Source organism: Lonchura striata, chromosome 3 (assembly GCF_050655825.1).
Source record: "Lonchura striata isolate lonStrDom1 chromosome 3, ASM5065582v1, whole genome shotgun sequence".
Lineage (NCBI taxonomy): Eukaryota > Metazoa > Chordata > Aves > Passeriformes > Estrildidae > Lonchura > Lonchura striata.
Window position 1 is genome coordinate 63,669,429 of NC_140705.1, and position 245,578 is coordinate 63,915,006.

The 245,578-nt window shown below is 38.6% G+C and overlaps 3 protein-coding genes across 17 annotated transcripts; 2 read left to right on the top strand and 1 right to left on the bottom strand.

The window, feature by feature from the left end:
* Nucleotides 1-3,190: 3,190 nt before the first annotated feature.
* Nucleotides 3,191-101,909, top strand: MAP3K5 (mitogen-activated protein kinase kinase kinase 5). The gene is made up of 30 exons (XM_021553111.4): nt 3,191-4,050; nt 32,165-32,304; nt 35,009-35,032; nt 45,169-45,362; nt 45,566-45,734; nt 46,654-46,760; nt 49,193-49,363; nt 53,288-53,400; nt 59,340-59,499; nt 61,548-61,701; nt 64,200-64,307; nt 69,376-69,425; nt 73,433-73,528; nt 74,927-75,008; nt 76,395-76,528; nt 80,435-80,562; nt 81,504-81,640; nt 82,260-82,365; nt 83,329-83,486; nt 83,968-84,145; nt 84,944-84,964; nt 86,013-86,190; nt 86,289-86,457; nt 89,304-89,489; nt 92,949-93,054; nt 95,346-95,586; nt 98,332-98,444; nt 99,355-99,467; nt 100,351-100,427; nt 101,106-101,909. Exons 1-30 carry the CDS (start codon nt 3,645-3,647, stop codon nt 101,164-101,166), a joined length of 4,080 nt encoding a protein of 1,359 aa, XP_021408786.1. The 5' UTR covers nt 3,191-3,644; the 3' UTR covers nt 101,167-101,909.
* Nucleotides 101,910-104,486: 2,577 nt separating this feature from the next.
* MAP7 (microtubule associated protein 7) lies at nt 104,487-212,564 on the top strand. 14 transcript variants are annotated; one of them, XM_085576729.1, is made up of 19 exons: nt 104,492-104,654; nt 164,909-164,977; nt 169,646-169,723; nt 177,613-177,776; nt 178,524-178,635; nt 179,513-179,599; nt 181,944-182,054; nt 187,643-187,756; nt 191,138-191,286; nt 193,591-193,700; nt 194,088-194,368; nt 197,851-198,034; nt 199,776-199,968; nt 201,443-201,544; nt 201,826-201,876; nt 201,973-202,030; nt 204,498-204,636; nt 209,797-210,023; nt 210,730-212,564. In XM_085576729.1, the coding sequence occupies exons 1-19, from the start codon at nt 104,609-104,611 to the stop codon at nt 210,738-210,740; spliced, it is 2,286 nt and encodes a 761-aa protein (XP_085432855.1). In that variant the 5' UTR covers nt 104,492-104,608; the 3' UTR covers nt 210,741-212,564. The 14 variants fall into 14 exon arrangements, with proteins under 14 accessions (XP_085432854.1, XP_085432849.1, XP_085432850.1 ...); XM_021553157.4 differs by lacking the exon at nt 104,492-104,654 and adding an exon at nt 105,276-115,466; XM_085576717.1 differs by lacking the exon at nt 104,492-104,654 and adding an exon at nt 105,276-115,466 and having other exon boundaries at nt 197,854-198,034.
* Nucleotides 183,108-240,677, bottom strand: LOC116183444 (uncharacterized). Of its 2 annotated transcripts, none has more exons than XM_031504490.3 (15): nt 239,760-240,677; nt 239,249-239,475; nt 236,007-236,126; nt 234,944-235,063; nt 233,956-234,075; nt 229,449-229,571; nt 228,387-228,469; nt 227,045-227,170; nt 226,174-226,219; nt 224,941-225,074; nt 220,485-220,613; nt 218,792-218,906; nt 217,800-217,934; nt 216,480-216,605; nt 183,108-215,620 (listed from the first exon to the last, which is right to left on the bottom strand). In XM_031504490.3, exons 2-15 carry the CDS (start codon nt 239,472-239,474, stop codon nt 215,499-215,501), a joined length of 1,725 nt encoding a protein of 574 aa, XP_031360350.2. In that variant the 5' UTR covers nt 239,475; nt 239,760-240,677; the 3' UTR covers nt 183,108-215,498. The 2 variants fall into 2 exon arrangements, with proteins under 2 accessions (XP_031360350.2, XP_085432856.1); XM_085576730.1 differs by having other exon boundaries at nt 239,249-239,622; nt 239,760-240,672.
* Nucleotides 240,678-245,578: the final 4,901 nt, after the last annotated feature.

A 245,578-nucleotide genomic window follows, 5' to 3' on the forward strand; every position in this document is an offset into this window, starting at 1 on the left:
GGTCAGGTTTTGCTGGCTGCCTCCCATATGCACCATGCTGTAATTTGGTAAGCAGATTCCCCATGTTATTCCTATTCCATGATCAGCTGCATCCCTACACAATGGCCACCAGTCTCTATTTACCTTCTGCCCGCACTTAAATATTGTTTTAGATGTTCAGTGTGACTATAAGTGTACCTTTTCTTAAAGACTGGCAGCTGCCTGCCTCAAAATACTGCCTTCTCCCTGCTGAACTTAGAAGTTACTTCTCATTGTCTATAGTGATATACTTAGTCTAATTTTTTTGATAGCTTTTAGAAACAAGGTTTTCTAATTTCAGTTTAACCATTTCTAGTACTTGTGAGAGTTTTGGCCTAAAGGTTACAAATATTGCATTAACTTATGTACTTTTAATATCTCATTCAAATTTCTATATCTCCAAGTTTCTTAAAATTCTTTTGGGTTTTTTTAGACACTCATAACTGAAGGATGCTGGACTCCTGAAAACTTTTTCCTGTTTATCAGTGAAGAATTTACAGTGAATTTCCAATCTCTCACTCCTATGTTATCCTGTAGTTAAATAAGACGTCCTTAAAGGATTGATGAAATTTCACATCCATTTTAAACCCAGTATTTGTGGCGATAAATTTCAGTTTATTTTATTAATTGTATCCACATTAGTGTAAACATTCAAAATGAAGATTTGTCTAAAATAATTTTTCTGCCTCTACTGGACATGGATGGCCACAATACATGAAAAATATAGATTGGACAGAGTTATATTTAGATTTAATCTCTATAAATCGGGATACATTTGAATTGTCTTTTTTTGTTTTGGACCTTGTTTATACTAGTTGGATCAGCTAAATCAAGCCTGGGATATTTGTCATGTGCTCTTTGTAACTCATCAACTATTGCATTTATATTTGCAACTAATAAAGTTGGCAAACTCTTGGATGTTAAAATTATAATTATGGTTAATACCAGAGGTAAATGATTTTTAGCTGTAGAAATATATAACAAAGAGAAGGTTGTTATTTCAACAAGTCTACAGCCACCTGGTTGTTCCAAGTTTTTCTCTGTTTTGTCTCTGAAAAAAACAGAGCTGGAACAGGATGGTACTGAATCATGATTATATACAAACCATCTGGTGTTAAAGATGTTAATTTCACAGCCCTTGAGAAACAAGTGAACAAGGTAAGAGTACTTCTGATAACAAATGGGCTGTTACTTCAGTTTTTAAAAAGTCCTTGGAATTATCTCCTAATCAAAAATGAAAACAAAAGATGTCCTAAATGCCTGTTGTTCATTTCAGAGAGCGAACAGATTAAAATATATATTTTCACTTTATAAAACCATCAGCAACTTGTTACTCAACAGTATTTTGATTTTTTTCCCAGTTTAGCGCTCAACGTCACACATAGCCAAATCAGTAGAAAAAGTGCCTTGTATTTGGAACAGACATGGTGCTAATAATGAAGCAAGCCTCACAAGTCAGTAATGCTAAGTGGAATAGCATGCTTCTTCCGTCTCCTTTCAGTCCATGACTTCCTTCTGCACTTGACAAACACAGGCTGTTCTTGAGAACAACAGAGACATATTGTTCTTGCTTCCTGTAAGGTGATGTAAGTGCAATGTTGAATGGATTAACACCAATTCTGCATTTTATGTAAAACATCATAATTTAGAAAAACACTTTGCCATTCAGACTGTGGCAAGAAACAATAACCTACTGTATCTGGCAGATGAGCAAATATTAACTTTTCCCTGTAAATTAGTCTTTAGTTTGCTTGTCATCTTCCCACCCCATTTACTGATTTCTTATCAGCAGAAGTAAATGCCAAGCATATCTTGTTGAAAAGGGGACTGCTCAATGCAAAAGCAAACAGAGCTACTGAAGCTACTGCAGTGAGTAATTTTTCTAATTATTCCAGAATTGATCTACAGAAGTAATGGAAAACAATGATACAGGAGAAGGCTTTGTGCCAACAAGTGGATTAGTCTTAACATCAATTTTAACAGGATGGGACCCATTGATATAACATATAAACAAAGCTAATAAATGCTGGTTTTTCTTCTCTCTTGTACCCATTTAATATAAGCCCTTAAAAAAGGACATTTGAAAAATCATCCAGTTTTACAGTATTTATACCCAAAACCAGACTGCTGAAGTCTCAACATTATTTCCTTTCCCAATCCATTTTGAATTCCCCAGATATTCAGCCTTGTACTGCAAACAATCTGAACTTGTAGGGCATCTTTTCTTCGAATTAAGGACTATTTCTAATACCAAAAGATCTTGTCCTCTGCTAGGTGCTATACTATACACAGCACAGTTTTTGGCTATATGCTGCTTAGTGCTATTAGTTTCCTTCTCTGTGAATTAATGTTTTTGATAATTACCAAGCTTTCAAGTATTCTTGACAAGTAAATTGCAGGTGAATGCAAGAAACCGACATATTTAATCAACATACAGGGGTAGTTTTCCAGTTTCCGAGTGCAGCGCTTGCAAAAGAATAAGGCTGGTCCTGCTCAAAGCAGCCATAAACCCTTCAGTGAACTTGAAGCCGTTCGGGAACACAGAGCGAGGCAGGTTCAGGCGGCGGATAATAGCAGACGGCAAAGGCTAATGATTAGTCAGTCCTGACACTGCTCTCAACTCACTGCAAACACTCAAAGCATTTACTCCTGACAAGCTAGTTAGAGTACGTGTGCCATCAAAAACAAACAAGAAAAGCAGGAAATTATAAAAATCCCTTTAGCAGGACCAGGTTCAACGCACAGGGAGGACCTGGCTTCTTGCAAACACAGGCTCCTTCAGTGAACATCGCTGAAGGCTCCGGGGCGCACAGGGCCCCCGCCGTTTCAGCAGCGGGGAGGCGCACCCTGACTCCACAGATTTGAAGCGCGACCGTGGGCTCGTGTTAGGGGACAGCATATTACAAAATAAAGCCCCGCAGGAGACGGCAGGGCCGCCCCGGTCCTCTCCAACAGCCCGCACCCCGTTCCCTCCCGTGGCGCCCCGACGAGCAGGGGTGACCGAGCCGGGACTTCCCAAGAAGAGCGGCGTCCTTCCAGGCTGACAAGCCCGTGAGGACACGACACGACTCCCCTTCCTCGAGAGCTCCCACTCGGGACGCGGCCAGAACGCTGAGCACGGGGGCGGAAAAGGTTATTTCTGCCCGGAGGCGGGGCCGGAGGAGGTGCCCGGTGCTGGGGCCGCCCCAGCCCGCGCTGCCAGTGGCTCCGCAGCTGTCGCTCGGCTGGAGCTGGGGCGCCGGAGAGCGATCCCACAAGTGGTTTATCCCCGCGGCCGAGGAATTTCGTCCAAGGAGTACAGCGGCCGGAGGACGAGCGGAGTGTCGGGGGTGGCAGGAGAAGGAGGCCGGGCTGCCGGGGGTCGGCGCGCCGGGTAGTCCCTGCAGGTGCGGAGGAGAAGGGAGCGGCGCGTCATGGTGCCGGTGGCAGGCACGGAGGGAGGCTGTGCTCATCTCCCTGTCTCCGACAGCCTTCGCTAGCGCCCGAGTGGGAATCCCTCGCTTCAGCCCGTTCGCCTCTCCCCTCCAGCAGCTCAGCGGGACCGCTCCGGGGCGGGCGGCGCATTATGGCATCCGCCTAACCCCGGCCAGCGCAACAGAGCCCGGGGCTGCTCTTTCACCGCCGGGATGAACGACAGCAGCGAGGGGATCGTCAGCCTGCCGGTGCCCGGCCCGCCCGGCGGCGGGACGCCCTGCGAGGAGGTACTCGGCAGGAGAGCGCCCGGGGCCGACGCGGGCGCCCGCAGCCTCCCGCCCGACTTGGCTGCGCCGCCGCCCGCCGCTGTCTGGGCTGAGGACGCCGCCGCCGCCGCCTGCCCGAGCACCGCGGCGCGGGCCAAGGGTGGCGGCCGGCGGACCGCGGTCACCTACGTGATCAACGAGGCGAGCCAGGGCCCGCTGCTGGCGGCGGAGAGCGGCGCCCTGCAGAGCCTGCGGGAGGCGTGCGAGGCGGTGGGGGCCGCGCTGGAGACCCTGCACTTCGGCAAGCTGGACTTCGGCGAGACGGCGGTGCTGGACCGCTTCTATAACGCAGGTGAGGACTGCCCGGCTGGGGCTGACCATCGCCGCCGCGGGACCCGCTCGGCCAGGGCTCGCCGTCGCCGCCCCGGGTTCACCGCGGGGCGGCGGGAGCAGCTCCGGTCACCGACTCCTCCGGGGGCCGAGCCCCCGGTGCCCCCGCGGCCCCCGGCTGTAGTGACACCCCCGGGTGGCCACGGCGGGTACCTGGGGAGGCAAAAGTGCGCCAGAGCCCACTCTTATCCCCCGTGCTAATGAAGAAGAAACTCTTAGGTCAGCGAGCGTGCTGTGAATCAGTGCTGGTGGCTGCCACCGGCAGGTTAAACGCTCCCGGGCTGTTTTCTCTCGGTTTCCTAACAGAGTGCGGGGATGCGAACTTGGACTAATACGATGAGTGCGGGCTGAAACAGACAGGAGCTGCGAGGCCATGGGAGCTTTGAAAAGCAGATTTGACACCAGATGCATAGGGACAATTTCTTAGTGCTGACACGGCAACTGGGACGCTCCATGTGTTTGTGGTTGAAAGTTTGTGCTTTTGATATTGATTGCATATAATACATATGATGGATGCTTTTGAACAAAAAGCTGCGCACACTGATCAGGTTAGTTGGCAAGAGTACCCAGGGCTGCATGCTCTCACCCCAGTTTGCCAGCTGCATGGCAATAAAAGTACAGCACCTTTATTTGAAGTGTGGTGGCCTGATGTTCTGTGTTACGATGTACATGGCCCCGTTTGTAAAAATAATAACTAAAACTTTTCCCCATCTGCTTATCTTACCGACAGATACATAGTGTGAATGTAGAATAAAAAACACCCCTGCTTGCCAGATTTTCAAAGACTTCATACAACTAAGTTTATAGTACTTAATTAATGGCTTTATGCTTTTAAAAAGATCAGAAGCAGGACATTGACCTGACCAGCAATTTTAAGTTTAATGTGTGATGTGGCTTTGGTGTGTATGAAATACATGCTAAAAAGAAGTATTCAACGAGTTTTGTCAGATACTGTCATTTCCTCTCCTGGGAAGGGGTGAAGAAAAAGGGAAAGCAAACTCAAACAAACAAAAACCTCCTGGCAGTATTGTAACCAGTTCTCACAAAAGGCTTTTCATGCATATACCTGTCGCCTCTTTGAAACTTTGCAAGCTTTGCCTCATGGACTGCTATCAGTTCAGTGAAATGGGAAATTCTTAAGTGTGCACTTACAGCTTATTAGTTTTGCCCCATGCAGTGCTATTTCCTTAAAAGTAACAATTCTCAGAAGTCAGAGGGGCTGTCCTCACAGGTGGAAATAGGAAGGCCACAGAGTTTCATTATAGAATTTTTATGCTCTGCATTCAGCTTGGAGAGATTTCAAGCACCCTGACATCTCTTCATTCCAGAGCAGGTGAAACCTGAGAGTCTTGTGGTTCTGTTGTGGAAGCTGTTGCATAGTGAGGCTTAGGAAGTTGAATTATCCGTGATGTTTTTGTGCCTCTTATGTTGGTTAATTTTTAGACTCTGAGCTTTTCAATAGGCGGGGTCTTGATAGTTCATGGACGCTTTTCTTGTAATGGGAGATTTGACTTGAAGTGGGCCCCTTTTAATTCTGGCAGTAGGCGTCTGTCTGGCTTATAGTGCTACATAACTGCATGCTTATGTAATATAATTTGCTTATTTCAATGGCTTTTCAGCAAACTGTAAATGTGAAAATATTACTTTTTCTTTTGTCCTCTTTGGCTGGAACTTAATGGAACTGTTGCAAACCAGAAAAAGTACTTTGTCATTCTGCTTTAGTAGTGAAGTCCATAAACATGTAAAGAACTAGGAGAGTTCATCACCTCCAGTGCCTGGACTGAAGAGAGCTAGATGTAGTTGTTTGTGTCTGCTCCACATATACTCTGTACTGTCTGAGCTGACCAGTGATAAACTAGCTGCAATCTCAAAAGCTGTGTTATGCTGCTGTTCTTAGGTCAAGAGGGATCTGTGGATTTTCATACTTGTTTCTTTATCCCTGTTGCACTTTCTACAGTCTTTCTGTTTTTAGGAATTACTTGTTCTCCAAAAGCTTTAAAATAGTGAAAAAATCTCTCTCAGATTGGGCACGACATTAAAGAGTAGAAGCTGTGTGGTAGAAGAATGCAAATTTGGAACAGTGTAGGGAGCAAAACTGAAATGGCCACAGAGTGTAGCTTTTGTGCAGATTTTTTTTTACCTGCTTTAACATGCTGGTGGGACAGCGCATTTGTAGGTAACCTAAACTCCTTCTCTCTTACCCTTCTTGTCCTCTTTTGCTGTATGCCTTCAGTGATCAAAGATGATATTAGTAATAATAATAATAAAGAATATCTGCACAGTATGTTATTTTTAAAATAGTGTATTAAAATAGCACAGCATGAGTAAAAATGAATAAAATTTCAGGAAAGTGCTTTCAAATTATGTGATAGTTAAGTGGTCATATTCAGGGTATGAAGTCCTCCTGGATTCATTGTAAAGGCCAGCTAATTTACAAGAATAAGGAATGATGTGATTTCATCAAGGTTTGGAAAATCAAACTTATAACTGTGTTTGTATGAAGCAAAACAAAACCTTAAACCTCTCAACTCTAGTAATGTAGTAAATTAACTGTGATTTATGAGGATAGACCTGCAGTATAACCTACCTGTACATCATTAAGGCTTCCCTTTTTAGTGTCATGTTTTTTGCTTTGTATAACAGTCTGATGTCTTGGTGGTTTCTGATGTATGTTTGCTTCATGCCTTTCACTGCTTAAAAAAAAAAAGCACTTGAAGGAGTATTAACTAAAATATCTTAGATGAAAATACTCATCATCCGCTCTAAATGTAGATTAGCCTACTAATAATCTCCTGCCAGCTTCAGTCAACTATGGCCCTTAAATGCTGAGACATAATTAGCAATGCATATTTAGTGAGTAGGTGTCAGCTATGCATAATTGAACCATGCATGAACCAAATATTGAAAATGAGCCTAGTCTAGCATTTCTGATTGCATGGCTTAAATTCCACTTGATTTCAGAAAAAAAAAAATTAAAAATTGTTTCTTTAAAACCAAATGTCAAATGACCCCTGGAAACCGTTGTAGCAGTATCTGACAAAAACAGAGATTTCCATATTTATCACATTTTCTTCCACTTAAAGAGAGGAAAATGTAGTTCAATTTCTTGCAAAACTTGATGTGTATGGATTTAATCAGCTGTCTTAAGGGCTCTTTTTTCCTTTGTAAAGAGAATAGCTGGAGTTTGGTTGTTTTTTTTTTTCTTTTGTATCCAATAATTTTAAGCTGCTGCAGATGAATTACAGATAAATTCTAAATTTAATTTCTAGTCTCTTCAGGAATATTGTAAGAGTTGGACAATTAGAGATATGCCAAAATGTATCTGAGGCAGCATTCTACAGTGCAGTAGATAATCATGGTATTTTAAAAGTCACTGAAGCCACTGATATTTGTAATTAAATATTAAATTTTAATGGCTAGATCTGCATATCCTGTTGATTTTTCTTTAATTACTCAGTTTCTTTTGGAAACAGCCATAAATGGGTGTAAAGTACTTAGAGTTTGTTTGGCTTAGATAGGGATTTTTTTTTCTTTTTTCTTTTGCCCTATTTTTTTTTTTTTTTTTTTTTTGGTAAATGAAATTGGAATGATTTTCTTTCTGAGGAGATCTTTACATAGTCACTTTGTATTAGTAAGTGCATCAAGGACTGGAAAAACAAAATAGGTAAAAGTATGGTAAAAGGAAAAGAAAGACTCAGGAATTCAGTAATCTGAATGAAGTCAGCTCTTCATGGGAGGGAGGTGAAATGAACAGGGTTTATGCCTTTATTAATGTTTATCTCTTTATTAAAAATTAGCTGCGCAGGGGGCCCGACACAGAGCTCGCCCCTTCTGTTGTAGCTTTTTCAGTAGCCGAAGGGTGAGGAGGTGTGCAGTCTGTTGCTGAAATCCCCAGCAACAGCTGTCCCCGCTCCTTTCCTGGTGGTAACCCCAGGAATATCTGCCTCTTTGTTCCTGCTTCCCTCACCCCACTCTAGTCTTCTGTAGGTGATGGTGACAGGTCAAATGTCGATTGGGGGATGTGTTTTCCTCTTCCTCAGCCAGCGTACTGTACCTGTCCAGGCCCCTCTACTGTGTTTAGTTCTCCATTTAGGGTGTCCTTATCCCCCAAAACACGCTCCCATGGTTCCATGGGTTTCCCTATTTGCATCTTAGTCCTAGAATGGCATCGTGGCTGGAGGGGGCTAGGTGATCTCCAGGTAGTTTAGAGAAAACAAACAGAGCAATTAGTTAATGAACATTTCAATATCAGTACTTAACTAGAGCTAGCAACTGTTCCAGTGTTGCCTTGGGAACCAAGAAAGCCCTGTACACCCCGAGACCCTGGGGGCATTGGGAACTTTGTTCATTATGGGAGGTACTCTAAGTCAAGGTAATTTCTTCACAAATGTTTTTAGAAGCAGACAGGGGTGTGTATGGTAGCTTGCTAGATGCAAAATATTGTGCATTCTGACTCTTAAACACAGTCTCAGGAGGGATTGGTGAAATATAAGAGAGATCACACAGTTACTGAGGAGGATATGGGTTTTCTAATCTGTGCAGTCACTTGTTTAGGTTGGTTCTCAAGATAAACTATGCTTTTCATATAAAACTCCTTCTAACTTTAACATTGTCTTATAATGGGGAATTTCAATTTCATTAGCTTCTTATGCTCAAGTTTCATCCATCAATGGCCCTTAGGATAGAAGCATTTTCTACTAACACTGCTGTGTGAGTCCATTGAGATAATTCTCCAGAAAAGCAATGATCAACTAAAATACAGTTCATCAAATGAAAGATGATAGAATAGGTCTAATATTTTACCTTTATTTCTGAAAGTCAGCATTATTGCTTTCAGAATTCATGCAGGCTTGGGTTTGAGTGTGGTATGTTGGCTTACTGGGCTTAGAAATACAGTGTGCAATGTTCTTGGGAAGACCCTTGATATAAAAGATGATAAAAAGTTCAGGGAATGAGTAAAATCACTTGTATGAAGGTGAACGTTACTTCAAAGATGTTCTACACTAAGTTGTTTCTGCAGATTCTACAGAATATTTGCAGATTTTGCATTTAGAAGCATTTACAGGCACACAGAAACACAGTAAAGCAGTAAGTACCAAAGCTCAACAGCATTCTTGTGGTTTCTTCCTCTAAATATGATAAATTATAGGATGCTATTTTTTTCAAGTGGGATTTATACCTTTATATATGTTTCCTGAAGTTCATTATTGTGACACCCTAACACAGACTTTCCTCTTAAACCCAAAGACAGTCATATTCTATTCAAAACTAATCTTCTTGATCCTAGAAATTGATGTAAATATTTTCTGTGGTAAAAAGCAGAATGTATCCTACCATATTACCTGTTTGTAGGAGCAAAAAAAATTACTAGCAGAGAGAATAATCACAAGTTTTATTCTATTCCACATTATCTCTCAGAACAATTAGGTGTTTTTCACTACTTTTTCTTGATGCCTCCTGATTAATATTTTTTAATTTCACTGAGAGAGTTTTATTAGACACTTTAAATAGTGCACATACTTTCTGTGATTATGCAGCACTTACATTCATATCTTATTTTACTTCTTTTTTACATCTTCCCCTGCCCTTCCCTCACTCCCCAGGTGCTGCTGTATCCCCACTACTGTTTTTATAAGCTCCTGACTGGAGAAACAAATGATAGTTCTTATTAGTGTAGCATCACTCTGGTCCAATTTCAGAGTCTAGGACAGGTACTAAAAAATAAAAAGAAGTTTAGTTCCACTGCCAGTGGAAATCATGTTAAACAATTCTGTATTTCGGCATTGATGATGCAAGTGATGAGTTGAATCAAGAGATGCCAAATAAGTTAATAATGATGTGCAGAATTGAGCTGATGGCTGTCTTGAGAGTATGACTATAATCACGTCAGGGATGCAAAATATTATGAGTATCAGAATGTGTCAGAATGCAAAGTACATATTGTAATGTTTAGGTGGGATGAGTTCTAAAGCTCCTTTTGATTCTGCATATTGAGTCCAGACTCTCTTAGATAGCAGCATTAGAAACAAAAACAAATGCATGGCATACCTTCAACACAGAAGAGTATTTAATTTTAAAGCACCTGAATATCATCTACATCTACAGCCAAAAATATGAGTCTGGAAAAAAATCCCTAATTCTTCAAAGTTTGTGTGTTCATAGTGCTAGTGGAGACTTGTGAATTTATGAAGAAATTGTGGGATTTGAAACATGTTCACAAATATTTCCATTGCTGGATGAGCTGTAAATTTTTATAACCAGATTCCAATATTGATGCTGTATTCCACTACTCTCATCAGGCTACTTGTCAATAGGTGACTGGAAAATTAATATTCCATCAGTTTCTGAAGCAGGAGGAGCACAGCAGATACACCCACTCCATGTATTTGGGCTGTGAGACCTGTGTTCTCTTTCAGACTCTGTCACTGACCTGTCACAGCAATTCGTAGCTCAGCTGTGCTGAAAGAACTTCCTCAGGCCTCTCCCACAGCTGAGAGGCTTATGCAGCACGTGCCATGGGTGTTAATTACCAGCCACTGTCTGTAACATTAAGGGGATACTCCTGATGTGTTTACTTACTGAAGTATTATCAGTGAGACTACAGAGTCCACATGAAGACTTTTGTTGGATTATTTTGAAGTTACTGGAAATTACTAGAAGTTAGACTTTTGAAATGGTACTTTCTCTTCTGCACTTGAATGCATCAGGGTGATAGAGCTAGTTTAGAAATACTTAATGGTATTTGAAGTGGTGGGAGGAAAGTAGGTTATGAAATTATTAGGGCCCTTAAAATACAGTAAAGATGTAAAACTCGTGAGGCATCTGTATGAGCAGACATCATCTAAGTATATTCCCCACTGGAGAAAATGCTGACTGGAACTAGAGGAATGCTTTTTGAGTAATGCAGAAGAAAGCTTGTGACTGATTTTTCTGCAGTTTGCATTTCTGTAGCTCTGAACAGGATGTGTCATAAAGAAATTACTCTTGAATTTGCTGCAGTCATGATAATAATTGACTTCTCTTTTTAGTAGCTTTCCAAAGTAAATAAGCACAATACAAAAAGCTCTAAATGTAGCAAGTGACAACAGCTGAAACAAGTTGTGTTAAAGCCTAAAGGTTCAAGTGAAAAGTAGAAAAGACCTTATATACATGTTTTAGCACCATTGTCCACAGTAAATTACACCCTCTGTTATGTCTTAAATAAAATTAAGTTAACCAAGTGAAAATTTCCATTTTATGGCAGTTTTTGTTTTGTCTCTGTATAGAACAGCTGAGTTTTGAGTGTGTTCTCTGGTGCTGATCATTTAAAACTTGTTCCTCTGTTTCCTCAGCGCTTTGGAACAGTCTGTATTTGGAATTGCTGTATTTGCATGCAGAGTTAACCTGCAGGTCTATTTGTAAGTTAAACTCAAGGGAATTATAAAACCTTAGTGCTCTATAGTGACAGGGATTTTGCAAGTCTGTGTTTAATGAAATTGAAGTCACTGCTGGGATTCACATCTTTCATTGTGAGCTCCCTGCTTTAGATTGTCCCCAAACATCCACTGTCCACAGCAGTTTGCTACTGCTTCTTCAGTCTGGCTTCTCTGGGGTTTATACTCAGCAGTACAGACACACTCAGAGTGCAGCATTTGTTGGAATGAGATGAACATCTGTAGCAGTCATCAAAGTCATCTCATACCACAGAACATGTGTGTGTGTGTGTGACAGATGAAAGAAGAATCTGTTTTGACAATTGGGGGATTTTCTGGTAATTACTGATGGTAGATTTCTGTAAGAAGTTTGTAATTGTGTTCCAAGAGAACATGAACCTCAGGCTGAGCTTGACATACAAGCACATGCTGCTTTTATGGTTTATATTACTATTTTCCTCTAAGATCAAATTTATGCCTAGATTGATGCAGATATAATATTTCAGTTATGAAAAGCTGCTGATCAACTATTAACAACATGCCAGAGTTGAATTCTCTTCTAAATCGTGTCTGCTTTTATTTATAAACATTGAGATGAGTTTAGATGCAGTATGGGGCTTAAATATTTCCCACAGTCTGAATCATTTGGAGCCAGTGGGAATCAGTGCTCTTTCAAATCCCACAAGAAATGTATGTTTTGATTTAAGAGCTAGACACCCCTGTAAAAATTTGGCTCTGCATTTCTCCCTTACTGTAATAAAGTAAATGAGTTGCTCTGGGACTTGCTTGCTGATTGTGTCAGTGGGTGTCTCTTGCAGAGAGTGCACTCTGGGTGAGTAAGCAGCTGGTGCTTTCAGTGGGGAAGACAGTTTTTCAGTGATATTTCCAGAGAAGAGTTATCTGCACTTGTAGAATTTATCTGGTTTTCTTCCCCTTCACATAATATTTGTCAGATACAGCTTTAATGCTGGTTTCATTACAGTTTTTCTGGCTTATTAGGGACCTGTAAACTGAGACCTGCAGTCTGAACTGTGAAGATGCAGGTTAAGCTTCTGGCAGAAGTCTATTCTGCAGTGTGCACAAGTCACTTGACTGTAGCACAGGAAGCCCTGGATGTGACCAAGGAAGACTCAATGATGTACCAGAAGTAAATGAACAGTTATACCACTGTAGGAATTCATTTATGGTTCTGAAGTGGGCCCCCTCCTGCTTGTGATAAATTTATTTGGTTATCTTGATTCAGTAGCAAAGTGCTTCATTTAACTCCACCTCAGAGGCACACCCATAAGATTAAATGCTCCCACTTCCACTGCTCCACCTTCAATATGATTTTTGCAGCTACACATACCTTTCAAAGCTTGATAGTACTGGCTTTTCTCTATAGAAGAATGTATCTGAAGGGAAAAACACTAGATGTAAGCCATAATTTTGTGTTTTATTGATTTATTACTACCTTTCAGTACAATATCTTAGATAAAGTTTCTTCACTTTCCTCCAGGAACCTTAAAGCTGATTTGAGTGAAAATAGATTGACTTTAACCTGAATGTATGCATGCTGACTACTGGTTATGCTTTCAATAATGTAGCATGATAATGAAACCAGATTTTTGGTTGTGTGCTGCATTCTGTCTTCACTCACTCCTTGCAGCTCTTGCCATCAGTGGAAGTGACAAGTGGTGTCTGTTGAGAAGGGCGGAAGCCATTTGCCTCTTGAATGTAACCTTGTCTTCCAGATCAGAGTTGGAAATGAGGTTTTTGCCAGGCAGTTGGTGTGAAGAACAGAGAATCCCTCCAAATCTCCTTGGGAGCGGAATTTTGTCAGTTCTCAATATTGTCATCATTCCTGGGTCAATTGCAATTGCAAAAGGCTCAGTGACACCATCCTGATGACTTTTACAATAAGTGAAGTCCTCTGTATTTATGTTCTCTGTTTTCCTGAGATCAGTTTCAATTTTTGTTTTCTGCAGAGCTGAACTTCACCATTACTTCTTATGAAAATAAATATACTTCCTTTGATACTTGAAATCCTTTAATACATAATCTCTTTCAAGGGTTTTCAGTGACTTTGCAAATCATTCAAGTTTCTTTGCACAAACTATTTTCTTTTGCTTATTATGTTGAAACTTATTTTGGGAGGTAAAGTTCCTTGATTGACTCATTCAATAGTTGTGTATTATTTACATTTCAAGACTGTGAAGGCTCTAATTTTCACAACTATTTTTATGATTGCATGTTAATTAGAAGAGGAAAAGAATTTCTTAAAGAGGTTTTTTTTTTTTTTGGGTTTGTTTTGTTTTTGTTGGTTGGTTGTTTTTTTGTTTTGTTGGGTTTTTTATTTTTTGTTTGTTCTTGAGCGATTATGGTATTTCGTAACCCTACATCAGAGTGAACAGAGGTGTCTTTTTTTCCTTCTTCTCCTTGCTGCCACTGGCCAAGGGCAGCATGTGGGTACCCTGACTTACTACAGCCATAGAAGGCCACCTCCCATGGCTGCGCTTAGTCCAGGTCTGTAGCAGGAGAGAAAGCACTTCATCAACCTCTCAGCCTGAGGAAGGAAGTCCTTTGGTCTCATATAGGGCTGGGGCCTGGCAGTGGACGCTTGGTTCTGGACAAGCCTGTCAGGCTGGAGCCTGTGTGTGCAGCACTGTCCAGAGCTGAGACTGTGATGCAGCCCAGCCCAGCTGCGCTAGCAGCTTTTTGCTGGACCAGTCTCAGGGTGTTTTGCAGAATGCTCTCTATTGGCGAGAAGTGTCTCAGGCTGGATTTAGCAGCCACTCAAACAGCTTGTATTGAAGATTTACTCAAATATGCTTATTTCCTTGAGGCTTAATAACACCGGAAGTTTGTGGAGGTCATTAAGTGTGAAGTGGATTTAACATGGTTTAAATACTTCAATGCATTTGGGTGTATTTCACAATTCTGATGTACATGGAGAAAATCTTAAAAATATGTGTTCTAAAAGCATTCCACAAATGAAACAAGAAAATGAGGATTCTTGCCACTAATTCTGTTACCAGAAACCATGACCTCCCTTTTCCAGCTGATGCAAGAAGGCCAAAATGCAATAAAAGCACTGGGAAAATGGACTGAACTAAAGCAAGAGCTTTTGCAGCAAGCCCTGCCAAATGGGTGTGAACTGGAAAATTTCCAGTCCATTTTGTTGCCTAACTGCTTGCATTTTGGTCTCTGTTCTGCAGCATCCCAGAAGTGTCTCTTTGAGTGATCAGTGTGTTGACAATCTGATACTTGTCTCTGTATCCTCTCTATTCAAGTACTTTAATAGTAGCTTCAGTTGAAAAATTTCCTGGTAGGCAAATCTTACTATACTTTAGTGAAATTCAGTTTATGCTGTGGTTGGTTGCAAACTGGCAGATGCTTGTTTTCAATATTTAATTCAGTTCATAAGAAATTATATATTCCTTAGCTATAATGAATTGAAGATATGGATTCACAGACAGTCTGGGGTTGTTCAACATGGAGAAGAAGAGACTTCAGGGAGACCTCAATGCAGGCCTTCAAGGGGCTTATAAAAGACCTTAAAGGGGCTTATATAAAGGAGGGAGAGGGGCTTTTTATATGGGCAGATAGTGACAGAAAAAGGGTGAATGGTTTTAAGCTGAAAGGTTAAAACTGGTTTTCAAACTGAAAGAGGGCAGGTTTAGAGGAGATGTTAAGAAGAAATTCTTTACACAGCAGGTGGTGAAGCACTGGAACAGATTACCCACAGGCTGTAGATGCCCCATCCATGGAAGTGTTCAAGGCTGCTTTGGGTGGGCCCTGAGCAACTTTATCTAGTGAGTGGCATCCCTGCCCAAGACAGCAGGGTTGAAATTAGGTGAACTTTGATGTCCCTTCCAAGCCATTCTATGATTCTGTGATTTAGAGCTGCTGCCATAGTAATGTCAAGTTCTTTTGCAGAAAAACTGTCTCAGTCTTCTAACGCTGAAAGGCCTAGTTGACATGGCACATTTTCAAATAATCTTAATGCCAGTAAATAAATACAAGCAATATGACAGTTACTGCAATATGCACATCAATATTAGAAAAGAGAATTACCCTCCTGCTAAGAGTATACTGATGCCTCACTCTAGCTGCAGTGCTAAGTAGGGTAAGACGATCATAAAATCAATTTTTCTGTGCACTTACTCTCATTAAGTAGGACTGCTGGAATAGTTGAGTTTATTGTATCCTATGAGATGCAGTCCCATGGCAGCTTAAGTGGAGGAGAAACTGGACTAACACGCTTCTCCCTGCTGCTGCTTTCAGTGTTCAGGGAATTACATGATGAGGTATGGAGCTGGCCTGATTGCCACCTCACTCCTTTACTTCCTTCTGGTTAGCTTTCTGTTGAGTAAGTTCTGTGAGCTGAGCACACATTCCAGAGGACAGACCAGAAGCAGCCTGTGTTGAGATTGTCTAAAGGTGTGGTTTCATGTTATTCTTGATCTTGTCTCCTTGTGCACTGCCTCATATCCTTTCCTCTTCCGGTCAGGGTGGCTAAGGAATGTATTTCATGCTGCTGTGCCAGCTGTTTGTGCTCTCAGTCTGATGTTTTTCAGATATTTTCAGTTTACAGGAAGGTTTAAAAGCATTCTCTGAGTTTTTCTGTGTATTACAACAAAAACTTGAGGACTTCTCATCATCTGAAAGTTCAAAGATTCTACCACCTGAACTGAAATTTTGACTACATCTTTGCTAGCAAATGAGGGAAGCACCCAAAATTCATAGGTGCTCATGGTCAAAAGAAATTACAAAAGTCAGAGGGTCTGCAAAAGCTTAGATTTTATACTTGCCATGAAAATTGGTATTTTAGCCCACTGTCTCCCAGTATAAGCAACAGTAGTGGGTTTTGAATAAAGGGGCAGAGTGCAAAGGAAGAGAGAGAGGTGGGTTAAAGAGGGTGAAAGAGGAAAAAAGGAAGAGAGATCAGCAGTCCTGGCTCCAGCCCTGATCCAGCTAATGGTATGGCCAAAGTCCAGGGATGCACACACACCTGGGCTTTGTGGGGGTACCTTTTTATAGATAAGTTTTCTCTGCCCTGGAGATAAGTTTCTCACTTTCTATGCAAGTTACTTGTCATGCTCAGTCCATTCTTCTAGATCTTTCTGGACATGGGTCAGAGGGCTTTGGAGATCTTTGGTGATCTTGATCCCCCCCTATAGTCCATGCCTAGTTCTTGACCTCATTCATACACTGTACTGTGTTGTGCTTATCTCCAGGAACCAGAATAAAGACACTTGTCCCAGAAAAGTTCTGGCCAACCTCTGTATGGCCCCCTTCTCCAGCCACATCCTGTTTTTTCTCACAACAATCCTTGGTTGGCTGCACAGTTATCTGGCTATTGGTGTTTGGAGACATACACATTAGTCCCCATATCTTCTAGGCTTCTACACATGGTAGCAGAGTCCAGTGGCCTATGCTATTAAACTGTTATCGCTTATGGCATGCTTTTGGTCTGTGCCAATGACTGGAGCCTCAGTAGCATTCCCAGTGACCTGTTTGAAGGAAGCAGCCTGAGGCTAGGAGAATTTAAGACTGATGTAAACTGTTCCAAGCCACTTGGTCCTGATGCAGAAGTGGGACCTGGAACATGTCTAATTGGTCAGCATTGCTATCTATACTGGTTTCCTAGTTTAGGTGTAACAAGTGTGCTTCTTTGAAGCTTTGGTTCAGAGGAAGTGCAGTTGTAGTGCCATATCTATTCAGGAAGATGGGTTAAAGATACTGCATTTGTGAATGCACAATTTCAGCAGCTATCTGAGCTTCCAAATTCACAGCCTTTCTTGAGGCCCTTAAACTGAATGAAGGGCCGTGAGTAGCTATTGCAAGTCTTAGGCCTCAATGGTCGCTCAGCAAATAACCTGCTAATATGTGCTGGTTGTTGAAAAAGAATCTTTCAGATCCACCATATAGAACTAGATTGCAAATACAGCATTTGTGCATCTTTTCCAGCATAGATCGTCAGTTTCTTTGTATCTGCAGGAAATGTACAAAATGTCATGACTGAATATGTGGTAAAAATTTCACTTTCCATTTTTCTACATTTGATTATTTTCAGTCAAACTCTTATGCATAACTCAGAGAGTACATGTCAGTTCTTTTCTTTTATATATAAAATATATAATATTTTCAATTCTTAAGTTCTGCTTAAATGTAACTTCCCTGCAGTTATATTGAAAAGCCTTCGGTGTGGCAAATGAAGAAGGTTGACTGCAAAAGAAGCAAATTAAATTTCAGGAGCTTCATTTTTGGCTTATGCTATTGTAAATTACTTGGTCTATGCTGGCAAAATTGTTTCCTAGAGTTTGTGGTTTAATTTGTTGGCCTTTATATCTAGGTATTTTTGGATAAATCTCAGCAAAAGAGTGGTTACTCTGCTAAAAATGAATGTGTGAGTAGGTGGTGGCTGTTGTCACTTTTTTTCCTCCAATGTCTCAAGTGTTTCTTCATCCTAAATATTAATTTTTCTCTTATATAGAAGATGAAAAGCCTGAAGCATCAGAATTTAAATGTTAGTATGATGCAAATGCAAACTGAGCTAGGTTTCCTACCAATTGTGTGGGCCATTTAGTTTGTGTAAAGCTGAATATCTATTTTGATGGCAATTATTCAGATTTACATCTCTGTAGCTTTCCTGTTCACATCAATAATTGTTGTAGAAAAAAAAAAAATCTGTTTTTAGCATAAATTACTGCTATCTTTACCATTTCAGCACTTCAGGTTTAATGGAGGTTGATGCCTGTGTTGAATATTGCAGTGAGATCATGTATACTGAGTTGTTTTAGTTAATTGATACTAGAACACTTGGAATACTAAATGAATTCCAGAAGTTACTTGGAATGAAAACGTTTTTACCTGTACATAAAGCACAGAAAGAAATAGATTATATTAGATTAAGCAAATCATCAGTTTCATATGCAGATGGTAATTCTTGCCACTTTGGCTCAATTAACCTTTGTCAGTCATCAAACTTTCTCTTGCTCCACTGATTTAGGCACTTAGAATTGATGAACTCATAAAGTTCTTCTAGTATAATTTCCTTGGTTCAGTTGTGGGCTAGCTAACATGAGGTTTTGCTGCCTACTTTCATTTTAAAACTATAGGTAATGGATTAGTTTGTAGACTATTTTCTCAAATAAAATGTCTGCTTTTGTTTCAATTTTGTAGTCCTTGTTCTTACTCAAAAATGCAATGCAAGACACTTAAAACTTCATTTGTAGTTCTAGTTCTGCTTCAAAATTGCTGCTAATACAATATATTTTTTTTCTGTACATGGAGTTCAGCATTGTCCTAGCTTGGTGAATGTCCATATGTAAATACTTCAGAATTGAATTCAACATTTACAGTGCTCCAAGTGCTTTATCTTGAAGTCTTTTATCTTGCTTCTGCCAGCTCTTATGCTGGCTGTTCCCCTTCATGGGTAATGTACTTAAGGATTTCATCCACAGAGGCTAAAGCACTTTATGGAGGGAACAGATAGCCATCACATCATTTTAAGGAGAATGAAAAGAAACCAAAAGGATGGAGAGTAAATGACTTGCCTGAGGTTTGGCAATAGACCATAGCTAAAGGTGAGGAGAGAACTCAGATTTCCTGAGTTTGTGAGCTGCTGGCTAGGTCAGATGCACTACTGTTATGATCACTGGTGATTTAGATATGACTCATTTCTATTAAGAAGACAAGAACTTCTAGAATAGTTAACATAAAATCTGAAATTTGAAACACTTTACACGGTGGTTGGATATTAAATTGTACTGCAGTAATTCTAAATTAGTGTCATAGCCATATAAAAGTAGTTTTTTGATACTTGAATCATATGCAGAGATGGGCTGCCTTTGGAAGTAAAGTTTGAGCATCTTGTATTAATACAGGGAGTGACAAGCAACAATAATCCAAGGCTGTTCTTTTTGCTGCAAAACTGAATTCAGTAAGAATGGAATCATAGCTATCACAGGCCACCTGGAGTTACCATTGACATAGCCAAAAGCTTATCAGATCTGTTTAATCTCGTTTTGCAACAATTAGCAGCAATCATGTCAGGCGTTAAAGAATTTAACTCGGATGAGTCATTTCCGTTTTCTGTTGGGGGATGCAATAGTGCAGTTACTTGTGAGGCTGGGCAGGCTATGCTGCCTTAGAGGCAGATAGTGGTGGTGTGAGCAATCGTATTAATTCTGTATTAATTTGCAAATTAGTGGTTGCTTCTCAGGAATTTTGAGTGTGATTTTTCCAGTAAATTAAATACCAAGTTACTACTTACGTGCACAGGTGTGGTTAGTTTGGTAGAAAACTAGTGTAGGAGGTTTTGTCCTCCTTAATAAGAATAATCTGTGTATCACCTCATCTCCTCTTTCTTTATTGATACTTTCGCTGTTACTCTGACAATCTTGAAAGGCGAGGGGTGATCTGTGCTCCAGTAAGCTAAAGCAAAAAGTCATAGCTCAAATTTTGAAATTAATTTCAAGCTTGGTCTGTGCAAAAGGGAGATGAGCTTAATGTAAATAGAGCAGGCTGGATGGATCTGTGTCTGTCTGAACTTTTATCCTAGACTTGTGCAATTGCTGTCCTTGGGAACGTGTGAGAGGTGAAGTTTACTAAACAACAGCCGTTCCACACTTTATTGTACTTGGCAACAATACTGTAATCTTGTAACTTGTATGTCTGCAACTGTAGACAAGGCTGCGACTTTGCTTCTTTTTGCTGGAGATAAACTCCTTGTCCTTGCTACCTTCTAACAGGCTCCTTTCAATTTTTATAAGTATTTGAGGCTTTTGTGTTACAAGGCAGGATAACCTAATCTGTGCTGTGGAGTGCTTTGCAAAACTGGACATTAATTCCAGCTCTATCTTTTGCAATTTGTTGCAATAGAAGAAAATTATCGTGCCATGTACCATGTTAGTGACATATATCTAGCTTGATGGAGGGTTGCTTTTTTTAATTTCTGAATACTCCAAACTATAGTCTCATCTTTAAATTTAAGACTTTCTTTTCTGTGTGAGGTTGATACTTTTTTGCAGTGTTTTTGGTGGAGCCCAGGGATCTTTCAAACTAGGTTTAATCAGGTGTGTTTTGTTTACGCTGTACTTCACCTGTGTTGACTGAAGTAAATTGATTTGTGTGGTTGAGTGCCGTGTGTGGGCTTTTTCCTGCTAAATTGCAAGGAAGGCTGCGTGCAAATGTTGTACGCTTGACTTGGAGATCACTAGGGTCTGGCCAAACACTGTGAATGTTGTCCTACCTGCTTTCAAATCATGTTTGACTTGAGAAGCCTTAATAGTAGTGTTACGTGGGAAAAGCAGCTTAACTGTAATTCTACAGCTTGCTTTGTTGAAAGAAAGTGGTGGTGATTTCAGTTTTTGTTTTATTTTTGTTTTATTTTATTTTTTAAAGAAGAGCTGGAAATGGATAAGGTATATGAGATATGGAAGCAGATACTGATATGTCTTTATGTTTTTTCAAGCATTTCTCTGAAATAGGACATAAATAGACCTTGTAAGGTGCAGATGAGTAGGAAAAGTAGACATAATATTTTGAATTTAAACAACAAATATTTACGACATTGCTAATAGATGATAAATAATAATAAATTCATGTTCTAGGAATGATAAATTCATTACTGTGCTCATAGGGAAGGAATATGCATTACTTCCCAGAAATCTATAAGCAAGGAAACAATTTATCAACTAGTGCTTACAGGTTTTAATTTGGGAAATATTGGTCAGTGCAGTCATTAGACCAATTTTATCATCAAATTAATAGACAGAGACACAGAATAACTAAATGCTGCAGGGTATGCTTATTTTTTAATCTGTTAGGGTGTGTAACAGCTTACAGGTATGGTGACTGAATTACTGAAAACCTCATAGGAGTAATAAATAAACTTGTCAGCAGCCACAATGAAAGTAAGAAAGGAAGGAAAAACTAAAAGAGGTATTTGCTGTATAACTGTGATGTGCAATATCTTTGCCATGTGCATCTCTGCTCATCACATTTGAAAAACTGAATTTGGATCTTGGTAGAAGACACAGACAAAGGAAAAAACAGATTATCAGAATCATTCATGGAATTGTTTCCATGCAGATAGAGACTGACTTGATAGGGTCTTTTCAGAAGAAAAACAAAGGGACAGGTGGTGTGCTCTAAAATCAGGAATGGAAAGGAAAGATTTATTAAGGAGTTCCGACTCATTTTTAATTTTTGACTTTCTAACTCTTATCTGTAAGCAGCTTCAGAAGAAGCTAAAAGAAGCACTTTCCCATAAAAGGGCATAGTTAAATAGTCTTCAAAAGGACTAACATTCCTGAGGGATGGGTTTGCTAAGACCTGTTATATATTGTGTACACAAGAAATGACTTGGAAACTCTTCAGACTGTTGAATTTCCAGATGCTTTAGGATGTACCATGTGGTTCTGTAGTTCCTTTTTCCTTTTTGCCAAGATTTATGCACTTTTTAAGAGATGATGGTGTTTTTTATCAGAAAACATGGCATGTGACATTCAGAAGCCTTCAGGCAGTTAGTTTTCTCAAAGCTCTTCTGTTCATGGGAAAACATTGGACACAGCAGTGAAAATGCTACAAGGTAGAGATTTTTGTGGAGAGGGTGGTGAGAACCAGGAGTGGTAGGCATATTTTTTGATTATTATGAAATTTGAGGACTAAAATTCTTAAGTGTTATATTTTGAATGAAAAATAGGTTGTGTTGTTTTTTTTTTTTTATCATGGAAACATTTCCATGCCTAAATAAAGACATTTAACAAATGTGTTTGTTTACATCTCTTAGAAAAATTCTGCTTCCAAATTTTCAGAGGCTTAGGAAGATTCCCATTTTTAACAGGCATTCCAGATGCTGTTCATCATAATCTTGAAGTGCTTGTATTTATTTTTCAGTTTGTACTTGCTGCTTCTAAGTTTAAACCATTTTTGGTATCACTGGATTGGAAAATATTAACTCTCACAACTTGAAAATAATATTATAAGAAATATTTGTGCATATTTGTATTAGAAACACTTCCAGAGTATTTTCAGTGGCTTAATGGATATGGCTCTGGCCTTCTTAAGAAAAGTCTATCTGTCTTAAACATTTAGTTCCTCTGGGTGTAGGCCACATTTCTACTACAACCTATGTAAAAATGAGCAAGATGTTTTCTTCTTAACAAGAAATTGACAGGATTAGCCAAAAAGAGGAAGAGCTTTCAGATGGCATAAACACATCCTGAGGAAAATTTCTTCCAGAGAATGTTTGCTGTTTATTAACAAAAATTTTAAAGTAATCCACAGTAGGTGGTATTGCTGAGAAGATGAAGGAATTGAATGATGCCCTTTGGATGGAGAACTTTTGTTCAGATGAGTAAAGAAGTTAAAGACGTTTTAAAAGGCATGTAAGCCTTAGTAAGACAGTTTCTGAAAGAGTTTGAGTAATACTTGCTGAAGACTGCTATTTTTTTGGTGCATGACTTCTGACTTGAGTTGATCTTGGCAACATTGTAGTGGGAGATTATATTGATATTACATTAGAGCAAATGGGTTAAAAATATAAATAAAGAAAACATTATTTAGAGTCACAGGTAAAATCTGGCAGCAGGTAGGAGTTGAAGTGGCTTTTTTGAAGAAGGAAATCACACTCTTCTTATGAGCCTGTACTTAAGGGTAATCCATTTAAGACAGTATATTGAGATGTCAAAAGCTTTTGATGGGATAGTTTACCAAATACTCTTAAAGGGATAAAATGTCTGGAGATGACATCCGTATAACTCTTAAGTGGACTCTTAAAGGAAAGGAACAGAAGATAAGTTTTGCAATGAAGCAAGGTTACCTGTAGAACACCAGGCTGTTAAAAGGATTGTTCTGTACTTTTTTGTTTTGAATTGGCCTTTTCAGAAGTTTCACGGTTGATCTAAAATTATTTTTCTGGTTCAGGCTTGTCAAAACTTTAGAAACTAGGTAGTAAAGAATTGTAGAAGGTTTTATGGTACCAGGGAAATGAGCAGCAAAAGGACAGCTGAAGTTCAGTGATAGTGAATGCAAAGTAACATACATGTTGATATTCAGCTTTCTAGGTAGCTTAACATTTTACTGTAAATGTGTGTGGATTGTTTAAAAAAGCTCAGTCTTTACTTGCACCATTCTTACCATCTCTGCCACATTGCCTGCTGGCTTCTGGCAGAGAAGAAATACTGAGTTAAACAGAGTTTTGATCTGATCCCGCCAGATACTGCAATGAAACCCAGACTTTGTTTTTAAAGCTTATTGGTGGATCTAGACATTTTTGTCACAGTGAGCTGAGCAAAGAAACCAAATATATAGCTGTGTTGTAAGTGAAAATAGTTAGATTTTAGAAAAAAAAAAAAAAACCAAGCTGGAAGACTTCTTAGGTGGAGAAAACCTGAGGTCATTTACTCAGGAATAAACAGAACAGGAAAGACAGAAATAAAAAGAACATTTGATCAGCTTTTTCTCCTACCCGTCTTGTCCTTGAGATGGATTGTTGTTTCTTTCCTTGGCTTTAATTTTCTCTGCAACTTTTGAGCTGTAGAAAACTCTACAGTTCATATAGACTTTTGGAAAACTTTCCACCACCCATGAGACCTGGCTGTTTGGTTTTCATAGGACTCTCCTTTCTTCTTTGAACTTTTCTGTTGGCACACCTGTGTTCTTACAAGTTCTTTCTTCTTGGGTAGACCCAGTCACTTCTCCAGAGAATAATCACTCTCCCATCTTGTATCTCAAAGACACATAACATGTGAATATAAACCAAAATAAGCACAAATTCCATCACATCCTCTCTCTCTCTCTCTCTATCTATCTATCTCTATCTGTCTAGGGGTTTGCCTGCTTAAGATCCTGCCCAGGCCAAAGGAGTGTTTGGTCTTTGAAAAAAAATTGAAACCGTGAAGACCTTCTGAACAAAATTTCTCAATGTAGAAGTACTGTTTTGCTACAGCCTGCCTTGTTTTCATTGACTGCTTCTGCTGTTGTGTGTGTGGATTGCTTAAATAGCATTTGGTACAGATTCCAACTCTAGCCCTGTAATGTGCTTCAGCATTCAGCTGAGCTTCAGTAGTTACCCCATTGTCATCTGAGTATTTTTTCTGATGCAAAGTTCAGAGTTAAGGTAGTCTTTAGTATTTGGCGTTATTGGTACTAGGGAATGTGTTTCACTAGGATTGATACAGAGTGAGTCTGAACATATTGAGGTTATTTTTGAATAAATGGCTCTTTGTTTGCCTGTCATTTTTTATTCTTGCCTGATCCCGAGATCCTCCCACATGCATTAAGCTGAGAGTGTTTTTCTTTTAATTGTTGGGGGCTGGAATCATGTGATAACATTACAATCCTGTTTTGGGCCAAGAGAGTTTGGATTTTTTTAAACTCAAGCTTTCTTCTGTTTTCTTCATCAGAAAGCCTTTCTATATTGTTTCAATTGTCTTCAGATCATTGACACAGTAATTTAGGTTTTGATGTGTAGTTTGATGTGTTAATTCCTACACAACCCATTATTGTTTGTCATCCCTATCTTTCTGTCTCATTTCTTTTCTAACAGCTGTTATAACTTTCTTTTTGTTACCAGTTTGTTGCCAGCTTCTGCTGTTTTATTTTGGTAATTGCCTTCATCTTATCTCTCATCAGGTTTTGATTACAGAAGCAAGAGGTTCTTTTCCCTTCACATATTTGAAGCATAGTGCAGACAAAAAAGCCAGAGTTTCACTTGGAGGATCTTGGTCTTGAATACTGTTATTGCAACAAGAAAAGTAACTTGTTTTTCTCTCCTCCTTGCTTGGTTGATTCTACTTGGTGAAGTATTAAATTTCATTTTGTGAGAATAATCTGAGCCAGTTAGCTACAAAAGTTGGCAGGAATCAATTTGCAGAAGTGTTATTAAGGGCACCTTGATGTATTTGTGGGACAGGATGCAAGTTTTGTAACACTCCTGTGTGACAGCAGATCACTGCCAATCACTTAAACATTTGTGGGGGTTCTCCAGGACATCTGGATTTGTAGTTTATGAACTTTTTTGTGATTTTCAGTTTAAATTTATGCAGAGATGACTTTTATTTGTTCATGCATATTGTCAGCCTTTAACTTCTCTCTTACCTTAATTAGAAAGAAATCAACAATTATTAATGATTTAAAAGGAGAAAAGATTGCTTTTACATTATTAGTTAGGATTTTTTGTTAATGACCAGACTCATAGAGACCTAAATTGAGTCACATACTCAATTTAGAGTCTGTCAGTATGCCTATAGATGCCTAATGTAATGAGGTAGATTGTGTATATGTAATTTTATTTTTTTCTTCTTCCTGTGATGTTATATATGGGATTCTTGAACAAGTAGATGTTGTATCCATGTCTATATGAAGGATTAAAATTTACCTACTCCCTGGAACAATATGTGACTCTTAAGCAGGACTAATTAGGTACTCAGTTGCATACTTGCAGATGTTGTAGGGTCTGGTCCCTTCTTTATATAGGACCTAGTGATTGTGTGGGTGTAAAGTGAGATCATCTAAGTGATCCAGGAGTCAGCTGATCCTGCATGCTCACCCCACCTCTCCAAGCCAACAGAGAGACTGAGTTGTCTCACTGGGTATTGACCACACTAGGTCTGATACAAATGTGGAAGAGGGTCAGAACCACCCCCAACAGTAAAAGCTGCTTATTGAGTTTATCTGAAGGGAAATCATGTCTTTTTGCTTATAAGTCTAGGTGTAGGTGTTTCTTTGAAATTCAAGAACAGCTCAACTCAGTTTAGCTGTTTAAGGAACAATGGGCTCTTAATACCAGCATGAGGGCAAAATGGTATTGTTGTATTCAAAGGTTACTTGGTGCTTTTTGGGCAAGTATTAAGTGCTCTAATTATTTCTAGCTCAACTTTTTGCTATGCAGCATCTGGAAAGGGACCACCCCCCAGACAGTTGGGTTTGTGTTGTATTTTCTGGGAATTTGTGCTCAGAAACTCCCTTTTGAGTAGGTTGTGGGCTCTGGTCTATACTTCATTGATGATGGAGCTCTGCTTCCATTGCATAAAAATGAGACTGCTCAAGACAGGATTACTATTAGATTCCTAAGTCATAGTGCATTTAACTAGATAAGAACTAGCCCATGTGCATCACATGTTTTTGTCTTGGTGCCCTTAAGCCTACTTTGTGCATAAGTTCAAGCCTCTACAAATACTCTGCTTTTCCTCTAGTATATGGCACAATTAACTTGCCTGTGCTATCATTGCCTGCTTTTCCTTCCCCATATTCAAGCCTCAGACACCCCTTACAAAGTTGTTTTTTTTTTGTTTTTTTTTTTTTTAGCCTCTCCCAACAGACTGGCTTGACTGGACTGGTTTCCTGGGAGGTCGGCCATTCACCTGTGTTTGGGTGTTCTCACCTCAGTGGCTCCCATCAATTGTTTCCGGTCTTGGAGCCATATGAGACACTCTTGACAGGAAATGTCTGGTTCCAGTGCTGTTGACATGTCAGTGGCACTGTGGTTTGCACAGTTGAACCAGAAATACCAATCTGTACTGACGTGTTGGAATTGCCAAAGCAGGTTTCCTACCTCATGCAGGCAGTCTCTGGTAAACAGGAAAATGTCTGTGCCAAGCATATAGAATCACAAAGAAGTTGAAATAGATAAGGATATTCCTTGCTTGTTTCTGAAAGTTTGCCCAATAGTAAGTGTCGTCATATCATTGTTCTAAGGCTGAATGGAGAGCCGCTACTGCAGTATAAAATAAGTTTGGTGTTCAGACTTGCACTGAAATAAATTTTACCCTCCTTTCTTTTCTTCTATATCTATGTCAGAATGATATCTGCCTCTTTTAGTCCTCAAGTAGAAAAGAGCACAAAATCCTGGTCTCAGAAGTTGCCGTTATTATCTTTCCTGTTCCCCTGATTGATTGTGGGACAGTGAATGTAAGGCAATAGTCATGTGTTTAATACCAATTAATCAGAAGATAATAGAAAACATAAACATTCATTAGTTGTATAGTTGCTCTGTTTGTATTCACTGCTTTTCCTGGCAGTATTGTAGTAAGCAGGTAGTATCAAAAAGTAGGGTGTACATGTAAGATATCTCAGAGCACTTGTTTAAACATTCTTATTTGCCCTTTTACATTTAAAACAATGCGTAGGAGATGAACTTTGACCACTGCATTTCATTTATCACTATCTTGGTGACTAAAGGCATGGCTAATAGCCAAGAGCAAAGGGCTCTGTATCCACTAATGGACACTTACCCTATTTTGGCCATATTAATGTGTATACTCTGGAGTTTTTACCATTTCTTAAGACAAGTTAATTAGTAGAGACTTTACATGTAAGGTTCTCAATCTTTGCACAGATAACTTAAAGAGAACTACGTGGGTTTACATCACAGTTAGGAATGATTTGTAAGATAGATTTAATCTGTGCCAAACTTCACAGAGATGTGTACTTTTCTAGTGCTTCTCAGGCAAAAAGGGTCAAGTGAGTTGCCTCCAATTCCAACTCATGAATCTGGTTTCCCAGGGTAATAAGAAGCCAGTTACTACTGCAGTGATATTTTGTTCTCTTGGATGCGTGATAGTGCATTTCAAGCTACTGTTGGTGTAGATGTTAGTTAGCCTAATAACAGGCTAGATTTTGATTGCTTAGTAGTTGTTGGTGTGTCTGCAGTTCAGTGTGTGGTTGCTCAGCTAATGTGTACACAAGCAGCCTTATTAGAAGCAATTTGGCTGCTGTCAGCAGGCAGACAGGGCTTGGGGTGATTTAGGACATGGACACTGAACTGCCTGCTGCTGGATTTATGCTGGTTTTGCTGCCTAAACCAGGGCGAATGGAGCTCTAGTCTTAAGTTTATGATACACTTGTCTTATCAATTTAGGCAGGACAACTGTTTAAGGAGATGGGAGAGAAGGTAGTGATTAGACTTATTTTATTGTTCATAAACTATTAGGAGACAATAATATACTTCAAGGTCTATTATAAGACTTTCTAGCTCTAATGTGAAAAATTACTAGAAAAGGTAAAGACCGTTCTACACCTGTTTTCTTTAGTATCAGCGATCAATCACCAGGTCTACTTACATGAGATAGAATAAATTTTATCCCTTACTTTGGTCTTGGGTACAAAATTAAATTTCACATTCTTTCAGCCTGTGAGGTTGCAAAAATTGCAGTTCTTGCACTTTCTGTCTTTTCTTCCTGTTTTATGCAGCGTGCTTCCATTCCTACCCTACTCATTAGTCTGCTGGATCCTGAACAGACTTTGCTGCGACATTGAAGGTGTGCAAGAGCATTTGAAGTGAATTGACATCAGTGAACTGATGTTCCTGGTCTTCAGAGTGCTTCATCCTGAGGTCTTAGGTGTTGAGAGAGCTCTAATCTGATTCCTGTGCTTGATCAGGCTTTTACTTGCCTTGAAACCCAAAACACAGATGTTTTGGTAAGGGGGTAGTTCCAATGTAACTGTAGAGCTGATTCCTCCACCTTCATTGAAATACCATTTTGCCACTTATGAAAGTGTGTTCTCCAGTGAATAGAAAACTTATCTTCTATGGCATCAGAATGTTTGATTGAGGTCATCCTGGGGAAATGAGAGTGAGAACCTGATAAAGAGGATTATGGCAGTTTATATGTTGATTGATAATATAACTGACCAAACAGTTATTTTGGGCGTAGCTAAATCCTGGCTCTTGCAAACTTGTGAGAATTTTGATATCTGTGTATGTACTTTACTTAGATTTGTCTTGAAAACCATCAGTCCTGCTAATCTTTTCTAAACTTCTAATAATATTTTATGTAATTGAATATAGTGTTTGGCTGTTTTGTAGTGCACTTGATGGTACACTTCAGGTGCTTTGTAGGAACCATTACCACTCCTGTTTCTGTGGTGGGTTTTTTATCTTTTTTCTTTTTCTCCAGAATGAGTTACATAGTATTTGACTTCTGTATTTCTGTGAAGTACATTGATCGCTCCTTTGCTCAGAGGAGTTATCTTCTGATGTTATGAAAGAAGATAGTCAAAAATAGGTCTGTCAGAAGAGCTAGTTTAGGATATATGGTTTTTTATTTGAATAGATATCTGATCTCAAAAGTGCATATACCTTTTTTAGCTTGTTAGAATTGCAGGTAAGATTTGGGTTGTTCCCCTTGGAAATTGCAGTACTAGCCCTGAGGCCTAACCTGAACTTGAGAAATCTGATCTCTTTGTTGTCAGTGACATCTTCATCTTAAAATACATAACTGCTAAAATGAACAGGAAAACTTCACAAAAGATAGACCTATTCTAAGGAAGACACTGCTTTATCTATCAAATGAGTTATCCAGATAAATTTCAGAGAAGTCTTGACATATCTTTTCTTCTTTTAGTTACATCAGAAATACAAGTATCACAGAAGAGTTTATACCAGTGTAATTTTTCAGGCAGATGTTTCTTTACTCATGGCCCTTCCCTCCTCTGTGTAAGACACTCAAGGTTTTTGTATGGTTTGGGTATTTTTTATTTTATTTTATTTTATTTTTACTATGATAGGGATGGTACAGAGCCCAAGAATGTTTCCTACAGTGTGGTCCTGTGTCAGATTCTGTTCAATGTATTTTGCCAGCTTGACAGTAATATATATATCGACACAAAATATTTTTTGGGTTTCTCTTTCCTTCTTCATGATCTTAGGAACTTGCCGTTTTAACATAGGATTTCTTAAGTGTTTTTTGTAATTTAGCTTTGATCAGGCTCCATTTAAAGTAGTATTTCCCTTTTAATCTTAATTTTGCAACTCTAGTGAAAGCACATTATCTTGCAAGATTGCAGAATTAAGTCATGGCACATTGCGCAAATTTTCCTCTTGCTTGGCACTAATAGATATGTACCATAAATTTGGAGTTGCTCAAGATTAGACTTCTATGTGAGTAAGAGCAGTTAAAAATATAACTTGCATTATGGCAAGTTTGAGAAGAAAATAAACAGACTCAAATCTCACCCCAAAATATAGTAGTGGTATTGTCGTTCTTGTTTGGCTTTTGTGATGCTTCACTTTCCTAAAATTAATGTGAGTATATGTGTAGTCTTAGTAGTGCACTGCCTTTTTTACTTCAGTAAAATTTGATGGCATCCATACTGCAAAATACTGTGTGGAATTAGACAGAGGGAGATGCTTAGAACACAAGTTATTAATCTTAGCATTTTAGAAAACATAGTTTAATATTGGGTCTTTTAGTGTGAAAAGATGTATTTTTTTATACCATATTAGTCTTGTCTCTTTTAATTTTGTTTCTTGAAGAGCCTAGGCTTGTACAGGCAAAGTTTGTTCTTTCCCCTATATGTATCTATACTTCCTTCAGGATTTTAATAATTTATAAGCCTGTAGGCCAGTTACTGAAGCACATTACTGAAGAGTAGATGTCTCAAAGGTATTCCTTTTCAACAAGCTGGAGAGACACTGCTTCCCCAGATAAGAGTGTGACCACAAGGCTTATCTTTTATTGAATATCTTCATTTCAGTTTTGATGTTCTAAATAAATAGATGAGGCGAGAAGTTGTGGTTAGAGGTAGAATCTCTGATTAGATTAATTAGAGAAACTTGAGGGTCCATAGGCTTTTCCCCTACAGAGCTTATCTTGCTATCTGTCTTTTCAGTCATTCCAAAGCTTCCAAAGGAATGGGAAAGCATAGAGAGATACTGGAAACGAGCCTGCTTTTCTTGTTCAACTCTTTAACAGAAGCTTATTTCTCTGGTTTGGGTTTGGTTTTCTATTTTTTTCCTGAAACCTAAGAAAAAAATTAATTGTGTGAAAAGACAGAAAGGTGTTTGTAGAAGAGGTGGAGATGAATCAATTTTCTTGCTTTGCTCTCTTGATTCCACAAGACTTTTGCAGTGGAAATAGTCTGCCTAGTATAACAGGAATCTTACAGAGTCAGCAGAAATAGTTATTGTCTCTTGTTACACTTTGGCATTGGTGCAGATCTTGTAAAGAGAAACACATGGTTTAAGAGAAATTGTGGACTACATTCCTTGTTCTATAAGCATTCATGTGCTTGCATGCATTATTCACACAGGTAATACTTATTGTGAATAGAATTCTCTGCACAGTTAAGTTTTTACTTATATGGGTGTTTCTTTGGCTTCTCTGCATCTGTACCTTGTCTTTTTCTCATTCTGTCATCTTTCTATATGAATCAAAATAGATCTGAATGGTAATTTATATTGGAACATTACCTTTCAGTTTGTTTTCTTCCAAAATTCTAGTACAGAATCTATACAGTATGTTATAGATAACATGAATTTTTATTGCAACTTGCACAGAGAGCAAAAATACATCTAATGTAATTTTTAAATTTTATTTTTCACTAAGGTTATCATTTACCATGTATAGATTTACCAAGTGAATTTTATTCTTGAAGACAGCAATTTTTTTCCCTTTTCTTGATCAACGGTTTATCCATTTTTGCTATTTTAATGTCTCATTTAAATAAAAAATACAGGAGTAATAGTTAAATAGAAAAAGCTAAACCACATCCTGCTGACTATGTTCAAAATTCAAGCGTAATAGCTAAAATGGGGAAATCTCTCTTGATCTCTTATTTCCTACTTAAAGCCAGGTCTTCTTACCAAAATAAATTGTGTGAAGAAACAAGACCTAGATGTATTTGACTGTCAGAAATGTGTGGCATTGACAATATCTTTTTTTTCTGCAGATATTGCTGTGGTCGAGATGAGTGATGCCTTCCGTCAACCTTCCCTGTTCTACCATCTGGGAGTCAGGGAGAGCTTCAGCATGGCTAACAACATTATCCTCTACTGTGACACAAATGCAGAGTCTCTGCAGTCACTGAAGGTAGCACTGGGTGGAAAAAGGGGTTTGAAGGGAAAGTCACAGCTAGTCTAACACTTGAAATAAATTATTTCTGTAAGAAATACACATGCTACTTGTGGTTGAGAACAGAATAGCAAACATGTTCTGAGGCCTGGCAAAGGTGTCTACAATGCAATGCTGTAAAACTCAGTTTAATTTTCTAAAGAGAAAGATTTAGATTGCTTGATTACAGTCACTTAAATACCTAGCTGTTAAATGGCTGTTTATGGAAACAGAAATATGCCAAATTTGAGATGAGAAACTAAATGCAAGACTTTGTCATTCAAGGGAATTACTGGTGTTTGTGGTAAACTGCTACAGTAATAACAATCCTGTGAGAGTGTAGGCAGCAGAATAATCTTTAGGCTTTAGCTTGTGTCTAAATTAGCAGTTTTCTGCCAAACCTTATGGGGCCTCCTGATACCTCCTGGTAAATCTTGCTGAGTTACAGCTGTTTGCATCAGGTACCTGCAGGACTACTGTGCTGGAGATTAGCAGCAATGTAATAGAATCAGTAAAAAAAAACCTCATGCCTCAGTGCACAGTTAATAGTACTTCACTTTAAGGCAAGAGGGTCTTTTAAGATAATCTATGGGGCTGTGTATTTTGTCAGCCAAGTAGTTGGTAGTTGGTACTTGCTTCCTACTGCAACTATCCAAAAGGTTTAGCAACTTCCATGATGGGAAAGGACAGACAACTCAGATGGCAGACTTTTCAATTACTTCCCCTCTCTCAGATGCGTTGGCTTTACTCAGGAGGTGTTTTATGCTCTTGCGCTTCCCTTCCATGCTTGGCTGAGAAGAAGAATTTAGAGTGAGCAGCTTGGTGAGTCAGACTGCAGTCTGGGCACCAGCACCACTCAGGAAGGATTTGCTTCCACTGCTTCTGGCAAGTGCAGGCTATATGGTTTTGATTCTGTCCCTTTTCTTCAGGCTGGCCCTATGTTTGGGACATACTTAGTAGCTCAGTTTCTTCCCCCAGCTCTTCCCTCTAAATTTTCTCAGCTAACTGGACCACTTGCAATCCAGTTATTTCCTTTCTTTTTGCAACACAAAGAGTATACAGATGAAAGCCCTAAAAATAATGCTAATGATAAAAGATATATCTGGGAATTTAATTCAGTTGTGTAAGTACAATGATCTACAGTATGAGCAGAGCAGAATTTCATTCTACTGGGCAAAGAGCCAAATACCCAACTCCCACTGAGAAATTACTTAGGTGAGGCATCAGGCTTTCCTGGGCACTTGGAAGAACTTTTTACTAGTTTAGGAGCTTGACTTTGTAAATGGGTCATGTGCTGGATTCCTACTGGCGTCAGTGGAAGCCCAGTTCTGTGCAGGGGGCTTGGATGTCACAGTTGCCACCAGTACTCTGCTGTCTGAAAGACTCTTTGGTTTCCCTTAGCTTTGAACTGGGCTTGTGTTTCTGCTCTTGATAGTCTGTAGGGAATTAGTCAAAGAGTGACACCCTTTCCATACTATTTAGTAACTGTCTAAAAAAAGTAGCTGTGGGTATACTGGGACATCTTTTGGTATACTGGGACATCTTTTGAGGCAGTGTTTGTCCCATATTACTCAGCAGGTAAAAGTAGAAGCAATGCAGGAGGGCATGTGCAGTTTTAATCTTGTATGGAAGTGGGAATTACAAAACTGAAAATGAAGGAAATACAGAACTGCAGCACATGATTTAATCAGGGCACAAAGCAGTGTAAGTAAACTTCTGGTGAAATGTTCTTCTGCATGAACATTCAGGCCAGGCTGGACAGGACTGATCAGCCTGGTTTAGGAGAAGACATTCCTGTTGACCAGAACTTTATGACCTACACTTGGAAAGCTAGAAACAGTCCTATGAAGCTAGAAACATGCCCTCTCAACAGGGAGAAAAGCAATTTTATCAAAGCCTGACTTAAGCAAGATGGAAATGATGAGGCACCTTGGTTTGATGCTGTGCTTGTTTTTAATGCTGTTGTGCCAGTGAAGCTGCTTACCGGTCCCAGTGACAGAGGCAAATCTGTCTGATAAATCTGTTATGGTTATCAATTCCTGGGATACGAACTTATTGACAAGTCATGCTGGAAGCAAGATGATCATTGCTCAGAAGTGGTTTACACTTGAGTTGTACCACCTGGATTAGTGTGCAGGAATCAGCTCTTTCCATCTGTGTATGCTTCTAATTCTCTGAAAATTCACACTGAAAATGTGAAGATATGTTCTTTGCATCTAATTATTAGAGCCAAGTGAATTTCAAGCAGTTTTGGAATATTTTAAAACCTCATATGAATACTGCTTTCTATTCTTTTTGATTGCTTCTCCTGGTACCAAAATGTTACTGTATTTGGCTTTTCAAATAGGAATAGATGTTTATTAATAGACAACTTCTGGACATCATCCCTCTAGGAAAATTTATAAATGGAGGGACATGTATATATGTGTATATATGTATAGTCACATGCAGACAGTAGATAGGCTCTTATGTATATGTAGTTTGTATGTATCTACTTGGTTCCATAGGAATTTTGTCTCTTCTGAGACAATACCTTATTTATGTTAATTTGACAGGCATAAGAAAACATCTGCCAACCAACCTTTTCTTGTCATGTGTGCAAACAGTAGTATTAGAAAGTCACACTGATCAAATACCTTTCCTAGTGCTGTCAACATTGTCATTTTTTTTGTTTTTATTTCAGGAAATTATTTTCCAGAAGAATAATGTAAGTATGATGTATGGATTTCAGTTGAATTATAAACATTCCAAACTTCTATTTCATTAAATGTTGTTTATATTCTGTTTTCCACTCAAATAATTTAACACTTTCCTACTGTATTGTACAGAGTTAGATATAGAATTCTGGAAATTCTAGCAGCAAATATGAGTAAATCACTTGGTTGCTAGGTACCAAGCTCACTTCTTACCTTGCCTGTATCTATCAGTGGTATTTTCTCTGCTGCCTTTACTTGTCTGTCATATTATCTCACACCCATTTGCATTTGTCATTTTATCCTTTTTGGTTTTGGTTGCCTTTTTCTATTCACTCTTCTTTAATGTTATTTTTCAAATGCTCTGTTAGAAAATAGAGTTATTTAGAAACTTGCTCATTTTAGAAATCCATGGCTACAGCTCTGAAAAGAAAAAAGTGTGTATGTATATATGTATGCATGTGTATATATATGTGTGTGTATATATATGTATGTGCACATATATGTATGTATATAAATGTGTGTATAGCTATGTAATATATATTTGTGTACAGATATATATATGTATATATAGATGTATGTCTGTGTATATATATCAAGTGCATTTATAAAGAGAGCATTTATTTCTATATATAAAGAGAGTATTTATTTCTAAAAGTTATGTCTTGGAGCTGTTAGTCCAAGCGTATTGCAGATCCCAATGGTCTGAGTGCCAGTCATTATTAAACTGTAGGTTTCTGGACCTTGGCGTCCCTCTGGTTTCTGAGGTAGACCTTCCAAATCTCCCTTCCCTTTTTCACTCCCAAGTTCAGTGGAGGCAGACTTGTGGCTGGGAGAACACTGCTTTTCCAATGTGGTTTGTTCTGGAGCAGCAGGGCTGAGTTGTTCTTGGTTTTGCTTCGTGACTTTCTGGTAGCCACATTTGCTAAGATATAATTTCATAGAGGCTACCCAGTGCTGTGCTGATAACCTGAGGTGCTATGTGCATGCTGTGCAATTCCATATATTTGAATAAATTTTTTTAGAGGGGCATATGAAGTACTTAATTTCAGAAACTGACCAGGTTTTATTTTCCTCAATGCCATGAAAACAGCAGCATTCCTGATTTTACTTCTTTATTTAACAGTGGATTAAGTAATTACTTTCACCAGTATGAAATGTGATTCTCTGAAAAAGATGCAGTCTTTTTTCTGCATGGCATTTCTACAGATTGCTTCAAAACCAGTGCAAGCTTTGGTCTAATGCTGCATTTTAAATTACAGATTTTTTTTTTTTTTTTGTTAAAAAAACAAAGCAAAGAGGCTTTCCTATAGAGTTTCTATATAGCTCTTATCCAAAAGTGCTTTTCAGACACTCACAGAAGGCTGTGAAAGATGTGCTAGACTAGAAATATCTCGCCTTTCTCTAATGAAAGTGGAAGAAATGATCAGTTAGGCCTTTTACATAAAATGAAAAGAGAACAGTAAGGCCTTTCTTGTAGATGAATGTATTACATTCTGTGTTTTTGTTCTCGTGGCCTAGGACCTAGGGAAAATGATGTGTGACTAATGTAATGTTCCTGGGAGGGTAGGGCGAAGAGCTCTCTTAGCAGGAAACCAGCAGGAGATGACTGATAAAATAGAATAAAGGGGAGATGTCATCTTGTCCTGTTTTTAAATGACAGTCCCCAAAGCTCAAGGAGAGGTATGACAACTTGGCCTTCGTCTGTTTCAGAAAGGATTGTTCTGTTTTCCATTTAAATTTGGATAGGTGACTGTGACGCTGTCATTTATCACTTTTAGAAATGCTTCAGTGTATGCCAGAAAAAGAATGTGTTCCTTGAAAGTCTCAGATGTTTTCAAGCACACCCACATAACATCTTTTCTGGGAGGAAGTATTTTCCCTGGTATTAGAAGAGGGAAGTCAGTGCAATGGTTTTAGCAGCTCCTTTGTCTCCTTTTTCCTCATTTTTTTCAGCATGATGTCAGCCAAATGACCTGGAAGTAGGCTTTTCACAATGTTGGTGCATGCCTAACTATTGAATATAATACCTGCTTCCTAAAAAATGTATTTCTTCATAAATTTTAAGATTCTTGGTTAAATGGGTATGGTTCTGTTCTAGAGAAGCTCACCCTTACCAAAAATAGTCATGTGAGGTTACCAAGATGAAAAAAAAAATAATGAAATTCACATATGGATAAACAAGGAGTTCAGTCTTGGTGTTCTAGAACATGTTTTTTAATAGCATGCAAACATCAGCCATATCAGGACCATGGTATCCTTGGCACCAGGGGATTAAAAAGGTTGCAAAACAAGTGTGTGTGTATCTATATATATTTGCCTAACTGAAATGCCTTGTGTTTGCTTTTCCTAAATCTTATATCCCTAAAACAAAGTGGGATAACAAAAAACAACAACAACAACAAAAAAAAAAAAAACCCAAAACAACCAAACAAAAAAAACCCCACCAAAAAACCCAAACAAACAAACAAAAAAAACCAAAACAAAAATCTATCGCAAACAGTTTTGTTCCTCTGCTGGATTTTTGTGCTTCCTAATAATAGTCAATACAATGTTGCATAGCAAAGATAAGCTGCTTGGAGCCTGTCTGGGCAGAGCAGTACAAGATTGCATTGGCTTATTTCCTGCTATATGTGGTTTTATAGCTATTTAATTGGACCTTTTCCAAATGTTCCAGTAATACCAAAACCATATATTTTTACAGGCAGTGATACCTTAACAGAAGGTAGTTATTTTGCTGGTTAAGAACTTTAGTTTAGTTTTTGCTGTTATCTGATTTTTGAGGTCAATCAAGCAGCAGAGGCATTCTAGAAATTACTAGTAAAGAGATTCAGTCATCAGATGTTGCTATAAAGGTTATGGTTCATGACTGTACATTGCTAGTCTTAGCTAACCAGTTTTAATTTCATCATAATTTCCCACGGTTTAAATTCTACCACATTTGGAGGAAAGTTTCAGGTCTATTAATTTTTTTTTTTAATTTGCCTTCTTGCTGAATCTGAGTGTCTAATGTGCATATATTCTACATGTGGTTTGCAACCCACTGTAGCAAGTTACACCTTGACACAGTGCACACCTTTCAGTTCAGGCTGCTTGCTTGCACCAGACTGGAGAAGTGGATAGCTTTGAGGGCTGCCTGGGATGTGAGACTGCATTAAAGCTCCTGGTCTGATCAGGAGGGCCCTTGGAGGCAATGGGAATTGTTCTCTTGGGCAGCTGACTTACAGGTGTTAGCGATTGAGCAACAGAGTTAATGTTGTATGGCCAGGCAGTGTTTTGCTTTTCTAACACTTGAAGGGATCAGATTGTTGTGATAGGACAAAAGGCAATGGCTTCAGGCTCAAAGAGGGAAGGTTTAGATTAAGTATTAGGAAGATATTATGTACTGTGGGGGTGGTAGGGCCCTGGAATTGCCCAGAGAAGATATGGATGCCCCATCCCAGGAAGTCTTCAAAGCCAGGTTGGATGGGGCTCTGAGCAACCTGGTCTAGTGGAAGGTGTCCCTGGGCACATCACAGATGTTGGAGCTAGATGACCTTTAAGGACTCTTCCAATCCAAACCACTCTATGGTTCCATGATTGTAATTTTTACTGGTTTTCCACAGCCTTTCCTAATTGCCTCTTGTTTAAGGTGTAGCTTGAGAGACAGTTTGGTGTAGTGCTCCTTTAATGTGAGTGGGAGAACTCATCCGGTTCTGAGATCCCCAGTGCAAGAGAGGCATGGAGCTCCTGGAGCAGGTCCAGCACAGAGCAACAAAGATGTTGAAAGGATGGGAGCATCTCTTAGGAGGAAATACTGAGGACAGCTAGTCTTGTTGAGCCTCAAGAAGAGACAGCTGAGAGGGGACCACATCCATGTCTATAAGTATCTGAAGGAGGGTGTCAAGAAGATGGAGCCAGGCTCTTTGTAATGGTGCCAAGGACTAGAACAAGAGACAATGGGCAGACACTGGTGCATGGGATGTTCCACCTGGATATAAGGAAGAACTTCTTTACTGTTCAAGTAACCAAGCACCAGAACAAATTGCCCAGAGAAATGGTGGACTCTCCCTGACTGGAGATATTCCAGAACTGTCTGGACACAATCCTGTACCATGTGCTCTAGGATGACCCTGCTTGAGTGCAGAGGTTGGACCAGATAGCCACTGTGGTGTCTTCCAACCTGACCCATTCTGTGACTCTGGATGAGGCATTACAGAAGCTTCTGCAAGCTCAGAATCTCCACCTAACTGCTGTTAAAAGACTGTAGCATAGAGTATATTTAACTATTGGTTTCTTTCACCATGGAAATAGTGGAAAATATTTTTAATACTCCTTATCCAGCCAACAAGAGATTTGTGGCCAGTTTGATTTTTGATATCCAAGTATGTAAAAATGCTATGTAGCCTTCAGTAAATATTTTGTTGGAAGTGATAACTGTGGTATTTATTATTTATGATACGACACTACGTCTTGCTTATTCTTTAATTTGTGAATTCTTGACTAATATATTTAATGCATACTTTCCTGGGAAAAAGTTGGTAACTTTTTTCCTATGTAAATATGATTAAAGGACCATATAGGCTGTAAGATGATTTTAAACAAGCATTTAGGATGTACCATGGCTGCAACAGAATGATATTCCTGAGTATATAAAGAAATAATATATTCTCAAAAAAAAGGGGAGGTATTAATAGTATAGATCCAGTCTCTGTGCCTCTGTTCATTTGAGGCATGAGGCTTACTTAATGTCCTTTTCAAATCAATAGTAAGGATATCATTCATATGAGTGGATTTAAAGTAAACCCAAACTGAGTCTGTATTCATTAAAACATCAGCACATCTTGATTTACTGTGTGTTTGGGGGATGGAGGGAATAGATTTAATAACTTGGTTTATGATTTTGCCATCTGCTACACATAATACCATGTGCAGAGAACTACCTTAAAAATTTCACCAGAAGAATTGAAATAAAAGCAGATATTTTTCAAAAGGATGAGTGGGAGAACTAGAAAAAAGTTATTTTAATTAGAAGAGTGTCAGCAGGAAGAACAGTTCCTACTGTGAGAGATAATGGCAATTTTTATTAATTCAGCTGATTTTCTTTTCTTTTATTAAAGTTACATTAGATGTTAACCTGAATCTTTGGCAAGTGGGTGGGATTCTGCTAGATTCTCCCATTCATGGCTGAAGTATCATGGTTTTTGTTTTGGGAATCTTTGTTTTCTTGGACACTTCTTGTCTTTGAAGGCAGTTTTTCTCTGTTTGCGGATATTTGACTGCTAAATGATCTAAACAGAGCAGTGCTAGTAAAGACCTTAGGGTATTGAATGGACTTTGCACCACTGACTCTGGATTTTTTCAGAGTTTTCCTCCTCTTTATGAAGAAAAAGTCATTAATTGGTGACTTTAATTGGCCAGAACTCAAATGTTACTTTGTCTAGCACCATGTCTTTTTCATCAGTGCAACTTTCTGAAAATAAAAATCTTTTGCATTACATCAGATTTATTTTTTGAAAGAAAGAGTAGTGTTCGTCTTATTTCATGATGTTCTTTCTAAGAAGACATAGTCTCCCCATTCAAGTCTAAAAAGCTACCCTTTTCACAAGTAGTTCTGTAGAAGAGGGGAATGTTAAAAGAAGGGCTGGTTTATATTCTTACTGTGATCATTAAAATGTAAGTATATGCTATTGATTTTTATTATCTCTTGTATAGAAGTAGATGCTATATTAATTTCTTTCAGAAGCTGAGAAAGGATATTGAACAAGGAAAAGGTGCTTAATGATCCAGTGACCACTAGGTTTAGCTAGAAGCTTTGTCTAAAATTCTGTAATTATAGAGTTATTAAACATGAACTTACATCTCTAACTGAAATTACTTACGCTTTGGAATTGTTAAATTTGTCCTCAGTAAATGAGAAATGGACAGTAGAAAAATACAGAGCAATTAAAAGATTTGCAAAAATCAATTACAGTATCCATCACTTAATTGTAAGCATTTATGTGCGTAGCTGACGCCAGCCAGCACTTCTGCCTTCTAATTCATCTGACTTGATGAAATGGGCTGACATGGATAGTCTGTCAGAAATTGACCTGGTGTTGCTAGGTACCGAGTGTGCTAGCCCAAGACTTTGATATCTATGTTCATGCCTCCCAGAAAAAAGCAGCTCAGCTGATCTGAAAGCTTAGGCCAGGATTGCCTGTCTAATGTCCCAAGCTCTTGTGCATCAGTGTGAACCACAGTAACGATCATCTGACTCGCTGTATGCACGCTCCAGGCCTGTCCCAGCCCCGGGTATTTTCAGTAATGCCTTTCAACATACAACTCAGATGCCCTGTAATCCCTTTGTCATTTTCACTACAGTAATTTGAGCTTTCGAACCTTGTATAATGAAGGTTTATAAAGGAAGAGGGTTGTAAAATGAAACTTGAACCACTTGTTCTTGATTGAGGGGGTCTATTCCCACCCATTTTTGAAGCCCCTGTATTCAACCCATGTTTTTTAAAGGGTGTTAAGATAATAGAATATTACAATTACATTTAAGATGCTACTCCTTCAAAAATATCCTGGGTTCATTATACATTATATAGTTGAGTCACAAGAATGGATCAAAGTAAAATAATTTTGTCTTGTGTGCTTAATAGACTTAGAGTATAGAGGGAAGTCAGGGTTAGAAAAAAGACCAGATTTGGTGGGATCAGAGTTGGGATGGAGTATTACAAGGCAAATTTTAATAGAATAAGTTAAATATATTTAAGCTTCCAAGTCTAGTAATATGTACTAAGTGAAAATATAAAGCAAGTGTGAGCAGATGGGAAGTGTGTCAGAAAGACCACCTGATCCTTTCTGACTTAAATTAGTGTAGCTTATATTTCAACAAAAAAGATGAGAAAGAAGTGTAAGTTGCTGAGACAGGTTGCATTACCGGATGAATGAGGAAAGAAGCAAGTCACACACTCTGTTTTAGGGAAAATGTTTCAAAGTGGTCTGACATTTAGAGTAGCTCCACAACTGCTTCCCTTACAGCTTGGTTTCTCTTGGGTCCCACCCTAATCATAGTCCAAATGCAGCTGGAGTTGGGCTCTTTGCAACGAGAATTTGTGATGATAACACAACATGTTTCCAGAGTAGGGGACTATAGACTTTGTTATACAAAAGAAGTCTTGCGGTCACTGTTTATCTTTCTTCCACCACCACCTTTAGTAAATAATATGCAACTTTTTATTCTTTTTTCTTTTGACACTAGAGCTATTGCATGTCTGCCTTTGTTAGTTTTAGCTGTTAAATATCTACCTACTGTACTCTTTAGCTAGGGAAGTGAAATTGAGGTCAGTATTTCTTGTGTTTCTAGCTTTATTGCGTGTGTGCTCTTTTTATTTTTTTTAAGTGTATTTCCTAAGGAAATGAAACTTAAGAGCTTGTACTGGTTTTTCATCCTCCACATTTGTTCTGTATCTGCCTGCTTTTCTGTGTGGTGGATTTCAGCCAAATTTGAGAAGTTTTGTAGATACAGAGTTCCCACAGAAGATAACTATCTAGGTTAAGTTAAGAAGCAAAGTGATGCCCTGACTGAAAGGCCAGGGAAAGGCCATTGTGTTTTCACACTACTTGCTACTGAATATCAGGGTGAGATTCTTCCCTGAGACCCCTGAGGGGCCTCTGAGCAACTGTAAATGGATTCTTTTTTTTTCTCTTTTCTTCCCACAGAGTTTTCTCCTGTCTTTTACTGTTAAGTTCTTCCCTGTCCACTGCTTCCAAAGACTCTTGGGTCTGAATGTCTTCTATGCCAGGCTCTATATTATAACCAGCTTTTCTTTTCCCCCCTCAGCTAGCAGGAGGAATGCATATAAACAAACTTTTGCTGGCTGTCTTGTTTCACTGAAATAAATAAGTACTTCCTACAGAAAGTGCACGCAGGATGAGTTTCTAAGAGCTCATGCTCTGTAATGGATTCAGACACTTGTCATCTCTAAGGAGAGCAGTTTTCCTCCTGGTAGAATTAAAGATTAAGACTCTGGTACAATCTCTGTAGGTGCCATGACCATTTTACAAGGGTAAACCTTGGATTCTGTGAACTTCAAAAGATGGGAACATCCTTTTTCAGCGTTGATTTTTATTTAAGGCCTCAGCATTGGAAACAGTGTGCCAGAGGTCTGAGAAGGTCTTCCTGCAAACAGTTTTGAATTTATTTTTAATGCGCTGAATAAACATTAGGAAGTAAAACGTTTGTCTCTGGAAATCTGTAGCCCTTTTTCTTGACTCTGACTTCTCAACCTTTTTCTCCTTTACCTAGAAAAGGAAAGCTGGAGAACAGTCTGCCTATGTGTAATAGTGGCTCTTATGCCAGTGGCAATGTACCCATCTCATAATTGCTGAAACCACTTCCAGCAAATTCATAATTTTCCCTCTGCCTTTGATTGTAGGGCTCATTAGATTTTAGCAGGGTAAAAAGTTCATCCATTCACTGTTGAAAGCATGTGATTGCCTTACACTCTAGGATATTCTTGAATAGAAGTATCCATTCACTTCTCTGTTGCACAGACAACCTGTTTGGGTTCTGGCATCCCACTCCTTAGTTACTTGTTAAAAAAATTGTCATATACTCCCCAGTTCTCAAGTTTCCTTTGGAATTGCTGCAGTCACACAGAGATAAATACTCCCTAGCTCTTCAGCAGCAGCAGTTCACAATGGTCACAGAAAGAAGACTAAATTAACCCTTGTGAAAGGCACTGTATACAATTATCTCCAAACAACTTCTGTGTTAGTTGATCTCAATTGACCACATGTGAATGCCTGCACCAATTACTTTTAGATTTTACAGAGTCTGTTGATACCCCTCAGAAGTGCAGTGGGATGGCCTTTATATTGAGGTCTTACAATTTCATAGTATGATGGGTGTAATTAAAAATAATACGTGTACTTTTCATACTGCTTGCTACTGAATATCAGTCTCTGATTTGTACACAAATATGACATATGAGACTTGCTGACATATCTATACACACATGTTTTGCAGACTTGACTACCTCAATCCCTCCATGTTTTAAAAGACTAATAATGCAGGTTAAAATACATGTTTTAAGCACACAGTTGGTATTGTGCATTCAAAAACTATTCAGTCACTGCCCTCTCAATCTGTGGAGCTCAGCTAGGCAGGGAGTTTCTGAAGTGCTGTCTGCATTGCAGTATTGACTTCTGGGAGACTTAAAGCAGCTGAACAGAAACTAATTAACCTTGAAAATAATTTAGACATACTAAAAATGATAAGTCTCAAGAAATGCTTCCTTAAGGCTTTTGCTGTTGGGCTGCTGCTGGGCACTTCAGTAATGGAGTCTGAGCTTTGAGACATGAATGGAGGAGCTGTTCCCAATTTTGTCGGTATTCTGTCTCGTAGTTAAGACTCTCTAAAGCACAAATATTCAGCAACTTTCTCTGCACATAAATCTGTACTCACACACATACCACAGTCAGCAGACATCTTGCTTCCCTCTTCCTTGGAAGACACTTATTTTTCTTTTTTTTCTCTTTTTTTTGCAAAGTATCTGTCATACATTGGTATATAAAAATCAATGCAGTTTAGCAATGCTGAGGTGTTTTGTAAGTGATTATTTTGAGCTACGTATGATTTTAAGTCCCACTGAAAATATTTTCTACATAGTAGGGAATTTATTTTGCTTTTTGAATGCAAAATTATTTGAGTAATTTTGCAGTTCATATGAGGATTAATTTTCTCTATCGTTGTCCTGTTGTGAGGCAACTAGATTGTATTACTGTTTCTAATATCTGTGAGCCAAACTGTACTGTTTTCTTCTGATCATGTCACCTTGAAAAGCAAGTACCTCAGCTTCTTTTGATTCTATCTGCCTCTTCAGGGTGTGGCCTGAGAATTATTTTAGTATTGAGCCAATTACAATTTTAAGGTCAACTTGATACTTCTGAAAAGACTGATTTTACAGGAATGATAGCAAAAATCTGAACTAATGAATTTTAGGTGTATATCACATTTGATGTGAAAACTGAATTTATGTATCAAAACAGTCTTGCTGAAGTAAGCAGCAGGTCTCGCTTTGACTTTAACAGGTGGAATTCTGCAGGCAGTAGATGCAATTGTTTCATACTTTGGCTTGCCAAACTATAACTGCCCTAAATATTGCCCCTTGTTTCCCTGCAGATGTGCACAGGGAACTACATATTTGTTCCTTACATGATAACTCCACATAACAAGGTGTACTGCTGTGATAGCAGTTTTGTGAAGGGACTCACAGAGCTGATGCCGCCTGGTTTTGAGTCTCTGCTTGGGCCTATATGCTTACCTCTGGTGGATCGCTTTATTCAGCTCTTGAAGGTGGCACAGGCCAGTTCCAGGTGAGTTGTCTTCTTGTACACCCATGTAAAACACAAATATTCTGGCTAGCAAGATAAATGTCAGCCTCTTTTGCCTTCTGTTCAGAAAAACTGATATTTAATAGTTCAGCTTGACCAAATCTCTGCACTGACACTGCTCCATCAATGCATGTTTTGCCCATACACTGGGAGAGCTGTGCTGATGTGAACTTGTTCCTCTCCAGCCAGTATTTCCGGGAATCCATTCTGAATGACATCAGAAAGGCTCGGACGCTTTACACGGGCAAAGAGCTCGCAGCAGAGCTGGCAAGGATTCGACAGCGAGTCGATAACGTTGAAGTCTTGTCTGCTGACATTGTAATAAACTTGCTGCTGTCCTACAGAGACATCCAGGTAGGAGTTTACTACTAAGAATGGTAAACTAAATTACACTGGCACAGAAATTTTTGGTATTCTGTATTTGGCACAGATTTTTAAAACAAAATGTGTGGATAAAGCACATCAGTAAAAATCTTTTATGGTATCTTCTCTGATGTTTTTATTTTATTTTGTAGTTTCACTGTTTGCCTTTCCATAGCAGAAAAAGGTTTTATAACAGTACCTATAAAGTATATGACATGTAATAACTCTTCTCCATCTCAGCACTGCTGTGTGATGAACAGCATGCACTTAAAAGCTATGGTGGCATTCTGCAATTGATAGGCAAATGTATTATTTTTCACCAAAGCTAATGACATTTCTTATGGAAACGTAAATAGTTCATATTTCAGGTTTTGGAATGATGCTGGTAATTGCTTGCTTTGTTATTAATAATTTCAACTGTCATTCCTTAAACATGAAGTGGTTTGAGTTTGATTTTTTTATTTTTATTTGTTTTTTAAATATATCAATGAATAAGCTACTTTAAAAGCTGTGGTATTAAAGAGTCTTGTTTTTGTGGCTTATGACTACTTCGGATATTTAAAATGCCTCATTTCAAATGCAGTTACCTTTGTAATGTCTGCACAATATAAGAATTGAAGTGTGTTCAGTTCCTAACTTTAATAGTGAAATACATCTATGAAAATTCCTACAGGACCATGTTGAAGCAGCACAGGAGAACAAATTGGACTTCCCTGCTAAATACGGCACACATTCCCATCTCTGATTAGTGCTAGGCTATTTTCAATTTGAGACTGAAGAAACTGAAACCTTAAAGTCGACTGAATATACTTCTTAGTATGAAATTATAACTGCTTAGGTTGAAGAGGAGTTTATTTAGGCATACCTCAGCACAGCCACTTAAAACTTTATTATCCCTTTCTTTTGGAAGGATTATGATTCCATTGTGAAATTGGTGAAAACTTTAGAAAAACTACCCACTTTTGACTTGGCTTCACACCACCATGTGAGGTTGCATTATGCATTTGCACTAAACAGGTAAGAATATACCCTTCCTTCTGCTGTGGAACAGTGAATGAAAATTTCAAACTTTGTAAGGGATGGGTAATCCTATGTGAAGTTCCCTACTGGAATCTTTATATGCAGTCCTATGATTTTGACTGAAGCACCTCTGTGGATTCTAAGCTTCTTTTTATCTCATAGTATCAAATTTCTTTCCCTTTTCTTTAGTATGTTTGAATTGTTTTTGCCTTTAAATTGTCTTTGTCTTTGGTTTGCATTATTTTTTGTTTCAGTACATAAATCAAAGCAAATAAATACCTAACAATATTTTCCTTCTGTAAAATACACTTTTAACATTTCTGTGTGAGTGACAGTGCTGCATCATTCGTGCTGGCAAAGACATAATCTCATTCAAGTCTGAGTTCTGATAATGTTAGGCAACAGAAGCAGACCTTTCATCAAATGTCCATAGGAGGATTTTATTGTATTATGATGATTAACTAATTTTCACATCCTCTGATAACATGGGCAAAATATGATGCATGGAGCAACATACACTGTTTCCATGGATTAAATAAAAGCCAAGCCTAGATTTTCTTTCTAAGATGCTGACATTTAGGCAAGCGACTAAGAGGGGTGTTTTTTCAGAGGAAATTACAGATGTTCTCTGCTCCATTGCTGTTATCACAGTGAACATTTTGCAGTTGACTTTTAGAAGACTAGACCAGGTGTCAACAGGTATCAAAATTGTCAAGTGTAGTAAATGTTGATAGATGGTTCTTCTTCTCACAGATTTGAATTTTGTAATTCAGGTTCACTGAGGAGGCTTAAAACTGCATATCATATAAAAGTGATGTCAAAACATGCCACAAGGAATTACTTGAAAAAATGAACCTGGTTTTGAAATAAAAAAAAAAAGAAAAAAGTAAAAGTCTGGCATTTTTTGTCTGAATAAGATGTCCAGATTCTTACTTGTGCCTTTATACCAGTAAATGAAGGCAAATGAAGGTATAAATATTGTGCCTTTTTTGTTTCCATTTTGACATAAATACATGAAGTTTTGCAGATTAAATAATCCAGCATGTACCTGCCACTTCTACAGAGCTTTCACAAGGGTCACTAGTTGTTCCTCGGAGTTGTAATGTGTTGTTTCGACCTCAAGGTCACAGTTTTCTTTAGAAACAAAGTCATCTTTGGAAACAGGACTAGTTCATTGAGGCACTGAAAACCTGGAAAACTGCAGCATAATCTTTTTGGGTGTATCCATATACTTCACTGATTCTGTGACTCAAGATGTTGCTCTGAGAGCATCTGACGAAAGATCTACATAGTGCATGCAAAGGAGTTCAGATGAGATTTTCCTATTCCTCTCCTTTCCACACTAGCCATTAAACTAGAAGCCATGACAGCCATGAAAATATTCATGCTTTGGTGTGCCAAGAAGGAATTACTTTGGCTAATTGTAACTTTCTCCTTACTGGAACCATAGGGAATATTTTGTGAGCTGAGGCAGGTCTGGAATACTCTGTGCTACTGAATCTTTGCTGTGAAAAAAATGTCTCTTGCTTCTAATCCAGGTCACTAGTACAGAAGGATGGGGCAGCTCAATTAGTCAAGATTAGTCTGACCTAAATCAAGAAATGTGAGGGCATTGATGATGGAAAAGTAAATAGAAATAAAAGAAGGGACTTTTGGTCTCTGAAGACCAGCTAAGTGTAAATAATCCATGTTGGAAAACATTATTTGCCGTACTGGTTTTGTTCTCATTAAATTCATTAATCTGAATAAGTGATAGTCAATACAAGATGTGGAAATGTTGAAAATGGAATAATTTGATTGTTCAGTACACAAACATGTTAAAATTCTAAACTTTTCATACTGAATGATGTATGTACCAAAACTGTGACTCACCAGGAGCTGTCTAATGCTTGCAATTATGTGGTTTATTTGTCTGAAGGACTTCTTTTAATATTGCCTTATTGGCTTAACTCATAAACCTATCATGGGAGTTCAATCTGGTTTGTGCTTTTTGGATGTTTTGTTTCACAGTCAAATTGTATATAAAAAGTAAAATCACAATCACAAGATTGAATTTTTTTTTCCTTTAGAGCATGAATTACATTGAAAGAAATACTAGATATCAAGTTTCATATTTTTCTATTTTATAAAGAAGTAATGCATGACTCTTCTTAGAATTTCCCTGGAGGTTCTTGATGCTGTTTTCAGTTCTTTGCTATAGCTGATGCTTCATGAGAGAGAGAAGTTATGTTTAGGGGCATTTATAAAGGTTTTCCATGACATAAAGAAAAGACAAAAAAAAAAGAAGAAAGGGGTAAGTGTGTATAAATAACATAGTCCATTGTGTCTATCCGTCATTTTACATGGATGAAGTCATATGTATATTAAAAACAGTAGTTAAAAATTATTTCTTGTTAACTTTTTTAAATAAAAATTATTATTTTCAACAGGAGAAATCTGCCTGGAGACAGACAGAAAGCTCTAGAAATTATGATTCCCCTTGTAGAGCAGGAAGACCAAGTAGCTTCAGATATGTACTGCCTGGTTGGTCGAATTTATAAGGACATGTTTTTGGAATCTGGGTTCATAGATATAGAAAGCAGGGACAGAGCAACTTTCTGGTGAGTACTATTTTCCTGGTTTATGTCCTTTTGTTAGCTTTGGAAAAATATTCCTCGAACAAGAATGTATTTGAACAGTTTTACTTTCCAAATACTTGGCATCCTTAGGGGATAGAACAAATCTTCTACATTTCCTTGCTTATTTGTTGAGAATGAGAGATTCTGCAAAGTTTTTGAAGTGCCTTAGAGGCCTGAAGTTTAGGCATAAACTAAACTCATCACTTTTCCAAAATATGAAGTCTCCTGTTATACTGTATTATTCTTAGGAATCTGGGCCAGAGAATAATCAGTCATTAATTGATTGGCATGTCTGGAATCTGACAGATATTAGCTAGCTAGGCTTAGAGGTTTAACTCTCAACCAGTATTCCAAATTTGCTGAGAAAAGTTTTATCACTGTATAGTAATAAAAGTTTTATCATCATCATATAGTATAGGCACATTGCAGGGGACTACAGTAGCATCAGTAGTCAAAGAAGTACACAATGACTGGTCAATAATAGTTGAATTCTTATCCTCATTTTAGAGAGAAGAATCTTGTTATTTTAATGCTTTTGAAATGCACTAAATCACTGTTACATGGAAGTGGTTAGAAAATAGAGGCATGGGATGTCATCCTAGACTTCTGCTTCTCTGCATTCAGATGAGGATACAGACAATCTGCATTTATGTGTCCTGCACATCACGTCTTAGCTCTGGTCTTGTGCTCATCAGCTGCTTGTTGAAGTAAATGCTTAAAATGGAAGCTTTCTTCTTTCTTTGTCATTTATCACTTGTTTTCAGTAAACTTCAGCTTAGAGCTGTCTCTCATAAAAGATAAGATAAAATTGTTTACCAGTTATGGCCTCAGAATACAAATGCAGTTTATAACTTCTGGTCAGTCTTTACAGCTTGGCAATTCTTACTGGAATTTTAAAAGATGTTGAAATAACAGGAATGCAATATATTATTATTTTCATTCCTCCTGGCATAATTTTGGATTAAAAAAAATTCCATTTTGTGTAAAGCACAAAGCCCGTAAAAAACTTTCAAGGGTCTTTTGTAAACACTGTATTTTGCTAATGTCATGAACATGATAAAAAGAAAAGTGTAATTCTGTATGCAAATTTTAGGCATTATTGCAGACTGAATTAAATGCAAATTACTCTTGGTATTGTACATCTTGCTTTCTCCTTGTTCATAGTACCTTATGAACAGATAAAATTTGATATTGTCAAACATAATTGAACTGTATTGTATTATTGTATGTATAAGAGTGGTGAGTTATGTAGCTATTTTAACACAATTTGAATAAATACATCTTAGCAATCATGATAATCATAGATCTGATGGGAAGTGATTGCAGGCATTCTAGTCTAGGAAAGGACAGAGGATGATAGTTCCTGCACAAGGTAGGGTGCTGGTCAGCCAGGCCCTAACTAATCCCTTAAGTATCTGGCAACTGAGACCCAATACAGAAAGCTCTTGCACCTCCTGCCACAAAACGAGGAGATCTATGTTGAGTCAAGCTGGAGTTTGGACAGAGGCTGTACCAGATGGTCCAATTGCTTTTGGTTTTTATTTTATACTGGATATTGATTTGATTTTCTAGTGTTAGTCATACAGCAGGCTTGACATGCTGAAAGGTTGACTCATAACTCAGTGAAAAGCTCTTAGAAAGGAGCAAGCCTACTCTAGTGCTACAGCAGGCCACAACAGGACAAGGTGTGTGCAGGAGCAATGCCTCCATGGCAGTGCTATGTTATGTTGAGATAAAGGTTATTATCTCAGTCTTAGAAAAATAAAGATATAAGGGAAGTACAGTGAATTGCATGAGATAAAGAGAATTTGGCAGCAGAATCAAAGTATTGGTTTTGCAACAACTGGTAATGTCAAGGTACTTTGGTCTATTCCAATTAAAAAAACCAAACCAACAATGTGCTTTTATGACAATTAGAAAGCAGAATAAAAGATATCTTTCATATAAATATGAGAGAATATATGAAAGAGTAATTATTAACTGTCACTTTCCTGTTTCACACCGACAGTGTGAATCAGATTTACCAAAGCTACCCAGTCTTTATTCATATCTTTTCACTGCTACCTCTCTAATTCAGTGTCTGCACTGCAGCATTTTCTCTAACGTCAACAACTGCAACATTTTTCCAAAACTACAGTCTTTTTTATATTGGAACAAAAACACTAATTTCCAAGGCTTTTTCTTTTTCTTCTGTCAATCTTTCCTCTCTCCTTTTTGTATTGCATGAGAATTACAGCCTGGGAGATCTCTAGGGCAGAAAATGTGATCCAGTTCCCAACATCACTCTGTCTCCAAACAGATAATGCCAGCTAAAGGGCTTCTCTTAGATGTATATACTTAGAATCAGTGATTTTGTTGTTCTGTTTAGCTGACAGATTTTTATGGGTTGTTTGGTTGTTTAGGGTTTTTTCCTTTGTTTTTGTTTGTTTGTTTTGTTTTTTGTTTTTAGGGTGGATTTTTTTGTGTCTATGTGTTGGTTGGGGTTTTTTAAGTGAGCCAAAAATATTTTCTAGTTGCACTTTTTTGTAACTCACAGTACAAGAGAAAATTGCATGAAAGAAAAATGATGAAAGAAAAAGATCTAGTATTTTCTGCTTCTCTTGCTTTTCTTTAGAGCAGTAGGTGCCTGTCTAATGATTAATTTCTTTGGAGGTGGGCAGCTGAAGTATAAAAAGTATATATATATATATATATATATATATATATATATAGCAGATTGAAGAGAAGCCTGTCTTACAGTTTTGGAGAACAGATCTTACATTAAAGGATGCAAAATCATTAATGATTAGAGCAGAAAAAACAACAAACAAACAAATTAAAAACCAGCCTTACTTTTGGCCTGGTGGCATAAAAATGCCTTAGCTTTGCTTGCATGTCAAAGCATGGTCTAGAAGTCAAATCCTTAGGTTTTGCACAGCTTTTTTATTTTTTCTTTTCTTTCTTTTTACACTAATGTCACAACCTGTTTACATTTTTTAATATATTCCATTTGTTTGTCTGTATTTTTTTCATCCTTTAGAAAGTAAATTTAAACTGCATTTCTTTTACTGTAGTGAATTGTGTTGTCTAAATTTCTTGTGCTACTTAACTCACATATGATAGCAGTCTTTGCCTTCTCCCTATGGAGGTGAGAATATGTGTATATATACCTGCAATCAAAGGTGTTCCTATTCTGAGGTCCTGTTGCTGTTATCACAGCTACTGGCATTGCTAGCATGAGGATAGTGTGTGCTGTGTTGGTGTGAGCACTTCCACTTCTTTTAAGACAAGATTGAGCCTAAGTTAATTCCTCTGCCATTTCTCTTGATTGCTCAGTTCCTCTTGAGGAGAATGAAATCTGGTATAGTCCTGTTTTATGTGAACTCATAAGGACAGTGTCAATAAGACACTCAGTAAAGAATAAAATTTGGAGTAGCTGAAATCACAGCTAAATGTGAGGTACATTCTTGTATCATTTGCTTCTGTGTGTGCCGTCGTAGCAGATACACAATAAAATCTAAGGTTTCAAGTCAATGAAAACTCATTTACTAAAGACTAAGTTAATGAGCTTATTAATAAATATAACTCTGAAACAGGTCTTTTACAAACTGATAGTATTATTCAGTTTGATTTGATCTTGAAAAAAATATTGTAAGATACTGCAACTTTACTGGGATAATTTTACTGGAATGGATGATTAGGATCTGTGCTTGTTGTGTGGGGGGAAAGGAAATGGGAGGAGGATGTATAAATACCAGACTCCTAAAAATAACCACAAAGAATGTGTGGAAAACACTAAAATATTTTTACTTCTATGGATTCTTGCTGTGTAAACAGAAGATAAGCTCTTAAATTACCTAAAACTGTAATGATGCCCCAACTAGACTGCATTATTTACAAAGTAAGCTTGAATATTTGTTTTCCTAGGTTCAAGAAGGCATTTGAGTCAGAGCCAACATTACCAGCAGGAATTAATTATGCAGTACTCCTCCTGGCAGCTGGACATTGCTTTGATACTTCTTTTGAGCTGCGGAAAGTTGGTAATTATAACTTGTAAATTCATGGTGAAATCACATTCTAGTGAAAGTACACTACCACCCACTGTTATAGGGGAAAAATCTGATGGTTGTATGTGAAAGCTTTGATAGAGAATATGTGAATATTTAAGTTGGTCTCTCACACCACTGCTGATCCCACCTGACTGCAGGTGAGTGCTGTCATGAAGACTTGGTTTCAGTGTCAAGGTCTTAAATTGGTACCAGAGTTCAGTAAAAGCTAAGCTTCTTTGTAAAGGCATCATCTGTGTGAAACAGGAGCACCTGAAATGGGAATCCAGTTCTAGCACTCTTTAAAACAAACAAACACAAACCCCTGGAAGGAATATGGATGAGAAGCCCATCCTAAGACTGAGGAAAATGCACTTGACTTGACCTTGGGTTGGGTTGAGAGAAGACTATTTCTCTTTTGACACATTCTTAGAGGTTTCTGAACATCTGTATTCATAGAATCATAGAATAACAGTGGTTTGGGTTGGAGGGACCTTTTAAAGACCATTTAGTCCAAGCCCCTGCTGTGGGCGGAGACATCTTTCACTAGATCAGATTGCTCAGACTGCCCTTGGACACTTCCGACAAAGAGGCATTCACTTCCCTGGGCAACCTGGTCCAATGTTCCAGTACCCTTGTCATATAAAGTTTCTTATTTAAGAAGAAAGAATTAGGACTATTTTTTTTATGATTTTGTTTGTGATTTTTCTGGATTTGAGGAGAGGGAAAATTCGAGATTATTCTGTCATACATTCAGGGAAGATTTGGGAGAAAGGACTGAATGTTGTAATATGCATTGCATTTGGTGTTCTTCTCCATGAATTTGTATAATTCTTGACTTTCAGTAAAGTCTTTTTAAATCTTTGTTTTCCCTGAGGAGGTTGTCAAGTGAGAAAGAAACAAATATTTTCACTCCACTGAATGTATCTTTATTCAGTGATTGCTCTAGTTTTGAAGTTAGGTGCGTGCTGTACGTCTGGAAGTAATTTCCTGGGTAATTTTGAGTATGAAGGTCAGAGTGAGATGATTACTTTCATATAAACAGTGGAAGTGAATTTTAAATTCTGAGGTGTAAATGAAGGTATTAATTTGTATGTGTGAGGCTGCATAGAGTTGCCCCAACTACAGTGTTTGCTCTTCTGTGAGTGAGTGAGATTTTGCTTTTTGGTTGGCATAGAATACTTCCACATCTTATGCTGAAATTTGAATTCTTGTGTCAGTGTAGGAGGTAAGAAGATATGTTCTATACATTGCATAACGTTTACAAATATTCACTTGGTGGCCTAACTTTAAACTAGGTTGCTTAATGGAGCTGAACTATATTTTTTGTGTAGTTTAATATGAATCCTTAATTTTAAAAGAAACTTCTTAATTGCATGCAGACTACAGCCAACTAGATCTGTACAAAGTTGTTTTACTCATGAAATTTGTGTGCTATTTCTTTGGCATCATGTTCTTGTGAGTTTGTCCAGTGTTGTTTTCCATATTTGTATTGAGACTGTTGCAGAAATTAATGTTCATTCTTACATAAGGTTCCATCCCTAGCTGATGAATTATTTAGTGCAGAAGTATCCATTCCTTAGGTCGTTGGTTTGTGTGTTTATTTGCCTGTCTTATGTTAGCATTTAGATTTTGTCTGCTGGAAACCCTTGATGTAGCAACCCCTCCTGTTAGCTACTGGTGTCCATCTTTCTTTTTTGTTATAGGGAATATTGTCAAAATACTTTTAGTCAGATTGGCTCAGCTATTTTGAAACATGTTTTCAAATATATTTATAGTATAGTATACCCTAGTGTATCATGGCCCAACACCCTGTCCAGCTGAACCTCAAATATGTTTAACATCAGCAAATCCACTGCTTCTCTGGGAGATGATTCCAAGGGCTGATTCTTCAAATTTTGAAAATTTTCATCTTGTGCCCCATTGGAAAGTTGCCAGTAGTACTTGTGCCTGTCACCCTTTGAATCTTCCTTGTGACTTCTTGTTAAAAGGGAGTCTCCATCTTCTTTGAAGCCACCCTTTACCCACTGGAGGGTGATAATGCTTCCCCTAAGCCTGTTCCTCAGGGCTGAACAAACACAGCTTTTCCTCATATGGCATCCTTCCAGTCCTTTGTTCATATTTGTGGCCATTCTCTGGACCCTCTCCAGCCTGTCCAAATCTTTTGTGTATAGTGAGAACCAAAACTGAACGTATTATTCCAGAAGTGCCCTGGCAAGCACTGAATAGAGCGGGATAATGGCTTCTTTATCCCTCATAATGATACCCCTGTTGATACATCCCAACATCCCATGGGTTTCTTAGCTGAAGAAACACACTGTTCACTCATATTTAGCTGCTTGTTTTTCAGGGCCCCCAGGTCCCTTACCACAGAGCTGCTCTCCAGTGCAATAGTTTGCAGCCTATGCTGCATTCCCGGACTATGTTTTCCCAGGTGAAAGACCTTACAATGATCTTTCTACAAGTTTTATCAGATGGCTGGAGTTATGCTAGATTCTGAGCACAGTTTAGTATTTTCTTTGTATGAGGTTAATATTTTAAACAAAATCAAACAATATCACAAAGGTTGTATAGGAAAATGTTTTGATTTTTTTCTGGTCCTAAGTATCTTTTATATGTGTGTAATTCTTTTGATGACACCTCTTGTTTAGATTTGTGTGTACAAGATAATTTTTTAGCAATAGTTAGATTTGCCAAGCAGTGTTTTCTGTTTGGTGTCCACCCACAGCATTATCTGTAATACACAGAAATTAGAGAAGTTCTGCTTTCTACTGGGAGATCAGGAGAGAAGCAAGAACAAACTCATCAAGTTCAGTCCAGGTTAAATGGAAATTATATTGCTAGGCTGATAAAGGGGTAGGGAAGGATGTAGTCATTATCAGTTCTTCAGAGGGCGCATGAGACTGTAATTAGGAGATGCATATGTGATTACATTTGGAATATTGTAATAACTGCAGTAAAATAAGAATAAATCCAAGAGAATTTTTACCAATCTGCATCAGATCAGAAAATTTGCCTTCTAAAAGTTCCTACCTGTACTTATCAGATAACAGTTCAAAACTAAATAAGCAAATGGACCATTAATAAAAACCCTCCTTCTATTTTCAGAGTAGTATTGCTTTCTTAACTATACAAATAACTTTGAGACCAGAACAGAAATGCTGTGATCTGCATTGACAGTTATGATCTCTGCAGGCTGTGCAACTTTGACACACAAAGGGTCCTGTAATATGAATTGCTCCATCAATATTTGAGCAAGGAAAGAGGTTTATTTACAAAGCCTTCATAGTGGTATTTAACTGGTAATATCTACTTGGTGTTACCTTATTTTCATCAGAAGCTGTGGGTATATTCTTGGTGTTATAAAAACAAAGGCTTTTCTGGTGTTAATGATTCCTCTATTTTGCCTCATTTGTTTTAAAAGCAAAATATTTCTGATAAAATATACTGGAATTCCTGCTGCTTTTTTCCCCCTCCCCTTGTGAATGCCAAGTTTATCATGGAAGGAGAGAATGTCTTGACTTTGCCTGAATTTTCCTATACTCTCAAAAATATTTTAAAGATGGTGAAATAAAAATAAACTTAGAAAAGAGAAATTATACAAGGAGAACATAAACTCAGACTTAAATTTATGAAGGTTCACATTCCAAGTTTCCAAAATAATCCTTCCCCCCACCCAAGTTCTCTAAATTGGAGTAATAGTTTTTGAACCTGTTGCTAATGTCATCACAAAGCAACTACATTTCAGAGCTAAGTAATTTGCCTTTCAGGGATAAGTAACTTTATAGATGAGTTTTGCAGAGGATGGTCAGCAAACTGGAGTGAATTTTAGCATCAAGAACCTCACCTTCCTCAGAAGAACTTGATGCAAAGGTGATATTGTCTTCTCTAAAGTAATAGGATCCACTTCACAGAATACTTGGGTAAAACTTCGACTTTCTCCAGGTTACATAACAGTAATGATTCCCAGACTTGGTGTCCTGAGGTACTGAACATTCATCCTTTCTCCCCCCTATCTTCCTACAAGTCTCCCTCACTGAGCTGGGACTCAAAATGGTTGCTGCCACCAGTGCTGCCTTCCTAACAAACACCTCTCCCTGCCAGCCAGTAATGCAGGTCCCTCCCCATGTGAGTTGTACTCTTCATCAGACCCACACATTCGGTTTGCACCTCACTTTAGCTCTGTTCCCACATCTGGAGCAGGGCAGGGTTGTGATGGGTGTGTCCCTGCAGATGCAGTGAGGCATGGCAGAGCATGTTTGCCTGTGAACCAGAGACCGGTGCTGCTGCTCGCTGTGACAAACAGCCTGTGATCGCTGGTCAGTGGCCACTGCAACTGTGTGTGCCATCACCCAGTACTTAGCAAAGGCCCTCTGCACAACTAAATTCCTCACTTTCCCCTTCCTCTCAGCAAAGGCATGTCCAACTGAAATGATCCAGGCATCCCTGTGATACCAGTTGTTTACATCTCTTGTGATGAAGTCACATTAAAAGCCTGTGGAAGCTAGTAGGTGTCTGTATTTTATTATGTGTTGCTATCAAATGCATGCAAATGTTTTAGACATTCTAGCAAAGCCCTTTGGCCTTTGCAGATAGTGCTGAGGAGTGTTACTTTAAAGTCCTGGGGGAGATTATTTTTTTTCCATTTACTGTGCTAAAGTTGAACACTTTCAACACAAATTCCCCCTCCCTATTCTCCCCTGTCTGGTGCATGTGTACATCTTCAAGTGGTCTCTTTTACAGTGTGAATGTGTGTAGCGCCCTGGCTTAAAGCCTTGCAGAGATGGTCACCATGGTACCCTGTGGTGTTGATGGAGGTGATGTACATTGTGACATTTCTCAGGCAGATCAGAGATATTATGTATGTATGGCATTTTTAAAAGCCTTTATTACCTGACATTGATGTCATAAAAATGTGAGCAGTGTGATAAAAAAAGATAAACTTTGTAGGCTGAAATGTAGCTTATGTAATGATACCCATTTTGATAATATTTATTACTGCTTCCACCATGAAGTTTAGTCTGCTAGCTGCTTGGGGAAGGTTAAGAAAAAACAAGATCAACAGTTGCATTGAAATTTCTCGTGAATACTCAGCCTGAATATCAAGGGCAATGGAAGATGATGTGGGAGGGAAACTGTCATAGTGGAGTAGTGTGGGGAAAGTGAATAAAGGACTACAGTGGTGGAGTGGCTTGTTGTGTAAGCTGAAAATTGGTTTCTTTTTTGCAAGGGATGGTGTAGCATATCTCATGTTAGCTATATGTAGCAGCTCATATGAGCTAAAACTCATCCAGAAGGCCACAGGGGAGCCTGTAGTTCTCAGCAAACTTAGCAAGTCAAAAACAAAACCTGAGACTCGCCGTAGTCTTGAGTTGCTGAGGGGCTTGTGAATATTAATAGATGTCTTTCATTGGGGTAGGACTTGCCGCAGTTAAAAGAACATCACTGCTGGAAGAAGCCCAGTGGATCATCTGTTCCTTCTGCATGGGACCTTGTCTATAAAGGTAAGTTTGGGGCTTGGGGCTTGTAAGTTAAAAAAACAAAGCAGAAAAAAACATAATAGGTGCCTTATTCAGCATCTGTTAAGTTTTTGCAGCTATGTTGTGTAGCCTAAGGCCCCAATTTACCTTTACAGATGAGGTCCATGCAAGAACATAGGTAATCTGACTGTGGCCTTGTCCTCACAGTGATGTGTTAACATTCCTGTCTTGAGAAGCCTGTAGGAAGAGGGGGTGGGGAAAAAAGAATTTTCCACCAATTAGGGTGTTTGGAAGGCATATATCATTAACTGGTAAGTATGATTTCCATCTTATTTTTTCAAAATGGAGAGAGTATAGTAATGTAAGCAATTAAAAGATTTTGAATGAGAGAAATGGTTATTTTAAAATTGCATTAATACAAATTATTGTGACTTGTTATTCTCTTTGCTACAGGAGTAAAGATCAGCAGCCTGCTTGGTAAAAAGGGGAGCTTGGAGAAACTGCAAAGCTATTGGGAAGTGGGATCTTTCTTGGGGGCCAGTATGTTGGCTAATGATCATATACGAGTGATCCAGGCTTCAGAAAAGCTGTTTAAACTAAAGGCACCAGCATGGTAAGGTGATAAACAAGGCCATGTACGTTCCTATATTTTAAAACATTGGACTCCCTCAGCTTTCATATTAGGCACTGTACTCAGCTGACAGGAGATGTTTTATGTTTTTTAACAGATTTTACTGTGTGTGTATTATTTCACTGTACTTTTATCCAGAGCCGGGACTCTCTTTCCCTTTTGCCCTTATTCAGGGGTAGATCTGATATGGGTCTTTATTTCATGTGTGAGAAGGGCAGATTCATCGTGGACTTCAAGCTCTTCTGAGGGCAAAGGAGAAAGGAGGAGTTGCTCACAGCTTCATTGCTGAAGAGAAGTGGTAGTGGTTTCTGAGTTTAGTCATGACAGCCTGAAGGTTTTGGGCAATGAAGACAGCTTAGCTGGGGAGGCCTGGCTGTACTTTTAAATATTGTTAAGGTTATGACACATGTTTTAGGAACTGAATACAAGTGAGCTGTGTGGTGCAAGCTGCATCTTGCAGTGATTGAGAAGACTGCAAATCAAAGTCCAATTAATAGAAAGGCCATAAAACCAGGGTTAAAGGCAACCCTGTAAACTCAACATCCGTTATGCAAAGGCCAAGAGATGTGTGCTCTGACAGCAGGTTCCCAGCACCTGCAATGGATATAGGCAGCAATTAAGGACCACTCATTAAGGGCTTGTATCATCTTAGGTGGGGAGAGCCAAGACTCCTTTCTGACTAAAAAACCTGTCACTCTGATAGTTGTAAGTGTGAACATCACAATATATATATTCTTATCTTTTTATAAAGGATAGATTGTGCCTCCAGAAGGTGATCAGATGGATGCTGAAATACGGGAATGCTAAACTTCTGTATTGACATAACACAGGAACTGTCAAAATTGAAAACTCTAATTTTCAGACAAAATATTTCATAAGTGCTTTTTACAGTGTATTTATTTGCAAGGTTTTCCATTTTTACTATGTGTGTATTTTCCTAAGAAGCTGGGTAACACTTTCTGGAAGTCTCCTGGTGGAATTTTCTGGAGTTTATGAATGCCTGGTTGTCAGGATTTTATGTACCCCAGTGCCTTTGGGTTTTAAGTCTGTTGATTAAACTCTGAAAATACAGCTCACTCATTTGTGTTTCGTGAAGAATTTCTCCTGTGAGCAATTCCTTCCCAGTCTGTTGCCTGCTTTATAGCAGGACCCACTTGGTACAAACACAGTACCTTAAGCCAGCTATCCTGATGGCCTAAGAAGGATAATTGGAAATTGCACAGCTATGGAAATGTTCACTAAAGACCCTCTGAGGGTGAAAAAAATATTTCCATGAATAGCCTAGCTGTGATAAAGTGATAGCAGTGCTAAATCCTCTTTTAGCATATATATATCATTGCTGTAGTACTCATAAAAATTGTGTGAGATTATGTTTACAACTTTTTTTTCAAAAATGCCAAGAGAAAGCAATGGTACCAAGAAGCCCCATAAATCAGCCCCAGAAAGTAGAACAACAGAGAGAGGGATGAACTGCATTTAGGAGAAACATTCAGCACACCAGTTGTCCTTCCCTAGCAATGCCAAAAAAACTGCTTAACATAGCTGTTGTCATCTTTGCAGGATGATCAGCTCCAGAAGCATCATGTTTTAGAAATGTGTTAAATAATTGCCTATACAGACACAATACAGGAGATAGAACAGTCAAAGTAGTGGACTTTTCACCTGAATTTTTATTTGAGGTAGGTCACCACTGAAACAAGTTGGACATAGGCTCACCTTGGTCCTTAGGCAGAGGATGTAGCTATTTAATGAATTTTTTGTGGTTTAGGATAGAAGATAGTATATGATATCAGGAATACAGGCACAAAGGAGTGTTCCAAGACTCTTTTATATTTCAGTTGCCTCATTTAGCAGCTGTGTTTCCAATTCTAGTTGGGAATTGTTATTATGGAAAGCAATCCTAGAGAAGCAAAATGTTACTGGCAACCTTGGTGTTACAATGGTGAATACTTCAGTTGTATTTAAAGGTAGAGACCTTACTGCTTACAAACTACTGAATTTACTATCTGTGTTTATTTGGATGGTCACAGGTACCTGAAGTCTATTGTAGAGACTATTTTGATATATCAGCATTTTAAGAAACTGACTCCAGAGCAACATACAGCCAAACAGGAGCTTGTGGACTTCTGGATGGACTTCCTTGTTGAAGCCACAAAGACAGATGTGACTGTAGTTCGATTTCCAGTAAGTGGCTGTTTTGTTGGGTCTTGGAGACTTTCTTTGGTAGTCTTTTTGGGAATGGGCTCTTTTAAAACCAACTGTGGTGTAAAGGAAATGAGCACAAAGTAGTGCTTCTTTTTAGGGGCCAGACTAACTGCTTGTCCAGAAGAAATGTATTTGGCCTGAATCTTAAATTGATTTTACTTGAATGCTCATGGGTACAACAGGATTGCACAATGTGTTCCATACAAAAGTAATGAGGAAAAAAGTCAAGATAAAATTTTTTCAAGATCTTGTTTTCTACCAATGGGTATACTTCTAAAGCAAACATTTACAGTGTACTCCAGGTGATTATATAGTAACTATACTGTGTTTTGAAAAAAAAATATTTGATTAATTTCAGTCTTTTTCTAGCTTAGCAGGTTTTGTATACTCTACTGCCAGTTAAGACTGTGCCCTTTCAGAGGGTAAAAATCAGCCCAAACAGTCAGAAATCTATTGTTCCAGCTACTAGAAAAAGCATTTCAACAACATTGCACTATAAGTGTGTGTATAGATATGTTTATTTCTGATTTCTTCCACAAAAAATTTGCCGAGAATTCCTATTAGATGTCCCAGTGCTGCACCATGTCCTGAAAGTATACTGTAAATATGTTTCCTATACATATTAACTGTATATGTCCAGGAAACAATGTCTTGGTTATTCCTTTCAGCTAACCATCAGTAAAACCAGCTTTTTGTCTTAAATAGCAACTGCTATTGCCTCCCAGATAGTTAAAGTGGATACAATGGTTTTTTGTACAGTTCACTTACCTTCCATGTGTAGATGTGCTAATAAACTATTAGGAAGACTTCAATGTTGAACAGCAAGAGCTTGAGGCAGTAAAGTAGAAGCAAATGAGACTGTCTAAAGAGACTGGTTTTCCTTTTCTGATGAGAACAGGTAGAAAGTTTTGCTGGGAAACAAAAGTTATTTTGAATGTTTTTGGTTTTGTACAAGCAAGGCATAATCCTTTTAGATGATGGGATAGACCTATTATATACTTACCGTAGACTCTGACTTATAAAACTGTCCAAATAAAATAGTTTGAATTTTTATTAATATTAAGAGGCAAACCAAAGCTGATCACTGCAATAGCATGAGCTAAGAGATAAATCCAGTGTCTACCTGGTACAGGAAGGTAGTTGGAGCGTGGAGCTGCCAGGGCCAAGGTCATCCCTGTATGGACTCATGCAGTGATCCTACTGGGTCCCTTCCAACTCAGTCTGTTCTGTGATTTTGTGAACTGACTATGCTGGTGTTGCAGACAGAGATATGGGATTTCTCATAATACAAAAATTCTATTTGTGCCTGTTCAGAATGAAAATTACACAGTCCAACAAGTCAACAAAAATTAAAATTAGCAACTTTATTTTCCCTCCCTTCTCTCAGATCACAATTAATTTATTCTAAAGGAAGCTTTTTTCCTATTTCCTTATTGTGAATTATTTTGTGCATTCTGAGAGCTTGAGCTTAAGAGGTCCGTTGTCCATGGGCAGTATGTTAGCTGGTAGTTATTCTCCTATCTAGTAGGATCAGTGTCATCACCTTGGCCTTTAGAGGACGAAATGACAGAGTGCATGGACAGTTTCTTAAAGGTTAAAGACCACAGTTTGTGAAATGGCTTGAATCAGATTTCACAAATTGTAGGTGTCTGGAGATGCCAAGCAACACGTTTTAATTCCCACTGCTTATCATTTACAGAGTTAAATTTGTAGGTACTTTTCAGAATTTAGCCCTGCACTGCTTCCAGTGTATCTGTGCTTATTGACTCTGAAGGAGGAGTCATGGCTTAGATAAACAGTAAGGCATGGCTGTCTTCAGGACTTTCTACTTTGGTGTTTATATACTTTTTAAATAGATGTAGACCAACTTGCCCTAGTCAATAATTGTTGCATCTCATCTCTTTTAAATGATGCTTCTAGTTTTTGTTCTCTTATTCCACAATTTCTATACTATTCAGCTGTCAGCCTCTTGCAGTGGTACTTGTTACTTTTAAGAAAATAATTTGATCTAGTGGCTACAGTTCATGGTGGTCTAAATCAAAAGCTGTTCATTGTAGCTCTAGGTCAATCTGTTTCTCTGCTTCACTCAAATATGCTTCTACCAAAAGATGATAAAGGTGTACAATGAACCTTCTCCACATAGGAGATAGACATTCTAGAGTGGCATTGTAGGAGACTGAATTTTGACAGAAGGATTTCGAAACCTGATATTTTTTTAAAAAATAATTTGCAAAATTGATACCAAATTACACATAACAGCCTTATGTAAAAAAATTAAAGTTGGCTTTTTTTTCTCTTTTAATCTTAGGATACTGACAGCCACATTAAACTATCAAAGAACCTAAAATTTTGCATTTCATTATTTCCCTGTTTTTCCTGCTATGGTATGACTAAAGAAATAATTTTAGCAGTTTTCAATACTTTTTTAAGTTTTACCAGTTCTGCACTAACTATTGAAAAATTATATTTTCTGCAAGGTTTTAATATTAGAACCAACAAAAATCTATCAGCCCTCATACCTCTCCATCAACAGTGAAGCCGAGGAGAAGACGGTATCCATCTGGCATGTGCTTCCTGATGACAAGGTATGTTTTTTGCAAATTAAAAGTATGCATGGTACATAAGGCATGTAGCATGTGGCCACTTGCATCTAATTATGATTCTGGAACATAGAAAAGTGGTTTAGTTGGGAAGATGCTGAGATATAATGCTGTTTGTTTCCCATAATTTTTCAAAATGTGTTTTCCTTCAGGTTGATTTAAGCCATTGTACAATATACAGCAAATCTGTTGCTTAAGATTTCATAAGTAATTTACAATTTGCTACCATCATACCAATAATGTATCATAAAATTACTTATACTTACAGAACTATCTTCTCCCTGCCCTGTGTTGGCTGTGATAAATACTCCTTTAATATGAAAGTAATAGAGACTGGTATGTTAAAATGAATCAATCAAGTGCCAAAGAAGTAGACAGATAAATGAATGCTCTAGAATCTGAAAACTATGAGAAGTCTGTATGTCAAGGTGTGAGATAGCCAGATGTATTTGGAAAGGAGCTTAGAAAACCTAGAGGTGAAAGCGGAGAGGAAAACCTAGAATGGTTATTACATTCTGGGATATTTAGGAAGCAAAATGTTGGTAAGAGGGACAACAGGGAGGATGTCATACAACCTTAGAGAAGGAAGTCAGAAAGGGAAAATGAAGGAGTATATGAAGAGTGAACAGAGACTGAGTCAGCTGGAGGCAATACACTGGGGATGTTGTGATTTGTAAGAACCAGCACTGTTCATTCCTCCATGGCAGAGCTTTGTTTGCCTGCAGGATAGGACAATGAAGACCTGTTTTTCAGGTGACCATAGAATCAATTAGTTTGGAAAAGGCCTTCAAGAACAACAGGTTCAATTATTAACCTAACACTGGCAAGTCCAATCTTTAGCTTTCCTGCTAGTAGTCTGTAAATGGAGAAATGTTTTTGAATGCAAAATACAGTGACACTCTACTGCTTAGAATTTTTGTTGTGAGTTCATGAGAAAATGTAAATGGCAGCTAAAATAGCATATTTAGAGAACAAACTGAAATGTTTGCCTAGACCAATAAATTTTCATTTATTTGTGGTTTATTCTGACTGATTTTTTTTTTTTTTTAAGTAGGCTCAGCCTCTGAAAAATAATTAAAAAAAATAAATGTATGCAGTTTTTGGGCAAAATAAAAATTTACCATAGAGTAAATAAATAATTATTTGTCAGAACAACAGACTTAATCTTGCTATTCTAAAATACCTGTTTGGAAAGTATTTCTGTACTCAGAATTTATTCTATTTAGAGACTACTTGAACATGTGCTTTTTTTTTTTCCCTTTTATGAACTTTTTTGTGTATATATTTAGTTCACCTCCAAACAATACTTTTCAGTCTGTTATGTGGCTTAACTGTAGTGTAAAAAGGAACATAGGACTAGAAGGAATTTGCTGAACTCTTGAGTTCTGTTCTCCTCTGTTGCAGATACTCTCCCCATTTAATGTTTCCCATTAAGTAATCAAACTCTTTCTGAATATTAGTGTAGGTTTCACAGTTGTCCAATCATGCTGAAAAGTGGTTTGAGAATTCCACTGCAACTTTGGAAGTACAAAGAGTGGAATATTGCTGGTGAAGTGAAAAAACCTTAAGTCTTCTAGTTTTCAGTCCAAATTTGTTGACATTTCATACACATTTTTTCTTTTGCTAACAAAGTGTTTTTATTAAGTGGTTTCCTTTCTCTATCTGAGGTTTACCTGGCAATATTTTTTAGGAGAGTCCTAATCTCTCTTAGTGTGGGGATTTAATGTAGGTTTCTTTTTAGGCAAAACAAGTAGGCTTGATGTACTGGCCACACATGGCACCTCTTTGCCATGACTTCCTGTGTTCCAGTTTGAGTTAACCTTACTTGAGCATGTGCACTCATATTCCAAAATGTGTATTGCAGGGTGCATTAATTTGTCATTTAGCTACTGGGATATTTTGTTTGATGCATTCAACAATGGCATTTTTCATAGCTGTGTCATTTGACTGCCCAGTTATCCTCTGTCTGGGAGAAGGATTTGAATGTATTGGTCTATGCCTGTTTGGTGGTCAGAAGATAGGTGTTTCTCTATAGCATGTTAAATATTTCTTTCTGTTTTCCCTTTCTCCTTCCTGATGTGAGGCATGTGTCTGTATTTTCTGCAAAACAGTATTTTCCTATTTTTGTGGCATAGTCTTAATCATTGGCATTAGCCATTAAGTGAACTCATTGTACTTTTGCTGTGGCCAGAATCCTTACTGTAATGAGCTTATTGAGTAGCCAGGAGTCTGACTGATACTCTATACCCTGTGAGCTATCATACCCATTGAAAGAATGCAATGGGCAATTTGGTAGTTACACCTTCAGCTGTACAATTATATTCTGTTGCAATTTCTCAGAGTCCTTAGAATCCATCAGAAATCTCACAGGGACAAAAGGGGCTAGGGAGACACCACCTTCCTTTTCAGTTTAATATAACCAGTATAATATTTATCTTTGCTAAGACATTTTGTGAAGGAAAAGGATATATTCTCTGTCAATCTTCTTTGCAGAGCAAGACTCATAATTTTGTCCTTAGTGGCCTGAAAACAAGCATTTTTGGGGCTGATTAGAAAGCAAAGGTCACCTATGTCCACTACAAAGGCCGATTAGACAGCTGGGTTTGGAAACTTCATTTATCCAAGTTCAATCTACCAACCATAGGTCTGTCAGAGCTTTAGCAATTCCTGTTTCAGATTTCAGTTCATTTTGGCACATAAATTAGTGGTTCTACTTGTTTTCCAGAGTTTAGTCACTGCTCCAAGAATAAGATCTGTGAGTTACAAAGTGTCTGAACTTCCTTTCACGCACAAAGAAGCTGAATTTTCATTTCAAATCCAAACTGAAACTCAGAGGAGCCTGCAGCTGGCACTTGACAAATGACAATAAATAATGTAGCCTCTTTCTTTTCTATTGCTTTTTAGCAACATATTTTAACATTTATGTGTTTTATAATACTGAGTTTTAGATAAACAATTGCCAAAAAAAATCAGACAACATTTTATTTTGTAGAATGCACATTACCTTTGCCTTGCAGTTCCTTATTTTTGCAGCCCTTCCCGCATGGGGTTAGAGGAATGCAGCAGAACTGTTTGTAAGTTTGAAATAGAACAGCCTGTCTCTGTTTTGCTTTGGCTTCTGAATCCATTTTGAGTTTTGTTTTGGGTAGTTGATGATTTTTTTGCCTAACCAAAGAGCAGATGCTGAATTTGGATAGCACGCCTCATATATTTACTCCAATGTATTCAAACCTTGGCAAAATCATGAAGGGACATAACTTTTATGTTATTTCATTGCTCAAGAACTTTGTGTGGTAATTAAGATTTAAGAATTTAAGAGATTAATTGCACGTAGATGACAGGTAAAAAACCAATACTAATGTATCTTGTTATGTTTCTTGAGCATTTCTGACATTCAGGATGTATATTTTAACTTATTTAGATTTTAGATTATTCCTAATAGTAGGAATTGGACAAGCACCAAGGACTAAGATCTGAAGAGAGTTTATAAGCATGGAAAATTGGAAACTAGCAGATTTTGTATATGAATAGAGTTGTAAAAGGATATGCAGAAACCTCTTCATATTAGCATAGGGATTGAGTTGATCTTCCTTCATGTGGGAGAACCAGGCAACGTTTCACAAACGTGTCATAATTAGCATCAGTTAGTACTTCCACTTCAAGATGCAAATCCAGCTTTTCCTAATATTGGGCTACTCTTCTGTTCCTTTATCCCCTGAAAGAAACCCTTACCCCATTTAACATTGAAGAGATTTTGAAGTTACTGCTTTGTACTTTACACTTACAATAATTATGGAATTTGTGCATCAAGAAAGATGTTTGCTTGTATTTTTGGTCCATTGTGTTAGGCTTTTTATATTAGCATCACAACATTTAATGTGATTTGCACAGGAAGGAAAGAATTACAGAGGAGGAAAAAAATTGATGTAGGAATCATTATAGAAAGCTGTTATAGCTGGGAGTGTAATTTCCACTGTTGTTTTCTGCACATTGTGCAACTATTTCAGCAGTATATCTGTTCTGACTTCTGTATATTTCACTATTCATTTTATTAGCTACACATTTTCAAGTCTTCTTTTAGAATACATTTGATTTTGTTTCTGTTTGACAATATGCCCTTGCTCAGATCACTAAAATGCCTAATGAAATTCAGTTGCAGAAAGGAAAGGTTCTTCAAATATGTGGCTCATTATGATGGGATCCCAGTGTTGGCAGGGCTGTGTGGTGGTGTATTTCCACCTTTTCCTGAAAGGAGAATGTTTTCTTTAGAAGATACAAAAGGTTTCTGTTTGCTACAGTAAAGTTTTAATAGAACATAAACATAGAACAATATAACTGTCTGCAGAGAACTCAATTCTGCTGAATGTGACAGCTGTGAATTTAAAAGATCTGAAAATAAATGACGCCTGGCCCTTTGTGTTTTCATAGGGTGGCTTCTTTCTTCCAGCCATGTTTTCACTCCAGTAGCTCTTAGGGGTTTTGGTGCATTCTTATCGCTCTCTTCTGGATTCCTAGTGAAATAGTCTCCTTTCTGTTTCTTTGGACACTTTGCCCTCATATTTGAGCAATTCTTTCTACTTTTCAAGAATTTCTTACTTTGATCTCTTGCATTAGACTTCCTACTCATAGCTCTCTCCACCTGGCTTCCCCTCACATGAGGGGATTGAGTGTGCAGAGCAAGCTCTCATCATTCTCAGAGGTGGAATATTTTCCCCCCTCCTTTCCTGAGTATCACATGTGATGTCAAGTTCAGTACACGAACAAGGGTATACTGGCACCTCTTCTGATCTGTTCTTTTGAATGTTTTTTAAACAGTAGTAAATTGTGTTTGCAGTATAAACAGTGAAGAAATAACCCAAATTCCTTCTATGTCGAACTTTTGTAAAAAAAAGTGCCTTGAAAAATGGTTGTTAACAGTAAATAAATAGACTGTTCTCATTTGAGTGTTTCCCCTTTCATCTCATGAATTTCATTCTAGAAGATATGCCTACTGGCCCTTCATGTAAAGGATGAATATTTTGTTTGTTTATTGATTTTTTACTGTGTGTTACAGAAAGGTATCCATGAGTGGAATTTCTGTGCTGCTTCTATTAGGGGGGTAAGGTAAGTTGTTTGCCTTTTTTGTTTTGAAATAGAAGGAGTAAATGAATGAATTTTGTATTATACTGCTGCTGTGGACCTTGGAGTGACAGTGATATTTTACCACTGCTGTAACCTCTTGCAATCTGTTCTTCACCTTAGTCTCTTTTTTTTCCCCTGAGATTTATCTATATTTGTCATCCTGCAACTTTCCTCTCAGTGTAATTAAATAAAAAAGACCCAGAAAACTTATATTTTTAAAATAGTCATTGCTCTGTTCTAATAATAACTGTTCCATACACAGAGTTGTTGCTATGTCTGCAGGACGTTTTTGCACAGATGGATGATTCTTTTTCCTTCCAAAAACTAACTTAAAAACACCAAACTATCAATAGGCATGAAAATTCAATCCTGTGGGATTCAACTTATTTTAGGCAAAAATTGCAACAATATGATTAGTTCAGTCTGCTTTGGGTTTTGGCTAGAGTATGTTTTTGTGTGCTTCTAAAAAAAAAAAGAGTGAAAGAAAGAATTTATTTATTTATTTACTGTCATTTTGGTTTTCCCTTCCCCTTATTAAACCATGCTGTGGTCAGTACAGTTTCTAGTGCAACCTCCTTCTTTGGTTATATAAACTGTGAATTATCATTTACTTTTTAAATTGATTTTCCAATCTGTTCATCTGAGCAGATGTCCAAAACAACTCAGATGACTTTACTGTGAGCCAAGAGTCACTGTGAATTCTTAGAGAACGCTCTGGCTTCCTCTGTGAGGAGCTCCAGGGAGAAATATTTATCTTATGCAAGCATGAAGCTGAATGAGTTCTTTTAAATATATGCAAGTTTCTGATCACTTAATTTTTCAGTGTTTTACAGGGGTTTTTTTCCCAATTTTATGAAGGCAAGTATTGTTTGGAGTGGGTGAGCCTGCAGAACTAGGCTTGCTTCTAATCTATTTTTGTATCAAGGCTATTTTTGGCTACTTTGAGGCTCCTAGACTTAAAGTGGTCTAGGAATGGGCAGTTCCCAGCTTTATAAGGATTCTCAGCCCTTCTAGACTAGTAAGAGTCAGCTTTAGAAATGCAGCCTTAATGTACAAAGTAGTTCTTTGTACATGATCTTGGAGGCTTTTATGACAAAGACCTCCATAAATATTTATGGTACTCCATAAGGAGACAGCGGGTCTGAAGAGACACCTGGCTTTGAAATGGCTCATGGTTTTTGGTAAATACTTCACAGTATTGACAGAGGGTCACTTCTTCTGCATGCTGTGTAACAGCCAGCGTAATCAGCATTTTGTTTCATTAAGTAATAGGGTTCAGCTCTTGAGAACTGCAAAACAACTTGGAAAGTATGTAGAACTCTCTGAGCAGAACAGTGCTAAATCACACTCTGTATGCAGGAAGTCTTAGCATTTGGCTTTAGTGTAAGAAACTCATTGATTAGTGGTTTGTGTGCCAATGTAAATACCTTTTTTGCCATATGCCCTCTTGACCTCTTAAATACAAGTGTTTCTTATTGAATCAGCCCAGAAAGTGCTGTTATTCTTTAAAGGATTTATCAGAGCTTTTGGAACATAGCTCTTTCCTCAGGGTATTTTGCATCTTAGGTTATCAGCAAAGCTCCTACTGTTCTGCAGAGCTGACAGCATATGAGCAAGAAGATGGGAAATTTATTTTTCCAATGGAAAATAAAGAGGCTGACTGAAGTTTGCTAGACTAAAAGTTGGCTTTTACTCACTGTTCAGGATAAGTCCTGGATTATGAAATAACCACTACTTGTGTTGTTTCTCTGGGAGAGTGCCTTAGAGGTCTGCATCCAGTTTCTTTCATAGCTCAAGAACTTAGACAAGTTTGAGACAGGGATATTTGTTTTCCATTGCAAGTTCTTGGAGCTTTGAATCTCATCATACTACTTAATTACAATGATGAGAGGTGCCTGTACTGCTAGTCTTCTAGAAAACACACTGAAGTTCCACACAGCTCCTTTTCTGTGATTCCTGCCAGTGTTCACCTGTTGAATCTGCTGCTTCATCTGGGAGTGCTAGTAATCAGTAGTTACAGCATTTCCAATATTTCTTATCAACTAAGGGGAATACTGGGTGTGCATGTGCTGGGCACAAGGCCTGTACTTCCCTGTTTGTTGTTGGAGTCTGGCAAATTCAGCCCCAGTTCTGCTGTCACAGATGTCAGTGGGAGCTACGTCTGCTTGGGCATGTCAGAGTGAGGCATTTCCTGAGCAAATTATCCTGTGTTTTTTTATAACTTGGGTGATTTTTAATCTTCCTTTTTCTAGTTTAGGTTTTTGGTTTTGTTTTGTTTTTTTTTTTTTTTTTCCCAGGGAGGAAAGCAACATATAAGCAATGTAAACCCTCTCTTAAAGGTCTTAAATATTTATGAATTTCCCTGGCCTATGTGTACACTCCACATTCTTACCCTTTTATTCACTGCTGTGTTTGTCAGTGGTTTCTGAGCATGTTGGGTTTCAGCGAACAATTTAACAATTTAGTCAGTAAAATGTTTCAATGAACTTAGAACCTGAATGAGTAATTCTGTTAATATCAGTTACTCCAATTCTAGACAGTTTACTTATGCTTGAAAAGCTTGAATTAAAACTTAGTGTATAAGCTCAGAATGGTGGCTGTCTTCCTAAATGGGTACACTAGTTAGCATTTATGAATTTTCCTAATGTAAAAATAAACGAGTCACTACACCCAGAGACAAATATTCTTATAATGAAGCTCACTCTTTTCATAAATAGCTTTATAAAAGGCAGACCCTCCAGCTTGTCTAAAGAGTCATTTGTTCATCAAAATTTACAGGGTTTTACAGGGTTTAAATTTACCATAAAGGATCAGACAATCTTAAACACCTATTAAAGGCTCAAAAATCCAAATATTTCCTGATACTTAAAAAAAAATTAACATTAATAAAATCACCAATCCTTTGGCACAACATAATACATAATTCTACTTTATAGTGGTACAAATTAAGTAGTAACATGATGGCTGTCTTGACCCATCTAAAATAGATTGATTTCACTAGGACTGTGGATTTTTTCCAGTATATTAATAAGCTTAATAAGGAGACTTAATTTGTCTTGGTTTCTCAAGTACTGCATTATCCCCTAGAACCATTTCCCTCCACCCTTTTCCAATATAGTGAGAATCATTTATACTGCATCAACTTGACAGCTGGCACTCAATGTGTAACAAAGTTACAGAAGGAGCTATTTCAAATTACATTTAATATTTTCTATAAGGAGCAGAATAATGATATGCATATAAAACAGGTCTGGTGAATGAATATCTTTGCACAAACTGCTGCCTGCTTGGGGTGGAAAACTGGCAACTGTACAAGAGTTTGCACCTCTTCTGTTTTTGCACTGAGTCTGTCCTGAGAGACATTCATGCATCCATACAAAAATGGCATACATGCCTCCTCTTTATCTTTGCTCTGCAGTAATAGCAGATGAACCAAAACTGAAGGAAGACGTGAGCAGGCAAGGGTAATAAAGTAATTCACGTCATATGTAGATTCTGAGTTAATTTAAAAATAATTTTCCAACTTACTATCAAGGTAGCAATTACAAGGAACTGAGTAGAAAATTCTGTGTTCAGACTGAGCTGTGGCTGATGACTAAAGCACAAAGAACTCAATCTTTCAAAGTCTAACTTTGTAATATGATCGTGAAAGGATGTTTCATTCTGGTTGCAGAAGTGAAAATTAAGGGCCTTACCTAAATGTATTTAAGACAAAAATGTCACAGGTCAATGGAAATATTCCTATGAATTTCTTTGCTCCTAGTCTTTTTTGGGCAATGTGTAGACTAGTGGGGCAAGCCGAATGATAGCAAACATCAGAATATGAACTTTGGAGGATACAAGAGAGTGATTTTACAATAAGGAAAAGCTATGGAGTCTCAGATTTAATCTGGTGCTTTCCCATGGTAAATGGGTTGTTCTGTATGGTTTGACAAAGCTGGTAGAAGTCTAAATGCATCTCCCAATAACTTTCTTGGCCGTTCTTTCAGCATTTCAAAGTTTGAAGAACGATGTTGTTTCTTGTACGTGCTGCACAACTCGGATGACTTTCAAATCTATTTCTGCACAGAACTTCATTGTAGAAGGTGGGTCACTGGTGTTATTTCAAAAAGCAATGGCCTGTGATGGGATAGGTGGTGTCTGCATGTGCAACAGGGACTGACTGTTTCAGAACTGTGGTGGAAATTGATCTGAGCATCCTCTCATCAGTGTCTTTTGCGTGAAAGCTTAATACATAGCACCCTGTGTACCTTAATACACTGGAAATCTGATGTATGAAGGGTCAAAGAACAAGCTCAGGGAAATATTAAAAACAAATACAATTATAAATGTAATTATTTTTACACACACCTTTCTGAGATTAGTTTTGTAATATTTGTCATATTACGGCTCACTAAAAGTGCATGCCCTTAGTTCAACAATGCATCCTAAACTTTAGAAGGACTTTTTGAAGTGGGAATATTTGGAGTAACAACAAAGTTTAGTCAAGATTTCTCTGTAACTGTAAATACATTTTTATTTACAATTAAAAACAAGCACACTTGATTTCCCTTACATTAGCATATGTTTGCATAAGAAAGATTGTACCTGTGTCCCCTCAGGAAATTTAGCAAAGGTTTGTTGCACAAAATTCTTTAAGCTGTGTTTCTGCTCCATAAGCTTAAGGCTGTGGTGTTGAATTGATCCTGAAAGCATTCCCAAAGGAACTTTCACATCTTTTTGTGCTAAAATGGCTGAAAATTTGCCTGAAAGCGCCGCAGAACTCTTTGAGTATTTATGACTGGAGCCATCTCACAGCCCAATCTCCAGCTTGTTCTTTCATCCATTTCAGTTTATATATGTTCTTTTACCATGTTCATTCCCTTTTGCATCTGAACTCTTCTTAAGAGATGAGTAAGCAATACCTTAGCATGACATGGTTTTTGTACTTGTCTTCTTGCAAAAAGGTAGAAGTAATTTATAATAGTATTTTTTAAATGAAAGCTTATGAAATAGACATCCTTTCCATTCAAGGAAAAACTTGAAGCTAGAATTCCTACACTAGAAAAGCTCTTCCCAAGTGTAGCGTAACTTCCTGGCACTTCTCATGATGCTTCAGTGCTTTCAGTGAACATAAAGAAATGGTGGTATAGGATGATAATTTCAACTGAACTGTAGATTTTGAAACACTAACTCCATTAATAATTTCAGTTATCATGAATTTTTTTGCACATGTAAAAGGAGTAGAAAACCTTCAGATTTTGATGTAGGCCATGTAAACAAAACTTTTCTTCTGATCAAGGAAACTTGTACACTGAATTTATACTTACTGTATAAATTACACTTATATACACATTGTTATTACATAATATGTAGTCATATAAAATAATAATTACTGCATTTATGTCCTTTCTTGGTCCCTTCATTACTTTGTTCCTCTACTGTCTCTAGTTACTGTCTCAAGTGTGTGTTTGCTTTTTTCCCTCTCCTTTTTTTTGGTAAAGATTTTTTGACATGGTGAACAGTATCACTGAAGAAATGGGGAAGACTACAGAGGAAGGGGAATGTGATGGAGACTCTCTAGAGGTATTTATACTTTTTTTTTTCTCCCAACATACAAAATTATGGGCTTCTAGTCTAGCACTTCACTGAAGTAAATTATTCATTCCTTTTCCAGGATTAGTCAAGTTAATTAGTGAAGTTACTGTTTACACTGTGTTGTCACCTGGAGTTTTATCTGAACACACACATAGTTGGCTAGGGAGTACTGGCCTATTGGGTGCCATGCAGCTCTTAAGGAGAGCTCTTAAGCTCTTAAAGGCCTTCTTTGAGGTGGAAGGGAGCAGAATAGAATACATAAGCTCCTGTTCTATCACATGAAAATCTGGTGTCTTGAAGCTCTAGAGACATCCATAACTAACTGAGAGAGTCACTGCTGTGTAATGAATACAGACAGCCCTCTGTCCCAGTTATGATGTTGGCATTTTGTAACACATTTATAATACATTTTATAGCATTCTCTCTCTGAAACTGCAGATTGAACAAAGGGAAACCACTGCGGTGACTTGTGGCAGAGAAAAAGAGCCTCTCTTGAGAACCTCAGGGTGCCTGTTTGTTTATTTTAGCAAAAACAAAAGCAGTGGGTGATTTGATTACAGTGGATAAGTATTTTTGCAGGAAAAATAGCGATGTGCTAATGGTCTCTTTAATCTGTTGAAAAACAAATGTAATTTAATAATGACAACAAAAAAATTGAATTAAGAGGCAAGACTACCATAAGAATAATTCATTGTTGAAACAATCTACTAAAAGAAGTAGCAGACTCTTTCTTTTATAAAAAAGATAGCTGTCTTTATATGGAAGAAAATAAAAAATACTTTCACTAGGCCTAAGCTACTGGGTTTAGCACAGGAGTGAGCTTGTGAAATTTTGCCTACGTTACACAAGGAGGACACATCGGTAATCTCTCTAACAAATGTTTTTGGGCTGGTTTAGACTCCTTGCGAGTCAAACTCAGCCGAAACCACGCTTAATGCACTGCAGCGCTGACTAACCTCCATCGGCACAGTCTGCCGGCAGACCTGGCAGTGCCGGAGCTGAGGCTGTGCTGGTTTTGGAAGCCGTGGGGAGGTCAGGAGAGCCGCTGGGAGGAATGCGGCGTGTCCTGCCTTGCTCCCTGCTCCCGGCCAGGAGCCGGGCTGTGCGCCCGGCGCGGAGTGAGTGCCCTCTGTTGTCGGCTCCGGATGCGCAGCCCAGCTCAACGCCCTTCCCTGGAAAGGCTGCCTCAGGAGCAGGGAAACATCGGTGTGTCTGCACAGTGCCCCGGTCGTCATCTTACAGCGGGTTCTTTTCATCCTCTGTGTTCTGCAGAAAGCTACTAGCATCTTAGATGCCTTAGTTCTGATCAGGGGGTCAGACAGGATAAATGTTACCCTTCTGTTCCATTTCACATCCTTGTTGTTTACTCTGCAGTATGATTATGAGTATGATGAGAATGGTGAGCGAGTCATTCTGGGAAAAGGAACGTACGGTGTTGTGTATGCGGGACGAGATCTGAGCAATCAAGTCAGAATTGCTATTAAAGAAATCCCAGAGAGAGACAGCAGGTATAGTAACTCTGGCTAATTCCAAATTTTGGACATTACACGATTTCATCGTTAATGTGTTCAATCAATTTGCTGATCAAGGAGTGCCTCCTCTCCAAAGCTGCCAACAAATTTCCTGTCTGTGGTATTTAGTGGTGTTCCCTGTCTTTGTAATTAGATGTTTCCAAGTTATGGAGTAGATTGTGATCACAATTAAGAATTCAGATGTTTGCTGAGTTTGGTACTAGTGTTTTTTCTTTTAAACAAAACAAAACCAAACAAAAAAACCTGCTGAAGTGCAGAATATGACTTCATACATCTGGTAATGAGCCCTATCAACTTAGACATACTCAGGCATGTCCTTATATAAGACCTATTGAAATTCATTTTTTGTGCAGTCCTTTAAAATTCTGGGCCTGAACTGTTGATAAAGACTTTTTTCTATCTTGTTTTTGCACTATTTCTTTTGAAGCCTCATAACATTACAATAAATAATGTGGAATAATATCTTTGTTAATTTTTTTTAATGCTGTGTGTCTCCGTGTATGTGTAACCCTCTCTCCTGTATAAAGGTTTCCATGTAAGGACCAGGCACTTAATGTCCTTAGTGTTTGTGTATGTGAAGACTTCCAGTCTTCATAGTCTTATGCTATTTTGTATACAGAGATTTTCACAAATATTGTGATAAAAGTGATATGAAATCTAAAGAGTTTTCAAGTGAAACTGGCTGTATTAAACTGTCAGGCTTAGCTCAGTTTCTTTTTCATGGGTCTGTTTTGTGGGTTTTCCTTTTGTTATTCTGTTATTACTTGTTTTTTTCCTTTGATGTTTAAAAATTAACACCTCTTAATCTTTTGGAACACATTTATAGATTGGCAGGTCAAATGGGTATGTGGTCTAATATTTTTTCCAATCTCATAATTTTTTAAAGATACTACAACTTAGATTATGGAGAGAGAAATCCTTGCATCCTCTGTATTGTTATTCCAAACTGAACTTCAATATATGTTATGATTTCCCAGAAGTATGGCCTTATTACATAAAACAATCTGTTGACTCAAAATAGTTGCAAGTTTTGTGTATGTTAGAAGAAATTTGCTTGTAACAACTGGGATTAATAGAAAGATAGCCTGAATACAGCAGTAACTACTTCAAAGGAAAAAAATCCAGATTTTTCTTCTCCAATACACATTTTAAAAGAATTCTCAACAGAAAAGATTTCAGGTTCAGTGTGCAAAGTGTACCACAAAAACAGATTATTAGGAAGCTGTTAATCTTTCATCTAAATGTTTAGAGTCCTACAGAAAGAATTTCAAGTATTATTCTTTTAATAGTAAAGTAAGAAAAAATTATTAATTTATTTCTGGTTAATTGTAACCTGGTCTTTTCAGACTTTGAAGGAAGTCTATAGAAAGAAAACAATCTCTGAAGTTAATTTGTATTATTTTATAAGTAAGAATTACCACCTTTTGAATATGTCAAAAATATTTAACTTCTGAGTCAGACAGGGCTGTAAATTAAAGTATTTCTATGCAAAAAGCAGTGAGTATTCAATTTTGCTATATGTTGAATAAAAGCTATTGAATAATTTACTTATCAGGAAATGTTAGACTACAGAGACACAATCTCTATTTCAACAATGAGGAAATCAGGAAAAAAAGCCAGGACGACTGCTGGAAGGAACAAGCATCTCTTTGAAAACTCAAACACAAAAAGGAAGCCTACAAAAGTTGGAAGCAAGGAAACATAGCCTAGGAGGAATACAGAGAAATTGGATATTGTCTGAGCAGCCAGGGAGCAGGTTAGGAAAGCTAGAGGACCAAACAGAATTAAATGTGGCCAGGGATGTCAATGGCATAATGAAAACCTCTGTAAGTACATGGTGATAAAAGGAAGGCTAGGGAAAATGTGGACCTTCTCCAGGAAGAAACAGGAGGCCTGGTTACCCAGGACATTAGAAGGCTGAGTCTTCAACAATTGCTTCAGCCACACTACCCAAGTCACAGGAGGCAAAGGCAGGGATTAGGAGAATCAAAAACCACCCTCTGTAGAAGATCAGGTTTGAGGCCATCTGAGGAACCTGAACATGCACAAGTCCATGGGGCCTGAAGAGTTGCATCCATAGGTTCCCACGGACTGGAAAAGGGAAATAAACCCCCATTTTTAAAAAGCTAATAAGGAAGACCCATTGAATTTAATAATGGTTTCATCTCTAGGCTGACTGTGATCATGGAATGGGTCTTTTTTAAAACTGCTAAGGTATATGGAAAAATAATGAGGTGATTGGTGACAATGGACATGGCAACACTAAGGGCAAATCAGGCCTAACAAATTTGTGGCTTTCTGTGACAGGGTTACAGCAGTAGCAGATAAGAGAAGAGTGACTGACAAGGGCAGCTTGGATAAAGCCTTGAGCAACTTGGTCTAGTGGGAGATATCCTTGGCCATGTCAGGAGGGTTGGAGCTTTAAAGTCTCTCCCTAACTCCAGCCATTCTATGATGATGATTAAGAATTTTTGTTCATATAATTTAAAGTCTTCTAGTGATTAAGTTCTAAAACAAAAAGTGCTTAATCCTAGGGAAAAAAATTCTTATGGCTTTACTTTATTTGCAAAATTATTTTGTTGCTCAAGTCTCAACTGTGCTGTGTAAAAGTGTGGGAAGACGAATTATAGTGGTCTTGCTGCTGCTGCTCAGAATTAGTATCTCATTAGCAGAACTCAGGAATACAGTCTTTGATTTTGCATTTCTGTATGACTAACAATGTCAGAATCTTTATAATCATTTGGAGAGATAAGACATAACTCAAATTAGTTTTTAGTAAACAGACTCAGAGTTGCATAATCATACTTTTCATTAACTAAATAATTATTTTCTGCAACAGTTGTTCTCCAGTGGGATTTTCAAATGACCACTTTTTTTTTTTCCCTACACTTTTTAAAGAGTTCAGCTTCCACTAGTAGCTTTATGCTCTTTGTGAGAGCAGTGATAGCTACCTGTGCTAAAAGGAAGTGGAGTCACAGGTACTTTTCCCGTAAAAACCTCAATTGCAAATGCTGCAACTACTTTTAACATTTGGACTGAAAGAAGGAGGTCAGTATCCTTCATCTATTTCAGCTACCCTGAAAGGGTTGCCACAGATGCTAGTGCTTTAGAGAATATAGCCACTAGACTATCAGCATATTGTCTACATTTTGCCAGAAATACACAGAAAATACACAAAATCTGGCAGCTGACTCACCTCCAAGGGAAGTGTTAGGGCAGACTTAAGTTAGGAAGAGTGTCAGAGTGGATCTTATACATCGGCTCAGCACATCAGCTGCTGAGTTCTAGTGGTGTTCAACACTGGAGACACATCCTGACTCCAGAAACTTTCTTGCCAAAAAGGTTTTTGAAAAGCATATCTCTAAAAAATACTTTGCCTTTGACTAAATTGAATTTGGTGAAATTGTTTTCATCTGTTGTTCTAAATATCTCTCCATTAATGATTTGTTTTCTTACTCTGATACCCCACCTAGCCTTCAGCAAAGGCTTCTACTTTAAAATTTAAATGGTGATTCATTTTTGTTATTGAAGTGTTTTTATTTATATACTAGCTTTATAGTTTACTAGTTCACTTTGGTACCAATATGAATGCAACCACTTTCACAACTGTTTATTCTCTTGCAGTTAGAGTGGAGTTTATTTTTCAGAAATTTTTTTTGCCATACTCTATGTATGTTTGTAACACTATGTGTGTATGAATACATAATATTATATATATTTTGTATACATTATTTGTATTTGCATATGATCTCATAATATTTTAGTATGTGCTGGTCACAACCAGTGTTGTTACATTAATTTAACAAATAATCATTTTCAATGTCAGCTGTTTCAAGTCTTTCTTCACTGAGATGAAGAATAAACTGCTTCTTTGCTTTCCAGGTACTCCCAGCCTCTGCATGAAGAAATAGCTTTGCATAAGCATCTCAAACATAAGAACATTGTCCAGTATTTAGGTTCTCTTAGTGAGAATGGCTTCATCAAAATATTCATGGAACAAGTGCCAGGCGGTAAGTTTTGGGGGAAGACTGGTTTGATGGTTGATAGGTTTTTTTGGTTTCTTAGCATTTTAAAGTTTAAAAACCTATAATAGGGCTATGAGATATTTCATGCAGGTGTAATATTCTACAATGTCTCTTTCTGAAATCAATATGGAAAACTGTCTTCAAACTGCTTGAGTAGTTAGATATGGTGTGCTACTGATAAATCTCAGATCATTGTTATAGCAAGTGAGCTCCTTTTACCTACAGATCAGTGATGGACTGACCTTGGCTGGATCCCAGGTGCCCACCAAAGCTACTCTGTCACTCTGCTCCTCAGCTGGATAGGGGAGAGAAAATGCAACACAAGGCTCATGGGTTGCAATAAGGACAGGGATAGATCACTCATCAGTTGCCCTCACAGGAAAAATGGACTTGACTTGGGGAGAATAATTTAATTCATTGTCAACCAAATCAGAGCAGGGTAATGAGAAATAAAGCCAAATCTTAGGAACACATTCCCCTGACCCCTCCCTTCTTTCTGGGCTTAGATTCACTTAGGATTTTCTCTCCCTTCTCCTACCTGTGATGCAGGGGGATGGTGAAAGTGGTCAGGTCATCAAAATTGTACTCTTTCCTCCTCAAGGGGCGGACTCCTCACTTCCTTAACCTGCTCCAGCACAGATGGGGTCCCTTCCAAGTGAGATAGTTCTCCATGAGCTTCTCCAATGGGAGTCCTTCCCATGGGCTTCAGTTCTTTGCAAACTGCCCAGGAGACACTGAGACTCTCTCTTTAATTGCACAGGCCAGTGGTGATGCAAAAAAGCATTTGACTGGAGAGGACTTCGGTTAAAGATTAGATACCTACACTTGGATTGGGATTGATGCTTGTTGTTACTTTTTTTCCTTTGGGGGAGAAAGCAGAATTTAATTGGATTTATATTCTCACTTTTTGCTCTCCAAAATTACAGGCAGTCTTTCTGCTCTTCTACGATCAAAATGGGGACCATTAAAAAATAATGAGCAGACAATTGGCTTTTACACCAAGCAGATTCTTGAAGGATTAAAATACCTCCATGATAATCAAATAGTGCATCGAGACATAAAGGTAAAGATTTGCAGGGAATTGAGCCTGATAGTATTTTGTAGCCATTTATTTGTTCTGTAATTTTAAAACTTTTTTTCTGAAAGCTCTCTGCTATTCTGAACCATGGCTTAGGTAGGTGAACCATTGTTGATTTCAATTTGCACCAAAAAATATGTTTGTTTGTTTGTTTTTTATTTTAGGAAAATTCACATATAGCAACCTAAAATGATTCTTTTTCTTTTCCTTTTTTTTTTTCTTTTTCTAATTATTTTTCTTTTTTCAAAAACATGACTGAAGTTCCATAAAATCTGATAGAAGTGGAGATTATGGATGGTATAATTAGCAAGTTCTTTTCCAAGGAGATTGCAGATGAAAAAGTGCTTGGCATGTTTTTTTAAAAAAAGCCTTTTTTTCTCCTTTGGTATTCTTTAGCTGAACTCCTTGTAAGAGGGGAAATTCACTTTAAGATGAAGGTTTTGTTAATGGATTGCATAAGGCGGGAACAGTATTGATTTCTCTTTCATCTCCTCTCTTAAGAAGTCACTTAGTGAAGAGTGCATTGTAGAAACAGGTTATGCAAAAAGCCTTAGATGAAGGGTCTGCAGAGAAAAATAATTGCTCTTCATGTTCTTTTCCTCAGGGTGATAACGTGCTTATCAACACATACAGTGGAGTGTTAAAGATTTCGGACTTTGGAACTTCAAAGAGACTTGCAGGAATCAATCCTTGTACTGAAACCTTCACTGGTACGTTCCCAGAGGAGATTTTTCTTATCCTCACTCGAACTGTGTATGTAGGGTCAGAATCCACAGATGCTGAACTTTCATTGACTTCAAATCAGTATAAAAGGTTACTGGAAGGATAACTTTTGGATATATAATCTTAAGCTACATGCTGTACTTGTATGCACTGTTCAAAGAAAGTGCTGTTTTGGATGTTCCACTTGTGACATCAAAGTCCTCTACAACAGAAGAGCTGTGGCTCTCCTGTGTGTTATTTGAGTCTGTCTCTGTGTGTGTGGCTTTTTCATCTTGCTGATCTTTTTCTTTCATGATTGGCTTGGACATCCTGACTTCATCTCCAGAATCGTGTATCTACACAACCTGTTATTCAGTTGCTCCTCCTTCTGCTTGATAATTTTATTTGTGTGTTAAATCATGCAGTAGTGGCACTGCATTAAATAGTTATGTAAAATGAGAAGTGACTGTTACTTCTATCTTTTGCTCTTCCATTGATTCTGTAAAAGGAACAGAATGCAGGATGATGTGTCAGATTGATTCCCTTACTTCAGAAGAAAATGTTCATCTCACCTACCCTTTTAGGTTAAGATTTCAGGCTCTTCCTTTTCCTCTCTGGATACAATTCAGAGTGCTTTCCCATATTTTAATCTTAAGATATAAAATATAAATGAAAACTGTCTCTTATCCTAAGCTCATAGAAACATTTAGTAGTTGTCATTGACATTGAAAAGTAATCTCCAGATCAGTAGATGATACCAAATGCTTTTAGCACAAGTAATATCTTGAGTAGTATTTTGAGTCTTATATAGAATGCATGTGGAAATGTTAGAATTTTGAATAATAAAAGTGGATTTTTTTAAGTCTTCTGGTATTGTTCACTCCTCAGTCATTTTGTTCATCTTGTCTTTTAGCTATCTATTTGCAGCATTATTACACCTGAGTAAACAAAAAAGAGTATGTTTTAAACAGGTACCCTCCAGTATATGGCACCAGAGATCATAGACAAAGGGCCACGTGGCTATGGGAAGGCTGCAGACATCTGGTCTTTGGGATGCACAATCATTGAGATGGCTACAGGGAAACCCCCATTTTATGAGCTGGGGGAGCCACAAGCAGCCATGTTTAAGGTCAGATATTTTCTTTGTACAGCTCAGAGTTGTATTTCTAAACATACATAGGACATCTAATGACTGTTTTGGAGAATTAGAAGTTGAAAGAAAGGGAGATAAAGGAAGTGCTTGGATTCTGAGGATGTTAAGAACAATAATCTGTTTCATATATGTATTTTTGAATAGATTAGTAGAGAGATAGCAGCTATTCAGCAGCCTGGGTGTTTAAGAAAAAAACAACACCAAACTGAGAAAAAACCAGTTTTCTACTTTGTGAAGAGCCTCTACTTGCAACTGTGGGGGGTTTTAAATGTAATTGTTTATGCAGTTTGTAACAGTTTGGGTTTTTTTTCCCTGAATTAATAAACTAGTTGTATAAAATTAATATTAAAACCTGAGAATGATATACCACTTCTACTATCTAAATAGTTTTTTGATGTTGTTTATTGTTTGGGGGAAGAACAGTTCAGGCCATTGTTTCTCCCTTTATTTGTTTCAGGTGGGAATGTTTAAAATACACCCAGAAATTCCCGAATCCATGTCTGCAGAAGCCAAGGCTTTCATACTGCGTTGCTTTGAACCAGATCCTGATAAACGAGCTTTTGCTCATGAGCTACTGATAGACGAATTCTTGAAGGTTTCAAGCAAGAAAAGAAAGTCTCCTTCAAAGCTCTCAGGTAAGCATTGCTAAATTCAATCTGGAAGTTTCCTCTTGCCCATGGTACAGTTTCCTGGAACTGCTGATTTAGTCTTTAAGATGAACATAGTGGATCTCCATGCCATGTGAATGATCAGTTGTGGCCTTCTCTACCAGCAGCTTAATGCTGTTGTAGCAGAATTCTGTTATCATGCTGTCACAGAAGTCAATTTATATAAATATTTCTAGTATTTTTTAAAAGTCTGTGATTTTGTGCAGCTTTTATGGTTGTTGTATTTTTGTTTCATTTTTTCCTTCTTTTTTAATTTGCATACATTTTCACTGAAAGAGTATTTATAGAGAGTATATTTTGTGTAAGGTTACAACATGTTTTTAAATCTCAGTGGAGTTTTCTACATAAGCAAAATTAATCTTTGTCCCATAGCAAATGTGCATACACTGCATTATTTCATTTCTGAAATTTCATTTCAGGAAATGTTCATTTCCTGTAGTGTTCTATATTATAGAAAGTAGCAAAGGAGTTTTGAGAGCAGTTATAAAATATTCTATTATGTGTGGATATATACTTAGGAAAATATCTTCTGTATATTTTTTAGTATGATACTTTAAGAAAGAAAAATATCAGGTAAAGGAAATGATGTGGTTTCTACCCCCTCAAAATAAAATTAAATTTCAATAAATTGCACTTTTGAAGACTGCAGCTGTGAGAATTGAGATAGTCCATAAAAATGGGAAGTTACCCTTTAGACTGTGCTTATTTTCTCAGTTAATTTCAGCATATTTAACTTCCTTGTTTTGCTTTCCTTTTCTCACACAGTCCTTTCAGCAAACACAAATGGTGAGTTTTAACCTCCTTCTCCATCAAAAACATACCTGTGTAGATATTGTAGTTATCGCTTATCCTGGTATAATATGTCAACACTAAAAAGAAAGAGAAGTGGTCACAATTGTGAAAATAAGTGACCCTTCTCTATTGGGAACATCTAATTCATTTTGCATATCTGAAATATTGTTTTTAATCCTACCAGACTATGGCTTAATTGTCCAGGCAGATGGGTGATACAGGCTTGTAGGGCTGTGCTGTCATTTATGAGGACATTTGGTGATAACCAGTGGCTGTTTTATAGTAGCCACAGAGCCAAGATTTTTGGAGAATGATAACACAGATTTTTAATAGACTAAATTCTATAACTGACAAACCAGAATGCATTTGAGGCCCCTTGTCAGACCAGAATACAGGATACTCATCTCTTTCAGGAAATGAACTGGGAGAATGCAGGAGGGAACTGAACACACACATAGTTACCCTCATGCTGAACTGGTATCAAAGTGAAACAGATAGTAGTAGTTTCCTGCAGTGGTAATATGTGCTCTGGATTTAAAACTAAAAGTTCTTACTTAATTACATGTCTATTATTATTAGTCAATGATTATGAATTAATTAGACTTGTACAAATTAATCTGATGAAGAAATGTATCTTATATGTCTTATAGAATATATATTTATAAATATATATGTATATATATTTATATGCACCCATAAAATTAATATCTTGGGAGGTGCTTAGGTGACTTACCCTATAGAAACATTTTCCTACTGCTGGAAGTCATGATAGGAGATGCACGCTCATTTCAGTGTTGAAGTTCTGTGAGTAAAATCACAAGAAGCCCAGCATTTCCATCTTTCAGGAATAAAAACATACCTGAAAGATAACTCCATTCCAGATGAAAAAACTTTAGGAGTTTTTTGTCAATTTTTCTCTAATATTTTGTGTTGGTGTGTGGGAAGGATGGAGTTTTTCTGTCTCCTTTGAAACAATATTCTTAACTTCAAAACTCTGATGGTATTATTAAACTCTAATTTCTGAATATTCCTATACAAATAGAGTATCTTCGGAGCATATCCTTACCTGTCCCTGTTCTGGTGGAAGATACAAGTAGCAGCAGTGAATATGGTTCTGTCTCACCTGATACAGAATTAAAAATTGATCCATTCTCTTTCAAAACAAGAGCCAAATCCTGTGGAGAAAAAGATGGGAAGGGAATCCGGTCCCTTTTTCTGAGGTAAAGAGCTACCTGACATTTTTGTTACAGAGTAGATTAGGAATGCATGCATTGGGATGGTTTTTGTAATGTTTCTTTTCACTGTGTCTTTCATTCAGCATCCCAGATGAACATTTTGAGGATCACAGTGCACCTCCTTCACCTGAAGAGAAAGATTCTGGGTTTTTCATGCTGAAGAAGGACAGTGAAAGGAGAGCCACCCTCCACAGAATATTAACTGAGGACCAAGAGCAGGTGGTGAGGAACCTGATGGAAGCTTTGACTCAGGTAATTTCAGAGGGCTGCAAGAATTTTATGGAATTCTAAGACTTCTCTGCAGTTACCTGGGACTGTTGAAATTAAACATAGTAAAGCAATTAGAAATTAAGTTTGATTAAACTAGAAAGCATACATAAGCTTTCATGGTTACTGTTTTATTTGGGCTATTAAAAACAGGCTTTGAAATTGTTCATGACACATTGCATGTGCCTTTTCTGTATTTACTTTGACTATAACTGGTATTACTACTGGCAAGACAACAGAAAAACATGTTTTCATTATACATTTGCCAGTGCTCTTAAAATTTGAGTAACTGAGTCAGGCCTACTAATATAAGGTAGATGATCTCCAGGAGTGGATTATCTTGATGCTCTTTTAAAGTTCTGTGTTCTTACTGACTGGTTTGACAGAGGGAGGTTTAGGTCATTTGGCCTGCTCTGGCCTTGCATTAGGCTATTGTGTAGAAAAATGGGGCTGGTGGATACACCATTGCCTTCTAGCCAACAGCTATAACAGGGGAAAGAGGGGCTAGGGAGAAAACAAATTGCAGCTATTCTTCAGTGCAGTCGGGAGCATGTATGGAGGGAAGATGCAGTAATTGTGAGAGCTACAGCAAACAACAAAATAATTGCAGAATGACCTTTTGGCCCTCTGTTGTGGGGATGATTCATTATGATGATGTATCAGTTCAGGAGGACATTGAAGAAATACATCATGACCACGCTGCTAAGTGTTGCAACACTGTAATCAGATGACAGGATTTTTGTTCTTGTTTGCGTGTGTGTTCATTGTTAACTCTTTCACTTCATTCTCAAGGCAAAGTATTACTGGTCTAAAACATTTGTATAAAACATGACAACTCATCTTCTAAAGACACTAGTGTTTAGAAGGATGCAAACCAATATGATTGCTATGCATGTACTACAGTTACTGTATTTGGAAATGGGTGCCATGCAAATAAAAACAGCTTCTAACTCTTAGGAGGGGGGAGAGAGTAACCCACAGTTATCCTGGTAACTACAGAAAATGTTAAAAGATAAGGCAGTAAGAAAAATATTTGTGATCTGTTCTTTGCGAGAGTGTTGCTTTAACAGACACTGTTTTTGCATGTGTATGCAAGTAATAATCAGTGATTGTGAGAGGCTGAAACTCAATCACAAATCCCAGAGAGTCTGCTCAGTTTCAAGCCTTTCCCAGTTTGGGCTGGAACAGCCTGAGGGAAAAGCAGAGACACAGAATTTTAGAGCCAAAGAGTTCAAAGCTCATGTTCATGTGACTGGCTGCCCTTCAAAAGGATGCTGAGCTCTGACTCCCAAAGACTATTTTCTCCCTTGAGAAATGCAAGAAATTAGTAATAGAACAAGCCTGGCTTGCTTGTTAGGCTTCATCAGGGTTTAGGATTTCGTAAGTTTTTCTCTTCACAAACACTTTCCACAAGAAAGGTTTCAGCAAAGTCATTGGGTTTGAGGGCTATGGAAGGAGAATGCCCCTCATAAAATGGGTCACTATTTCTAATTAGCAAGTCTTACTGCTCCTCCTGCCCCCATAGTGCCTAGTGCCTTGGTGGACTTGGATCTCCTAGTCCAGGGCTACAGTGAGAATTTACCTATCTGCCCTAATGGCTTTTTAATTATTTACCTGGAAATAAGATTGGCTACTGCAGAACAGTGAGAGATCCACTCCTGCATAGAAAATCATCAGGTGAATTCTTCAAAGCAGATCAAGATCAGAGGCTAGGATTTTTTGTCTCAGGTGGATGTTTTAGTCAGTGCTATCTTTGACTGCTCTAGAACTTTAGCTTTTTTTTAAAACTTCTTTTTCAATAAAATTATCTTTGTTTCATCCTGATAATAAATAATTGACTATAGTTAAAAGCTCAGTGTTACTGGCAAACAAGAGTTCTTGGTGTCTGGCCAGCCCATAACATTCATGGCATAAAACCGGGAACTGCAGTAGAGCCAAACACCATATGTCCTTCTTTTACAGAAATCAATGTTGGATATCCTTAGTCTATATAAATATTTACTTTAATTCCTTCAGAGAAAGCATCTAATCCTTCATGTTGAACTATAACTCTGGCTTAATTTAAGATCTGGCTTTGAAATTCGCATTTAGTTGGCATAACTTTACTTATTAGAGCAAATACAGTGCTCTGCTTCCTAGTTACTCTAGGCTGATTATTCTGCTGAATGCTTTTGAGCCTTTCACTCCTTTGGTAGCTCATGCAAAAACACAAAAGCTTTTAAAAATAGGCAAATGAATATTTATACTAGAAAAGTTGAGATCTTTGTAGGCTCGCTTTAAGAACAGCTAAGTGTAGAAGTTCTGTGTGAAGGGAAATTAGGACATTACATAAGAAACAACCAGTCCCTTTGTGAGCCTCCTGCATAACTTTGACAAATCTCTTCTTATAAATGCTGCTGTAGGACTTTGCACATTGTCTCTGAGAGACACCCAGAAATTTGAGGCACTGCAAAGTATCTGTGTGTTTACAATTATGAGTAATTTGTAGTATCCAGTGCACAGTACATCTATTAATATCTTTATTCACTGTTACAAAGACACATACACAGTACAGTGTGCACACATTCTTCAGCAGCTGGTGGGAAACTAAGTCAGCTACCCGTTTAATGAGTTCCTACCTGAGTCACCAGGGAGTTCAGCCCCAGAGCTCTGTGCTGCTGCAGTTATGCTGCCACCAGCACCTGACCTGCAGCTGCACCTTTCCCTTAACCATAGCAGCAGAATTTCTGAAAACCCATATTGCCAACTGACATTATTGACTGAAGTCCTTCTGGATGTATGTTTCAAAAGATGATTACCAAAGCTATTTCTTTTCCTCTCTCTTCTGACAGGGAGCGGAAGAACCCAAGCTAAAGTGGGAACATATCACAACACTCGTTTCCAGCCTCAGAGAGTTTGTACGGTCCACTGATCGCAAAATCATCGCAACCACACTTTCAAAATTGAAGCTGGAGTTGGACTTTGACAGCCATGGCATCAGTCAAGTGCAGCTTGTGCTGTTTGGTTTTCAAGATGCTGTAAGTTGTAATTTTTACTAAGAAATTTGTGCGCCTAAACTGAAAATAACAATAATCAAACCAGGACCAAAGAGAACTTGTTTAACTTCCACCCAGAGCTGCTGAAACAATAATATCTGAGGGCTTGAAACTGTAATAGCAAAATCTGAACCCACATCAGTGACAGTTTGGTTGCCTTGTGATCCTTTGGCAGGACACAGACCCTGAACACTGCTGAGATCTTGCTGATTAAAGATTTAGAAAGTTCCGAATAATTGTGTGTATATTGTATCATAGTAGTAAGGCAGGAAAGCCTTTTTTTAAAATCACATTTTGGAATGTTTTCTGGGTACTAAGACTAACAATGAATGTCAGGTTTATCCTACACAAATGCAGATCTCTTCAACTTCTTTTATAAGCATTGCCCCCCATAGTAGTTTGTCTACCTTGTAATACTGTATTGAATTCTTATTGTAGTATTTTTTTTTTAGCATCAGATTTCTGCCAAACTAGAAATTTTTATTTTAATTTGTAATAAGCAGAATAGGGAGGAATTAAAATTGTTACTTTTCTACCAATAATAAATGCAGGATTTATCATCTCCTACATTGAGTAACAAAACACATGCTTGAGTAGCCCTTAAATAGCTAGTTTACAAACAGCAAATGTTTTCCTAAGATTTAAGTGTTGGTTCACAAGCAGTTAGGCTTAATGATTAAGATGAATAATGAACATGGGAGGGTGCAGCTGTGCTGAATATTACTTGTCCAGACTGAAGTCATGTAGTAAAAATGAAATGACAATTCAGGTAGGTATTTGAGGTGGATGATTCTTTTAGAATTCAAACCTGGGGCACTCAGACAAGTAGAAGTGCTGTCAGGAAGGATGGCATAGCATGTAAACTGTTGCATAGATTATACTAACAAGAATTAGATGCTTTTATAAAGAAAAAGTATTAGATTAATCTGTGAAAGAGATCTTTCTACAAATCAAAAGTTTTCTCTTTGATTCTTTTGAATATGCTTTCAGCTCTCTCTGTTAACCTCATATTAATATTCTTTTGATACTGGAAGAGAAAAAACAAGCATATAAGGTCAAGAAAATAGTGGAGGGGGTAATAGTACAAATATTTGTATTAGTGTTCTGATAGAGATGTCGCTGGGCATCAGTTGTTTGATAGTAATTGCCTGGGTTGTATTCTTATCAGTAAAAAAAATTCTTTTCTATTAACTTAATAATTACAAGTTGCTGTTTTTTAACTGATAAATGTCTCTCTCATTATTATCTACTATTTAAGTAAATCCACAGAAAGTTAAAACTTTGCTTTATATGTGTGCAATCTTACTTCTTTTGGCCATACATTAAATTTCCATAGTACTACACTGATTTCAGGACAGTATCAAGACCTCAGATGCTGCAGAGACTGAGGTACTGATAAAAGTGAAGGAAAGTATTTCCCTTGCTCTTGGTACTTAATAAGGTGATCTTAGGTTACAGTGTTTAATAATCACAACATCCTTATCAGACCAACCAAGAAAAAGTAATTTTGTGATGTAATATAAATAACTAAATCACATTACTATGGATGATTGTGATCTTGACAAAGTTAGATTATGTTTCTTCAGTTCTCAATAAAGGTAGACTTAGCACGTCACTGTCTCCATAGCAGTCATTTTGGGAAGGTGCAAAGTGCTTGCACAGGGGAGTTTTGCTGCCTCAGAGGGCAGTGGGCAAGCCTTTGGGACAGCTGCTGCCCAGGTGCCAGCCCAGGGCAGGCTCCCCTGGCACTGCTGACAGCTCTCCAAATCCAAACACAGTGTCCAAGTGCCATCTCGTGGCCATTGGCAATAGAATTGAGCAGATAAGTACTGCTGTGCTGGGTTGACCCTGGCTGGCAGGTAGAGGAAAGCCCCTACCCAGTCACTCATTCACTCCCTCCCAACAGGAAGAGGGAGAAAATTGGAAGGACTAAAAGTGAGAAAATTTGTGGGTCAAAATAAAGATTTTCAAATAAGTGAAAGGGGGGAAAAAACTTGTAAGTGTTGCAAAAGCAGTCAGTCACCAACAGCAGACTAGTGCCCAGCCAATCCCTGAGCAAATACTCCTTTGGAAAAAGCAGCCTCCCGCTTATTGCATGACCTTATACGGAAGGGAATATTTCCTAGCCCAGCTGTGCCAGCTGTGCCAGCTGTGCCAGCCATGTACCCCTCCAGCCTCCAGTCCACCCACAGCCCCCTTGCCCCTGGGGCAGTGTAAAAAAAAGAGGCAGCCTTGACAGCACGTAAGCTTTGCTCAGCAGGAGCTGAAACATGTGTGTGTTATCAAGGCTGTTTTAGTCACAGTCTGAAACATAGCACCATGTGGGCTGCTGTGAAAGAAATTAACTCCATCCCAACCAAAGCCAGTGCAGGTACCTACATGAATTACTGCGTTACTGAATACTCTTGCTTTTTAGCAGTGAAAATAGTAGGATTAATAACTTTTACATACTGTCTGAAGACATTGTTTGTTTAACTTCAGTCATTTTTTAGAGAAAGGTTACCACAATATGAGAAAATTGAACTAATCCCTTTTATAGGAAGAGTGAAGTATCTTTTTGCCACTTTTTTTCATAATCAATAGTTACCCCTTTTTTTATAACACTGTAACCTGATAATTTTGTAAATACAGTTATATTTGTTGCTTCCTGCAACTGTTTAAGTTCTACTTTGTTGCTTTGATTGCTTCTGTGCCTGGAAAACAGCATTGAATCTCATGCTATTGCTGCTTACTGTTGGCTGGGCATTTCTGTGTCATTTGGGAGCTGGAAGACAGTTCCATGAGGTAGAGAAGTTTGTGCAAGTGACATGGAGTATCCATAGAGGCATCTGTGAACATGACTAAAAGCAGTTTGTAAGCAGGCCTGTAGGCAATAAGGAGCAGCCTAGTGTAGAAAACCATCAGATTGTACAAAGTAAGAAGTAGAAGGCAAGAGAAAATGGTTCAGCGCGGAGATGAAGTTCCCTAATTGTTTAAACTAACATTAATTAACTAGTTTCAGAATTAAGTAGGAGCAGCATTACATTAGTTCTTTGTTATTTCCTACAATTGTACTTTAAAATAGACAAGTAGTGCTCAGAGCAAGCAGTGAAAGTGATGTCAAAAAAGGAACAAGATTAATTATCTTCAGCTACAAGCTTTTCATACCATAGTCCTTGTTATTTGTCTTGCTTGCATTCTTTTGAAGTTTCTCTCCACAGCCATGAAGGTTAAGTATCATAGCCATCAACAGTCACCTAACACAGGAACCAGTACTTGTGAAAAACACAACATATTACATTACTTCAATAAAATGGATAAAGTTGATAATGTTGCTATCAAGAAATAATTGTAATTATCTACTCGGATACAACATCTAGAAGTGTAAACACTTTTTATGACATATATTCTCATTTTAAGTTGTGGGGAATGTAATATCTGAACTGAATTTTCTCTCACTAGGTCAATAAAGTTCTCCGAAATCATAATATTAAGCCACATTGGATGTTTGCACTGGACAGCATAATCAGAAAAGCTGTGCAGACTGCTATTACAATTCTGGTCCCAGGTGAGTCATTCTTAATACTCAGCAAATGTTTATCAGCTGATCTCTTTAAACATGCTTTAGAGTTGTGATTATGATGCTTCACTTAGGAGTTTGAAACCAGCAGTGGCCTTTTTCCTGTTCACTGTGTGTTTTGCAATTCAGAAACTAATCTGTGTATTGTTCAAGCTATGTTGGAAAGCACCTTTCCAGAATGTGTAATCTAAATGATTCTGCAACACGGTGAGTAGTAGCAGGTTAAGGTGCTCTGGGACCTAATTTTTTGAAGTGCAAAATGTTGCCTATTGCTTATGGTCAGAAGCTATCTTTAGAAACCCCAAAAATCAACAAACCCAAACAACCCCAGACCTTTGGTTTGAAACTTGCCAAAACCAAATGAACAGGTCTGCAGTGCCTGCAGTTTGTACATTGCATTTTAAATGTGGAACTAGAATGTATGGCTTCACTAGAGAAGGAGTCTGTTTAGATGAAACTGTAGCCCATTCTCTTACTTCTCTACCTATTTTCAAATTTAGGTTTTCTGCTTCTTTTTAACTTCTAATGCTGGAATTAATTGTGATATTTTCAAATGTGTAATTTAATGCTATAATACAGAATACTTACATTTCAATAATAATAATAATTATAATAAACAGAATACTTACATTCCAGTTTCCTGCAATGGGTTGAGTCTTAAATTATCAATAAGGGAACCTGAAAATTACATTGAAAGTTACATCTATTCCTATTCTCCTTATTTTCCATATCTCTAGCACAAACAACAAGATATAAATGGAGTTTCTGTGTTACTTTCAAGTCATAAAGAAACTCCTCTGTCTTCTGATTAGAATGCTGAACACCTCTTACAGGCATGTACTTCATTGTGTAATAGGAGTAACTGTAGAATTCCTCCTTAGTAGACTTTTCTTCCCCATACAGCCCAGTGTCAGCATTAGTTGTAGGTGGTCAAGCTTAAACAAAAGCCTCTGTGCCTCAGTAGTTTTCAGGCACTGCTTCCCTAATTCTGATTACTTTCCCCTCCCTTTGTCTCGCTCTTTTTTCTTATTATTTTTTCTTATGATGTGGAGATTTATCACTGCCCTTAACACTTGTAAAAGTTATGGGATGTTTAAGGAATGGTAAAAAGCAAATTTTATGCTGCCTGGTGCTGAACAATGGCAAATAACTTCTGTATCCTGCTAATAAGAAGTTCAAAGCAAATTCAGAAATATTTTCCTAGCAGTATTTGGGTAACTGCTATATAATAATCTGCTTTCCTGAATTTAGGGGAAGCACAGCTCTGTTGATCTTATCATGTTCAGCCTTGAAAAAGGTATCTGGCATTGAAATGATGAGGCAAAATAGATCAAGGAACAAATGTTTCTTTTGTAAAGAAGAGAAACATACTTGTTAGTTTAGTTATTCAGCAGAAAGGGCATAAAGCAAGTGGGATTCAGGAAAAAAATTACACTTTGGTGAGAAGACTAGAGGGAATTCTTAGCAGTAAGGAGCCACAATTGAAGGAAGGAAGGAAGAAATATTTATATGAAATAGTTAGAATTAACAAGCAGATGTTGTGAACAATAATAGGTTGTATAGGAGTGTCAGATATTGTGTACATATCTCACATACCTGGTAGGCCCTGGTAGGTAGTTTAAACAGGGAACAACAGAAACCAGGGTATATCTTTGTGTTTGTAGTTTTGTGGATGTGCATCATTACAAAATAGGCAGTCTTCCCTCTCATGTAGAAGGGAAGTGTGCTTTTACTTGTTGGGAGAGGGGCCTTTTTGTAATTTCCTCTCTGTGTTTGGATGCATTTTTTGGTGAACATGATATTCTTATAAGGATGGAGTGATAAATATGCCAGAACAGCAACAGCAGGAATACCTGGATAGACAAGAAATAATGTTTATTTATTTAATAAAATGTTTAAAGTCAGATACATAAGAAAATACAAACTATTGAGAATGGAATTAAGCAAAAGAAACTCTGCTGTACATGATACTTCAGCACAATTTGACATTAAATGGTGGCCAAATCTGGAATCATATTTATACAGATAGTTTTTTTTTTTTACAACTCTTGAACCTTCAATGGCTAGAATAATAATCTGCATAAACAAGGGTGCTGTTATATTTTGAGTGATCTTAAACCCGCAGAAAATATCTGTTGTCCTGAAATCAGAAATTTCAGGTCTGTTGTAACCAAAGCTATAGGATGATATGGAAATAATCACTTGGGTCTGCTTTTGTTTTAATATTTAACTAAAGTTTAACAACTTTGGTGGTTTTTCTTTTGCTTCTATTTTAATAGAATTAAGGCCACATTTTAGCCTTGCATCTGAAAGTGATACAGCCGATCAAGATGATATAGAAGTTGAAGATCAAGATGAACAGCCTCAGAATCAAACCATCCAGCAGCCTTGCATTGTGTTGGAAGATGCAGTAGCTACCTCAGGTGTGAGCACACTCAGCTCTACGGTGTCCCATGACTCCCAGGCTGCTCACAGATCACTGAGTGTCCAGCTCGGCAGGCTAAAATTAGAGACAAACAGGTAAGTCTGGGCATCAGGAGACAGGGACACTAGCCTGCTTACAGCAGTATGCATTGGTTAGCTTTCAAAAGATATATAAGCTGCAATACTAGTGACAGTGCCAAAATTCCATTGCAGTGTAGGTTGTTCCTTTTAATGATGATCCTTGTTTAGCTGTGACTGATCAATTACATAGTTTTATGAATTTCAACAAAACCATAGTGATGCAAGTTAAGGTCAGGCTTGATTTCAGGTGCCCTTTCAGGGAAGGTCTGTAACAAAACTGACTTGCTGCCAAACTTCTGCTTTTTCTCTTTGGTGTGCTCTGTATGGCTGATAAATGGTGTTGTGTTTTGTTTCCATTAAGGCAGAACTTGCTGTTCTTTTCTATAGCTATTCTCAGCAAGTGAACTCAAGCTAACAGCCAGCCACACAGAAACTCCACAAGGAAACTGCTTCAGATTTGTTTTGTGCATAGCAGTCACTGCAAGCAGGATCTGTGCTTACCAGCACCCATTACCTTTTTATTAAACAGAGGAAGATGGGGAAAATAGATATTTTGCTTAAAAGAAGTAATGAGGCAGAAATTTGGATATTGTATTTTTTTCAGAAATATGTCTTGCACTTCATGCACATGGAAGGTGGTTCTTTAAGGTTTTGTTTCTCTTTTAATAGAAAAATTCAAATGGAAATGATCTTCTCTATATTTTGTTTGATTTTCATCAAAATATACCAAATAGTCTGGTATACCAAAAAGTAGGTATTTTGCTTTTGCAGCATGTTATTTATGACACTGGATTCCTACTGACCTCAGCAGATTTTGAATGTGGCCTTGATAGAAAGAGAACATGTCTTCAGTAAGACAGTTGTTATGCTGGTAGAACATTCTTTGGAGCTGCAGTTTCATTTGAAATTAAAATGTTAAATTACACTTTATTTTTACATGTGTCTGAGAAGGTTGCCAGAAATAGAGTAATTAATTATACGGTCCTGTATTTAATGAAGTATCGGTATTTTGGCGTCCTTATGTCACAATTATTATTTTTACTTGTGACCACTGAGAAATATTGTGATTTTCTTATTGTTATACCTAAAGAAATACATAAATATTTAAGATTTACTCACTTTACTTCAAAAGCTTATGGTGGGGAATGGCCTCTGAAATGATCAGCTCGTAGAGGTACTTTTTTGCTAACACTTTGCTTCTGTAAATTTCTCACATGCAAAGCCTTTGGCCAAATATTCACATCCAGTCATTCATGCAGAGATTTTGAATAAATAGTACAGAAAAATGTTTAAATATTTATGAAAGCTTTATTGTCATAAGCAGCAAGCAGTTACCAGGAGAAAATAATTAATTATTTTATTGGCCCTGAAGGCCTTTTTCAACCAGAATAGATACAGTAGGAATAAGTTAACTGAAAGGTGACCTGTCTGGATGGAATATCAATTTGCACTGAGAATAACCAAGCTGTGGGGTTGTGTAGATGCACCAAGCAGCTCTGTTCCCATGCAGGGTGAATTTGTTAAGGTTTGTTAGCTCAGGTGTGGAAGCACTCAAGTGAAAATATGTTTCTGGTAGGCCTGAATGCAAGCTAAAAGCTTGCATGGGGCTCAAAACCTTTACAATGCAATCATGTGGAATTCAGTTTACCCCTGTGCAAAGGCAGGTAAGGGGCTTTTGTGGCACATTTTCTAATGAAATTCCTGTCTTTCAGAAAATGGTTGCAGTGCTCAGCTGATATAAATTAAAAAAAAAATACATTGATAAATAAAAGGAAACATGCTGAAATGGAGCAGTTATTGCATGGTTCTCAGGCTGACAGATGTTTCAAGAAAGGGATGAAGATGCTGCAATCCTTTCAAGGCAGAACTTCTCAGGAGTCAATGATAGGGTTATGAGTCTGCTCTCCATGTCCAAATTTTGACCAAGTTCCTGATAACATATCATTCACAAGTCCTGCATTTTAATAAACCACTTTTCTAAAAGAACAAATTGCAGCAGTTTTACATATTAATTTTCCATTATATTCTGACTGTTTTATTTTCATCAGCTTAAATGGTGCTAGCCACTTAATCTCTCCAGGTTTCTCTCTGGGTTTGTGTTATGAAGGAGATCAAACATGAGTTTCAATTTACTTCTGCTTGACATTCTTGGAAGCAATTTCTTAGGGGAGTAGGCAAGTATTTTGCCTCCTCTTTTCTCGCTCTTAGTATAGCCTAGGAGGGCAGGCACCGAGTGCCTTATATGTGAGGAAGGGATACCCCTTGTGTGGTTGAGAATGTATTTTTCATATTTATGAAATGCAGACATATGTTTTCATCACATTTTCATCACTTCTATACCATTTCCATACCTTTGAAAATGTCTGCTGGAGAGATGTGAACTGGCATTTTTCCTTACAAAGGTTTGGTCCTTAGTTTATGAACCACTTTGATATTTGTTCTCAGATCCAGTTTTGTTTAAAGCAGAGCACAGGCTGTAGAAATCTCACTGAAATTCTGAAATTTTCTACCATACCACTTGTTTAGTGGGTGAACATATATGTGGAGGCTGGTGTATTTGGGTCTTCTGTAAGAATGTTTATATCTTGATATAGGTCATAATCAATCTATAGTGAAAGAATATACCTTCAGTAAAAGCTGAAGAAGTCTGTCTTTGTCTTTTTCAGCAATGTTTCCAGTTTTGATATAGTAAGATCTTTCCTTTCCTGAAAATTTGAAGCTACTGAAGGAAATGAGTGCTTTATTCTCATTATTTCACAGGTTATTGGAAGAGTTAGTTCAAAAGGAGAGAGAGTTTCAAGTCCTCTTGCATCAAGCTATAGAAGAAAAAGATCAAGAGATCAGGAACCTACAGCTCAGGTCACAGCCAATAGGTAAGTGAGAAGAATTTTTAAAGAAAAGTTTCATACGGGCTACAGATGGAAAAGTGCCAGCTAAACGTCAGTCCATTTTATTGAGCCAGCCTCAGCAAAGATGCTTTAATGTGCTGCTTCTGGCAGGGTTTGCTCTGAAGTAAGAATATACATTGTGGAAACAAAATACTGGATTTGTTAATCACACTACAGGGAATGGTATGATTTAAATATTTTTGTTTGTAATTATATGGAAGAGTACAAGGCTCATATCCTACCGAATAAATATTACCCCTGAAGATGATAATCTAGTATGTTTAGATATATGTTCCTTGAATTACAGACCGTTCCAATTGTTACAGTGAAAGTTCAAGAGGTGAGATGTAAATACACTTAATTGGTCAGACACAAATACAACTTAAATGTTACTGAGGAAAGCTGAGTTTGCTGTGTCTGCCCTGAAGAAGGTGGAAGTGCTAATGCAGTTTGATATTTCTGTGTAATTTGCTTCTAAGTGCTGCTTCCCAAAAGCAGCTGATCCTCAGCCTAAGACATTGCCTGTGCAGCAGCTGTATGAGTTACACTGAACAGTGTAGTTAATTGATGCAACAACCTTAGTGTAGAAACAGTGACAGTGAAATTGATATGCCTTGTACTAGCAAAGCCATTTGCAGAAGAAGGCAGAAAAATTTTGTGTGTGCCAATGTTCACCCTACTTTAACTCTATCCTTAATTAAGCAGAGAAATTAATGTATAATTGTCTATAAATTGTAATTAAGTGTGTTTTCCTTGGGAATTGGCATTTATTTATGAGGACACTGGTATTCTAAGCTTGAAGGAAAAGCTCACTGAAGAGAGTGCGTGAGGAGTCAAAAATGAAAAGAGGTTGCTTTGGCAACACAGAACCTTGTCTCAAATATGCTTGTTCCAGATATTCCTGGATTGTCTGTCCGTCATCGTCATTCCGCTGGCACAGGGACCGAAGACCCTGATCTCATAAATTGGCTGAGAGTTCATGGAGCTGATGAGGCCACAATAAACAAGGTAGCAATGATCCTATTCACTGCCTGACACAGTTGCAATACTGTTATGTGAATCAGTTTAAAAAAAATACCAAACCTTTCTAATTACTTTAGCACATCTTGAGAGATTAATTAGTTTTCAGAAGATAGGAAAAAGCCATAAATGTGAAGGCCTTCATAAAGATAAAGTACCATTAATAGTTCCTAAATCTGATTGTAAATAAAGCAATAAAATATCCTGGTAAATAGACACTCTTGGGTTTTCAGTGTCTTTACACACTGCAGCATTCCTGCTGATGATACTCTGGATACAGGATACATGTTCACCCTTGGCTAGCTATGCTACAGTGAAATATCCTAAGTAGATCAGTCTGCTCTGCAGCAAATTATATAACTTTAGAGGTGTTAAAGATTTCAGCTAATTTAGGAATACCTGCATGTAGTTATCACTCCTACAAATCAGACCAAAGGTTCCTCCAAGTTCAATTACAGCAAATTTAGATGCCATTCTTGAAAAGGTACATCTTAACTGTTTTAATTTCCTCATGGGTTAAATGTGCTATTACTTATGGTCGAATTTGTGTTCAGTGAAGTCTGTAATTCTGTTATACCAGTGGTAGCAATAGAAATGCCAGTTGACAAAGGTTTTTAGTAGCTGTAAAAGCATTACATCTTTCAAATTGTGCCTGGTATGCCGATGCAGAGGATACAGTGTAAAATTTAAGTAGATTCACTGTATTTGTAGAAACCATGTTTTTCTGTTACACATGCCAGATTTCAGCCCAATTTTAGGTTTTTCCTCTAATATACCCTTCTATTTTTAGAGGCAGATAATTCTAGGGAGATGAGCTTAGAAATTTAAATAATGTTTCTAACAAAATGTTTATTTAAATTTCTTTCTGCAGTTCTTGGCTGAAGACTATACCTTAACGGATGTTCTCTGCTATGTTACACGAGATGATCTGAAATGTTTGAGACTGAGGTAATCCTGCACAGTTAAATGAACTGTTCTTTGTAAGAAGAAAAATTAACTGTTACTAAATCTTTACTTACTGCATTGTGTACAATTCATTTGAAATAACTAATACTTTCCAGTATGTCTTTGTATGCTGATACATTTCTGCCAAAGAGCTGATATTGTTTAAACCTTAAAGTAAGCTTTTTCTATTGAAGGAAAAATTTTAAGGTAAAACATTTACCTTACAACTGGAGACACTGGATATCCCATTAGAACCTTGCTTTTATTTAAAAAAGTAGATCTAGAAGAACTTTCAGTAGTTTATTATCATCATCAAACTTCAGAAACATTACTCATGGACTGTAAGTAACACTACATTTCACCTAATCATGCCAGGTGTATAGGTCACCAGCTTGCATCATGTTGGAAGTCAAATGTGGGTTATGCAAGTCCTTTGGACCAGAAGTCTGAATTCCAGACAGCAGGCATCTGCCAAGTGGAAAGATTGCCCTGTCTTGTAACCAGAAAAGGACTCTGTTCTCTGTTTGAGTAATGCATGTTGGATTTCACCTTTGATCAGCCTTCCCACTGAATATCATTGATCAAAACCAGAGCAAGAAAATCAGAAAGCATCTCAGTTGGAAGGCTTTCAGACTAGAGAGTATCTTTGTACCTGAGTGTCTTTATGATTTTTCTTTACAGAGGAGGAATGCTGTGCACACTCTGGAAGGCGATCACTGAGTTTCGAGAGAAACACGCCTGACACTGATATTTTTTCTTTGCTTCTCTGCAGAGATGAAAATATTTCCTTTCAGCCAGAGCAGGTGTGCTGTCAGAAGGACTGTTGCACTTTAATCCAGTATTTGTTTACCAATGTTAAAAACACTGCAGCTTCCTGACTGCTTTTACTCCCATAATCCATAAGGAATCTGTAAACAACCTGCAACATTATTTTACTTTAAATGTTTTTACATGCAAGTTTTTCAAAAAATTTTTAGAAAACATACACACAAAAGTTATAAAATATTGTAGTTAAAGTAAGCAGATGTTAATTTCATGACAAACTGATGTAAGATTTCACATAACAGTTCATCACTGGAACAAAACCAAAATGTGACAACAACTTTTCAATTTCTTTGTAATATATCTCAATATTATCTGTAGTAGAGCTTCATAATTTCAATCATAATTGCATATTTTTCTTTTAGTGTGCAAGACCTAAAGGTAATTGTTTTTACCTACTGCCCTATATAGTTTAATATTGTTTATTTTTGGTAATTTAAGTTCTATGGTGCATTTGTTTTAGAGTTGTTTATGTACTACTGAACTGTACCAGTTGTATACACCTGAACCACAGTAATGTTAGCTTGTTCTAAAGCTATCTCTGACATACACAATTGAAAATAAAAATAACCTAAGACTTACTTTTTCCTATATTTTTGGACTTCTAAAATAATAACAATGGTGTAGAACTGGAAAATATTTGAATAAAAAAATTCAAACTGAGTATCAAGGGAACCTTTCTGATGCATCTTAAATTTACTGCAATTTGACTATGATAACCATAGCACTGAATATTTTCTTGGTTTTTCTATTTAGTCTAATTCCTGTACTAACAAGCCAAGACTAAACAAAATTCTTCTCTGAGTGCTGTACTTGACTTGAGAAATGGAAAGTCCTGCCTCCATGCACTGTAGTCATTGTGGCCTGTTGTTTCTTTTTCTACTTTTGTATATGCAATGATTTTTTTTTCTCACATGTAATGAAAAAGGATGGTGGTTGTTCCCTATCCATCCACTGTCATTGTCACTCCACCATTCTAGCAATGGATATCAACAGATTCTTCTGGGGCAGCTGCAAAAAATTCCATTGAGGGTAAGACTTGCCTGGACAAGAAGCTACTTCTTTTTTCATAAGTCTTGGTAACCAGTAAAAGGCTTAATTTTTCAGGTCTAGCAGGTATTTTCAAAGAAAACTAATATTTTTTAAAAACATAAACACATTGTCCTAATGTGTATACAGTAACTTTTGCTGGCTACAATGCAACAATTATGTATTAAAAAAATAAGATTAAGAACAGTAGATTAAATAATCTTAGTCAGATTTTTTTGTACTCTGAAGATGGTGCTATTGATTTTTAGGCACAGGTAGAACTCATTCCAAAAACTTCACTGCATTTCACGAGAAATGCAGCTACTGTTTATTAATTTCTACTGTTATTACAGCAGAAAACAATACATTTTCAAGGTAATTTTAAACACTAGAAAGACCAGTGGTGGAAGCTAACTTGTAAAACCCAAAACTTAAAAAATACTTTATCCACTGAGAAGCAACCCCATGACAATGAACTTCTCTAATTTGATTTTTGTGTGAAGCATGATCCTATATTGGTCCAGCTTTGAATACCTCTGGTTTCATGCAGTATGACTGGAAAGTAATTGCACTGCTCTGTTTACTTGGAAAGCATGCAGCCTGTTCTCTATGACTCAGGCTGCTCAGAAATGCCAGCTATGTAAGGGAGAAAGGAGTGTGATTGAGGTTTCCAGTGAACGTCTTCATGAGACCTAGCCTGGCATCAGCTGGGAATTAACTCCTAGAGTTCTTTCCTGGCTTCACCAGACCCAAGGTGGCTTCTGCAGCATTGCTTAGCAATCAGTTCTGTATTCTCCATGGTGAGACTCTGTTGGATCTGATCCATACCCAGGCCATGTACACTTATACTTCCCCAGCAATTCTGGTCTGAATGTCGTTCCCTGAGCAGCACAGCTAATCCATACAGATACTAGATCGGTGCACAAAAGCTTATGTAAAATCCCTACATCAGGCTACTTCATATAGATTGTACCAGATACCAGATATTACTTTTTACATCCTCAGATAAAACATAACACTGCGGGATAATGTGCATCAGACAGGTCAGTTTATGATTCTTCAACCTGGCTCCCAGAATATGCTCTTGGGTGGATGGACCCCAAGTGAGGGCTTTAAGATTACAGTAGTGCAGGACTTTGCTGAGAGCAACATTTTGACCATAGGGCATAGCACTGGGTTTGAACCTGGATAACCTCTTAGTCCTTGATCAGTGCTGTTCTAATCCAGGGCTCAAGATGACTGAGAGACACCTTTACCACCTCCAGCACAGAAGTGAAAACTCCACCAAGGCAGTGCTGATTTTGCTGTCTTTTGCACCTTTCAGCAGAGCCTAGCCTATTCTATTACAGACACTCCTGCCCACAAGCCACAGGGCGTGTTTATCACCCAAGCCCCAGACTCCTTATTTTAGAGCACAAATGGGTCTTGGTGCAACAGCAAAATATTAATCTCTCCTCCCCCTAGAAGACCTTGTGCTCTGAACTTAGCGCTTTCTGAAAGGGGGGTGCTCTGTGGTGACTGAAGTTTGCTCGGTCCAAGTGCACCAGACTAAGGGAGCTGTCCCTCCCCGCCTGCTTCCACCGCTGCATCCTATGAGTTCCCCAATTCATCCACCCTCCTTCACCTGTACTTCTGATGATTGGTGCTACTTACAAGAAGATGCAAAATTAAATGATGTTTTGATGCAGATGAGAAAACCTTAAAGAGAAACACTCTTATGAGCCTGAAAAGCAGCATAAAGCAAGTCAAGACAAACTCATAAGAAAGGTAACAGGACCATGACCTTTACAGAAGTCACTGATGCATCGACAGCTCTTCAGAGCCATTTTTTTGGAATCAAGGCGTTGCACGCAGCTTTAAAACCGGCTGTTCAAGAGCACGTGCCGCAGGAACGAGTCTACAGCAGTGCAGCTCTTTCCCACACGATGCGGCGAATCGCCTGGGCTTGCGAGGCGGCCGCCACTCCTCCCACCTACTGCCGAGATGGCGAGCATCCCCAAACCTGTTTTTTCTCTCGGCGCCGGTACGGAACGAGCCGTGCCAATGCGGCGGGAGCTGCTCTGAAGAAAAAACTAATTACACCTGTGTGAACAGCGGCACCTCGGCCGCCCGGGCCGCCGCAGGGGCCGGGAGTGCGGGCGGCCGCCCCCGCACCGCCGCCGCATAAACGCCTCCAGCCCTTCCGAGGCGGCTGCTCCCGGGCCGCGGGCCCCGGTCCCGCCCTCACCTGCTCCGGGCAGAGCCGCGGGCGGGGGCGGGGGACGTGGCGCTCACCTGCCCCGGGCCGCGGAGCCGCGGGGCGGAGCAGCCGCGCTCGGCGAGCAGGAGGAGACATGGCGGAGGCCGCGGGCAGGAGCGGCGGGCGCCGGCGGCCCGCAGGTGAGCAGCGGCCGGGCCGGTCGGGGCGGCGGGCGGCCGGCGCGGAGCGGCGCGGAGCGGAGCGGCCCGCCTGGGCTGCGGCGGCCCCGCGCTCCCGGGCGGGCGCCGTGCGGAGCGGCGGCGCGGCGGGCCCGGCGGCGGCCTCGCCCGCAACAGGTGCGGGGGCGCTCCGCGGCCGTGCGGCACTTGGCTGCCTTCTCCGGGCACCGCCGCCGCCCGGCCGGGGACAGCGGGGGGTCGGCGTGCCCGAACCGTGCCCGCCGTAGCGGCGAGACCCCTCCCGACCCCGCGCGGGGGCATCGGCGGGGCCGCGCCGTCGCTCCCGGCTCGCCGCCGGTCGTTCGGAAGGCTCCGCTCCAGGGGCTCGGGGTGCCGCGGAGCGCCCGCACGGCGGCGGGGCTGACGCGGGGCGCGGAGCCGCCCGGCGGGGAAGGGGTCTGGAGGGGGCGGCCGCCGGGCTGCGGGCTTTGAGCCGGGTTGAGGTAGCGCCGAGCTCCGGCAGTAAGGGTGGGCGGACAGCCGCGAAACGCTGCTAACGGGGACGGGGTGAGCCCCGGCGAGGGCGGAGGGACGGCTCGGCAGGGTCAAGGTACCTGGTGGCAGCGCCCCGGCGCCTGCCGAGCGAGGCCCGCTGCGGGGCCCCGGGGTTTGGCTGCGTGCGAGTGACGGGCTGTTGCGAGCCCTTCTTTCCTACGGAGAAAGCGGGGAGATGTCCTTGCGTCTCCTCTAAGGAGGGATGCACTGCGAGACCGTTTTAACTCGCTTTTATTTTGGCCCTAAGGGTGAGGAGGGTGCAGGGAGGAGATTTTGGCTTACGCAAGCGGATCGACCGCTGTATCGCTGTTGTAGGAGCAATGCTGTTTGCTTTTGCTGCTTGCTGGACTGTGAAGTATGGGTCTAACTTTCAGTCCTTTCCTTTTTTACCGTCCTCCCCAGTCCCATTCCACTGACCCTTTGCTAGTCCTTCTCTAACATAAGTCCAGATTTATCTCTGAATGAAACAGTGAGTTTTTGTATGAAAACAGCATATGTATAGGCCATATGGCTGTTGGCTGATGGATTGTGTTTTCTCGGTATAATATTTTTAATACATACTTTATGTAATGCAGACATGCAGTCACAAGCAATGACTGTGGGCAGACTCATCCAAGTGTTGTCTTCATTAGACTTAGAAGTATAGAATATAGCTCAGAAATCCTTACAAGTCTCTCCCAGGTATCTCTCTAAAGTTCAGCTTCAGAAAGGATGTGCATATGTATACCTATGTGTTTCAGAGTTTGCAACCACATTGACTTCACTTTCCATGGCAAGAACTGACAGGTTTTTTGAAGTAATTTCTAACAAACTCTTTTCCAGTTCTCTACCTTACATTGCTGATGTGTTTTTTTTTTTTTATTTATTTTTAACTGGATTATCAGTCTTTTTATAATTACATACCAAAACTAGAATCAAGCCAACAGGTGACATGTATTTTGCATATGTTCTGTTTTAAAAGGACTTACGTGCCTAGATTTATTCTGAACTTCCTTTATAGTTTCATTTCAAGCTTATGTGTTGAACTTTTATTCATTGGGACATCTGTAGACCAAAGGATCTGCTTGTATAAGTTCTTGAGTATTTCAAATTTAAATTACTTCATGCTGTCAAAGTTAATTTGAAACTTCTTAGTGAGTGAGATGTCAGAGTTAAACTTCTGTGAAGTTTAACTGTGAGGCTTTTCTGTGACATTTGTTGGCTGCTTGAGATCTTTTTAGGTCTCTTTAGTTATCACAGGGGTTCACAAACAGGAACAACCTCAAAGCACATCAAGCTCCGTGGCTTTTTGGTCCATCCATAAGCAAGCAGATGTGTGTGCCTAGGGAGGGTGATGCAGATGGCTTTGGCTGTAATCTGCTCCGCAAGCGGAACACCTGTGTCTGGATCCGGCTCCTCAGGAAGGTCAACATCCCATCTGTGTTTGGTGAAATTAGCTACCGGTCAAACTACTGCCTCTGTTGAAAAAACAAAGCTCTGTGTGTGTTGTGGTGCGTGGCTGGTTTGTTTCTTTCCTTGCCTTCTGTGGCTACACACATGGACTTTCAGGGCTGATCCTGGGGAAAACTTCAACGTCACCACCAGGGTGTTGCAGAGAGATGTTATAAGTGGCTCTCTTTATTGGCAGATAATCTGCTGCACTCAAGCCATTTACCCCAGGGTGAAGGTGGTGGTTTTTTTTTTATTCTGCCATTCATAAATGTATAGATGGCAAGTGAGTACAGTGCTCAGGGGATATACTAAGTTACACCAGTTAGATTTTTTCAGTCGTAGCTACTCGAGCATCTAATAATGGTAACAAGCTCTTCAGTGATTCCTGAGATGAGAGGGGCCCTCTTGTGGGGAATACCACATGGAGAAGCTTCTGAGGCACCTAATTTTATGGTTGCCCATCCATAAACATAGGCATGTCTCTGCCTGTGAGTGTTCCTCATGCGTGCTCTGGGCTGCCTTAGCCAGCTCTGTGCACAGGTAACAATTTGCTCAAGCTCTGGGATACCAGAGAGAGAACTGTGTGTTTGCAATGTTGCAAAGAAACTTTAATGCTGTGTTTGCGTGTACTGTTGTAGTTCTTTCTTCTAAGTGAGCTTCGTATTACTCTGTACTTTTAGCATCAAAACAAATCTGCCCTTTAAATCATGTCAGTGCCAGGTGGCTTGTGAAAGCTGAAAACTTGAGGTGTTCACTTTTTCACTGCTTTTATATCTGTTGCTTGCTTATCCTGGTATTTTCTCCATCTGAGACTAAATCAAATTTTATCTTGCTGTGTATATTTTTTTTCCTAACAAATAGATAAATTATTAGGGAAAATACAAAAGTGCAGAAAGCATACAGTGGCTGGGAGTTGAAGGCTTGCTCTGGTTCTCGTGGCTCTTTCCCAGCGGTTCCAACGTGTTTTGCTGGGGAGAATTTACACGACGGTGTTGTGACACGCGGGTTTTCTCTCTCTGGCCGGCTCAGGCGGTTCATGCCCTTTCCAAGGGGAGCTGCCGGGTGCAGCTGGTCACTGTGGCCAGAGGAGGGGTGGACCTTGCCCGTGCCCATCCCCGGCAGCGGGGGATGTGGCGGTGCTCGGCACAGGCTGCGGTACCGCCCGAGGGTCAGCTCCGCAAGCAGGGACTGCGGGAGCGCCAGGCGCGGGGAAACGGGGACCGCCGGGAGGGCGTGTGCTCAAAAGCGCTGCGAGTGTCGATGCTTGTGTGTGGTGGGCGTGCCCTAATTTCCATCCGTGATTATCTAAACGTTAGCACAGTGCGAATCCTTTGTCTTTTAATATATAAATCGTGTATCTGCATTTCTTCTGTTGCCACCGCCCCTCTGATGAAAACCTATTCAAACTATGAAATTGTGTATCAGAGCCTATGATTATGTCTTTGGTTCCACATTAACGATTTTTGAGGCAGTACTGAATATACAGAGACTGAGATTTACCAGTACCTGGTGGAATGAAAATGATACAACTAAATTAAATTTAGGTTGAAATCCTCATAGAAGCCGTCCCTCAACTTTAGAAAGCTGTTCAAGTACTGTGTCCGGGTATCTCTGATTGGTCAAATAATGTCTGTGCAAGGACTACACACTATGGAAAAGTTTGAACGAGCCATTCTGTGTGCTTATCGTGTAATAGGAGTCAGGCTGTCTTTCTCCACCCACCTACACCCAGCATTACTAGTGTTAAAAAAAAAAAAAAAGTATGTGTGAAACAAACCACAAGAAACATAAACTCAACAACAAAAACCCAGCCCTGTCTAAAGAAATCCACCCCCCCAAAAAAAATTCAAAATCATAGTAATGCTACACACACAGCCACACAAAAGCCCCAAAGCCAAGCACTGCCACTAAAAAAAAGAGTTTATGAAGAATCAAGCCTGCTAGGTGATGGTCAAACAGCTGGCTTATGCATATTTCCAATACAGAAAGAGAAGTTTTACTAATTTAGTTAAAGTAATATGCATTTTTTTGGGGCTTAATTTTGAAAGCTGTACTTGTGTATGTGCTGTTTCAAACTGCAAAATGTAAATTTACAGTACTGAGATGTCTAATATTTTATTTGCATGATTTATTATTATCCCAGATAAACAAATTTAATACTTTAGAGCTGAAAATTGTTTGTGGTGTTAAAAGTAATTAAATGATCAGATACAGTATTTGCATAATTGAGGCAATTATTTATCTTGCAACAACATACTTTTTTCTCCACTTGAAAAATGCATGTGTAAGTCTACATCCACAATACAAGCCACAGTATGCTGCTGCTGTTGTGCTAACTCTCCTTCTGTATCTGTCCTTCCTTCAGGGAGGGGATCCCCTCTATGTGACTTCTATTAGAGAGATATAGTGGCTTTCCAAGAACTATGGCAGAAAAGGCTATGTGTGTAATGTTCTTTTTTGCCTTACACATGCATGAGAAATTGTGTATTTGTGAAACTGTTCAGGTTTAATTCTGCAGCTCTCCCTTAGTGTTGGTTCTGAAGTCATGCCATATTTTCTTTAATGCAAACAAATAGGCTTTAGGGACAAAGCTTGAAAATATGTATTCTAGGAGATCTGTCAGAGTTCAAGGGAAATAACCGTAAGTTGTCTGCTAAGATGACATGCAGGACTAGGCTGCCTTGCTGTCCAAATAAATGGAGTTAGAAACCCTGACTCTTGTTAGCAATGAGTTTCTTCAGAGAGATGATGGAATGATATGTGCTCCAGAAGGAGAGTCACTCTGAGACTAGTGAGGGAAAAAATAAAGTACTGATGTCTCAAAATATTCCTTTTTTTTTATCTGAAGCTCCCTTTTATCTAAAAGTCCAGAAATCTTGGTCATCCTCTTAAGAATCATGTTGGGAACTAAGATGTCAGGAAAGCACTGGTAATTAACACAGTTCACAGATACTAATGCCAGTAACACAACAATGAAAAAAAAAATTAATTTGGTCTTAGCACAGTTCCTTTTCTGTCATGTCCGTGTTTCTGTGAAAAAGCTTGGAGCCTTGTCTTTGAAGTATTCATTTCTACTGAAAACTTAGTATGTACATAAGTGTTCTTAATTTTGAGTGCTGTACAAATGCTTGGTTCTCTTGACATGTATTAAACCCAGGTATTTTAAAAAATAAGCTTTTTTTTTCTTTTTTTTTTTACAGACAGAAGCAGTGACAACATTGCCCTGGCTATTAGTTGTAGAGCAATTAGAATTCATAACTTCTGTCTTCTACTAAATTCCTGTTTGCTACTGTCCTGTGAACTCCCAATTCCTTGCTACCTTTCCTTATTTAACTGACCATTGCTTGAAGTTACATGAAATATTCTACTATAGAGTCTTATCCAACATAATTCTGTTATATATAAATAAAGAGTGTTGACTAAGAGTGATCAAACATGTTCTTGATTCATCATGGTGTGCCTTGTGCAATGTTTATAATTAGTCATGCTATGCAAATCAATTTAATTAAAATATGTGACAGACTTGTTAATGTAAGTCTTGTATTTGATTGTTTTATTGGTGTGTATATGTGGAAAGTGTTTTTGAATGATGAGACTCTTTAAGTTCTTGAGTTCCTCATGTTCATGTGCCTTTTTGTGCTGATGAGTGAGTTTGACTGAAATAGGGTAGGGCTTCCAGCCTTCTAAATTTTTTCTATGCATGGAAATGCACACAGGTTTAGATTTCTTTGGCAGGAGGAGAAACAGTTAACACTTACCTTCTATCTAGTCACTTCTGAGGAGCTCTTAACAGCCCTTGGTCCAGTGTATGGCACTGTGTGTGTCAGAGGGACAGCAAACTGGGAAGAAGGTTTTCCTTCTTATTCTCTAGCATTTTATATTCTTACTGATTAATTCAAGGGGCATTTTTTCTTCCTTCCTAGAAGGCAAAAATAATAAGTTATTATATCTGATGTTTATATAAACAGTTGTTTTGAACAACTGAAGTTGTTTAAAAACAATTCAGTTACTGCAGTAAAAATAATTGGCTGGTCCTTTATTATCATGTACGTAAAAGTGAGGCCTTAGATCTTTGATGAGAAACTTAGAAACCTCTATAAAGACAAGGTTATTATGTGTTGGTTTTGGAAAACAAGAGGTAAAAGGAAGAGAAAATAGAGAGCAGCAGTGGAAAAAATTAGGTGTGTGAGAGAGTGGTTGACTTAATGGAAGAAAGTGTTTTTTCTGATACAATGGCCATTTTGGCTATTTCCAAGTGAACTGTAGAAAAATACAACATGAGGTGTGGGGATGAATCCTGCCTGCCTTTTTAAGGCTAGTTTTTATCCTAGATTTAAATGGCATAGAAAAGGATGTTTCCAGTCCTTTAATGCTGGATAAACAGCTAAATAGCTGTTTTTTCATATGAGTAGGGAAAAAATAAAAGCCCTACTTTCTCCATTTTTAGGCCTGACTTTCTGATTTAAAACCTAGTGAAGTAGAAAGTAAAGACAGACACATGACTCCTGAAGAAAACTAGGAATAGATTGAGTTTGGAGTTTAGTTTGTGTATTTGTATTCCAGCATATTCCTGTGAGAGATAGGGAGTTGGAGTTAATGATCTTTAGGGATCCCTTCAAATTTGAGATATTGTATAGCAGTGCCTATTTTTAAATGGGTTCATAGAGAAAGCTTTTGATACAGATGCTAATATTGAAAATATGAAAATCTATACAAAATATTATTTGTGTGTTTTGATGATTAGGTACATTGAAGTTTTCTTGTTGTAATGTTTTTGCAGAACAGGGTGGGAGATTTTAATTGAATTTTCCTGACTTTTTTTTTCCAGGAAATAAACATTTGAAACCTAGTTCCCAATAGAACCGTATTGTTTAATGCAGGGAAAACATAAATATCAAAGCAAAATTCTATATCCTTTCTTGTCATAAAAATACAAGATGTATACCTACCTTGCCCTGAGTCTTGCAGTTGTAAGAAAATCAGAAATAACAGTGAAATAGAGGCAATCTGTAAAGGAATGTATGCTAAAATAATATATTTTTTTGATCTATTTCTTGATACAAATACATGCAAGTTGAGGGGAAGCATTCACAAGGTAGTGGCTGTGGAATGTAAAGTTATGTGCAATTCATAATACTCTAAATCACAGTAATGAGCTTCATGGACAGTTTGGATAGTTTTACAGGGAATTAAATAATCCTGTTAATGAAAGAAGATGGCAAATCTGCAGTTCATCCATGATGACTGGCTTCAACTTCCTTTTCATAGGTAAATATATCAAGTCTAAATACCTGATGGTAAAGCAGAAACATCTCTCAGTGTGTTGTCATAAATATTTACATTTCCCATATCATGATATTAGTGTCCCAATAGTTCTTATTCAAGCTGCTGTTAAAGACTGCTGCATATCAGATGATGTTTTGTGCAGGTAATTATACCTATAGAATCCAGTGGGTGTGTTTAAGTGTAATGGTTTGTCTGATAATCAGTTTGCAGGTGTTGTAAAAAGGAAAACTCATGAATGACCCGGTGCCCTCAAGATACAGTTGCCCTCACTCCTTCTCTTGAAAGAATCTTACTCCTTCAGTAAGAGAGCACAGCTGTGATTGTTTTAATACACAGGATGACTAATGGTTAGAGGGGGGGAAAGAATCAATAATAGGGTTTATGTAAGAAAATTGTTTGATTTGTCTTTTTTTTTTCCTTAAGTGTTTAACAGCGTTGTTCCTAAAATTATCCATCCCTTTGTTCCCTCAGGGAAATGTTGCTTTCATCCCAGTTTTCGTATAGAAGCTCCCACGTAGATGAGACAAGGCTGAAATAAGCAAAGCTTTCCTGCTAGAAATACCTCAGGAGCTTCTTTTTCTTCCCTAAACTAGTGGATTAAGGAAGGGGGGTTGTCAGTACAGTCTCTTATGCAGTGCTGGTACCTTTAATGTATGTTTAATGGTATTTTAGGAATGTTTTTCAGAAAAAAAAAATGCCCAAGTGCCTAAAGTTATGAGGGTTTTTTATTATAATGGGTGTCTTTTATATGTAATAGGTTGCATTTCATTAGGCAATTGGAAACATGCTGTCAGCTGGCATAGTTTTTAACCATGGGGACCTTGAAATAAAATCTTGCTGTGTTAGCTGAATGTGCTGTTGATACTTTTCCTCTGTCACCTCTGCATTAGTAAGTCAACAGGAAGCAAAGTGTGCTAACACCTCAGTTGCCTGTGTGTCATTGCCCCAATCCATCTGCACCAGCCCCTGGAACATCAAACTTGGGTTATTGCCACATTTTGTATGGAAGGCAAGTCAGTCCTGTGGGTGTGGGGGATCCTGCAAGGACCAAGGAAGTAATTCTCAGTCCTGTAGCTGTTCTGCATGACTCCTTCAGTAATAGGGAAATGGACATGCTGAAGCAGTCAACATACCTGTAAGCTGGGAAGCTGCTCCAGTCAGGTGTATCTTTTTGTGTTCTTACTTGTTTTGAAATGCCTGTTTAAGAAGTTTCTAATCAAAGGTGATGAAACAATTTTTTAAAGGGTAGAAATCCTTACTTAAAGCAGTGAAAGGGGGTGGAGCAATATTTAATGAAGCTGCCATATAAATATTGTTTTCTATTACTTTTGTTCTGTTCGCAAGTCTTGGCATGTATGAAAAAAGATGGCACCAACTACTGTCCACCTTCTGTTTGTGTGTTTGTGTTATGTATTGTTTGTAAATATGTGTGTTATGTATTGTTTGTAAATATGTGTGTTCTGTTGTGTTTGTGGGAGGCATTAGGTAGATGAGGTTTGAAGAATGAAGCTATTTCTCTTTATGGAATAAAGTAGTAGTGCCTGTATAAATGCCAGAAGACAAATTGCTGAGCCAAAGAGCAGCTTGTGTTAGAGCTTTATTCTTTACTCTTTTGTCCACACCCTGTAGTACAAAGTGTCTCTAACTGCAGACAGATGTCATCGTGTGAAGCTTCCGTATACGCCCAGAGTCCAAGGTGTAGCCAAGAGGCAGCATGTAGCCAGGAGGAAATGCATACTAGAGGTGGGCTCTGGGCTTGATCCTGCAAAATGCTTCTGTTTTGGTTGGATATTTTGTGGCTGTGCTGGAGAGGGAAGAACAGTGCAGCTGAGCCTTCAGGTGGTGCTGTGTTCTTCTCGATCTGCTGTGATCCTGGCTCATGAGCCTGAGATGTGCAAGAACAGAGCTATCCTGCCAACTGAGCATGATCCAGGATTTCTCTATAAAGAGCATCCCAGGCTACTGTGGCAGTCAGCATAGTTCATGTCATAAATTCTGACCCTTCTTCAGTTTTGTTATCTGTGCTGTTGAGGTGATCATATACTCTCAGTTTTCAATGAGCCACCTACAGACTTGTCAGCTAATGTCTGTGCCATCTTGTGGTGACTGATCAGGTTACATCAAGATTCCCTTAAAAAACAAACAAATTAAAAACTAGCCAAAACAAAACAACCCTGAAGTGAGGAAAAATAATGTCCTTTTAAAATTATAGAGTGATTCAAGCTGGCAGTTTTTCTGTGGTAGCATTTTGAAATGGTGAGCACACATTGAATTGAGGTGGAAATGGATGAAGAATGAGGTATCTCTCAGGTGAAGATCCAGCATATTCCATAGTGGCATTTGCAGCTGTGAAGGATGAAATATTCAGACTGTAAAACTTGTGAGCAAGCATTGTGTTGTAAACGGCTAAAGAAAATCCAGAATGCCAGCATATGAGGGAAATCAATTAACTAAAACTACCTGGACTGTTTGGACTTTGGTCATTTTGCATAGTGTGTGGTAAAGGTTGGTGCTGTAAAACTAATGGCATGGTACAGGATTTTCAGAATTTTTTTGCCTTGTGTTTTCCACACAAGCTAGAAATTCTTAATTTTGCGTTTTCACATGTGGAAAAGAATGTTCCAACACCTGCCTGTAATTGTGGGTGTATGCATTCCTAATGCAAAAGGTATGTACTGCATAGGAAGGTGATTAAGGGGGTGGGGGGGCGGTGGCACACACGACACCCAGCACATGCAAATACACAAGAGGACTCATCCTCATTGTTTTAGGTTAAGCTAAAATTTCTAAACATGAATAAGCAGAGGAGCTGAGCAAAAAGCAGGTTCATGCCTGGAGCCTTCCAGGCTTCTTTTCACTCCGTGCTCATCTGCTTGTGCAACCGCAGCTCCATTCTCGCTGCCTGGAGAGGAGGAAGGAGCAGCCTCTGCTGCCGAGGTGCTTCCAGCTCTCCGCAGGCGGGCAGGAGACAGCGTTCCCAAGGCCGGCTCGCCGCAGCTGAGGAGACAGCACTCATAGACCCTCCTTTGATTAGGATGTGTCCGTGTTGTCAGGGCAACTGTTAACAGCGGCGTATCAAATTTTCTCCTCTTGTATTGCGTGCTGAATATTTTAGTGTGCTGGAGCTGGAAGAAGGTGCTGCTGCAAGGAACCTGGAGCTGTGGGCTGGGATCTCTGACTGAACAGGTTAAGACGGCAAAAAGCAGCATCCAAACCAATGTGCCTTTAATTAGGGTTTTTCTTCAAGGAGGGGAACAACTGCAAGCCTTTCGCTGTCGACTAGATGTTGGTATTTGTCAGCTGTTTGCATACTGCTTATCCATAGGGGATCTGTTACAAGTGCTCAAATGAACAGACAGCCTTGCAGCTAGTGGCTAATCAGGGGCTGGAGTTTCTTACTTTTTTTTTAATAAGCAGAAGGCAACAGCAACATGCCTGGTTCAACTACTGCCCTCCGACAAGAGAGACTGAAGAAAAGTGCCAGGCCAAATCCCCCAGGTTTATTCACCATTAATGAAGAGGATGAGCAGCAAAAAAATGGGAATTCCATGAGACTGAAAGGTACGTTGCTGTTTTGCAGTGTAATCAGGGCTGCCTGTGGGATATGATGCACAGCAGTGTTTTATTAGCTCTTCTGTGTGCTACAGAGAGTCTGTAAGTGACTGGTGCAGTTTGGCACTCACAAATGTGCTGTGCAGGATAGATGTACTTAAATCCCCCGGCTTGTTATGCAACCAGCTGCTTTGGCTATGAAGAAAACAATACTTTTTAGTTATTAATCATGTTTCTTCTGGTAGGGATAATGGTCCTGCATCAGAAATATATGAGTGAGTTTCTGTGTGTTTACTTTGACTTCTGTTTACAGTCTGGGTAAATAACTGTTAAAAACAAGGGAAGGCTTGGAGAGTACAGAATGCAATGCCCTCCTGTTATAGAAGACAGCTTTGCCAAAGACAATGTGAAACTGTCTATACTTCCACTCCTGTGCAGGAGGGGCAGTGTGCCTTTGGCAGAATATAGAAAAATACACATTGTTCTAATATGCTGACTTTTTGCCTGACAACAATATTGAACAGAAAACACAAACCCAACAATTGTTAAAGAAAAATATTTATGGTGCTTAAAGTAGGTAAACAGTGGTAGCAGAGGGATGCTGATGGCCATTGATTTATAGCAGGTCTGTCAAGCCTGGGTAGCCACTGTCTGCATTGTATAATTTCATTCCTACTTCCTACATGGATCCTAGTATTTAAACACTTTTAGTCTGGCAGGGATCCTGCTACTTACAATTGTGACTGTAATTTTTTTTTTTTTTTTGTCTTTAAGTGGTTCTATGTGTATGAGCCCTCCTTTTGAGGGGGCAGAGGGAAGGGGTGGATTGTACCAGGTTTTGTTTACAAAACAGATGTTTGTAGCCTCAAGACACTGTTTTAAATTTCAGTTATTACCATTCTACCATGTAACGGGAGAGGCTTGAAAGCATTTAAATAGCAAATTTTTAGTATGTGTATTTATTAGATCTGAATAATTTACAACTAACTGATTATTTTCTTTTTCTGAAGGAAAGAGGTAGCTAGCTTGGTAGCTTTTACAAACAAGTTCATTCAAAACTTGGGTTTTGTTTGTGGGAGTTTTTTGAGTTTGCAGCTTGTACTTTTTTTTTACCTCAGAATGGTAAAAATCTGGTTAGAGCTTCATGATAGAATATACATTGCTAGTCATTCTTAATATCCTTGTTATGTTAGGGTTTTGTATACACAGTTACCTGCTCTTCTGTGTATTTGAAACTGCCCATATAAAATGGAGGTCCAAACTCTAGGGTGAGGTTGAGTTCTTAATGTTTTAAGAAGCATATTACTTTCCTTTATCACCCGCTGGATCACTTCCAGAGTCAACAATCCATAAAGCTAAAAATCAATAATTTGCCTGGTTTTGTTCAATGGCACTGCTAGTTTCCCCACAGTTTGTTGACTTAGCTACTCTTTTCTACTTGCAGGAGCTATACAGATGTGCTTATCCTTTGTCTGTCTTGTTTTAACTGAGATTTGATTTTTGATTATTCCTTTATTTTCTCTTGGTGCTGTGAAATGTAAGCAGATGTATGTGAACAGCAGCACAGATAACAACAAACAAGTTCATGCAGTTCCAAGAAGATAAAAAAAAATTTAGCTTACCTTGACTACTCCTGGTGAGAAATAATATAGGAAATGGTACAAAATATTCTGGAATGATATTAATTTGCTTTTCATGTTACTAAATGTTGAAGATATCACATAGTTTCTCTAGATCAGTGCACGATGTGCACAGTGATACCTGTGGGTGAATACCTGTCTGTGCATTTGAATGTTATCAGTCATTATGTGGGTTTGGCTGGAATGTGGGTGATGGAGAATTCGTGTACTCAGGGTGCTGTTCCTCTCTCCTGGTACCAAGTGCAGCTCTGGGTGATGAACTCACATGGGCTTTAGTGAATCTTTAGTGTCTCTTGTTCTCTTGCTTCTTTACAGGGTTTGCCTTTCTTAGTTCTTTACCTGTTGTTTTTGCTCAGCAAGCACCTGCAGCTACTGAGATGTTTAATTTTTTTTTCTCTCTAGCATATTCTAAGTCTGGGTCATCTTTGTGGGAGAAGGGCTAAATGTCTTCATCTGCAGTTTCTGTTATCATGCTGGACCCGTCTTTGTACAGCAGTTTAAAACCCAAGAGGCCTTTAATGGATCTGATACTCCAAAATAAAGAAGTTCCTTCCTCCATTAAGAGTATTTGAATATCATCACAAGATCTAAAATAATCAATATTTTCATAGTTGAGGTCTTCTCAGAAAACTAAAGCTTGATTAGACTTTCTATGAGAGTTTTTCTGATCTGGGAAACAAATGTTTATATGCATCTTAAAGTGGCTGGCCTTCATGAGGTTTACTGTAAATTTATTTTAGTATTGGCCATTCCTTTGCTTGTCTGTCTTCATTGTAATTGGAGGAGTCTGGTAGGCAAAATGAGTTTGTTTCTTCAGTGAAAACAAATAATGACAATGTTGGAGATATTAAAAATACACAGTGACCTTTATAGCAGTGTGCTCCTGATGTTTCCTTGCTTTGATGTGAACTGTGCTTAGTGCTTTTTCAACAAATATTTTAACTTCCTTTCTTCCTCTTGCCTTTGGGACAAGACCTGCGTATTTGTTATAGGTCTGTATGGCACCCACAATTTCAGGGTCTTGAGATCCTGTTGTGTAAGTAGAAGAGTGCAAATAAAAAAGGATATTGAAAATAATTGTTACCTTTGTTAACAGTATTTATTCTCTTTCCCTGTTATAACATACAGGAATTTTGCAACATAGTGCACTCTTCAAATACAATTTCTATAGGTTTACAGAAGCTTATTCTGCACTTGAATTGGGTTTTGGTTTTGTTACCAGCTTTCCTGCAGTCCTGCAGTAAAACAGATATTGTTTCTGTGACTGAAGAGAATGTGTATATGTGGTTCTGTACATAAATACTTTGAGTGGATTAGTGTTTCACACACAGGATGGATACCTGTACTTAACTTCAGCTTCAGCAATTCCTTGAATTCAGGCACAAATAATTTGATCTGCCTTAGAGGATTTCCCTCCTCTGCTCTGTTAGTTTTGTTCTCTTTGTATGTAGTCTTAAAACCTTACTCAGTTTTATGAAATTTTAAAGTGATGCCTCCTCTCCTTCCTCTTAGGAGGAGGACCTTATCAACTGTTGATAATGTGTTTCTAAAACGATCACTTGATGAATCTGGAAAAGCAATGCTCATCTTTCTGGGTTATGGATTTGATTACTTAACTGAAATAATTATGACATTTGTGACAAATTAATGAAAAGTCTCAATTTAGCTGTGGAATCCTTCACCATCCTGCTCATTTAAAACTGATCAAGGGAGGGTACCTCTAATCTGATGTGTGAGGTATTGCTAATACAAAGCTAGACGTACATGCCTTAGTTTTCTGAACAGTAGCACTGATTCTTTGTCATCTTGAAAACAAGAGAAGGGCTTTTTCCAGTCCTTTGGTGAATGACAGTGATGTTAGTGATCACCAGCAGGTTTTGCCACTGTTGTGTGGCTGGTAATGTTTGTGCATACTGCTCATTTCAGATGAAAGTTTTGTTCTTCCAGAGGGATGGAGGAGACTTCTTCTATCATAACTGTTTGGGTGCTTAGTCACATGTTCTGCATGTATTAGTGAAACATATATATATTTTTTTAGACTCAGATTGTCTAACTATTAATTCAGTTGTTGTCTGTTACTGTATGTCTATACCCAAAGCAGACTTAAGATACCTGAAAGAAAAGGGAACTTGGCATCTTCAAGGGCATTAAGCTGACAGTCCTGGAAACTGAAACTTTATACTTACAAAACAGGTATTGCATGGGGTGTGGAAGTGTAATTTTATCCCACGCTGCAGAGTCTGTGCCTCAGGCAGGATCCAGAATGACAGCAGTTTCTGGCTTTCGCCACACTTTAAACCAGCAAAACTGCCTGGGATGCTGGTTCTCAATGGGGCCTCTTGGTGCTGGTTAGGAGGCTGACCTGTTTGTTTGGGGCAAAACACTGAACAATTGTTAAAGGCTGATGAACTGGCTTAACAAAATCTGGAGGTTTTTCTGACAATGCATAGCCTTATCTTTCCCATCTGCATTTGAGGCAAAGCGAGTGGAAGGAAAGGGAAGGAAACTAATTCTCATTTTGATGCTGGTTGTATAAAGGGGCAGGGTTGAGAATCTGGACAGTGTGTTCTGGTGTCCTGCACCTTCCAGTGAGTTCTGCTCATGTTTCTGTGCACTTCCTTTCTTTCTGCTAGCCAAGGCCAGGAGAAGAGGGGTCCAAAAGTATCTGTGATTCTTCTGGACATTTATTTACAGAATTACAGGAAAAAGGTGACTTGGAAGGGACCCGCAAGGATCATTGAGTCCATCTCCTAGACCATCACAGGACCATATGTGAGAATCACACTATGTGCCCAAGAGTGTTGTCCAAACATTTTTCAAACTCCATCAGGATTGGTTCTGTGACTGCTTCCCTGGCAAGCCTGTTCCAGTGCCCAATCACCATCTAGGTGAAGAACCTTTTTGTAATTCTAACCTAAACCTCCCTTGACACAACTTCAGGCCATTCCCTCCGGTCCTGTAATTGGTCAGCATAGAAATCAGTATCTGCCCCTCCTCTTCCCCTCACAAGGCAGTTGTAGATTCCAATGAGGTCTTTTAAAATGCCTCTCAAAGCTTCTATGAGGTACATTCTTTAAAAAGCCCTACATTCATTGCTTACAGTGTAGCTGTTCAGGGTATAAAAAGGAACTTGTGTTTTTTTTCAGGAAACTGCTGCCTCTTTGTAGGGACTCCCCAGTCATAGCTGTAGGTGCCAGGTACCAGGAAGCATTCAATTTTTAACCATGACAGAGAGATCCTAACATGAAATAATTTATAAGCAGTAAAGCAAAGAGACTAAACTGGAAGTCTGGGGGGCAGCAGGGAATGTGTCTACAGACCAGTGGAGCAAATCAGATTTGTTCAGTCCCTCTGGCTTTCAGAAAGTCCAAGGTCTGAGGACTTGGCTTGTGCTGTAACACAGCCTGTTCATCAAAGTGTGTGCTGGGATTACTGACAGTGCTTATCTGTGCTGGGTGAGAATCATCTTGCACTTCTAGCTCAGCCCTGTGAGAAGAGGCTTCCACTGCTGATTCTGGAGGATTGTGTTCAGTTCTTTTGGTGACTACATTTTGCCGGGGGGGAAACAGCCTGTGGTCTATTCATGGGCTCAGGGAGCATACTTGACACTGAGTACATTGATGGTGTACTCAGTGTAGTAAAAAGTAAAAAAAAAAAATACAATTATGATAGGTTTGAAAGTTTCAAGTTACTTGTTAAAGTGCATTCAGTTGAACTTGGTATGTGAACTAGGATAATCCCTTTTAAGGAAAGTCTGAATTTTGCAAAATAGCTTTTGTAAGTAATTGGGGTTATTTCAACCAAGATCTAAATGATCACTGTGTTCAGCAGGTGATAAGAACAGGATGCAACCTTTGACTACTGTGCTTGCAGGACAGGGTGCTTGTTGAAGTTGCAAAAAGATTGGTGTTCAGTTCATTTCAGATAACTCTCAAGAAAGCTTTTGTATAAGAAACGCCACTCATGAAAGATTGATAGGAAGCAGTGGAGTTTTTCCCTATTCATAATTACCTCTGTAAAAGTAGTGACTTTAAAAGCCTGGAATTTGGTATATGATTCTGTGTGGAAAGTAAATGTAAAGAAAATGTAGGTTCATGGCCGTTTCTTATGGGGGAAAAAGAGAAAGCTGGAAAGTGATAGATCTGTCCAATAATCCTGAAATTCTGAGGTCTTGTTGCATTCATTTCTCCCTGAAAATATGCAAATAATACTCTTTTGAGGACTTTATACAGTAACACTCTGGAATAAGTTGACAGCAAGAAGAAATTGATTTCTTGTGCTGCATTACACACACCTAGGTACTACCATTTTTTATTTTGCAGTGAAAAATTGAGGGAATAGCTAAGCTCATGTTTTTAAAAGAAATATGTTGCATTTCTGTCCCCTAATGTTTTTGTGATTGTGGTTTTGTCAAGAGTCTTTGTGTTCTTGCTGTCGTTTGCAAAGCTTGCTCAGAAACTGCTGTATCTGTTCACTCCCTCTAAGTTGGCTTTGTACCCAGGTATGTAGCAGTCTGAATTTATTTTTTAAGGGAAAAGCTATTGTCATATTGAACTCCAGAGAAATTAATGAGCACTGGCCTAGAGCGATGCTTGTGGCCATGAGTGGTGATGGAGCTCTATGTATTACCAGGATCAGCTGATTCAGTGGGAGTACATAATTTTTCTTCCTACACAAGCTCACATCTGTGTGTTCTTTGCTTTCTCGTCTACCTACAGAATAATTTTTCTGCCTTTTTAATTTTTTCAGGCTTCTTTAAATTCAATCTGTACTTTACAACTGGAGACCTTGTTTTTCTGTTCTTTGAGAATTAATAGTTCTGAATGACAGCATCTCAAAAGAGTCTCAAGGTATTATCAGAAGTCTCTTCAGAAGTGATTTGTGGATGTGGGATTTTTTGTTGGTTTGGTGAGACATGCTATGGTATTATTTAATCTAGTCTACCCAACCTCAGACCACAACAGTAATGTTCCAGAACAAATACCACAACGATGGATGCAATTTGCACTGTTTTAATAAGCTGCCTTCAGTCACTGAAGGTGCATCTCACAGTGCACTGTTTTTGCAGCCAAGCACTACTTGAAACTCAGGAGTTTTAAATACATTGAGTTGAAGCATGGTTTGAGTGAACACACTGTCTGTGGGTCAGATTTGTGTAATGAATGTAAGAGACACTAAGGGACAATGTTTAATAAGCAAATAAAAGTGCAGATTAAATACCAGAAGTGAAATTAGGGAATATTCTAAAATTTGGACTTTGAAGACTTGCTGCTCAAAGTAAATTATTTTTATTTTTCAGCAGAGTGGAATCACATTTACTAAATTCTGCATAAAACTCCTATTGAGATTTATAGGTCTGACTATGAGAGCCATTAAATAACTAAATTGTCCCAAGCCCCATCATAATGTATAGATGTAGCTTTAACTGCTTAGTCAAGTTCAAGGGAGGAATTACTAGGGGTAGTATGCAAATGGTATAAATTTTCTTTTTATGCCTGCAGTTTCAGAGGAGAACCATTTGAATGCTAGCTTCACTTTCTCCTTTAAATGATTAACTTGCTGATAATGGCTAGAGTAAACGAAGTTCCAGAAGGCAGGTCACTGCAGCTTAACCTGGATGTAGGTTTCTCCAGAAGGCAGAATTGTGTCCCTGTTGTAGTGGAGAAGACAAGGGATTTGGAGCAGGCTATACTAGTGGAAAACTGAACTGTTTTGTTACTACTGGCACAGGCCTGTAGCTGTACTCCGTGTTTTTCTGCTGGGGAACTCTGAGTTGTTTTGAATAAGATTAATACCTTCTGTAGCTTCAATAGGATGGTGGTACAAGATTGCCTTTTATAGTCTGTTGAAGTTTTTGTTCCCTTTTATTCTGGACTAACAGATTTTCATCCACTTGTTTCAGATCTGTTGAAGCCTAGTTTTGCACTTCAGGTCTCTGGAGGAAACACAGTTTTTTTCTCAGGGATTAGCTATATTTCTGCACATTTTTATGCACTTTATCTGTGCAGTTGTCAACAAGAAGAAACCGGGTTTGGAATTAACAGTTGGAACAAATGAAGCACAGGTATCTGCTGAGATGTAAAATGTGGCAAATAGCAGAGATTCCAAATTATAGAGGTCTTCCAGTTGATGCCTATCACACAGGAATAAAAATTTGGTTAGATGAAGCACTCTTTATTTTCTGGTACAAGTGTCTGTAGAGATGGCTTCAGGGAAAGCAGGAGTTTCCCATTAGAACTCACATTTGTGGATTTTCAACTGGTCTCTAATCTCAGAAAGTGGTCTTTGATAGTGCATGTTGGAGGCCAGATCTACAATCAGCTTAATTACTAGGAAATTTGACTCTCTGCCTCGTGTTCTGAGAGTTATGCAAAACCATCAAGAAGCCAGGAGAAATGGTCAAGGTACTGGAGTTCCCAGAAGGGACTCAATATACTTAGAGACTGAATTTGTAGTTTGGTTGCTGGCCATGTGCTCATCAGTCTTTATTGCTTTTGTTTCACACCAGTCCAGTCTGAGCCTCCATTAATGTGAGCTCTTTGCACAGAGGTTGATTGATTTTCAGTCAACATTCTTCTGAGCCTTCCTCTTGTATCCGAAGCTGACATAGGACCAACTGTCCTTCAACAATCTGGCACACAAGGCACAACTGCTCACAGATCTCTTCTGTGCTCTGCCACTGGATTTTTGTTTAGCATTGAAGGGCTATGGAATGAGGCTGGTGCCACAGCACACCTCTGCAGGAAATGCTCCAGCTGGTGAACTTTGTCTTCAGAAGAGCTTTGCTGCAGCATAATGCCATACTCACCTCCTATTGCTTGGTATGCTGTGCTAAAAATGTGCTCTTTCCTAATCAAGAATAGGGATGCTCTGTGAAAGATCTGAGGATAGTCAATGACAGAGAAAACATTAGGAAGAATTTTTATCATCTTTCTCCTGGGAGGCAATAAGGAAAAGGATTGAGGAAGTAACTCTCAAAACTAAGTTTTCTGTAGGACACTTGAATTCTGATTTGATTGCTGAGAATACAATTGTAGTGCTGATGCCCTAGGCAGATAGTCTGACCAGTTGAAAGCCCAGTGAAAGATCCTCGATCTAAAATCTCACGATACTCTAGAACATTTTGTTAGATGTGCTGAAGAGGCTTAGGTCAGGCTGTTTTTTTTTTATTATTGAATTCCTGATCTTTTTCAGCTTCATTTTAAACTCCTGCCCAGGAAAGGCTTATTATAGAAGTGCTGACAGAACTTGATTCATACTGTTGTATCTTAGTGTACAAAGCTATCTTGTTTCTCAATTCTGCTTCAGGAAGCTTTTCTGAAAGCTGTTTTGGAATTGCAGGTTTATCCAGTTACCCGCCCTTGACATAAGAAGTCATTCTTTCACACAGCCAGTTCTGGCTTTAGGTTCTTTCCTTTATTCAAAGTGAATTGCCTCATCACCTTCATGCTGACTAAATGCACTGGTGAAAATTACAGTAGTGAAATTTGGCTTGTATGCTAAGACACCACATCTGAGCTGTTTCTGAAGACAGATGTCATGTCAGTGGAGTTTGCACTAGTTTATAGTGCAGGAGTGGCAGTGTGATGGAAAACAATGTGATGAGCTTTCTTGCCCATCATTTCTTCTTAATTGTAACTGTGCTTTCATTGAGGAATGTACACCCTGCCATGTATATGCAGTCCATACAAATTCTAGATAATGCTACTTTCACTTTTTGTATGCATTTCCTTTCAATAGAAAAATGAAAATGTGTTTACCTCACTCTTATTCCCTGCAGCAAAGGAAGAAAAAATTGGGTTTTTCTAAACACAAACAACCTTTTCTAGCCACCTAGCTATGGTAGTGATGTGTTTAGTTGCAGTCTGAACTGTAAAATAAGAGGTAAAGAAAAAAGCAGATGGCAGTTGCCATCTGTAAACTAGAAAAGGACAGCAACAACCAGCTGCTGAGTGAGGTATTTGCAATAAAACCAGGCTGCAAACCAAGTAATTTGTGCATGTTGTGCCTGGGTTATCACTGTTTTGATACGTTCTTATACTTCCCATTTGTTTTGTTGGTTTTTTTTTGGTTTGGTTTGGGTTTTTTTTTTTTGTTTTGTTTTTGTGGGGTTTTTTTGGTTTTTTTTTTTTTCTGAATTACACTGCAATGTTATTACTTCTGTGCTAGTATTTTTCTCTACCAGGCTATTGCCAGTTTTAGGAAACACAGTTATAATAGTTTGTGTCCAGGGAGTTTCTATGAGCCTCACCATCCCTGTGAGTTAGGTAGAGTTGTGGTGCTGTAAACCTTATCTCACATGCTCAGTGTCACTGAAGGCTGCATGTAGCACAGCCTGGCTTTTCACCAGTGTGTTCAAATTAAATCTTTGTAGTCAGTAACTGATGCAAAGCAGTACTGTGCAGACTGGGGTGCTCACGCAGAATACAGAGATGCTTGTGGATGCCTCCTATTTTGGTTAGGCTTTTTAAAAATTCCTTTCAGATTTTACATGTTTGTGGCATCTGCATGATGAGCAATATTCCAGGACTGAAATATTTAAAATGATAGTATGATGGTTTTATCTTCCTTTCCTGAGAAGTGAAGACAGCATCTCCATGATAATTGTGTTGCAGTTCTGAACAGGCCCCTCACCCCAAGGTTTGCAGAGGTGATTTCTGCTCATTTTTTAGCTCTGAAAACAGGCCCTGCTCTTGCCTGACTGTAAACAGTTCAGTGTGTTTTGCTGCTACTAGCAGTTTCTTTTAAGGGAACTCTTCAGTAATCTCCATGAAGATTTAGCTTACACTTTGAGAAAGTGCTGCTGTTTAGTCTTTCTTTATACTCCAGGCTTGGATTATGGACTTTTCTTAAACTTGTCCTAGGATTTCTTTTCAAAAAGATATAGATAATTGCCAGTAGCAAGCTCTTATCCCTAAAATCTAGTCCCAGATGGTTAAACTGAGGGGTTTGTTTTCCTATACATCAAGGCACAAAGGTTTGCTGATGTCAAAGTTTGCCAGCCAGTTTTCAGTAGAGTTCTTGGGCAGGGGTACTTTTAAGATGTCATTGGCCTCTTCTGTATTTCTGGCTTTTTTGTGTGGGAGGTGTGGTTAGTTCTGTTCTGTTTTATTTTTTAAGTAGGGGAAACAGCAGCATGGGTTTGTAAACCTGATGCATTCCCAGGAGCATTCAGAAGCAAGAGAGTCTGTGTTAGGGAGAGAGGTTATGCTCCCTCTTCCATTCACTTTCGGAAGCCTTTTCATGGCTCCAAGGAGTGTGATTTAACACACAGCTCATCCAATGAGTCACATAAGCAAACTTCTGCTCTTGAAATTATATGAGCTAACATAGATTTAGAAGGAAACAAGGTAGGGAGCAACTTCATGAGAAGGTTCACTTCTACATTTCTTGGGTTGGTAATGTTTTATGATTGGAGTGAGCCAAGATACTTCTTAAAGCATAGTGAGTTGGTAGAGTTACTGCATGCTTATAATTGAGATGTTCTGTAAGTAACTTATGTTCAGAAGTAAACAGAATCCAATACCTTTAAGAAGAACAAGATTTTGTATTTTCCTCTGTGGTTATAAAACCTGTTATAATGTTTGTCTGAGGAGAGGGGGAGGCATTTGCTTACTTTTGAAGGACTTTTGCCATCCTTATTGTCAGCAAATTCTCTTCATAGAATATCCAACCTGACCTCACTTTTGGTGGACTTAGGTAGTATGGAAGTACACCAAGCTAGGAGGATGGGGGAGAGTGAGAATTACAGAAGTCAAGAGAATCACAGAATGGTTTGGGTTGGAAGGAACTTTAAGGCTCATATAGTTCTGACCCCCCTGCTGTGGGCAAGAACGCCTTCCATTAGACCAGGTTGCTAAGAGGCCCATCCAGTCTGGTTTTAAGCACTCCCAGGGATGGGAAATATACAGCTTCCATGGGCAACCTGTTGTAGTGCCTCACCACCCTTACAGTGGGGAATTCTTTTCTAACATCTACTCTAAACCTATCCTACTTCAGTTTGAAGCCAATTCCCCCTTGTCCTGTCACTACATATCCTTGTGAAAATTTTTTCTCCAGATGGCATAACAATATATTTATAAAAACTGAGGCATGTTCTTCACTTGAGGAAAGCTTGTTTTTCAGTTTTAAAGCTGCTGCCTTCTGAGAATGGCTATTGGAAAATAACCAGTTATTGATTAACAGTCTCTCTGAGACCTGTGCTGCAATGACTGCCTTTTCTCTTGGAAATTCTTGTGACTTACAGAAAAAATATAATGTCTAGTAGCATTTACAGGAACAGTATCTATTTCCCTCTCTGGGGAGAGGGAGCTTTTTTTTGCAGAACATCCTGACAATAGTGATTATAATAAGAGCTTTCCCATCTGATTCAAATATTTCATGCTGTGTGGGGATTATTGAATATTACTCTGTGGAAAAACAGTCAGCCAAAGAAGTTCTAATTACTTACTGGCTGAGCAACAGTGCACCTACTTTCCATTCTCTGCACAAGGTTTTCTCCCCTTCTTTTCGTCAAACTTTCCTTTTGCTTAAATGGTCTTTAAGTAAAACCAGTATTTATTGTATCCTCCAGAAGGACTTAATATGGAGCATAACATATATATGTTTGTGAGGTACATACCACAAATACTTTTTTTAACAACATGTTTTGCCTGTAAATTTTTTAGAAGACTTTGTTACTTGTAGATATTAAAAGATGTGAAATCACTGTGTGCATGTGCTTAAACCTCTGCTCTCTATTGCGCTCTTGGATCTTTAAATGGGAAAATCCAATGAGATCTGGCTTTTCTGTTATATAACACAGTTGTGCAATTATAAATGCTAAAGCCATGTTCCAAATACCTTCATTTTGTGCTGCACTACAAAGCAGAGCAATGTTGGATTATGTTTTATGCTTTGCTTTTTAAAGGGAGAAAAATAAAATGAGGAAAATCAGGAGTCTGTTGGTGTCCTGCATGCCTTTAAGATTAATTGGGACTTTGTACTGAAAGAGAAGCTAATTTGTGTTGAATACAACTGGCTGCTGAGTAAGTGGAGCGTTGAGGCTTATGTTAATTGGCAGTTGTGCCTTTTCTGCTGTTTCCTGGTGCTGCACTCGGTGACCTGGTTGGGCTGGGCTGGCATGGCTTGTGTCTGGTCGGAGCTGCTCACACAGTGCTGCTTGCAGAGTGGGGCTGCTTTAATGGGACACTTGCATGGCACGATGGTCATGGTGCTCCCAGCTCTGCCTGTCACGTGCCAGTAGAGCCAAGAGCTCTGCGTGCTGAGGTGCTGGTGGCCAAGCAGAGGGAAATGGAGATTGCCTGCCAGGCTGGTCTGCTGGCTCTGCTGCCCCTGCATCGGATTGCCTATTCATGGACTTGAGATGTAGATATGTACAACATCATCTATGCAGTTTGAGTATCTTTTGGTAAATTTTGTAGACACAGAGCTGCCTGGTCAGCCTGGGAAATAACACATTTTTAAGTATTTCCATTCCCTGTTCCATCTGGGTAAGACATTCTAACATATTATAGTGTAGTTTGTGATTTTGGTGAAGCTTATTGGTTAAACTTTTTTCATCAGTGGTGTTTGTATTTCTGCTGGCTGTGGGTACCTTTTGTAGGATATCTTAGTACCTTGGAGGTACCTTTCCAAGCAAGGACTGCTGTGGCTGCTGCTGACTGCTGTGACTGCTGCTGTGCTGTGGTTATGTGCTTAGTGCTTTTCACATAGAGAGAAGCCTTTGTCCCTGTATCTGCCCTTGAGCCAGTAGGGTACTACCCTTCACTCACAAACTGTGACATAGGTGCTTGTAAGGCATCAATGACAATGCTTCCAATACTTGAAATAGATTATTTGAGAAAGAACAATAGGTAAATATTGCTAATAGGTAAATATTACCCCCAAGTAAACAAAGTAGGAACACTTATCTATGGAGGAGATGGGGTTTTTTGGTTTGTTTTGAGGGTTTTTTTTAATCCTTAAACTAATACAGATATAGACAGATTATTAATGCCAGAGAAGTGTGGAAAGAGGTTACACTATTGATTGCATTACAGGCTTTGGCAAAATGAAACACAAAGCTTGTAGGCAGGAATTCTAGATCCTGTTCTTGCTCTATTGTGTCAAGTACTTTCCTTCTAAGAAAGTGGCAAAAAAGCTCTGCTAGGCTATTACCTGCTGTAGTTAATTCTACAAATAGATGGACACTGTAGTCAGGAAAGATATCCCATGGTATCAGTTGAAGTCCACCTAGTAAAGGAATTATGTGCTTCTGTTTATGAGCACTAAAAAGCTAGATGTCATGTATGTTCCTTTCCCGTTGTTTTTAAAACCTTTTCCAAAGGTCTTTTAATAAATTCTTTGAGTAGGAGTTGAAATAAAAACAGGGCTTATTGAACTTGAAATATTTAAAATATTGCATGGGATAGTTGCAATTGAATGGTTTACTCTTGTCAGAGCTGTAAATGTTTTGCACAACTGTAATTTTGCCCTGTGTAGTTGTAACTCACAAGTAGTACAGAGCTCAGTTTGTCCTAAGAAGAGCTATGTGTGGGGAATTTTAAAGCTGTCTCACAAGAAGATGCATGCTTAGGCTTGTGCAACACTATTAAAAAGGCTGGGCCAACTTTGTCCATGTTGTCATTCTTCTGAAGCAAAGTAAATTGAAAAAGTAGCAAATCTGACCATGCTTAAAGCATTTATATTCTTCTCTTGTTAATGGACTGAAAGCACTTATTCCCCTCTCTGGATCTCTCTGGCTTTATTGAACTGAACTGCATTTTGCAAGTAAACAATTAGTGGCGTAATTCTTGTTTGAAAAAATAACCATACAATATCCATTTCAAAGAATGAGGACGCTCCCAAGGAAAGTATAGTACCTCAAGTTGCCTTGAAGAAATTGGTGCAAGTTTTTCATCAGCCTTTGAATCCCAGATCTGTTTATCTTCTGTACATCCTGCTGTCACATCATATCTCAAAATAGTAGAACTATAAAAATGTTGATAGTTTTGCAGCGGAGTAGTTACTTTTTAAAACTTCTCTTTGTGGCAAGTGGGGAATTATTAGGCTATTAGGCAACTTGCAGAAAGGGAGCTTGGAGCAAGGGACTTATAAAATGAATGGTCTGCATCATCCCTGTCCTCAGTCAGGGCTGAGGCATTCTGGCAGGACTGCAGGCAGCACTGCTCCAGCACAGCCTGGTATTACTTGTGTGGAGAAACAAAGGGCTTCAGTCCTGAAATACCCAACCTGCTACTCATCAGAGAACAGGGCTCCATAGGATTTGATGGGAAGATAGGTCAAGAGTGTCTGGTACAAGGAAGAGAGGCATTATAAAGAAAAGTTACTTCTGCTTCTATTGTATATTTTGTTCCTGAAATCTTGCTTTTTCACACTTACCTGGGATTCCCAGAAGCCTGCACTGTCTGTTTACTTGGAATAGTGGCTATTTGTGTGCCAGTAGCTCATCTGACTCACAATTCAGAGCTTCCCAGAGATCAAAGCTGCATTTACAAGAACTGGAGAGAAGCTATGCTGGACTTGGTCCAGATTTCTTGGGTTTGTTCTTATGCTATTGGCAGTAAATGTCTAGATTGTTTTGCAGACATACCATCAATTTGCTGCACTGCTTATGCTGGGGGGACCTGGCACTGAATTTGACTTTGCTGCATTTATTTTATTGCAAACGATGCATCATGAGTCAGAAAGAGAGAGGTGTTAAAGTGGTGGATTGTGGATGCCATCCAGGATGTATAAAGTCAGCATTTTCAAACACAAAAGCTAGAAGCAACTGTACTGATACAGTTGGCCTGTGCCTCAGAGAGACTATCACAAAAAATGTGAAGTGGTCCACTCAATTTCTTTGATATGTTGTCTTTGAAGCCTGTGTTATTTAATAGTGAACTGGTCCCAAAAGTTATTGGCTATTTGAAGGCTTGGGAGGCTTTTTCAGTTTGTTATTTTAGTTGGGGCTTTGTTGTTGTTTGGTTTTTGTTTGTTTGGGTTTTTTGTTTTGGTTTTTTTTTTTTTTTTTTCTGCAAGTACTTTAACATTGGCTAACAAGGCTGCCCCCTTAAGACTAGGATTTGGCTGCAGCTTATGAACTGCCTCAAATAACACTTTGGGGAGTAATGAGGCTGCCTCCTCTGCTGCTGAATCAAATACTTAACTGCTGCATGGTTGTTCAGGCTGTATTTACTGTTCAGTAATTGCTGTGTCTGATAGTGTGGCTGTCTTTTAAATCTGTTCACCAAATTCCTTGGTCCAGAGCAGCTCCTTCAAGGACTTGCCAAGCATACAGTTTAACTATATGCAGAAGAGACTCTTCTCTCCACAGAATTTTGTCTGCTAGGTGAAAAGGACATAGCTGGGAGGAAAGGTGCACCAGCGCATCAGGCAAGGTGCACTTCCTGGCAGTTCTCACAGATGTGCTTATTAAAAAGTGAATAGACAACGTTTCTAGAGGATACATGCTTCCCATGGATATTGTACAGCAGTTGCATGCATAGCACGTTGACACTATCCTGAAGCATTTGGGAAAAGGTAGCACACTTCCTAAGGAAAATGGCCTATCCTGGAGCTGTTAGCTGAAGTTCCTATGTCTTTCCAGTAATAAAATCCTAGTGAAACTAACTTCAGCTGCTTTAGCTTGCATTTCTAGGAGCTCCATAATGATGGCAATAGACAAAAATATTTTTCTTTCTTTAATGCTATGTAGCTGCAAATTATACCACTTCATGAGTCTGGATTCTACCTCTCCCTTCTTATTAAGGAAGCCTACATGCACTGCTGCTAAATGCTGACTTCTTGTGACTGAAACTTGCCTATTTTTACTTAACAGTGGAAGCCATGACTCTCCTGACTGCCTCCTACTGAAGAGTTTATCAGACATAATTGCTTAGGTACATAAATGTGTGGAATAACTTGTAAGTTCTCTCTCATCTTCTAGGATGCTGGTATAAGGGAAGCAAATCTCACCCTCAAGTAAATTCCCTCAAAACCTATTATTAATCAAAATAGCTGATTAAAAAAAAAACTGTGGATGTAGATCTAACTAAAGTCCAAATGTGTATAGTGACATAAACTACAGTTAAAAAAAACTTGAAATCAAATTGGCATCCTAAGGCTCCTACAAAATAGTTGGAGAATTTTTTTTTGCTAAAACTTTGTGGTCAAATGTGCAATTATGGGTTAAGAATAAAAAAAAATTCTGCATATTTGGATCACATTGTTGGGTAGAAAGAGAGCTTTTTTTCAGTAACTAATGACTTGTCTCAGACTACCTGGATCACCTACAGGTCTTACTCCTGGAAAATGGCTCATGAGGTCTTGGAGAGGTGTGTTTCTCTCCCCTTCCTGGAATGGGAATTGCAGAACACTCTATCTGTCAGCTGCCAGCCATGGTCCCCCCTGTCTGGCCATGCTTTGCCTTACACAGGTTTTCAGGACAGCCATGGAAGAGACTGAACTTATAAAAGGGATCTTTACATTGTTGTTCTTGGTCTTAAGCCAATGCACTCAGCTGTTTTCAGCTAATGGTCTTTGGGGTTTGGGCAGTGTCTTCAACACCAGATCTGCTCTCAGTACCAATGTTTAACTGATCTTTTTGATGTTTATATACTAGCTTGCTCTTGGGTATGGGGGCACTGCCCTTCTGTGTGCAGTTGGAAGGACAGAGCTCACACAGTGGGTCAAGACCAAAGTCAACAGAACAGTGAAAGACACCTGACTTCTTCTTATTCTCATGCTACAGTGACTATTGACTTTACAGACAAAAAAAAATTTGATTGTGTTATTACTGCTGGGGGGAAGGAAGTGCCTGCTTGTTCAGATTTTCATAAGTTTTTGCTTTTAATGTGCTAAAATAATTTTGTGAGGACATTGAATCTACAGTGAAAGCATGTCTTGCCAGGAGATTGTTCAGTCCCATAATTGTGATTGCTTCCTGTCTACCAGAAAGCAAGTAGTTAAAATATCTACTTTTTGGTTTAACATGTAAGGAACAGGAAAAAGAAATTGAGTACATCTATACATGTATGATAAATAACCAATAGGCCAATTTATTACAGAGACATTTATAGACACAAAGGAAGAGCAGTAGGTGGTTCACAGACAAGAAGACCCACATGGAAAGCCGCTCAGTAAGTGGGGCCAGGGCACATGTGGAGATGCCTCTTGTCTTTATACTGCTGATCTGCCTCCTAAAGGTGAAGCCATGCCTGCCACTGTAAGGCAATCCTCTGCTAATCTGGGGAAATCCATTTTGTCTCAGTCAGTTGATATAGGCAATGATCAGACTTCACTCAGACTGAGCTTTCTTCCTCCAGAGGTAACTTGGAGGATAGCATTAGAAAGACAGAATTTCTGCTCTCTTCACTGCAGAAATTAACTCTGGTCACTCTCAGTATTTGACTGAGAAGCCCACATTTGTCAGTGCATCCCAAATCTGTTGAAATGACTGAAGTTTATGAAGATGACTCTGAGACTTGCTTGTGCTAAATGACAGTTCTTACATTCCAGTAATCCTATTCCACGGGAACTAGCCCATCACATCTCCTAAACTGCGATGAGGTCAAAGCCCTGTGACTGCACACAGATCACCAGTTCCTCCTCTTTGTCCTCCATATGTGTGTCCTGTGTACAAGCACCTTGCAGAACTATTTGATTGTGCCAATATCCCCATGGGGACAAAAAGGGATGCCCCATTATCCTGTCTTGTGGTTGCATCTTTGGCTGCTTGTCCTGACTTGAGGTATTCTCTCTTTAACCTCCTTTTCCTAACTAGTGTGGTTGCTATAGTTCTCCCCTTCCCACACCCAGTCTGTATTGAACCTATGTCCCTGTCCCCCTTCCAACCTAGTTTAAAGCTCTCTCAGTGAACCCTGCTAAGAGACAGAGCTACGTGTTGCCAGCAGCCCTGGGACAGTAGAAACTGACTTAGCACCCTGATCTTTACTTGCTTAGCTCTTCCAGCTTATAGTATTTTACATGAGCTAGGAAAAAAACACTAAATTTTCATATTCTTTTTCAGAAGAGGAGTAGGAAGAAATCCTGTTTTAAAAACAATTCAGAAACTTATTAGGAGAAACGTCTACAAGAGCACAGGACAGTGCTCTTGTAAAGTCAACTCTATATATTCTTCTCCTAAAATAAAAAAAAAAACCCTATATATTTCTTTTAGCTGGCTTTTTCAGAGAAAGCCTCTACCAAAGGTTTTAATCCATTCTTTTTCTGTAATGTTTTCTGTATATATACATGTGTTCTGGCTCTGCATTTCTCAGCTTTCTGCCTTTAAGTCTCCCTTTCAAAGTGAGCTAAAATAACATCTATTAAAAATTAGCTTCAAGGATGAAAATTCATCTTTCTCTCTCTTTCAGCCTTGGCCTTTTATGAACCTTAGTGCCTAAGTTTTTCTTGCATTAGTGCTGCTCAGTCTTTATGGCCTAAATGTATCTAGGGCATTCTGCAGCACACTCTGTGACTATTTTTGGCAGTGTAGCTTTTGCCTGGCAGTGCTACAGAGGGATGGCATATGCTCACTGCTGCGCATGTGACTTCATTTAAAGGTGGATGATGTGGTTTTGTTTATGGATATGTATAAGTCAGAATTTAAAAAAAACCCTACTCTGTATAATGTAGAAACCTGTACAAATTTAATATGCTTGGCTGCATGACTTTTTATTCTCCTTTTCTATGTAATTGTATGCTCAGTGAACTGTGCATTAGAAAGTGAATTAGCAAGTTAATTTACCCTACATGCCAGTGATAGAATTGCTTTTACCTCCTCAGGCCATGTGATCTGAACTGTGTGTGAATGTGTCACAATACACAAACACTCCTTTTAGAACCACTGCTGGGAGGGGTGTTGTTAGTTTAACCTGTTCTCTCCCTCAGTTTTTAATTCTGATTTGCAGTCACTATCAGTGGGGTGTTTTTGGACATGCTCTGAGTGAACTGGGTTCTGGATTTGTTTGTATGCTTTCCATACTTCATATGCTGTACCTCAAGGGGACCTCTTGCAGAGCAAGTTACCTGCTCATCATCTGAACAAAAGTAATAAAATTAATGATAGTTATTCTTCAGTATTCCTAATCTAAGGCAATTAATATTTGCACTCTATTTTGAGTTTGCAACTCAAACTACATAATGTTTAGCAATCTACTTCCCTACTATTCCATAAAATCGTCAGGCTCAGTTTCATGGGAGCAGCTCTAGAGCCTTAGTTACAGTTCAACGACAGGGTAGCCTGTCCCCCAAAAAATTTGGTTTCAGACTTTTTCAGTTGTAGGACTGAAGAAGAATATTTACAACAGTACCAATAATTTGAATAAATGAATGAAGAAGCAGAGAATAGGAATGATTTCATCTAAAGATGTAGACCCAAGTGGTGAGAAGCTAAATGCTGGTTAGTGCTCCTGGGACTTTCATTGCTGGGGGTATATGGGAAGGCTCTGACAGGACCACATGCTTAATCCCACTCTCCCAAAATCCCTGGTTATACCACAGCCACATGGCTGCTTTTCACATTGCAGGACAGGACTTTGACTGCTGTCTGCCTTTTTAAGCTGCTGTGCATGGGCCAGCACACAGTGGGTGGGAGAAGCCCTTGTGTCACATGAGTACTTAGGAGTTATGGCTTAGCAATTGGTTAGTGTATGTTTATTAGCTGTTGGTACGAAATTAGAGGTATAACAGTTTTTGTTGGTGATACAAATCTGATTTTAATTGTTTTGTAACAAAATATATAATGAGGGAATTGCAGAGGAGAATTCTTTTTGGTCATACTACATAGATGTGTGTTATTTCTGAGTGGGAAGTGAAACATGGGATAGAGTAGGTGGTCCTAGAGCACAGGTGTTTCTTAAAATCTGGATTAAATATGCTCTTAGCATTTCTTTTTGAGGATAAGGGAAGTTGTAGAGCAGTTGTTATTATTTTGCTAGTAACTATTTTGCCATATTGAGCAAAGTGTTGACATTAATGATGGCATTATGATTGTTGAAAAGGCTGGTTTGTTATTAAGGTAATAGAAGCACATCAAGAATTACCTGACGCCCAAGAAATGTTAAAATGTCAATAAATATATTTAATACTAAAATCTTGGAAATGCCTAGGTAAACAATCTGCTTATGTACACATGCAAAAATTCTTCCTTAAAATCAAGGCCCCATCTCAATTCAGTTTTTGATCTTGAAATGCTTGTTGGATTTTTTAGTATTTCTGTAACTGATCTTTGCATTAAGCTGCTTGAAAAGGCAGGTGAGGCTGTGATTTGACCAACTGAAGGGCTGTTCAAGGCAAACGTGGAGGTTCCACTGTGTGATTTCTCCGTTTTATTTGGGAGCGGGTTGGAGCTGTCTGACCAAGGCCTCCTTCCCAGGCAGTGTGCTTTGCAATAGGAAGTGGGGCAGTGTGGTAGACAGCTGCCAGCACCAATAACTGGTGGCTTGAGCGGCTTAACAGAGGCTAAGCACAAATCTATTGACGCAGAGCACAGGGAAGTGTTCCGCAGACTTCTCCCCCCTCCCTGTCCTTGGATATAATCTCATGATGCTGTGGATGTGACAAACTCCATTTTGATCAGATGTTGGGCCAGACATAGTGAGAGCGGGTCAGTTTTGACCTCAAAAGGATACCCTGATGGCATGTGTTCTCCACACTTTCTGAAACTGCGCCTTTTTCTTCTGTGACACCAAATCCTTTCTACTTCAGGTTTGCAAAATTGCTAGCCTGAATTTTTTTAATGTAGGCTGGGAGATTGAAACCATGCATACAGGGTGATATGTATCATGCTATGGATGCACAGTAGACCTCTGCAGTGCAAATGAGTGTTCTATACCGAATATAATGGATGAAATAGGTAAGCACCTTGCTCTTTGTGTTTTTAAATGGATTTCCAATTAAAACTTGTAAATGGAAAATATTATTTCTAGTTGTGGGATGCACGTAGTAGTCTTCCTTTGTACTTTCACTTTACAGTTAACTGTAAGCAGTCTAATGTGATGCAAGGGGCTGCAGAAGAGCAATATGCTAATAATTGATATTCTAATTTTCTTTTTTTAAGGAAGATTATGAAAGTGAAGGTTTTATTTTTCTGCAGGATCTGTTGTTAATATCTAAGTAATTACTAATTATTTCCTAAAACACCAGATTACTTGTTAAAGTTGACTTCTTGGTTGTAAGTAGCTCTTGATATATGGTGCAGTTATCTATTTTCACGACATCATTCAGTCCGATCAGTTTTAACTCCAAATCTGCAAAACAGGAAGGGTCCTGTTTGTCTCTAATGAAGTTTTTTTATGTAAGCTAGGGCCTACAGTTGCTAAAACAGCTGCAGTGCAACATTCCAATTACAAAAGTACTGACAACTTTGATATCAGAATATTTCTTTTCCTTCATCCACTCTAGGCCACACAACTGGCAAAAGATGTTCTGTGGTATGGAAGCACTGCCAGAGTTATTACTCTCCAAAGGGTGAATTAGTGGTGCTTTTTGTAACTTTTAATCTCTTTAGTTATTGAACTTTGTACAGACACAGCATGAAAACAAGAGTATTATTTTGTATTTTCTCTTCTACCTCAATTTAGGTTATTTTCTGATGAATAAACACAGCAAAAATATTTTTAGATATCCTAAAACAAACAATAAACCATTTTTTGGTGAAGGTGTTTTTTTTTGCTGTCTCATTTTGTCATTCAGCTTATCTGTTTGACTTTTTGGTAGTTTGCCTGCTGTGTTTATTCTGTAAACTTTGGTTTATGTTGTAAGGGTGTCCTTTTTGTTCACTATGACCTGGCTCTGAAGTAATCACTTAATTGCTCTTTATTTCCTTTGCTCGAAGTGCAACTTAACATACCTGGAAGTAGCCTGATAGTGAATAGTAGCTGGATGCTATCATGCTTTCTATGTGCAACACCTTCATCAGACTCTCATTTCCCCTCATGGAATGGCAGCTCACAGTCCCTGTACAGAGACTGTTCATCCTTGTAGCCCACGTGCCAGCTGCAGGCAGTGGTTTTTTTCCCCCTACTGTTGGTGTCAGGCTCTAGAGCTAACCTGGAGGGGTGGAAGTCGCCATAGATGCTGTAAGCAGAGGAGTCAGCACCTCCTGATGTTGCCTTATGTTGTGGTGCCTGCCTTTAGCACACAGCAGACATCAATCAGCCCTTGCCCATCGTGGTACCGCTCCCGAGGGCACAGCCCCAGCACGAGATGCAATTGTGCTCACTGAACAATCAGAGGTCCTAGTAATTGTGGCCTGATTTGATGTCTGCAACTTTCATTTGCTTAAATCATGGCTATCATATTGGTATTATTCTGAAAGTGAATTAATATGACGTTCTTTAATCTCCAAATAGGTTGTGAAGTTATGACAATGACTAATCAGGGGGGGTTTGAATTTATTAGTTAAGTGGGGCAGATGAAACTTACTGCTTCTGGAAATAAAGGGTTGCTAGCACTATCTGATTGCTTATTACTGTTCATTCATGCTTAACTGTTTTCCTTGATGGTTATAAAAATTTGTCCCTTTCTATTGTTCCTGATCTTAGATTGCAGGCTTTTTCTCTTGGGAGTGGAGAGTTCAAGGAAGGGAAAAATGGAGATGTTGAGCTGTGGAGTAATTGTGAGGGGGAACAGCAGTAAAAGTAAACTGAGACCATCCACCTCACTTTAATTTCAGAAGTAATTGAGAACTTCAGATGTGAAAAGCTGTTGCTGTAATCTGTTGTATCATTGCCAAAATCTTTGGAAATTGAATTAATCTGAAAACTTAATATTGGTTACCAAAGCAGTGGAATTCTGCAGCTATCAGATAATGCCGGAAAGTAGAAATGGGAGTATAATATAATAATAATTAATACTTAATATAATAAAAATCATTATTGGAGGATGTGAACAGAGACAGCATTTTATTACAAGGTCCTGATTAAATGAATTCATAGGAAAAAAGGCAAACCTTTAGGTTGTTACAATTTTTTTACTTAGCTATTTTTAAAAAATCAGGATAATAAAATTACTAAATTAAGCTAGAAATTTCTATATTTTGAGACTGTTTTAGTAGAAAAGAAGAATAAAGAACTGATATGGAATTCTTCAGTACTTACAATAAGAAAATACTACAAAGTGAGGGGTTTTGATGTTTCTTGCTATGTCACTGTGCAGTGCTACAAAGTCAGAGGTGCTACATTTCTTAAAACCTGTGTCCAGTGACCAACATTTGCATGGGAAACAAAAGCAGAGGCCCAGGCGATGTAAAGTGATGCAAGTGGGAGGGAAGGGAATGTGGAGTAGCCTGTACATCCACAGGCACCTTTCTGTATGTACATCCTTAGCGCTTAATTTCCCACCCCTCTGGAAAGCCGACTTGTATTAACAGAAAGTTGGCATTGAATAGGGACAACTAAATGTGTCATTTCTATGAAATAAAAGGTTTATCCTGACTTTTAAAAACTAGGGTCATGTATTGAAATATGGCTTCACTTATGTTCTTCCTGCTTGTGGTTAGGGAGGTATGATATTACCAGGATGACAAGTCCATCATACATTTACAATAACTGAACAACCTATTTGATCAAATAGAAATGATAATGCTTCTTTCATTTGGTCTCTTTTTATACCTTCAAAGAAGATTTCACAGGTTTCTTGGATAAAAAGAAAAAAAAAATCCATAGATCAGAATATGAATGGAATGTTTGCTTCTCCTGCATAGGGGGATAGGATAGAAGCAATGTTTTGTCACGTATGCAGAAAACAGATCAGTTCCAGGTATCTGAATCAAAGCAAACAAAATTACTGTGGTTTTTTTTTTTCCCCTAGGCAGTAAAAGAGTTGAAATACACATATTAGAACATCATGGAAAAAAATCATCTTGGAAAAAGACATTTATCCACCTGCCTGAAATGCATATGCTGTTTGTTCTCTGAAAGTGTGCAGTCAATGTATGAAACAGAGTGAGACTTTCACATTTGGTAACAAATATTCTTCGGAAGTCTTCTCTTCCTGGTTTTGAAAACTTTAACACTAACTTGTCAAAATAAAGATGAAGCAGTGTTTGAAGATCTGCCATATTTGAAATTATAATTATGCTATTAAAGGAAAGCCTGAGGATAGCTGAGATTTAGGGACTACTTATGCTTCCTTTAGTCGTGAATAATAAAAATGGAGATGCTAATAAGTAGCTGATGCTTGTACTACTACTTTTATAATATTAGTTTTGGGTTTTCTATCATGTCAGAGGACATAACAGACATAGCTAATTTACAGGGTCTTGTAGCTTTGACTTTCCAGCTTAAGTGACATTTTTAACACAAGGTTAAAGATGTCTGAAAAAAGGTTGAAAAAAGCATTTGAAATGGCTCTCTACTATTTTTAATGTGTCTAGCACTTAAAAAAAAAAATCCATATAATCCTCTTGAAACAGATGGCTACATACAGCGAGTTAAAATCCCATGCTAGGATTTGGGCTTTTACCTGGTACTGAAAGCAATGTCATGACACATGAATCACTGAATTTGGAGGTGAAAACTGATTTCAGTGTTGTTAAAAAAAAAAAAAAAAAAAGCCTGTGGGGAACTGTAAGCCTGTGGGGAACCGTGTAGTCCCTTTGGATGGAGAGTTGGCTGTTAGATTTCTTTTAGTTTGTGTTGTCTTTTCCAGACTATATTGGAATGTCAACGTTGGTGTCAACTAACCTTCACAACCTTTCCTTCTGTGAGAAAGGAAAAAGAGGAAGCTAAAATCTTTAACTTCAAATCCTGTGAATTCTTGGGATGCGTACCTAAAGACAGGATTTCAACTGAAATTTTTTGTTGTAACTCTATATCATGTTAATCCAGGAACACTTCGGAGAGGGGACTGAGGTGTGGAGAGGAGGATGTTGGTATTAGTTTTATCTAGAACTAAAGCATGGATGTATTTTCTTTTTTTAAAAGGTCAGCTGCTGTTTTATATCTATAGAACTACAGTAGTGTTTCTAGAGATGAAGACAAAAGATTGGTGTTCTTGTCCAGATTACTGGAAATAATTTAATATAGCTGGTGATTAATGAAAGGAGCACATACTGTTTCAGTGTGCTCGTTTCCTGCACTCTTTTCATTGTAAAAGGAGACAAATGAATGGAAGGGTAAAATGTTGACACATATTTAAGTTTTTGCAGTTAAGTCACTTAGTAGTTAAAATTTTTATCCTGGTGCATTCCAGCAATTAACCAGAGATTAATTTGAGCCAATGGACAGAGAAACTGCAGCCTTTCTTTGAATTAAGATCTGAATTGCACTAAAATGTATTTAAACTTAATAAACGCAACCCCCTGTTCTGACTGTTCTACTGTCTATTTATCAAGTGCACACAAGACAATATATTGTGTTCAGCAGGGGCAGGGAGAATGCAGCCACAGTTATGGCCTCAGCTGGGCATGAGACGTGTGCCCTGCTTGTTCTCTGCCTCAGTTTGCCACGAGTGTGCAATCAATCTTCTTCTCAGTCAGTTCTGCTACCAACTCAATGCACTCAATGGGCTGCAAGGATGTGAATATTAACAGAGATATTAAGCAGTTTGACAACAGGTAATAGAGGGCCTGAACTGTAGGGAAGTGAAACCTGGTTTTCAGACATATAATTTTAATGTGATGTATTGAGATACATTCAGACCTTATGCTCCCCTAGTTTTCAGTGTAGGTCATTCCTAGCAAGCTGAAGGATAAAATGTATGGTAGAACATAGAAGATTTTTCAAGACATGTCAGAAAGATTCTTTACTGGAAGCTGAATAAGTCCTTCAAGCTGGTAGCTCACTGTGTCTGTTTTTTCTAAGGCTCTTACTGCAAAGCCTGCTTTAGTGTTCTTAGTTTATTACTCTAATACAGGCAAATAGTGCTTGGAAAAGAGCAACTTTGGCATCTTGGCAAGACTATACACATGTGAAAATGTCTTAGTTTTCTGGGAGTGCTTCTGCTTCCTGGTAAATTTTAGGATAAGTGTGGGTGATTCTTAAGAAGGCATGTAGGAGGTGAGAGCTCATCTTGTAGATGCAGTCACTCAATAAGCTGAGTGTCTCTGGACTTCAGTGACAGGTTGCTGTTCGGCCTGTTGGCACACACCAGATTTATTCTTTAAAATGCTGGGATGGGGCACAGATTTTTTTTCCCCCCTACTCTACTCACTTTACTGAGAGAGCTTTTCATATTGATATGCCCGTATTGTCAATTTCTTAATGCTGCTTTAGCTAGACTTTCTTCAAACTGCAGAGCAAGCAAAGAGTGTATGAAGAGGGATGTTGGGACAGGGAGTAGGTGGTTTGAATGTGTTATATCCATTAGGAATGTCCTGAACAAGAAGTACTGCTGCTGGGTCTGCCAGATGAGTAGTTCAGAAACTAGGTTATTGTGAAATAACTTGCTACAGTTGCAGTCACAGATTATTTATGTGCTTTGGGCTGAGAAAAATATGGTGGTTTTGTGCTAAAGCATGTTTTGTGCCATGATAAATGCATCTCTGCTGCTTTGATCTACACTTGTACAAGAGCAGAGGGGTATGGTAGTCTTAGGAGGACAGATTTGGAGGAGGCATTCCAGTAACTTTGTTTAATTAGATCATAGCCAAGTCCTTCCCTCAGCTGTATGAAATGCAAAGGTAGCTCTTAATGATGCATACTTGAATAGCCTGAATGCATACATGGAAGCAAAGGCGATATTCCGCAGGACTACAGCAGACCTAAACGTGATCTGTAAAGGAGGCTGTGACACTTGAAGCAGTCAATGAGTCTTTAGGCTCTTTCTGTACTTGCTGTAGTTTTCACGGTGGCCTAGTGAGACCTGGTCCCCCAAGCCTTGCAGTCAGTGTCAGTCAGCTCTTTTTGCTTAATGAAGCTGTGTCCCCAGACTCCCAGGGGCATGCGAACTTATGCATGATGTAGTGCCCTCTGTGCACTACTTTGTCAGTCTGGAGTGGGTGATGTTCCCATGATTTATGAAGCTTGTTCATCTGTCCTGGAAAAAATAATTTTACATATTCCGTCTAGTCCTGGTGAAGTATGTACATTTGCAATAACAGAAGCACCTGTAAAATAGAGATCAGATTTATAAGGATCTTTCCTCACTGCTTCAGCCTTGAAGCTGGCTGACACACTGGCCACAGAGCCCTTTGGGAGCTGGTGTAGCATAGAGTTTGTATTACCATCAGCACCTGCCCCTTTTTTTGTCAGACTGCTGCTTCTGTCCCCTGGGCATGCAGAAAGATGAGTAAAGAGTGAGGGCAGGAGACAACACTAAGAAATTTGACCCTCTCTTTTCACCTTCTGAAGCCTGAGTTCTACTTTCCACTTGGTTTTGCTTTATAAATGTCTTCCTCACCATGTGGCAACTGAGCCCACGGCTCCACATGCTAATGCAGAGGAGCTGGATTATTTCCTCTCCCTTCTGTAACTTTTTAATTAACATTTTCATTGCTTAATCTACATAGCTCAGCCTGTCTGCATGCCTTCTCTTGTTACAGTCTCTGAAGTAAGTGATTTAAGAATTGGTAATTATATACCTTGAAAAACTAATTTGTATAATCAGCTTGCTAGATTCAAAACACCTGCTTGCTCTCTAGTTTCTTTTTCTCTGTGGAAAGACTGATATTATTGATGGTAAAATTAGGAATGAACTCAGTGTTAACTCCTGTGACTTTGAGGACTGTAAGGGATTGCTGAAACTTCTTTACAGTAAATCTTCTGTACCTCATGGTTAAAACAGGAGGACCATTTTTGAGTAGGAGAATTAAGTATTTCTTGTTTGTTTAAGTTTTCTGACTTAACCCAATGTTGCTTTGCTCTGGTCTCTCTGGATTTCCTCTTCAATCCTCAATCAGTGTAACATGAAGGGCTTCTGAAAATCATACATTGTATGAGTCCCTGCGTCTCAACACTCAAGTACAGCAATAATGTAACAAAGTCATGTCAGTAAAAGTGTTAAAATCAGCTCTAAAATGCAGTCTCGAATTAAAGCACTTTGGGATGGTTGCTGCTATTTGGTACATCTGTGTCCTCATACCCAGAAGAGTACTAATGATGTCTGTGGCACTCAGTAAAAGAAAATGCAGTTGTGAACACCTCTTCTACACAAAGCTGTAAAAACAAGTACAGTGTTGCAGATGGTTTTATGAAGAAAAAAATAAATGCAAACAAACAAAAAAAACCCCAAACACAGATGAGAGAGCTGCCAACTGTTATGTAAATATAGAAAAATCCTTAGAAATCTGCACTAAGATGTCTACATATTTAATACACCATTAAGCGCTTAGCCTTGGGAGGGAGACCCACATAAGGCTTTTTCTCCATCTTCAGAGCTAGTAGTTCAGTAACTATTTCTCAGCTGGTCCATTTAAGCCTGAGTGCATGTAGTGAAAAGAACCCTTTCTTGGTTTGTGTGTGGTTCATTGAACAACATTGCTTAAAAACAGGAGTGTTTAATGTTATTCGTCATGTCACCCTTTGCTTTTACCCCAACTGACCTTTCAGCTCTGCAGAAGGAAACACATGCAGTAATTAATCAGCCCATGCTTATTATTTCAGGTCACTTGTGTGGTTTAGACAAAAGGAAGAAGGGGAATACAAATGCAAAATATTTTCCACCATTTGCTTTTAAGGGCAGAGTGGAGCACAGCAACGTGGGCTGTCTGGTTTGTTACAGTGCATTTTAGGTGGTGTGCTGCCTTTGGTGGTGGAGAATTAATTGTATGTAGTTGGCTGCGTGGCCACCTCTTAAACAGGAAGAACTGCCTTAAGCTGCTCTGGTGTAGGGGAAGGGGCTGTCATATCTCCACTGGAAGGATTAAGGGCTTCATGAGGTAGAGTATCTTGAGCACTTCTTTGTATTCAGAATGTTTTGTGGTAGAAATTGTTAACAGCTAGTGGTCTGTGGGACATAGTAAGCTTCAGATGCATTGGGCACACAGAGTATCTGTTAAAAACAATACAGGATACCTCTGAAAATAGTTTTATGAATAAATACAAAAAGCATACACTTAACAGTGTATTTATTATTTGTCCAGTGTTTTATATGCTTAGGAAACTAAGCTCTCATGAGACTTGTTTTGAGAGCTTTTCTTGGGGGGGAAGCAGTGACTTGTCTTATAGCAGCAATTAGCCACTGGCGAATCTGGGACATATTTAAGACTTCTGGGTTATAGTATTGGAATTGGAGTAGCATTTTCTTTCCACTCAACTGGTATGGTTCCTTCTGATTTGTACTTATCTCAGAGGAATCGAGTAGTTTTCTGTTCTGTCTGTCCCTGTAACTTGCCTTACTTTCCTATTTTGTCATACAAACCTAGAGTAAACCTTGTTCTGTAGCAATTGGGCATTGATTTGTCGGTTCAGATCTCTGATGAAGAGCCTGAATGAGCTTAAATTTATGTATTATGGTCTCTGGTCTTAAGGAAGGGTTGCAGATTTCATAGGAGGAGGTGCTTATAGGGTGGGAGCTTTGAATACTGCTGCTGTGCAAAGAAGTGTTTAACATATGCAGATATGTCATTTATCTTCCTACTGAAGTTGTACAGCCTGACTCACAGTAGCACCATGTGATGCATGAGCCATTTGGAGTACAGTGTCCTTCTCCTAGATTGCATACAGTCTCTTCTTAATCATTGTAATATCTAATCCCAGATTAGATGTTGAGGAAGAACAGTTTCCAAAGCCAGTCAGTTCCTTAGCTCCTGGCCAGATGACTCACTAGCATGTCTTTAAGAGATTTCCTTGGAACGTCTGTAGAAGATTATTCTAGCAGAGATCTGAGACCATCACAGATAAATTCATATAATCCAAATATTACATTAATTGTTCCAAGGGGAAGATAATTTACAGCCCTATTAAAAAAAATGCAATACTATGAGAATGATCTTTCCAAATAATTACGTTCACTGCTACATGTAACTCAACATGTTGTCTGAATTTCTTCCAAATAGGAAATTGACAAGTGTTCTGTCCTCTTCAATTCTATTATTTTAAAGTAGAATGATAATTGTTTTGGTTTTAAAACCACACTACTTCATTCCAGTATACACAGAGCACAGCTATGAGGGAAAGAATGATGTGATATACATTCTGCAAGTGAAAACAAATTACATGTTTAGCACAATCTAATTGCATAGGTCTAGTCTCCTACCAAAATAAAAATAATCTTTTCTTGGCTTACTGGAAAATAATAAAAGCTGAACTCCTTAATGCATATTATTTTTTCACATTATTTACCATCAGAATTCAGAAAAAAGATTTTGAACTCAGGATCAACTCTCATTGATTTGAGAGACTGTTGTTATCATCAAAATAAAGTCAAATGTAGACAAAATCTCTATATAGGGTGAAAATTAATCTATTTTCTTGCTACTATCTCAAATTAACTTATATATATTTGTATATACATACCTATAATTGCTTATAATTAATACATATTTATAATTTCCAGTCTATATGTAGCAATAGGAGGAGGTTTAACTTGTATAGCTATATTTAGAGTGATCCTAATTTGCAGAAGGGTAGGAGGAGATGACAGCTAGGACTGCCTACTGCTAATTGTGCAGGTATGAGTATCAGTTCACTGTGACACTAATTACTGTTCATTTGTGTAGTTTGAAAATGTGTGGGTTTGGCATTAGTTTTTGTTAGTGAATTTTGGAACTTTAAAAATAGAGGGTAGTTCTCTTTCTCTCTGGCTTTGCATAGTGGCACTTATTCAAGTGGCCTTGAATCAGGTGTTGTTGTTCAAGGTGGTGTAGAAAGCCAAGGAAAGATCTGTCCAAAAATCTGACACAGATGTGTGAATGTTCAAAAGTTGGGAAAGAATAGTGATTCTCTTGATAAATAGTTTAAAAAAAACCAGTCTGTTGAAAAGCTGTTGTGGTGGTTAGGATGCTTTATAAGCTCTACAGGCAGCCTAATTCCCATCTAAAATAGTCTGTATTGTGTAAGACCACTCAAAAGAATAATAATTTGTCTTATTATGAAGGCTGTAATTGTTCCAAATCACTCTGTTCCTAAGACCTTTCTGAAGATTTCATGTCTGTTTTTAACATAAAAAAATCATATTCAACTTTATGTTGTTGTTAGATGGAAGATCTTGTATATTTATTGCTTCTTTTTTTTTTTCAGAATCTATTTTTCTGCTTTCTGGGCCTTAGAATAAAAGGCTCTTGATCCCCTTCAAACATACTCCCAAACAAAGCTATTTAAAAGGTACGATACCATTCTTCCCACTTATCTGTGATTTGTGCTGCAAAGCAGACTATGGACAGCAGAGTAAACACTCAGCTTTGAGAGAATCCACCCCCAGGCTTGTTGTCAGGCCATGCATAGCATGGGACTTGTCAACTGAAGAGCCACAGAAGGTATTTCAGGACCTTACTGGGTGAAAAGATAAAAAGGAGACTGACAGGTCACAGATCATGGAATATTCTGAGTTGGAAAGGATGCACAAGGATCATCACATCCAACTTTGAGTGGCCCATACAAGGATTAACACTCACAACGTTGGTGTTTTTAGCACCATGTTCTCCCCAGCTGAGCTAGTCTCAGGGTGTAAAAGAGGAGGGATTGTGCTCTCTATAAAGGAATGGTTTGAATGATTGGAGCTTGGCCTGGGGCAGGTGCCAAACCAGCAGAAATGGTGGTGCTGCTGCCTTTAGGTAGCTGGAGAGAGCCTCAGGCTGTAGTACTCATGGGTGTCTCTTATACACTCTTCTGGAAGGGAAATGCAGCTGGGTGCTGGAAGCCAGGAGATGTGTTTAACACATTCCAAAACAGTTCTTGATGCAGGTGATCAGTGAACTAAGACTCATGCTCTGCTGGACCTGCTGCTCACAGACAAGAACTGGTAGGTGATGAAAAGGTTGAGGGCACCTTTAAAGTGCCGTCGGCAAACCTTAGTTTTGCAGAGTGTTGCATCTAGTTAGATCAGCTTTTGGCATTGATCTTCCATTAAAAGGAGGAAAAGTGCTTGTTGGAAGTAAAAAGTGCTGACAAGTGTTTTGTTTTTGTTTTAATTGCAAAGCTGGCACAGCAATAGGTAAGCATTAATGAAAATAGTTGGCACTCCAGTTGTTGGAAGTAATGTTTTAAGGTGTTGTGAACAGATTCAGAGTGCATCTTGTTACTGTGTCCTCTATTGTATAGTTGTGATATGAGTCCTAATTGTTCAGAGCCTGGTCAGCAGTGTTCTGCTTGGCTGTGCTGATGAAAGGGCTGTGAAGCAAGGTGATCTCTTACACAGCAACATCATGCTTCAAAGTGATTGACTTTGAAATATTCATTGTGTTGAAGATAAACCAGTAAGGTAGACATGAATTATGTTATTTTAGTCACATTCCATAGTGCTTTAATAATCCTGTAGCCTGGAATCTTATTGGTGGTGAGCTGTTCAAAACTCACAAAAATACTTTTATGAAAGATTGAAGCAGGTTTGATGAGTTCTGTCTCCCTGTGGAATGGCAATCCATGTGGGCAAGGCTTAAAGAACAACCTTTTAGATAAGTCCATTTGCATCCTAAAAATAATTTCCACAGTGTAATACAGAGAGCCCAGGAAGCACTTAGTACCAGCCTGATTCCAGCAGTAACTGATCTATGTGGTCCCAAGTTTTGTGCAACAAAACCCAGTGTGTGTCTCCCATATAAGACAAAGTTTTATAGTTCTAATTTAGTCGAGCCAGGAAGGGGAGTGTGGGGATCCTGCAGGCAATTTATGGGAACCATTACATTGTTGGTATGGAGCCAGTTCTGTTTGGTGGTTGCACACAAGAAGACTTAATGCTCTGGCAACCAGCCTCCCAGCCACTGTGTCTGTGAGCAAAGGGAAGGGCTGGAGGACAGTGCCTGAGTGACCTGCCTGAAGATGAAACAGTATCAAGCACTTTTCCATCCCCATTTCACCTGTTCAAAGGAAAGATGCCTGCTATCTCAGGCATCCAGCACAGGCTGCCTGGGCTTTCAGATACATAACTCTAATACCTGGAAAATGCATTTCTGCATAGAGTCAAATACTGTGATTGTAGCATCCATTTTCTCCTTTTTCAGTATTTATGTAATGCACAAATTTTTGTGAGGCTTCATTTTTTTGTGCTGAAGTGGGATATTTGATGAGCATTGTAGAGCAATAAGTTGACTTTGAAGTGTTGAACTGAGTCACTTGCAATAAACACCCCAGTGAGACAGCCCATTTTTTCTTTTGGTTGACCAAACAAAAGAATCAGAACCAAGAACATGGTCTAAAACAAAATAACTCTAGAGGTACACTATCGTTTAGTCTAGCACTTCTTGTAAAACTCTTTAAAGGCAGGGACACAAAATATGTAAAATATATAAAACACCTTATTAATGTTAAAACATTATATAAATTATTGTTAACAAGGCCTTGTTGTTTCTGGGTTAAAATTTAAAGAAATTCATGAAATTATATTTTTAAAGTTACTATTAGAGCATTTGGAATCCTTAATCTTTTTTAGTAAGTCTGTGAAGGCTAGGCTGCTGTTATGAAGTATGTGGCTTAGAGGTCTAAATTCTTTGTTTTCTCAATCCACAATAAAGAGGAGGACACTTTATTGTGTTAAAGAGCTGTAATTCCATGAAGCGTTTCAGTGATGTTGTAAAATCAGTATGTTTTGCATAATAAAGTAACCCCAAGTGAGAATTTCATCGTTCTCATGCTTAATTTGAATTTTACAAGGCAGATGGCAAATAATAAAGGTTGCATAACATTTCCCATTTAAAGAGTCTTGTTTCAATCTCTCTACAATTTTGATAGATTTAAATGGTTTGGCCTTTATTTCTCTTTTGCCAGTTTCTCTCCCTACTTTTGTCTTCAGCAAATGGATCAATTTCTAAAGAATGAGACATAGGAAACAAATAGGGAAATTCTGCTATGTGAAAAAAACAAAATCTTAGTATCAGTCTCAAGGGATGTCTTAAGGCCACAATGCTTTAATGAAAAGATTTGAAACTGGGAACAATATGAATTTTGTTTTAGAGCTATGACTCCTCTTGACCTTATGAGAATCTATTCAAATTAGCAACATAAAAAGTCACAGCCCATGCCTGTCAGGGATGCATTCAGCATTTGTGTGTTAGATTTTTGTCCAGGGCTTTACTGAACTGAGGCTGCAGCCTTTCCTCTCAAATGCTTTGGGCTAATCAGTGTTCCAATTATTCACGATCCCCATGGAATGAGTTCAGTATGGTCCTCCCTGGAGCTCTGGGGTCTGAGGGGAAGCAGCTAGGGGAAAAAAGGCCCAGTCTCTGCAGGCAGCTTTGGCACCCAGGTGCACCAGCTAGAAGTGTAGAGGCTTGTTTTTCTCCCATGCTGCCCAGATGCTTGCTGCTTAGGTTTGCAGGAAAAGTGATGTGACACCTCTAGGGGAGTAGTGGGCATGAGGAGGTGTTTGGATTAGAACAATCTGAGCAATTCTCTCTGCCCATAAAAAGGAGAATGGCAAGAGAAGAGAATTGCAGTGTAGCAGCTTCAGGAACAAGAGAAGGAGGTTGAGAAGGCATGGAGGGGGGATGTAAGGTGAGGAAAGGGGCCAAAGATGTTGTTCATTCCATAGGATAAGAGGAACAGGAGGGCATCTAGTGGAATCTTGCTGGTATGGAAAGTTACCTATTTTTAATGCTTAAATGTTCTTAAATTTTGGGGACTGATATATGTCAGTGCATTATGCAAGCTTTTGGTTAACTTTTAAGGTTTCAAGTTCAAGAACTGAAAAGCTAGGAAATTTCAGTGTGAAAGTTGACCCTGCAACTTGTGTAATACAACTTATACGTGACATACTATCAAATAATTAAGTATGTGATTGTGTTATTGGAAATTAATAGCCCTCTCTTTAGTAAGGCTAAATAACTGTGAAGGAAGTCAGGCTTTTATCTCAGTAGCCCTGTGTACCTGAGGTTGTGATGATACAGCTTAATGGAAACTTCAAGTATCTTCTGAGAGTTTGTAGTTGAGTTACTAGAAACAGTCCAAAAGCAAAGATTTGTATTCTTTGTATTAAGAATGAGAGCAAAATACTGAACACTGGAGGGTTTTAGTTTGAAATAATATCTGGGTTTGGTTTCTATTCTTAAAACTCGGTGTTAAATAGATTTGTTTTGATTAGAGCATGTTGCTGTGCTTAATCAGATGTTTTGCATTGGATATTCTGTCATGTCATCATTATAAACCAATTAAAACTTACAGCAGAAAAGCAAGGCAACAACTTTCACACTTATTCTGTGTTTTGTCTCTTAAACATAATCCAAACAGCACCATGGTGGATTTTCTCCAAGTAACTAAGGCATGAAATACAATGACAGTAGTACTTTTTTAAACACCCTATTTGATTTGTGGGATATACAAACTACCTATATATATATATTGAACTAAAAGCAGTGGAAAGGGGTAAGGAAAGATTTTTCTTTCTTCTGTTAAAAAAAACAGACTGAGAAATGCTTGGTTTGATTTATTTTCAATAGCAACCACCCATGTGGTTTTTCTTCAGAAGACCTAATTTTCAGTGGTTGTTATAACCTGAATATGGCTGAATCCTTTCAGAGTGGTTTTGAAATTGTGGAACATGCTTAAAATAAAAGCAAATCAATCAGAGATAAAAAGTTTCTCTGAAGATTGTAGAGGGGCAAAAAATGAAATTTATGTCCCCAAAGGCCTAAGAACTGCAAATTATGGCAGTTCAGCAATGCAATCACCAAGAGAGCTAACAAGCAATTGCTTGAAAAGCAATGACACCAATGCTTAAGGAACTAAAGGAGAACCTTGACAGACTTGCAAAGTTTTATGCATTCATGAGATATGAAGAGCTGTTGTAGTACTGGACTTAGGACAAATGTTTGTGCTGCCAATAGAGTGGTCTGTTTCTAAGAGAAATCAGCTACCCATGGAAATCCTATAGAGAAACAAGTTTTGATTTTTTAAAAGACTTCTGCAGGCTGTGGGTTTGTGTGGGGTGGCAGCTTATAAAGACAAGATGTACTTTTTAGTGATGTAACACTCAGCCTCAGATCCGAGAGAGAACCTGTGTAAAAAATATACTTTGGTTTTGGTGGTGAATTATTCTTAAAACACAGAGGCCAAAGAGCTCTAGTTACCATTTGATGTATTCATGATAAAGACTTTTAAAGAGTAACTGTTGGTGTTATTTAAAGATTTCATGCAATACCTTCCAATTGAAATATATACCTTTGCCTTTCTAAACACATATTCATTTATTATAATTCTTCCAAATCCGTAGAGCTCAGGCATTAAGATTGTTTTTGCATACTCAGTTCTGGACGTGGAGTGTTGTAATTAGCAATTAGAATCTGCTGTCTTTCTGCCAAGCAGTACGTAGCTGCTCAGGAAGTCCTATTTCCCGACAGCTGGACAGCAGTAAAGAATGGCTCCCTGAATTGAAAATAAATTTTCCAGTTTCCTATGATGTTTACTTTGAAACACAAGTTTTCCAGAAAGTGGTGTCTTGAGAATCTTGTTGAGCTCTTGGCTGCTATAACTATATTTGTCTGCTGCCTTCTTAAATATTATAGTGTAGGCCTGGCACAACTTTTGTTTTTGACAGTGATTGAAGTGATTAAGGATAAGTCATGGAACAGAAATATATATTCTTAAGTCAGTGTTTCAACTCTGTTCCCTACTCAGCACTGGTAGGAAACATTCCTTTTTGCTTCACTGTTTCTGTGTACATGCATTTTGCGCCACACTAAATACTCATTTTATTTGGCTTGCAGTCATAGCATAGATCTTTTATATAAAAGGAACAGGAGAAGAAGCAGCAAATGGAATGTTGCACTTGCTTTAAGTAGTTACAGCATCCCTTCCAGCAAGGCAGAGGCAAGCTACCAGAAAACTGCCTGTTTTCCTCAGGCAAGAGTACTCTGAATTAGAGTAATGGTTTGAACGTGTGCACCCAGGAGCTCAACTGCTAAATAACAGCACGGAGCCTTTGTAGTTCTAACTGTTACGGAAATGATTGTCTGTACAGAGTAGGCTGTATAAACAAAGCCTAGCTTCTGTGAATCTTCCTGCTGTCTTAAGTTGAGAAGTGGTTGTTGCTGTAGCAATTTGGAGGCATTATTCATGTTTTATTTTCCTGAGGCTGGAAGGAGGACTGAACATCTCCGTAAAATATGAGCTGCAGGGCGCTTTGCCCAAGAAAAAAAAGCTGCAGCAGTGAAATGATTACCTGTGTTACTTGTATTGATCCCACTAACTTGTAAGTAGTGTAGAATGTATCTGTCTGGAAGAGAAATCCCAGTAAATGTGCCAGGCATAAATCTAAGTGGCCTGAAGTGTTGTTGTGTGAAGATAATTATGTACCAGGACCATTGTAGCTGTCCCAGTGTAATGCTTAACTTGGCTTTTCAGCCAAGTCAAGCTCCTGTGGCAGACTCTGGTGTTGACATGGCTCTCCCACATTCAGTTCAGGGTGCCAAGTCAGGAGATGAAACCCATGTGGCAATGAACGTTTTCTTAGTAGAAAAGGTTGTGCTACTTCATTATTTTATTTAGAAGCTGCATTTTTCAGAAAACTCTGCAGCTTCTATAGCCAGTTATAGCAAATTCTACCCCATGTTCCTTTGCATGGAGTACTAAGTGCCTTAGACTGTTAGCATTAAATAATACTTATTTTCCCCTGCCATCCTCTCTTCTTGTGTTTTGAGCATCTTTATTTTTACTCATTCTCTGGTGAAAGATTTGATAAGATCTCACCAAAGGCAGTTGTCAGGGCTTGTGCAGAGCAGTTTCTTGGGAGTTGTCCTGTGAATCTAAACCACAATGGGCATGAAACACTTTCTGTCTAAAACTACTTGTCTGTTTGTGCAAATGGACTTCTATTATGGCTGACTGTAAGAGGAAAATAGCCACTAAATCAATAGGCTGGGTTGAAATTGACCTGTTTCTCTTATTGTGATGAGTGTCGATTTATTCTCTCCCAAATGAGGTAATTGAACAAAGTTACTCTAGCAACCCCTAGGAAGAAGATTCTTCCTAGACGCAAAAGGATGTAACTGAAGACGCTTGAAACCAATTATGGGATGAAGGCCAGCACTTCACTTAGTTCAGCAGATACAGTGATTCTGAGTTTAAAGTAACTGAAAGCAGAGGAGGGGAAATCTTGGATAATGGATTTCTCTTGAGCCTTTATTGTAGATGTCTTTTAATGGGTGTGAGTAGTGAGGGAATTGTCATTTGTGTGGCAGGCTAGTAACCTCGAATCCAGTGAGAGCTGCTGTACTGTTGGCTGAAGCTCTGTAGAAAGAAAGTGTTTGGAGATACCCAGAAGGTCAGGGAGATGTTAAATGTATTCTAAAAGTAATGCAGTGGGAGAGTTGTGTTGTAGTCTCACATGTTTAGTTGTGTAAGGTGGCAGTGCAGAGTAACCAAAGAAGGCTTTGAAGGAGAATAGTTCTATTTTTGAACTTTCTTATGCTTAAAAACTTCATATCACTTCATTTGTTAAGTGTTTTATGCCTCTTGCAGCTGCTCATGTGTGTGTGTGTAAAATGCTAAAGTGCCCTAGTTTTGGAGTGTGCCTGCAGCTGCACATGCAGAAGAGAGAAATTATTAAAGCAAAAATCTCAATTTTCTCCCTGTGGAAAAAAGCAGTTTTAAAACCTCATTGGTTTCCTTGGTCTAAACCTCACCTGGCAAGAGCAAGGTGCAGCATTCGGATGTCGGTGAAGATAACACATCTGTTCTTACACAGGACACACTGAGACTGCACCTGAAAATGCTGTGCGTGAGTGGGGATGTCCCCACAGGGCAACAGAAATGGTTGCTGTAGATAGGAACTAATTGACTGCGCAATTACTGTGAAAAAGAGTAGTGCCTTGCTTTTGAATGGTCAGTATGCTCCCATGAATGAAGGAATTCTTCACCATGAGGATGTAAAGCACTGGAACAGGTGGCCCAGGAAGTTGTAGATGCCCCATTCTTAGAAGTGTCCAAGGCCAGGTTGGATGGGGCTTTGAGCAGCCTGATCTCTAGTGGACGGTGTTTCTGTTCATAGTAGATGGGTTGGAACTAGATGAGATCTTTAAGGTCCCTTCCAACCCAAACCATTCTATGATTCATCCTGTGATTCTGTGGTGGCAGAAGAAACCCCTATTATGGACCTACTCTATGAAGTCACTGGGATGGTAACTATGAACTTCAGTGCACATGGAGCTAAGTCAGAAGAGTTGAAAGCACGGAGGAAAGCGTGGATATGCACTGAGTTCAGCAGGGATGAGGTGACTTTATATGTCAATGGGGTGGCAAGAAGAAAGCCCTGTGTTGTCTGAAAAGCTCTCTGTTGGCAGGAGTATCCTAAATTAATCAGTAGATATTGTTCATTTTGCAGCATATTCATTTAAATTTAAAATATGGTCAAAAGAATGTTTCATTTTATTATACTTCTGTGGGGAGAAGTGATTATGTCCTCTTGTCTTTGAGACCAAAAAGACTGCATTGTTTTTAAAAATTACTATATCTCTGATCAAATTGCTCAGTAGAGCAATGTACAGCAAAGTATCCATTTTCCCCTTCTCCATGCCCACGCTCACTTTACTGCAGTTGCTATCTCACTAACACTCACAGGCTGCCATATGCTTTGATCTCTGTGCCCTCTCAGTGAGGATATCAAATAATGGGACACTTAAGTTGCTTTCTGCAGTTCAAGCAATCTTACCTTGGAATCAGTGTGATATAGAAAGCAGGCTGGTCTGTTCCTAATTCTCCATTTCTCAGCAGTAGGTGTAAGCTTCCTTGTGACTTGGAATTACTCACAGGAATTACCTCATAGTTTGGAGAATGATCTCTGGTTGAAGTCCAGAAGAGTTTTTCATCTAGAAATTGTACAGGTGCTTCATTTCATAATCTCTGAGGTGACCTTCCATGTACAGCTACTGCAGCAATACACTGACACTGATCCTGCGTATGGGAATCTCTCTGACATCCTGGTAGCAAATGCTGCCTGCACCAGTGAGAAATCTGAGGAGAAGCATCTGGTACTCTTATACCTTGGCTGAAGGTGTTTGCCCTTGTGTAACAGTCTCAGAAATAAATCACTGCATCTTGCACATTGCCTGCTTTTGGTGTTCAGAAAACTCATGCCCTAAGACAGGCTGCACAGCACAAATTGCTGGCTGTCTGGAACTGAGGTTGTCCTGCATGCCCGCAGGCAGTGGCATTTCAGCTTTCATTTTGGTGATGTGTAATTAAAAAGCTTCCATTCACATGCCTCATCTGTGTTTGGGTGAGCTTGCTAGCATTCTGGTCAACTGCAGAACTGGCTTCATAGCACAGGCTTTTCAGCAGAAAATCTTTTTTCCAGGGATCCTTTCATGTTATATCCTTGTTTTATATTGCAGTGAGATAATGAAATATCATTATCCAGAGGGTATAAGTGTCAGCTTTTTAAAAAATGCTGTTAGAGACACTGTGTTCCTTTTATCATCCTTAAGAGATTATAACTCTCCATACAATGGCATTTGGTATGGTATTTTCTACATTATTTCATATTTTAGGATACAGTGCTTTTTAAAGCAGACATAGTCAGCCAAAAGTAATCTTTTATAAATATGCATCTCCCAGTGGAGCAGTTATACAAGTTTAATCTTTAAAAAAAAAAAAAAAAGAAAGCTGACCCTTTCCCTATAGCCAGTTGCATCATCCAGATTTATGTCTGTGCATTGTTTCTAAATAAATTTATTTATGCTTCTGGCTTTAATGTTTTACAGTTGAGCACTAAATAGCTGTATTTGTCTCTCTAGTCTATATGATGAAAACAGTGGCAACTTATATACTATTCAGGAAACACTGATGGTAGACTTCTATGATAAGTGCCAGAGCAAAAAGAACTGGGACAGTCACTGCAGCTTGGTGTCATATAATTTATTTATATTTGCAAACCAGACTGGTAAGTTTCGCACTGTTGGAAGTACAAAAATATGTACTAAATCACTGAGCTTTTAAGAGTTGAAAATAATATAAACTTAATTAATAGACATGTTTAAATAAGGCATGAACTTTGCTTTCATGTTTCAGTGAATAGAAATGAAACACAGGTACTCTGTCGCTTTTCTGACTCAACCTCCAACTTGCAAATGTACTTTGTAAGTATTGCTGTTTAGACTGTAGAAAAACAGGCATTTTCCATTTGCTAATGATGGAAATTTCAAAAAGTTTTTATCTGGAGTTGTGAAGACTTGTATTACCTCCGTTAAAAATAGCAAACTGGTCTATAGTCTGAAAGTATTCTTGCTTCACCTTAGTTCCTTTAGAAATCTCTTCAACCTACTTCCCTTAACAAGAGAATCTGAGTATTGACATCTAACCAAAATTAGGTACATGTCTCTATTGCTTCAAAACAGAAATCTAGATTTTAGTTTTAAGACACTGGAGTTCATTAGATCCAAGACTTCTACAGAATTCCTGCAGTTCTTTCTTCCTTGCTGCTATAGTAGTTGGCAAAACCTTGAAAACCTCTTGAAATAATTTTCAAGATGAGTGCTGTTAATTAGAACAAAAATTTGTTACAAAAATATTTTGGCTTGATGGTATAGCCCTACCCATCTTGCCAAGAGTTTTTTGAAAAATTTAAATTAAGAAGCCCAAAAGAGTTGTTTCTGATGTGTTTCTATTTTTCTTCTGAAATTGTACATCTGTTAGAGAAATCTTTCTTTTGAACCTGCTGTTCAGTGCATTCAAGAGGGCTTAGGGGTTTTTGGGTGGAATAGAATATGGACAATACATGTGGAAAGTTTCTGAGCTGATGCTTCAGTTCTATTCCTATTTGTATGCCCTTCCCCAAAGGATTAACCTGAAACAAGGGCAGTCAGTGCACCATCAGTGACTTGGTTTCCCCATTGCCTAGAAAGCTTACATCTCTTGTGAGCCGACTTTCACAAAAGGCATGTTGATGCTGCACTCTCCTTGTCCCTCCTGCAACCAATTGCTAAGTCCTACATTCCTCCAATCTCCAGAGATAATTCCCTTGTTTCCCATCCTGTTGCTCTAAACAAACTGTTGGATCTGAGCTCACCTCTAGTGCTGCTCTGAGCCTGTCTCCTGAACTGGTCACTGAACCTTCCTAGAAGCACCAGGAGGTTCCTTGTCCATAGTAAGTGTTAGCAAAGGTTTCTCAGCATGCCCTTTTGTTCCCGTCCTTGGCTGCTGCTCAGGGAGCATCTGCCAACTACCAGGACAGCATATCTGCTGCACAGGAAGGGCTCTGCAGCCAGGCTGTAAAGGATGAAGGTTGCTTCAAAATGGTCTGTGGATAGGAGCTGACTGCTGTCAGGCTGCTTGCGCTTTGGCGGCCAGCAGCAACACACAAGGCACCATTTATTACTTCCTGTACAGAAGGGGAGAAAAGTAGGAGATATTTTATACTGATAAAATGCCAGTGCTTAGTTTCTGGGCTCCTGCACGGTTTAAGTGTCAGAGTAAATGTCTTACAGCTCTTCTGTACTGTTTTACAAATGGATTTTGGTGATGAGAGAGGTGTTTTGGTTTTGTGTACCAACTGTTGCATTTGGGTCTCTAATCCATTTGCAAGCCTCTCAGCAGGGTCACATTGTAGCATGTGTTAATTTAATGTGAGAATTTTTCCCTTTTCTTGTTTTGAAGGGCTTGACTTTGGTAATGGTTATGTTTGTGTCCATAGGAGTTTACAGAAGCAAAGCCAGTGCTGGTGGCAGTGCAATTTTGGTTCACTCAAGACACTGTTTTATAATAATCTTATGAAAAGTGTAACAGGCCCTGAACAAGATTAGGGCTCCAGTGTGCTTATGCTGTGACAGCAAGGGGTAAGCATTGACTTAGTGTTCAGCTCGGACACACATGGTAGAAGCAGCAGCATAAGAAATTTGGTCTGTCCAATGTTCAGTACAGTGCAGAAGCACTGGAAAATATTGTCTCCAGCTGTGCTGAAACAGGTTTCCACTCACCCCAAATACTCACCCCACTCTCTGCTTAAGGGGCAATTTCAGCGTCAGTATTGACAAGCGGATCTTGAAAACTAGCATCTAGCAAGTGAGTTTTTAAATGGGATTCTTTACAGTTTATCCTCTCCAACAAATCTAAAGAAGAGAGCAGTTCACAATTTTGTCCTGACTTACTCTAAAAGATTTCAATATTAAATATCCAGATTCTTGGTTTTTGTACCTTTTTATCTGTCAGCTGTACTGCATGCATCTTGGTAACTTTTGGCCAGCCATAGAGCTTTGAGACCTATTTATCTCTGGAAAGATTGCTGTTCTTTGTTCCCAAGCTTATAATTTTAAAATGCAAATAAGAAATAAGCATGGGGTGCAAGTATGGAATGAGCACATTACTTAACTCTAAAACAATAAATTCCACTAAAATGTTACTTAGAATATTGTTTATCTAAATAAATATAGACGCTATTGATAACACAAAGAATGTGAAATTCTTAAGACTCACAAAAAATATTTTTATTGTAAATACGAAGAGTAGCTTTTTCATGTCTCAGTTTCATAAACAATGGATGTAAGAGGCAAAAGTCACAAGTAGTGGAAAAGTTTTAATTTATGTTGAACTCTGCTTTCCCATGTATTCAGCCCATGGATCATGGCTCACAGGAATTTGCTTGTAGGATAAACAACCTAGTTTTGCCATTGAAGAGACTATTTTGTCTTAAATTTCAGTGTTATTGCCTTAGAACAGAACAGCCAGTTGCTGAATGCTAAGATGCTTATTTTGAGCCAGGTACTCCGGATTTTGGTCTTAATGTGTTTCTGAATTAATAAATAATAAATTCTAATAAATTCTGTCAGCTCTGACCTATGTCAACACACTACCTCGCACAGCAATTCCTCTGACTTGATTGACCTGCTAGCTCGCCACTGTTCCCAGTGTCTAGACAAAACTTCCTAGACTAACACCAATTCTTTATTATTACTTATACAAACTTTGAATACTCTGTTCTCTGCTTAGTTCTGGGTAATTCAAACTATACAGTTTTTACATTGTGCATGTCAGGTGTGACATGCTATATAAAATAAGCAAGTGAATTTAAGAGTGGGGGGTTTATTCAGATTTTTTTTTTGAGCAGTATTCATAAGGAAGTAGTTGGAGGTAGCAGGATTAGGTGCTAAGGATAAAGAATATATTAGTTCCCAGTTAGCTCTGTTTTAAATTTCCCAGTTTAATGCTGAATTTCCTCTGCTATGTATTGGAAGCACTTTTTTACTGAGGTATGAGTTTGTTCCAGCTGTCATTTCTGAAGCCTTCCCTATCTCACACACCCACGGCACACTCTGACAGCTAAAAAAAGTAGCTGTTCAGTCATACCAGGGGGATTAGATGACAAGTGGCAGGTACAGAATAGCTAGATTTTCTTCTTTTTTCCCTGTAATCCCTCCTCCTCTGATTTAGTTGTTTCTTTTTTCTCATGGCTGCTTCTCAGTAACTTTTCTCACTTGTAGAAATAGCGCAGGAAACTGGAGGATGATCTTTCCCCCTTGGTGCTCAGAGCACCCTGTACCCAGAGGTGTTCCTGCACTGGAGGCCTGGGACTCTCCTGGCTTGTGCTTTCATCCACAGCTGTGCAGCCCTTGTACAGCTCATCTTTCCAGACCCGTGCTAGGATGCCATTCTCGGGGGGGGGGGGGGGGCTGCTGTGTTCATCCTGACCTTGACACAGGTCTCAGCAGCACTTCTTGCTTCTGATCCCCAAGTGCCCCTTCACACTGCCTTTAATCTCTTGAGGCTTCTGTTCTGGGAGTAGAGACCTTCTGGAAATAGAACTGCCTCTGCCTTGTGGCTGATTCCCTTCTTCCATGGAACAGAGCTTGAGCATCTTCTTTCCAGCTCCTCAGCCTTGCTGTGGGGCCTTTGGTTTGCCATTCACCTCACTGGGAATAGCTGGTTCACACCATGCAAACATGTTCTTGATGTGCCACAGTTTGAAAAAGAAGTGTTTGTATTCTGCACAGCTCTTGTGTTTTTAAAGAAGCCTGTCAAAATGCCAGTGCAATTTGCCTCTCAATGTTTGTCATTCAATGTTTTTTCCAGGGTCTGGGTGAACGTTCTTTCTGCTTTCCAGGACATTCTCCCAGAGGTTCTAATTCTCAACTAATTTTTTCCCCTTGAATATGTTGCCTTGTCTCCCAGGCCAGATTTCTCATGTGACATGTAAAAAATCACTAAAAGCTTACAATTTTCCTCCTTTCTTAATGTCTTTTATGACCCTTTTCTTCGACTTTGAATATTTTTAATATAAACTTTCTGTTTGTGCTTGTTTTGCTTCCCACTGCTAGCAATTCCTACTTCTGCTCACACAGACCTCCTTTGGACAAGCTGGAGATAACTGGTTTGTTAGCTCAAGAGGAACACCTTAGCCTGTAAGGTTATTGAAGGCATTTTTGTCTGACAGATGCTGATCATGGAACAGCTCTTTCAAAGTAGCTCTGGCTATCATAAAGTAGTTTTTTCTCATTTTAGGAAATAAACTTTGGTACTAGTACTCACTACAGAGATTATTAACTGTTCTAGGAATTTACAGTAATTATAATGGCTGTATGAGACATGGGGTGAGCTGATATCCTATAAAATAGCTTGTCAGTCCTTCTAGAGCTTGTGCTCGTCCTGGTAATCAATAGCAGTATTAATTAAACCTGTCTGGGAACACATAGATATATTGAAACTGATCAGAGATTTCTAAATAGATTTCATTTCCATTACAAAACTGTTTTTTTATCAATAGTCTGCCAGTTTTGTACTTGTCTTGGTTCAAAGCAAAGCTAAAAGCTGAGCCTGAAGAGGTCTTCCCTAGAACGTGTCATCCTTATGGATCTCTTTCAGCTCTGCCTCTGGTATATATGCTGAATTTTGTGATGCAACTGGTGTTACTTGAAAGCTCAACATTTACAAATGTGTATTATTCAGTAGAAATACATATCTCTTTTTTTGCCTTCCCCCCACCATTTTTTCCCCTCTTTCCACACAGAGAAACTGAGGTACAGCTTTCTGTTTGATGCTGTGCCGTATAATAATGGCAGAGCTGAGAGAGACAGCTGTGCTTCACAGAAAATTATCCATCTGTAACTCTTCTTTATGCAGCTTTTATTCCCTTATGTAAAGGCAGTGGTTCAAGATAAACGGCAGAGCAAATATTGGGTAGTTAAATGATATATTTTCTGGCATCTGTTAGGTATGGAAACCAGTTGTCAATATTTAGGTGTGGATTTTAGATGTTTAGTTGTCTGATTAATCTGTTTGTATCCTAGAGCAAGAGGTATTTTATGTGGGAGCACACCTACACTGGTTACTAAATACTTGTGCCAATTCTTATTTGATATCCAGCATCGTTAAAATTCATGGTGTGCCATCTGTTCCTTTTGTCGCTTGTCATATGAGTGGTCATATGAATGTGTATTCCAACCATGTCAAACAATATTTCAAGGAAATGTTAGACAAGGAAGTATGGGGGGAAAAGTACTACTTCATGTACCTAACCTATTTTGCAAGTGTATTTTCTGTCTGGCATTTAAACCACAGTTTTGAAGTTAATGGAGTGTTGCATAATCCCATGGTGCAATGCTTGAAGAAAATAACGAACATACTCAGTATGAAAGATGCAAAGAAATTTGTGCTGATGCTATTAGAACATCAGTGTATCCACTAGCTCTTAGAAACAGTATTTTTACTATTTTATGACAATTTCTTCTTCTATATAATGCCCTAGGCCAGGCTGAAGGGAATTGTGATGTAGTCACACTGAGTTACAGTGGGACTTTTTCTGGGAATGTTCTAAATAGTTGATTCATGCAGGAAAAAAGCTTATTTTGCTAGTACCTTAACTTTGAGGGGGAGATAAGATATAAAGAGTTTAGAAGCACTGAAATGTAAAGGTTGGAAAAGACCTCCAAAATTAAGTCCAGCTGTTAAACTAACGCTGCCATGTTCACCACTAAACCATAGCCCTGGGGGCCACATCCCCAAGTTTTTGAACACTTCCAGATGTGGTGGTCCCACCAGCCTGTTCCAATGCCTGACTACTCTTTTGGGAAGAATTTTTTCCTAATATCCAGTCTAAAACTCCCCTTGTGCAACTTGAGGCCATTTCATCCTCATGTTGTTTCTTCTTGTTCTGTGAGAAGCAGCATGCTCCTTTCAGGCAGTTATAGAGAGTGCTGTGATTCCCCCTGAGCCTCCCTTTCTCCAGGTTAAATACCCCATCTCCTTCCCCTGCTCCACATAGCACTTGTGCTCTGGACACTGCACCAACTCTCTTGGCTTTCTCTGGACTTGTTCCAGCACCACGTATGGATTTTCATGATGGTAGATCCTTTCAAGCCTGGTGGTGCAAGAGTTCAGTGGTTCTCAAATTATCTTGCCAAAAATCAATCCATCTACCCATAGGTCACACTAATCTTTTGTATGAGGCTTTTAAAATGGCAAATACTAAAATCTTGTGTTGGGTTGCCTTTAAGGTGTTACAGTTCTTACTGTCATTTGGAATCGGTATTTAAGTTGAATAGTGGTTATTTCTATTGATTGCAAGAGACTTAATACAGGCATCAAGGAGTGTCTCACAATTATTTCAGGTTTCACACAGGTTTTTTTTTTTTTTGTGAGACTATGTGATTTTTGAACACTGTTCTTGGCAAAACATTGTTAAACATGAAACATTCAATAACAGTATTTTTCTATTTCCCTCACCCGCCTTCCCCCTGCAAAAAAGGTTCAGTACATGTAACATAAAGGTTCTTCCTGCTACCTTTTACCCTCTATGTTAATCCTGAAACATGCCTGTGGAAGGAGGTAACGAAACAAAGTCTGTGAGGCCATGATGGGAACGAACTCACTGAGGGTCTAAGTGCTGAGTGTGTATTGTTAAAGCTGACATGCATAAGAAATTGCTTGGAGTCTTCTGAGGAAAAATTGTTTTAATTATGTTTTCTGAAGTGGATCTAATACAGTAATGCCTGTTTAACTTTTAAATCCGGAGTAATCAGAGGTTTTTTCCCAACTTTCATTTTTAGTGATATTTTTGTTGAAGTGTTTTGTCCCCTAAGCTTTATTTATAACTGTCTTTTTATCCTTGCTTGCAAATACTTTCAAGCTGTTTTTGGGAGGCTTAGAATTTTCACAGTCTGCCTTTAGGCTGTTCCCAGATTGGTGTGTTCTGGACTCCAACACTCCTATAGTGGAACTGCTGGATACAAAGATGAGTAGTAAGATGAAAAAATCATGGCATCTAATTTTTTTGGCTGGTATTTTAGTTACAGATATGTGCTGAGCTAAGGATATGGTTTTGATTTGAATAATAGTAATGAATCTTCTGGGTTTATTTTTTTTATAAAGGGTTGTTGAAAAGGCATTCAGAGCTCCAGAATTAGATCTTGTTCTAGACTGGTAGGACCCGATCAAATTCTGTTGCAAATAATGGGAATATCTCCTCATTTAGACTTCATTCAGGTAATTAATAGGCCTCTCTTCAGTCCTGCATTATGGATGTGCAATTTTTAAAGAGGTTTTTGCCAGTATCTCGTACCATACCTTTAGAAACCTGGGATCTGCAAGTCCTCATATAAGTCTTATTAAAACACATTGTTAAAATAAAATCTTATCGTGGCTCTTTCTTCAGCTTGAAATGGGAACTTGTATTGTGGCTTAAATGCTTTCTGTGTAGCCTTTGGGGCTTTGTCTATGCAAAATTATGTAAAATGACATTAAGATGAAATCTTGGAACAGTCTGATTTTGGAGAGAATCCAGCAATATTTAAGTTTGAATATAATAAGGTGAGTGACCTACTACCAAGTAAAATAATTAATTAATGTCTTCTTTTCTTCCTTATTCTAGCAACTGAAGGTTCTGAAACACAAGATAAGAAAGTCACTTCAGGACAAAGCAACGCTGGAGCTAAACCAGGTACACCATTTCACATGCTCCATGTTTTAAGGCTGTTTGCCTCAATGGTGCATGGAAAACAGCTGTTGTCACGGGAACTTCTGACATTTGTTGCTTTTGTACCTCATTTACTGTTTCAGACAAAACTGGTATCAGTGACTATTCATGTTTAGATAGGCTGGAATATGTGATTGTTTTCAAAGAAGCAAAACTAGACAAATTTACTTATATTTTAGAATAGCTTAGGAATGAGGGTTGGAAAGTGAGAAAAGACAACAGAAAGCCAGTGTATTTGCATTTGTGCTTGAACAAGAATTTTGTGCTGTAGGAAAAGATTTGCAGCTTTATATGAATGTGCCTCTGTTCAGGCATTTCCTCACCACAAAGCATACCATACTCTGTAACACGCTCTGTGCTGTGGGCAGATGTTTCTCATTACTGCACCATACCTCACAGGTACATAGTGTGGATTTAGTTCACTGTTCACTTACACATTTGAAAATGTATGTGCTAAAAAGTTTAGTATAGTCCTTGGTGTCATGGGTCTGCTCCACTTGCATGCTTAGACCAAGATCCAGAACAGAACTTAGATATCTAAATTCTGCTTGTGCTGCAGTTCAGGTACCCAAGATTAAAGTATGCAGTTAATAATGATTTTGTTTTGATGCCTGGGAAAGCAGAGGTGCTTGTGGTGCTGAGGACTAGGCCCACTGTAACATCCCCCTTTCAACTCCTTGACAGCTTGGCAGCTCAGTGGATGTTTCATACTGACAGACTCTTCTCTGTGCCCAGAGGGGATGCCTTGGCCTGTCCCTGGAGGGAAGGAATCCCAGCGCTGTCTGCATTCAGAGCACACCTGGAATGCTGGGCCGGCACGCTGGGTCCTGCACAAAGCACAGGAATCACGGCTGCTCTCAGTCAGACAGGCAGTGGGAAAAGGAAGCGAAAACAAAGATAATATTACCTCTTCCCGCAGCTCTTTGTGGTGGACAGTGTTCAATACTTGCTTTATTCTACAGTCGTTTAATCCAGTTTTCATTTCTCAGGAGGGCATCCTAGCTATTCCAGTGTTCCCTTCATCTATGCTGGTGTGTAAAAGGAATCCAAAATTCTTGGGGCTGGAATGGGGGAAGGCAGAGTGGAGCTGATAGTATGAGCCACAAAAATTGGTCATATTTGCAAAGTATATATGAAAATTGATAACTTAGGAACTCAATTTCTACAAATATAAATTTTGCTTAGGAGTTTGTCGAGCTTTAGTTCTATAGAAGATTTGGAAAAATTTTTTTTTGCTGTTGTTACTCTCATTAGGGACAAAAACCTATTAATGTTTCCATGTTGAATTTCTGCAAAATACTGTTCACAGCTTCTAAGCTTTCAAAATTACCTATTAACTTATTAAAATTAATTTTGAACACACACTAAATGTTCACAAAATTATGAACATATACGTAATTTAGACGCTTAATTTCCAGCAGCAGGTACAAAATTAATTTCTCCTATGCAGAGCTATGGCTTATTTATTCTTCCAAGATCCCTATCATACAAATGCTTAATTCTGTGGTTGTTATATAAGTGAAAGGAAATAGATTGTTGAGTGTGAGTTCCCACATATTGCAGCATATGGGTCTTCCTGGAATGTTGTCTCTTAGGCTTTGTGTATGTCCAATTAGCAATTATTTCTCTAAAAAATGAGAAATTCTTGCAGGATTCGTTGCAGCTGACATGTTTCCCATTTCCTTTCACAGTAACTTAAAGCTTACAGTCTGATGAGGAATATGAGCAAAAGAGAGAACAAAATATTTTGTTTCGCCTGGTATTCCTACTGAATAAGAAGAAATGCCAGTCCCCCAGGTATTTGCCTGGTGGGTTTTTAATGAATAGTGACATGAGAAATAAAATTGGGAGCAGTTCCAGTGAGCTCTCTTGTTTTGCCAGAGTTTGAAACTATTGATTCTTGGCACTAGGGGTGTCAGCAGAAGATGTGGATTCAGAATACAAATGTTGGAATTTGGTGTTGTAGCCAAACTATGAAGGATAATTTTGAAAATTTAGAGAAGACATTTTAATTATCAGTGCAAGTCTTGCACTGATAATATGTGCTCCAGCTTCTAGCAGAGCAAATGCAATGATGGTCTGCTACAAAGGTGCTACCCTCATCTTTGTCCTAATATTGATTTAGCTCTTTGTGATCCCAAATATATGCAAAATAATTTGTTACTGAGGACACACACTCTGCATAGCCTGCAACTTAATGCGAATTCTTTAGGATTGTTCTAACATCCTGGGGTGCTGGGAGAGGGACTGTTCTTGTGTGAACACTATCATATGTGTGATATGGAAAAAATAATTGGATGTCTTCGAACAGAGTGACAGAGGGCAACTTTAAAAATTTATTTTATTCCTTCACTGCTTATAATTAGGAATTCTTAAGGGAGACCTTTTCAGCTTGCCTGTCCATGTAACTCTGCTACCTCTTTGAAGAATTGTTGCCTCTCTCCGATAGGGAAATCTCTTCTCAAGAAAGGGGAAAAAAAACTCCAGCTGGAAGGATATTCTGAAAGAAGCAGGTTTCTACATTTTTCCCCAGTGCCTCATCATTTTATGTCAACTCAATGTTACATTGACTGTGCTGACAGCCCTTGAAGGGGAATCCTTGTTTTTCCAGGGAAAATGTGCATTATTCCACAAGCACTAATTTCTCATGCCACAGGAATTCATGTTTTGTGAACCTTGTGTGCCAGTCACCAGGGAGAAGGAATATTATTACCCTTTTGACCTGTGTCTGTACGCTAAAAGGACTGCGCGTGAGTCAGCGCACTGCTGAACATCAGCCAAATGCAGATGTTCACCATGCACAGGGCAAATCTCTGCCATGCCATGGCTGAGCAAAGTCCCATAAATGGCAGCACAGTGGGCTAGTCAGCCATCATTGAAGTTTTGACCTGCAAATGGGTGACAGATTACCTTTGTCTTTGCTGGTGACTTTTTCACTTGCTATGCCCTTCACTGGTGCTGTCATGTTTGAAGGTTCTCCCTGCCAGCTGTGCAATGGGTTTTCTTTCTTGCAGCTGTTACTTTGCATTGCTATTAATACTCTTAATTTGGGCTCTAGTCTGACTGTTGTTGAGATAAAAGATTTTCACTGATTAGAATTCAAGAGTAATTAAAGTTTAAGTAGCTGTTGGTGAACTGGTTCACTCAAGACATCCTGTCATGCTTATGCAGAAACTTCTGTTAGAGGATGAAATGCACATTAGTTTTTATAAATCTAATTCTAATAAGTACTCAAAATTAGTCTAGCATAGACTCATTTCAATGACTTATTGTGCAAATATCTTTAATGTCAGTTTTATGACCCATTTTATTGTTTGCTAATACATAGGTATGCATAGGTATACACATATGTATGCATCCTATACACAAGTAGGCTGACTCTGCATGTTTTTACGAGTTGCTTACATGTGTATTCACACTGAATAGTGAAAAGGCTTTGTTGTCTTGTGCACTTTTATGATGACAGTATTTGAATAGCTCTTTATTTTAAAAAACTTAAAAACTGAGTTCTCCTCAATACCAAAATAAATCAGATCATTTATTTATACCCAGAATTTTTTTTCTGTGGGTTTTTTGTTTATTGTGTTCTTATGCAAAGCAGAATCTTTATCAGTGCTACTGATAAAAGCCCCATAATATTAAGAGCTTTCCAGGTTTAAAAGAACAGGCTGAGTAGGAAATTAGTTTTGGCAGCATGCTGAGATGAATTGCTAACTTGGATTTTGTTTCCTTTGTCTGGAACAGCTCCATTGCTGGAACTGGAAGTCGAATGCTAGCTGTTCAGCACTTTGCTGTCTTCCAGAACCATCATTGAGCAAGTGATGTTTTCCAGCCAAACCTGAATTTTTAAAATCAGACCTCAGATCTGACACGGATCTTTGATATTATTCTCAGTCTTACTGCTGTGATCCAAGCAGCCAGTTGCAGATAGTTGTGAAGTACTCATGTAGATAAATTTCAGTCTACAAGAATAGTTAAAGCTCTCATCTTACTTGATTCTTGTTATACCAGTCCATGCATGTGATGGACTGCATTTAGTATGTTTGCCAGAGTTTTTAACACATGTGCACACAAACATCTTTTGAAATCAATATCATGCTTTTTTCAGAGGCTCAGCCAGAACTGCTTTAGAACTACTCAGCCAGATCAGTGTTTTGATTCAGCCAGTTTTGCTTGGGTGCTGAGGTTCTTGTGTCATGATATAGGGCTTATTGGTTGTTCTGAGGTAATATCGAGGGGAAGATAAATCTTTATTATAATAGCCTTTCCTGTGGATGCATTTTGGAGAGACATTATGGAATAATAAACAGTATTTTTTCAAAATGCTCTCTAGCAGTCAAGTTGTTTCAGGCTTTGAAACAAAATAAAGCTTTTTCCTTGGCTTTTACAAGCAGTAGTTTTGCTGGGTAGTTGCAGTCACCTCTTAGTCTATTCTTTGGAAGTATTTTACATCTTAAAAATAGGAATGAATTCTAATTATCAGTTTTCTGGGTTTTTTAAAATAAGATGGAGTTTTGAAAACATATATTTTGACAGAATAATTAGAGTTAACAGTCATTTTCCTATAAGTTTAGTTTTGGTAGTATTTGATTTTATGCTATGTGCCTAATACTCTTCTTTCTCCATTTGTAGATCATCCAACAGTACTAAGGGTTGATGACAGGCAACGGCTTGCCAGAGAGCGGAGAGAAGAGCGAGAAAAACAGCTAGGTAAGGCCCTCTCTGATTTTTGTTTGTTTGTTTTTAATGAACTGCCATCTTCATGCAGCATTATTGACAACTTATTTTTAGGGGTAGTCAGGAAAATAGTGCTAGATTTGCAATAGTGTTATTTTGGATACGCTATCATATCTTTAAAGTAGATCTTTTAGTTCATCAGTACTATATCTGTCACCTGTTCTGTGAATGTGAATGAAAGGTAGGTTTAATTCTGAAATCATGCAAGGGAGCTTAGCTGATGTAAATGGAATTTTGAAGTTTTAGAATATTTAACCACTTAAGATTAAAATGCTGAATAACATAAAATAGAACTGCAGAATATGTTGCAAATGCATAGTTTGAATTTTTTAATGTAGTGGGGTACTTTTTTCAGGTCAAACCTTTACTAGGTGTCAAGTAGGTGTGCTCAATATTTTATGTCACCTGTGCCTGTGTATGTATAACACAGTTCAAGTGAGCAGTGAAGGCTACCTAACAAGTGACTACTACTGATGGGCACTGTACTAAGTATGGTGGTTAGAGAATTAAGAATTATGTGAAGCCAAATTGGTGGCTGTCTGAACAACCTTTATATGTTTGGCTGCCACAAAGTTCTGTGGTAATTGGGAGGTTGGGAAATACAAGTATTTCCTCTTTTTTATATGTTTACTCTGATTTCTTTCAATGCTGAAAGAAATCGTTTTAAGGGCTTGAGAAACAGAAGTTCTTTATTTCCCATTTCTAACTTCTGAAAGTTTATAGAACGATATTGTAACTCCAGCCAGAATTATGTTGTTTTTTCTAACCTGATGACCCATCATTAATTGTTACTTAGGTCTTGATAGCATTTATATCCTCCCTTATTTACAGCACCTTATAGCATTGCAGTAGCTTTAGTTTTGGCTTGCGCAAGGGGTAACATGACAGGATGTGTGATAATCACTGAAAAGCTGCTCCTCGAGTTGAGGTTGATGGTACGTGTAGTCTTAGTTTTTTCTGATTTCGGAGCAAATGGCTATTACTGGCCCATTTTAATTAGTTTTTCACAGATGATGGCTCCATGTTTTGAATTTGTTTTTTTCTCAGGTTTCATCGTTGTATAATAACAATGCTTTACTCAAATGTAGAGAGAAATGCTTTCCTTGAATTTAACTCAACTCTGATTTTTCTAGCTATTGATAAATGAGTATTTGTTACCAGAAGGACATGATTTCAGTTGAGAAATGTGTTATTTTGTGTGACAGGTTTTAAAGCAACATCAAAGCTACATCAGGAGTTTTTGTAAGTTGATGTGGAATCCTTAATTTCCACATGGGAGAGTTCTGCATGTCCCTATGATGTATGGGTGTATTGTGTGTTGTTGTGAAAATTGAAAGTCACATTGTTCTTTGATCTGTATATTTGTCTGCTATGATTTAGGAGCTATCTATTGAGATTTGTGTTCCAGTACAGCAAAGCAATGATTTTTACAATGGTAATGCAACTTTTCTTTTTTTTTTTTAGTGCAGAACCTAGATAATCAGTCACTCATGTCATGTGAACCACAGCAAAGAAATTCCTAAGCTGTCTCTCTTAAACATTAAGTTGTATAATATTGTTACATAAATGTGTCTTACTAGAAATTAGAGTTGGATTTTGTTAATACTGGGACATGAGCCACAAACAGTAAAGCAACTGGAGGAAGGAATTTTCTTTTTTTTTTTTTCAATAGAATTAGGTTAGATTTAAACTTAATTCCTTTCCTTTTGATTCAAGGGATATGTCAGGTTTAGCAAAGACTTCTTTTTATATCGAAGTTGAGAATTTCAGTCATACCTCAAGTAAAATTTGCTCAAAAAAAAGGAAAGGGTTCAATTCTCTAGGAGTCGAGCTGGCAATAATTTTGTTTTGTACTTTCAGCAACTTGAACTCCTGGACGTCAGGAAAGTTGTTTGACCCTTCTGTTAAGAACATGTGGAGTACTAGTTTAATAAGGATCATGTTTATTTATTGGGCAATATTCTGATATTAAAGGACAGTTTATTTAAGACCAGCTTTCTTTCCCCTTTTTTTTACTCTCAAGTTCTAATTTTTTTCAAGTTCCACTCTGCTGTAATAGATTTGGCTTTCCTGTGGTAGGTTGGCATATGCTCTGAACTCCTGAAGATTTGTTTGCACCTGGAAATAGTATTTTAGAAGTCTTAGACTACTTAGCACACTTGGGTGTCTAAGTCTTGTTTTTAATGAGTGCTTAGAGAGTAGGAATTGCTGTCATTTTTGTTATATATATATATATGTATATATATATAATATATGTGCTGGGACTGCTGTTTCATGTATCTTGTTCTGTTTGGTATATGCTGTTTCTTGAGGATCATGTTTAGCCACCTAATTGAAAAGATTAAAGAAGCTTCTACAAAAAAAATGCCCCTTTCACCTTTAGTATATTCATATTTTTGTTTCAGACTTATTTTTAGGTAACATAGAAGATACACAGGGATGCAGCAAATCACACCATCTAGAGGGAATGATTGTTCTAGTTCCTTCAGTGTAGAAAAGGCATTGATTTTGAAATGCCATCCCAACACTTCTAAAATATTAATTCTTTGACTTTTTTCTGTGCAGTTCCTTTTGCATGACTAAACTTATAACAATTTCATCGAGGGTTTTCTGCTTCAATCTTTTTAATCTCCTGACCACTTGGTAATGTGTGTTTTGCTGATATTGCATTCAGGCTTTTAAAGACTTTATGAGGGTGATCTTGCTTGATTTTCTAAGTAATGCTTCCAGTGTTGTCACTTGCTCTTTAGTAACCATGTTTTAATTTTTGTGCTCTTTCCACTAGTGCCCTTTTCCACAGCACTTATGGATAAAAGTTAACATCTGTCCTTTAAAATACAGATATCAGATCTCTCTGTGAGACTAACCCTCTTGAATCGTGCAGGATGGAAAGCCCAAGAGAGGCAGTGGTAGGTCAAGTGGGTCTATTCCAGAGCAAAGGGTCCTACCACACTCTGACTCCAGCTTGCCACTTAAGAAGTGTCAGGCTGAGCAGCTGTGTTCTGGCACTGGATGCTGAGAGAAACATGTTGGAACTTACTTTTCATGAAGGCAACCATGGTAGATAGCCTAGTCAAACTGGAAAAACATTACTGAAAGCTGCTGCTTTTTCATCATGTGGACTTTACCCTTATCTGTTGTATCTGTACTGCCAAATTACCAGTGCTGAAGAGCATTCCCTGATGCTAAAATTTAATTTTTCTTGCTATAAACCTGTTATGATGGATCCTGGCAGGATGTTGCCAAGTAGCTGTCTGCTTCCTGATTCCTAGACAAGGATTGGGAATCACCTGGGAAGGTCCATGGGCTTTTCTGTATGTGCTAATTAAGTGCTGTCACCATTTTAGAGGGTAGAAGTTTAGTGGTAGACATGAAAATTGTTCCATGCCAGTTAGTCTCTGGTTTCAGAGCACAGACCTGGTCCTCTCTAACTGGAAAGAAAAATCAAAATCTGTTTTTCAACAGGGAAAATATCTGGGATTTTAAAATGGGTTTCATTCTGGGAACCTTAGGTAATGGCCTAGCAAAGAGGAAGATTTTTCTTGTTATTACTTAGCAGTATCTTGGCCCCTGCTTCTTGAGAAAACTGTTTTGAGTCACAATTCTGTGCATGTTTTATCTACGCTAATCCTGCTTGAAGACTGATCTTTTTTTAATCACAATTATAATCCTGACAAGGACACATGGTTCATTTAGTCTCTAGCATTGGGAACAAAAGATGATAATACTGCTTTTTGACTTAGCACATTTCCTTAAATAAAGAGTGATTAATCTTAGTTCTTAGAATATGTCTGAATTTCAAGTTGGCTAAATTTATTAAATTCTTAATACTTACAATACATAAGCACTAAAATAGTATTTTAAACATCACAGAAAGTGGTCATTGGCAAAATAATAACATTAATAATAATTACAATTTTTGCTGTGAGTAAATTTCTTCTGAACTATTTTCTTCCCTGGCACTTGAGGGCAGAACTTCTCCAACAGAAAGAAGCCCCACAGAAACTAGGAATCATTGACCCTAGCATGTGAATAATTTTGGGATCTCCTTGGAGAATTTGAGTGTCAAAAGGGTTTATAAGACAAGAAAACAACTTTTAAGGAAGATTAGTTTAGAAATTTCTGTGAAAAATTTCCCTCAGAGTGTGGTTACTGGGGAAGGGTTGGCTTAGAGAATCTCACATTAACTTCACCTTTAATTACAGTTCTGAAGTTCACTTAGTTTGTTCAGTCAGCCACTTCTGTGTAATGTCCCCATTTTTAGGTATGGTTAAAGCATCACTGACCCGTTTTACTGCTAATGCAGCAAGGGGGCAGCCACAGCCTCAGTGCAGAGCTGGCAGTGAACAAAGGTGAAAGAGCAGTCAGAGGAGAAAGCTCCTGCTGATGAGGTCAGTGTTGTAAAGTTAGGAAATATAAAGGCTGGAAAGCGCGACAAGGACTGTAGGATTTTGGGTCAGGTGAGCTGTCCATGTGTCCATGGATTCAAAAGGCAGACTGAGAAAGTATGGTGCCTGACTGATCTGCCTTTGTATAGGCAGTAAACCAAAAGAAAAAGGACTGAAGTGATGAGACAGCAGAAGAGATAGAAAAAGAGAATCTGGGGACACATTTTTTGATTCACAGAAATAAACAGAAAATCAAGGCTTTGACACTTAGTTCATGCTCCTCCTTCCCTCACTGCCTAAAACCTCTGCAAAGAATAGTTCTACTATATGTGGCTGGGGAAAGAAACTACAAAATTGTTTCCAAAAAAGAAACATGCATGCTTTGCAGCTAACATCTTCCACATTACATTAGTAAATGCCAGTGTAAAATTAATTGGTTTCAAGTCTTATGTGTCTCTTAATATTGGAGTGTCTTTTCCTTGATTGACCTTGTTTTCTTTTGCTCTGTTATTCACTTCAGAAGTGTCAGAAACACAGCCTTAATGATGTTGCTTTGTAATCTAATCCAGCATTCTAGTTTGCAAACAAGCAGAAGGTATTCAACAACATGTCTAGGGCTCAATTTCTAAATCTGTTTTTATGCTCTAATTTTGTGTCCTTGTATCACATGGCTGTGTTCAAATGTATTGATTGTACTATGGAATGGAATAGAAAATGGATCAGGCCGTGACTTTTGTTTGTACTTTCCAGCTTTAATGTAATTGTTCCAATGGGATTTAATCTTTCATCATGCAAGTGCTATCTCAATAATGACCAACCTTTCCTTGAATGAATCTTGCATTTTGTCAGACAGTGTGAGGTATTACAAAGGATCATGAACCTGTTAATGCTCAGGCCCGAGAAAATGCCTGGAGTTTTGTGTTGGTTCAGCACCAAGCAGAGCTCTTGGCACAGTTTCTGGAGACACCATCATAGAAGTTGGTATTCTTCCCTGCCACATCCTCAAATTGGCTGCTCTTTCAGATTGAAGAAATCTTCTAGAGATATCTTCAGTTTTTTGTAGGCTCATCTGCTGATTCTTTCTATCAGCAAGGCATTTGATGCTGTGCTTCTAGAAGCACAGCTGTGTATCCACAATAGAGCTTAATATATTTTTAAAAATATTTTTTTGTTAGAGCAGCAGTCTAAAGAGTAAACTTTTTACTCTACAAGACAATTTGTTCATATCTGTTTGGGGTAGCAAGAAAATATTTCTGAAAATTCATAAATAGGGGGATAAGAACGAAATAAAATGTTCTCAACTTATTTTTCCTGAAGATATCCTTATATCTCTGAAGACACTAACTTATGTCACTGTATATACCTACCTTGTAGGTGACAAAAACTGTGCCATTAAGTTCATAGAAGAATGTCAGTAGTGCATACAGGAAGAAGTGTAAACAAAGAAGATGTTCTCCTTTGTTTCGCTAATAAAATGCAGGAATTGATAAAAAAATAAAAGTATTTAAGATTATATCTCTATCTGTGAAAAAAATTAAACAAATGAAAGTAGACATTACACTTGTTTCAGCAAACAGATATATCATAAATCATACTTTCTAGTACTTTTTAAATACTTGGTCCAAGCATAAAATTAGTAACTTCCTTATGTTACAAGTAGGCACATATTTTCTGCTGTCTTTTGCCTGTAGCCCAAATGTGGAAAGATGTTGCTTTCTATTTGTTTTGAATCAGGTCTATTATTTTTGTTAAAAGTTATTCCAGCCAAACACATCCATTTGCCTGGGTTAATCCATCACTAATGCTTGTTTCTGTTATTGAGCTGTCGTACTGTATCATAAAAATGTGATTTTTATCACCCCTTTTCAGAGAAGCAGAAAACTGAAGATCAGTGTTCTGTACAGAGGTCCAGCATTCTGATTCTTACCAGCACAAAGAATGTATATAGTTATCTTTTAGCCACTCTCTCCTTGAATTTAGTCTTAAAAGTTCAAATGTCCTATTCTCATTATTTTCCTAAACAACATGAAAGATGGAAACCTATGGAAATCACCATAAACAGTGTCCCAAGGAAGTTTAGCCACTTACATTAATAACAGAAAGAACAATTAATATCCATGTCTTTAATAGGCAAATTAATATTCCAGTGACATCAGTTAAGAATGCTGTTGAAGTTGGTGTTTTGTTTTGTTTTTTTTCCTTTTTTTTGCTTTATTAATTTTCAGTAGACCACCAAAGACTTCTTTTGTGCCGGGTTGCCATTGTAAGCAGATTCCAGGCACAAAAAAGCCAGTTCATCACAGGATCCATGGAAGTCTTGTGGCTCACAGCAGCAGCTCATCTTGATATGATCATTAGAGTCTGTACAAAAGTGACTATTCATTAAAAGCTGACATGCTACAGATCGCTGGATTTTCATGAGATATATGCAATTGTGCTTCTTAGATGCCCTTGGCACTTTCAAAGAGAATGGATTTTTCAAAACTTCTGCAAAAGAGTTTCAGTTTTGAACAGCTACATTGTTTGAGTTACTTAGTGTGTTCAGGGTCTAGGTAACAGGATGTATGACCTGGGTTTGGGGTTCTTTTTTGTGGTAGGTTAGTTTGCTTTGGTTGGATTTTGGTTTTTTTTTATTAATTTATGTACCAGTGTGGTGAAAGGATTCTGTAAGAGTCTAGAGCACTTCCTGTGTGATGGTAGCACTGAGACTGCAAAGATAGAATGTTGCACAAGGGAAAAATCTAGCTCCACTCTGGGTCCCAAAGGATTCAAGGAACCAGTGGGGAGAGATCCAGAGTATCCTGCATGAATGGTTTAATGTGGACTGCAGTCTGAGCCTGCATTCTGCAAAATTCATGAAAGTTCAGGTGCAGATAGGGAGAAAAACTTGGTCTTGGCTTCTTTATTTGTCTTGATTAGCTCTTCTGAAACATGTTGTTTGAAGCTGTACATAAGTAGAATTATGTGACAGATTAATGTTTACTTTTAGACTTCTTTGGTGGGTAACATCCTTCCTTCTGTTGGTCCAGGTGCTAGAATTGTCATCCCAGTCACTTCTATCCTAAGAGATATCTGTTGATCAATAAAGGTGAAAGTTATTATAGTTTTACCTCCTTTTATTGTCTTTTCTCAGTAAAATATTGCAGAGAATTAGCATGGTTTGTTTAACAGAAGTTTGTTCACATGCCTCTGAGTTCAGTATTTAGGCGTTTTTAGCTAGAAAAAAATCCTTTCTTCCATGAAGAAACTGTCTGCTCAAATAACTGTTGGTAATTCATAACAAGTAAATTGAGATTAAATAAAATCAGTGTGTAAGCAGGGTACATTTTAATAAATGAGGAGATATGAGGATATTGAGTATGTCTGAAGAAAGAGAGTTCAAAAGGCTTTCCATTTACCTTGGTTATTTGAAATGTATTAAAGACTTCATTGCATAAAGCAAGTTAATAGCTTTATTTCTCATTTTTCTCACAGCTGCAAGAGAATCCGTCTGGCTAGAAAGAGAAGAGAGAGCACGGCAACATTATGAAAAACACCTAGAGGAACGCAGAAAGAAGCTAGAAGAGCAGAGACTAAAGGAAGAGAGAAGACGAGCTGCCGTAGAGGAAAAGCGAAGGCAGAAACTAGAAGAAGAGAAGGTAAGAATGAATGTTGTGAAACAACTTTCCAACTTCTCTTGCCCTAAGATGCAGTACTATCAACTTTCTTCTCTCAGAGCTGATGTAAAGAATGCAACATGAGCCATGGTCAGTATGAAAGAGTGTGTGGAAGGATTTTAAGCCTTACTTGCACAGGTACTGCTTCTGTTTCGAATCAAATGCGGTGAAGCTGAGCAAGCCTGGATTGCTGTGTATGGCACTGTGCAAACTCATGCAGAAAACCCATTTGGGCCAGGTTTTATGGTTATCTGTTAATTCTTAGCCATTCAGTTTAAGGGTAGTTAAATATAAGTTGCCCTAAAAAACCTTTTCAGGAATGAGTGTGCAATGAAAAACGCTCTTGGGTGATTTGTCTGAGTTAAACTGAGAAGTACGTGCAGTGTGATCCTATGTAAGTCACCTCATCCTTGTAGGTGTTGTGTTCCCTATCTCTCCCACTCTTCTGGTATTTAGTAGATGGGAAGTAGCACTAGCATGTGTTTGTGTAGTAGCAGGGCCACTTAAACAGATCTTAGATTTTCAAAATTTCAGTTAATGTGCTGTCTTACGGCTTACTTGCTGATTAGTTTTGTTCTAGTCTGTGTGTCTTAAGTTGGCAACACATAAGCTTAAGCACCTAAGATGCCTGCTTGGTTTTGTCCATGTGATGGAGAGTAGCAGGGTTTGATAAGAAAATAAAGTTAAGAAATCAATAGTATCTAAATGTGTTATGCTGTTGTACTCAAGGAACGACATGAAGCTGTTGTACGTCGCACAATTGAAAGAAGCCAGAAGCCCAAACAAAGGCAAAACAGGTGGTCCTGGGGAGGAGCACTACACAACCGCATTAACAACACAGGTAAAGAGGGAGGCTTGCTTTGCTCGACAGTTTCCCTTCCCCACCAGTCAACTAGAATTTACTTTTCTTCTTCTGAAAGGAAGAACGATTCAGTGTATGTTAGGTTGAATTCTTTTTTCTCTTGGTCCTATTATTGCTAGCAGTGGCATGTTTGTGACATTCTTGTGTAGCAAAAAGGTAACAAGGAGAAAGAAATCTGAACAAAAGTTACAGCTTGTTTTGGGAGTTGACTTATTCTGTAACTACCTTGCTACAGCTTCTGGCTCCTGCTGCTTTGCTGTTGTTTGTGTGTGTGTATACGTGGGTGTGCTTATGCTTTGTCAGTCTTGTGATATGAGACACTGTGGCAAATGCTAGCTTTGTGCCTTTAAAAGTAGGTCTGGTGGAAATGACCAACTACTGAAATTAAAGTATATACAAGGAAGAAAAATATTTCTTTGTAATAAGAGATCTGTGCTGTATACAGAAATTTGGGGAAATAGAAGTCCCTTTTCTTCCTCTAAAAATTGGCAAATTAAGTGAATTTTAGCTATATGCTTTTCCCCACAGTTATCTTCTGCAACTTAATCTGCCAATCATTAATGTGTATATGCCCTGTTCAATCAAGTCTCCCAAAAGTGAACTTTTCCTTTACTTCTTTTAATAGAAGGTGATCCTTTACGTTCATTTCTTCCTATTCTAATTTCTATGTGTCTCACCTCTCATCAGGGGAGGAAAAAAGAGTTGAGAAAAAAATGCTCTGAAATCTTTGTCATATATAGTTTCAATAAACAGTTATTTTTTCATAAAAGGTTACTTTTTTGCTTTACTTTGTATAATTTATTTGATTTTAATTTTATTTTCTGTGAAAAATCATTGTCTTGCATTCTGTTCCTAGGTTATTTTTTTGAATCATCATTCACCTTTCTCGATTTAGCAGGCCTGGAGCACCACTTCAAATCTCTGGGTGGTGCTAGAAAACCTGGTACATAATGCTGTGGTTTGTTATTCCTTCACCTGTAGCTAGTTCTCAGGAAGTGAGATCATCAGTAACTAAACCACTGTCATGTAGTTCCAATGCATGCTTAACACCATGCTGATAGATTAGAGCTGTTGTTAGTACCAGATTTTTCATTATTACTTATTTTTATGGTGGAGAGTTACTGCTGGCTGACTCTAAAGATTTGGCACAATTCACTGAAATGAAGCATAATATTCTATCTACTGGAATTCAAGGAGAGGAAATTAGAATATTTTGTTATTTTCTAAAACCCTTTTGGCATACTGCACGTAGGATTTACAATTTTGCACATGAACACAGACACATAACCAGCTGCATTGGCTGTTTTGTTGCTTATGGGTATTTTAATTCCTTTTTTTTGTTTCTTTTTTGGTTGTGGTTTTTTTTTTTTTTTTTTTTTTTTTTTGGATAAGGAAAGCAGCAATTTTCCAGGCAATAGATTGCATTTGGCCTATTCTGCATTAATAGGATTCATATTGCCAACACTTGTATTCAAATCCTTATGCTAAATGTCATTAATTTAAATAAGGTTCATTGACACGAGAAATGTTGTCATGCTAACAACAGAGGTGATTTTCAATATTGTCATTTGTCATCTTCAGAAGGCCAGTTTATGCAATACTTCCTTTCTGCCAAATGTAGAAACTTCATGGCTGTACTGATACACTGTGTAATTTCTCAGTGGCAGATTATACATGAGATCAAGATCCCCATCCCATTCCTACAAATATTGTTCTGTTCTCAGGAAGCCTGAACATCTTTTGTCCAGTAGTGACTTGCACAGGGCATTCTCCAATTTACCCCACAGATCAATCTGTGATCATCTTGACAGTCTATAGAGGTCTTTTTCTTAGTTATAACATTTAGATTTCTCCTTTTTTAAAACACCTTTCTGAGTTTTTACTCCCCTCCCAGTATCCAGTCTGCCAGTTGTATACCCTCACCAAGTCATTCTAACATTAAAGTTAACGAATAATCAAATGGGTAGGGAGAATCTTTCTTATAGTGGATGCTGTATAGTTCATAGATCTGGGGAGAGTTAAGGTATTTTTCATAGAATCTATTTCTGTGAATTTTTTTTGTACACATTGCGTATCGTTTAATCTATTGGGACAGAACAGGTAAATACAATATTAATAAACTTGTCATAAATAAACTGGCAAATAATATTTTAGCAGCAGCATCCTTAATGCAGTCATTGTCCTGAGTTTGTGTCAGCTTTGAAAACAGTGTACAGAGAAAGTTTTGCACATGCAGACTATGAATTGGCAGGGCAGTTAGGCATATGCTCAAGCCTCATTGCATTTCAGCATGGTTGAGTGCTTTGCTGAGTCGTACTGAGGTTCAGTACATGCTAAAATGTAAGCAAAAGCAGAATTGATTCTCACAGCATGTTTTGGATGTCAGATTTTCAGATGAAAATTTGTAATGGGAAATGTGCATTTGAAGCACAGAGTTTGGAGCTCTTTTTGTGTGGGTTTTTTTTTTTTTTGAGAGAGAGAGAAAAGAAAGGACACGGCAGACTTTCTGTGGCACACATATGCACAAAGTGTGTGCAGTCTCTATTCTTGAAGTAACCATCACCCCCTCAGCAGGACGCAGGTGCTGACTGCAGCAGTTGTGCAAACGATGTAATACCACTCTAAAATGTAGAGAAACTAAAATCAAATTATAAATTTTTCATGTTATGTATGTTGAGTAGATGCATTACAAGTACTTTCTGCAGAGGCTGATTTTTTTATATCTGCTAAAGTTAAAATCTGCTGGATTTTCAGCACTCTGAAAATAACTCTGTTGGGTGGTTTAGCACTTATACATAACTGTGGGTTTTTTACCTAAATCCTTTAATTTCTTTGGTGCTTACCCTTACTTCCTTTGCGCACTAGTCTTCCCTTAATCTTTCAGCATGGCACTATCACAATGTTGACCATCTGCCTAGTAACAGTGCCCTGTCACCTTTTATTCAGATGGCAGCATGGTTTTTTAGTGTTTTGAAGCATCTTGGTCCTTCCATGAAGCTTTCTATTGTAATTTGTGAGCAAAGATTTTCTGACAATATTGAAAGTCTTTAGATTGCAGCCCATTGAGTGATAATAAACAGAATATTTTGCACATTTGAAGCTTAAATTGTGTTGTGCCTAGTCTTTGAGTCACCTGTACAACGTCTGCTGAGAAATCCATTCTATTTTGGAAGTTCTTGTGATAGAGCAGGAGTGACCTAGTCCTGTTTTCCTCCTCCCACTAGTAAGCTAGGAACTTGCACTATTGCATGTGGGCTGTCAATTAGCATTATCTCCATTTGTTTTAGATCGAGACAGGCGGTCTGTTTCAACAATGAACCTTTCGAAACATGTTGATCCAGTCATAAACAAGCGGCTCTCCTCCTCATCTGCAACATTACTAAATTCTCCAGACAGAGGTACAGTTTTGAAGAAAAAAGCATTAAAAGAGCAGCAAGAAAGAATGTTCTGTACTGATGTATTACTTTGCACATAAAACAAGCTTCTGAAGTCATTTTCTGTACTTCATCTAAGTGATAGTGGAAAGACTTCAAATGTGACAAGTAAATGGTTGAACATTTTTTCCTGTGAGAACAAATAATTCTTGTTTTTTAAAACAAGAGACCTTACCTAAACAATCCTAACTTAGCAAATGATAAAAGTGCTTCTGTCAGGTTTTTAGTAAATGAGGTACAACTATTGAAAGAATCCATCACTTCATACTGCATGCAATCATGTGTTGCCTTTTATTTGTATTAGACCATTTTGTCATTATTTTGTTTTCCTTTCTTTTTGGTAATAGTTCTTGAATGTCTAAGAACATGTTGCATGAAGCTTTCAAACACTTATGTTATTACATTTTCTGATTTTATTACCATTTTGGTTATTTTTGTGGAAGCGGTGTGGGTGTTTTTCATATTGTCTGTTTATTGACTGTGTCCAGTTATTTCTCAAAGATTGCTTCATTTCAGTGTACATTTTTGGTGTTTTCAAGTCTGAAAAGAGACAAACCATCAAGCTCTTAAAAATTAACATAGCTGAATTGCTGCTGCTGTTCTGAGGACTTAGGAGATTGAAGCATTGAGCTTAAAACTTTTATAGAAGAATGTCTCTTGTGTAACTTGTGCAAAGAGCTTTACAGTAAAATACTTGGTAGGGATTTTTTGTCCTCTACTGAGAATGAGTTCTGTCCCATTTCAATCCATAAAATTGTTTTTAAACCAATTTTTAAGCAGCTTTTAGTTGCGCTGTCTAGTTGATGTCATTATCTGTGTGTCTTAACCAAGTTCCAAGTTTGCGTGAACACATGTATCTGGTTGATTTGATGAGCCATGTTCATCTTAGTGGGCAAACTTAGCTGTACAGTTTGGTAACTTGTGAAAAATACATTATTACCTTAGGAAATAATTTATTAAGCACCAGTCATTTCTTGCTCTAAATGTTGAAATCCAGTCAGTTTTAACTTTATTAGCTTTTCAGGTGTGTTTTTGTTTTTTTTTTTTTTCCAAATGGTTGCTGTTCTTTGTCAGATGCTTTTTTGAGGAAGGATGTTAGCAAAGTGGGGAGGTGAACAGCAGCAGGCATTAACTACAAAGGATAGTCTCTTATGGACTGTAACACAGTGTTTTGGCTTCTGCCACCCATTTCAAGTTCAGCAGAAGTTAAACTGAATACTAGGCAGTCTAGTGGTAGGGAAAGGAAAGGAATATGGAAGTGATGGCCATATGTCAAATGTTGAGGCATTTTTTGGTTAGCATTTTTACTAAAACAACATAGAACCCTTTAGGACTCTAGTGACTTTTGCAGACTCCAAGGCAGAAAGTAAATCTAAATGCTTTTTCTCTTGTAAAGTCAGATACGTAAATCTAGTTGAGCCATATATCTGGAGAAGTGCCACTAGTCTTTCCAGTAGCCTTAACCTCTTAAGGCAGGTGCTTAAAGGGAGGCTGTGACTGCCTGCTCCCCATTTCACCTTCCAGAGGGCACCCAATCACACTTTGTCTGTAATACAGGCTCCTACCTGCAAAACAGTGAGCTGGAGATAAGAATGATAAGCTTACCTACTAAGTGGCTTATAGCTGTCAACAAGAACTTGTCATCTGTTGTGCAGCACCTTTTTATCATTTGAAGGACATTTTTTCTTCTGGTGCAACAAAAGACAAAAGTTTTCATTAATTAATTGTCTAAAATACTGGTTGATGCCATTTCAAGTATTGTATTGCTGTATAGCTCTTTATCACAGTTGTGCAATTGGGCATCTAGAACTGGCTTTTTATTGTGCTTTTATGTTACTGTAGTTAGTGAATGGTTGAAACTGTAACAGAACAGGAGCACATATTCAACTGGAGAAAATTGCTATTGACCAACCAATAGATTTTGGCAGTTGTGGTCTTTAAGGAGAGCTTAGCAAGGGGATACTACTTTTCATGAGGTATGAGTTACATACTTGAAGTTTTGCAAAACTTGCACTCTAGTTGTTTTCCTCCCCTTCTCTGCAGTGATTTTTCCTTCAAGCAGATGATTTTCTCAATCGCTGCATAACTGTTTTCTGCAACCATTATAGAAGACATTCAGGGGCTCCAGTATTGTTTCCTGTAGAAAGATCAGTTTCCCCCAATATACTCCTCACCATATTGTTCATGTGTGTAAGCAAACACCACATTTATGAATGAGAGTCTCCTTCGTGGTGCTCATCAGAAGGCCTGTTAAATCCCTGCCTCCCATCTGTTCCTACAACTAATCAAATGCTGCTGTTTGCTTACTTGCAAATTATTCTGCTGCTGCTAAGACAACTTTCTAGTATTGAGGTTGTATATCCTGAAGACAAATACAGGTGATTGTAACCAATTTACTATTGCCAGCACCCTGTAGCTTGTGTTCTTTTTAATTACAAGTTAGGTTATAGAGATCTTTAATCTGTTAAAAATAATTTGCTTGTGGCTGGGGTAAGGGTACTTCCTTGTACTAGCAAGCCTATCACAAATGTGCTTCTTGTGTGAAAATGGAGCAATAAAATAATAAGTAATAATAAGTAATTGCCTCAAAATTAAAGGTTTAGATTGGATATTAGGAAGAAAATCTTGAAATCTTGACTCTGAGGCTGGTGAGATAGGTTGATGGAGGAAGGTGGAACAGGTTTCCCATAGAAATTGTAGATGCCCAAGGTCTAGCTGGGTAGGGTTTTGAGCAACCCAGTCTAATGGAAGGTGTCCCTGCCCATGAGAGGAAGGTTGGAACTAGATGATCTTTCAGATCCTTCCAACCCAAACTATTCTCTAATTCTATGAAATAGCTCTTAGAGTGATAGCTTAACACATCATGAGAACAAAAAATTCTGCTTCCCCTTGTCTGTCAGATGGTTTGAAAGACTAAATCTTGAAAATGTCACCCCGTGACATTAAAAACAAAAAGAGCAAGAAAAAACCCTGGCCTCATTGTCTTAAAGTTGTTATTATTTTGGGATGTTTTTTGGTATTCAGTTTTACTCCAGTGTGGTTTGGACACCAAACTGAAGCTGTTCAATACATTTAGGTATTAATACTCTTGTAGTTGGAACCCAACTAAGTTGGGGGAAAGTTTGTCTGTTCTAGGTGAATGGTGGTGCTAATCTGTTAAAATATGTATTGAATGTGTGAAGTGTGATGCTTTGAGGTAGCTGTGCATTTGGAAAATTCAGTATGTGATGACTCTGACCCATAAAGCCAAGGTGCATCCAAACAAACTCTGATCTAAACCCATTGTAGAGGATCAGGGAGACTTCAGTCCACAGCTAAAACTGTTTTGATGTCTCTGAACCAGGCCTATTGCTTATATGGAGAAGAAAGTTTTTTGTTTTAGTTCACTGTTGTGCAGATCAACAAGCTCACTCCCAAACACTGCCTCAGTGCTTCAGTTGGATGCTGTGGACATGTGATTGCTTCCAATAGGGGAAGTGGATACAAGTGCCCCTGAGTTAGGGCCAAAGATAATTAAAGCATACTCAGCTTCAGAGCAAGGGACTTGAGATATGCAAGACATGGCAGGTGGGGCATTGGTGTTCTAAATCATCAGTCTCTTAGCTGTGTCCTCTTAAGATTATTTCATCTCTAGGGGATTATATGTGGCATAAGGCCTGCAGCTGGCCCACAGGGCCATATTCACATTGTGACATTTACTTACTATGTAAAGATAAACACCAAGAAATGGATAATGTATATAGTACTGGTTTACTGGCCTAAGATATCAAGGTTTGCTTTCTGAAGTTGTGTAATCTTTATATTAAACCACAGTAGAAGAGTTCTCCAAACTCATCTACAATCATACCTGTACACCTCATCTACTAAAGCCTGAGACCACAGAAACCAATCTGTTGTCTTCAGTGGTAGCTTTAAACAGTGATCATACTGAGCACAGTGCCTGGAGATGAGAGGAAGCAATGACTTTACCATTACTGCATCCAGTTTAATGGTAGCTCTGTGATTTCTTCATTGTTAAACTGCAAACTTAATGTGTGTGCTGTAATGGAGGTCTCTATAGGGTATTTTGTGTGTCTGTATGATCTCTACCATTGCAGAATGGAACCATTAATCACGAAAAGCTCTGGCAATTGTACATTGTGTAAAAGGACAGTTAGAAAAAGAGCCTGCTGTGTTTGGGAGTCCTATATTTCTATAGTAATGCCCCTTATTGCATTACTGGAATTTAAGGGAGCAATTTGAGAAATGCAAAACAGCACAGAGGACAGATTAAGCAATTATATTTTAATAGGAGGAGATTGAGATCAGCCTCTCTTTTCATGGGGCTCAGCAAGGAGTAGATTAAAGACAGATTCAGAGTTTATGTCTATTAAAAGTGATAGATCTCTTCCTTTAAAAATGCAAATAAACGTCAAGTTTGTCCCAGCCAGTCACTTCAATGAATGTTGTAGAGATTGAGCCTCATAAATTTAAGCTGCAGTTTTGTTGCTGCAAACACTAAACTAAGACAAATGAATGCTGAGATGTAAGAAGATCTGATTTTGCTTGCAGTAACAAGATTACTGCTATAGTATAAGCTTACTATAATGAACTACTTCGGGAACTAGTTGAATGTTTTGGCTTGTGATAGCCATTATTAAACAATTTGTTGCATTGGAATATCAAAGAAATACCCAATTCAATATTGAAAGTAACTTACAGACTTCTTCAGGTTAATGCTTTGACATGATAAATGTATAATTAGTATTTAAAAAAAAAAGTAAAGAAACTTTACAAGATGAAAGGATTATATTGACAAGCTACATTTGCATTAGACAACACTGGGAAAAACAAAGTAGCAGTGTGATTGCAGCCAGGTGAACATGTAGAGTGTTTTCAAAACAGAGCAAGTGTGTGAAAAGTGTTCTACATGGAAGCTGATCATTAGCAGGATCTTTGGACAGAGAATTAATGATCAAATATATTTACTGTTTTCTGTGGCTTCACCTATTACCGAGACAACTACAGCTGCTGAGCTTGCTATCTGCAGCTGAGGTGCACTATCCTTTTGCAATGCTTTGATAAAATCTCATTGACACAATTCTCTGTATAGCAGTGAGCAGCCTTCTTTGGTTTTTCTAGGTAGACTGGCAAACTTTGGATGGTGTTTTAGTGTAACTGGAAGACTATATATCTTTAGTGTAGGAGGCCTTTGGAACACAAACATCTCTGTTGAAGTCTATAATTAGGAGTCACAACTGTTCCTTTAGTAAGGAAATTGTCCTGTCATTCCTAAAGTGGAATGAGACAGGTGTGTAAAATATCCATATTCATTTGGTAACAATTTGCCATAATACCACAGGCAGTAACGCAAATGAAATGTTCAGATGTGCATCTTTCTGTAGGAATTCTGCTAAAAAGGAGTAATAAAAAATGCAAAACTCTGAACTATTGTGGACAGTTTCAAGATTTTCATGGTATGCAGTAGTGAGGGAAGAGTACTAACACTCTGCAGCATGTGGTTATCTGTGAAGTGTTTGATCTAACATCTTGCTTGTATGGTGCACGTTCAGCTCGCCGTCTTCAGCTCAGCCCATGGGAGAGCAGCATCGTTAGCAGGCTCCTGACGCCCACACACTCATTCCTGGCTCGGAGTAAAAGCACAGCTGCATTGTCTGGAGATGCAGGTAATCCTATAAGAGCAGAGGCTTCATGTCTCAGACATCTATTTTTCCAGATTCCCTGCCGGATGTTGCAAAGTCACTGATCTAATTATGGGTGTATGGTAGCATCCCAGAATGAACTCGAACGTCCGTGGTTAGTGTGCATGACAGCATGAAAGCTTCCCTGTACAGTTCTTTGCTATGCCTCTTTCTCTTTCTCCTACTAACTCTTTCTTACTTTTGCCTATTCATTAATGCAATAAATAAATACAAAACATGCAGGGCAACAACATCACACTGGCCATGGCTGTTCAAGGAAATGCACACCTAGCTGGAAAGAGCTGATTTAGCACATCCACTGCTAAAGCTGTGAGCTGCTTGCTGCAAAGGCATTTCAGCCCCTACCAGAGCACTTCCCACATGGAGAAAGTTAACTTTTATAAAGATAGTCCCTGGCTACTGTGCATTTAACACCTGTGAAGTTAAATGTGCAGGTTCAGTGAGGTTATAATAATTGTAAAGTTGTCTGCCAGCCCCAGAACAGCTCCCTGATGGTACTCACTGAAGGAAAATTAATGAGCAGAAATGTGATGATATCTCTAGGTGGTAATTGAAGCCCAGGCAAAACTGTATTCCAAATACAACCAGGGCATACTTGCTTATCATGTACTTTAGGTAAGTGACAGCTACCTCTTCTTTTATAATAGGATGTTTTATAATCATCCACAGGAACTTTACCATTACACCCTCACCACGTGCAGCAATATATTATTGTAAGTCAAGGCTAGTGTTTCTTGTCTGATGTGGACAGGATTTTTATTCTAATTAAAGAACATAGAAGGTAAGAAGGAACAGAGATCTGCTAAGATTACTTTTAAAGAAGCTTTCACTTAAGAACTCTTATAACTAATTAGGCTGTGGTATGTTTCCACAGGGGTAGTGCTGTAGGGGCAAACATGAGGATGATATTCTGCAAATTGTAGAATTAACAGGCACAAAATTCTTTTTCACTCTTCAAAAACAATAGCTTATAAAATTAATATTTAATATCACCTACCAAGAAGGATATTGGAAATTCAGCTCTTCATTAGGGAATAGTTGAGAAGGTGGCATGTAAATGGTTACCTTCCTGGAGCAAACATGAAGCTGTTTGTGACTGCTCGTGTTTATACTGCACAACCAACTCTAAACTGAGTGGAATATTGAGAAAGGCTCCAAATAGCAGGAAAGGCTGATTCGTCAGTTCAGTCCAAGGCACTTCCCTGAAGTGCCTTCCCTATGCTAACTGGAACTATACCTCCAGAAGAATAATCCATCTGCTGATTGTTTTCCAGGTATTATTCTCTAGGAGTAATAACTTCAGCCCCTTCATACAGGATGCTTCCTGGAGACTAATGATCAAGTGATGGCAATGGCTCACAGCTGTGCTCTGAACACTCCACTCATCCCAGCCTGCCATTATTCCCTAGAAAATTTTCCTGCCCTTTGGTTGTAAAAATAATTTGCAATGTAAAAAAATCCAGACTGAGATTGGAATTTTAAGGATTCATATCCTTAAATTTTAGGAGTATGGATTCATGTCCTTAAAATTTAAGTGAGGTACTAGGGACATCCAGCATAAGAATACATATTTTTTAAAAAGATCTTTTTTAAAATAAATCCTTCAAAACCAAACTGTTTTGTAAATAGCTTTCAAAAAGCTCCTCTGAACAGATGTAATCCTGTTAGTACATGAATCATTGGAAGTGCTGCCTAAAGCCTTGTTTGGCAACTTCACAAATGAAAATGAACTGTTTCTCTTTTAATACTTGTATTGTCTTCCTTGGTGGTAACTTCAGATAATCAGCATGCAGAAGGGGAATTGAATCACAGAGCAGGAGCCACATAAATTATAAGTGGTATAAAGCATTATGCCACTGCCTCCTATCTGGTTTAGATGCCCTCAACCAAAATAAAACCACAAACAAAAATCCCTGTTTTCTTGTTTCTTGCTTGTTTTTAAGTTAGTCATAATTCCTCATTAAACATAAATCCCTATGAACTATAAGGCAAGCATTAATGCCATTGCTGTAACACTTACATGAGACTCTGTATTCATAATGTTAATCTCTTGGTGCAGGAGAATTTGCAGCATTAATACTGTTAAGTCTATGAGCTCTTCCTGTAACAGCAGCTGTACTTTTGTAAGACTAGAAGAATTAACTCTATGAGGAACTGCATTCTTTCAAGTGTGCTCAGAGAGGGATATACAGGCAAGAAATATTGGTTTGGTTTCATTTGGTTTGGCTTTTCATTAAGGAATTAGAGGATGTAAATTTCTTTGGCATGGAGAAAAAAAAGAATAGGAAAGAGATTATAGAGCCCCTATTTGTTCCTCAAGTGACATGCTGGGTAATAATTGTGCTAAGACTCAATTAAACGACCAGAAGAGACAAACAGGAGCAGAAAAATAAAACTTTGCAGTAATAACATAGTTCTCCCCAATCTTCTTCTTCAGTTAAATAAAGAGAAAGTCCAAGAACACTTTGCTTTAAGAATTTTCCCATTATATGTTTTGCAGTTAAAGTTCTCTTTGAAGATAAAATCAGAGCATCTGATACATGCTATTGTCAGATCTTTTGGTAATAGTCTTTCTGCTTGTGCAGGCCAACACAAGCTGCCATCCTGGTTACTCAAACACTAATTTCCAAGTTGATTTGTTGTTGTCAGCCTGTTTTTTTAATGTATAAAATAGTTTGCTGTTGAGAATGTATTTGAGTAAGTTGTTATTCTAGAAGTATCAAAACATAGAATGGGCAAAAATATTCTTAAAAAGAATTCTAAAAAAAAAAATCACTTCCTGTAAATTGCAGACAGCAATTTCATTAATCTTCTAGTTGAAACTGTTTTGTATTGTTAATGGGTTTTGATCTTTGTGTGTATGTCTCCTTTAATTTTTCTTCACTTCTAATGCCGTTTGTGGGCATTCTGATTTAGTTTGATTGCTTTCTATTCTGAATGTAATTGAAACTCATTTCAATGTATCTACTAAACTAATCTGTCAGACCAGCCATTGTTTCTACCGCTTTTTCAGAACCACCAGTTGTACAAAAACTTAACAGTAAGATACTATCTAGTACCCAGTATCATGGCATATTTCTTAATTTTTTAGAAAGAAATTGTTAGTTTACAAACAGAAAAGTGCATGAGGACCTATTGAAATTGCATCCTTACTATCTGTGTGGCCAAACTAATGTGTCAAATGATGGTTCTGACTTGATAATTAGTTATTTCTCTGTGTATTAATACCTTCTTTCTTTTCTGTCTTTCTCGGTCATTTCTCTTCCTGCTGGCTTTCCTCTGTCAATTCTCCAATGCTACTCTGTTATTAAAACTAATAAATAACAAAACCAACCAACACCGTAGTTATCCCCGTTTGTCCCCGTTCAGCATCTTGCAGCCCCCTCAGTCCTCTGTCCTACAAGGCGCTGAGCTGTAGGAATTCAGGAGAACGAGCGAAACTTTATGCTTCCACTGATGCCGTTGGACGTCGGAGAACAACGCACCTTGCAGGGGTAAGCTTGGCACGTGTCTGTAATGTCCCATGTCACGGCCACCTGACTGCACTGCCTGTTAGCACTGGAATAGCTGCAGGGATACCTCCTCCCCTCTGCGCCGTCCTCACCTCTCCAGTTTGTGTCATAGCTGCCTGGATTTTAACTGAAACGTGCTACGTTATGTGCTGGCACAGCCTGGATATGCACCAAAGAGTCCATGTGGAAAAACACTGACGTTTTCCAAACACGTGTGTTTGCAGAGTAGATGCCTTAGCTTCTCACAAGGCACAGAGGAACTCTCAGTGCCCCATTCTCAAGTGGATTCTTTGCTGCCTTTTAAGACCCAAGATGGTGTTGCCATTTTTCCCTCTGTGGGGAACTTGTTTTTCCCAGCAGGCTGTTTTCACAAAGGTTCCAGAATTTGATGTCTTTTGAACCCTCTAGCAAATTCAGCTGAGGCCCTAGAAGAAAGAGGGGGGGGAATGCATACACTCACATGTCTCTGTATACAAGGGCACAGAGTACTCTCATTTCACCTGTACTTTGTTAGGAGACCAGGCTGGTAAACTTTTCCTCAATGGGAAGGAAGACGTCGGTTTAGGAGCATGGTTTATAAGCAAGGCTTTCCACAGGTCACTGTTCGTTCTGAATGATTTAGTAGCAGCACTAGGGCTTCCCTGAGCTTTTAGTAAAGTTGACACAGCAGAACAAACTCATGTTGACTGTGCTCCAAGCCAATGTGATGCAGTCAGACCCAGTTCAGATTCATTTGCTGAACCCAAGCAGTTACATTTTTATTGTACTCTACAACCTGAATTAGTTTAGAGTGTGAGAAGAGTTGAAGTAATCTCTGCAAAACTTTGTGTAAAAGGTGCTTGCATTTTCATTTGGTCTGATGGGCAGAAGGTCAAGAGGCAGTGCTGCTATTGACATCTTTGTTGGAAGCAGTATTAATCAAAATGTCATGAGTGATAACCATTACTTAATCTTTCAGGCAGAGGGTAGTATAGTGAAGTTTAAGCTAAGGCACAGCCTTAGTATGTGTGTTTCCCTGGCATGTGCATAGAAGAGCATGGCGGTCTCCCAGCCTGTTGGTTCTTCCTCTTCAGGAAAATTGCAAGAGGTTTGCCTGTATCATGTGGAGAATCTTTTATGTTTCTGAAAACTGCTGTATGAATTGATATTTTTACTTTATTGATATGAAGAAGATTTTTCTAATGCTCTGCTTTCAGCACTAATAAAGCAGATACAATAGAGAGTTACTGTTAGCAAGCCAAAACTCTTGTTCATTGTAGTGCATTTATTCTGGTTGTGTTTACTTTGATAACTCAGCACATCATGTGCTCTTGAAGTTGTTTTCAGTCTATCTTTTCCAGTTGTTAACCTGGCTTTCAGTTCAGGGGACAAGCATTGCACAGCTTTCATCTGGTGAGGCTCTCAAGCTTCATGACACACGTGCTAGAGGGGTTGTGTTTAAGCCCCAGCTAAGGTGGTGAGCAGCAGCCTCTGCCTTATGCTGGCTGAGTTGGCAGTTCAGTGTACTTTTCAGTATTCCTATTCTTCAGATTCCTGGGGTCTGAGCTCATTATTCCAAAACCATGAAGTTTTTCATCTATACTTAAATACAGGAAGTATATAGATACCTAAATTCTGATCTATTCCCCTAAAGCAGGAGTTCTGTTTTAGCTCTGGTTTGTGTTATTAGAAATGTTTCTCAACTTAGGATTTTATTTTTTAAAAATAGAGAAGGAAAAAGGAAATCACTATCACATATAAGAATCAATAGCAAAATGTATGTGTTGTAAAATCATCCAAGAAAAGAAAGACTAGGATAGCTGGTGTACCATATTTGGAAGCTTTGAGGACATCTGTGGTGTTCACTTGTATGCATGAATCCAAAATATTGTGCTATATAGAAAGACTATGACCAAGTATGAGACAAGGGGAGGGGGAGTTTGCTTTGTGTTTTCTTCAGAAGAAATCCTGTGTTTATGGGAAGCAGTGGAAGGTACTCTGTGGCAGTCAGCAAAGATCAAACTATAAAAGGTAATTTTTTTGCCTGTGCAAATTAGCTCATTACATCTTAGGACAGGAGAGAATGATTTAGAAGGATTCTTGTTGTGAAATGCACATCTACTGACAAAGATGGTGTCAAGTTACCGGAGCTGTATTAAGGAACTTGTTAAACAAGCTGTAGAAACCACTGACTCAGCACTGCTTTTTCTCAGCCCCCCAATTCCTCATCCTTAACTAAGTTTGCTTTGCTTTCTTTAGCTGTGTGAACTCTGGCTTGACTTTGTATTTTTGTTTGCTGAGCTATAGGCTGACAGAAGAGAAAAGGACCATTTGTCATCCAGCTTCTCAGCCAACTTTAAAGGAGGTCATTTTACTTCCAGCCTCAAAGCTAGATCATCAGCTCCCTCTCCAGTCTGGTAAGTCAAGTACATGCTTAGCTGGACATGAACTATAGGCAGCTCTGATTGTTTTATTAATCAAATGTGGCACAGGGCAAACGTATTTGATGATGCAGATGTTTTCTGTCTGCAAAAACAAGAAAAGGAAAGACAGTCCTGCTTTTAAAGAAATCTTGCCACTCTTCTGGGAAAGGGGCAGGAAAATACTTGGTTTCTTCCTTCCTTGTTGGGTGTAGTACTCACACATCTGGAGAGTTGGAGAGAGACATTTTGCATGAAACCATATCAGTTGTGCCAGCAGTCCTGCTTTATAGAGAAACAGAGAAGTGGTTTTATTTTTAGCTGCTGTGGTTGTAGAAGTGATATATAAGTCGAAACCAGCACTGTCACTCTTTCATTACACAGGCATGCGTCAAAGTCTTTGCCTTTTTTGCCTGGCACACCCAAGCAGATCACTTCCCCACCTGGTTCCTCCAAAGTTTCCTCTGCTCAGACACGTCCTCCCTCTCCTGGCAATATCCGGCCAGTCAAAAAAGAGATCAAACCAGAAGGTGAGAAGAAAAGACCAGAAAAGGAGGCTGAAAAGGCCAAAGAGGTGAGGACAGAAGAGAGTAAAGGAACTTCAGCAGGTGCTGGAGAACCTGCAAGTCAGGAGCAGCTCCCTGTCCAAGCAGAGCTAACTCAAGGTAAGGAGACATCCTACTTTAGGTTAAGGAATATTTTATATTTTTCCTTCCCTTTCTCTGAAATTATGTTGCTTTCAGTATTTTTCTGTCAAAGGTTAGTCTGAATTCTTCACAACACTCCTGCCAACGTATGTTCATCATGAGGAAATTTAGGCAGATTGAAGCCCTCCTGCTTCTAAGTCAAATCAACATGCCAAGCTGCCTCAGACAGTGTGGCTTCACAAGCCTCTTCTATGCCCTTTTGGACAGGAATTTTGCCCCCCATATCATAACATAGCTTCTTTACAAACTATTGAAGTAGAATAATAATGGTCTGAAGACTTCACAGGAAACGACCACATAATGTGTGTGAGCAGTGAGAATGTCCAGCTCTGCTAGACACGGTGCACTTGTGCTGGTAGCACTGCTGGCTTATGTATAATATTGCAAGAGGACCATATCACAGGAGAGATTAGCAGAATATAGTGGAATGCAAAGAACCAAGGAGAAGAGTAAAAAGGTATAGGGAGAATTTTTAAGGGAAAATGAGTTATTAAAAATGGTTAACTAATGAACAAGAAACCCACACCAAACCCTACCAACCTTGAAAAGCAGCAATGCAGAAAAGGATGTCCACACACAAAAAAATGAAAGACTGTAAAGTGTAGAAAGGACAAAAAGTGAATCTGAAAATGAAAAATATAGGTTTCTTCTAGCAGACAATTTAGTTCATTCTAAATATTGCATAAACTGTCTCTTGAAGATGAGATAGTCCAGTGTGACCACTGGGATACACAAGATTCTGAACTTAAAATTCATAGACTTCCCTGTAGTTATCTTTCATAGAACATTTTTAAGTATTAGTAATCTTGCATTCATCTGCAGCAGGAATAGTTTGGGCTTGTTCTGTGGAAAAAAATCCCCACGTGGATTGATTTATTCTGTTTTATTACATCCTGTTACAGTAGTTCCTGTCTGATACCCAGGTGCAACCCCACAAAAAGGGTGGGTGGATGTATCTGTTTGCCAAGGGCATGCAAAGGAGATTTAATTTCTTTCTTCTGCCTGCTTCCTTTTGGGGAGAAAACTTCCTTTTAAACCCATTTCAGAAATAACACTGAGATAACTTCGCAAGTGTTTAGAAGTTGTAGCTCTCCAGCACAAGGTGCAGATCAGAGAAGCCAGCATGATTATTTGACTGTTTAGTTCAGAGGAAAAGAGACTCCACTTCTTTGCAGCTTCTGTCCATATTTGAGTTTGTGACAAGGTCTCAGTATTGAAACTGGTTATGTCTGATAAAGGCATTCAAAAGTCAAGCAGTTTGTACTCACATCAAAGGATACAAACAAGAATATGAAGTGGAGACAAATGAAAGAAAAGGGTACTATAGTCAAAGCAGTGAGAAGCCCTTCAAATTGAATGTGTTTTCCCAAAGCCAGAGGAGATGGTGGTTGGGACCAAAGATGGAGACCTCAGGCAAAGCATTTTACATGTGAGGTTATAGGATGGCTTTGTACTGCCGATGGAGGCCTCAGCTGCCAAAACTTAGTCGCTGCTTGAATTCAAGACTCTCGAGAGATGTAAGTACAGCATTTGGCGCTAGAGGAATGCTGCTGATTCTCCTGGGACTGTGTTGCAGGTGTATACAGCTCATTCCCTACAGGTAACAGCACTGGCCTTTCGCTGGCCTGGCTCAGCTGCCTGCTGGCTCTGTGTTCACAGGAGCCGGGAGGTCAGCGGGTAGCAATTGCTGATGAAGGCAAATCTCGTACACAACTTTACTAATGCCAATGAAGCTTTAAAGGTCTTTTGGGAGTTATCTGTTCTGACAGCAGGGCAGGTGTGCATTAAGCTACTTGTTATGCTGCCACCTTCAGCGCCTGAGGCAAGATGCGAGCCCCAAGCAGCACAAAGCTGTGCTCCCTTCAGTGCAACAGCCCTGCCTTGGCCCATGTTAGTAAATTAAAAAGGGCTGAGGTACAGGAACTCTGTCATTTATACTGTTTACAATTACAAAGGCTTTCTGGAATGTTTCTGATCCAGGCTGTAATTGCAGCCTCTCCTTTTCTTACCTTCTGTCCCCAAGGCTACTAAGAACATGGCTCTAAATGGCTCCCAAGATTCAGAGTGATCAAATTGCTTACCTTTTTATATTTCAACATCCCAGAATTTTCTGAGTTCCCAGCTACATCCTGGAGGTTAGCCCAGCTCTGCACGGTTCCCTTGGGGTTGGGCTGAATACCTGTTTTGGTAATGTGAGAGAATAGTGCTCCATTGCCGTAGGGCTAAACTGTGCCAGCTCACCTCAAGGCTAGAGAACAGGCACTGGCACTCTTTAAATTACTGGTGTAGAAGTATCATTTGAATTCATGGTCAAAGCCCTGAAGCAGTTATAGAAAGACCTCTGTAGTTTTTAGCTGATAGAAGAGGAGAGCAGAGAGGTCAGCAGATGAGAATTCAGCAGTGAAAACAAATGAATTTATGTTTGTTTACATGATTATGTGTAGGAAGGGGGGAACTGGGGAGGAGACTCTTCTTTATGAGTTGTTAGTGAGGTTAGGAAAATTGTCACATCCTAGTGCGTGGTTAGAATTGCAGATTTATAATCATCTGCTGGCTGTTCCTTAAGACTTATTTTACATATATATTACTGGGTCAGAATCTGATTTTGTTGACAGTTCAAAGTCTTCCCTCTCCATATTTGCCTGCATTACCAGATGGGATTAATCTAGGAATGCTTCCTAACATTAGCTTATGTGTTGGTAATGGTCCCTGGTGTCTAGAGAAAAGGTGATGAGTCACATGGTACCTGTGCTAGAGAATGCCAGGCAAACTTACAGAAATACAAAAGAACCTGTAACATATTCTCTGCCACATGGACAAACCTGGCCCTGAAAAAGAATTTATATGAAGGCACTACTGAGATTTGAAAACAAGCCACAGTTCACCAATAGTGGCAATATTTAAAAAGCTGTGTCTCATGAGTTCCCTCAGGTTGGAGCAGCTGTAAAATTGATGATAGCTGGTGTCCTACCATGGGTGCAGATCACATCAGACAGTTGATGTTTGAGATCACCGAGTCACCAAAAGTGACTGTCACCAAAAATTCTGGCTCTGATCTTCAGATGTGGATGATCAGACAGAAGAAAATATAATTTCACAATGTTTTATTTCTGCTCCTCAAACAGAATTGGGCAAGCTTAAGTAATGTGATGGTAGGGACTTGCTGAGTCAGCATAACTCCTGTTAAGCACCTGTCAGCATTTATCCTGACAGAAAACTTGACTTACACCTTCAGCTGCAGGAGCTTTCAGATGCCCTGCAAAACCAAACTTCCCTGAAGGATTGTGAACCTCTAGTCCTCCTCTGAATCATTTAAAAAAAATCACGTAAGTTTGAAAACACTTTGCAGTGCCCTTAGAAGTATTTTCTGTTCCTCTCAAGAGAGTGACATCTTGGCTACTGTGTCTGTACAAACTAATTTTCTTTCCCATTTGTTTCAGCAGCCAGCCCATCCCTACCTCCTGCTCTCCCAACTCCTTCTCCAGCTGCAGCACTGCCCAAGCCTTCTGCAGGTACGACTGACCCTGAGGAAGCAACAAGGCTGCTGACTGAAAAGAGGCGCCTCGCCCGTGAGCAGCGGGAACGGGAGGAGCAGGAAAGGAGGGAGAGAGAAGAGCTTGAAAGGTAATTCTAGGCCTCTATAGTAGAGAAGATAGGTTTTTAGCAGCTTGTTCTGCATATTCTGCTGTTACTTTGTTATGTATGAAGCACAGCGCTGAAGTGCGGGAGGCACAAGTTCCTCCCAAAATCTTATTTTCCTGTTGGGTTTTTCAGTTGGTGGAATATATACCTAAGCATATCTGTAAGGTTAAACTTATTCTAAGTAGTGCTTTAAAATAGGACAGGAGAGGAGAGCAGATCCTTGCAGCTGTGATTCATTTTTTCCTCAGAGATTAACTAAGCTGCACCTTTTTGTTCCAGCTAGAGAACTCTGTATGGCTGTTTTCAACTTTCTGATCAGCACAAACTCTCTTTGAGTTGTAAGATTTCTATTGTGGGTGGTGCTTTAGGTGTCCACCTGTTGTGACTTAGACATCTTTGTTTTCTTGTTTAAAATAAAGCCACCCCCAACACCTCCCAAAAGTTTTGGAGGGTAATTAATGTTACATCTCACTTTCTAATAGCAAATGAGTAGCTCATCTGGATACTCATGACTCTGGCTACAGCACAGATTGTGTTTTCTTAGAGGGCTGCCATGCCTCTGGAATTTGTTGCATTTCTTTAACCACTTTGCTGATAGGAACAAGGCAGAACTAGTTAAAATAGCCTGGCTTTCCAAAAGGCTCACAACACTGACTCGCTCAAAAAGAGTTCTGAAGAAAAAAAGCTGCTGTGGCATAAGAGTAATACGGTGAATAAATACTAAGTCAGAAAGATCAAAAATAAAAAGCAAAGAAAATCAGCTTTCACAGTGAAAGGAGTTTCCAGTGTCTTTGCAGTGCCATCATAAAAGTACTTGAAAGGAGTTGAGGCCAGTGAGATGATGTTGGTCTCCAGTGAGATAAGTCAGTTGTGAACAGTTGAGACAAATCTTATGTTGCTGGGCTACAGAATGGAAGCCGAATTTCTGTACTGATAAGCATAAAGGAATGTGTATAATCTTAACTTGTTGGTCTCTGGGTGAATTATTTCTGAGGGAAGAGATCTTGTTTGGAGTTGAATATATGAAAGTATCACATGATTCATGGTTGACAAACTAAATGAATTGTTACAAGTTAATAGAAAATAAGAACAACATGAAAATGTCATTCTGAAATACCCAAGATAAACCTACATTTTGAATGTTGTATTTTATTTTTTTTTAACATAGTAAAATTAGTAAAACTAAAAAAATAAGTACGGACAGACATTAGGGAAGATCATAAGCACAAAACAGTTCCCATACGAAAATTTACTAAACAGGTGAGGATTCTTCAGCTGAGAAGACACACTAAAAAGTCCTAAATAATTTGGGAAACATCAAAATTAAATCAGCAGACTTGGATACTTTTTTTTCATCAAGGAATCATTGCCATGAGGTGGGATGGGTACCAAAAATGCATACTGTTTCAAAATATGATTATAGCAGAAAGGAGTGCTTTGCAAAATTTATTAATCCAAGATACTATTTCCGACTCAGAAAGTATGTGTCATGGATTGGGCAGAGAGATGCTGGAAAAGTATTGGTGTTCCATTGTAAAGTTTTTTATATTGCACAGGGCTTCCTTTTTGGCCCCTATGGGGAAGCAGAACAGACAGCTTAGGCATAGGACAGCAGTGCACCCTTTATCAAATTGGGATAGCAGTGCTGGATCAGGAACCTGGTGGTTTGGCTTCTCTGCCTACTTTTATTACTTGTTTTCCTATGCTTATTTAATGATTGCAGACAAAAGAAAGAAGAGCTGTCACAGAGGATAGCTGAAGAAAGAGCTCGCCGAGAAGAGGAGGAAGCTCGCAGACAAGAAGCAGAAAAACAAAGGAAGGATGCAGAGGAGCGGGAAAAGGAAGAACGGCTGCGCCGCCAGGCAGAAGAGAGAGAGCAGAAGGAGAAAGAAGAGATGGAGCGCATTCAGAAACAAGTATGCTTCCCTCTTGGAATTTGTGGGCCAGTCTAGTTGGCAGTGAAGTGGGTAAAGCAGCACTTCTTACATAGCACCTAAATTAGAGCAATATCTACAATTTAAATGTTATCTGAAAAGTGTTGGGACAACATTCATTCCATAGAGGAGTTCAAAGAGTAGAGATCTTTCTACTCGACAAAAACATTTGGTAGGGAAGTTGAGTTTTGGGGTTTTTTTCCCCTCTCTCCCTTTACAGTGTATTTAGAACAAATCCTTTCTTATTCCTCATAGATTGTGGCAAAAAATATCAATATAGTTGTATTGGGGAGTTTTGATAAATGCTATTATACCAGAGAATTTTTTGTCCCAAGACTTATAGCAGTCCATATGTAAAGATTACTACTCACTTTGTTGGAGATACAGTACTGCTGAATCCTGTGTCAAATACTGCTTTTGTGTGGGGCTGGTGGGAAGGGGTAGGTTTAATCAAACCAAGGAGAACCTTTATCTGGCCCAGTATTCCTGAAATCAGAGTAGCTAGTCAAAAGATGTAAGATTAGAAATGAAAATTAAGTTTTTCAAGTGCTTTCATTTTTGATGGGTATAATGTTGGTTTACTGACTTCAGAAGAGGCTGTGGTAAGCATTCTGGATAGAAGTCTTCTCACATGTCCTCTTACTTCTTGCATGTGCTTTATTCTTCCGCAATCCAATACTTCAATTTGCCTTGTAGACATGAGGTTTTCTTCTGGCATATAAATGTATGTTTCTGATAATAAATTTTTAAAGAACTGTGTTAGTGAATATGGCTGAGAAACTCCACTGTTCTTTTTCAAAAGATGTGTGCTACTTTCTTTGAAATGTTAAACTGAGGCTTAAATCAATTTAGCACTCAGAGATAGCACATGGCCAAAGCTTTTTTGGATGTTAGAGATACAAAAAAGGATCTGCTGTAGTAGTTCCATCATGTAACAGTGTCACAGGGAGCAAGGCCCCTCTACAGTATATTCCAGGCAAATTTTGCATTTTATTAAAAAAGGCAAGAATGGAAAGTTTCTGCAAATGGGGCTCTGGCTGTTTGCCCTTGGTCTCTTTAAACAGATACTCTGTTGGCCAAACAAAACATTCTGCTGCATTTGTTTTACTCTCAAAAATATCCACCACACAAAACATGGGTCTCCCTATACTTTCCTGGCTGCTGTTTTAATGCTGAAGGCTAGAAATTTATTCCTTATTTGTCATCTGGTGTGTTCTGGAGCAGGCACAGAACCAAACATGATGTCCATTGTTTAGTTATTCTCTCTTAATGCTACACAAAACGTAGAGATTAATGAAGAAATGTACAATTCCATCTGAAAAGATTTTTGGTGACTTGTAAACCCCAAAAATGTCTTTTCAGGGAGTTGTAGATACGCATAATTATACACAGAGTATAAAACTGCCCTTAAATAGTAAATTATTCCTCACTTCTCTTTCTCTTACCACCAACATAGAAAGAAGAGGAAGCTCGCCTGCGGGAAGAGGCCGAGAGGATTCGATTAGAACGTGAAAAGCATTTCCAAAGAGAAGAGCAAGAGCGCTTGGAAAGGAAGAAGGTAACTCTGTCCGTGCAGAGAAACTGTGACTGGTTTTGCCTTAGCACTCTGTTTCCACCTGAACAGTAGGAAGTAAATTATATAAATGTGCTCTCAGAAAGGCTGCAGTCCTCATTGGCCTGATGTGACAGTGAAGGGAATATTGGCAACAGTAATAAATAATTATTTTTTTTTGCAATAAACAGATACAGCTGATAAATGACAAGCAGTTGTGATTTGGGAGAAAGATATTCAAATTAATGCCAGCACACATTATTTCACTCATTTACATTTCATTGCAGAGGCTTGAGGAGATCATGAAGAGAACTAGGCGTGTAGAAGCTGTAGATAAGGTCAGTGCTGCTACTTAACATTTGTAAATATTGAACACGTTTCTGTTTTTTTCCCTAGTGCCATTCTTAATTTACAAAACTGTGCTTCCTTTGTAGAAATCCAGTGACCAGCAAAATGGACATATATCAAAGGCAAATATTACTGGAGAAGCAGGTATTGTGTTTAACTGTGCCCTGAGCACAACAGGTGAATAAATGCCTACTGAGCACAATGATTTGAGAAACAGTTCTGAAACTTGGCACACTAACTGCAGTAATAAAAACTATGAGAGGAATATAAATTCAATCTTAGCATACATTAATTATTTATCCTTTCTGTATAGGTGGTTAGCCATTACTGAAGGAGTTCAGTGTTTTAGCAACTTGGTCTCATTGGTATTTAGCAAAAGGAATTTTCTTAACAAGTTTATTTATAAAGTGAAAGGAAGTTATTTTGTGATTCAGATCACAAAATAAACTGATTCTACATTTTTTTCTTATATTATTTCAGATGTGGTTGTTGCAAATTTTCTCTATTTTCTTAAAAGATTATTTCCTGTTATTCATTAAAACAAAGCATTCATTGTTCTGAACATCTGAACATCTCCCTGTCACTTCTTTCTTCCATACCTGCTGCCTTACTCACTTGATCTGTATTTAATTTTTTGACAAATTTTTTTACTACGAAAGCTTAGTCTTGTCACACCCACACTCTTATGCTTTCCTTCTACTTCATTTCCCTGTATTTCTTTTTAGGTAATCTACTATATAAGAATATATATATGTTTTTTCTTCTTTTATTATATACTTACAATAAAGGAAAAAAAGACATGTAGCTTATATTCAACAATCACCAGGTGTGAATTAGCACTGTTTAAAGATACTGAAGTCAAGCTATCAAGTGGTTTATCCTATTGTAGCATAACACATTAAATGACATTAATCTTTTTCTACTTTGTATTTGGGTTGAGTAATAGGGAAGACAGCAGCACTTACTGATGGATGACTTTTTTTCCTGATTTTTAAAGTGAACAGTATAATTAGTACTGTCAGGAAGCCTTGTGATGTAGATTTCATTACCTGGGTTTCATATTTGTTTACATATTATCTTGGGGGGAAAAGGTTTGGGAGCTACTAATACAGGACTCATCTGGAATGCCATCTTTGTCTTTGGGAACTGTTGAAGGTGTTATAAACCATTTAAAGAATTCCTGAAACTATAAAGGGTTCCACAACATTTGGCTAGTGCTTTCCCTCTAGAGATAGACAAAAAATTGTCTTCTATCAGTTTCCTAAGGCAAAGAAGGCTTTGGATCTTCATTTCCCTAGGCCCAAGGGAAGGCCAGGATCCTTGAATGACTGAATAAAGAGAAAACTGCCCTCAGTTTTCAGAGGCCTCAGGGGTGCTCTGCTGTTTGATTTTGCATTATGTGTATGTGGCATCGAGTTAAAGGTATATTCCAGCCACATGAATTTCTATATTGCACTTTAACAGACCTCTGACTCTACACAAACAGTTTGTTTTTAAAATATTTTCCTAAGTCTTACTGTTTGCCAAAACCTGAGGAGACATTTATGGGAATGGCCAAATCACACAATGAAAAAAATCCATCACTGTTTTGTCATTTGTTTGGCCACCACTTCAAAAATATGAGATTGTCCCACATTTCCAAAACAGAACAACTTTTTCTTCTGCTTTTTCCTTCTAAACATTAAAGCAAATATATTTTCCTGTTATTCCATTTGTAGAAGCACATAAACTTCTATTTCTAGTATCTTCCATATAAAAACTGGCCAAAGGTCAGAATAAGACATTCAGTATAAAAGTCTTCAGCCCAAATATTTGGAGTACAGTGAAATAGAGCAGCTGAAGGAAGGGCTTACCAGATGAGGTTTTGGGTAATGTAGATACATGTATCCAAGACTATGAATACTGAATTGTCCTTGCAATTACCGTGGTAGATGTTAGCAGGGTGGGTGCAGCTGCTTCCTCTTACTGACCTGAACATGAATAGAGAGACCCTAGATAAAATGCAGAAGGCTGTAGTTGTGCTTTAAAAGAAAACCACAAGGCAGGCTAGAAACATGTATTATGTGGTCTCGGCATTAGGGACAGGGATAATCTCATTTTATGTTGTTCTCTGCAATGTTTTATAGTAGTGACTTGGTACTTATTGAAAGAAATGTCCTTCCCAATGGAGGTATTTTTTTTCTTGATTTCCTTTATAGTCACTGGTATCAAGAAATACCACTGTATGGAATTAGTACTATCCAAGTTTTGCTCTATTCCATTCTCTACTTGAAAAGTGCCAACATAACATTTTATCAGATATCAGCTTCTTTTGCCCACTAGTTTATATGTTGAAATTGTGCATATGATTGTAAAATCCTTATTCTTGTTCACAAAGCTATGGCCTTGAAATCTGACTGACATTTACTTTGGACCTGAAACAGGGTTTGCATGCCCAAAAAGCTGACAAAGGTGATGGGGTTGGGTGGAGTGGTGGGGAGGGGTGTGGGAACTGTATATTTTTTAAAACTGCAACTCGCCTTGGCTGTGCTGGCTTTTGTAGAAGATTTTACCCTAATCTACAGGGTAGGTGCTGCTGGTTGGTTTATGAAAGCCTGTTTTCTCTGCCCAGTCGCAGGCAGCCCTGCGTGTCCATCGGAGCCGGCAGCAGGGCCCCAGCTGCAGCACGCGGTGCCACCTCCGCACAATGGGACGCCGGCCGCCTGCGTGCACGGGGGCGTTCCGCACCAGCCCCCCGCAAATGTGGACAGGTAAAACATCGCCAGGAGGCAGGGAGCCGTGCTTGGAGGAGGAGAGCTGCTCGAGGAAAAAATTATATTCGGATCCACGAGTTCGTTAGCTAAATAAGACACAACTGTTCAATCCGCCGTGTTTCCTGGTTTTTATCTTTTCCTCTCTTAAGGAAAGAACTCGATCATATTTCAACTAGCAGTAACTAATTTTTGCTAAATGGAAGGGAAAAATTTTTAACAGAGTAGAGCATGTTCTTTGCAGTGTTTGGAACAATGTGTTTGGCAGCAATTATTGCATTTATTGAAGCTTAATGGAAAGGGAATTTTTTTCTGTTTCTTTCCCTGAATTAAGCCTCATAAAACCCACTGTGGGCTTGCACTGCTTATTTTCTTAATTCAAATAATGAATACTGTGTTTTCAGTCAAGATGTTTTGATTTCTAAAGTGCTTGAAGTGGTGTTGTAGATATGTCCTTTGTGTGAGATATGGGATTAGTCACTTTGGTTATGCATTAAAAAAAAACACCTTTGTTCCTCATAAGCAGTATTTGAGGAGGCAGATGATATACATTGGGAACTCTCTGTAGCCATGTAGCCATTCAGACTTGGAGAAATTGTTGAAAAGCTTGAAACCTCAGTATTGAACTGAGTAGCATCTGTTACATAAGCATGAGCTGTCAGTTATTTTAATTTTAGTGATGCAGAAAGCCAGATAATCTCGCAGTCCTTTCATGTTTTATGCAGGTAGTGCCAGAATATGCATGGAAGAACTTGAATGTGGGAAGCCATTGTGCAGTCTGTAATGGACAGTATGCTTCAGGGTGTGATTGGCACTAATTGAAAGAGGAATTTGCCCTTTCTCGATCCCTCCGTATGCCTGGGGGATCTTAGCCTGCTGTCATGCTGACAAGGATGCTCCTGCTGAGGGACATTCTGTCAGCGACACTGAGGTGCATTGGATGAGCTGCACAGAGCTGCCTCATAATTGTCTTGGGCAGCTATTAAAATGTTAATCACTCCCAGCCTTACAAGCACCTTGATGTTTGAAATATAAAATGTGCCACACTAATGAGTGCTGTCCTCTACCATTATAATCTGCGTGGAAGGAACCTCAGAATGACCACAGTGAAGAATGAATAAATGAAATTGAAGAACACTGACAAAAGTAGGAAGCACATGTGAGGTTGCGGAAGGGAAAAGTGGCATGCCAGGTTGGAATGTTTCTGCCTCAGAGGTACATCCACAGTGACTGGGAAGGTGAAGCCTGAATCACTTGGTAGTATCCCACAGATTTTTTTGTCACATGGTAAAAGCCACAGGTGCCAACACCACTGCTACTGCATCTTGTGTGCTCTGGTTGTCTGGCATCCAGATACACCTGACATGGTAGCACACATGAGGCAGTGGGTGCAGGTTGTCTCCTGAGTGAACACCTCACTCCTGCCCTCAGCAAGATTTGTCTTTTGTCTGAAAAAGAGTTCTTCATGTTTTAAGGGCAAGAGTGCAGATATTTCTGACCAGAAGTTAAAAAGGGAAGCTTATGTCATGTGCTTGTGTGAGTCAGAGGACAGAGTGATGCAGAACACTACAGCAGCCTAATCCATAGCCCTCTTACAGATTTCTGCTTGTACTCCATTCCCTAATTTTTTGCCCAAGATAGATCATGCCTGCTACTTCTTAGAAAAAGTTATTTCAATACAGTGGTTTATATTGACAGTACTTTCCTTAGGATACTTTGTAATTCCTCTTTTCTATGCTGTTTTCTACGAACATTTGCAATGCAGTGCAAAACACCTCAGTGAATGCAGTTCATCTCACGTGTCTCCATCCTGGGTGCATGGAGCTGGGTCTGGGTAGGTTAGGTAATTAGTTTTTAGAAATATATGGTTGGTCTGAGTGATTGCCTTCATATCTTGTCCTGGAAAAGAATGCTTCTCATTGCTGGCTGGTTTCAGTGCTGTTGTCTCAGTGGATTAAAAATAAGCACCATTTATTTGAATATCCAGAAGTCTGGGATACATTTTGCTGTTAATATTGATCTATGTCTCCTCTGCAAAAATCCTCTAAATAAATGAGGTGACTGACATTGTCCTTCAGATCAGAAATAGCAGCTATGCAAATATGTTGGCATTTTTCAAAGGCCTGAAAATCTGTATTTTATTTTTTCCTATTCAGTGTTTATTTCTGATGAATGATCAGAAGCAGATATACTGAATTCTGGCCTTCTTTATGTTTTAGTCTCTTCAAATTCTAATTTCAGGCTGTGTCTACATAGAGTTTTGGTTAAAATTATCTACAACAGATATAATTTTCAGTAATTTTAAGTTTTTTGGATATTCCAGTTCCTTTAATTAAGCTGGCTCCTCTTTTCTCAACATCCTCCAGTCTATCTTGTTAATATTGATGTGTCCAGGTCAAAATGTGAAGCTGCAGAGATACTTTTCAGCTGCCATGGAGATGTCCTTCAGATACTTGCAAGACTGTTATGTTTGGAAATGCATTCTCAACAACTTAGGCAACTTTTTTTTCCTCTATTACATAAGTGTCTTGCTACATGCACACTTATGGAATATATTAGAATGTCATAATTATCCAGTTCTTTCTGCATTATTGTATGCCTGGAAAGGATATCTCTGGTGTTGTATTAGACACCTAGACAACATAAGAATGTAACATAAGACAGTAAGAACAGCTGTAGCAGGTCAAAACCCCTTTTCTATTTTTTGTGTTATTTGTTTTAATGGCCTGTAGCACAATGTAAAGGGAAAAAAAAAAAAAAAAAAGGTAATTACCAAGAGATCCTCTGGCCAATGAAGTGTTGCTAAGCATTGTGGTCCAAATGCAACCATAGGCTCAAGTAGTCCCTGAGCTGCTAATTACCAGAAGCTGAAGGGCATACCAATCTCCCAGGAATTTATCTAATCTCCTTTTGAGCTTGTGGCCTCTAAGATGTCCACTGGAAATTAATTCCACTGTTCTATTTTCCCCTTTCTTTAGTCTAAATTTTCTCCTCCAGTCCTTAGGTGAATCAAGTAAGATATAATCTAGAAGATTTATACCACAAAATTTAGAATATTTATAGCCCTGATTTCCTTTTCTGTACCCCCTTTGTGATTGTAGACTCCTCTGTCTCAAAAGGCATTGTTCGAGTCGGAATGAATCTTGTTCTAACTCCATATATAATACTGGCAGTGCCATGAAACATATATATAAAATATGAAGAATTATTTATTCACTAAGCTGATAAATTGGGTAGAAAAATTCTGTTTGCAGAAGCAATAGGCTTCTTCATTGCTCTAATAGTTGTTGAAATACTGTGCTATTTAATTTATATGAATGAGCAGTTGCTCTCTTTCCACCTCTTTCTTACCCCATTCATCAAACTTGGCATGTCATCCTAGCTCTGGTATGGCTGTTGGCAGTATATGGGGATAAAGTAAATAACAGGATCACTTATAGAGAATAATTACCCAAAGACCATACATGACAGAGCAGCTTTTAATAGTCCTAAAGCATTTCACAGATTCTGCTCCTCATCTTACAGATGTGGGTCTCTGGCACAAAAGGGTGATATGACTTATGAGCTCTTCCAGGCAGCCAACAGTTTCTGTGCCTGCTCTCAAACTCAGTGCAGTGAAACATATTTTTCACTTCAAAAGTTGCCAAGCATATCCACAGATGAAAAAAAGGGGAATGCCTTTCTGAAAAAGAACTGATGATGGTTTGAAAAACTGGGAAGGCTTGATATGAACACCGGCATGTGATTCTCAAGCCCAGGAAATCTGGGCTTTGGATAAAGCATTGCCACTTTCAAAAGAGCAGTCATTGGGTTTTGTCTCTTGGGGAATACTGCAAAACAATTCATTAATTGTTTGTGCAAAGTTGTACAAAGAAGCCAGCGAATGAAAATATACAGTATGCCAATTAGAAGCAGGTTTGTTTTTAAGATTAGTAAATGTGCTCTCAGAAAATAAGCCTGTGAAACCAAGCTGCCTGCTGAGAAATGGCCTGAGGAAATTGATAGCCAAGTTTCAATCTAGGAAAATTGCATCTATGCCTTTGTGGCCAAAACATTTCCAAACAACCTGAACAGGTGTGATGTGGTCCAAACAGGAAATAGGTACCCAGGATTGCCAGAATCTAACTTTAGGAAGAACCTGTGAAAGATGACAAGATTTTTGAGTATTTCTTGAGTACTTGCTCTTGCCTGAGGAGCTTATGGTCCCATTACTGTCATCCTGTTCCCTGAACTAGCACCTTAGTTTCTCCTCTCTAGCAGGATAGGACATACCATGTGCAGAGTCAGAAGGATTTGATAATGCAGCTCCTAATAAGGGGGTTGGGAGGGGAGGCCCAAGGCTGCGAGACATGAGCAAGTGTTGTCTGGGGAGAGCACGTGTAAACGCAGAGTGTCTGTGCTTGTGCTGCTCTGGATGGGGGGAGATGTGCAAGAGCTCGCTCCTAAGGTGTCTCTGTCACATGGCAGATGGAAAATGAAAGTACAGATTGACAGGAGGGGTTCTGGGAGAGGGCTCTTTTGGCTTGGATGTGATCAACTGGAGAAGTGTGGAGCTGGTAGTGCCTTGGAAATGACCCCTAAGATCTTATATGGGAGAAGGGACTGAAAGGAGTACTATATTGACGAGGGAGATTTTCCTCTGAATAGGTGGCATATAAAAGAAGCTGCTCCAGAACTAGTGGCAGAAGGTGATCCAAGAAATAATAAAAATAACAGTGATCCTATCCAAGAGCAATTACATTGATTTGCAATAAGAAGAAGGGTACAATAAAGGGTTTGAGATTTGAAAACTATGTTAGGGACTGTAAATTGCATTATGTGGGTGGTTCCAGGTACCAGCTGGTAGTGCTGCAGAGGTTTTCTTATTGATTCCTATTGCAGTTTCTTCTCAGACTGCAGTGCCCACTCTGTAGTTCTGGCTGTCATGTAGGCAAAGGTAACTACTATCCCATGGGTTTGAGGAAAGGAATACCCAAGTACTTGGCTGCAAAACCAGTTTTTCCTATTGTAGTAGAAGCATAGTTTTGTTTTCATTGTCTAAAAGAATGCTTGAGATTGATGCAGACTTCTCTACTTCTGTTTGTACTATTGCTTAGAGGGTGACTAAATTTCTGTTCTAGAAAAAGTACATAAGGAAAAACTGCTATGTTTCTCTTTCAGCAATCTCAATCCAGAGGAAAATGCAAATGAAAATGGAATGTCTATGCAGAATGATAACTTTGAAGAGATCATGAACCTGCCTATTGGTTCTAAACCATCCCGGCTGGATGCTATGAACAATGATGGAAGCAACAGTCCCGAAATTCCTTTGAATCCAATTCTAGCCTTTGAAGATAAGGGGACTCTTTTGCCTCAGGTAGATAATGTTCAAACACATCAAACAGCAGGTAGGTTTGCTGTGGTTTACTAACACTTGTAATTTGTTGTAATTGACAGAGGTCTGAGAGCTTTCAATTAATATAATCTGATTCATTTAAGCATTTCTAAACTCTATTTTTTAAATTTAAACTCTGTTTAAATTTTAAACAAATTTAAATTACTTGGGGAAAGGAGAACATATCTTTGTAAAGCTATGCATGCCAGGCACATACAGATGCAGTGCAATGGTGGTGAGACCTTATAGTTTCTGAATGAGGGCTTCTCACATGTGTTTTACTTTCTGCCATTTGAAGTTGCTTGGAAAAGTTTGCCCTCTGCTTTCAAGCAGAAGTGATAGGTGACAGCTGCTGTTCTGACCTTATGATCAGCAATTGGGTTCCATTACTGCAAGTGCAGTGCTTGACATGCACATGCAGAAGGGGAGTAACTACTTTTTAAAAACTAATTTTTGGAATTCTGGATGTGCTTTCTTCATCGAGTTCTTACAGGCATCGAGGGATGGTTTTCAGGACACTGGATTTTTCTGAATTATATCAGAGCTTTTCAAGAATGCTAGGTAAACAAATACTGATTTAGCAAATTAAATGGGATAGCACTGTATTTTTCTCTGGCCTAAAAATGTAAGGAAAATCATCTCACATTAAAATAATTGTATAAGTGCATAACATTTTGAAGAATTGCCACTCTACCTGTCATGTTTGCCTTCTGTTTTAGAAGTGATCTGATTGTTTCTTCTGAAGAACCAAAGGTGACATGAGCATCTCTGCAGTCAGTGGAGTTTCTTCCATGCTATGAAGGAGTGTTTTGTTTTTTCTCTCCAATTTTTTAAAGATTTCTTGACTGTCTTTTTTGGAAGAACTTTAGTAAAACCAGCAGAAGAAATGAGGGGAATAGACTTGGATCACCATTCTAATAGCTTTCATCACTAGAAAAATCATGCTTCACGTGCGTTACTTAATATGGCTATTTCCAACAAGCTTTTTTTGTTAGTAAATTAATATTTCTGCATTCCTTAAGACACAAGACACTGGAATCTGAAAGTAACGGGCTGATTTGGGTGGTGGGACTGATTCTTTTTTGTTCTTACTAAAGGTGGGTGTTGGTTTAAAAGGCATAATTGTAAAATTGGCAAAGAATCTTTTACACTTTATGGTTCTAATACTTGAAAAATAAATGCCTCATTGCTCTACAAGTAGAGTTAATGAGGTGTTTTATTTAAACCTGTTGGTTTAAATATTATTGCAGAGAACTCTAATTATAGGGGCGAACTATAGGCTTCTGTATCAAGTTCTTGTAAATGTAATTCCTACAGGGACATTCTGTAAATTGAGATGTCACTATGATCTTCTCACATTTTCTCTAAAAACACAAAACAAGAAAGGTTTTAAATTGTGAAAATTTGAAAGCGTTATTTTTTCATGGACAAGAGGATAACCTATTGTTCTCCTAGATTATGTATTTATGAGTTTTGCTCAGTACAGAAATAAATAATTTGATTGAATAAATTAGACAAATGTGGTAAAAAAGATACTGCAAACTTGATTTTTTTAGTTGCATCCATATTCGCAATACTATAAAAGATGTGTATGCATATGTGCACACACATGTGCACACACATACAAGGAAATACCTTGTTCTGAGTCCTGTAAATTGCTGCTGTTCCCAATGATGGAAGACTTTTCCTTTGCCTTATCAGACTTTTGAAGACTGTGTGAAACCTGGGATATTTGAGTTTTGGATGATGATGCAGGTTCAGGGATTTTTGGGGTTTGCTCGTTTCAGAGCAAATGGAAAATAGTCATTGTTTGTGCTTTTTTATGTAGTGTGTGGTTTTTATAAAGCAGTGCAGTTTGAGTGAGAAGAGGAGCGATGCAGGTTGCTTTCTCCTTAGTTTGATGCTGATTTCTACTGTCATTCATTTTTCCATCCCACACTTTTGGTTGCTGTTGTGCAGAACTGTAAAATATTGCACGTTTTTGTGCTTTGCTAAACAATGCTGTTGGAGGCAGAGCTTGCTCTGGGTGTTTGAGTTTGCAGCATCGCCAAAGGCTTGAGGCATTGCTCTGAATCAGTGAGAAGATCCTTGGGTAGGGGAAATGGAGGTTCATGGGCTCTTAACTCCTGCTAACAGAGAATTTACCATTAAGATTCCTGCACTTGCCTTTAGTGATCAGTGAGCGAGGCCTCTAGGAAGCTGTGCAGAAAGTCTGTGCTAGCAGAAGAAATCCTGTGAGACAAAAGCTGAAGAATTTTTGAAGAAATTTCTGCTGCTGCCAAGTGTTCATCTTATAGAGGAGATGGGATAAAAGCAATGGAACTAAAATGAAAAAGACTTCATCTGCCAGAGTATTTATGGAAGGGAAAAACAGCCATTCAGTCAGAATGCTTTCAATAATAACTTGTGACATGGTAAAATGAATTGAGTTCCTTTCTTGCTTTCTTTAGTTTTCCATGTACATAGCCACAATATTTTGAAGTGTCCAAAATATGTAGTTTTTCTTTAAAATTATATATAGCATGTAAGTACCAAATAAAATTTGTTTGAAATATTTATTTCTACTTACATTTTCATTTTCTTGCATAATTGAAGCAAGAGTCAATCTCTGATGGAAAACTCTTCTTGCTACTTATGGTCTGCTTAAAATTTTCCTTCAGGTTTTCTCTAATTTCTTTACTAAAAATCAGTATGAAGTCACTTGCAACAAGAAAGAGAGCAATAAAAGAGGCAGTTACATTTAGCTTCAGTTTTAAGTCTTAGGATTCATTTAGGATCAGGTTTAAATTGTGTTGATCTTGAGCTATTTAGGATTGGTTATAAATTATGCTAGTCTGTTTTTTGTGAGACTTCAGCACACTTGCTTTACTCTTTGTGGAAAAATGGGCTGGCTTTATTTTTCGCATTTACTTTGGTTTTTGCTTTATTTTTTTTTTTTTTTAGCAGGACTGGATTAAAAACAGTTTGTCATTAGTCTTTCCAGATTTGCTTCAAATGAGAGCAAGAATTTCCTGTTTCAGGGGCCTGACATACAAAATAAAACCAAGGGAATTGAGAGTAGAAATAGGTGTATGAAATTTTTAAAAAGGATTTAATACTGAATTTTTCAATCTTTTGGTTAAGCCTCTTTTAAAGCAGGGAAAACAGTTTCTCTTCTGTTGAGTATTGTTCCTGACAATAAAATATGGTATGGGAAGAAGCCCAGCTCCTCTGCCTGCTGTTTGCAACTGGTTGTGTTGTTTGTACCATGGGCAAGGTGGAACTACTCTGTGAGGTAGAAGTAGCAGGTGCAGATAGCTGTTCTGAGGGTTGGGAGGGAGCAGCAGCCTTCCCCAGCTCTGAGAAGGCTCAGCTCTGTGCTCCTGTCTCCACAGCACATCAGTGCTCACAGGGATGATGCTCTGTGAGTTATTTCAGTACATCACAACTGCTGCATTGCTCACCATTAGCTCTGTTTGCTTCATGTCTTTTATCTCCTCATTCCTGGTGAAGAATCTTTTGTTATTTGCTTTCTTGCTAAGACCTTGAAATACTGTTTGAGATTAAATACCTAAGAATACAGATACAGGGCACATTCTAATATCATTGTTTAAAATTGCACTGCTTCTTTTTGGAAACTGATCTAAAATCACCCATGGAGGTGGTTTTTGCAGTTTGAGGTTTTTTTGTTCCCAGGTGTGTCATTCAGCCAGTCCTCTATTTAAGAAAGTCCACCTGCCCAAAGCAGAGCACATGGTTTGTCACATGAGATTTCAAAATGGGATTCCTGTCACGGATGAAAACAGATGAATATTGAAAATGCCATATTGCTTTATCCAAATTTTCTGTCTACCCTGCACTTTCATAGGTCTTTTTACTGCACTTAATGTGGTTTTGGTTGATTTTACTTTTTTGTTTGTTTTTGCTTTGTGGCTTGTTTTTTGGGTTTTTTTTAGGGGAGGGGCATTGTTTTCTTATGTTTTTTCCCTAACAGTACCATTGGAAAGCACTTGCAGATATTAAAAGAAATCATTATTGAAAGTGCCTCTCTCAAGCACCAAAATTAGGCTCAGAGATTTAAGCCACATTAAAATGGAACATTGAGCTCTTGACTGACAGAATAACATTTTTAAACTATTTTTTAAATCTCACTTTTATTCAATGTTTGTAACCAGTATCAGCTCTAAAGTGTACGTGCACATAAGGGTTATGAGACGGTCAAAAGCACCTCAGAAGACAGTGTGCTGCTTTTGGCTGGGGTAGACTTAATTTTCTTCACAGTAGCTCTGAGGGGGCCATGTTTGGGTTTGTGCTGAAGACAAGGTTGGTAACACAGGGATGTTTTAGTTACTGCTCATCAGCACTTGCACAGAGTCTGCCTCTCACACCACCCCACCTGCCTGGGGTTGCATAAGAGGTTGGGAGGGGACAGCTGGGACAGGTGACCCCAGTTGACCATAGAGATGTTCCATACCTCACATTGTCATACTGGGCATATAAAGCTGGGGGAAGGAAGAGGAAAAGGGGGATGTTTGAAGGGGGAAGTTACAGTGTGTCTCTTCCCAAGTAACCATTACATATGATGGAACACAGTTTTCCTGGAGATGGCTGAACATTTGCCTGCCCATGGGAAGTATATATGTAAGAAAATAAGTTGAATTTAAACATGAATACCTTTTTATTGTTCTTTAACTCCGTTTAAAATGAAGTATCAATATCAAAATATAACAAAAATTCCTAATTTTGCCAAATATTTTCACTCAGTCCTTGTTGCAAGTAGCTTTGGAAATAATTTTAACATTTGCAGAACACAGTTCTGTACTTAAACATATCTCACACAAATAATTCATGGTTCCTGCTGTGTTCTGTACTTGCTCTGTGCAACATTTCCTTGCCTTAATGTACCTTTGCTCTTCTGCTGGAGAGTAGTGGCTATAGTGTGGACAAGGATCAGCTGTAAGGCTTCACCCATTCTTGTTTCTTACAAATTTCTTGCACTTTGAGAATTGTCCCTCAGCAGTTACTTTCTGTAGTAACTTATTTGTAGTTTTCTACCTTACAGTATGGGTTGATTAAATTATTTTCTAAAGTCCTTGGAGTGTGCTCTGAAATACAGGACATGGAACAGAAACAGAATAAAGATGAATGCAGACCTGCATACGTAAGAGATGCCTCATCAGTGGAATCAGCCTGTTGCATGAATAAAACCTCATTAATACAGTGCTGGTTTCTCTGAAGGGGGGGTGAGGAAACCAAAAACAAACCATGGAAACTTAACCAAGCATAGCAGGTGTTTTTCAACATGTCCTCAAGCACACTTAAGCAGACAGCAAAAGGGTGCAAGGAATTGTGTTTTGACCTGCTCCAGTTCTTGTTATCAGGACATCTCTCTTGTATGACGAAACTGTAAGTAGCAGGAAAATTACAGGAACCAAGGAAAAGAGTTGTTTCCTCTGAAAGTTCAGGCCCTTGGATCTGGTAAATTTTCATCAGCCATTTGGCTTAAATATTAACTGTCTTCGTGGCACATAGCTGCCCTAAGAAGCTCTTGAGTTTCTTCTGTTTGTTGACGAACTTGCTCAAGGAGTTTGGCCATTTGGCCTTTTCTGAATGCTAATGAAAAGTCTGCATCTGAAGAGGAATAACAGATGTTAGGCAACCTGCTGGTTTTTCCTATGTTCTAATGCAGATGTATAGAAAACTTATTTTTCAGGTTAGGTACAGTTGGTTGGTGGTTCTCATTACTGGTAAGGCAGAAAAATATCACACAAAACCGATACAAATTCAGTTTTCATCCCTACAGCCATTCAAGATTGCTGCTAAATTCTCAAGATCCAGATGTATAAATCTCAATTGCCAAATTCAGCCTTATGCAGCAGTGGCCTGTCTAGATACAGCAGGGTTTTGGCTCTGGCTCTACATATGTAAAGATATGTGCTATATACAGTTATTACCACATTATAACCCTCATAAGTACTCAACATTTATGCAAAGACAAGAAGACTAACTTAACCCAGCATAATATTAAGTCATGGACTTTTAATATGAAGATGTGAGACTTCCCAGCTTTAATATCAGCTAATCATGCAATTTCCTTAATCACTTGCTTTATCAAAATAAACTAATATCACATTTGCAAAACTTTTAGGTTGGATCTAGTGCCGAAAATTCTTACATAGGATAAAAGCATCTGTTCCTGAAGTCCTGTTTCCCTGCTGTTCTGAACTTTAATTTTAAAGGAAACAAACAAAATCGTTCTGCCTTTATTGGGAGATACTCTTAAAGAGCTGCTTAAAAAACATGTAACAGCTATTCTTGAGATTATTCAGTTTTCTTAAGTGAGTAGAGCTTGTCTCCAGAGAAGTTTGCACTGTCAGTGCTTGGACTCATCTTGGAGGTCTTTTCCAACCCCAATGATTCTGTGATCTGTTACTAAGCAGTGCCTGTTTGCTGCTGATGGATGCAGGCAGCCTTGGCAGGAAGGACATACCTGCTCGTAGTTTGCAGAGTGTGGAGATGCCCAGCTGCTGAAAACGGACCTCTTGGTGGGTAAGAAAATTCTTGAGGTAGGCTTGAATCTCTCCAATGTGATGCTTCCACAAAAGCATCATTCTTTCTGCATAAATGGGAGAACCACTGGAGATCAGTACGAGCCTTTAAACGCTTTGAAAACTGACTTCTGAAACAACATTTATAAGATCAATAATGACTCATCCATCTTCAGCTAAAACCAACATTATTGCAAAGACTGGCAAGGGACTTCGCTGTACTACAGCTTCTGATAATATTGCTGATACTTGAGGTAAAAAGATGAGTGGGCTGCTGTGCTGGGAATCTGATCCCTGTGCAAGGCACCTGCTGATTTATAGACTGGTTAGCCAGGTACGTGAAGCTATCCATGAGATTATTATACTGTTGGATTCTGCTCACTACCTGAGAGAGTCTGCTCTGTTGCAAATCCTCTATGCTGGAAATTAAATAGATTTGCATTTTCCCTTACTGGGGACTCACCACAGATTTCAGTTTTTCTATGTCTAAAATCTAACCATACCTTTCTAGAGAATGCGTCAAGTATCATCTGAACACCTTTTCTTGCAAGTCTTAAAGGCTCTCACCTGCATGAGACAAGTATATTAAGCATAAAGCTTTTCTACAGGTAAAAATAATGCTCTTTTTTTCTCTCTCATTGAAACTTGAAAAATTTTGGCTACATTCCTAAAAGCCACTTCACTGCTCCTGCTAATTTAGTCTAGAACTATATCGTTAGGACTTGGTTCAGTAACAGTTTTTCTCTTGCTGGGCAGGGAGCAGAGTTAATCTAAAATTTTGGAACACAGCCTCTGCTGTCTGTGGGGGATGATGCCATCACATTTTACATACTGAGAAAGGTCAAACAGAAAGATGTAACCTTGTCTGAAGTGACCCTTGCCTGAAATACATTTTCATCTCTCCCATGGTGAGGAGTATCTTAATAGTCTCCCACCTTCCTACTGAAGTTGTTTGCAAGGACCTCAGAATTGGCTATGGACCAGCCCTGCAGAATAGCAGTTCTTGAAGAAGGCAAAAAACATGTAAATCAGATCTATGGTCCACTTTCATCCCTGGAGTTTCTCATGCACTCAAGGACTGTTTTATTTCAAGGTTGGCTATAGGCATTTGTACTCTAAAAAAATTGATAGAGACCAAATGAGGGCATGATAGAGGAATATTTAAAGTTGTTCAGTGCCTGACAGTCCTTTGGAAAAAGGCTAATTTCACTCCAGACAGCCATAAATCTCCTTCAAAGCATAGTTAATCCTGTAGAAGTTACCGTGACTGATCGTGTGATGGATGATGGAGGCAGCATGGAAAGATGGCTCAGGATGTTCGAGTTGGCCAGCCAGTCTTACCAAGCACTTTGTCAAAGGTTCATCCATCCACTTGACCATGTGTAACATGGCTCCTTCTGAAAGGCAGAAAGGTAAGAGAGTAGTCTCTAAATAGCAACTCCAGTGTCAAAGAAATGAAGGTGAGAGGTCTGCCAGAAACTGCTGAAATAGGGAATCCTTAATGCAATTGGAGAAGCAAAATAAGTGCTGAACTTGGTTAATAAGTATGTTTAGGTTGCAAAAAAAGGGTCATATTTTGAGGTTATGCTCTCAGTAAGGTAAAGCCATGGATCTGGTTCTTATTTTGGCTTTTTGTTCTGGAAAAATGAATCATTTTATGTGCAAGATCCACTCATAGCCTATTGGGCTCAGTCGGTCCAGCAGCTACTGTGCTCTGCTTGCAAAATTAAATGTGACGTGTAGCCACCTGCATGGCCATTACACCAGATAAAAGAGATGACTTCTTTGACAGACAGATCCAATGCTGGGGCATGTTGGTACACACATCCTTTCTGCTTTAAAGAGTGCTGTACCTTTCATGAGTGCCAATTTGGTATCTCTGATAAAATCCATGTGCAAAAAATGTCAAGATATAGACCTACTTGGTATTTTAGTCTAACAGTTTCTGCAAGGATAAAATTATTTCAGCCTGGGAAACTGGGAAATGTTACAAATAGAAGTAGACAGGCCATGTACAGCAGTAAAGTTCAGCAGAAAAAAAAATTAGAGTAAAAAACTTTAAACAGTTGAACAAAAGTGCAGACAATGTATCCTGACAGTGAACTGGATTTTGTTTTTGAAACTTACAACTAAACAATGAATTTAAAAGGAAAGACTTGGCTCTGTGTTCAGCTGTGCTCCAGCTCCTTTTAGAATTAATAAAGGACACGTGCACGTCTCTGATTCAGTCATTCATGGAGGGTTGCTGCCATACCTTGCTTTGCTAGCTCAGCAAGGCAGGATGTCACATAACGAAGGTAGTCTTCCTGAGTGTCAGTCAAAAGCATGGTCTGGAGGAGACCTTCAACACAGCAGCTCTCAGTGATTCTCTGCCACAAGAGAGAGATTCATGTTTAGTACTTCCATTATGGTTTAGTGGTGTCTGGGGGCTTCACAAGTACTCCTCAGGACTTCAGAAGTCCTGAGGTGAAACCATCAATAATAGAAATGTCTCCTCCCAGATCTGCCACAACCAGGTGAAAACACCTTGGATTGTTCAGAGATCACCTGTGCTGAGATAAATCTTCTATAGACTGAGTTGAAAACAGGAGACTTAGCCTGTCCTGACCTGGACTAAAAGCAAAAAATGAGACCAAGAGATGAGTTCTGAATGAGTCAGCTGGACTGGTTACTACTGAAGTTGAATCATGAAGTCATCAGCTCTCTGGGACACCTAACAATGGAAGCTACTCATGGCTCCCCAAGTGAGCTCAGGTGTCTATCAACAAAAGAGAGTATCTTTTTCTGATACTCGTTTTATGTTGTTTAGAGATTCAAGGAGAATACAAAACTACTGCTTTTCACACTCTGTTTCTGTCCTGCTGGCATAGAAATAGGACTGCCTTTTTCCTCTTGTGCCAAGGACAAATGTGTTTTAGGAAGCGTTCCTTAGAATCTGCCCTGGAAACCTGGCACTCCCACTCATGTCTGTGTATTCACTTATGCAGTGAGAGCTTGATACTCTCACAATTATGAAGCTTTATGAAGGTGAAGCAGCTCCCAGCTGATAACAGGATAAAGTCACAGAATTTTAGTATTTCAAAAATATAAAATATTTGTCAAACCTTGAATGGATGGTCTATTTTTATTCCTACTGTGGGCCTTGAGTTTAAGAGAATCTAGTTTCCTGCAAAACTTGATGACACAGCTATTAGAAATTTATATAATTCTTATATTACTGAAAAAACCCATAATTTTCCTTCTGGCTGGTTTAAATCTCTGGAAATAGTAGTAATTGGATCATGAACAAAGAGGGAAAAAAAAGAACAGAGTCTTGAAAAGTAGGTACTAGGAAGTGAGACAAAGCAAAAATGAGGATTTGGTGGGTTTTTTCCCCTCAAATTAATTGCTACTGGTGGTACTGTTTGATCAAGGTACTCTAAAAGGCAAGGAGAAAGGAAGTGCATCCATGCATATGGATTTTGAAGTCAGCAAGAGGGATCTTTATAGCATTTTGGCATAGCTAGTATCTTGCCAAAGAGGTAAAATATACATCAATAGCTGGGGTTCTGTTTCACAACGAACAGCAGCTGAAGCATGAGAGCTAAGAAATAAAGATTGAGTTCATAACAGACCTCAGATTTTCCTGAATGATTCCTTTAATCAGTATGAAATGTCCTTGCTAGAAGATATTTTTATACCTATGATACAGTTAAATCAGGTAGCCACACTGCTCATAGCAAAAATTAGGTATTTCTTATTTTAATTAGCTTTTTTTGTATTGTATTGGGAAAATATGAATGAAACTACCTTTAATTTTTGAACCTTTTATTCATACATGCAATTTTGTGTAAAATATATAGCAAGTTGGCATATGTTTAATTACCCACAGAATTAATTATTCTTTTTAATGCTGATTTGACATAAACACAATGGCAACCTCACAGTGACAAACATTGTATACCTACCTGTCTGTTTTTGGAAAGGCTCAGGTTTTTGATGATGCAAGCAGTATGTCCAACAATCACAGGGTCTGTTTTATGTGCTGCCAGTAACGTCCCCAGGCTCTGCAGTAGCTCAGAACATGCCAGAGTGTCCTGAGAAGAGCAACCAGTATCTCAGTTACATCCAATATGGACAACACAACACAGCTTTGCAGTCAGCTATGGAGAAATTGAACTTAGCTCTGCAAGAAGAGCATTAGTTTGCTTATTTAAACTAAGGATGTGGCTGGGTCCAGTGCTGCTTCTCTCACATATGGTCTGACTATTGAGCACTTGCTATGGAAGGCTGGAGTCCTCAAGGTTGTGTAGTTTATGGTTGTTTCCATCAAAGGCCTCACCAGGGTCATTGCTAGTCAGGGGAAGGATGTGTGATCCCAACTGGAAGGAGAGGTTGTCAGGGTCGCTGTGAAAGGCAGAGCTACATGGGGAAGTAGCCACAGCAGTGTGTTCTTGAGTACCCCAGCAATTTACCTGGCTGCAATAATGAGTTGTAGGTTTAGATCAGTTTGTGATCAGGCACCTCTTCAGTGAACATGTCCTGAACAACATCTTCTTTACACACATTTCTCTGTTGTCTGATGATATTTTAGAGGTAGTTTGCTAGGTATTTCTCTGTGAATGAAGTCTTCCTCCAGTTACCATTAATATTAATTGAATCACAGAATGGCCTGGGTTGGAAGGGACCTTAGAGATCATCTAGTTCCAAACCCCCTGCCATGTTCAGGAACACCTTCCACTAGGCCAGGTTGCCAAGACCCCCATCCAACCTGGCCTTAAACACTTTCATGGATTGAGCATCCACAAATTCTCTGGGCAATGTGTTCCAGTGCCTCACCACCCTCACAGTAATGATTTTTTTTTCCTAATATCAAATCTAAACCTACTTTCTTTCAGTTTGAAGCCATTATTCTTGTCCTGTAGTATCAGATTGGAGTCTGGATTACTGTACAGGTAGTTCCCTCAATAACAATATGGATTAAGGGGGCACTGCTGTGTGTAAGAGAAACCTGATTTCAACAGAGTTTATTTTAGGTCTCCAGTTAAAACCAAAATATTTCCTCTTGGGAGTGTTTTCTCTTTCAGTCTCCTTCCCATAGGAATTTAGGAGTTTTTAATGCAGTTCTTCTGTTTGTTCAAAATGAACTATATTATTTGTACTATTTGGAAACTGAGATGCATTAGCAAGTGAATTCAATATAAAGCAAATAATTGGTCAAAACAGCTGCAAAAAATCACATAATTCTGAAAACTGAAATATCAGGATCACTAAAGCTGTGTTGAGAGGCAGATGTCTTTAAAAGTTAGTTTAACTTTATTCTTTCTTTTGCTTAGGTTAAATTGCAAAAGTGTATCTTATTTTCTTTTAATACCAGATGACATTTTCACTTAGCTCATTTTAAGCACTGTCACAACCACCAATCCAAAAATAAAATAGGCAAGTAAGTGGAAAGGGCAGTTCTGTGCCTAAACACAGGGCATTTAAAGAATTCTGTATGCAGATATGACAGTAAATTTTCCTTAGTCTTATTTTTTGTTTTCTCTAAAGGAAGAAATAATATAATTTTAGATAATCCAATTAAATTCCCACTGATGACTGTCTTCTATGCTTTTGGGGCCAAATAGCCTCCTTTCTATGTAATCTCATCAACTGTCGTACTCATTTTTGATTTGCTACAGCCTGAGAGGAGGAAATTTTCTATGGATTATAAAGAAACTTTCTAATATCTCATTACTTCCCTGCCAAGATATTTTGTTTATTTGGGACCTACATTAGCAAGTGACAGTACTTGAATTTTGCTGAACTTCTTTTTTTGGCTGGAATATGGCTGAGATCCACATTTTGTTTTCTGGCTCAATTTTGCACAGTGCAAGAGAATCACGAGAAAACTGTGAGTAAAAATAGATTGAGTGATTCAGATGGATATTGATCTAACTTCTCCCAAGACTAGAATATTAAAAAAAAAACCCTAAAGGCAAGGAGAAAACATTCCAGCAGCAAGTGTGCTTACATTTGCAATGCTGCACTCATACTCCTTACACAGGGATTTCTTGACAAGGTAAATATTATCCCATTTACCAGTTAGCAAGATGTTAAGGCAGAGTTATTTTGTACCTGGAGTCAAGAGTCAGTGACATCATCCTGAATAGACAGACCCTGACTTCCAGATCTTTTGCTCAAGGGGATTTGACTTAAAAGACTGTTTTCTCACAAAGCCTGATTCTTTAGTGTTTCAGGATTGGACTGTCCTTGGACAAACTGAATACACTTCCCTCTGCAAGAGGGAAGTTTTCCAGGCCTTGTCGCGAATCCCTGTCAACAGCCTGACCAGGGGATTGCAAAAAGGAGGCTGAAGCACGGCAAGGAGCTCCTATGAAGCATTCCTGGGGGTTTGCTTCATGGTAACGAAAGGGCAGACGGATTCTGCCCCTTTGTATCCTGGGTAGTATTTGTAATAATTCAAGCATCACTTGACTTGGTTGTAAAGGTTAGCTTTGTTCAGTGGTCTGTTTTCCAATAGTTGTTCCCATGGAGAAGTCCCTTTTTCAGTCACGGAGAATTCAGCCTGAGTTAGAGAAAGAAACATTGAAAAGACTTGTAAAACAGGCCAGAAAAGGCATGGAGATGGGGAGGCAGGATATGAATACGAAGAGGTCAGCCTCTTCTCAGAGTGCTCAGGGCTCGCTTGCACAAAGCAGCAACACTCAGTAGTCAGGGACAGCCGTGTTTGCTCACTAAAACAAATTCAGAGATGTAGATACTTCTCACTGGAGAATAAAATGAGATACTTTGCTTTCCAGCCTCCTGCTACTGACGCTTTTTCCTTCATGAAAGATGGGCTGTTTCACCACTGGTGTACCAAGGCTGAGTTCATAGTGTCTTTGCTCCCACTGATGCAGACCAGGTCTTTTTGTGGCCAGGGATTTGAAACGCTGGTAAAGACAAGCTTCAGGACCAGGGAGAAAAGGATTTGTGGGTACTCTTTGCTGGGAGAACAAAAAATGTAAACTATGTTTGGAGACAAGAAAGGCAAAACTGAATGAGGACCATGTTCCAGCATAATGTCTCATACTGAATAACATCTACTGTGCAAATGGCCTTCAACTAATTTAATACATTTCAGCTGTAAGCTTGTTGAGAGCAAATTGTGTTTTGACTGTATGAGGCAGTTTGAGGAGCAGTGAGGATGTTTGATGCTCATGCAGCCACTGTGCCTTGAATAGCTGTGTGCTCTAGTTGCTGCTTCCCAGGCATTGAGCTCACCAATTTTTCCATTCACGTCCCAGAGGTAGGGGAGTTGAGATTTTGGTTTGCATACAGACAACTGAACTGTAACACACCAAGCTATCCAAACCCAGAGTAAATTTCCAATCAGGCTGAGTGTATATCAGGCACAGGAAGCACTTAAGGCCACCTGAAGCTATTCAGACCCTGTCGCTACTGCTTGAAGCAATGTGGCTGGAAAGGTTCTCACATATTTTTTTTCTATGTACCCAACCTCTGACTACCTTCAAATGCTGTTGTTGGCTTAAAACACTTACCAAAACCTTTCACATCTATGTTTTTAAGGATGTCTTTAATTACTGTAAAGAAAAGTTTATTTAAAAACAAGAGTAATCTGTCAATACTTGCCGTAATTTCATTGTAGTCAGACTTCTTCATATGTTAGCTAGTGTTGCACTATTAATGGTGGCATTTACCTTGAACATGGGCGCAAGAATCATTCTGTAACTTAGGACATTAGGATACACAGTCCTGGTGAAAGTCCCAATGCATTAACTAAAGATAGACAACATTTCAAATTCTGTTAGTCCCCCTTTTTGTTTTGATCCTAATTCAAAATATATCAATGTTCTACAAATGTACTTTTGAATAACACTGTTCATGTAGGGAGTAATGTATACTTTCCCTTTGTTCTGTACTTATGCACTTCAAATGTGTGTTCTAAATCAGTTTTTCTGCTTTTCAGTGTGTGTAGAAGCTCTGTAGCCAAGAAATAACTTCCTTGGTTGCCCTCATGGTGGCAGTCTCTGATGGTGCTGTGTATGCCCTCCCTCTTGTACACGCATCTGGAGACCTATGGTCTGGGGACTGTAGGGACTAGAGGGAGTTGCAGGGAGTGCAAGGCATTATCCACATATCCAGCGACTCTGACATCCATGTCCCCCTCTGCTCTCTCACTGGTCTCTCCTCTGGGTCCCATTCAGCACAAAGATGGCTCGTCAGGTAGCTAATGACAGTGCAGATGCAGTAAACGAAGCCTTGTTATTTTGGGTAGGAGAGAGAAGGGTTGGGAAATCTCCCAGAGTCTCTGTCATTCTCAAATTGCATTTCATAGGCTGTTTTGCCATAAGAGTGTTACCCCAGGTGGTGGCCAGAACTAGCCTTTCCCCTCTGTTTTTGGGAGATGGCCTCCCATACCTGGTTGGGCGGGTGCTGGGAGAGTATCCAGAGCAGAGCAATGGAGGCACGACGCACATCCTCGTTTCCAGAGGCCAGGAGAGAGCACAGCTTGGGCAGGACGTTCTCAGCAACCATCTCAGCCTGGATGTCCACTGGTGTGGGAAAACAAAGGAGGTCACAGGGGTTCAGAGCACTACAGGAGTAATTCAGGCTCTGACTCAAACAGTTGACTATTGCCTGAAATTAGAGGGGCCCTCTCCAACTCTGTGTGATGGGGCAATGCCAGATGTTTGGTTATAAAAATAAATCCTCATTTGTTCTGCTTCCTTTTGCTGAGAGATTAATACAAGCTTGACGACAGAATGTAGGTTTGGACACCCTCAGTCTGTGTCTGAACCTCAAAAAAAAAAAACAGAGTGAGGGGAATTTTCTGAGTCCATCGCTGGCATAAGGCCAGGTAAGAAGTTGGCAGCTTCTGCTGCACAAACACAAAAACCTCCCAAGCAGCACCTATCTCACAGAAATATGGTTAGCCAGGAGAGAACCCAGCCATCCCACTGAGTTGTAAAACCCCACTTGCCCCTACAACCTGCACTAAAAGGCAATACCAGAGCAGCCAGCACATGCACAGGCAGATCTAAAAGGTCAAGCAGACTGGGTGTTTCAAACCTGTCAAGGAGTGGCACAGCACTTCCTTCACTCTCAGCTCCTGTATAATTGTGACTGCTTGAAATTTAAGTACCTCTACATTTTCTAGATGAATATCTCTACCCTGGAGTCTGGGACTTTAGCACTGAGTGTACTAGTCCTCTGCCACTATCTCCGGAATATGTCATAGAAATGAATCTTGGATATTTAATAGGGTTTTTTAGGAGGATGACAAATGCATGGGAGAAAATTACGTTTAATGATAGACAGAACCATGCCTTGGAGAAGACAGGTGCCCACTCAAGAAGCAATTCCAGGAGACATTCTGTCCTAATTGAGTTTAATGCTTAGGAAACATAGAAAGAAGGAACTCACTAAGGCTCTGTGCATTAGCACACCTCTGCTGCCTTTCTCACTTTCTCCAGAGACTCTTCTTGCTACCTGGGAGCTCTAAAACAAATTTAGTTACGATATGCACTGCGCCTTCCTCTTCCCTTAACATCCAGTTAAAATGTAGAAAATGTCTCTGCTTTTGATAGGAAAGGTTCCCAGCCCACTGTGCTCACTCTGAAAGGAAGAGAGAGATAGAAATAGTGTGCTTACCACTGGTAGCCAAGTTTCTTAGGCAAACACATGCCTGGCTTGAAACCTGCTTGTACCAAAGAGGAAAACAAAAAAATTAAAAATCAGAGAGAGGAGGAGAAAGAGCAGTTTCAGTAATGCATGTTCTTGCCTATTGCACACAAAATAAACAAGACAACACTAGCAAGCCCTTACATTATCTTCAAGAATAAATTCTGACATGCTTTTTTTTTTCAACATTTTGATGAAATTTTTTTCAATCTCCTAGTATCAGTCATCCTATTGTTGAAGAAGAATGGTGTTCAGATGTTGGTTTTATTTTAGAGCATCTGATAAGTTATAAGAAAATAAAGGGAAATAAATTGTCCCATTTGCTTTGCTTTTTTTTTACCTCTCCTCTACACAGAATTTCAAGTTGCACCAGGAACTGTGGTTTCTTGAAATTTCTTTGATGTGGCTTCCAACAAAGCAAAATTTTTGAGATGTCATCCTCAAAGCCATACAGTAAAAGTTCCAGATACCAAGAAGAAAAAAATAGTAGCACAACAGATGTGTCAGACAACTTCTGTCACAGACACAATGATCAAAGACAGAGCCTGGGCAGGGCACTTCTCACATGATGTTTCAAGTTAATAGCATACAGGCTATCCTAGTCTATGGGAAGTGTCCAGGGCTGTAGAACAACTTTAATAATTTCCCTCTGCTTTCTTCCTACATTGACCTTGTAGAACCTATGTATTTTCTATTATAGGTGTCTTTTCTCCTGGGAAAGATGCTGCATAGGTACCTCTACAGTAGATGAACAGAATGATGTGAGGCTGAAACTGGAAGCCCAAGTCTATAGCTCTACATGGATGCTTAAGTCTTTTCACAGAGAAAGCTGCAGCTTTACCTTGTCCACAGAAGAGGATAGGAGAGAGATCAGTGTCCTCAGCAGGAATCTGTCACTGGGTCTCAGCAAGGCTTTGTGGTGCTGAACATTGGCTGCCACATTGCTCAGGGCAGCACAGCTGTAATACTGCAAAGAACCAAGAAAAATATGTAGAGAGAGAGGTCAGAGTGGTGACACACTGAAGAGAATAAAAATAAATTGGAAAAATGCTCAGATTTCAAACCAATGGAAATAAAATGCTTTTTCATCTTAAGGTGTTCCAGGGTTGACACAACATGCTGTAGCTGCTACAGCAATCCTGCTGCGGCGTGTTGTACATTCTTTAGAACCCTGGCTGTTTGGGAATGTGCTCTGCTGCTGCAAGGACATTGCTGCTGGCATCTAAGTTAAGTCATCTGCATCTACTGTATTATATGCTTACATTGATTTACTCAAGCTGGATGTAGCTATTGCCCTAGCATGCCAAGAGATCATTTCCAAAGGATCTAACCATTAACGCTAGGGAGGATTACACATATAAAAGTATCTATTACTAGGGAGGTATAATTAGAAGAAACAGGTTGAGCTACAGAGATGGAAGTTTCAAGATGAATCTCAGAGAAATCTAAAAATGCTGAAACAGTTTGCAGAAAGCAATTCCAGAGGGTCCATCCCTTCAGACATCTAAAAAAATCTGACTAGTGATAATTAAACTGATGGGGCAAAAGTTCTGTGCTACTCAAAAGACTGAACAAACAAATTAGCAGTGTAAGGTATACAACTCTGATTCATAGTTTATTTATCAGCATACTTTTGCACTAAGATGAGCTCTCTGCTGAGTGTGCAGAATCACAAACAGGTGTCTGTGACAGGCATAAAATAGAATGCTTTACAGATATTTGCAACAACAAGAAAAAGATATTTTCAAATTATCTTCTCAGAATACTTAGTAACATTGCTTAGAGTGGATGATCAAGGCTAGGATGCAAAACCAACCAAACAAACAAACAAAAAACCCAAACAAGAAAACCAAAACCCAGAGGAAGGGATCTATCTGCATCATGTCTGATGATCTGAAAAACACAAGAAGGTAGCCACATAACAACCCTGTGCATGCATTAATGTCTGCTGGCAGGAGAAGTTTTGCATCATAAACTTTCTCCTGTGCAGTGAGACAAATTGGGTCTTTTAATATATATTATGTGACTGAGCTGAGTTTCACCAAGATGTTCTCCCATGTTTCTCCACTTCACTAGAGAAACCGTCCCTCCTCTTCCCCCTTTTCATTTCTGCATACTAAGGTTTGTGTGCTCCTTACAGTCACGATGTTCCTGTTTTAAAATCTGACCTATTTTAGTCATACCTGGACTTCTGAGTCAGGAGATTCCAGAAGCAAGGCAAGAACTGGTAGGGCTCCTTCCTTGCATAGGACTTGTTGGATTTTCTCTGCCATTAAAAAGAAAAAGTAAAAGTGTCTTCCTCCTTCCCTCCCTCTCATCTGGAGGCACCTTTCAAAAATGTGCACAGTTCTTGGGTTCTAAAGAGTGCTGATATTGTCCAAATATATACCAGTCAGTGTGACTGGAGAATATATAATTTGGAACTTGTGTAATGCAGCAGTATGCAGATATTTTAGTAAAAAGACTAGCAGGCTGTCTGATTAAGCTTTTGATGGTTTTATGCTAAAAACTGCTCTGAGAATCTGAATTGCTGGAGAAGCTGAAAAGCCTCAGGTATGATCTTCACTTTGATTTCTGTGTTTTAAAAACAAATTATTTAAAATATTCTGAATAATATGAGAAATGCAATAGCCAACTGTATAAGTTATTGCCAGCTGTTTCCTTTTACAACACAGAGTTCAAAGACGTTACTCGTGACTTTATTGTTTAGCTCTGTGGAATAATGGTATCATCTTGGTAGGTGAAATTTAATGCTGGTTTGTTTCAGAGTTAATTATGGTAGTCTACATATAATTGCAAAGGACAAAGTATTACTTCTGCTAAAGTTGTTGGCAGATATTCCAGGAGTCTTTAATGTCTGATCTGTGATAATTATCCTTAGGATATTCCAGCATTGAGTTAGTCAGAACAAGCAAAAAGCTCCTAAAGCTCGGCTTTGTTGGATCAGCTCCTAAGATTGCTTTAAAATACACCAAATGTCCTGCTAATTTTTTAGGCCAAATTATTTCTTTAACAAATGGCTATTTTTTTTTCTATTTCTTCAACTGATTGTTTTAATATTCATACATTAGCCCCTAGGATTTGAAAATCAAGTTTTCAACCTGTGGTACCAACATGAATGCCATAGGCAGAGGAAATAACTTGTTGCTCAGATATACTTTTATTCTTGCCTTAACCTTTAGGTTTATTTTTCTATCAGTGTGCTTTCTTTTGGCAATTTCAGTTAACCATTAGTCTGAAAGTACCTGATTGTGTGAGGTTCAGAATAGCACCAACTGCATTTTGTTGGACTCTGGGATCATATGAATTGGCAAGAGACAGTAGGGGTGTAACTCCTCTAGCAGCACCAATAGCCTCTTGGTTGGACTCTGGAGAAAAGAATCAGAGAAAGAAAGAAAGAAAGAAATATTTACTGCTATCTTACTGCTCACAGTAAGATAGCACAAGCAGGACAAGCAGCAGGACTATCCCTTGGTGTTCCCTTCTCTGATTTCTCTGCATGCTCTTAAAAATTCTGAGAGCTTAACAGGAAGGAAACCAACTCATGACTTCTGTATTAGCCATAAATCACAGCAGGTTCAATGTTTTTGGTTTGTGACTAGGATAATTAAAATATCCTTAAGACAGTTTAAACAAGTTAACAGAGTGTCATACTTTCTTCATACCCTTGGTATGTCTGATCAACCTATTCACAGTGTGATAGCCAAAAACTACATCATTAACTGCAGGTAAGGTTTAATTAATTTAGTAGGGTATATTCAAGGCCAATTTCTTTCTTGGAAGGTCCTTGTATTACTCACTTGACATCTAAAAACAGTGCAGAGGTTTCTAAAGACAGAATTTGATTTAACCATTTGAATTTGAAAAGATGATGCTTTTTTGAAGTGGTGGTGATTCCTTGCATGGCAATATATTAAATTGTACAGTTGTATTCAACATCCTGGAGTACAAGGAGAACTCAAAAAAGGTCTGCACAATTTCTTAGGACCCTTGGATGAAAAACTGGTAAAAAAAATTATTATATTTAATTATGTAAAATTAACAATTTAAACACAGTTTAAACAATGGCCAGCTTGTCGAAGTTTGCTGAGAGAAACATGAAGCAGACACAGCAAAAAAAAAAAAAATAAAGGTATTTGGATGAGATCAAGTCTTCGGATGGTAACTAACTTGGAGAGTTATGAGAACAAAGCTGCTAGTTTTATACCTAAAGTCTATATGGTAGGGAATTGACATACACAGATTAGCCAGGATATTTATTCTAGTTCAGAGTATCAGTTTAATATTCCAGGGCAAGTAATTTTCTGTCTTCCTATGAGTATATACTCAAGTAAATAACTTTTATTCTGAAAAAAAAAAAAGGAAAAAAATAATTGTTCTGGGAAGAGTAATCTATTTAAAATATCTTTTCCATGTGGGAAGCTATTATTCTGGTGAAACATTCTGGTCCCTTTCATAGACAAGCCCTTCTCTAATCTAATCTGCCTACATACCATTCTTTTGTTTCCCTCAGTAGAAGCAGAAAGTCTTTTGTATGGCCCCGACTGGTGTGATGCAGACTACTCAGGTGAATAAAAAAGAGAAGTAAAAAGATTAGGAAAGAATTTAGGTATCAGTGGTTCCCTTATTCTTGTACACAATATACTCCATGAATGTTTGTGAATGTGGAAAAGAACCTCACGTCAGAAAAGGGATTATGAACATTTGGACAAAACTTGGACAAATTCTTTGTTCTATCAGATATTGTGCCTGAGCACTTGTTTTGCCAGTTTATGATGACAGACTGGATGGGGAAATCTGTCTCACCAAGATGTGTAACTGCATTGCCATCTCTCTAAGAGATGCGGCAGGCTAGATCATGTTTCTCTCCTGGACCACCTGCTTGTCTTAAAAAATGCAGTCCCTCCACTGATACCACTGCAACCACTGACTCCCCTTGGAATGCTTGGAGAAGGAAGCCATGTGTTCAAGATGCTACTCTAAAGTGGGGAAATCAACATCTACTTAATCTGTGTTTGAATAACTCACTAATTTATAACTTCTTTCTTCTATCTCTCTGACACTTGTGTGCTTAAACATTCCCATCAGAACTTTAAATGTGCTTTACACTCAGTGCATCCTCCTTGTTTTAGCTTAAAGCAGATGTTCAGGCCCCCCTAAACCCCCAACATATGAACATTTAGTTCTGTTCTGAAGTACTCTGAGTTCTTATTTCAGAACTGATTACTTTCACTCACTGACTGAAAAGCTGTAGATAATTGCAACTATGCATGTGTCCTTTTGCTGTGTGGACAAATGCTGGTGTTGGAAAAAACCAACCTTCAAATATTTTTCATCTGAACGGGTTAGTTTGTTCTTCTTATTTTCAGCTCCCTATTGCAGCAGGGAGACAACCCAGTTTACACATGACCTGCAGTAACACTGCTAAACAGTTTTGCTCTGTACATAGTCTTGCATGCTTGTTGCAACAGAAGTAAGACCATTCTTAGATGCAGAATTTTAGTCATCTTAAAGACATCTAAGGATCTTCCTAATTTGGTTGTGCCTCAATATTTATCTTTTTTGCATAAATGGTCTTCTTGAAGGATATGACTGAACATGATACTTTTCTCAAGCAGACACTTAAAAATACCAGATTCTGTGAGTTAAAATTAAAATAAACCCTGGAGAATTCCCTCTTGCTTTAGTCTCATTGCTGTGGTATCTAAGTATAGTCTGAAAAACAAATAAATGGATCCAGCCCATTTAAACTCTAGTTAAACTGGGACAGAGATCCTCAACACTGATAAAATACCAGGCAGCAACCCAGCCTATGCAGGACTGCCTACCTTTATGTACAGCTCTGAAAGCTCCTTGGGTGTTTAACTTGGAGTACTTGTGCTCAGAAGGACACTGGCACTTAAGGGAGTGTGCAAAGGCATTAGAAGACCACAGGGAATGAAGGTAGCCTGGATCTGCAGTAGCTGAGGGTTCCCTATATTCCACGTTAGATATCTAGAAGGGTAAGAGTGTCTTCAAGAGGAAGTAATATCCTTAGGTGCCCGAACACATCACTTTCTCTGTGGACTGTTTAAAACAGATGAAGGGACATCTCTCTGTAATTTTAAGGGGCTTAGCTCCACTGTCCCTCCACAAAGAAAGTCATTCTAGAGCCAAGTACCTAAAAGTTTAGTGATGCCATGCCTAATTAAGACATTTAAATGAGGCAATTTGCATTCCACACAAAGTAATGTAGTATGTAGAATTCTTAACCTGACAATAATATACAATGCTTAAAAATAAGCTCCTATGGGAAAAGTGTTTAAAAACCTGAAAATGAAACAAAGAGGTGGGATAAAATGCAAATCAGCATTTTCATGTGGTTGGATCCTGCTTATCCACTCCTCCTTTGCAACATAAATACTTAAATGAGAAATTAACACTTTCATCATGCTTCCCTCAGCCTTCTGGGACATCAGACTGCACCTTCCCATGCTGGAGAAGGAAGCTGGCTACAGGAAGGGAAACAAATGTGAAAACGTGGCTTTTCTACAGACTCATACAGAATTTGTACTGGAGAACTATGAGTTTGCACAAGGTAGAGTAAGACAGACTAACATGACAACCTTTCTTTTGGTAACTGTGGCTGAACTTACCTGTCTGGATACCAGGAAAATATTAATATCATTATATGAAATATTCATAGTTAAGCAGAAGATGGTGGCAAATGCAAGTCGTACATGATGGATAAAAAAAAAACTGACTGAAAGCAAACTGGCAGCAAGTTTTGCTGAATGGAAATGACCACCTGGGAAGAGGCTACAAATGGAGTTCCATGAGGACTAGGCTGTATTTGATCTTAACACAAAGATGTGAGTGTAGAATTGTCAATGCAGTGGAAGACTAGAATACCTTACAAAGAACAGACAAGTTAGAATACTGAAGCAATGGAAACAGAATGAAACCTGTACAAAATGCAGGGATGTGCACTTGGAAGCATTTGTGATATAGAGCCTGATTACTTGGTATCTCCTGGAAATAGCAGCAGAGGAGGAGCAAGACTAAGTGATTAAGTCAGCTGTAGATGACAGCATCATCATGGCACAATCACCAAACCTGTAAGTGTTACCATGCAATGTACCACAAAACATATTTCTATATGCGCCACAATAAATGGCACAGGTGAGACCCCAGCTGAAGTACTGCACATTTCTGGTGACTTCTCTTTCAGAAGACATGAATCCAAAATGGAATTCCTCCAGCATTTATCTATATCCTGGCACTGTAACAGTGCCTGAGGCCTGTGGCATCATGATACAGCACATGCAAATCCTATGTTCCATTCCTGGAACATATTATTTACAACCAGAAGGACTCTGAAGATTAATGGAGAGTCTCACTTACAAGAGGAGTCTTAAAAGACCTTGGCTTTCTCAGTCTAGTAAAATGAAGGAGCCTCATCAGCACAGGCATCAGAGAGACAGAACTCCTGAAGCAAAAGCCAATGTAGACATTAATTAAGATAAGCCAGTCATGAATACATTTAGGATGAAAATCAGAAAAAGGTTTGTAATCATAAGAACACAAAGGTCAGAAACACTGAGAAAAATAACTGGAATGTCAGGAGGTTGAATTTATAATGTGGGAATAATAAAACTTGTTGTTGTATCTTATGACTCTTAAACCAATTGCAAATACGTTGTTTCATCTTAAAATATGATGGAAGAGTTGAATGAATTCACAGCAGAAGATAAAGGCAAAGAGAACACTCACCCGAAACTGCCAAAGTCATGATGCAGGCACAGGAATTACACTGGACAGTGGGATCCTCTGATTCAAGCAGATCCAAAATTGGCTCAAGTAAACCCATTTGGACAACTAATTCTTTGTCAACTATTCAAAAATTCAAGAAAAAATGGACAAATATAAAAAAGTAAGCAGTTTGTGATTTTGTGGAAAGAATACATCATCCATTGACTGCCTTAGAAATCTACATTATGATTATACAAAATAGACCTAAGATAGAAACAGCCAGAAATCCACTCACATTCCCTAGCTGGGTTTGCTTAATTCTTCTTTAGATGCATGAAAAAGTGTAACAGATGTTTGGAGCTGTTAGGCCAGAAGGTCCCAAATCAGATTGATTTTGGCAAGAGCAACTGCAGCTTTCCAATAGGCTCACAGCTTACTCAGCAACTCCCCCACCCTTTCTTTTCCTTCTGAGGTCTACCCTTTAAATATTATTTTTTTCTTTGTAAATAGTGACATGATATTATTTGCAGCAAAATTCTTAAAAAAAGAAAGTAAGAAGAAAGCCAGCTTCGCTGAAGTTTGACCCTGTCTTTTGTTATTATGGGACTGCAGGATGGAATTCTTGTGGCCTGGGTGCCCAGGAGTGCAGTAGTAGATGCAAGAAGGACTTTGTTGATGAGGTGTGGCATGTTCATGCCCTGTCCATCAACATAAACTTTATTAGAAAGTTATTCCTCTGCATCTCCAGATTCTATTTCACGTCTGTTTTCCCCTTTAATTACAGAAGCAAGTGAATTATACTAAGTGTTTAAACCTTTTTTTTTTGATCTGCAAGCAATTTAAGACTAAGGTCCAGTTCATAAATCTTGCAGTCAGAATTAGACTCACACTTGTCCTATCAGGAACACAAAAAAAGGAATCTAGATTTGTATAGAAGTGCCCTCCTTCTGTCTGAGTGGCTGAACAGACACTTCTTCGTCTGAAGGGAGATGTGTCATTAATTACTCACTATTTCCTTCCAGCAGGAAGTTGACAAGGGACAAGGAAGACATCTGCTGCACTTCCAGGTCAGCAGAACGTAGTAAGGCATAGAAGGGTTCCAGATGCTCCACAGGTAGGGGGATGCTCACTGCAAGAGTGAGAGGAAATATTGTCCCATTGTTCATCACAGTCACATTTTTCCTTTGATGGACTTAAGCATGAGGTGCTCCCTCAGGGCTGGATACAGGATGAATGGTATTCACCTTCTTTAAAATTCCACTGCTACTAGCAAACAGGACAAGTTTCCTGAAGAGGTTTTGACTACTCAGGTACTTAAAAAACATCATGGGAAGGGAAGCAGTGTACCTTGCTACCAAACAAGTCATTCTGCCTCACAGCAGGTCCTTGCATTGTGGCTACCAGCACTTTTTATCCAGCAGATAATACACAGGTAAAGCTATCATCCAAGTGACAGAATCATCTCTTTGAAGTAAAATGAAAATAAGCAAATAAATAAATTGCAACCTCCTTATTGCTAGTATTTTTACCTTTTTATAGAATTCAAACTCTTGCTGATATTTTATTTTAGGATATCTAGTCTGGCTCCTAACTACTAACAAACTACCTCAAGAGCCAAGTGCTCCCACAGAATATTTGGAAAAAAGAAGAATGTGTCCTTCATAATTTTCTACTACAATTTATCTTCTGGAGCTTTGTCCTCTTTTGTATATAATTTATAACATTAACTGATCACTATGTCCATTTCCTTTCACCATATTTTGACTGTGATGCTTTCAGGAGATTCAGTATACACTAACTTTAAATACTTTGGGTTCTGCTGGGTTTCACATAAGTATAACAATTTCATAAGTCTTTTATGATCATAAGAGATATCTCCTTATAGCAAAACCCAGAACTGACTCTGCCTACATGGCAATGACAGTTTTCTATCTTCCTTGGCAAAAAATGTGGCATGAAAGCAAAGAAAAAAAACAATTTGTTTAACGAATCAAAAGGAGTTTCACAGTTTGAAATAATATTTTTATTTATAATTACAAGAACATTTTCTAATGCTTACTGAGACAACTTACTGTGCTGGCTCATATGCAAGTAATAGAGGGCAGCTGACTGCTGTAAAGCTGGGTTTTCTGAAAAGGATAAGGTCCTCAAGGCTTCCAAAGGGTCCTTTCCCAGTGGAGACATTTCAAAATCTAAAGATGAAAAATGACAGCACAGGCTCAATTACATCTGTAAAGGGTTAGTTTACAAAAAGAAAATTTAAAGCCAGCCAAACACATAAGAATTTTTGTACTGCAACAACTCCATAAAGCCCATCTATCTTTATTCATGTTTCCATGAGCAGAAGCAATAGATGAACTGGGTATAACCTGCCCTTGGCAATGCCTCTTGTAAAGCTCACAAAACTAGGGACTGGAAACAAGATAAATTATAACCTTTAGACACTTTTATGCTATCTATATAAATGCACAAAAATATTTATTTTTTTCTGAATCTTTGTTAAAACACTGAACATGGTGTTCTTAGTTAAGTAAGAGTATATATTTCTAATTTATTTTGTATTTCTATATATATTTGTAAGTATAGAAAGGGTATCTATTTCTAATTTACCACATCTGAAGTTCACTGTGTTTCCTGTCCTGGGTATTGAAATACAGGATTTAAAGGAACAGCAACGTGGACTGCAAACAGGCTTGCCTCAGGCTTAAATTTCTAGCATGAGTCTACCTGTTCTCGAGTATGATAGCTCCCCTATGAATAAACCAGATGTTTAACAACAGTCATCAAGCAATAGCAGTCATGCATGACTTCTGTAAGTCACTGTATAATATAATATGTGGAATGGAGCAGCAGAGAGGAAAAGGAATGGGACATTGAATGAATGAACAGAGTAAAAAAGGTAATGTATGATTGATCAACTGGTGGAGCATACAATTATAAGATATATTTTCAGGAAATAGATTAAAGCTATGCAATAATGATTGAGAGATCTCTGTGAAAAATGCCTAGCTACTTTACCTCCCATAGGACAAATAAATGTGAGGGATGTGAGGGGCATGAGTTTTCATGCCTCGCTGCAAAACAGACAATATCTCAAGCCATTAGAAGCTGCTGACATGTCAAACTCTTATCCTCAGGATTAGGTGAGCTTCACAGAACTGCTTATATAAATATATTTTTTAAAAATAATTAGTAGTATACACAAAGGGAAGGACTTGCCTGTGTGTGCAAGGTTTTAGACCAAAAAAACGAACAACCAAACAAACAAAAAAATCTCTTCATGTGGTTTTATTCTGTTCCTTTCACTATCTGAACCTGAATCTATCTGATTCTTCTGTATGTGGTTTTGTTGTCAAAATTTTCACCTGCTTAAAATATCAAAATTTGCTGCCCTGGCTAACAGATGAGTGTGATGATCAACCATGAAGTCTCTCCTTGCACCCAAATTGTCCAAACACTGTCTTTTTGCTTATTATATTTTGTTTCTATTTTATTTCGTTCATATTTATTATATTTTGTTTATTATATTTTGTTTTGAGGATAAGCTTGCTCCCTCTTGGAATAAACACACAGGTGAGTGTTAAAGTAAGAGGGATGTGTCTTGGTTCTCTTTGTGAGGCTTCCTTGCCTCCATTTGTCTAGGCAGTAAAATTTGGCCATCCAGAGAACCAGAACCTTGGTTCTGCTTCCTGGGTGCTGTACGTGTCCTGTCATGGGCAGTGGGACCTCCCTGAAAACCCTCATTGTCATCTGTGTACTGCTGCCAGAGAAGCTCTAGGCTTCCTGCTGATGTACCCCAGCTCCTATGCATCCAAGACAGACCAGACTTCTGAAGACTGATCTCAGAGAGGAAAGGCTCTCTCAAGAAAACACACACTTAGTCTTTTCAGGGAGCAGCAGTGGCTGCTACAAGGGGCCATTCTGGCATCCCCTTCATTACATCTCATCCATCCGCTGTGTGGGCATACTGCCAAGACAGTCTCCTATAGTCAGGAGCATGCTAGACTTTGGAAGAGAAGGTCCAGCCCTGGAAGATCTCCACTGTGTAACAAGCTGAAAGATCTGTCTCCATTCTGGATATGAGTGTCAAGATTTAAACCAGTGCCAAAGGTGCAACAATCAGTGAACCTTACCAGCAGCACAGAACTAACTACATTCACTACATACACTCATATCCATATATGGATAATAGCACCAACTAATACCAACTGAGGCTAATCCACACGTTCCCAACAACAATAGTCAAGCAATTATTCCAGATCTGTTCCATTTCAACAGATCATTGAAATGACAGATCATTTCAAACAGCATTAACCATGTAACATCAAGGAAAAGTGTCTCTCCTGGTTCCCCTTACAAGATTGTTTCATGTTATCAAAAAGACAAGTAAATGAATAATAGTTCCATACCCTTCACACAAATGAAAGTAGGGGACTATGCAATTTTGTGTAGTAGCTTTAACCCAAAGCTGTAAAACACAAAGTATACCAAATTAGTTGTGAGACAGCAAAACCAAACAAGCAATGACCCCTTTATCTTGAGATAAGGACTATTTTTAGATTGGACAACTGACAAAATACACTCATTCAAGATAACTGCAGAAGTGAAATAAAAAACCAAGTTTTCCTATTGATATTGTATCCTAGGACAGGACAAAGAGGATACCACAAAGAAATAGAGGAGAATTAGGCAGATAGCCTGTAAAGCAAAGGAGATATATGAAGAGTTATGGATCTACTTTGATTCAAGGAGAATCCCATGAATGTGATTAAGCCTGATGTCTAAAATGTTTGCACAAAAGCACAGTTGCTTGGAATCCTGAGAGCCCAATGCAGCTTGTCTCAGGTTGACGTTGATCTTCTCCATGTATAGCCCAGACATTTCTAGCTAAGTCCCAGTGTTCAACAAACACAGAGGTGCACAACTGTGCACATCACACTGTGATCTACCCACTCACAGCTCAGTACTCACATGTCATCCAGTCTTATCAAAGCCTATGTTCAATTTTGTCAGTTCCTTTTGACTGACTTCAAAAAAGTAACTTTAATTTCTAGAAGGACACACTTTTATGAAACACATTTACATGAGTTATATATTAACAGTAGCAACAGAGCAAGAAAGTGATTCACTTCTACCTAGATCCAACTTGGTGTCCGGTACACCCAGAAAATGCTCTGTAGCTCTGGTCTTTCCTCATCATCACTGAGCTGCTCAATGCCATATCAGAGCAGATCAGCTAGCAATTTGCTTTCAATCAACAAAATTAATCCCCTTGCTCTTTCACAATCCTTTATAAAAAGACAATTCTTCTTACCTGTTTCAATATGCTGCAGAAACTCCTGTGCTGTCACTCTCTCATGAGGCTGTAGGATGGGCTTGTACAGCTGTCCATTTTTAGAGCTGTTTTGTTTTAAGCAGGAGCATTTGCTTATCAGAATTAAGCATTCCTTGATGCCTTGCACCAAGTCAGAGGACATCCTTTGAACAAAGCCTATGAAGTCCCGGAGGAGCTGCATACATCGTCCACATAGCTGACCCATTCTTCTTCCAACAGCAGCACAAAGCAAGAAGAAAAGGAAGGAGATGGAAACAAAAGTTTCTTCTCAATTCGTCCGCTTTTTGCACTAGCTTTCCTCCTCACTTGTTTGCTCTGTCTTACAGATATTAACACCACACCATGCGCAGTTGCTGTAAGGCAGACAGACTTCTGTGTCCAAAAAAATACATTTCACAAGGCAAATCTCCTAAAGTTCATAAATTATTATTTAAAATTACTGCACTGGAGACACACCTTCCTTTTACTTCAAGAGAAATAAGATAATTACCTGAACACATTTCATAGAAAGCAAATGGAGTTTAGGTCATGGAGGATCCACCAAAGCCTGTATGAGTCTAGAAAAACTCTGGGATAAGGGAAAATACAACCTGTTTTTGTAAGGCAGCTTTCCACATGAAAGGTAGGCACCACCTTGTCTACATGTTGACAAGCTGCAGCTACCAATTGGAGGAAGATGAAAAAAAAAAAAAAAAGAGCAAGTGAACAGGTTTTTCCAGTTTTTGCAGAAGCACAGATCAGAACAAAGGAGCTGTTGGACAAACAACTCACAACTCAGCCACCTGAGACTTTGCAAATCAGCAAGAATAGAAAACAGGGAAAAAAAAAAAAAAAGACAGTGGCCAAATAAATTTAGCCCCATTTTCTTCCTATCAAGCCAGTCCTGCTGAGCTGAGTAGACTGGATAAGTTAGCAATGGGAGGATGATGCAAAAATTACCTGCTGTTTTCATGCAGAAAGAGGTAGTAAAAGGAAAATGTTCAATTCTCCTTTTGCTTAATTCACCAGTCTAGTGCATGTGCCCACCCTTGGCTGAAGAGTTTTACAAATGAGCCTGCTTTAATTCTTGCAGCATGAGGTGATATTTGTAATATTGAGGATTCCAGTAAAAATTGGTTGGATTCACAGTCACCTTAATTAGGGATCCTGTAGGTATGGGTCTGCTGAAATTTAATCACTTTTATTAACTTCTTATTCATAGATTTGGTGGATTTATTCTGATGATTGCATTTGATACATTTATTGGTAAGTTTTTACCTCTGTCCTTTAATGAATCTTTATTTTCTAAATAAATCATTTTTGAAAAGCAACCCTTTGTTCTACACCCATCTCCAAACCCTCATGAACAAACTTACCCAAATCCATCTGGTCCAGCAACTGCTGTTTTTTATCTTGATGTAATTTTCTTACAAATACAAATACCACTTGTCACAAATAAGCCTACCTACGCTACTAACCCAAAAGATATGACACTTTTAATACAGAATGCAATTCATTACAAAGAATTGTGATTTTGAGTTTTCTGGCTACTTCCTCAACCAGCTCTGAAAATCCACTGAGTTCTGATCTCTGGCTTCTTAATGTTATCAAAAGCAGGGCTCGTATGTCTTATTTCTAATCATGGATTCTGGATCCTTCCAGTAGGGGTCCTAAAGAATAGGGAACCCATGATTGCCTGGTCCTACTTCGCCACCATTTGCTCTTCACCTGTGTTCATCATCTTCCAGCCTTCAGCTTTCATCCTAAAAGCCTGTCACCCATCACAAGCTCCTTCCCTCTCTTGCTCTGTTCTGTCTAATAAACTGTAATGTTTAATTGTGAGGTTCTTTAAAGGTGGCTTGGTACTGCACTGAGATGAGAAGACAACAGGACTGTTCCAATGAAACATTTGCAAGTAATGACTGCATTTCTCTAATGCTCTTACTAAACATTTCAAAATGTAGTGTGAACACTAAGACAGCTTTCCAATGCATCTGCAAAGAAGATATTCCCAAAATGGTTTAAAAACAAGTTTCAGAGGTACCAAGTTCTTGCAACTCTGTTTTATATAAGTGGGAGTTAAATAAATGCATGACACCTGAAAATTAGGCAATAATTTGCCTGAAGGCATAAAACTCAGGTATTCTGATACATAGTTGGATGACTCAGTTAGGCAATTGTTCTTTGATTTGAAACAAATACTTGAAAGCCAGTGTGGAAGGCTGGTTTATGTATCTTCAAACATACTCTGAAATCACAACAGCTGCTATAAAGATAAGGGTTGAAATTATTATACCTTGATAAGTTTCCTTATTAATTGAATAAAACGTCAGCTCAAGTTTGTAGAAGAGGAAAAAAATAGTAGTACCACAATAACGTTAGACTATTTTTGCTTTTATTCTTGTACAGAACATGCTTCAAATAGTAAATGTCCCACACTCGACATCTTGATTTTTGTCTCTAAAAGGAAAAAAAAAAAATCCATTCCTTCATACAGTGTTAAAAAAGCCCTTCCAAACCATTTCCATTCAGTTTGTGTGCAAAAGAGACTTACAAGCAGTAACCTTACTGTGTGAAGGCTGTTTGGAATTCTGTATAAATGCATTTGGAAGTTTAAATCTATTTACCAAAAAACCAGAAGAATTCTGTAGCTAAACAGTATTTTCAACAGAAAGCTTCCACTGGTCCAGCATTTAATCTGGCGTATAGCTTCTCTACAAATGACAGAAAATACTGCTTTTGGGCACAGATCCTTAAGCACCTGGCACTCACAGTAGGTACTCAAAAATAGAAAACATAAAAAAAATATACTTAGTAATCTACCATTTTGCTTATGCAGCATGCCACTGCTTCAGCTGCTTCTTTTAACAGAAATTCTCTTATCCAATTTGCAATGATGCATAACTTTTGATTGCTCAGAAGTTGTCTGTCACTGGAGAGATGTACATAAATACTCTTTCTACTCCTCTTTCATACATGACCTAGGGCCTCTTCATGCTATCAGGCCCCCAAACACCCTCAGACTCTGACATAAATATTTGGGGAAAAAAACCTCAACTTTATTTGAGCTATGGTAGTAAACTTTTAGTTCCTGGGTCTGGATTTTAAAAATACTGTTATCCTTGTGGTTTTAATCAATGGAAAAATGATTTTTGTAGAGTGTAGGGGAGAGGCAGTGATTGAAAACTTGTGTGGTTGTATTTGACTTGTGTGCCAGTCAAATAAGAAAAAAGGTACTTAAAAAGCAAAAGGTACTTAAATTGAAAGAATATACTCACATTTCTCAAGAATCCAAAGAAATTGAAGTAATTAAATTTGCATTTTATAAATTTGTCCCATGTAATTTTTTTATTGTAACTGTCTTATACACATTTCTTTCATCTTCTCTTACTTTCCTGTTCATCGGTCAGGAAGGCACCGTACACTTTAGAAAGATGCACAATGGCTGTACATTTGCTGCTTATTTAGCAACAGATTTGATTCAAAAGGTTGTAGCTTCCCTAAGGCCTAGCAGGTCTTCATTGTCCCCATACCTGTAGTTGAGACCTCCTCACTTGTAGTAATTCAGTACTCTTGAAACTGGATCTATGAAATTTTGTGACTGTAAAATAGCAACAGAACATTATCAAAAAAATCAAAGGACTTAAGTCTTCAAAATGGACCTACCATTAACAGAATAGTAGAATAAAATAAAGACTTAAAAAAAAAAGAAAGATTGGGAAAGAACAATTGTAAATTCTGAGTCTGATGTGTGCAACATAGATTACCACTGAGCTCTTATATATATATATATATATATGCACATATATATATATATACATATATGGTGTATATGGTATGTGTGTGTATATATATACAAAATGCAGATAATATATATAAAAACTACACGTCTACATGTGTGTTTGTTCACTGTTATGAATTCAGGAGTTCAGCTGAATATAAACAGACCATAGTCATTAAAGCAGGGAGGAAGCCAGATGTGAGGACTTGATAGATGCAGATTTGTGAAAATCTGCCAGAGGTTACTTCATTGCATAGCTAGGCAGAGCTTTACGTGCATTCAATATAATTTCTGTAGAGTTTAAAGGAAGCTGTTCTCACTGCATCTAATTCCTTAGCTGAGATATTTGCCCATCCTCCTTCAGAGGGAGAGTGCCATCTACTGAAGCATTCCTTTACACAGCTCCCTTGAGCCTTGTCCCACTCACGGATTGACAAAATCCATTCAAAGGGGTTGTAAAATTGAACAAGGTTTTAAAAGGAAAAGCAGCTGCTATAGATGTGAATCTCTGTTGTAAAGCTCCAGCTGCATGTAAAGAACCAGGCCAAAGATGGTAAATACAACCACTGACTTGCACAAGCTTGTGCTCTAGCTTTTGAAGAGATTAAAGACAATTTCACTCTGGTGTTTCTTAATTCCTAATAAATCCTTGGAACTGAGATTACATTACCATTTTGTAACTCTTAGGAGTGGCAATCCCTGATTGACAATCCAGTTTCACTGCTGACTATCAACCATGGACTTTCCTACTAATTCCGCCTTTCTGTGTTAGTGCTCACAAGATGTACAACTAGTCAGCCTGCTTACTGAACAGTAAGAACACCTGATAACAGTCACCAAGAGTCTGGCTTGAGCCAGTGATGACACAGTATTATTGTGATGCTTTGTCTTTATGTATTTTCCCATTGTCTTGAGCTTCATGTTTCATTGTAAATTTTCTGGACTGCTGCTGTATTCAAATAAAGCAGCAGTTTGTGTCATGCCCAGAGCTACTGTCTCCTATGATAATAATAAGCATATAAATTGAAATATTTTTGGTATTTTTATTGCTTTGCATCAAAAGATAGTATTTCTAAAATATCAAAGGCAGCTTAGAGGTGCCCATGCACCTTAGAGGTTTGAACAAATTGTATAAAAAGAAAGTTAAATTTTACAAGGTAAATTACCACACAAAGTCATGGAGTCAGAGGAGAGGGAAACCTGTCAGGTTGCATGTGAATACCCTTAGAAAACCACTGGTTTGATGTATTTCAAAGCACAGGCACCTGTCCTGATGCTTTTGCTACCAAGAGGCTCGACTGAAGAATCACACAGCCCATAGCTCAAATGTCACATTTAGCAAGACGAGGAGTGAATAACACTTTGAAAAAGTTTTGCATTATAGTTTGATTTTTCCATCTGGGCACCTAGCATGTTGTAAACACAAAAGAGAACTGAAAAGAGTTGAAGTTCTTCTGTCCCAATAAGATACATCCCACGTATCTTATATTGGCTTATGTCCCACAAATCTTTGTTGGTGCCAGTGGGATTGAGCACACCCTCAGCAAGTTTTCCAACAACACCAAGTTAAGAGGTGTGGTCAGCACACCAGATGGAAGGAATGCCATCCAGATGGACCAGGACAGGCCTGAGGTGGGCCTGTATGAGCCTTATGAGGTTTAACAGGGCTGAGTGCAAGGTGCTACTCCTGGATTGTGACAATCCCAAGCACGAGCACAGGCTGGCAGAAAATGGATTGAGAGCAGCCCTGAGGAGAACAGCTTGGGGGTGCTGATGGATGAGAGCTTAGACATGAGCCAGCAATGAGAGCTCACAGCACACAAAGCCAGTCGTGTTCTAAGCTGCATCCCAAGCAGCATGGAAGTAGGATGAGACAGGCAATTCTGCCCCGCTTCTCTGTGAGACCCCACCTGCAGTGCTGTATCCAGATCTGGGCCCAAACACGACAAGGACATAGACCTGCTCAAGCAAGTCCAGAGGGCTGGAGCACCTCTCCTGTGAAGGCAGGCTGAGAGAGCTGGGCTAGTTCTCTCAGGAGATAAGGGAGCTCTGAGATCCTACAGCAGCCTGCCAGTACCTGTGAGTAGGGGGCTACAAGAAGGCCAGAGAGTGACTTTTTACAGGGGCATATAGGGACAGGACAAGGGGCAATGGCTTTAAACTTAAAGAGGATAGGTTTAGTTTAGATATTATGTAGAAATTCTTACTGTGGGAGTGGTAATGCACTGGCACAAGTTACCCAGAGAAGCTGTGGATGCACCAGCTGTGGAACTGCTCAAGGCCAGCCTGGATGTGGTTTTGAGCAACCTAGTCTAGTGGAAGGTGTCCCTGCATGAGCAATTCACAGAACCATTAAAAACCAGGTGTATTAAATGCAGCCAAATCTCAGGACAGTTCTGAAAACCTTATAGGCCCTGGGAAATTGCTTTCTCTCACAGATTCCTTATCACAGCTTAAAGAGCCTCTTCATCAAAAGTGCCTTATTGTTGGTTACAGCGAAAGCTGTAGCATGTGTGCTGCACTTGAGGTACACATCGGTTACCCCTACC

What these genes read in the sequence shown, in the direction of transcription:
- LOC116183444 (XM_031504490.3), bottom strand. Translation starts at nt 239,474, where the DNA reads ATGGGTCAGCTATGTGGACGATGTATGCAGCTCCTCCGGGACTTCATA. An exon ending in CTTCCTGCTGGAAGGAAATA is followed by an intron (nt 234,076 to 234,943) that starts GTGAGTAATTAA and finishes ATTTTTGAATAG; the next exon opens with TTGACAAAGAATTAGTTGTC. An exon ending in CATGACTTTGGCAGTTTCGG is followed by an intron (nt 229,572 to 233,955) that starts GTGAGTGTTCTC and finishes TCTTTTCTCCAG; the next exon opens with AGTCCAACCAAGAGGCTATT.
- MAP3K5 (XM_021553111.4), top strand. Translation starts at nt 3,645, where the DNA reads ATGAACGACAGCAGCGAGGGGATCGTCAGCCTGCCGGTGCCCGGCCCG. An exon ending in GTCTCCTTCAAAGCTCTCAG is followed by an intron (nt 84,146 to 84,943) that starts GTAAGCATTGCT and finishes TTTCTCACACAG; the next exon opens with TCCTTTCAGCAAACACAAAT. An exon ending in ATCCGGTCCCTTTTTCTGAG is followed by an intron (nt 86,191 to 86,288) that starts GTAAAGAGCTAC and finishes TCTTTCATTCAG; the next exon opens with CATCCCAGATGAACATTTTG.
- MAP7 (XM_021553157.4), top strand. Translation starts at nt 115,337, where the DNA reads ATGCCTGGTTCAACTACTGCCCTCCGACAAGAGAGACTGAAGAAAAGT. An exon ending in GAATTCCATGAGACTGAAAG is followed by an intron (nt 115,467 to 164,908) that starts GTACGTTGCTGT and finishes TCCTTATTCTAG; the next exon opens with CAACTGAAGGTTCTGAAACA. An exon ending in ACTAAATTCTCCAGACAGAG is followed by an intron (nt 182,055 to 187,642) that starts GTACAGTTTTGA and finishes GTGCACGTTCAG; the next exon opens with CTCGCCGTCTTCAGCTCAGC.